The sequence below is a fragment of the Panthera leo genome, chromosome A1, assembly GCF_018350215.1.
Source record: "Panthera leo isolate Ple1 chromosome A1, P.leo_Ple1_pat1.1, whole genome shotgun sequence".
Taxonomy (NCBI): Eukaryota; Metazoa; Chordata; class Mammalia; order Carnivora; family Felidae; genus Panthera; species Panthera leo.
The window spans coordinates 29,136,310-29,388,653 of NC_056679.1; the positions used below are offsets into that span (position 1 = coordinate 29,136,310).

The following is a 252,344-nucleotide window of genomic DNA, read 5'->3' on the forward strand; positions in this document are numbered from 1 at the left end:
GCCACCCAGCCGCCCCTGTCTTGCTTTTAAGATTTATCACCACATTTTTTCAATTTAGTTACAGTGTATCTTGGTGTGGGTCTGCTTTTGTAGATTTTGATGGGAAATCTCTGTGCCTCCTGTACCTGGAGGTGTTTCCTTCCGAGATTAGGGAACCTTTCAGCTATTTCTTCAGATTAATTTTCTACCCCCTTTTTTCTCTCTCTTCTTCTGGGTGTCCTATAATATGAAATTATTACATTTGATGGAGTTGCTAAATTTCCTGTCTGTTCTTGTTTCATGTAATTGTTTTTACTCTCTTTTGTTCAACTTGATTATGTTCCATTACTCCGTCTTCTAGGTCACTAATTTATTCCTCTGCTTCTTCCATCCCACTACTCATTCTGTCATGCGTGTTTCTTATTTCATTTATTGAGCTCTTTATCTCTGCTATGTTATTCCTTATCAGAGTTAAGTGTCTCATGTCCAGTTTTCTCAAGTCCAGTGAGTATCTAGTGGTCATTGCTTTAAACTGGTGTGTTAGATGTATCTGTTTTGCTTAGATCTTTAGCCATAGACTTGTCTTGTTCTTTGAGCTGGGAAAATTTTCTCTCATTTTGTCTGCTTCTCTCTGTGTTTCTGTGTGTTGTCAGCTAGGTATTCTGTTCTTAAAAGTAGCGATTTTATAAAGAGGAGGTCCTGGAGTGCCCTGCAGTGCAGTATCCCCTGTTCATCAGAACCTGACATTGCAGGAGAGTACCTATGTGTGTTGACATCCTGGTGTTGTGTCACTTTTCCTTTCAGTGCAGTTGTCTGCACTGACTCTCTGCATGTTGTGGGCTGTGATTGTTCTCTGTGGTGTTAGTGGGACTCTGGCAGGCCAGCTCTGATGGCCTGTGCCCACAGGGGAACTTGGGAGTGGGAAGCAGTGTTAGCAAAATTTGTGTTGGGACCCTAGTCCTATGCTAGATTTCGCAAAATATTGTGGCAGCTGGGAACTTGTGCATTGGGGCCAAGTGGTGGGTGTTCAAGGTTGGGCATTGGGCAGCGCTGGGTGATTTGCACAGTGGCAGGCAATACCTGGTGGCTAGGCAGGGTGTAAGCATAGCTTTAGCAAAATTTGCACTGAGCCCAGGGACGAGGCCTCCAGGCTTGGAGGGGGAAAGTGCTCTGGAGAACTTGTGGGGATGGTATATTGGTAGTACGTTTGGAAGCAAGTGTCTGTGCAGTACCACCTCCTGCAGGTGGCTGTTTATGCTGGTGGGTGAGGGAGGAAAACAGTACTTGCCAGCTCCCTCATTTTCCAAATCCCTTAACATGCTCCATACTCAGTAGGAACAGCTCTCCTACTTGTTCCTGGCGTTGTGTAAGCTGCCATTTTTATGTTGCCTCTCCAAGCCAGCTGCTCTGTAAGAGCGGAGACACAGCTATCGCTTGCCCAGTGCAGAGTTGGCTGACTCCAGGATCCAAGTCCCACTGGTTTTACAAACACAGGTTGGCTTTTAAAGCCAACCTTATGGGGATTAGCTTTCTTTGCATGCGATGGCCTGTATCTCTGCTCTCTCCATACAGGAGAGCTCCCTCTCTCCTGCTGGCAGCCTCCCTCTGCCTAGCTGACCGTCCTGACCTTTGTGAGGCAGCTCCACGTCTACATTTAGCTGTGGTTTGTTCTGCCAGTCTTCAGATCATTCTCTGGTTTATTGACCTGGATATGGATGGTATCTAGTTGTAAATGTGGGACAGGGTGAGCTTGGGGTCCTCTTAATCCACCATCTTCCCAAGCTCCTGATGATAAGGTATGTTTTTTGCGTATTTTGTATGAGCTACGTGGGGGTAAAATAAAGTAGCATTCCATTTATGGTCTTATTACTTTCTCCAATTAAGGGCAGTTGAGCACCAAAATGTACTGCTTAGGTAGATGACAAATGCACTATTGAGAACCTAAAATATTTCTTCATACGCTACGTATTCATGAAATACCTAAATAAGTAGACTGATCAAATATAGTCAAATCTCCAAATACTGTTTCACCAATGCTGTTAACTCTGATCAGTATTAGGAAAAAAAAAAATCCAATCCAATATTAACTCGTTCATAAAGTTTTTAATAAGCTATCATTTTCTTACATGTACACTAGTAAACTTAAAAAGACAAATATTTACTACCAAACGTTAAATACTGTACAATTTATAAAAAATATAATTTTAAGAATTTGGAGTAATAAAGGGAAGAAACCATCTTCAAATGGATAAAATAAGAAAATTCTACTTGCTAAGAAATGTAACCAGAAAAGATATTTCCAATTTGTCTAAGGGAATACTAAAACTTTACTGAAGTCAGAGATCATACTATTTTTGTTCAAGCCTTTATCTACATAGCTTTAAATAAGCCTGAAAAATTACTTTCTAGTATATATAAGGCTGTTTGAAACAGAGTGCATGACTGAGAGAAGGACTATGCTAGCATGTGAAATCATGAAGAACAGGGATATATCTTATTCATCTTTATATCCTCAGCTCCTAGCATAATGCCTAGCTCAAGGTAAGTAATAATGTTTAAACAATGCTTCCTGCTTTGAACCAAACTGGGGAAATACACATTTCTACCTTTGGTCCAAATTTCATTCCATATTAAGCACTACATTTAAAGTTCCTGAGTTGCAGTCCTGGTTCTTGGCCCTTAGCCTTAAACTGGGTATGGTAGGCCAACACACATAAACATTCTGTATCAGCCTTTTGACAGAATCCTTAGAACTGAACCATCATGGGCCTGTGAATCTTCTCTTATGTGGTCTGATTCTTCTTTCTTGGATAAGTTAGTATCAGTGTGCAAAAGTAATGCATTTTCGGTGCAGGATAAGAATGTGCTTATGAGTAAGAATGGAATAAAGGCCTTGTTTTTCCATGTTTTAAGTAACAGATACATAGCATCTTATATTACGACATAATTAGCATTTTTAGACACTCAATATAATACACTGTATTACAATGAAATGTGGTGGTAGGCTTCCATTTTAGGAGCAAAAATAAGTTTCACATGAAAAAAGATTTATTTTAGATTCACAGAAAATACATTTAGAATAAATCTAAATTTTTAGCATTTAAACAAACACAGAGGAGCTTCAAGATGTATAGTCTCCATGCGGTCTGAAAAGCAGGTACAAAAAGCTCTTTTGCAATTACTGATCATCACCTCGTTGCCTTAAATTTCTAGATTTTCCATTTTCAATTCTTCTCTTTTTAAAGACTGGGGCCACTCCATCTGCCACGATTCCAAGAGAAGTGACTGTTTTTTCTTTAAATACCATTTTAGATTGTCCACCAATATCAGGTTCTGAAGTTGATACACACTCATTTTCAGTGCATGGAAGTTCAAAATCTACCTCCTCACTGAAACAGAAAGTAAGAACAAAACCATTATTTACTAGACTAAGACAAACCTTTACCTAACCTCTGAGTCCACCAAAAGCCCAGGATCATCTTTCTAATGATAGTGAGAAGTTAAAAGTCATTTCAAAGTAGGAAACGTGAAAAATACTATTTGAATACTTGAAAAATATTATTTAAAATACAGAGTACCTATTTAGGGGGATACGTGTCTGGAAAATTCTTTTTATTCTATTCTTTTAAATTCTGTTCTTTTATTCCTTCTGCACAAAGCATGTATCATCAAAGGAAATGCTTGTGCTTATACAGAACTAGCAGTACAAGTTGCAAAGGTGGATATGTGACAGTTATTTATGGAAAACTGGTTTTGCCATGAACTGACAAGGGCTCTGGGGGCTTACAGAGCACATGATGAAAACCATGGAATCCCACTGTCCTAGGGTAGGAGACTCTACATGGCTGTTTGCCTAGCACTCCTTTTCTATCTAAGATCTAGCCACCCACATGATTAGTGAAAGTAATCGGTTGACTAGTCTAGAGATTGGTACCTGACTGACATGAACCTATCACAGTATTCCACCCTCCACACAGTCAACTGGTCCCTGAAAGAGCAACTAAGCCATGCCACACTCATCAGTCCCACCCATGAGCTTTTTGAACATGGCCCAGAAAGACCATTATGTTTAACTAACTGTTTAGTGACTAAGAGTGTAAAACCTGTGGGGAACTATATATCTTCCTATTTAAAGGAATCCTGAAATGGTTGAGAATAAAGGTGGCTTATAGGGAAAAGGAGCAATGAGCAGCAGGGGGAAAGAGAATCCTGCCAATGTTTCAAGACTTGCTCTAGTAACCCCTCAGGCTGAGTCCAATTCCTGCCCTTCTCACAAGCGTGGTAGTTAGAACCTTCCTGGGAATCTTTGAACTAACAACCTATTTTTTATTTAAGGTAACTTGAGTTTCTATCACTTGAAACCAAAAGATTAACTGGTTAATATTTGTTATAGATTAATTGACCATATAAACACAGGTTTATGTCTGAGTTCTCTATTTTGTTCCAGTGATCTGTGTGTCTATTTTTGTGCCAATACCATATTGTTTTGATTACTACAGCTTTGTAGTATATCTCGAAATTTGGGGTTGTGATATCTCCGGCTATATTCTTTTTTAAGACTGCTTTGGCTATTTGGGGTCTTTTAGGGTTCCATACAAATTTTATTATTTGTTCTAGTTCTGTGTAAAATGCTGTTGGTATTTTGATAGGGATTATATTGTATCTGTAGATTGCTTTAATAGTATGGACATTTTAACAATATCAATTCTCCTAACCCATGAGCATGGAATATCTTTCCATTTGTTTGTGTTGGCTAAAACTTAATATATGCTATCAGGTCAATTATCTTAAAAGTACATGAAAACAAATTTGCTTCCCTCTCAGAAAGACTCTGTAGAAAGGCCTGTAAAAATAGTTTTACAAAATCTTTTCATGTCCCATCCTATATACACATGAATAAAAACAGGTTTAAAAAAATAGGTGTCTAGGCATTGTAATAAATATTTAAAAAAAAAATTTTTTTTTTTTTTATGTTTATTTTTGAGACAGAGACAGAGCATGAATGGGGGAGGGTCAGAGAAAGGGAGACACAGAATCTGAAACAGGCTCCAGGCTCTGAGCGGTCAGCACAGAGCCCGACGCGGGGCTCGAACTCATGGACCGCGATATCATGACCTGAGCCAAAGTCGGACACTGAACCGACAGAGCCACCCAGGCGCCCCTGTAATAAATATTTTTTAAGATTTTAAGTAATCTCTACACCTACTGTAGAGCTCAAACTCACAACCCTGATATCAAGTCACACGCTCTACCAAATGAGCCAGCCAGGCACCACTAATTTTTTTAAAATGTAAAAACAGTTTGGAAATTTGTTAGTCTTAAAACAAAACAAAAACAGAGAATATAAGTATAAAAATAAAATTTCAGGCTAGTAATGGCTAGTTCAAAACTAAAACAAAACTTTTCCACATAATATAACAAACACTTGAGAAAGAATCTATCTTAGATCATAATGTGATAAACATTTCCTCAAAATCTGATGAGGGGATGCAGCAAATAGGGATTCTCACTGGAACTGATCTTAAATCTGATTTGTTTTGAAAACATGCCTTCCAAAACTTTTTTTTACTGTATTAAAAATATATGTTAGGGGCTCCTGGGTGGCTCAGTTGGTTAAGTGGCTGGCTCTCGGTTTAAGCTCAGGTCATGATCTCATGGTTCATGAGTTTGAGCCCTGCATTGGGCTTTGTACTGACAGTATACAGCTTGCCTGGAATTCTCTCTCTCTGCCTCTCTCTCTCAAAAGAACAAATACTTAAAAAAAAAAAAATAGGGGCGCCTGGGTGGCTCAGTCGGTTAAGCGTCCGACTTCGGCTCAGGTCATGATCTCACGGTCCGTGAGTTCGAGCCCCGCGTTGGGCTCTGTGCTGACAGCTCAGAGCCTGGAGCCCGTTTCAGATTCTGTGCCTCCCTCTCTCTCTGACCCTCCCCCATTCATGCTCTGTCTCTCTCTGTCTCAAAAATAAATAAACGTTAAAAAAATTAAAAAAAAAAAATATATATATACACACATAATGTATATATTATATAAAATGTTTTATTATATATTAATATGCTATATGAATATAATTATATATAATTGATTATATACATATAGAATTATTATATACATATATAATAAATGCCATTTTTATTTATTTTTACTACTTCCCTATTTTCTCTTAGACTGCCAATGATGGTGCTTTTTCTAAGGTTAGTAGCCCCTGCAGTTGATACAGTATTAATTCTTGGCTTTTATTCTTTTATTACAGGAGAGGAAACTAAGGTTTAAAGAGGTTAAATAACTTGATCAAACTGTTATGTACATAGAGCTTGGATTAAAACCCAGGCCTTTCTGACCTAAAATCTGTATTTTTTTCCCCTAGACCACTCTGCTTCCAGGTGAAACTAAGAAATTCTATTAGCCAAGGAGAGAAACATTTGAGGAATGAAGTGTAGCAGGGTTTGGTCACTGGAAAAATGAATCTGTATCCAAGAAAATTTGATGTGAGATTCATTTATTTCATTTGAATCTTGGTGTTTCATATTATATTTTGTTAGAGTGATCAAGCTGTAACAGTCTTCTTTTTTAAGTTTATTTATTTTGAGAAAGAGAGAGAGCTGGGTAGAGGCAGAGAAGGGGGGAGAGAGAGAGAATCTCAAGCAGGCTCTGCACTGCCAGTGCCGAGCTTGATGCGGGGCTTGAATCCACGAACTGTATATCATGACCTGAGCCGAAATCAAGTTGGGCACTTAACCTACTGAACCACCCAGGTGCCCCCCTAGCATTTCTTAAGGGGAATGATGGGAAAGATAAAATAGAGAAGGGTTCCATCTTTGAAATGATGGTTCCATGAAGTTCCTAAGTGGAGGTTAACAGAAGTGGCAGTAAAGTAGGATATATATCCTTATGACATATTTAAAAGAAGTTTGTATTTGAAAGAAAAGGTAATAGACTGCAAGTAAATCTATTACAGAGAAATGTCTATTCAAATAACTTTGGAACAGCTACAAAAAATAATTATACAAGCACTTCCACAAAACCATACTCATTTCCAAATTCAAAATGCAAGAACTGTAAAGGTTATAGTATTTGAACACAACATAATAAAGGTGAAAAAATAAACACCCCCGCCACATGCATATTTTAAAATGTGAAAATTAATTAAAGGAAACTTTTTTTTTTTTTTTTTTTTTAAAGGAAATCTCATTTAGAATGGAGTCAGGCCAGCAGGGCAAGCTCTCACAACTTCTCACTTCTCAGTTCCAGACCTAACGGGAAGAGAGGGACTTTGCACAAGGATACTATTTTGCTATCCCAACAGGAGGAAGAAAGGCTTTCCTCCTCCCCCAAGCAACAATCCAGCCAATGAGACACTGACACCTCAGCCAGTGAAAACCCACTATACTTCCAGTTCCCAATTTACTCTAATGGACTTTTTTGTTTATAACAGCTTTCTCAACATCCTGTTTTCCTCTTTATTAAAGGGCATTCCTCTCCTTCCTTCTGAATTCTTGCCTATGGTTTTGCCCTATCTTGTTTGTCCTGGACTGCAATTCTCTAGTATTACTGAATAAACCTTTTTTTTTTTTTTTTTTTGCTGGTAAAATAACTGGCAATCTTATTTATTTTTAAAAGTTTATTTTGAGAGAGTGAGTATGGGGGAGGGGTAGAGAGAACAGGAAAGAGAGAATCCCAATCAGGCTGTGTCATCAGCATGAAACCCCACATGGGGCTCAGACTAATGAACCATGAGATCATGATCTGAGCCAAAATCAAGAGACAGAGGCTTAACCAACTGAGCCACCCAGGTGCCCCTGGCAGTTTTATTTTTAAAGTCAGCATTACTTGATCAAAAATGAGATCTAGTGAAGACCTTCAACAACTCTAAGGCTGGGGAGCAAAGAGATGACGGTATCTATAGAGCCAACTGGGTACGCTGTCTTCTCACCACCTACAGAGTTTGAAGGTAAGTTTTCTCCTGGATTTTGAGCGCCCTGCTTTGTGTTTAAGCCTCCAGGCTTCATTTGCAATCTGTTTTCAGGCCTTGTGTTTTTGTTTTTGTTTTTTCAATCTCTGAGAGTACTTGTGTGGCCTTCGGTCTGACTCCTTTTAGGACACGAGACTTCATGATGAAATCATGCTGGTCTCTGGCTTGACTCCTGCCTGGAATCAGACTGTGCCTACTGAAACTGTTCTAGCCTTTGGTCTGATTCCTTTTTAGAACCAGACTGTTCCTGTTGGAACTGTGCTGTTTATTTTTTTATTATTTTTGTAAATGTTTTATTATTTATTTTTTGGGAGAGAGAGAGAGAGAAAAACGAACAAGTGGGGGAGGGGAAGAGAAAGGAAGACACAGAACCCAAAGCAGGTTTAGGTTCTGAGCTGTCAGCACAGAGCCTGATATGGCGCTTGAACTCACAAACTGCAAGATTGTGAGCCAAAGTTGGACGCTTAACTGACAGCCATCCATGCGCCCTGAAACTGTGCTGTTTAGAAATTTCTTTCTGCTCTAGAGAAAAGCCTCTAAGAAATGGGAGAACAGTTATCAAAATGCTTGAGGGTACCCCCCACTTCTCCTCATGTTTCTGGGACTCTGGCTGGTTTTATGTTTAAAATTTAACGTCCTGGAGTGCCTGTGGCTCACTTGAGCATCTTACTCCTGATTTCAGCTCTGGTCATGATCCCAGGGTGGTGGGATCAAGCCCTGCATTGGACTCTGCACTGAGCATGGAGCCTGCTTAAAATTCTCTCTCTCCTTCTACCCCTCTCCCCAATTCACTCATTCTCTAAAATAAGAACAAAAAAACCCCACGTTAGGCTCTGTGCTGATAGTACAGAGCGTGGGACCCATTTCAAGTTCTGTATCTCCCTCTCTCTCTGTCCCTCCCCCATTCATGCTCACTCTCTCTCTCAAAACTAAACATAAAAAAAAAAGGGTCTCTTATTGGGGTGCCTGGGTGGCTCAGTCAGTTAAGTGTCTGATTCTTGACTTCAGCTCAGGTTATGATCTTGCAGTTTGTGGGGTAGAGCCCCACGTCGGACTCTGTGCTGGCAGGGAAGAGGCTGCTTGGGATTCTGTTTCCCTGTCTTCTCAAAAAAAAAAAAAAAAAAAAAAATTAAAAAAAATCTATCGTCTTCATGCATGTATATTTATAACTAAATGGATCAACTTAGCCAAAAGTAATTTTGAACCTCAATGGCTATTATGGGAAACTTTTAATCTTCACAAACTTGTTTTACTCAAATTAGAAAGCTGTGACTTGCAGAAAAACAAAAACACAACTGACTGGGATGCCTATTTTATTTTTTATTAAAATTTTTCTTACATATAGTATTAGTTTCAGGTGTACAATACAGTAATTCAAGAATTCTGTATGTTAGTGCTCATTGAGATAAGTGGACTCTTAATCCCCTTTACCTGTGTCATGCACCGCCCCTCCTGCCCATCTCCTCTGATAACCATCACTTTGCTCTCTAGTTCAGAGTCTGGGTTTTTTTTTGGATTGTCTTTTATTCCTTGTTCATTTGTTTTGTTTCTTAAATTTCACATATGAGTGAAATCATACAGTATGTGTCTTTCTCTGACTTATTTCACTTAGCATTATATCCTGTAGATCTACCCACGATGCTGCAAATGGCAAGATTTCATTTTTTAAATGACTGAATACTATTCCATTGTATGTATACACAACCTCTTCTTTATCCATTCATCTACTGATGGACACTTGCATTGCTTTCATAGTTTGGTTATTGTAAGAAGTGCTGCAATAAATATAGAGGTGCATATATCTTTTCAAATTAGTGTTTTTGTATCCTTTGGTAACATCCAGTAGTGAAATCAGCGGATCATATGGTAGTTTTATTTTTAATTTTTTGAGGAATCTCCATACTATATTCTACTGTGGCTGTACCAGTTTGCATTCCCAACAGTTATTGTTTGTATTTTAGTTTTTAGCCATACTGACAGATGTGAGAGATTTCTCATTGTGGTTTTGATCTGCAATTCCCTGATGATAAGTGATATTGAGTATCTTTTCATATGTCTGTTGGCCATCTGTTGGTCTCTTCTGGAGAAAAGTCAGTTCATGTCTTCTGCCCATTTTTTAACTGGAATATTTGTTTTGTTGAGTTGTATACATTCTTTGTATATTTGGATATCCTTTATCATATATGTAATTTGCAAATATCTTCTCCCATTCAGCAGGCTTTCATGTTTCTTCGTTGTTTACTTTGCAGTACAGAAGCTTTTATTTTGGTGTAGTTTATTTTTTGTTTCACTTGCCTCCGTAGACCTATCTAGAAATTGTTACAGCTAATGTCAGGGAAATTACTGTCTGTGCTCTCTTCTAGGATTTTTATGGTTTCATGTCTCACATTTAGGTCTTTAATCCATTTTGAATTTATTTCTGTGTATGGTGTAAGAAAGTGGTCCAGTTTCATTCTTTTGCATGTAGCTATCTAGTTCTCCCAACACCATTTATTGAAGAAACTTTTTTCCATTGTATATTCATTCCTCCTTTGTCAAAGATTAATTGACCATATAATTGTGGGTTCATTTCTGGGTTTCTATAACGTTCTATTGATATATGTGTCTATATCTGTGACAATTCCATACTGTTTTGATTACTACAGGTGTATGGTATATCTTGAAATTTGGGGTTGTGATACCTCCAGTTTTGTTGTTTTTTCAAGACTGCTTTGGCTATTGGGGTCTTTGTAGTTCCATACAAAGTTTAGTATTTATTTTAGTTCTGTGAAAAATTCTGTTGGTATTTTGATAGGGATTGCATTGTATCTACAGATTTTTTTTTTTGTTGTATGGACATCTTAACAGTATTTGTAATGTCTTTCTATTTGTGTGTGTCCTCTTCAATTTCTTTTATCGGCGTTTCATAGGTTGTTTTTTTTTCCAGTGTTTCATAGTTTTTGGGAGTTTAGTTCTTTTACTTTTTTGGTTAAGTTTACTGTTAGGTTTCTACTATTTTTTGGTGTAACACTAAAAGGGGTTTTTCCCCTTAACTTCTTTCTACCTCATTATGTGTATAGAAATGTAACAGATTTCTGAAAAACATTTTTTAAGTAGGTTCCACACCCAACATGGGGCTTGAAGTCACGACCCTGAGATCAAGAATTGCATGCTCCACTGACTGAGCCAGCTAGGTGCCCTGTATTTCTATATATTGATTTTGTATCCTGTGACCTTAATGAATTCACTTACCAGTTCTAGTAGTTTTTTGGTGGAACTTTAGTGTTTTCTACATATAGTATGTTATCTGCAAACAGTGAACATTTTATTTCTTCCTTTCCAATTTGAATACTTTTTGTTTTTGTCTAATTGTTGTGTCCAGGACTTTCAACAATATGTTGAATGTAAGTGGTGAGTGGGGACATCCTTGTCATTCTCCCGATCTTAAGGGAAAAGCTCAGGTTTTCACCACTGAGTATGATGTTCACTGTGGGGTTTCCATATATGGCCTTTATTATGTTGAACTATGTTCCCTCTAAACCTACTTTGTTGAGGGTTATCATGAATAAATGTTGTACCTTGTTAAATGCTTTTTCTGCATCTGTGCAGATGATAACATGCTTTTTATCATTCCCCTTATTGATGTGATGTGTCATGCTGATTAATTTGGGAATACTAAACTACCCTTTCATCCTCAGAATAAATCCCACTAGACTGTGAATGATTTTTAAAATGTATTGTTGGACTCAGTTTGCTAATATTTTGTTGAGGACTTCTGCATTTATATTCGTCAGAGACATTGGACTATCATTCTTTTTTCTGCAGTGTTTTAATCTGGTTTTGGTATCAGGGTAATCCTGGCCTCATAGTATGAATATGCAACCTTTCCTTCCTCTTCTGATTTTTGGAATAGTTTGAGAAGACTAGGTATTAATTCTTTAAATGTTTGGTAGAATTCACATGTGAAGCCATCTGGTCTTGGACTTTTGTTTATGGGAGGTATTTCGATTACTGATTCAATTTCATTCCTGGTAATTGGTTTGTCCAAATTTTCTATTTCTTCCTGACTGGGAGGTTATATATATGTTTCTAGAGATTTGTGTGTTTCTTCTAGGTTGTTCAATTTGCTGGCATATAATTTTTTGTAATATTCCCTTATAATCCTTTGTATTTCTGTGATGTTGGTGGTTATTCTCTTTCACTGCTGATTTTAAGTCTTTTTTTTTTTTTTTTTTGATAAGTATGGTAAAAGGCTTATTTTGTTGATCTTTTCAAAGAATGAGCTCCTGGTGTCATTGACCTGTTCTGTATTTTAAGTTACTATTTCATTTCTGCTCTAACACTTAAAACTTCTTCCATCTACTGGTTTGGATTTTGTTCTTCTTTTTCTAGCTCCTATAGGTATGAGGTTGTTTATCTGAGATATTTCTTGCTTCTTGAGGTAGGTCTGTATTGCTATAAACCTCCCTCTTAGAACAGCTTTTGCTGCATCTCAAAGATTTTGGATGATTGTATTTTCATTTTATTTCTATGTTATTTTTTATTTCCTCTTTAATTTCTTGACTGACCAATTCATTGTTTAGTAGCATGTTATTAAATCTCCATGTATTTGTGCTCTTGCCAGGTTTTTTCTTGTGGCTTTTAGTTTCAAAGCACTGTGTTCAGAACAGATGCATGGTATGACTTCAACCTTTTCCATGAGAGACTTATTTTGTGGCATAATATTTATTCTGGGGAATGGTGTATGTACACTTGAAAAAAATGTGTATTCAGCTGTTTTAGGATGGAATGTTCTGAATACATGTGTCAAATCCACCTGGTGCAATGTGTTCAGAGCCAGTGTTTCCTTGTTGATTTTCTGTTTGGATGATCTGTCTGTTGATGTACGTGGGCTGTTAAAGTGCCCTACTTTAGGGGTACCTAGGTAGCTCAGTCAAGCGTCTGACTTCAGCTCATTATCTCATTGTTTCTCATTGAATCTCTCATCACAGGGTTCAAGCCCTGTGTTGGGCTCTGTGGTGACAGCTCAGAGCCCGCTTCAGATTCTGTGTCTCCCTCTCTCTGTCCCTCCCGTTCACACTCTGTCTCTCAAAAATAAATAAACGTTAAAAAAAATTTAAAGTACACTACTATTAATGTATTACCTTCAATTACTTTCTTTTTGTTATTAACAGTTTTATGTATTGGGGTGCTCCTATTTTGGGTGCATAAATATTTACAACTATTATATGTTCTTGTTGGACTGTCCCCTTTAGTATTATATAGTGTCCTTCTTTGTCTCGTTACAGTCTTTATTTTAAAGCCTATTTTGTCTGATACATGTATTGCCACCTGGGCTTTCTTTTGACATCCATTTGCATGATAAACATTTCCCTATCCCTTCACTTTGATTCTGGTGTCTTTAGGTCTGAAATGAGTCTCTTGTAGGCAGCATTTAGATGGGTCTTGCTTTTTTATCCATTCTATCACTCTATGTCTTTTGACTGGAGTTAGTTCATTTGCATTCAAAGTAATTATTGATAGGTATGCGTTTATTACCATTTTGTTACTTGTTTTATGGTTGTTTTTGTACTTCTCTGTTCCTTTCTTCTCTTTTTATCTCATGATTAGTTGGCCTAAGTGATATACTTGGATTCCTTTCTCTTTAGTCTTTGCATATCTATTACTGGTTTTTGAGTCATGGTTACCATTATATATATATACATGCATGTATATATAATGGTAATTTGTGTGTGTATGTGTATACACATGTGTGGGTGTGTATATATCTTCTGCATGTAACATTCTATATTAAGTTGATGGTCACTTAAATTTGAACCTATTCTTTACCCTTCTCTCTCCCATGCCCATATTTTAGGTATATGGTTCATAATTTGTTTATTTTGTGAATTTATTTACATAATTTATTTTGTGAATCCCTTGACTGAATTTTAAATATACTTATTTATACTGCTTTTGTGTTTCCTACTTTACTTAGTCCTACTTATGGTTTATCCATGCAGAGTCCCCTTTAACATTTCTTGTAGGGCTATTTAGTGGTCATGAATTCCTTTATCTTGTGTTTGTCCGGCAAACTCTGTATCTCTGGAATGCCTATTTTAAATTGTACCTTGAGGGTTCCATATGTTTTCAGGATACTAAGTTTGCCTTTTTGCAAGATGCTATTTACAAATCAACTGAGGCAAACAAACAATTGAAGTCATCAGAACAAAAGCCATCAAAATGGCTTCTGAGGCCGTTTTCTCCCTCCCTCCATCTGCACCCATCTTGTGCTCAGGACCCACCTCTGGCAACACTTTTGTCTGTTCTTTCTGCTGAACTTGCCTTTTAATCTCTCTGCTTCGTCCTCTCCTGAACCTATTAAAACCTGGTTCTTTAAAGTTAAGTTTTCTGAGGAACTAAATAAACTTCAAGTTCCTTGTTCCCTGGACTAAGGCTGAATTGTGAGCCATAGTTAAAAAGTTCCCTAAATGACTGAGGACCTCAATAAGTTTGCTGAAGAATTCAACAGTTATTCAAATTTACCACTTTGGTTTCTCAGATTTATACCAATTATTCCATGTGCTTGTTGGTGAGAACCAGGCCAAACACTGGATGGAACCAGCCAGAGGAGAATATCCTGAAGGGTATTTAGAAAAACAAACATCTAACTTGTGGTAAGATGCTAGAAAACTTGTTGGAAATCACCAAGCAATTACAGTCGCTCTTCCTAAGCCTGTTGACTGAAACAAAACTCAGATTAGCACACAAAAGCTTGATGAACTTGTTCATGACTATTACAATTGACTCCACACTGTCTTTAAAGAAAATTTTGATCTTTCTTTAGATGTTAAATCCACTCAGGTAGCATTTAACTTTATGTTTATTTATGTTCTAAAGTGGGAATTTCTCCTTTAATTAAAAGGACCAGGAGAGGGGCCAACATGGTGGAGAAGTAGGGGGATCCAAAGTTCCCTTGTCTCTCAAACAAAGCAGTGTTGAAGCTAAAGGACTTTGAACTCCAAGAGTCTGGGAGGCAAAGAGACAGGGTTGCTTCCAGGGACCCACCGGGACAACCTGACGGGCCACAGGTACATGATGGTGAACGGGGAGAGATAAAAAGAATGGAGGGGAAGGATCCCCTTCTGTGGAGAGACAAGGGGAAGAGAAAGAAAGCCTGGGGAAACAAAGGACTGTATCTTGACAACAGAAAAACCTTAGACCAGGACGGAGAAAGATCCAATCTCTGAGGGGCTTTCTCCAGACTGGGGCCAGCTGCCTAGATCATGCACCTGGGGGGGTGGGGAGCCAGCTCCGGGGTGCAGTCCGCAGTAAGAGAAAGTGATCCCCTCCCTGGAGTGCTGTGGGACAGGACAAACCCTGCCTGCTTCCATCAGCCAGAGACAATGTATTGGGCAGCATGGAGCAGTGCTTCTCCAGTACAGAGTGAGAGTTTGAATCCCAGCCAAGTGCCAGGGCATGGGAGTTGGCAGAGCAAGACAAACTTCTTTGTGTGGCCAGCGGCACAGTGAGTATGGCTAGAACAGAGTGGTTTGGGACATCTGGTCCATGGAGGAGAGACTGGGGTGTCGCTATTTTTCTCCTCACCACCACCACCAAGTTGGGGCCTCAAGGATCGGACCCTGGGGCCCACAGTGGAGGCGTGACCCGCCTACACCAAACCATGCCCCTCTGTGCCTGATAATGCATATCTACTGGAGCGGTATAGACCCAGATGGCCCCTCCTCCAGACCTGTGCTGCTGCATTGCCTGGTTTAATTCTCCGACAATTCTTATATAGATACATTCTTCCTTCTATTTCTCCTTTTTCTCTCTTCCCTCCTCTAGTCTGGTTACTCTGGTTGTTGAGTTGTTTAAGCAGACATATTTAATTCACTGTCTTCATACATGCTCTATACCTCCTTTATTTTCCTTTCTTTCTCTCTAGAATAAGCCATATTGTCTGTCTGTCTGGACAACTTTATCTTTTCTTTTTCCCCCACCTCCTTCTTTATTTTCCTCTCTCTCTCTCTGGATTAAGTCATACAGTTTCTCTGCCTGGTCAATTTTTATTTTTTCTTTTGCCCCGCCCCTGTCATTTCTCTCTTTGTATGTACTCTTTCATCAGCACTGCCTCCATGCTGTTCTTTACTTGTAGTTGGTGTTTCTGGTTTGTTTTTTTTTGTTAGTGTCTTTACATGTTTTCTGTCTGCTTTTTGTTTGTTTGTGTTCCTTTCCAGGGCTACTTCAAGGAACAAATCAGAGCACACCTGGTGGAGGGTCCAAAACATCACTACGAGTAGGGAGGTAAAGTAACCAAAGTCACAACAACAGAGAGAAAGTCACACTCTCTAAAAACACCTCCTGAAGGGCCAGGCCCTGGAAAGTATATGACCCCCCTTTAATATAGTAATGCTTGTAGGTGCAGGGCACATAACAAGCTTTTAAAACACATTAGGGACAGAAAACTAGCCAAAATGATGAAATAGAAGAATTCTCCTCAAAAGAAATTCCAGGAAGAAATGACAACTAAAGAATTGCTCAAAACAGATATAAACAACATACCTTAACAAGAATTTAGAAAAGAGGTGGTCACAAGGAGGACTGAAGAGGCAGAGGAGAGAATAGGTGAAATAGAAGATAAAATAATGGAAAAAGATGAAGCTGAGAAAAAGATAGATAAAAAAATTCTGGATCACAAGGGGAGAATTAGAGAAGTGATTCAATGAAACGGAACAATATCCATATCATAGGAGTTCCAGAAGAAGAGAGAGAGAAAGGGGCCAAAGGTATACTTGAACAAATCATAGCTGAGAACTTCCCCAATCTGGGGAAAGAGAAAGACATTGAAATCCAGGAGGCACAGAGAACTCCCTTTAGACATAACCTGAATCGATCTTCTGCATGGCATATCATAGTGAAACTGGAAAAATACAAAGATAAAGAGAGAATTCTGAAAGCAGCCATGGATAAGCGGGCCTCAACAAACAAGGGTAGACACATAAGGGTAGTAGCAGACCTATCTACTGAAACTTGGCAGGCCAGAAAGGAGTAGCAGGAAATTTTCTATGTGATGAACAGGAAAAATATGCAGCTAAGAATCCTTTATCCAGCAAGCATGTCATTCAAAATAGAAGAAGAGATAAAAGTTTTCCCAAACAAAAACTGAAGGAATTCATCACCACTAAACCAGCCCTACAAGAGATCCTAAGGGGGACTCTGTGAATGAAATGTTGCTAGGACCACAAAGGACCAGAGACATCACCACAAGCATGAAACCTACGAATAACACAATGACTCTAAACCCATATCTTTCAATACTAACACTGAATGTAAATGGACTAAATGCTCTAATCAAAAGACACAGGGTATCAGAATGGATAAAAAAACAAGACCCATCTATTTGCTCTCTACAAAAGACCCATTTTAGACTTGAGAACACCTTCAGACTCAAAGTGAGGGGATGCAGAACCATTTATCATGCTACTGAAGTCAAAGCTGGAGTAGTCATACTTACATCAGACAAACTAGATTTTAAACTAAAGGCTGTAACAAGAGATGAAGGAAGGCATTATATAATAGTTACAGGGTCTATCCATCAAGAGGAGCTAACCATTATAAATGTCTATGCACTGAATTTGGGAGAACCCAAATATATAAAACAATCACAAACATAAGCAATCTTATTGGTAAGAATGTGGTAATTGCAGAGGACTTTAATACTCCACTTACAACACATCATCTAGACACGCCATCTAGACAGAAAATCAGTAAACAAAGGCCCTGAATGATACATTGGACCAGATGGACTTGACAGATATGTTTAGAACTCTGCATCCCAAAGCAACAGAATATACTTTCTTCTGGAGTGCACATGGAACATTCTCCAAGAAAGATCACAAACTGGGTCACAAAACAGCCCTCAATAAATATAAAAGAATTGAGATCATACCATGCACACTTTCAGATCACAATGCTATGAAACTTGAAATCAACCACAGGAAAAAGTCTGGAAAACTTCTAAAAGCATGGAGGTTAAAGAACATCCTACTAAAGAATGAATGGGTCAACCAGGCCATTAGAGAAGAAATTAAAAAATACATGGAAACAAATGAAAATGAAAACACAACAGTTCAAACCCTTTGGGATTTGACAGTCCTAAGAGGACAGCAAAAACAGCAGAGACAGTTGTAAGAGGAAAATACATTGCAATCCAGGCCTAACTCAAGACACAAGAAAAATCCCATATACAAAATCTAACAGTACAGCTAAAGGAACTAGAAGCAGAACAGTAAAGACACCCTAAACCCAGAAGAAGAAGAGAAATAATAAAGATCAGAGCAGAAATAAACAATATAGAATAAAAAAAAAAAAAAAACCCAAAACAAAACAGTAGAGCAGATCAACAAAAGCAAGAGTTGGTTTTTTGAAAAAATAAAAACAAAATTGATAAATCTCTAGCCAGGCTTCTCCAAAAGAAAAGAGAGAGGACCCAAATAGATAAAATCATGAATGAAAATGGAATTATTACAACCAATCCCTTAGAAATACAAGCAATTATCAGGGAATATGAAAAATTATATATATGCCAACAAACTGGACAACCTGGAAGAAATGGATAAATTCTTAAACACCCATACACTTTCCAAACCCAAATGGGAAGAAAGAGAAAATCTGAACAGACCCATAACTAGTGAAGAAATTGAATCAGTTATCAAAAATCTCCCAACAAATAAGAGTCCAGGACCAGATGGCTTCCCTGGGGAACTCTACCAGACATTTAAAGCAGAGATAATACCTATCCTTCTCAAGCTGTTCCAAAAAATAGAAAGGGAAGGAAAACTTCCGGACTCATTTTATGAAGCCAGCATTACCTTGATTCCCAAACCAGAGATCCCACAAAAAAGGAGAACTACAGGCCAATATCCCTGATGAACATGGATGCAGAAATTCTCAAGATAATAGAAAATCGAATTCAACAGCATATAAAAAAAATTATTTACCATGATCAAGTGGGATTCATTCCTGGGCTGCAGGGCTGGTTCAATATTTGCAAATCAATCAATGTGATACATCACATTAATAAAAGAAAAGAACCATACGATCCTGTTAATAGATGCAGAAAAAGCATTTAACAAAATACAGCATCCTTTCTTAATGAAAACCCTCGAGAAAGCTGAGGAACATACTTAAACATCATAAAAGCCATTTATGAAAAGCCCACAGTTAATATCCTCAATGGGGAAAAACTGAGAGCTTCCCCCCCCGAGATCAGGAACACGACAGGGATGTGTACTCTCACCACTGTTGTTTAACATAGTGTTGGAAGTCCTAGCATCAGCAATCAGACAACAAAATGAAATTACAGGCATCCAAATTGGCAAAGAAGAAGTCGAACTTTCACTTTTTGCAGACGACATGAGACTCTACATGGAGAACCCAACAGATTCCACCAAAAGTCTGCTGGAACTAATACATGAATTCAGCAATGTCACAAGGTACAAAATTAATATACAGAAATCGGTTGCATTTTTATACACCAATAATGAAGCAACAGAAAGAGAAATAAAGAAATTGATCCCATTCACAATTACACCAAGAATCATAAAATACCTAGGAATAAACCTAACCAAAGATGTAAAAGATCTATATCCTGAAAACTATAGAAAGCTTATGAAGGAAACTGAAGAAGATACAAAGAAATGGAAAAACATTCCATGCTCATGGATTGGAAAAATAAATACTCTTAAAATGTCAATACCACCCAAAGTAATCTATACATTCAATGCAATCCCAATCAAAATTGCTCCAGCATTCTTCTCAAAGCTAGAACAAGCAATCCTAAAATCTGTATGGAACCACAAAAGACCCTGAATAGCCAAATTTATACTGAAGAAGAAAACCAAAGCAGGAGGCATCACAATCCCAGACTTTAGTCTCTACTACAAAGCTATAAGCATCAAGACAGTATGATACTGGTTGGCACAAAAACAGACACATAGACCAATGGAATAGAATAAAGACCCCAGAACTGGACCCACAAATGTATGGCCAACTAATCTTTGACAAAGCAGGAAAGAGTATCCAATGGAAAAAGACAGTCTCTTTAACAAATGGTCCTGGGAGAACTGGACAGCAACATGCATAAGAATGAAACTAGACCACTTTCTTACACCATACACAAAAATAAACTCAAAATGGATGAAAGACATAAATGTGAGACAGGAAACCATCAAAATCCTAGAGGAGAAAGCAGGCAACAACCTCTTTGACCTCAGCTGCAGAAATTTCTTACTTGACATGATCTCCAAAGACAAGGGAATTAAAAGCAAAAATGAACTGCTGGGACCCCATCAAGATAAAAAACTTCTGCACTGCAAAGGAAACAATCAACAAAACTAAAAGGCAACCGATGGAATGGGAAAAGATATTTGCAAATGACGTATCGGATAAACGGCTAGTACCCAGAATCTATAAAGAACTCACCAAACTCCACACCTGAAAACAAATAATCCAGCGAAGAAATGGGCAGAAGACATGAATAGACACTTTTTTAAAGAAGACATCCAGATGGCCAATTGACACATGAAAAGATGCTCAACGTCACTCTTCAACAGGGAAATACAAATCAAAGCCACACTGAGATACCACCTCACCCTAGTCAGAGTGGCTAAAATGAACAAATCAGGAAACTATAGATGCTGGCGAGGATGTGGAGAAATGGGAACCCTCTTGCACTGTTGGTGGGAATGCAAATTGGTGCAGCTGCTCTGGGAAACAGTGTGGAGGTTCCTCAAAAAATTAAAAATAGAACTACCCTATGACCCAGCAATAGCACTATTAGGAATTTACCCAAGGGATACAGGAGTGCTAATGCATAGGCACACATGTAACCCAATGTTTATAGCAGCACTTTCAACAATAGCCAAATTATGGAAAGAACCTAAATGTCCATCAACTGATGAATGGATAAAAGAAGATGTGGTTTATATATACAATGGAATACTACTTGGCAATGAGAAAGAATGAAATGCTGCCATCTGCAGCAACATGGATGAAACAGGAAGGTATTATGCTGAGTGAAATAAGTCAGTCAGAGAAGGACACACATGTTTTCACTCAAGTGGATCTTGAGAAACTTAACAGAAGTCCATGGGGGAAGGGAAGGGGGAAAAATAGTTACAGACAGAGAGGGAGGGAGCCAGACCACAAGAGACTCTTAAATACTGGGAACAAACTGAGGTGGATGGGGTGGTGGGGGAGAGGGGAAAATGGGTGATGAGCATTGAGGAGGGCAACTTGTTGGGATGAGCACTGGGTATTGTATGTAAGACAATTTGACAATAAATTATATTAAAAAAAAAAAAAAAAAAAGGACTAGGTTGAAATGGTAAATTGCCCACCCCAGATTTAGTTAACATGGCAAACCTGCTCACTTGCATCCTAGGTGAGTCACCTACAAGAAAGACTGCTAAAATGATCAATTTTCAACTCTGGCAAATGAAGGCCCCTAAACACACACACACACGCACGCACCAAACGAACCTAGTGTCTGCTATTATACTGCAAAGAGCCAGGGCAGTTTAAAAAAAAAAAGAAGGTTGTTATAAACTTAAGCTCTCTGGGCACCTTCAGCCCTCTAGTCAGTCTTTCTAATGAATTCCTAATTCCCAATGATGGGGCTCTGAGGAACTACAGGGACTCTTCCCTCTTAATCAGCTTTGGGAAACCTCTCTCCAGATTGGGAAAAAATCTCTCTCTTCGTAGCGACAGCAGAGCTATACTCTCTGTCATCCACCCCACTGCTACAAGGCAGCCCCTGCCTCGGAGTAGTAAAACAGTTCAAATAGAGGGGGTCTCTAATAAACGTCATCAGGTACCTATCTCCGAATCTATTCCCTTTTGTCTAGGTTTTTTCCCCCTTAGTTATTACATCCCTATTCATTTATTGGGCCTAGATTTCTTAGATGAGTATATTATGTCAGAACTTCTTTATCCCAAGAGAGAGAAATAATTTTAGAATTTGACAGTATTAATCAAAATAGCCAAACAGAGGATCTAGATGACCTTTGACATCTTTTATTCCTATTGAACCAGCTACCAACCTCTTTATGGGCAAAATCCCCAAGTGATATTGGCAGAATCTACAGTGAACCTCCCATCAAGATTCACATAGTGTTCTCAAAACCTCATCTTATAATTAATCAATACCAGATAAGTAAAGAAGCCCTTTCAGGATTCACACTTGTAATACTAGATTACGAGGCCCAGGGCCTCACTATCCCTCTTCCCTATTCCCTGTAGTAAGTACTTTACCAAAGGCTAAGGATGGAGGTTCTTCCAAAATCTCTGAACAATAAATAACACTGCTATCCCTTAGCACCCTGTTGTTGGTAACCCCCATATGCTACTAGCTGCCATTTTTACTGAAAGAAAACTTTTCATTGTAATCGACTTAAAAAGTACATTTTTAGTATTAAAGTTGATGGGGATAGCCTGTATCTTTTTGCTTTCATCTGGAAAGAATGGAAATACACCTGGAGAGTAATTCTCCAGGGTACTTCTTTTTCACAACCTTAAAAGCTGATTTGGATATCAAGTTTTCTGCAGGTCTGTTTTATAAAATGTAGATGATATGCCTCTCTGTTTGGCCTTAAAGGGACATAAAATCTCCAAAGAAAAATTGTAGTTTGCTCAAACTCAGGTTAGACACTTAGGGCAACTGATCTCAAAATAAGGACTACATTTGGATCCAGGTAGACTTCAAGGCATCCTGAATTTCCCCCAATCTAAAACTAGGCAGTAATTACAAGGCTTTCTTGCACTGGCTGGCTACTGTCAAAACTGAATTCCTAACTTCTCTATAATGGCTCAACCTTTACACGCTTTATTAAAAAGTGACAAACATAACCCTGTTATTGGGAAAGATGACATGGCCTTTGAGAACTTAAAGCCTAATAAAGCCCCTTGCTCTTGGACATCCTAATTATCAACTTTCCCTTTTTCCTTCATATATGAGAAGGAAGGGAAGGCCCTTGGAGTACTCATCCCAAAACATGAGGAACATCATGGACCCACATGCTATTAAAGCCAAGTAGACCCTGTGGCACAGAGATATCCCTCCCCTTGCCTCAGAGCCATTTCTGCCACTGCTTTTTTAGTTAAGGCCACTCATGAAATAGGGGATTCTCTTCATGTGTCCTCGAGCCCGTGCAGCAGAAGCCCTCCTGAATTCTCTTCACACTCTTGCTCACCTCATATGAAATCCTTCTAACTGCTCCCGATATAACTCTTTCTCATTGCAATAACCTTAACCCTCTTATTCTCCCCTCCTTCATGGATGAAATCCCTCATGACTACTTAATGCTGACAGCTCACCTTTTGATTCCCTGTGACCATTTACAGGAAATTCCTTAAACCAATGCAGATTTTTCATGGTTTACTGATGGTTCTTATTTAAAGGATAAAAATGGTAAATATTGTGCCCGGTATATTACTGCATACTCCTTTTGAAGTCATTGAGGTGGCACCTTTAACCTTTGACTACTTCAACCCAAGAAGGTGAGGTACACATCCTTACTTGAGCTTGTACCTTAATCAATGGTAAAACTATAAATGTTTAAGCTGACAGTTGGTATACCTTTGGGAGAGCTAATGACTTTGGAATATTATAGAAACAAGGTGTCCTTACCTCTAATGAAACTAAAAATGACTTATGTCCAAAATTTATCAGATGTTGTACTTTTGTCAATAGCTCTAGTTATTATTAAGGTTCCTAGGCATTCTAGACTTAACTCTCTTATAGGCCAAAGGAAACCACCTCGTTGATACCTCTGCCAAAAATGCTGCACTCAAGGAGACCAATAGCCAAACCTCTATCAAGTCCACAGGGATATTATCCCAAATGATAATCTGGAAAAACTGACAAGTGATATCTAACAATTGGCCCCAGGCAAGCAGGAACACTATTTGAAATGTAATAATCATTGGCTTGATAAAAAGACAACTTTGGTTTGGACTATATAACAATCTAGTCTTACCAGTAGTTCTAAGATTCCTAATACTTAGCTCTGTATATGCTTTAAACCTGTGGTTTACTGATAAAATAATAGCATTCCTCAACCAATACTGGTGAGGAAAGTTAATAAGGCAGCAAAAAGTGCCTAAATCACTTGTCCCACTTTTCCAAAGTACATTCCAGGGAAACCTGTTTGTAAAAATGGATTTCATACAACTTGTCCCTCTCATGGGTAAATGTTTTAGTCATGGTTTGCATGTTTTCTCACTGAATCAAAGCTTTCCTTTGTAGACAAGCCAATAATGCTTCTGTGGCTAAAATTCTGAGATTATCTCTACCTGGGAACCCCTCTCAAATTTCACAGTGAGTGGGGAATCCTTTTTATTGGCCAGGTGCTTTGACAAATCTATGCTGTTTGGCCAGTTTTAGAACACTTTCATTGTGCATACCATCCTTAATCCTCAGTTACTCACATGCAGTAACAGCACTATTAAGTACTACAACTGGTACAATTTGTAGAGACCCTCCAAAAGCCTGACCAAAACCTCTCACTCTCTGAGACAGTCACAGGATTTCCAATACACTTGGCTCTTGTCTCCTCTGACGCACAGTTAATAAAAGAACATAGGGGCGCCTGGGTGGCTCAGTCATTTAAGCGTCCAACTCTTGATTTTGGCTCAGGTCATGATCTCACAGTTGTGAGCTCCGTGCTTGCGATCCCTCTCTCCCTCTCTCTCTGCCCTTCCCCTGCTCACACGTGCTCTCTCAAAATAAATAAACATTAAAAAAGAAAGAAAATATACTTCAACACTGTAAAGACCTAATTGCTTCTATCAAAAATAACCATGTTTTGGTACATGTTTTTCACAGTGCACTTTGGAGGAGACAAAGACCTTAAGTATCACATCTCGCAAACTGAGGATTTTGTCTGCTGTAAAATGCACCTCCACATACTCTTCTACCTTGCTAGAAAGGTTCTTATCGGGAACTACAAACCAATCCTTATGCCTCCAAACTCCAGGGACTAGACTTTTGGTTCATGTAAAGAAAACACCTGGGGTGCCTAGGTGGCTCAGTTAAGTGTCTGACTTTGGCTCAGGTCATGATCTCATGGGTCATGAATTTGAGTCCCGCATCAGGCTCTGTGCTGACACCTGGGAGCCTGGAGCCTGCTTCTGATTCTGTGTCTCCCTTTCTCTCTGCCCCTCCCCCGGTTGTGTTCTGTCTCTCTCTCTCAAACATAAACAAACATTAAAAAGGGAGGGAGGGAGGGAGGGAGGAAGGAAGGAAGGAAGGAAGGAAGGAAGGAAGGAAGGAAGGAACCAAACCCTGACTGGATCTGTACATCACCTGGTGACCTGAAAGTACAGATTTGCTGAAACTGAAGCAGATGACATCTGATGACATAGTTTTCCCTATGTCTGGACCAGGCTGAATACCTTTTTCTCACTTTCTTCTTTCTCATGGAAAGACAAGGTACTCATCTGCATTTCTCAAGCCCTTGCAAAAAACCCCCTTCTTTTGATTATGGCTTTTAGGAAAAAGCCTTTTCATGATCCTAGGACAAATTAATTTTTTACTTGCTTTTTTAAAGGGTCAGAAGTTTCAGAATTCACAGAAGTTTTATTTCATCTAAACTATTAACTGATGTTAGATTCTTATCCAAAATAATGGGTCTCTAATTTTGCAAACTTACTGACTGTATTATTAATAACACATTTGGTTCTAGATACTTCTTCTGAGATAACACTTTAAAAAAGTCGAAATTTCAAGTTTTGCTATTTTGCAAAAAGCTCACCAGCTTTTGCTTCATGATTATACCTGCACTGTATCTTCCAAAATGCATTTGGTTAGTTCTTTCAGTGTGCAGTATCTACTATTGTGTTTTCATGGTTGCTTTAAGTGGGGACTTCTGGAAAGGAGGCATACACAAGCCCAGGTTTGCCTTCACAGGGAGAACCATTCTCCCCTAAGTTGGAATAAGTGCCAAAAAATATTTCACCTGGCTACTTTCAGACCAAGAGTCCTGGTTTGGAACCATTATATGATTTGGAATTGTTACTTCTGTTTTGTGTAAATTATTTTAAGTTTTATATATTTTTTGCCTATTCAACAAAAAAAAAAGTGTACCCAATAAAGTGATGTTGGCCCAACACTTTAAGATGACCTCCAACACTTAGAACCTGAAGAAGACTGGGACTTTAAGTGGGAGTACCTCAGAGTTTCTTCCTCTTAACTTTCCTAGTTAATCAAATGTGGCTTTAAGTAGTTTCCAACTGCTATACACTTTCTTTCTGATATTACACATGACAACCTGGAAAGGTTCTTCCAGACTCTGAGGGATAAACACACTGAATATGGAAAACCTGACTTGATTAGTGATACTTTTTTTTTTTTTTAAAGTAGGCTTCATACCCAGTGTGGAGCCCAACACGGGGCTTGAACTCATGACTCTGAGATCAAGACCTGAGCTGAGATCAAGAATCTGGATGCTTAACTGAATGAGACAACCAAGCACCCTTATCAGTGATACTTTCAAAGAAACTTGATCAAAAGGGAGAAATGTGGAGGGCTGGCTGGGAAGATGACGGGGTAGGAAGACCTTTAGCTTGCCTTGTCCCATGGATACAACCAGATAATAACGTCAGTGTAAATAACCCAGACGATCCAAAAATGGGCAGAACAAATTCCACAACTAAAGGTAGAGAGGAGGCCACACTGAAGAAAGCAGGAAAGGCAAAGATGTGGTCTGAGAGTAGAACTGACTGTGGCCATCTGTGGTGGGGAGAAAGTCAGTAGGTGTGGAGAAGGGCAAAAACTAGACATTTATGCCAGGAGGCCATAAATGCGGAGGATGAATCCTCATAACGTTTGTCTTTTAAAGTGAGAGGGATTGAATTTTGTGAGTTCTAACAACCAGTGAGGCTTAAAGCCTAGAATTTTAAAGATAAGAGAGCTCAGTTCTGGGAGAACCCTGAGGGCATTAGGAAGCTGAGTTTGTGCCCTTAAAGAGACAGCACAGCAAACAACATAGGCAGATACAGCGTAGAACCAGTAGTTTGAAAAACACTGGGAACAGACAAGAGAGAAAGTGATTTGCTCATTTCACAGCATGCCCTGAGACTCGGGGCTTGCGAGGAAACTCCAGGAGCAAAGAAGCTGGCAGGCACCATTTCCCTCCCCTGTCTGCCAGCATAAACAATGGTCAACTGTGGGAACCAGTGATGCTGGCAGTCATTACTTTGCTTATACCAAGCCCCACTGCACCCACCTCTGCACTTTAGTGGATCTGCCCTTCCCAGTCACATCTGCCTCAATCCCAGAGCTACAGCCCCTCTCCCTGAGAAGTCTGGTGCAAATTGTGCCAACTCCACATCTCCAGACCCACATGTTTTCCGAAACCTCAGTTCCTGTGGGGGGCAGGTCTCATTTTTCAAGCAGACCACTGTACGCTTTAAAAGGCTGGGAACCAAATGCTGCCCACAACAGGCAAAGACAGACTCGGCAAACAACTGGACTGAGGGCAAAAGAGGTCAAGACTCAACACAGAGAACACACATAAAGGAAACACTCTCTGAAGTGTTAGGCCCTGGGGAACAGGAGACACTGCACTACAGGGCACTACAGGACCTCTCCTTCATAAGACTATTATCGTTAAGAACAAGAGAAGTAGCTGACCTTCCCAACACATGGAAACAACACAGAAAGACAGAATGAGGAAGCAGAGAAACATCTCTCACATTAAAGAATAGAACCAAACCACAGCAAGAGAGCTAAGTCAAATGGACAGAAGTAATATGCCTGATAGAGAATTTAAAATAATAATCACAGGGGACATCTGAGTGGCTCAGTCAGCTAAGTGTCTGACTCTTGATTTCGGCTCAAGTCATGATCTCATAGTTTGTGAGTTTGAGCCCCACATATGGCTCTGCACTGACAGCATGGAGCCTGCTTTGGATTCTCTCTCTGCCCCTCCTGAGCTCATGTGTGCACCCCCTCTCTTTCAAAATAAATAAATAAACATTAAAAAAATAATGATTGGGTTGGCCTGGGTGGTTCAGTCGGTTAAGCGTCTGACTCTTGCCTTCAGCTCAGGTCATGATCTCACGGTTTCATGACTTCGAGCCCCACGTTGGTCTCTGCGCTGACAGTGTGGAGCCTGCTTAGAATTCTCTCTCTCTACCCCGTTGCCACTCATGCAGTCTCTGTCTCTCTCAAAATACACTTAAAAAAAATCATCAGATGGGGCGCATGGGTGGCTCAGTCGGTTAAGCGTCCGACTTTGGCTCAGGTCATGATCTTGCGGTTCATGGGTTCGAGGCCCGCATCAGGCTCTGTGCTGACAGCTCAGAGCCCAAAGCCTACTTCGGATTCTGTGTCTCCCCCTCTCTCTCTGCCCCTCCCCTGCTTACACTGTCTCTTTCAAAAATGAATCAATGTTAAAAAAAAATCATAAAGATACTCAATGGACTTGAGAAGAGTGGAGAACATCAATGAGACCCTCAACACAGAGATAAAGAACCAGAGGTCAAGGATACAAATGTAATTAAAAATACACCTGAAGGAATAAATAGCAGGCTAGATGAAGCAGAGTAACAAATTAATGACCTGGAAAATAGAGTAATAGAAAGTAACTAAACTGAGCAAAGGAGAGGAAAGAGCATTATGCAAATTAAGAACAGTCTTAGCGGACTCAGTGACTCCATCAAATGTAATAACATTTATATTATAGGGATCTCAGAAGAAGACAGAGAAAAGGGAGTAGAAAATTTATTTGAAGAATAATGGCTGAAAAGTTGCCTCATCTGGGGAAGGAAACTGATATCCAGATCCAAGAGGCACAGAGATCTCCCCAAAAATTGAATCCAATGAGGTTCACAGCAAGATACATAATAATTGAAATGGCAAAGAGTAGCAATAAAGAAAAAAAAATTAAAAGCAGCAAGAGAAAAGAAAACAGTTACATAAAAGAGAAAACCCATAAGGTGATCAGTGGATTTTTAGCAGACACTTTCCAGGTCAGAAGGGAGGGATATGAATATTCAGTGCTGCAAGGGCAATATCTGCAGCCAAGAATATTCTAATCAGTAAGGCTATCATTTAGAATAGAGGCAGGGACACAGCTTTTCTTTTCTTTTTTTTAAGTTTATTTATTTATTTTGAGAGAAAGAGTGTGAGTAAGCGGAGGAAGGGCAGAGAGAGAGGGAGAGAGAAAGATAATCCTAATCAGGCTCTGTATCAGCAGCGTAGAGCCCAACACGGGGCTTGAACTCACAAACCGTGAGATCATGACCTGAGCCAAAACCAAGAATCAGACACTTTGACTGAGCCACTCAGGCGCCCCCAGAGTTTTTCAGACAAACAAAAACTAACAAAGTTCATGGCCACCAAGCCAACCCCTTAAGAAGTATTAAAGGAGCCTCTCTGGGAATTAAAGACCATAAATCATAGTATGAAAAGTAAAACGCACAAAAGCAGTAAAATATTTCTGTAAAAAAAAAACCAAAAAACAAAGGAATCATAAAATAAAAAGATGTAAAATATAACATCATATACTTAAATGGGGTAGAGGAGTAAAGAAGGGGTTCAAATTTAAGTGACCATCAAGTTAATACAGAATATATGCAGAAGATATAAACCTAATGATAACCACAACTCAAAAACCAGTAATAGATATGCAAAGAATAAAGAGAAAGAAATCCAAATGTATTTCTAAGAAAGCAAACAAACCATGATGGAACAAGAAAGGATCAGAGAATAATCTATAGAAATAACCAGAAAACAAGTAAAAAATGGCAATAAATACATACTGATGTATTTGAACGTAACGGACTAAATGCCTCAATTAAAAGACACTGGTGAGTGGATAAAAAACCAAGACCCATTTATATGCTGCCTATAAGAGACTCACTTTAGACCTAAAGACACCTCAAGAATGAAAGTGAGGGGATGGAGAAACATCTATCACGTAAATGGATGTCAAAAGAAAGCCGAGGTAGCAATACTTGTATCAGGCACAACAGACTTTAAAACAAAGACTGTAACAAGAGACAAAGAACACTATATAATAATAAAGGGGAAAATCCAATAACAGCTGTAAATATTTATGCACCCAAAATAGAAGCACCAAAATGCATAAAATAGTTAATAGCAAACAAAAAGGAAATAATTGAAGGTAATACATTAGTAGATCGATGTCATACCAGGTTATCTTTTCTGAACACAATGGTATGAAACAAGAAATCAACCACAAGAAAAAATCTGGAAATAGGGCAAATATATGGAGGTCAAATATCATGCTACTAAACAATGAATGGGTCAAACAAGAAACCAAAGAGGAAATAATAAATTACATGGACATACATGAAAATGAGAACATAATCATCCCAAATCTTTGGGATGAAATGAGCTGTCCTATGAGGGAAGATTACAGCAAAACAGGCCTATGTGAAGAAGCAAGAGAAGTCTCAAACAACTTAATCTTATGCCTATACCTAAAGAACTAGAAAAAGAACAAACAAAACCCCCAAACAGCAAAGAAAGTAAATAACAAAGCTCAGAACAGACATAAATGATATGGAAACTAAAAAAATAACAGGTGAATGAAACCAGGAACTGGTTCTTTGAAAGAGATCAAGGAAATTGATAAATCTCTAGCCAGACTCATCAGAAAAGAGAGGACCTAAATAAACAAAATCAATAATAGGAGAAATAACCAACACCACAGAAATACAAACAATTGTAACAATACTATGAAAACCTACATGCCAACAAATCAACTTAGAAGAAATGGATAATTCACAGAAACATATAAGCTATTAAAATTAAATGAAGAAAAAAAAAAAAAAACTGAGCAGACCAGTTACAAGGAATGAAATTGAATCAGTAATCTGAAAACTTCCAAAAAACAAAAAGTCTAGAACCAGATGGCTTCACGGGTGAATTCTACCAACTGTATAAAAAAGAGTTAATACCTATTCTTTTCAAACTACTTCAAAAAATACAAGAAGGAAAACTTTCAAATTCATTCACTGTTAATACCAGAACCAATAAAGACACCACAAAAAAAGAGAACTACAGACCAGTATCTCTCATGAACATACATGCAAAAATTTTCTGCAAAGTATTAGCAAACTGAATCCAACAACATATTAACAATCATACACCACAATCAAGTGGGATTTATTCTCGGAATGAAAAAGTGGTTTAATATTTGTAAAACAATCAACGTGATACGTCCCTTCAAAAGATAAAGGATAAAAAACATATGACTAAGTACAACACCCATGTATGTATACAAAATCCTTTGCAATACAGGTGCAGAGGGAATATAACTCAATTTAACAAAAGCCTTATATGAAAAACCCTTAGCCAACATCATACTCAACAAAAAACTGAGAGCTTTTCCCGTAAGGTCAACAACATGACAAGGATGTCGTGTCACAACTTTCATTCAGCACAGTACTGAAAGCCCTAGCCAAAGCAATTAGACACCAAAAAAATAAAAGGCATCCAAATTGGGAAGGAAGAAGTAAAACCGTCATCATGTGGAGACAATATACTATATATACAAAACTAGCCTAAAGACTGATAAATTAACTCAGTAAAGTTGCAGGATATAAATCACTGTATAGAATCTGCTGCATTCCAATACACTAATAATGAAGTAGCAGAAAGTGAAATTAAGACAACAATCCCAGTTATAATTATACCCCAAACAATAAAATATCTGCTTAACTGGAGAGGTGAAATACCTATACTCTGAAAACTATGAAACAGTGAAGAAAGAAAATTCGTGACAATGCAAAATGGAAAGACATTCTATGTTCATGGGTTGGAGGAACAAATACTGTTGTCTTTAGTGAGAATATGTCTTTATCACTTAAACCAATCTACAGATTTAATGCAATCCCTATCAAAATACCAATAGCATTTTTCACAGAACTAGAATGAACAATCTTAAAATTTGAATGGAAACACAAAAGACCTTAAATAGCCAAAGCAGTCTTGAAAAAGAAAAACAAAACTGGAGGTTTCACAATTCCTGATTTCAAGTTACATTATGAAGTGGTAGTAACTAAAACAGTAATGGTACTGGTATAAAAACAGACACAGAGATCAAAAGAATAGAATAGAAAAGCCAGAAATGAACCCACAATTATATGGTCAATTAATCTTCGACAAAGGAGGAATGAATATACAATGGAAAAAAGTCTCTTCAATAAATGGTGTTGGAAGAACTGGATAGCTACATGCAAAAGAATGAAACTGGACCACTTTCTTACACCATACACAGAAATAAATTCAAAATGGATTAAAGACCTAAATGTGAGACATGAAACCATAAAAATCCTTCAAGAGAGCATAGGCAGTACGGTCTCTGACATCAGCCATAGGAACATTTTTCTAGATATATCTCCTAAAAGAAGGAAGGGAAACAAAAGCAAAAATAAACTACTGGGACTACATCAAAATAAAATGTTTCTGCACAGTGAAGGAAACAGTCAACACAACAGGAAGACAACCTACCGAATGGGAGAAGATATTTGCAAATGACATATCCAATAAATGGTCAGTATATCCAAAATATATAAAGAACTGATACAACTCAACACCCAAAAAAAGAAATAATCCAATTAAAAAATGGGCATAAGACATCTCTCTGAAGACATCCAGATGGCCAGTGGACATACGAAAGGATGCTCAACATCACTGATCAACAGGGAAATGCAAATTAAAGCCCCAAAGAGACATCACCTCACATCTGTCAGAATGTCTAAAATTAGAAATATAAGAAACAACAAGTGTTGGCAAGGATGTGGAGAAAAGGAACCCTTGTGCACTGCTGGTGGGAATGCAAACTGGCACAGCCACTATGGGAAAACAGTATGGAGATTCCTCAAAAAAAAAAATAGAACTACCCTAGGATCCAGTAATCCCTTAAATCCATTCTCCCTTTATTCCCTAGTATTAGGGCATTAGCTGGACACATGGCTTCTCAAGACTACATTTTGGAGCCTCTTCTGCCGTTAGGTATGCCCAGCCATGTAAACTAAGTTCAATTCATGGGTCTTCGGAGTCTTGGCCTTAAAACACTGGATGTGTCTTCCACCACTCTTTTTCCTTTCTCAGGGGAGAAACATGGATATGGTGGTGACCCAGTTTTGACAATCCAACAGACAACATCTTGGAGAATGGCAGAACAACAAGATGGAAAGAACCTGCATCACTGAATAATTTTATGGAATATAGATACTTACCTGCTCTGAATCACCTTTGATCTCTGCATATTACAGAGAAAAATATACTTCTGTCTTATTTGAGTCAAAAAAAAAAAAAAGTAGAGAGAGGATATGACAATTAATAAAAGGACACTTCATTTAGAATGGAGTCAGGAGGCCAGCAGGGGGAACTTTCACACCCTTCCACTCCCCAGGGAGTGGTACCCTACAGGAAGAGAACAAGGATACCACTTTAGTATCCCAGTAGGAAGGCTTTCTTTCTCTATCCCCACCCCTGCAACAACAGTCCAGCCAATGGAGACCATCACAACCCAGTCAATGAAAAGCCACTATACTTCCAAGTTCCCACTTTATTCTAGTGGATTTTTTTTTTTTTGTTTGTTTATAACAGCCTTCCCAGTATCTTTCTTCTACAAAAGAGCATTTCTCTCTTTTGTTCTGTGGACTTGCCTATGGTTTTGCCATAGTTTGCTAGTCCTGGAATGCAATTCTCTGCTATTCCCGAATAAACCCATTTTTGTTGATAAAATAACTGGCAGTTTTATTTTTAAGGTTAACAAAAACAAATACTCTCCTGGAAAACCACCAAATCAAAAACTGAGCAAAAATACAATACTAAACTATTCCATAAACCATGAAATCACGGAACCTTCATTCAAAGTTTATGCAATATATGGGCATAACTATATTCAGAGATCGAACAACTTTAACTGTTTTGGTTAAGAAACAAAAACATCCCTTTCTCATGCCCTGTCAACAGTCTAAGTGTTTATCTGAAGAAAGAACAAAAATAAAGAAACTTAAGAAAAGTCAGGGTAACAAAATTAGAAAAATAAAAGTGAAAATGGATAAACAGAAAGTCCATTAACAACTAGAAGCATAATAAAATAGACAATTAAAAATAAGAGCTGATTCATTAAGTAAAAATGTATTTTAAAAAATCCTTTAGTGGAGACCTAAGCTTCTGCTCCCCCATAAAATGATCAACAATTAGAGAGCTATATGTAAACAAAAACAGCTCTGGGAGAACTCTGGAGTCCTCTTAAGATATTTTAGCAGCACAAAAAAAAACTTGAGAATTGCAAAAGAGAAGGTTCTTTCTCTTCATGTTGCCTCTATCATTTCATTTGCCAAGGTGACATTGATCAGAGTCAAGAGGAAACTTCTCAGCTAGAAAGTTCCTTTCACCAGGATATCAAGAGAGGAGTATCTAGCCTTTTGGGGTACTGCAGGAAGTACTTCAGTTTCACTTCTGACTCGCAAAGCTGAGATGTACTGAGATGGATAGGAACAAGGAAAAAAGGCAGGATCTACCAAGAGCAGTCATGCAGCAGGAGTGACTGGGGTTCACGGTGACCTGCTTTACAAACTCAGCAGCTTTTGCCACTGAAGAACGAACCAATGGCTCCTACTTCTAACTAAATAGCACAACTACTCCAGACTTTCACCAGGTATTTCACCCAAGAGGTATTAGCTTTCCCTGATGCCAACTGCCTGAGTCCCTCCACCCCTGCCTCTGCCAGAGCCTGGAACCACACTAACAGCCAGCTCAGGCCTCTGTGCAAGTGCAAGATGCCAGTGTAGACATCTGTGGCTGACCCCCCACTGCTATTTGTACACTTAGGGCTAGCTGTGCATTTAAATGTTGCCACCCTGGGGCGTCTGGGTGTCTAAGTGAAGCATCTGACTCTTGATTTTGGTTCAGGTCATGATCTCACAGTTTGTGAGTTCGAGCCCCGCATCGGGCTCTGTACTGACAGCATGAAGCCTGCTTAGGATTCTGTGTCTCCTCTCCCTCCCCTTCCCTGCATGCTCTCTCTCTCTCAAAAATAATTTTAAAAAATTAAAAAAAAATGGGGCCACCCTAACACCCATTACCAGTCTCTACTGAAGTGTGCACACCAGGGACAGGTGAAGGCACTACAGCACAGGAGATCATGCTAACAGCTAGGTCCCCTGAAGCTGCTTCTGGATCTGAATCAAGCTATATCTTCTGTCACTGGCCTGCTTGATTATGCTCATCTGTAGCCAGTTCCTCTAGCTGCACACCTGTATACCCTAGCCCAACCCCTGACACCAGCTTCCACTGCAGTGTATATGTATATGTATAATGTATGCATCATTAGAATCTCAGAAGGAAAAGGGAGGGAGAAAGGAATACAAAGCTTATTTAAAGCAATAATGGCTGGAGGACTTAGGGGAATATGGCAGAGTAGGATGATTCTTAGCTTACCTTGTCCCATACAACTAGATAACATCCACATCAGTGTAAACAACCCAGAAAATGACCCAAAGCCTGGCAGAACAGACTCTCCACAGTTAAATGTAGAGAAGAGGCCACATCAAAGAGAGTAGGAAGGACGGAGAGACACGGTCAGACTGGCAAGACTACGGAAGGGAGGGATGCTGTGGGCGTGGAGAAGGTAGAGAGACACTCACTCCAGGCATAGGGAACCTGCCCTGGGAAGATGAATCCCTGTAACATTTGGCTTTTGAAAACCAGGGGGGCCTAATTTCACAAGTTCTTACAATCAGTGGGCTTAACATCTGGAACTTTAAAAATCAGCAAGCCTGGCTGTGGGAGAGCTGGAGGTCAACAGGAAAACTGAGCCCCCACCTTTAAAGAGACAGCACAACAAATAGCCCTGCACCGAGAAAAAGCACAGAAGCAGCAGATGGAAAAATGTGTGGCATATATAGGAAAGAGCCTTATTTACTAGTTTTAGAGCATGTGCTAGAGGACTAGGGATCTTTTGGTGGGGCAGGGATCTTTAGGAGACTTTTCTAGGAACAAAGAAGGTGGCAGGTACCATTTCCCTCCCTTACACCCCCAGCCTAGCCACATGGATACTGTGGGAATCAGTGTGGTGCTGATACTTTCCTCCTTCTACGACCTGCCCCCCTGACCCAGCAGGGTGGCTCCTGTAGCGGATCAGTATAAACTTTGCTGGCACCGAGCCCCACCACTGCTCTCTCCTGAGGACTGGTCCCCTCCAGCCCTGTGGTAATAGTTTCCTAAAGTGGCTCCAGGTCTCCTACCACAACAGACCTACAAAACCTTGTTAACACTGCGCCCCTGCCCCTGTATTCTCCCGAAGACCAAGCCCCCTCCAATATGCCCTTGGCTTAAGTCCATCCAAAGTGGTGCCTCAAGCCTGACAGTAAGCAAGCAGCTCTTGACAGGGACCAGCGCCACTCCTCACCTGCCCTGAGGATAAGATAACCAGACACACCAGCCCTACAGCAGCCCTAGCAGCAGGCTGGGGGCAGACACTAGGTCTGACTGCAGGCCCCGCCCATCAACGAAAGCTTCTCAGATGACAACACAGGGAAAGTACCCTGCATTTTGCTGCTACCCAACCTCTGGCAAATGTCTGGTCTGACTCAACTCAGGCCCAAGGCAGCCCCAGACTGGCTCACTTATGACACATGAATGAAACCCTGCCCCCAACAGGCAAACAGAGCCACTGCAGGTGACTGCTCTGAAGGCAAACTGCTCAGCCACAGCAGTAGGGTGCACACAACACACATAAGAGACACCCTTGAAGTGTCAGTTTCTGGTGAACAGGAGGCCACTGCACTGCAGGGCACTACAGAACCTTTTCTTAAGGCCACTACTTTCAAGAGCAGGAGATGTAGCTGACTGTCCTAACATGCAGAAATAGAGAGAGTTAGAGAAAATGAGTAGACAGACAAATATGTCCCAAATGAAAGTAGAGGACAAAATAACATGAGAGCTAAATAAAATGGATAATATACCTCATAGAGAACTTAAACGTAATTGTCATAAAGACTTGAGACTTGGACTTGAGAAAAGAGTGGAGGACCTCAGTGAGACCCTCGAAAAAAAGATTGAAATCATAAAAAAGAACCAATGGGAAATGAAGAACTCAATAAATACAATTAAAAAAACACTAAAGGGAATAAATAGTAGAGGAAGCAGAAGAATAGATCAGTGACCTGGAAGACATAACAGAAAGCAATCAAGCTGAACAGGAGAGAGAAGGGGAAAAAAAAAAACGTAAATTAGACTTAAGGAACTTGGTGACACTATCAAGTATAACATTCACATTACAGGGATTCCTGAAGACGAGGAGAGAGAAAGGGGGGCAGAAAATTTATTTGAAGAAATAATAGCTGAAAACTTCCCTGAATTTGGGGAAGGAAACAGAAATCCAGATCCAAGAGGCACCAAGAGCCCCCAACAAAATCAACCCGAGGAGGTCCACACCCAGACACACAGTAATTAAAATAGCAAAAAGTAGTGATAGAGAATTTTAAAGGTAGCAAGAGAAAACAGTTACATACAAGGGAAACAAAATAAGGCTTTCAGCAAATTTTTCAGTAGAAACTTTGCAGGATGGGATGGAGTGGCACAATATATTCAAAATGCAGAAAGAAAAACACCCTGCAATCAATATTCTATTCAGAAATGCTATCATTCAGAATAGGAGAGATAAAGCATTTCCCAAAGTTAAGGAATTCACCACCACCATTGAATTCATCACCATTAAGGAATTCATCACTATCCCTACAAGAAATGTTAAGGTGGGGAGGTGCCTGGATGGCTCAGTTGATAGAGCATTCGATCTGAAGGTTGTGAGCTTGAGCCCCACACTGGGTGTGGAGCCTACTTAAAACAAACAAACAACAAAGAAGTGTTAAAGGGAATTTTTTGAGTGGAAAGACCATAAGTAGGAGTAAGAAAAGCAGGAAGCACAAAAGCAGTAAGATTAAGTATATCTATATAAACCAGTCAAGGGATTCACAAAATAAAAGCATGTAAATAAAGTATGACACCATATATCTTGAATGTGAGGGAATGGGGGGGAGTAGAATAAATGAATTAGAGAAAGACAAATACCACATGATTTCACTTATACGTGGAATCAAAACAAATGAACAAAGAACAAAAAAGACAAAGGAAAAAACACTCTTAACTACAGACAACCTGATGATTACAGAGGAGAGGAGTAGGGGGATGGGTGAAACAGGTGAAGGGGATTAAGAGTACATTTATCATGTGAGCACTGAGTAATGTATAGAATAATTACTGAATCACTATATTGTAAACCTGAAACTAATATAACACTGTATATTAACTGTATTGGAGTTAAAGAAAAATAAATGAAGGGGTATTATCAGAAATAAGTTAAAAAATAATGGGTGAAAACTTACCAAATGTGGGGAAAGATCTGTACATCTAAGTTGAAGCTAACAAGTCACCTAAAAATTTCAATCCAAAAAGATCTTCTCTAAGACACACTTTAATAAACGTAAAATCAAAAATGAAGAGAGAATTTTAAAAACAGCAAGAAAAAAAATTTCTCTCATATAAGGGAATTCCATAAGGCTATCAGTAGATCTCAGTAGAAACCTTGTAAGCCAGAAAAGAGATGGTATATTCAAACTGCTGAAAGAAATAAACTGGAAAACAAGAATACCCAGCTAAACTCTCCTTCAGAAATGAAGGTGAGATAAATACTTTCTTTAATTAAAAAACAAAACACAACCAAAACTCAGGATATTTATCACCACTAAAGTGGTGCTGTGCTATAAGCAGTTCTCTAAGCTTAAATAAAAGCTTAAGCTACTAATTACTAACGTGAAAATATATGAAAACATACAAAACAATGGTAAAGGTACGCATCTAGTCAGATTCAGTATACTCTAATATCATAATATGATGGTGTGTTAAACTCAGCTCTAGTATAAGGGTTAAAGGACAAATACAATTAAAAATAGTGCCTGGGTGTCTCAGTCGGTAAAGCCGACTGACTCTTGATTTCAGCTCAGGTCATAATCTCAGGGTTGTGGGATTGAGTCCCATGCTGGGCTCTGCACTGAGCCTGGAGTCTGTTTGGGATTCTGTCTCTCTCTCCAATAAAAACAAAACGAAACAAAACAAAACCCCAGTTATAGTGTAAACAATTGTTAATGGATACACAATACATAAAGATGTAAATTGTGACATCAAAAGCCATAAAAGGAGGGTATGAATAAAAAGATACTTTTTGTATGTGATTGAAGTTTTTATCAGTGTAAAGTACTCTATAATATGTATAAAATTTTTAATAAAAGCACCATAGTAATTACAAAGCAAAAACCTAAAGTAGATTCACAAAAGATAAAGAGAAGGGAATCAAGGCATATTACTATGAATTCAGAAAGGAAAGCAGCAAGAGTGGGGGTGGGAAAAGGAACAACAAAATAGCCAAAAAACAATTATATATTAAATTCTCCAATCAAAGATTAAGAATGCTAGGGCACCTGGCTGGCTTAGGCGGTGGAGCATGTGACTCTTGATCTTGGGGGTGTGAGTTTAAGCCCCATATTGGGTGTAGAGAGTACTTAAAAATACAATCTTAAAAAGATATATAGAAAAGAGGTAACTGGGAGGCTCCGTCCGGTGACTGTCCAACTTCGGCTCAGGTCATGATCTCATGACTTGTGGGTTCGAGCCCCATGTGGGCTCTGTGCTAACAGCTCAGAGCCTGGAGCTGCTTGGGATTCTGTGTTTCCCTCTCTCTCTGTCCCTTCCCCGCTCATACTCTGTCTCTCTCTCAAAAATAAATAAACGTTTAAAAAATATATATACATATATACACACACACACACAGAATGCTTAGGTGGATTAAAAACAAACAAACAAAAAAACAACAAAAAACCAGAACCAACCATATGCTGCCTGTAAGAGATTTGCATCTGATTTAAAGACACACACAGGCTCAAAGTGAAGGGACAGAAAAAAGTACTCCATGAGAATGGAAACCAAAAGAAAGCAAGGATAACTATAGTTATAGCAGACAAAACAGACTTTAAGCCAAAAATGGTATCAAGACAACAACAACAACAAAAAAAAAGCCATTATATAATGAAAAGGGGGTCATTCCATCAAAAAGACATAACAATTATATCATTGTCATCAAGGTGCAAATGTATGTACCCCAAATTGCAGAACCTAAATAAATTAAGCAAATATTCATAGATTGGAAGGGAAAAACAGACTCCAACAAATAGCAGGGGAGTACAGTATGATACTTGCAATAATGGATAGATCACACAGACAGAAAATCAGCAAGGAAACACTGGACTTGATCATACTTTTTAGACTAAGTGGATCTAATATAATCTACAGAACATTCTATGTAACAGCAGACTACATTCTTCTCAAGCACACATGGAACATTCCTTAGGACAGATCATATGATATGTCAGAAAACAAATCTTAGCAAGTTTAAGACTGAAATAATACCAAGTATCTTTTCTGACCAAATGGCAAGAAACTAGAGGTCAACAGGAAAAAATCTAGAAAATTCACAAAAATGTGGAAATAAACTGCTCAACAGCTAACAAGGCCAAGAAGGGAAGGGAGATTAAAAAAAAAAATGTTGAAATATAAAAGGAAACACAACATATCCAAAACTATAGAATGCTGCAGAAGTCGTTCTAAGAGGGAGGTTTTGCAACAAATGCCTATGTTAAGAAAAAAGAAATATCTCAAACAACTTAAAACTAGAAAAAAGTACAAACTAAGCCCAAAGTTAGCAAAAAGAAGGAAATAACAGGGATCACAGCAGAAACAGAAGCCAGAATAGAACACAGTAAGAAACCTACGAGATGGTTCATTGAAAAGAAAAACAGAATTAACAAACCTTTAGCTAGAATGAGGGAAAAAAAAAGATCCAAATAAATCAGAAGAAATGAAAGAGGAGACATTTCAATAGACACCACAGAACTACAAACCATCATAAGAAACTACCATGAACAACTGTACACCAACAAATTGGATAACCTAGAAGAAATGGATACATTCCTAGAAACACACAACCTACTAAGGCTGAATCATGATAAAACTGAAAATCTGAACAGACCAGTAATAAGGATATTGAACCAGTAATCAAAAAATGCCAACACAAAGAGCCCAAGACCAGATGCACTGGTGAATTCTACCAACTATTTATAGAAGAGCTAACAGTAATTAACAAAATATTGAAGAGAAGGGAACACTCCCAAACTCATTACAGTAGGCATGTATTACTCGATACCAAAGCCAGAGCAGGACACCACAAGAAAAGAAAATTACAGACAAATACCCCTGATGAATATAGATGGCAAAAATTTTCAACAAATTACTTGTGAACTGAATTCAACAGCACATTAAAAGAATCATACAGCATGACCAAGTGGGATTCATCCCCAAGATACAAGGATGGTTCAACATTTGCAAATGAATTGTGATATACCATTAATAGAATGAAAGATAATTTCAACAGGCAGGAAAACTAACAAAGTACATCTTTTCATGATAAAAAACATTCAATGAACTGGATATAGAATGAACATATTTCAAAATCACAAAGGCCATATATAATAAACCCACAGCCAACATCATACTGAATGGTGAAAGATGGAAAGCTTTCCCGTAATATGAAAAACAAGACAAGGATACCCACTCTTACCACTCCCATTCAACATAGTACCAGAAGTCCTAGCCAAAGCAATCAAGCAAGAAGAAATAAATAAATAAAAGACATCCAAATTACAAAGGAAGAAGGAAAAGTGTCTCTGTTTGTAGATGATACATATTATACACAGAAAATCCTAAAGACTCCACCAAAAAACTGTTAGAACTAATCAGTGAGTTCAGTAAAGTTGAATGATACAAAATCAACACCCAGAAATCAGTTGTTTGCATGCACTTAACAACAAAATATCTAAAAAAAATAAAAACCCATTTACAATATCATTGTAAACAGTAAAATACTCAGTGATAAATTTAACAGAAGAGGTGGAAGATCTGTACACTGAAAAGTACAAGGCACTGATGAAAAAACTGAAAACGACACAAATGCAAAGATAGTACATGTTCAAGAATCAGATGAATGAATACTGTTAAAATGTCCATGCTGCTCAAAGCCATCCATAAATTCAACGGCTATCCCGAAGATGTGGTATATATACATACAATGGAGCACCCTGAGGGTTGGCTCAGTTGGTATATATACAATAGAGTATTACTCGGCAATTAAAAAGAATGAAATCTCGCCATTTGCAACCACATGGATGGAACTAGGGGGTATTATGCTAAGCGAAATTAGTCAGAGAAAGACAAATATCGTATGACTTCACTCATATGAGGACTTTAATTAAGATACAAAACAGATGAACACAAGGGAAGGGAAGCAAAAATAATATAAAAACAGGGAGGAGGACAAATCATAAGAGACTCTTATAGGAGAACAGAGGGTTGCTGAAGGGGTTGTGGGAGGGGGGATGGGCTAAATGGGTTAAGGGGGTTAAGGAATCTACTCCTGAAATCATTGTTGCACCATATGCTAACCTGGATGTAAATTAAAAAATATTTAAAAAAATAAAAGGGGCGCCTGGGTGGCTCAGTCGGTTGAGTGTCCGACTTCAGCTCAGGTCGCGATCTCGCGGTCCGTGAGTTCGAGCCCCGCGTCGGGCTCTGGGCTGATGGTTCAGAGCCTGGAGCCTGCTTCCGATTCTGTGCCTCCCTCTCTCTCTGCCCCTCCCCCGTTCATGCTCTGTCTCTCTCTGTCTCAGAGGTAAATAAACGTTAAAAAAAAATTTTTTTTTAAATAAAAAAATAAAATAAAAACAAAAGGAGGCATTAACACCTGAAAAACTCAAGCTATACAGAAAGTTCAATGTATTACCATATGTTTTAAAATTTAAGCTTTGATGGGATCTTAGGGAGTGGTGCCTGTGCGGCTCAGTCAATAATGGGTCTGACTTTGGCTCAGGTCATGATCTTGCAGTTCATGAGCTGAAGCCCCATGTTGAGCTCTGTGCTGACAGCTCAGACACTGGAGCCTGCTTCAGATTCTCTCTCTCTCTGACGCTTCCCCATTCACGTTCTTTCAAAAATAAACATTAAAAAAAAAAAAAAAAGATTCTAGGGAATATAAATTCTAGGGAATATAAATATAAATTACCAAAACTAGTACTCAAGAATCCTCCACTCCCCAAGAACAACAGCTGCAAGCGTGTAAGTTATTGAGTATTTAGATGTTCTAGAGACCAACTGCATAGTGATGCTGTGTTGCTTTTTATTTTTTACTTTGCATTTATTTATTTTGGGGGGGGAGCATAAGTGGGGAAGGAGCAGAGAGAGGGAGAAGGGAAACTACAAGCAGACTCCGCACTGTCAGCATGGAGCTGGATGTGGGGCTCAATCCCATGAATCATGAGATCATGACTTGAGCTGAAATCAAGAGTTGGTTGCTAAACCAATTGAGCCACCCAGGTGCCTTTGATTTGTCTTTTTAATTTATTCCTCACAATAAATTAGAAATTAGAACTATTATTATGGCATTTTACAGATGAAGAAATCGAGGCTTAGGTACATTAGGCAATTTGCCCATAGTCACGAAGATAGTAAGCAAGAAACCAGTAAGTTATAAAAAAATTAACTCCCCTAGAATTCCAGGACCAGAGGACTATACTAGTATTTTCTTTTAAACTTTCTAATTGCTGAGAAACTTGTATTCTAGAATATGAACGAATGGAAAGTTACTGGAAAAAAAAAAGATACTGCAAAGTTACTGGGGGAAAAAAGCATAAATAAAAATGGAAAACTACCTAATTCACTTTATTTATCATAAGTTGTATACAAAAATCTGATAACGATATCACACATCTAACAAAAACACAATTAAACTATAGACCACCATCAAAGCTACCACCAGTGAAATTCATCAAAAGCTACTTAATAGTCCTTTTTTTTAATCATTATTTTTGAGAGAAAAAGAGAGAATGGAAGCAGGGGAGGACAGAGCGAGAGGGAGACACAGAATCTGAAGCAGCTCCAGGTTCTGAGCTGTTAGCACAGAGCCCAATGTGGGGCTCCAACTCACAAAAAGCGAGATCATGACCTGAGCTGAAGTTGGGCGCTTAACCAACTGAGCCACGCAGGTGTCCCTGTTAATAATCCTTTAAAAATCTGGAAATAAAGCATGCTTCCTCAACATAATAAAAATTATCTATCTTAAGCCAATAGTCAATATAATCCTTAATATAAATTTTAGAGACATTTCCACTGAAATCAGAAAACATAAATGCTCACTTTCATCACTATACCACGGAGTATGAAAATCTAACTAAAATAGAACATGAAATAAATGGGAAGTAAAATCAGCAGAAAAAGGATTACAAAATATTTGCAGACAAATTTCTTCATGAAAAACCCAAGATTCAAAAAAATAAGTTTTATAAATAATACAATAATTCAGCACCACAATTGGACTCAAGCTTCTTCATACTATAATTACTGGTTAAAAAAATAGTAGAAAACATGGGTTAAATCCACAATTTACAAAAAGCAAAACATGTAAAAGTTTACGTACTTAACATTTACTAAGGATTTACTGTGTGCCAGGCACTGTTTTTACTTTTTTGGGTGCAGAAGTGAACTAAGGTAGACTAAATGCTACCTTGCCTATATTCAAGAATCCAAGTATGAGACTCACAAAGAGGCAGCTACAAAAGTTGTGTAGAGAATCATACCTGATGACTTGAGTAAAAACAGGTATGCGACGTTTTTGGGTGAAAACATAAAATACTGAAAACATGTCAATTTTTTAAAAATCAAATTCAACAAGTAAAATATAATTTCAATCATTTTGACTAAAATTAGATTGTAGCTGTTGAACATTTACAAAAGGATTTAATTTGTCTGGAAAAGAATGAAAAGAAAAACAAAACAGGATAGGGCGCCTGGGTGGCTCAGCCGGTTGGGTGTCCGACTTTGGCTCAGGTTATGGTCTCGCAGTTTGTGAGTTCAAGCCCCGCATCAGGCTCTGTGCTGACAACTCAAGAGCCTGGAGCCTGCTTCAGATTCTGTGTCTCCCCCTCTCTCTGCCCCTCCCATGCTCACTCTCTGTCTCTGACTCTCAATAATAAATAAATATTTAAAAAAATTAAAAAAAAAAAGAAAAACAGGAAGGAACTACTTAAGAAAATTAAAAAAAATAAAGGACATACCACCAGATGTCAGAACATATCGTATAAAAGCATATAATTAAATTACAATAATTACATCTTTACAGTACTATCACAAGAATAGATAGGCTAATGGAACAAAAAAAGCAGCTAGAAACAAACTGGTAAACTCGAGAATTAAACACAAGACTAGGGGCATATGGGTGGCTCAGTCAGTTAAGCATCTGTTAAGTATACAACTTCGGCTCAGGTCATGATCTCGTGGGTTTGTGAGTTCAAGTCCTGCCTCACCCTCTGCACTGCCAGTGTGGAGCCTGCTTGGGATTCTCTCTCTCCCTCTCTCTCTCTATGCTCTGCCCCCACTTGTGCGCATGCCCTCTCTTTCAAAATAAATAAATAAACTTAAAAAAAGATTAAAAAATAAGTGTCACTTAAAAAACTGGGGGAAAGAATGGTACATAAAACTGGGGAAGAATGGTACTGGCAAAACTAGTTGGGCAGGTAGGATAAACAACTACTTTAGAATCTCATCTCATATGATGCATTAAATAGTTGACAGACCACACAAACCAGAAGGAAATACAAGTACATATTTGACTTCTGGATGGAAAATGACATCAATAAAATAGATCACAAAAGGAAAAACAATTGGACTAGTTAAACCTGATGAAATTGTGCACATCTGAAACCATTATAAACACAATTAACAGTCAAACTAGAGATGTGGAAAATCCACAATACCTACAACTAATCAATGGTTAGCATCTGTACTACAAAAGGAGCTTAGAGAAGTAAGACTAATAATTCAATGGAAAAATTTACAGGGACTACCAATAATTTACAGAAGAGTAAATACAAAACACTAATATATGAAAAAAATTTATGAGTAAATCAAAGAAAACTAAAATGAGGTATTTTTTGCTGAATAGAAAATACTTAAAAAATTTAGAAATAGCTAATGCTGAAAGGGTCCAATGGGACAGACATTTTCAGAAACTGCTGATGGAGTATAGATTGGTATGCTCTTTCTGGAAAGTAATTCGGCACTGTGAATCAAGATTTTCAACATGTTCACATCCTTTCAACAGGTATTCCATTTCTAGAAATTGTCAGGAATGTGTACAGAGTGATATATCTATACAGTAATCAGAATGTTATGACGACAAAATGTGCAAAAATAATCTAACTGCCTAACGGGGAATGGCTGAGTAAAATGAAAGCACATCTTAAAAGATTAATATTATATAGCAGTTAAAAATAACACTTATAGGGGCGCCTGGGTGGTTCAGTTGGTTGAGCATCCAAATCTTGGTTTCAGCTCAAGTTATGATCTCACGGTTCGTGGGTTCAAGCTCCGCACTGGGCTCCATGCTGGGAGTGTGAACCCTGCTTGGGATTCTCTTTCTCCTCTCTGACCCTCCCGACTCAAAATAAATACATAAACTTAAAAAAAAATAACATTTACAAAATTTTAACAAAGTACAAGGATATTAATAATACAATACTAAGTAGGGAAAAAGATAAAAGCTGAGGAAGATACTCCAAAATGTTACTATTATCTCTGGGTAACTAAACAGTTATTCTTAAACTTTTCTTCAATTTCAAAAATTTTCCATAATCAAAATATATTGGTAATTTTTAGGGGGGAACCTCTTAAGAAATTAGGCTTATCTACTTGCGAAGTCAGACATAATCCATCACATGTTAAAATGACTGACAATGTTAAAATTTGACAAGCATGGTTTTACATACAGTACACTTACCACACAGAAAACCAAACAGTCGAATTTCAAGAAATCCTAACTTTAACTATAAGAAATGTTGGTATAGTAAGACCACTTTCCTATTGTAAGTCACTTAAAAAATCATTCAGGGGCTGAAGTAATGCAGCCTGTTATTTCTGCAATTTCAGTATATACAGTCAGTATGCTTATCATGGTGCTTGGCAGTATGCTGCATTGAACGCATTTTATCTATTATCACAGTAACAAATACAACCTAAACTCTCATAACAATAGTAACATTTTGACAGCAGTTCTAATCTATACTATGGTATGTTATCCCTACAAAATTAATTGTTTTTTCAAAGTTCATTTATTTGAAGTAGAGAGAGCGTGGGAGCAGGGAAGGGGTAGAGAGAGAGGGAGAGAGACAATTTCAAGCAGGCTCTGCATTGTCAACACACAGCCCACTGCAGGGCTTGAATTCATGAACTGTGAAATCATGCCTGAGCCAAAATCAAGAGGTGGACGCTTAACTGACTGAGCCACCCTAGGTGCCCCCTACAGAATTAATTCTTATTAGAATTGCATATAGATCTTCCCTTATGATGGGGTTATGTGTCCTGATAAATCCACTGTAAATGGAAAATACTGTAAACTGAAAATGCATTTAGTACACCTAATCTACTTAACATCATAACCTAGCCTACCTTAAATGAGCTCAGAACATGTACAGTAGCCTAAATTGGGGAAAATCCTTCACCACAAAGCCTATTTTATATAAAGTATTGAATATCTCATATAATTAATTGAATACCATACTGATGGTGAAAAACAGAATGGTTCTAAGTATACTGGCTGTTTACCCTCATGATTGCATGGGTGCCTGACAGTGTACAGAGTATTGTATGGCAGGGTACTGCTAGGCCGAGGAAAAAGTTCAAAATTGGAAGTGTGGTTTCTACTGAATGCATATTGCTTTTGCACCATCTTAAAGTTGAAAAATCGTAAGTCAAACCATCGGTACAAAGCTGGCCAAAACTTGTGTTACTCTATCTTATGAAAAAATACAATCTTTTCATTAAAGTACAGTTTTAACTATAAATAATTTCACTGTAAAAGTATCCACAGAGTAGTCATCTAAACTATCATCTCAAAGCATTAATATTTTGAAGAAAAACTGCTAACTCGTACTTTTTTTTATTCACCTGAAGACTTAAACATTTAAGAAACACTAATTTGTGGAGCTGGGAGTGAAGTCTTCCTTTTATTGTGTAAATACTCTCAAGACAGTAATTTAAACATGTGAGCTAGTAATACAAACCTAGTAATACAAATCAGGTAACATCCCCACCATGATACTGGTTTAATTGATAAAACTGTTCTGTTTCTTGAATACTGGCTTTAAAACTTTGCTGAACTGCAATAAACCATTTTCAAGACAGTAACAAAATAAGCTTTTTTTCTGCTCTTCAGATCTATGGAAGCCTTCATTAAATATGCAGGTATTTGTTTCTCCGACAGAATATGGATGGTGAGTGTGACAATGTTCATATATAAATGGTATGAGTTAGTGTCTGAATCTGTGGTCACAAGAAATGCTATGGCAAAAATGAACTATTGGGACCTCATCAAAAGAAAAAGCTGCACAGTGAAGGAAACAATCAGCAAAACTAAAAGGCAATTGACGGAATGGGAGAAGATATTTGCAAACGACGTATCAGATAAAGGGTTAGTATCCAAAATCTATAAAGAACTTATCAAACTCAACACCCAAAAAACAAATAATCCAGTGAAGAAATGGGCAAAAGACACGAATAGACACTTCCAAAGAAGACATCCAGATGGCCAACCAACACATGACAAAATGCTCAACATCACTCATCATCAGGGAAACACAAAACCACAATGAGATACTACCTCACACCTGTCAGAATGGCTAACATTAAGAACTCTGCCAACAACAGATGTTGGTGAGCAGGCGGAGAGAGGATCTCTTTTGCACCGCTGGTGGGAATGCAAACTGGTGCAGCCACTCTGGAAAATAGTATGGAGGTTCTTCAAAAACTTAAAAATAGAACTACCCTACGATCTAGCAATTGCACTACTAGGTATTTATCCGAGGAATACAGGTATGCTGTTTCGAAGGGACACATGCACCCCAATGTTTATATAGCAGCACTGTCAACAATAGCCAAAATATGGAAAGAGCCCAAATGTCCATCAATGGATGAATGGATGAAGAAGATGTGGTATATGTATATATACAATGGAGTATTACTCAGCAATCAAAAAGAATGAAATCTTGCCATTTTCAACTACGTGGATGGAACTAGAGGATATTATGCTAAGCGAAATTAGTCAGAGAAAGACACATATCATATGACTTCACTCATATGAGGACTTTAAGATACAAAACAGGTGAAGGGAAGCAAAAATAATATAAAAACAGGGAGGGGGACAAGACATAAGAGACTCTTAAATATGGAGAACAGAGGGTTACTGGAGGGGTTGTGGGGGGGGGGGGATGGGCTAAGTGGGTAAGGGGCATTAAGGAATCTACTCCTGAAATTACTGTTGCACTATATGCTAACTAATATGGATGCAAATTAAAAAACTAAAATTTAAATTTAAAAAATATATAAATATATATAAAAAAAAGAAAAAATTCTTTGGAAACCCAGTATTGTCTAGAATGGTTTTGTTTGTAATATGTACATAATATGTTAATGAGCTACAAATTAATATGCATAAGTTTTGTACTCCGATTCAATTAAACTCAATGAAACTACAAAATATTTAACATTCAAAAAAAAAAAAGAAATGCTATGTTTGGGTAGGAATCAAAATAATCATTAGCCTGGACGAGTAATATACAGAATCGTTAAATCACTATATTGTATACCTGAAACAAATATAACACTGTATGTTGACTATACTGGAATTAAAATAAACATATATTGGCATCTCTATCAAAAAACCCAATCATTAGCTTACTTTTTAAAATACCCACAGTTTTGGGGCGCCTGGGTGGCTCAGTCGGTTAAGCACCCAACTTCAGCTCAGGTCATGATCTCACAGTCCGTGAGTTCGAGCCCCATGTCAGGCTCTGTGCTGACAGCTTGAGCCTGGAGCCTGCTTCAGATTCTGTGTCTCCCTCTCTCTGACCCTCCCCCGTTCATGCTCTGTCTCTCTCTGTCTCAAAAATAAACATTAAAAAAAAATTTTTTTTAAATAACCACAGTTTACATTTTAAAATATTTAAGAATACTTAGTTAGAAGAAATAAAACCATTCTAGAAATAAAAGAAATGAGCCACACCTTCCAAGAGCACCTTATCCTTGAAATGAGTTACTGAAATGTATGGAAGGAAGTACTGAGATATACAGTACAATTTGTAGGAAGAGTGGGTTAAGTTTCAGGTACTTACTGAGACTCAACTTCTTGTTTAATCTCTTGCCATTCTCCATACGGGTTTGATTTTTTATGAGCTTTGGATTTTTCTTCATTTGGACCTGATGAATTTTGCTCTTGGGTAGTTTTTTCTTTCTGTGTTTCTGGTTCAGTTCCTTTGTCACTATTTTTATTTTTTTCCTGAAATGCCAAAGTCAAGAAAAAACATACTTTAAGCAAAATTATAAGGATGTAATTTCTTTAACATAGTCTTATTATTGATTTAAATAATACATTACCTCAGTATTTTTAATTTGCACATAACAACAAATATACATAAAAGAATTTTAATACTTGATTAGGTTATTATGTCTAAAATGATAAGACATCATGGTCAAGGCTGTTATGTATGCTTAACTGACTGAGCCACCCAGGTGCCCTGTAGGCTGTTATGTATATATGTATGTATGCATATATTTATTTAAAGGTTATTTATTTTGAGAGAGACAGAGACAGAGCGAGTCAGGGAGGGGCAGAGAGAGAAGGAGACAGAGAATCCCAAGCACTGACTCGGGGCTCGAACTCACTAATCGTGAGATCATGATCTGAGCCAAAACTAAGAGCTGGACGCTCAAACAACTGAGCCGCACAGGTGCTACTAAGGCTGGCTTTTAAAATAATTGTATTAACATTCCACCATTAAAGACATACACTGGCTTTTTTAATACTCTTTTCTGCCTTCTCTCCTTACTTACATATTCTACAGTCATCTCCCCTTACACTGTACCTTTTCTGAAGTTAATGCCATGCCATTAAACCTTTCTATACTGTCTTTGTAAAGAACTCCCTCAACCTATCAGTCTTAACTGAAATCTGTCTTTACATTGAGGACAGTGCCAAAGCCTCAGTGGAGTCAATAACTGCTAACCATGAAATGAGAAAAAACACACCCTTGAGGGAGAAGCAGGTCCTATGGGAGCCCCTGCCTAGGATTGGTATTCTTATGGCACCCCTTCATCTGGAATAACAAAGTCCTACGATCCAGGTTGGCAAAGGGACCATGCACTAGATTTCAGCCTCTTTTCAAAATGCACAACCATGTGTGGTGATCCTAGGACACTGTTCTGTAATTCTTTAAGTGGATATTAACTCATTCCCTCATGCTGTTCCATCATAAAGATAGGAAGCAGCATCTGCTTTTAGCATTCTCTTCACTGTTTCCAAGCTCTGACTTCTTTTTAATAACAGATTTTTAGAGATCATAATTTATGCTTTGATTCTAATGCAATGTAATAAATGCCTCCTCCTCTGGAGCGTATATCACCTCCTATACAGTTGTTTTCCACGCTTCCTTACATGAGCTAATGACCTTTGGCCACTATCCCATATACACTGATGTCTTTACCATATTTTTTGTTGTTGTTTTTTACCATGTTCTTTCTATTCAACTCATCATTCTGGACCTTAAAAATTCCCTAGCCTGTTTTGTGAGCCTCAAAATCAAGGACTGTGCCTTTCGCTATATTTCAGTCACCTAATGTTATATATTTTCCATCATACATAGCGCCTAGTACATAGGTAGTATTCAAATAGTAAATCCTCACATCTATGTTCCTTTTTAATTTGAATTATGTCATCACTCAAAAATGTCCCACTTGTGAAATTTTAAACTCTAAAAGTCCCCCCTTCTAACTACAGTAAGTTATTCTTCTGGCTTCCTCCCTTCCTTACCTCCTGTCTATAACCTCAATACCATCTCTAATGCCTTAACTTCTCTGTGTCCTTAGTTTGCTGACCTCATCATTACAGAGATCCACATCCATAGTGAATCATTTTATTTATTTTTGATCATTCTTTAAAACATTGGAAGTGTATTCTTTAATCCCCATAAACTACTCTACCCATCCCCCCACCCACCTTCCCTCTGGTAACTATCAGCTTATTCTCTATAGCTAAGGTTCAGTTTCCTGGTTTGTCTTTTTTTCCTTTGCCCATTTGCGTTGTTTCTTAAATTCTACATACGAATGAAATAATATAGCATTCGTCTTCCTGTGACTGACTTATTTTGCTTACCATTATACTTTCTAGCTCCATCCATTTCTTTGCAAATGGCAAGATTTCACTCCTTTTTTGTGGCCAAATAATATTCCACTGTGTATATATACACTATATATACACATCTTCTTTATCCATGAGCACTTGGGGTGCTTCCATAGTTTGGCTATTGTAAATAATGTTGTAATAAACATACAGGTGCATGTAACCCTCGGAGTTTGTGTTTTTGTATTTTTTGGGTAAATACCCAGTAGTGTGATTACTGGATCCTAGGGTAGTTCTATTTTTAATTTTTTTGAGGAACCTCCATACTGTTTTCCACAATGGCTCCACCAGTTTGCATTCCTAACAACAGTGTGAGGGGGTTCCTTTTTCTCTACATCCTTGCCAACACCTGTTTACTGTTTTTGATTTTAGCTATTCTCGGAGCTGTGAAGTGGTATCTCCTTGTAGTTTTTATTTAAAAAAATTTGTTTGTTTAATGTTTGTTTATGTTTGAGAGAGAGAGAGACAGAGTGTAAGTGGGGGAGGGGCAGAGAGACAGGGAGACAACAGAATCCAAAGCAGCCTCCAGGCTCTAAGCTGTCAGCACAGAGCCTGACGCGGGGCTCAAACTCGTGAACTACAAGATCATGACCTGAGCTGAAGTGGGACACTCAACTGACTGAGTCACCCAGGTGCCCCGCTCCTTATACTTTTTATTTGCATTTCCCTGATCATCAGTGATGCTGACAAATTTTACATCCTTCATTACAGAGCTCCATGTCCACAGGGAATCATTTTAGAAATATATATTTTTGCCTGCACCCTTAAATATCTTTGTCCCCATGACTGTCTATTGTATAGGACCTAAAAAATTTCAACACAGACTTATCCAATCATTGGTGTGTCAAGTGTTACTAAGAGGGGAAAAAAAAATCACAGACTTCAAGTTGTATTACAAAGCTGTAGTGATCAAAAGAGTATGGTACTGGCACAGAAATAGACACTTGGATCCATGGAACAAAACAGAAAAGCCGGAAATGAACCCACAATTATATGGTCAATTAATCTTTGACAAAGACTATACAATGGGAAAAGACTATACAATGGGAAAAAGACTTTACAATAAATGGTGTTGGGAAAACCGGTCAGCTACATGCAAAAAAATGAAACTGGACCATTTTCTTAAACCATACACACAAAAAAATTCAAAATGGATTAAAAGCCTAAATGTGAGACCTAAAACCATAAAAATCCTAGAAAAGAACATAGGTGGTAATGTTTCTGATATGGGCTGTAGCAACATTTTCTAGATATGTCTCCTGAGGGAAGGGAAAAAAGAGCAAAAATAAACTACTGGGACTATATCAAAATAAATAGTTTCTGCATAGCAAAGCAAACAATCAACAAAACTGAAAGGTAACCTACTTAATGGGAGAAAATATTTGAAGATGACACATCCCATAAAGGGTTAATATCTAAAACACATAAAGAACTTATACAAAGATCCAAAAAACAAATAATTGAAAAAATGGGCAGAAGACATGAACAGCTATTTTTGCAAAGAAGAAATCCAGATGGCCAATAGACACATGAAAAGATGCTCAGCATCACTCATCATCATGGAAATACAAATCAAAACTATGATGAGATCCTATATGTGGTCTCAAAATACTCTCTCTCCAGCATCCTTGAATTTTCTTCACTTCTCAGGTCAGTAATGTCAACCATGAATCAATGCTATGTGTCATTTTTGCCTTGTCACCTGAGCTCTTGCTGGAAAGATCACAAAAGGAGGACTAACAATACTACAGAAATGACTGATTTTACCTTCCGGCTATGGCTGGGGACTCAGTACCACCTGTGAATCCTATTACTTGGTTCAATTCGTCTCACACCCCAGCTGAGTGACTGTTTCAATCCATTAGTGTTGTCAAGCTCTTCAAAGCTCCTCACTCTCAGCAAGCAATCTTAATTTCTTTATGAATGAGTAAACTAAGGCTAAAAGGGTATGACTCTCAATTTCTTCCCTGATACCAACTCATCCATAGTCCTACTTCTTAAAGGAAAACCTTATCTTCTTACCGAAAATGAGTTTATTCCTTGCTCCATGACCAGCCTGCCTACCCTTATTGGTATCCCCTTTCTATCTCCTTTGTGGAGTCCCTCTTAACACATCACCACCATAAACCTCTCATGATTAAGAGTCAATGTGCAGCCATCAGCCTGTCAACTAATTTCTACTTTTCATTTCATATCCAAACCACATATACACCGTGAAACAGTTGTCCTTCCTCTAAAATCTTTTTTTTTAAATTTTTATTCAAATTCCAGTTAGTTAATATATAGTATAATACTAGTTTCAGCTGTACAATACAATCTGAGTTCCACCACCCCAAACTCTGGTAAAACTGCAGGAAGGGCTTAAGGCCTTCTTTATTGTAAAATTCAATGGACGTTTTTCTTTTCCTAGACCTAATTAATCCTTGATGTTCTCTATTCCTTTGGCTTCTTGGATATTAGATTTTGCTTCTCTGTATAACTTTCTAGCCACTCTTTTCATTGTGGGCTCCTCTTTCCCTGCCAGTCACTGAAACGTTTAATGTTACCCAAAATCATTTTCCTAGGTTATCTCACCCAATCTGAGATTTAAATTACTACTAGTAAGCTGATAATACTCAAATTAGTAGTTCTAGCCTAGATACTCAGCCTTGTATGTTCAGACAGCTCTCTGGATGTTAGAGGTATTTCAAACTTAGGAGGTCTAACTCCTAATGAGGAGAGGACAGTTAATGAGGACAATTAACTGATTGTCTTGCTACCAAACGGATACTAATAAATGGTAATAACCATCTATCCATTTGCTAAAAATACACGTCTTGGTTTTATTTCTATCTTCCACCAGAAAACTAGGTAAGTCTGTCAAGCTTTAAATTGTTACAGTTTTGTAAAGAATAAAACAAGAACCTACCTTAAACTTTATTTTTGGCTTTTGTGTTTCTGTAGAGGCCTCTCCTTTTTCTGCTTCCTGCTCCCCATCAGAATCACTATGAGAATCTGATGATTTGGACTCTTCTAGGGTATCAAGTGAGTTTTCACTGACTTTATTAGAAAGCAGGTCGCCAGAATGTGGAATGAAATCATCAGGTTTTTCCCATCTGGATTCTATTCAACACATTTTAATAGTCGTGTTATTTACTTATTACCAATTCTATTCAGAAATAACTCCCGATATAACATTCCCTATCACTTAAAATACATTACTTTTTTTAACCTTTTTTTTTTTTTACAATATAGTATTAAATAACAACATTGCATTTATTTCCCACCATCATTCATTTAAGAAGATAACTTAAATAAGAGTTTCCAAAGCTCTTGCTCTTTTACCTTTTAGAAGCTGATTTCAATCTGGATTCTCTAGATGTATAACTACAGCCCCAAAGGAAAGAGACCTAAGAATTGGGCAATACCTTCTAAAGACTCTCATAACTTACACCAATATGTGATATTGAACACATATCAGATTTCCTGGAATTTATAAATCTTTATTTATCACAAAGATTTCCTGGGATTCTCACAAAGTGAAATCATATAGTGAAGATCTGAATGAATATAATTTGTCATTTTTATACTAGGAAAAAAATAATCTCCACTGAATTCTACTGCCATCCAGTGGTCTAGAAATGACAGCATTTCTAATTATCTTGCAGTTATTCTCTATTTTTCATTTAATAAAAGGAAAAGGGATTCTAAGATTTACTGCCCAACTGAGACAGTTTTTAAGAGCGAAAGGGGCTCTATTAATAATTATACTCATCTAGACATAAACTGGAACTGTTTGAGGGCAAATCAATTTGTCTCTTATTAAAGAGGATGCTTTCCGGGGCACCTGGCTGGCTCAGTTGGTGGAGTGTGCAACTCTTGATCTGGGGATTATGAGTTAGTTTGAGCCCCATGTTGGGTGTAGAGATTACTTAAAAATAAAATCTTACAAAAAAAAAAAAAAAAAGGATGCTTTCCAACATTAATAAAAACATTATTTCCTTATCTATATTTCACATAAATAAAAAAACTTTCAGGAAGTAAATAACTTAAGCACTTACTATGTATCAGGTACTGTTCTGAGAACTATAGATACGTGACCCTCATGACCGAAGATAGTACATATAATCACTTCTACTTTACATAAGAGCAGCTATAGGTTTAGTGACTTGCCCACAATCATATAGCTGCTAAGGGAAGAAGCTATGCATTAAACTCAGATCCAACTCTCTAGCTGTATCACTATATTATTTTATCTTTAGAAAGACTCAGTACTGCAATTTTACTGAGATAGAATGATTACTATCACTGGGCAGGCTAGGTATCTACTTGGAGGCTAAGAAGGCCTCTTCCCCCTAAAAGATTTAATGGTATGTAGAGGGTTTTCTATAGTAGAAATTTAATTAATAAAGTCTCCTAAAGTTATATTGATACTATACACATCCTGGTAAATTTAATTATAGTAGAAACTAAATACAATTACTTGATAACCCATTTTATGAAATTAAATTAGATAAAATCTTAATTTGAAAAACCTACATAATAACTAGGTAAGTAGTTATATTTTATATTCATATATAACCAAAACGTTATTGAATTAGTAAAAATGAAAATTTGACAATTTCAGCCACTGCTAAAATAGCTTGTTTTGATTTTTAGAAAAGGAAAAAAGGCAAGTTGAATTAGATGATTTCTAAGGTACCTTCCAAGTTAATGATTATACTCCTATAACAGTCACAATAAAAATCAATAATGGCAGTGAAAGTTAAAATGATTTTTAAAATTTGTGAATGGGGTATCAATTGAGAATAATAAGCAGTACAGTATATTATAAATGAGAATCTTTCTGCTTTTCTATTGTATTGTTTTCAAACAACAAAAAGTAATACATACTTGCTATAGAAACATGTTTATCACTATACTAAAACCCCCAAGTTTTCTTTATCAGCAGGCTACTAAGCAGTTTCAGGTACAATTCTATATAGTTAGAATAATCAAAGGTAATACTTACCTCCTGTTTCTGTATTATAATAGTAGGTATAACCATCTTCGCTTAAACCTTCTACCCAAACAGTCTTCCCTGCTGTCTATTGGGAGGGGGAAAAAAAGCATAAACTGAAGACAATGATGTAGTTTTACTATGTTAAATAACTAAGGCAGAGTCAACTACCTTTCCTTTTCTCTTGACACCAGGAGTTAGGGGTGACAGTACTGACTATGGTCAGGAAGCTTGGTTTGTGTTAATACTGAGCCAACTCTCAGGGAGAGACTATCTCACCTCTGAAAGCCAGGAACAATTCTTTGCAGACGGGTAGGGACATCTGAATGGCAACTGACTGTTAATCAACTGATATTTGCCCTACATGGAGTTTTTAGGTAGATACCACTTTTCTTCTTCCACCCAGCCTTCTCACAAAAGAATTAAAGAAATAAAGGAACAAAGTGTGTAGAAAGGGCTTATTTGGAAGAAAATTAGCTTACGATAACTCTATAAAAACCCCGGGAACCAATCAGTTTAAAGAATAAAGCAAAGACACTATCAATGTGCTTCAGTTACCTTTTTTAAGTTTCCTTGAAATCCTTCAGGTCTCTCCCACTGGGATGCTTAAAGCAAAATATATTGCATTTACAAAATTTTTTCGCTTAAACAGAAGAAAAACTTCAAAAAATTTGGCAAAAATTTACAAGATATTCAATGTGTACAAAACACTGCAGATCTATAATTAAAAATATAATTGAAAAATAAAAAGAACATATATCCCAGTAATACTGTATAGAACACATGTGAATAATATTTAACCAAGAAGGAAGAACTGAATGAAGGATTAGAAATTACCGGTACTTTCAAAGGAATTATTAGAGCCAGGTAGGACTTCTCCTAAAGACTTCACGGAATTCAGGCTTCAAAAGTTTTTAAGTTTTTTATTTATTTTTTTGTTAGTAATCTCTACACCCAGTTTGGGGCTTGAATTCACAACCCAGAGATCAAGAGTCACATGGTCTTCAGACTGAGCCAGGCAGGCACCCCAGGCTTGGTAAGTTTTGAAGGTATGAGATGGCAGTTTAACATTCTGGGGAGGGGAAAGTGAGGGACAGAAAGAATGACTCAGAAGAGGAACAAGATGAAGGATGCAGGAAAAAATAAGTACAGGTGACCCTTGAACAACAGGAGTTTGAACTGCATGGGTCCACTTATAAGCAGATTTTTTTCAATAAATAAACTGAGAATTTTTTTAGAGATTTGTGACAATTTGAAAAAACTAGATGAACCATGTAGTCTAGAAATGAAAAAATTAATAAGGTATTACTGTAAGAATACAGTATACAACACATACACAAAATATGTGTCAATTGACTGTGTTATCCATAAGGCTTCCAGTCAACAATAGGCTATTAGTAGTTAAGTTTTTGGGGAGTCAAAAGTTATAAAATACCCTATGATCCTGTAATTCCACTACAGACATATATCCAAAGAAAATGAAACACTAACTCGAAAAGATATACGTACCCTATGTTTATTGCAGCATTTATTTATAATAGCCAGGATATAGAAGCAACCTAAGTGTTCACTGATAGATGAATGGATAAAAATGTGAGATACATAGCTCTTTCACAACTCTCTCTCTCTCTCACACATGCACACACACACAATGGAATATTACTTCGCCATAAAAAAAAAATTATAATTTTGCCATTTGTGACAGCATGGATGAACCTAGAGAATATTATGCTAAATGAAGTAGGTCAGACAGAGAAAGACAAATACCATATAATTTCATTTACATGTGTAGTCTAAAAAAACAACAAAACAAATCAGACTCTTAAATACTGAGAACTGGTGGTTATAGAAGGGGAGAGAAGGAGGATAGATAAAACAAGTGAAGGGGATTAACAGGTTCACAGTTCCAGTTATAAAATAAATAAGCCATAGAGATGAAGAAAAGTACAGCAAAGGGAATACAGCCAATAATACTGCAATAATGCTGTATGGTGACTACACTTGTGGAGAGCATCGGTTAATGTACAGAATTGTCAAATCACTGTTTTGTACATCTGAAACTAATATAACATTGCATGTCAGCTGTAGTTTAAAAAAAGTTATAAGGAGATTTTCAGTGCCCCTAATACCTGTGTTGTTCAAGGGTCTTGCTGAGAACAAGAGTATATACAGTAGGATGGCAGACAAAGGAAGCAGACAATAGGATTTAGAAGGAACACATAATTAGCAGTTTCAATGTAAATCTGAGCAAGACTTATGATCTCTAGCATACAATCATGGTTCACTGCTGAACTATCTCACATGCACTTCTCTTAAGGCTCATTGCAAACGGTGAGTGATTAATACTATTCCTATGTAGTCTAATACTGTGATTCTAAAAACCATAACAATTATAATAATACTTGTAACCCAAGGTTTTCTGCATGGTTAACTCTGATCTCATTTCCTTTCTGATCATTCTTACTTAACTTTTTTCTGGCTTTCCTTCTTTCCATTCCTTTAATATATGTACTACCCACTCTCTGTATTTCTTGTTCTCTCCTTTCTCCTTGTGATCTCATATACTCCTAAAAGTTAATATATTATCTCCATTTGTAGACTCAATTTATCTAATTCCAGATTCTAATCAGCTATTGAATGTTACCATGTGAATGTTCTAGAGGTACCTTGAACCTCAACATACCAAAAACTGAATTCATTATGTCCCACTTTCACTTACTCTTTCTGCATTTCATACCTCAGTAAATGGCAGCATTATTCTCCTAATCCTCCATGCTACGGCACCAATCTATTTTTCCAGCCTCTTTCTTCTGCTAGGACATCTTCAAAGAACTGTGTGTTTTACCTCCACCAGATGACTATTCCCTAAACTTTCAAACTTTTTAAAGCTTCATATCACTACACCTGTTTAGAAAGCTTGCTTTACCCTTGTAACAACCTAGTATATAATCTTTTTTCAATCAATATCTATAAACTGTCTGTACCATGCTAGGCCCTGTGTTTGGTGCTAGAGATGCAAATAGTGAATAAGACATCATTCCTGATGCTCTCATCTGTTTGTTTTTTTTTAATATTTATTTATTTTTGAGAGAGAGAGAGAATGTGTGTGCACATGTGGATGAGAGACAGAGGGAGACAGAGGACCCAAAGGCAGCTCTGCTGCTGACAGCAGAGAGCCTGATGCAAGGCTCGAACTCACAAACTGTGAGATCATGACCTGAGCCCAAGTCAGATACTTAACTGCCTGAGCCACCCAGGGCCCCCCTGATCCTCTCATCTTACAGATCAGCTCAAAAGCAATTTCTGTGATGATCTGTCAGATCCACATAATTACAATTAATACCTCAGTATTCTGAGTTCCTTTATAACCTTACTTATATCTCTATACTGTAACACTTTAAAATTCCTCCTTTTATCATGCTTATTTCTAACCTTAAATTTTATGTTTCTGAGAGTAAGATGCTTCATAAATGTACAAAAAATGTATTTATCTCAGAATTTATATGGAACAAAAATCCCCAATACATTTAGTTTTAAAGGAAAACAAAAAGATGTTTTTGATATTCTCACTTGAAAATACCATTATGTATTTTGTTAGAAAGTGATATCCAAAGCATTAATCTGGGGTGGAGGGGGTAGTTCTTTACTAGGTAATCAAGACAGCTACATAAAAAAAGAAAATGGCTTCTGGTTCCCAGTCCACTTTTGGATAGAAAAATCTTTCTGACAGAGTATTTTAAGAATCCTTGCAATTTGCAAAGTGGATCTGAAACGCCTTACTTCTATGTAAAATGTTTTATTTCCATTTAGTTCATAGTTTTGGAAAGTTTTGAGAAAAATATAGTTTTAACTTATTTGTAAGGAATCCATTCTTAAGGCTTTAATGAAGTATGATGTTAAGTCATTCTAAGAGGATTATATATATTTATCTATAACTATATACTTATTTGTATACTTATTTATTTATTCATTTATGTGAGGGGGGGAGGAGCAGGGGGGAGTGAGCAGGAAAGGGACAAAGAAAGAGGGAGAGAGAGAATCCCAAAAAGCTTGCCAGACTCAATCTCAGGAACCATGAGATCACGACCTAAACCGAAATCGAGTCAGATACTTAACCAACTGAGCCACTGAGGTGCCCCAAAAAGGGTATTTAAAGGGCACGTAACTTTTTTTACTATTGTGGCAAAGATGTAAAGCTATACTCTTCTACTGCTTAAATGTGCTAATATTAACACAAAATTAACTGTCAGTTATTGTTCCTTACTATTTCTATGCCTAAATGACCTACCTCCTGTGATGAGATCATAATAGTAATGGTAACCCTCAGAGGTTATGCCTTCTACCCATCTTCCCTTTGAAGGGTCTTTTTTCCTCTTCTTCTTTTCCTTCTGCTGATTTGATGCAGAGGTTGGCGGGACAGTACTTGTTACTGGTGATATGCTTGGCTCTGAAATTTCTAAAGAAAAAGACATAACAAAGGTGAAGTACCAATGCAACCTTTTTTTCTGGTATAAGACAATACTGTTATTTCAATCAAAAGCTTGACGAGAAGATTCTTTTGGGAACTTCATAGGTTATTATAAAGCTCATCTGGAAAACCAAATATGTACAAATACCCATAATTATAAAAGAGAAATGCTAAGGGGAAGCTCTTCTACCAGATATTAAAACTTACTCTGGTTAATTACTTAGAAAAAAGTAAAGCTATTCCCCAATCCATGGTCCCTCCCATGTCTTGATATTAATCTTTCACATCAAAGAAACACATGAAAAAAAAAACATGAAGTAAAATAATGTTAAACTTAACTAGATACGAATCCAAATATTCTGCATAGCAAAAATTAAAAAAAATAAGACAAAGAATATACTATGTTAATTATAATGGAGTTAAGAGTTAAAAAAAAAAAAGAAAGACAAATAATAAACATTTACAACAAATATGACACAGGGTTAATGTTCGTAACAAAGATCCCTTATAAACAAATCCAACATTCTAACAGAAGATGGACAAAAAGTAATACAAGTAATCAAGTAATCAAGTAATCTTGACTAAAAGTAATCAAGACAATACATACATTCACCAATATTCAAAGAAACATAAATAAATGTAATTTTATTCTGCATTAGTTAAGTACTGAAAAGAATAATCAAATACAGTTAATCTAATCCATTAGGTATTTACATGGGTGGGATAAGAGTAGTTTTAATGGCTTTACTTTTTTGTAAAAACATTAGCCAGTTATTACCAAATAACTTAATAAGTTATTTCTACAAAAGTATAAATTAGCCCAACATTTCTGGAGACAGCTTGGTATCAGCTATCAACATATAAAATATATTCATAAGAGGTAATTCTGCAGTCTTACCTCTAGAGCTTAACAGAAATAAATGTGAAAACATGCCTGCATAGGGGTACTCACTGAAGCATTCTTTCTAATAGTGAAAACTCTAAGCAACCTAAATGTTAGGAAGAGAAATCCCACTTTTATGGCATTTTATACCCTTTATTAAACACTTGCTACAAATGGTCTATAATAAACAGTTTATACCATTACATTATTTAGTTTTTATGAAAATCAAAGGTTGTATAGCTAGCAAATGGCAATTCCGGTGGATTCCAAAGCCTGTGCTCCTAACCACTCTGTAGCCACTAAAAATGATGTACATCCTTAATTGTTTAAAGGAAAAGAAGTACTTGACATATCATTGAAGGAAAAAAATGAGACAACCTCCAAAAAACTGTAACATAAAATTTGGAGTATAAGTTAAGAAAGAAAATTCTAGGGGCACCTGGGTGGCTTGGTCGGTTAAGCGTCCGACTTTGGCTCAGGTCATGATCTCATGGTCCGTGAGTTCGAGCCCCGCATCGGGCTCTGTGCTGACAGCTCAGAGCCTGGAGCCTGTTTCAGATTCTGTGTCTCCCTCTCTCTCTGCCCCTCCCCTGTTCATGCTCTGTCTCTCTCTGTCTCAAAAATAAATAAACGTTAAAAAAATTAAAAAAAAAATTAAAAAAAAAATTAAAAAAAAAAAAGAAAGAAAATTCTAAAGATGTTTGGGTAAATCTTAAAAGCAGTTAGTTTTTAAAACTCTTTTTTCTTTATACTGCATTATTATACTTTTAGAGAAATGTATACCCTATTTAGGCAAACAAGGCTATGAAAAATATTTAATAGAAAAAATTCTACTTAAACACATTTAAATACAAAATGCTAAGATTTATTTGCTCACAGGGCAGCATAACAAAACTTCCCAATCCATGTAATTGGTGAGATCAATTTTCAACTACTCCTCTTTAATTCTGCAGGAACACATTCATCCTTTTTCTCCTTTAAACATACAGTTTTATCCTTTATTGGAAATACAGCCCCGACCCCTTCCTTTTAATTAACAATGTCTAGGTTAATATTTTTAACACATGTATTTTTTTTTTAAGTTTTTTTCTTTTTATTTATTTTGAGAGAGACAGCATGAGTTGGGGAGGGATAGATAGAGAATCCTAAACAGGCTCGGTACAGCCCGATGTGGGGCTTGAACCCGCGAACTGTGAGATCATGACCTGAGCCTAAACCAAGAGTTGGATGCTCAACCGACTGAGCCACCCAGGTGCCCCTAGGATAATATTTTCAAAGTCTGGTTACAACTGTCCTTATCTGATGAGGGCAATGCCAATTAACTTCTTATTCTGCTTAAAAACTTCACGGAAAGATGTTTTCAGAGAATAAACAATACCATTCCATGTTGACTATCTCAACTATTATGCAAGATCAACAACTGGGACTGCTTATCTGCCTGGTTTAAGGACAGTGGATTTGTTATGGAAGAAATGCTGACAGAAATGTTCCCGAGTTAAAGCCTAAATTCATCAACAAGATACATACACTGTACTTAAATAAATGCCTTTTATCTGGAACTGAGTTCTCCTCAAACCTTCAGATTATTTACCTTCTTGCTGGCGACTATGTGGTAAAAAAAGGTATCCTTATATAAGAATTATATGTAAACTGGTCTAACCACTATGGAGAACATATGGAGGTTCCTCAAAAAAATAAAAATAGATCTATGATCTGACCCACCAGTTCCACTTCTGGGTATATATCCAAAGGAAATGTAAACAGGATTTCAAAAAGATATATGCACTCCCACACTTACTGCAGCATTATTCACAAGAGCCAAAGTATGGCCATACCTAAATGCCCATCAACAGATGAATGGACAAAAAAGATGTAGTACATATATACAATGGAATACTATGCAGGCACGAGAAAGGAGAATATCCTGTCATTTGCAACAACATGGATGGACCCTGAGCATAATATGCTAATACATGAGACAAGTCAAAGAAAAGACAAGCATACTGTATGATATCACCTATAAGTAGAATCTAAAAAAAGTCAAACTCCTAAAAACCAGAAAGCAAAATTGTTGTTACCAGGGAATAGGGGATTGGAAGGGTTAAGGCTGATACTGTTTAAGGGTACAAACTGGCAAGAAGTAGTAAGTATATAAGCCCTAGAGATTTAATACACAGTATAATGAATATAGACAACAAATACTGTCATTAGGTAATGTGATAAATACTGCTAAAACAGCAATCACATTATATATAAATGTATCAGAATAACACCTGCATATCTTAAACTTATACATGTCAAATTTACATGTCAAATTTATCCAATTAAAAAGATTATCTACCTTCTAGTGGTAAAATCAGTAAATTTGTCCACAAAAGGCTAATTCATTATAACTCAACTATATAAACAAACATAATTTATAGTTTTGACCATATGGATAAAGTGAATAGTGGGTATAATGAAAGGCCTATTTTTTAATGAATAGTTCCTTTTAGCCAAATACCTAAAACACTCAATTGTCTCTGAAATGAACACTGATCTAAAACAGAACTAGGAACTAGCTAACTACCAAAATGGTATGGTTGTGAATGAAGGTGTTAAAAGATGAAGATTTAAAGTAAAACAAAGTGCAGGAGTAAAGTCCCACAGTCTAAATACAGCTATGATGCATAGGAAAAGCACTAAGCATATACCCTGAGTGTATAACCTCTTTATGGAAACAATAAAAGCTCACTTAGCATGACCTCTGATGTTAGTTTTAAAACATGCTGGCTGCTTTTTTACCTGACTCTAAGCCAAGTCTTTTCAAATCCTCTTGGTAGGCTTTCAGGGCAGCTGCCTCCATTGCGGCAAACTCCTTTGATGCCTTTTCTTCTTCCTTTGCCTTATCCAGGCTTTTCTGTTTAATCTATGGAAGACACATATAAAAGTGAAAGCCAGGTGAAGGACTGATATTTACACAGAAAAATTAGCAAAGAAAGAAATAAACTAAATTACCTCACTGATCCTCTTTGCCACATTTTCCTTATGATTCTTTCCTCTTTCGTGAAATTCAACACTCTTGAAAATGAATAAAAGAGAAAATGCAAAGGAAAGCTACGTAAAATATCATAATGTTCACACTAAATAAGTAACAGTAAATTTGGGAATGTAACATAACAAGATTGAAATAAAAAATGATTGACAGAAAAAAGAAAAATAATTTTAAAGCAAATTAGACCTTTTTTTTTTTTATCAAATGATGCTAGGGAACTGAACCATGTTATTTATTATCATACCCTCTGACCAGGTTTTCTTTGGTGCTTAAAATAAACTATGATGACCATATCAATGGAGAAAAATACAAGATACCCTTGATGACTAATCTAGTGAATATGATTGTAATGAGGGCTCAAACAAAACCAGAAGCCAAAAGAGGAGTGGAAAAAAAAACTTCAAGAAACACCTCTCAACATAAAAACTCAAAACCAGTTAAGTCCCTAGAATTTGCACTGCTCTATTTGCCACATTAGGCAAGGGACATAGAGAATAAACAATAATCCTTAGAACCTTATTCCTCCAAATTGGGAGAAAAGTAGACAGTAAAGGATTCCTCCTAAATTGTAAACAAATACTTTTATAGAATGTGGTAATGATACAAAACGTAAAACTCCTGTGAAAGACAATTTGGCACTATCTACCAAAATTTGGCTGCTGGCATAAAGAATAAAGCTCCCTCTATGGAGAAAGCTCCAGGATCTACTGTTCAATGAAAAAAACTAACAAACAAAAACCACACTAAACTATGAAGGATAGTGTATATGGTATCCTACATTTTATGTATGTTGGAATAGAAGCCTCTATATACATACAGAAACAATGGAAAAATTAGACAAGAAAATGAAAAAAGTGGCAACCTACAAAGAATGATGGTAACTGGATGGGATATTGGAGTAAGTGAATGTTATTACCTATTTAAAACAGCCAGGAATGCTCCCTAAATTACAAATGTCTGGTTGTATACAGTAAGGCATTTTGGGTAAATTTTCTACAATGCACTAAAGTGAATTCCTCTTTAAATGGTAACACTATAAAACAAATGTTCATCTTCTGTTTTTCATACACTGGTTTCCTAAATTATACCACACAAAGAATATTAAAGGCCCATTTAAAAGACATTAATTTTGCTTCTAATTAAAGGGCAAATCAATGTATATTAACAATCCAAGGATAAGAAAGGCATCCTAGAATGGATTATTTACCCTTTGTGACTCCTAAAATTCATTGAACTGCTTGGGTAGCTGAAGAGAAGAGAAACTACCAGTAACATGCATAGATTTCAAAATTTCTGGCATTCATGTGTAAGGAAGGCCTAAGTTAAACAAGACAGTTGAAAACTTCAGCAACTACTCAAAAGACCAAATACCCAGACAAAACCCTGAAGAAAAACATCCCCAAACTCCTTGTAGACGATAATAAATATCTACCAAAGAAATACAACACTACTAAAGATGGGACTACTATTTTTTTGTGCATGCAACTCTATCAAGTAAAAAGGAGATGAATATATATTTCAAAGATACACTGGTATTTATGTACTACATACATATTGCTATGACATGTATTTGAAGGGGGGGAAATCAGTGATGCTTTTGTTTCATGTCTTAAAAGCTTAATCTAGATTAAGAGATACAGTAGTAAAGTGCTTAACAAAGCTATTTTCATATCCCATGAAAGAGGTAATGATATTATTTAAAATGTAACCATTTATAGCTGTAAAATTCTGCAAATATATTTAATTAGAATAGAAAAAATACAAGATAAACTACAATAATTGCTCCTTTTTACACATTAAGGGCTTTGTCCTTTTATGTTTCTTTGTACACGATAGTAGATAGTATTACAGATAGTATTACAAACATCGTGTGGCTAAACACGGATGAGATTACCCACTCATTGTCCATTTCCTGAATGTCACTGAAGGACCATAGAGAAATAATTTGGCTTACTATATAATCAAATTTAAGCTGATGAAAAAGAAGGAAGCTCACAGCTCTCCTACAAGAAATGAAAAGACAACAGAAATCCTTCAACTTTGAAAAATCAAGAGCAATATATATGAAGGTACTTTGTAAATGCTGAGTTTAGACAAAAAGGAACACGTGAATAAAATATTATTAGATTCTCTTATAGTGTAATTATCATACAGGCCTATTGTCCGCTATCCAACACTTGCAGTAATCACAGAATTTCTTTGGTTGCGACTTCCAGTAGTCTGCCCTGAAAAAGGTAAAAACAAGTCTAAGGTTATTTATAATATAAAAAGGTAAAATTGTGCATGCTTTACATTTTCTTAGAGTTTCAATCATAAGCCCCTGCTACTGAATGTTGTCTTGTTACACACATTATTTTATTATTTATCTCACTGCAGCAGTTAGTCGAAATTGTTGCCAGTAAAAAGAAAAAAAGTCTGCACCGGATTTAAAACTCCCTTACATAAAACTGTTTTTAAAAAGTTTTTTTTTTTTTCTCATTTGCCATCCGAAATAAGAAACATCTTGGAAAAGATTTAACTTCTTTACGTCTTTCTGGCATTTTGGGAAGCTGTTGTAATGGGAGGCCCGAAAAAATTCAAAGTTTGCTTTAAATCAAGCTCTTTCCATTAAAAAAGCGAAGAACAAGACTCCTCAGGTGAGAGATTGTGGTTCCTCCGAGACTATCAGTTAATACAATTTGTTCTGGAGCCTCAGGGCAAGAGAGTTGGAAAAGCCGAGACCTCTCAGCCGGCAAGACTTAAAAAAAAAGTCAGCACGCTAGCCAAGACTGGCCGTTTCTACCAGGCGGAGGAGGGCAGCCGTGGCCGAAGTCCAACCCTAAAGTTTCACAACACCCCACGTTCAAGTGCTACGGCATCGAACAGGGTGCTAGCGACCCCCAACAGTGCAAGTGAGCACCCGGTTGCTTCCCGGGAGGCAGTCTAACCCCAACTGGCCGCCAGCCTCCCTCCCCAAGCCCGTGCTTCAGGCCCCCAAGGCGCTCCGCAGGGTAGCATTTCTACCCGCCCAGAGAACCGGCCCGGCCTGTCTGGTGACAGTCCCGAGCGAGTTAAGAACACCTCCGTCACGCCTCCAGCCGAAAGGAGGAGGTGGGGAGGGATGGTGGTGGAGTGCGAGACCCGCGGGGAAAGGGCCGCCCAGAGAAACAACACTTCGTTGTTTAGAGCCTGAGACCCGACTCACATGACTGGACCAGCCGCTCCGCGCGCCGCCCCCGGGTCCGGCTCGAGCTCGTGTTCCCTGCGCGGGGCGAGGTGAGGCCCGGCCCGCCGCGAGGCCCACCCGAGCCTCCAAGCCCGGACACCTCCCTCTTTCCCCGGGACCAGTGTTCCACGGTTCCCAACTACGGGTGCCCAGGCGACTCAATCCGCGTTCGAAATCTCCTCCTCTTCCCCTCCCCCTACAGGGGCGGTACTCCAGGATCCTGAGAGGTGGGGTCGGTATAAAGGGGTTGAGGTCACCGAGAAAGGGTGAAAGCGCGACGGGACCTGAGCCGAAGGACGGGAACCTCACGCCTCAAGTTCCCGAATCATCCCGACTTCACTCTCTCTCTTCCCCCGGGATCCAGAACCTCCACCCTTCTTCTAGGCTCGCTGGCTCGTGGCCAAGGAGCTCGCGCGCCGCCTCCGCCCCGAGCGCAAACAGCTGTTCCCCGAGACGTCGCCGCCCTCAACTTTGCCAACTAGTCCGCACGCCCTTTGACCAGCGGAGCAACCCGGACCTGTAGGCTGGGGGCCGTTGGCGGAGTTAAAAAAAGAAAGGTGAAACAGCTGGTTTCGGGGCCGCGAGTTGCTGGGCTTTGCCTCAGAACTTTCCGGAGGCGGCGGAGTGGCCCCGCCCCGCCCCCGCGACGCCCGCGCGCACGGGCTGTGCTAGTTTCTTCGCTCCGAGAGCGCGTGGGCAGCGGCGGCGGCTCTAGCGGCGCAAAGGCGACAGGGGGGAGCGGCGGCGCGGGCAAGTGGAGCAGAGGCAGCGGTAGCGTCTGCGTCTGTCAGGTGAGTCACGGCAGTGTCCCTACCAGCACTTCCCATATGGTCTAGCGGTTAGGATTCCTGGTTTTCACCCAGGCGGCCCGGGTTCGACTCCCGGTATGGGAATGTCGTAGCTTTTTTTTTTTTTTTTTTTTTTTTTTAAACCGAATGAGGGATCTCACTTATTTTATTTTCAGTAGCTCTGGCTTTCTACTTGTCTCCTTCTCTTGATGAGTTTGTGAAAAACGAGCATTAGTGTAGTTGTTAGCGACTCCGTGACCCGTGCTGCGCCGGGCTGGCTGGAGGAGCGAGTGCGCTCAGGGTCCCCTCGCTTCCCTCCTCTGCCTGGCGGGGCTGAGCCGCCAGGAAGGAGTTTCATTTTCCCAGGGGCTGCCCGCCCGCTCCTTCGCCCCGAGTCGTCCTTTCCCAGACGCTGGGGAGGTGATGATTAACTCTGGCCTCGCCTTATCTCCTCCCAGCGCCCCCCTGGGGCCCACACCCTCCGCGGCCGCAGTTTTCCGACGGTCCCAGGCGACGCGGGGGCGTGTTCGTCCCCTGCCCGCCGCGAGCCCGCGCCCCTTTCGGAGTCCTCGTTCTCATTCCGCCGGCTGTTGTTCACGGGAACCCCCCCCTCGGCCCCCGGCACAAAGCCTCCTGTCGCGGGGCACGCGGCGGCGAGGCGGTCTGGCGTGCTTCGGTGCCCGCGGGCGCGCTTTCCCGTCCGCGCAGCTGCCCGTCACCGCCCGACCGGCCGCGTGTCCACCCGGCTCTCCCGCAGCGGCCAGCTCGTCCCAGCTTGACCTCGGGGGCGCTCGTCGCAGCTCAGAAAAGTACCGCGGACTCCAGAGCCACAGGCTCGAGTGCCTGTCTCTGCCTGGGAAGGCCTCTGGGGAAGGGAATGCGCGCGCCCCCCCCCCAACCCCGCTTTAAAGCGCGCGCGCGCACATGTTGCGGAGGGAAAAAAAAAACACCACTACGATGAGATGCCTTTCAAGAAGAAATTTAACTTTCCAAAGGGTCTAACGTTTTGAGCGCCTCTGATAGAAAATCTTGGGGTGGAGGTGGGGCTTGGAAGAGAGAAAATTGGCTGAAGACTGGGGAGGGGATGTTCCAACAAAGTTTCACTGTATTTTTAAGTATAGAAGCCCTGTGTTTATTACAAAGAAGGGGCAGCTGTTGTCAGCAGCATGTGAGCCGTAAATGAAACAAAAGCGTTATCTTAAATGCAAGCTGAAATTAGAAAAGGGGGTGAGTTATAATGTTTAGTCCATTGGGCTTCTGGGAACAAATAGAGAAGGAAAAAGTGGCTCTTGTGGATGGGTTTCTGGTCAGTGCCATTACTAAGAGCAGATGATTGGGTGGTTAGTGTGCGCATTCCCAAACTTTTATATTTTGCCGGCACAATGAGTTTTGAAACAATCTGTTAACGTGATCCGCATGATTAAGGATTAATCACTTTTATATTGTAAATAAACTCCCAGAACTAGAAGTATTTTATATGTTTTTTAATTCAAATGTTTACACCAAGCACCATCACATGCTTTTGAAAGTTACTGTTGTTGATGTTGGTGTAAGTTGTGGGTACAACACTGAATGTAATTGTGTTTTGGCTCCTGTCATTAGCTTGCGATTGACTTTTTGTGGATCTTTAACCTTCTCTGTACTCTGGGTTTACAGCCATAAATTCTTGATAATATATATCACTCCAAAACTTTAGATAGAATGGCAAGGATTGTTGAGCATTCTTGAATAGGTAATGTGAGTGGGAAAGGTTCGTTTTTTTATTTTTTATTTTTTGGAAAAGTTTCATTTAAAATGAAGAATGGGATCATGTCATTATTGAGAAACTACTGAAGACTTTGGTCTGAATTTGGGTGGAACGAAGCCCCCTTCCTTGTGTCCAGTGAGGGCTTAACTCTTGACTTTACATTTTGTGATGATTTGGTATCATACTGTACTTAACGGTGCTAAAATGGATGTGATTTTCAGTTGAGCACCCAGGAATTGCAAATAGCTTTATGTATACTTGAAGGTATGCTGAGGGCAGGAGTTTGGTGACGGTATTTCTCAGATTCATGTATTGTTATAGACCAGGCCAAACAAGGTGTCTGAGTTGCCGAAGTGAGTGCTACAGGAACCCAGAGGTGAGATGTCAGTTCTGTTCAGGAAAGAGGACTGGAAAGGAGAGGTAGAAGGGAGAGTGTTTGCCCTGGACCTTGGAGAACTGGTTGGATTTCTCCTGGTGGAGAATGTGCCTCCTAAAGCTGAGGGGAGTTGAGGGTGGGGGAGCTGGGGAGAGTTGGGATCAACAAGTATGAAGCTGGCAAATAGTCTGGACACAGTGCTTGGAGTGAGAGGCATGTGGAAGAGAATTTCACCTTAATAAATTTTGACGAGGTGAGAGGTTCTTTTATCAAAGGAGTGGTGTTTATGTGACCAGGGTTTTAACAACCCTTTTCCTTTGAAAAAACCAAGTAGAGAAGTAACATGTGAAAACTTACTGTTTTAAAAAATTCAAGTAATATAAACATGTGCCCATAGGTTTTATGTTTACTAGTTGAATATTAACTTTTAATAGAATGAGAAAAGCAGTCAGAATTCAATTTGAAAAAATGAAATCTAAGTTTAAATCATGAGAATTATTTGCAATTATATTCTTACTAGCTTGCTTTATTGAAAATGACCTTAATATTCTAAGACTGAGGTGCTAGTTACTGTCAGTAAGGCATACACCTTAAATAGGTTAAGACTAGGTGATAAATTTGTGCTCTTGCCTTGTTACTAAAAGGCCATTGGTAGTCACATTTTAGGTGTTCTCTCCTGGACCACAGAATAAAGTGATACTAATTGAACTGCATTTATTTATTTTTATTGATTTTTTTTTTTAACGTTTATTTATTTTTGAGAGAGAGACATAGAGTGCAAGCAGGGGAGGGGCAGAGAGAGGGAGGACACAGATTCTGAAGCAGGCTCCAGGCTCTGGGCTGTCAGTACAGAGCCTGATATGGGGCTCAAACTCATGAAGCGTGATATCATGACATGGGCCGAAGTCGGCTGCTTAACCGACTGAGCCACCCAGATGCCCCTTGAATCGCATTTATTTACCCAAATGGTCTCTTTAATCTTTGGTACTGTTAGATGCAATCAGAAGATATGTGACAGTTTAATAAATATTTTCGCAGATGAACACCTGTCTTTAAAGAAATACAAAGGATTGAAAAGAAATACAAGGGGTGGTGGCATTTTAAACTCCAAAGACGTTACTGTGGTCTCTGAGGCCCAATATCATCTGGCCTCTGCTTACCTCCCCAACTTCATCTCCTGCTTTCTCTGCCTCTTCATTATGCATCAGCCACACTGGCTTCCTTTTTGTTCCTTGAACGTGCCAAACTTCTTCTTTTATCACTTTTATTTCTAGCTGTTTCCACTGCCTGGAATATCTCTCCTCCAGCTATTCATATTTCAGGTCAACCTTACTTTCTCAGCGAGGTCTTTTTGACCACCCTTTTCTTTTGGTTATATTACTCTGTTTTCTCCTTTTTTTTAGTTATCTGAAATTAGCATGTTTGTTTCTATTTATTTCTTTTTCCACTAGAATGTAAGTTCCATGAGGGTAAGGATATCACAGAGTGAGATCATTCTTATTCTTTAAGATTCAAGCAAAAGTGAATAAATTAGAACCCTCATATAGTGCTGGTAGACATGTAAAATGGTACAGTCACTCTGGAAAACGGGATGGCAGTTCCCTCAAAATGTTAAACATAGAATTACAATACGACCCAACAGTTCCATTCCTAGGTATATACTGAAGATAAATTAACACATGTCCACAAAAAAATATGTACACACGTTTATAACAACATTATTCATAAGCAGAAAGTAGAAACAACCCAAATGTCTATCAACTGAATAAATAAAATGAGAATATATCCATACAGCCAAATAGTATTTGGCAATAAAAGGGAATGAACTGGTACATGACACAGTATGGATCAATCTCAAGACCATATGCTAAGTGAAAGAAGCTAGGCTCAAAAGACCCCATTTTCTATGATTCCATTTATATGAACTGTCCAGAATAGGTAAATCTAGAAGAGAAAGAGTATAGTTTATGGTTGCCGAGGATTGGGGGCAGGGGACACAGTGGTTAAAAGGACATGAGGAGTAACTGCTAATGTAGGTATAAGGTTTCTTTTTAGAGTGGTTGAAAGGTCTTAAAATCATTTAATCATCTAATAATGATAATGGTTGCACAACTGTAAACTAAAAATCATTCAGCTTTACTCTTTGAACGGGTGAACTTTGTAATGGTATGTAGATTATATCAACAAAATTGTTAAAAGATTGAAGCAAAAAACATGTAATATTACATTTTACATTTAGCATTTGGATAGTATTTTTAAAATGTTAATGGAATAATTTAACACTGCAATTCTAGTGCCTAGATAGTCCAGGAACGTATCAAGTGTTCAATAAATAACTGATGAAAGAGGGTTAAAGTATACAGATCATTATGATGCAATGTATAGTGTGATAAATGCTCAGATAAATGCCCATAAAAGCCATGAGTTTGAAGGTCTCTAAAATATCACATCTGGATTCACGTGAAGTGAATGGGGAGAGGCCTCTTCTAGGAGGCAACATTTGAGATGGGCTTTGAAGTCTGGTTAGGCTTTTGCTCATGGAGATGATACGGTGAAAGGCAAAGCATTAAGAAGGAAGCAAGCAGGAGCAGAGGCACATTAACAGTTTGTAGCACATTTTGGCTGAACTGAGGGTACATGTAGGATAGGAATAGGAAATAAGGCTGCAAAAATAGATTAGGGCTTGTAGCAGACAATGTCAGTGCTGGCAGATCTCTGGTATCTTTATCATCCCCCTCAACCACTAGTGTGTTTCCAGTGGCCCATACTTGTGGAGAACTGGAAGTGCTTGGGGGCTTATCCCCTTACCCCTAACAACTTTGAACTCAAAACTGTCCAGTAAAGAGAATAACTTTGAAGCAGGAACTTTGACTTATTCTCTTCTGTATCATCAGCACCTGGAACAGTGCTTGGCACTTGGAGAACATTTAGAAGTGTTTGAATGAATGAATGAATGAATGAAAACCAGAATGTTGGAAGGTCTGTTCAAAGTAAAGTTTATTTTACAGATCCCCTTGACTCTTCCAGAACATTTAGATAGATTTTGGAAGGTTCTGATTGTGCAGGTCTTTGAATTTGGGATAAGGAATTAGCTGGGAGAAGAGATTTCTTGTGTTTTGATGAAATTAATTTGGTAGTAGTGTGCAGGATAAACTGGAGGATGGAAAGATTGTGTCTTCCTATTCCTCTTCTTGCTCTCACTCACACTTTGGGTCAGGCCTTAACTAGGGTGGTGGCGGGAGAATACAAAGGATCAGATTTTTAAAAAAGGCACATTGAAGGAAAAATTGAAGATGTCAGGAAGTAAGCATTCCTAAAAGAAATAGCGCAGTTAAAAAGCATAGACTTTTTTTTTTTTTTTGCTCCTAGGGTTGGTCAGACAGGAAACTATTATTGCCCACCTGTATGTGCATGTGTCTTTTTGAATACTAAAATTGTACATTAAGTCCAGAGACAAATTTAAGGCTGTCAGACTGCCACCCTGTGGACAGTATGAATTGTGATAAAACTTCATTCATTTGAAATTCACTATTTTAGAGCTGATTATGGTTCTTCCACATCTGTATTTGTGGGTTATGGTAATTGAAAAGTAAAATTAGTTTTCTGAGCTTTTTCAGAGGCTTTTAGAGAAAGGGAGTTTAAAATACAATCAGTTGTTTAAAGTTACAAAGAAATTAAAGAATGCTGTTTAGATACCTCTTTGCTCCAGAAATTTCCTATCAAAGAGTGTGTTTTTTAAAACATTATGGCATGTTGTAAAATAGTCTTTTTTTCTATTGTACTAATTTTTTCATCCTATGTTATAACATGGTAGATTTTGAGAGTTCTGTTTCTTGAGAAATATGTGAAACTCCCCACCCTCCCCCTTTTCTTTGGCTAAGTGAAAGTGACCTTCCCTTCTCATTTTTTGTAGAGTTGGATTTTATTGTTAGAAGTTCTTCGTGCTTTGATGAATTGCCTTAATTGTATTTATGTAAACAATTTGGATTTTGTTCTGTGTTACTTATGTAGAAGGGCAGTCTGCTCACAAATTAAACTGGTGAGCTAGTTTGCATCAAAATGAAATCATGATTGTGAAAGACTTATTTGCTCTCTGCAACTCAGGAAATGGTTCTGTCTAGAACTCTACAAAATAAAACTTTCCCAGCAGAAGAGCTGTTTACAAGCCTAATGTTGTAAATGGCTTGTATTCCCTGAGGTGTCAGGAGGGGTGGAGTGGCCATTTAGCGCTTGAAATTTGTGTTAGCAGTAAAGCAGAATTGAGCTGAAGCAGAATTCTGAGGTCAGCAATTGTGCATGCTTTCTGAATGTGATACCCAGTCTGAGGAGAAGAATGAAGAAGTATCATCTGGACCCCCAGCCCCTTAAAGTTACCTGATACTTCATCTTAGGGACCTTACATTTTGGTAATGAAGAGATTTTCAAATTGAGTGTTAATGATTTAAAAAAAATTTTTTAATGTTATTCATTGTTTAGAGAGACAGAGCGCAAGTGGGGGAGGGGCAGAGAGAGAGGGAGACACAAAATTTGAAGCAGGCTCCAGGCTCCAAGCTGTCAGCACAGAGTCCTATGCAGGGCTCAAACTCATGAGGCCTGAGATCATGACCTGAGCTGAAATTGGACGAAGTTGGATGCTTAACCGACTGAGCCACCCACGTGTCCTGAGTGTTAATGATTTTAAATAATTAAATTTTCTCTGAGTTTTTCTTAAAAGTGTAGCATGACACGTATAGTATACTTTAAATTGTTTTATTTTATTTAACTTTTTCAAAGTAAGTGTATGGGATTGAGGGTGACCTTTATAAATTTTTTTGCAACATTGTTTAAAAAGTTTATTTTATTCATTTTGAGAGAGAGAGAGAGAGGGAGAGAATCCCAAGCAGGCTCCACGCTGTCAGTAGAGAGCCTGATGTGGGGCTCGAACTCACAGACCGTGAGATCATGACCTGAGCCGAAATCAAGAGTCGGAAGCTTAATCAACTGAACCACCCAGGCACCCCTGCAACATTTATATCTTATATTCTACAGTCGATGTATATATACTTTGTAATTTAAGTCTTCATTTAAGTGAAGAATTACAAATGTTTACCTGGGTTTACAAGGTATATTGCTCAGTAAAAAACAGTGTTGTTAGGTGCGCCTGGGTGGCTCAGTCGGTTGAAAGGTCTGACTTTGGCCCAGGTCATGATCTCACAGTTTGTGGGATCGAACCCCATGGGGGACTCTTTGCTGACAGCTTGGAACCTGGAGACTGCTTTGGATTCTGTGTCTCCCTCTCTCTCTGCCCCTAACCCTCTCACATTCTGTCTCTGTCTCTCTCAAAAATAAATAAATACTTAAAAAAAAATTTTTTTTTAAAAACAGTGTTATTTAGATATTGTTTAAGGAAAGTAACTTTCAAAATACTTCATGGCTCATTTGCTCCTTTCCTAAATATTGGGACAAAGAGCTAGTAAAGTTAGAGATGGATTTATGTTTTTTAATATTTAGTGGTTTCATCATCATCATCATTGCTTTTAAAACTATAAATGACATTAAATTTCTATCAAAAGCTTTTAGTTGGATATTTAGTCTGAACTTAAGCAACTTTGTTATTGTTCAGTGTCTGCCTTTTTATGCTGGAATGGTGACTATTTCAGGAATAATGTAGATAGCGTTTTCTTTTACTTTTTACATCTGTAAATATAAATGTAAATTTAAGACATTTTCATAAATGTAAATATAAAACCTTTTGTTCTCTGAAAAGTAATTCCAGCCTAGGTTAGTTGAATTTTGTTAAATAACCACTATTTCATAAGTGTGTGTGTGTGCGCGCAAATTTAAAAGTTTATATATGAGTGCAGACCACTCACTATTAAATAAATAACTTCTATTTAAAACTTTTTTTTTTTTTTTTTGCTTTATTTTAGTTCTCTGGGAAGGTACTTAACTAGTGACTTCTACATTCATACAGTCCTTATAGTCTTAAATCTTTATTTGTAGTTTAATCTTTTAATTTAGTTAAAGTTTCTTTTGGACTTAAAATCCCAAGACGAGGATGCATTTCTGGTTTAGGATGTGTTGATATATTGCTTTGTGTGAAGCTTTTTGTTTCCAATTTAATTATATAATTCAAACTTTCAAAATTCTAATGGGATTTGTTTTACTATGACTTTCCTGACATCTCTGTTTATCACTGATACTCCCTTATGTCAAGAAACACAGATGACCCTATTAACTGGGAAGGATGGGGCCTTGCTACTCAATCACCCCCTGAGTAAGGCAGGCAGTCACCCCAGTTGTAAGAGCTGAAGTAGAAAGGAAGAGTGTGACAGAAAGAGATTGCCCTCAGGCAGACTCCTAGCACTGTGGGAAGGTACAGAGGTGCACAGAAGCACGAAGGGGAGATATCCTGATGGAAGGCAGAACATAGGCGTAAGGAATTCAAAATGCCAAGTGGGCAGTTGACATCAGGGAATTTCAGGTATGAGTAGGAATGCCATTTCTTTTTTTGTTTTCCTGTGTTTTTTTGCCATTGCACATGAACCACAATTTTACTGTTCCTTAAAATCCTGCTGTCAAAGACTGTCTCGTTTCTGTTTTCAATACCTTCTAGAATGTCTTAGGTTAGTTTATGGGGAATATTTTAAGGGGGCTTTTTACCACAGGTTTGTAGGAAAAAGAAAGCACATACATTTTGCATAAAAGCAAAACTACATACTCATTAGAATGCCTGCTATTAAAAAAAAAGACAGGAAATAACAAGTTGGAGAGAATGTGGAGAAATTGGAGCTCTAGTGTACTGTTCATAGGAATGTAAAATGGCACAGCTACTTTGGAAAGTTTTATGGTGGTTCCTCGAAAAGTTGGAAATAGAATTACTATATGATCCAGCATTCCCATTTATGGTTATCTGCCCAAAGAATCAAAAGCAGAGTCTCAAAGAGACTCTGTACATCCATGTTCACAGCAACATTATTCACAATAGCTGAAAGATGGAAATTACCTAAGTGTTCTTCAGTGGATAAACGGATAAACAAAATGTGGTATGTACATACAGTAGAATATTTTTCAGTCTTAAAAAGGAAGGAAATTCTGCAATTTGCTACAACGTGGATGAACCTGCAGGACATGCTAAGTGAAATAAACTAGTCACAAAAAGACACATACTGCACGATTCCACTTATTTGTGGTATCAAAGTGTAATCAAAATCATAGAGACAAAGTAGAATGATGATTGCCAGAGGCTGGGGGAAGGGGGAATTGGGATTTGTTTAATGGGTAGAGAGTTTCAGTTTTACAAGATGAAAAGAGTTATGGAGATCAGTTGCACAACAGTGTGAATGTACCTATTGTCACTAAACTGCTCACTTAAAAATAGTTAAGATGGTAAATTTTATGTATATTTTACTGTAGTTTTTTGTAAAGGGAAATTTGAATTTATATTTGGATATGCAGAATGTAAGGTTATAAAAACCTCTGTAATGAGGTTGAAGTTACTAATCTGGTCGATATTCAGGTATTAGGTGCTGAGGACAGAACCATGAGAAGAGCAGACAAGATCCTCAAGAAGCTTACAGTTTAGTGTGGGAGACAGATACCGACTGAACAAGTAAAAAAGTGTGCTTGAGTGGTACACACACACCAGGGAGACAGACCCCTGACAGAGTAGGTGGAAAGGCTATACTGAAAAAGCTTCTCTAAGAAAATGACATTTAAATAGAGACCTGAAGGAAGAGTAAGCAGTGGCTGGGAAAAAGCAGGGAACAAACAGAAAGGGAAGTGAGACTTGAGGGAGTAGCATTTTGCAAATGCTCCAAAGCTGGGAAAGAAAGGGTATCCTTTGGGAGATGAAAGAAGGCCCTGAGGGCTGTGATGTGTGAAAAGTGGTGGGAGGTGACAGTGGCACATACCAGATTATGTAAGGCATTGTAGGCCATGTTAAGGGTTTTGAATATTATCTTATGCAAAGATGACAGACATTGATGAGTTTTAAACCAAAAAGTATGTTGGTGGAATGGAGTGGAAGTAAGGAGAAAACTGTATCTTTTCCTACAATGTGGCTTTTAAATATGAATTACCTACTCAATCTGGTGCTTGAATGTCAGAGGGAGAAATGGTTCATTTGTATTTATTCAGATGATATATTGATTGTCAATGTGGCCTGTTGATGTGGTGACATGTACTTAACAAATTTAAGGGGAATATCAAGGGTAATTGAACAGAGGTGATTTTCACCTTTATACTCTAACTTGGTAGTTGAAACCCTAGAAATGGATGGATTTGCCCAGGGAGAGTGTAGAGAGAGAAGGCGGCTTTCAGTGGAATCTTTAGAACCTCTACTGTTCAGTGGGGAGGTACGTGGAGGCGGGGCAGAGACGACTAAGGGAAAGTAGTCCAGAATTGGGGAAAAACCAGGACAGAACATTTATCAGGTCCAACAAAACAAGTTCTGAAAGCGTTACTTGGGTTTACCTGTCTGGTCATTGACTTTAGTTAGAACAGATTTAGTGGCATGATAGTGGTAGGATTAGATTAAATTAGTGTGAGTCTAAGAATGAGTGGGAAATGAAGAAATGGAATACAGATAAATCTTTGAGCAAGTTTAGCTGTGAAGGGAATAAGAAGGAATGGTAGATAGGTTTGAGGTTGTCCAAATTGGGGTTGGGTTTTTTGTTGTTGTTGTTTGTTTTGTTTTGTTTAGAGAGAGTAAGCACAAGCAGGGGCAGAGAGAGAGAATCCCAAGCAGGCTCCATACCCAGCATGGTTCCTGACATGGCTTGATTCCATGACCCTGCAATCATGACCTGAGCCAAAATCAAGAGTCGGACACTTAACTGACTGAGCCACCCAGGTGTCCCTGTCTTTACCTACATTTAGATACTTGAGATAATTTAAGGCATATCCTTTTTTTTTTTTAAGGTTTCATCACTTTTCTTATATATTCTCTCAGCTCAACTTTAGCAGAGTCTTGAAGAATGGGGAGAAAGGATAGTGGGAAACAGTAGCAAAAATAAAAGCAGAGAGAGGTTGGTAAGTCCTGGGGACTTACTTCTCTAATTTGTAATTATCTGAATTCTTAATTTGTATAGCAGGTTATACACGCTCATTTTAGTATCTTTAAATTTGGGAAATGTCTGTTGAGGTGGTTCACACTAAATTCTAAAGTTCAAAATAGGACGTTTTTAAAAAGTTTGGGATGTTATACAAATGACATAGGATTCTATAGTGAGAATGGTTTTTAATCCTGGCTTTAAATGAGCACATCATGATTTTTTAGCAACTATGTGTATCCTGTATATTGTTATTTTTTATGATTGGGTGATTCTTCAGATCAGAACTGACTCGGCTGGGGCTATATACTTAATCTAGAGTGGCTTTGCTCACATGGCTGAGGGGCTCTCTGTGTGGCTCTCATACCTTAGTGGTGGCCGGAGGGATCCCAAGCAGCAAGAGAGGTTAAGCTCCCATGTACCTATACTTGGTAGGCCTATGCTTGTGTTTTGTTATTATGTCATTGACCAAAGTAAATCACTTGGCCAATTCCATATTTAAAGGATAGAGAAGAGGCAGAGTCATATTTCACACTGAGAAGTCTGAACAGTTTAGTACCTATTACTTCAGTGGTTTACTATAAGAAATAGAGGTTAGCTACCTGGATATCGAACAGAAAAGGCTCCCTGGCGGTGAGAACAGGCAGTGCATAGACCTGGAGGGGAAGAATGCTTGATATGTTCCTGGGATAGCAAGGAGAGGTCAGTATGATGAGAAGAGAGCAAGCAAGCAGGAAGTAGTAAGAGATACAATCATAGAGGTTGGGGCCAGAGTAGGATCTTATCCTTGAAGTTGTTATGAAGACTTCTATTTTTGCGTGTGAAAAGAAGACCTACAGGAGGGTTTTGAAGCAGGAGAGTGATATAACCTGATTTGTCTTTTTAAATAGGTTACTTCTGGCTGCTGCTTTGAGAGTATGTTGTAGGGAAAGAATAGAAGCAGGAAGACTCTGAAGTGATGCAGATGAGAGCAGAAGGTGGTTTGCAGCGTGAGAGTAGCAATGAAGTTGAATGATTTTCGGATTTTATATATGTTTTGAAGATTGAACCAACAGGATTTTTTCGACAGGTTGGATATGACTAGAGGACTGAAAGAAGAGTCAGTGGCCAAAGTTTTTGGTGTGAGCAGCTAGAAGTGTTGAATCTCTGCCAAGACAACTGGAGACAACTGGGTAGAGTAGGTTTTGGAGGGAAGATCAGGAATTCAGATTTGGATGAGGTAAGTTTGAAAAGTCTATTAGACATTTGAATGGAGTTGTCAAGTTGGATAGAAGAATCTGGAGTTCAAGAGCAAGACCTGGAGATAGAAATTTGAGAACATTGAAATACTGAGAGCGTTGTGTGAGTCCAAGAAATATTTTCTGAAATGATCGTAGATCTAAAATACTTTTAAGTTTTAAAGTTTTCATTTGTACCAGTGATATGGTTTCAAGTAGGGAAGAAGAGCAGCAGAGCAGTTTAGCTACAGCTAAAGTGTATCCTTTGTGATGGTAGTAAAATAAGAGTTTAAAGAAGTCACTAATTGTTCCATGTGTACAGTATTGTGAAATATAAAGCCTGTAGGCTAAGTATCTCATTTGAATATTCCTTTTTACTGAAACAATTACCAGTTTGTTTCTAATTATTTAGAATTAGCTTATTGACAGAAGGTTGTGTAAGTAAAAGCCTGAGAGGGACAGAAGACCAAAAGTTGAGGGAAAGGGCCCTATTTGGATAATCAGTTCTACTCTATTGGGAGTTTTTCTTTTTTCTCTCCTTCTCTCTCCATGCCTCTCTCTCTGTTTAATTGTATTCATTGTCTATTAACACAATGAGATGTTCAGGTGTGAGCATGGGGACTAACCCAGAAACTGTGATTTCTTAACGAATATAAAGTTTACTGTTCTTGCCTTGATCCCCAAATAGGGCTGCCAGACCCAGCCTTAACCAACCTATTCAGAGATATCAGTCCATTCAGGAAAGTGAGGAAAAGGCCTTGCTTTTTGTGTAATTTAGACTTCTACAGAAATGACCTGAGAATGGTTTGTTTTGTGTGGAAGAGAAAAAACAGATTTATCATTGAGCCAATATTTAGTTGACTTCCAAATGTTTTCATTCAGCAAATATTTATTACAGAACTATTGTGGGTCAGGAATGCTATCAGGCTAAAATATGTGACCAGTGAGACATGTAAACAAGTGATTTAAAAACAACAACAACAACGATATGTTCTTCACCAGTTATTCCAGCAGAGTAGTCAGGAAGAGTTATGAAGGAAATCAGTTCATCTTTAAGTCCCAAAACCTGTCAGAGTGCTTTGTACAACAGTACGTAAATGTTTACGTGAATACATAAACAATGTGATGCATGCATCTATCAGACAATTTTTAAAATACAGAGTGAGGCTCAAAGGGACCAATTCTTTCTTGTAGTGATGGAGAGAGGGGCTTTGCAGATTTACTTGGTGGGGAAGGCCAGCAAATATGGAGGTAGAAAGCATGACATGCTCTGAATTAAGCTCAGCAAAGCTGGATTGTGGGTGTTTGTTGGGAGGTGGAAAGGCCACAAGTGAGGATGCAATAAGGTAGACCAGAGTCAAGATGCAAAAATATCTTATATTAGAATTTATTCTGTGGGCACTAGGAGGCTATTGAAAGTTTTTTTTTTTTTAATAGGAATATTAAGAGGTAGGATTTATGAGAAATTCCTTTTTTAAAAAGCATCATTCTTGAATTGGGAAATCAAATGTTGATACAATTTTTAAAGGTATAAACATATATACTGGAAGTGAGCATAGCTAATAAGTTATATCATTTATGGTACAATCTTTTATCCCTTTCAGATAACATATATTATCTTAATGTAGGTACAAACTAGACTAGGTAGTTAAACTTACACTGAGGGAATGAAAATATGCAGGATGGCATTGGTTGGTTTCTGGAAGAGAAATAACCTATTTTTGCTTCATGAAATTATTGCAAACCTTACTTTTTCTGGTATTTAATCTTTTTAAACCTATTTTGAAGTGATTCTAGGCTTACAGAAGAATTGCATAAATAGTACAGAGCTTCTCTATGTTCTTCATCCAGCTTCTACTAATGTTAATGTCATACACAATCACATTACAGCTATCAAAACTAAGAAATCAAGGGGCGCCTGAGTGGCTCAGATGGTTGAGCATCCAACTCTTGATTTCGGCTAAGGTCATGATCTGATGGTTGAGAGATCCAGCTAGGAGTCAGAATACTTGCTGAGTGTGGAGACTGCTTAAGATTCTGTCTCTCCCCCTCTCCATCTGCCCCTCCCCCATGTTTGCTCTCAAAACAAAACCCAGAAACCTAAGAAACTAAGATTGGTAGAATACTATAAACCTTATTAGGATTTTTCATAGTTTTTCTACTGATGTCTTTTTTCTGTTCCAGGATGTGTTGCACTTAGTTGTCTTTGTTTTTTTGAGAGAGGGGGTGCAAGTGAGCGAGGGGTGGGGGGAGAAAGGGGAGAAGCGGGGCTCACCTGAAGTGGGGCTCACGCGAAGCAGGGCTCAAGCTCACCCTATGTGGTACTTGAACTCACTGTGAGATCATGACCTGAGCCGAAGTCAGATGCTTAATGACTGAGCCACCCAGCTGCCCTGCATTTAATTGTTGTGTCTTCTTAATTCTCTCAAATCTCTGATGGTTTCTTGTCTTTTTTTTTTTTTTTTTTTTTTTGACTGACATTTTCAGACTATCAGGCAGATATTTTGTAGAATGTCCCTCAGTTTGATTTTGTCTTTTGTCTTCTATTCTCTCATGGTCAGGGACTGGAGTAATGACTTTTTGGACTTTTGGGTTTTAAACAAATTGTTTAATTTTACTTTTTTTTATATTTATTCTTATTTATTTTTGAGAGAGTGAGCGCGTGCACAAGCAGAAGGACAGAGAGAGAGAGAGGGAGGGAAACACAGAATCTGAAGTAGGCTCCAGGCTCTGAGCTGTAAGCACAGAGCCTGATGCAGGGCTCAAACCCCTGAACCTGTGAGATCATGACCTGAGGCAAAGTCAGACACTTAACTGAATGAGCCACCCAGGTGACCCAATTGTTTCATTTTTAAAATTACAGAGTAAAATTGGCCTTTAAAAATTATTTTTTGGGAGCAACATATATCAGGTCTTGTTTTTTTTTTTTTTTTAAGTTTATTGATAGAGTGAGTGTGGGGGAGGGTCAGAGAGAGAGAATCTCAAGCAGGCTCTGTGCTCACAGCACCCTGATATAGAGCTCAAACTCATGAGCCATGAGTTCATGACCTGAGCTGAAATCTAGTTAGACACTTAACCTACTGAGCCACCCAGGTGCCCCCCCACCTTTTTTTTTCTTTAAATCAGGATGTAGAACAATTCCATCCCCCCTCAAAACTCCCTCATGCTCTCTCATTATAGTCACATCCTACCCCTAATCAATGCCCCTGCAACCACTGATCAGTTCTCCAACATTATACTTTGATATTTCAGAGAATGTCATATATTTGGAATCCTAGAGTATGTAACCTTTTGACAATAGCTTCTTTGACTCCTCATAATGTTTTTGAGAGTCATCCAAGTTGTGTTTATCAATAGTTCATTCCGTTTTATTGCTGATTATAAATGTACTTCTAGTATGTTATCTCCTCTCCTCCTGTTTTTTGATAAATAATTGAGAACACATCATGTGTCCTCCTGGTATTATAATAAGCAATTTAAGTGAGTTTTTTGGTGAAATAGGGATTAGCATGATCCTTTTTACAGAAGTAAAAACATAGGCACAGAGAGTTTAAATAGCCCTAAGTCATGCAATTAGTTAATAGTGGAGCTGGGACCGAACCCAGGTCACCTACTCTAAAGCCTATGCTTTGGACTACATGGCTAGTTGCTAATGTCGGTTTTTTCATTTCTCGATTTTGACCAGCAGTACAATTAGAAATTGAAGTTCGTGTTCCTTTAACATATCCTAAAGTTCCCCTTTTTTGTTTATATTTATTTTTATTAAAGAGCAAAAATAATAGAATGTAATTTTTTTTCACATTGGTGGGTTATAATATTTAGGGCTAAGCATTCTGTGATTTAGTCCTAAGCAGAAAGTCATGCCAAGTAAGTCATCAGTCCACAAGCAATTATGAATTAACTTTGAGTTCATCTGTTTATGAGAATTAAAGCCGTAATACTAAGCTTTTTCTTAATCTCTTTGTAAACAGGATCTTTAATTTGTGTTAGATAATAAATATTATATAAAAATAGACAGAGTCTAAATAGTGTAAATCAGGCTATTTTAAAATAAGTTTGCTTTTTTTTTTAATGTTTATTTTATTTTTGAGACAGAGAGAGACAGAGCATGAGTGGGGGAGGGGCAGAGAGAGAGGGAGACACAGAATCTGAAGCAGGCTCCAAGCTCTGAGCTGTCAGCACAGAGCCCGACACAGGGCTCGAGGCCACAAACAGTGAGATCATGATCTGAACTGAAGTTGGACGCTCAACCGACTGAGTCACCCAGGCACCCCAAGAGGTTTGCTTTCTACCATAATCTTAAACTTTACTAATGGCAAAAGATGTCTTTTTCTTTTCTTTCTCTTTTTAAAGAGCATGGAGGTTTGGGGTATTAGAGACAAGTTTTTTGAACTTGTGCTAAAAGCCCATTTGCTTAAATATTCTCCTGCCATAGGATTAAAAAAAAAAGTTTCCAAAATATTGGTATCGGGTTTCTTGTGTTTTTAAAAATACCTTATTAGTGAACTGACATAAATGTAATTGAATTTTGGGGGTAATTATAAAAATTTCCAGTTATTCTGAATATCTGGTAATTTTATGTATTCAGTTAAGTAAAATTTTGATGAGGAGACTTCTTTATTTTTTTAAATTTATTTATTTATATTTGAGAGAGCAGGAGAGGGGCAGAGAGAGGGAGAGAATCTTAAGCAGACTGTGTGCCAGCGCAGAGCTTGGTGTTGGGCTCCATCCCACGAACGGTGAGATCCTCACCTGAGACAAAATCAAGAGCTGGACGCTCAACCGACTGAGCCACCCGGGCACCCCAGGAGACTTATTTCTTAAATGTAGCCTGGTTGTGATTTTTGTTCTCCAATCTTCAAACTTCTGTCCACAGTCACAGTCGGTTGTACAAGCTGCAGGGTATGGTTCCTGCTCTTGAATGGGTTACCAGTTTATCGATGTATAGATAGACTTGTACAAAATTAACTGCAATACAAAATGGAATGTTCTTGGCAATAGAAATGTCACTGCCTTTATTTTATTTTTTTTTTTTTTTAACATTTATTTATTTTTGAGACAGAGAGAGACAGAGCATGAACAGGGGAGGGGCAGAGAGAGAGAGGGAGACACAGAATCGGAAGCAAGCTCCAGGCTCTGAGCCATCAGCCCAGAGCCCGACGCGGGGCTCGAACTCACAGACCGTGAGATCGTGACCTGAGCTGAAGTCGGACGCTTAACTGACTGAGCCACCCAGGCGCCCCTGTCACTGCCTTTCTTAAAGAAGCCCTCCCTTCCCCTCTCAAATCTGTTCTTGACTCATTCACAACAGTTTCTCACCTTTCAATCTCTGTTAAATTCCCTGTAATCTGATGTTTTACTTATCTTTTTTTTTTTTTTTTCTATCATAGCATGAAAACAAAGTTAACAGTGATGTGGGGCGCCTGGGTGGCTCAGTTAGCTAAGCATCTTGACTTCAGCTCAGGTCATGATCTCACAACTCATGGGTTTGAGCCCCGCATCAAGCTCTCTGCTGTCAGTGCAGAACCTGCTTCGATTCCTGTCTCCCTCTCTCTCTGCCCCTCCCCAGCTCATGCTTTCTCTGTCTTAAAAAATAAATTAAAACATCAGAAAAAAAAAAATTAACAGTGACGTTCATGTTGCTAAATTCAACTGCCATTTTTTTCTCAGACATCATTTTATTTGATATGTCATCAGCATTTGGCACAGTTGCTCAATCCCTTCTTTTGGAAACACTTTTACTCAAATTCCAGGGTAATACCATATTTGCCTTGTTTTCCTGCGATATTTTTGGATACTCCTTCTCAGCCTTCTCTGCTAACTTTACCTCCTCTCCTCTACCTCTCAATATTGGAGTGTCCCAGAGGTCTGTCGTCCTTACCTTTTCTACGTGTAGCTTTATTATTGTATATATGTTAATGACTACAATTTCTATACCTAGCCCATATCCCTTCCCTTGGCCTTAGGACTATGTCTGCAACTCCAAGGCAATCTGTCCAATTTGACATGTCCACTTGGAGACCTGATGAACATCTCAAACTTAATGAGTTTAAAACTGAGCTCCTGATGTTTCCATACCCCAAACCGTCATCATCTGTAGTCTTTCCTGGCTCAGTTTGGGCAACAGCAGTCTTTCAGTTGCCAGAAATGGAGTTTTGAAGCCTTTCTTTCCCCACCAACTATTTCCGTCCATTCAGAAATTTCATTGGGTATTCCTCAAAAACATCCATAATTGAGTCAGATCTTCCTCTTATGCTGCCTCCTTTGTTTTAGTCATTATCCTCTTTGGATTATTGCATTAGCTTCTCCTCGCTTCCTTCCTTGCCCCTTTGCAGTGTGTTTTCATCACAGCAGTCAAATCTTATGACTCATATGCTGAAAACTCTCCAACTATTAAGTCTCTAAACAGTGAGGCTCTCCACTAGTTCCTAGTACTCTTCTCCTCCTCTTACTCTTTTTATTTTCTCTACTTGACCCACACTGGCCTCCTTGCTTTCCTTAAACGTATCAGTTAACCTCCCTGTTAGAGTCTTTGCACAGGCTTTCTCTGTCTAGAATGTTCTTTCTTAGATATGTCTACATGGCTAGGAGTCTTTATGCAAAGGTGACATGGCAAAAGTAAATCCTCCCTAGCTAGTCTAAAATGTTCTATTCTCCTCTTTGCTATTGTGTTTTTTTCCTTCTTTGTCCTTATCACTAGCATATGTGTATTTTATCTTTTATTTATAATTGACATCCTCTGTATTTAGTCCATAATGTTTGTCCCTTACTAGAATATAAGTGCCATGTGGGGAGGGATCATTTACCAACAGTGTGTCTCCTTTGTTCACTGCTATGTAGCAAGGGCCTGGAAGAGTGCCTGGCACATAGTAGATGCTCAGTAAATGTTAAATGAGTGGATACCTAGGAGTACCTCAGATCAGTCATGAACTTGACATTGGGCAAGTCAGTTATCTCCTTTCCCGATTTTTATTTTTTTAATTAAAAAAATTTTAATGTTTATTTATTTTTGAGAGAGGGAGAGACAGAGTACAAGTGGGGGGGGGGGCAGAGAGAGAGGGAGACACAGAATCTGAAGCAGACTCCAAGCTGTCAGCACAGAGCCTGACACAGGGCTTGGACACACAAACCACAAGATCATCATCTGAGCCAAAGTCAGGCTTAACCAACTGAGCCACCCAGACACCCCTCCTTTCCCTATTTTTTTTTTTTTTCCAATATATGAAATTTATTGTCAAATTGGTTTCCATACAACACCCAGTGCTCATCCCAAAAGGTGCCCTCCTCAATACCCATCACCCACCCTCGCCTCCCTCCCACCCCCCATCAACCCTCAGTTTGTTCTCAGTTTTTTGTTTTTTTTTTTAAATATATGAAATTTACTGTCAAATTGGTTTCCATACAATACCCAGTGCTCATCCCAAAAGGTGCCCTCCTCAATACCCATCACCCACCCCGCCCTCCTTCCCACCCTGCCCTCCCTCCCACCCCCCATCAACCCTCAGTTTGTTCTCAGTTTTTAACAGTCTCTTATGCTTTGGCAAATGAGTGGATACCTAGGAGTACCTCAGATCAGTCATGAACTTGACATTGGGCAAGTCAGTTATCTCCTTTCCCGATTTTTATTTTTTTAATTAAAAAAATTTTAATGTTTATTTATTTTTGAGAGAGGGAGAGACAGAGTACAAGTGGGGGGGGGGGGGCAGAGAGAGAGGGAGACACAGAATCTGAAGCAGACTCCAAGCTGTCAGCACAGAGCCTGACACAGGGCTTGGACACACAAACCACAAGATCATCACCTGAGCCAAAGTCAGGCTTAACCAACTGAGCCACCCAGACACCCCTCCTTTCCCTATTTTTAAAATGAGTTTGGATAGGATTGGTAATTTTAGACTTTCTGAAAACAACAAAGACTTAAATGTATGTAGTATCTCAGTTCCTTGAAGATTTTTGTAAGAATTCAACTGTGTAACAAAAGTTTGAAAACCATGGTAGGTAGTCTAGGTTATTTTATTTTGGGGGAATCAAAGTTTGTTAGTTTCTTTTTTTTCAGTCATGAGTTGATAATCACATCACTTCACATAGTGTTTTTTAAAGGAAGATTCTGTGATAGCAGAGTGAAAGGTGAATTGGAAATAGGTAGTTGGTGGTAGGAAAAGGGACAGTTAGGATGTTGTTGCGATATTATTTTTCCCACAGTATGATGCAGTAGCAAAGGAGGATCTTAAGTTTCACTCTAAACTCAATGTAAAAAATAGAGGATTTCCTCTCCACGACATTTAGAAATTATTGAATAGTAAGGGAACAAGCATCTTTTTGAGTGACTGCTGTGTGAAGACCACTAACTACATTAGATAGTAAGGCTGCAGAGCAGTAGAGCAGAGGTGCTCAGAAGCATGGCTTCTACCCACATTATTCAGTCTGTTTCCAACAGTAGGCATGAAGCTCCTTTAGGTAATTCACAGGTAGATCCCTGGTTACAATCCACTGAAGTAAAGGACACATTGTCTTTAACATTGAATTTAAAATTTAATCAAAAGAGATTAAAAGATATATCACATCATGTATAAAAGATACATCTATATGAAATTTGAGATTGCAGTCAGAATATTACCTGGGAGCATCATAAAAAATATAATTGTAAATCAATTCTTGGGTTGTTTTTGACAAGAAGGGAAAGAACAACATCCAAAATAGTACCTACGATGGAATCTTATAACACAGGTAGGTACATGAATTTTGCAGTATCAAATTATGGGCCAAATCATGTCTTTAAAAAATATTTGAATGCGCAGTAAAATCCTGATATGCTATAATTTTCCTTTAATGAACTGTTTTAGAAAAGTTATTTATTCATGTTTCTGAGTTTCTGCTGTGTGTTGGGCCCTGTCTTAATGATAGGAATACATTAGTAAACAAAACCAGCCAAAGCCTGATTCCCTTCTTAAAAAAAAATTTTTTTAATGTTTATTTTTCAGAGACAGAGACAGAGTATAAGTAGGGGAGGAGCAGAGAAAGAGGGAGACACAGAATCCAAAGCAGGCTCCAGGCTCTGAGCTATAAGCACAGAGCCTGACAGTGGGCTTGAACTCACTAACCGTGAGATCATGACCTGAGCTGAAGTCAGCATTCGATCCACTGAGCCACCCAGGCGCTGCGATGGCCCCTTTTGACTTTGGTGTGCCTTTTAAAACACACAGATGCTTGTCCAGGAGAATGTTCCTTATGGATATGTCCTACTTAATAATGGGTGCAGAAACAGGAAAGGAGGCCTTGTTTTAACCCACTAGTGATAGATGATAGAGAATTAACTATGTTTGACATTTAAGGTCACATTTGGAAATGCTACATGTTGTTCAGAACCTGGGATTATACTTTGAGAATCCTTTCCCACTGAAATATTTAGAACACTGAATCCCAGTCTTAAAAAAAAAATTTTTTTTTATATTTAAATAGTGGAGACAGGTGCCTGGGGTGCTCAGTTAAGCACCTGACTTTGGCTCAAGTCATGATCTCACAGTTTGTGAATTTGAGCCCTGCCTCAGGCTCTGCACTGACAGTTTGGAGCCTACCTGGGATTCTCTCTCTCTGTCTCTCTTTCTCTGTCTCTGCGCCCCTCCCCACTTGTGCTCTCTCTCGCAAAATAAATAAACTTAAAAAAATAAGTAGTAGAGAATAGTGATTTTGGTCATTTATCATTTTAATGATTTGATCTTTGCATGCTTCTTCCATCTCTCCTGTTGGCTCCTGAACGAGGGGACAGATTCAGAGCAAGCCTTTTTTTAAAGCCCAGGTATTCTAGATATGAGCATGAGACTGTTTAATATTTTCAGATACTGGGATTTTTCACATTTGAGTTCAAAGAGAAGCAGTAACAATGAAAGGAAAGAAGAGAGTCCTTGCTTGCATTGTAAATTCTTTTTATAAGTTGTATTTTAAAGAAAGAAATTTACAGTGTCCTAACTTTAGCTGCATTCAATTCATTTAATTGACCTAATCTTGCTAAACTAATAGTTCAAATATAAATGCTGAAAATTCCTCCAAGTAGCCATGATAGCTTTATATTAAGGTATATACTGACTTGATAGAGATCTAATTATAGAAATAGACATCAACTGTATGTACAAGTATAATATATTTGCATCAGAAGCCTAAGATGCCACATTTTATTTATATAAAAGTTTAAAGACTTAACCTTTCTCATCCTGAACTATTTGATACTGATTGCTTCTACTAAGAAGCATAATAATAAGTTAATGTTTATAAAGTGTTTACTTAGTGCTCAGTTCAATATTAATAACTGTATTACACATGAACTAGTTTCTTTTTGAAGTCAGGTTTATTGAGCTATTTTTTATGTACAGTGCAATTTGCCCTATTTGTACAGTTCTATGATTTTTGACAACATATATAGGTCATAGAACCAATACCACAATCCCTATACAGAATGCTTCCATCACTCCAAACGGTTTTCTTGTTCCCCTTTGTAGTCAGTCTCCTCCCCTCATTCCTAACCCCTGGCAGCCACTGATAGGAATTCTGCCCTTTTTGTTTTGCCTTTTCCAGAACATCGTGTAAGTGGAGTCATATAGTATATATTTTGAGTTTGGCTTATTTCACTCCCTAATGCTTTTAGATTTATCCATGTGGTAGCTGTATTTCGAAAGTTACTGCTAATAACATCCCGTTGTATGGATGTACCACAATGTGTTTAACCGTTCTCCAGTTGATGGACATTTGGGTTTCCAGGATTTGGTAATTCTGAATAAAATTTCTATAAATATTTAAGTAGAAGTTTTTGTTGTTATTTTAAATATTCATTTATTTTTGAGAGAGGGAGAGAGTCTAATGTGGGGCTCAATCCCACCAACTGTGATATCATGACCCGAGCTGAAATCAAGAGTCAGATGCTTAACTGATTGAGCCACTGAGGCACCCCAGTAGAAGGTTTTGTTTTTGTTTTTAATAGACATATATTTTCCTTTCCCTTAGGCATATATTTAGGATTGAGTCTGCTGGATTGTATAATAAGTATATGTTTACAAGAAACTGCTAAATGGTTTTCCAAGTAAGCTGTACCATTTTGCATTCCCAACTTTGCATGTCAAAGTTGAAGTTGCTGTACATCCTCCCTAGCACTTGGTATTTTCAGTTTTTTTTTTTTTTTTTTTTTAAGTTATTCTGTTGATGTGCACGGGTACTGTGGCTTTAATTTGCATTTTCCTGTTGAGTAAGGACGTTGAGATTTTTTGCTGTCTTTCTCTGCCATCTGTATCTCTTTTTGGTGAAATGTCTATTCAGACCTGTTTGACAATTTTAAAGGCTAGTTTTTCTTATTTTTAAGTTGTAAAAATTTTTTATATTAAGCGTAGTAGTACATTCATTGGTTTTAATGCTCATTATAGTCCTCTGAGGTAGGTGTTATTAGCCTAAATCACAAACAAAAAAGTTAGGCACACTACTGTTAAATATTGCCCAGGATCACACAGCAGATAGGTAGCATAGCTGGGATTTGCACCCAAGCAGAGTGAGTCTAGAACCTGTGCTGAACTGTTTGCCAACTTGTTTTTTCTGTGGTGATTGATTTCTTGGGGTTGTGAATATAACCAGGATCTAGTTTCTATAGGTGGTAAAACAATGCTTATAGGGACACCAGCAAAGGGGCAATATATTTGTAGCAGAAACTCTGGAATCTTCTCCCTAGGAATAGCTCAGATATTTGTTGCTATTGAAGAAGGGTACTTATTTTCACTTTATGTCTCTTACTTCTACATACCGGTGGTGAAAAGTACTTCTTTTAAATTACTTTCCACATGTCTGCCATTATCAAGTAATGAGGTGCTTTATATAAATGGATGTTCTCAATAGCAGAAGCTTCTCCTTTTAGGTATCCATACACCATAAAAGATTTCTCTCTCTCTCTCTCTCTCTCTCTCTCTCTCTCTCTCTCTCACACACACACACACACACACACACACACACACACACACACACACATTTTTCTCACTTTGTCTTTTATAATAATGTTGACTTCAAGGCATTTACTGTTTTGCGATACACTCAAGGAGTGTGTAGAACTTACTGACCTTATATGATGGCTTTAGATGCCAGGACTTTTAAAGTTATATTTATTTGTGATTTTTATAGGTTTTTGTTTTAGTCTTCTCTCACTTTCCACTTTCCACTCTGTCATTTGTTTGTTGTGACATCATCCTTTCACTATTCCCTCTTTCATACCCCTATAACTTCATTTCTAATTAGGTAAAAGATTATCAAATTATTGGGCTTACATGGATATGGTCTAAAATAAATTTCAGCTTTAGGAAACGACTTAGGGGTTTTCCAGTGAACATCTCCTGTGACTGCTCAGAGGGCCTTTTTTCTTGGTTTTGGGGCTCCAAACAGTCATTCTAAATAAATGAGCTCTAACGTAAGATAAATATGATATTTGACGGCAGAAGAAGTGATGTGTTTTTCTTTTTAGCATAATTTTTTATTAATAATTTGTTAAACCATGGGGATTATCTTAGTAAAAAGGTAAACCAAACAGTGTTCAGTAGAATGGAATAAATAGGCACTTAATGGGCAGAAAGTTGGTTCACAACCATTCTGTTCTGTTGCAGTTTGTGAAGTTCCTGTCTAAGTCAGTGACAGCTTGTCCTCTCAGCTGCGCCTCTAGTAAGACAAAATGATTACTTCCAAGTAATTAACTGAAGCAGAAAACTTTGCCAAATCCTATTTACTTTTTGTAAAATATTAAGATGAAGTCTAGTGAGTAGTACTTTGTCATGTAAAGCACTTTTGAGAGTGCTTAATGCTTTCAAGCCATTTTGATCAATTTACACTCTTAGAATAAATTAATATTCATCCAGGGGACAGGGTAAGTAGTGCACTAACATCTCAGCTGCTTGGGCACCTTGTCAGATGTACGATGACTTGGAGAGCAAAACTTCACTGTCCACATCGTTTGTTGGCACCTTAGGGTCACCATGTATGGTGCAGCAGGGTGCCTGGCACATAGTACGTTTTTATTTGTGGAATATTTTGGTAAAGAAAACGGTGGCTATCAATTGGGAGCATAGAATCATGAACCGTGATTGCATTGGTAATCTGTTTAAAATAGAGTTTTATCAAGCTTGCGATACTATTTAAAATCATTTTGCTATATTAGACTTTAGCTCCTTTCTAACCCTGAATTCTTAAAAAAAATTTATAAACCAGGTTAATTCACACTTATTTTTCTACTGAACTTTGAATTTTCTAGATTTTATGTTTAGTGGACTTGTAAATCTGCATCTGATACTGCAGTTGGCTAGCTTTTCCAGATTACATAGCAATGTACCCCTTTCATGTAAGGGTTAATGAGTAGCCTGGTTAGACTCACCAGTCCATTGTCACACTAAAAGCCAGAAAATTTGCTGTCTCCCTTCCATTCCCTCCCACATTTTTTTTCTTTTCATAGTTTTATTTACTTGATATATTAATATAATTTTTAAAAGTTGAGATTTTATTTTGTAAAACAACATACGGTTTTAATTTTGTTTCTGTGTAGATTCTGAGTTCTATTTTATTGTTAATGTTAAATTATGGTAATTAACATGAGCTGAATAATGGTTTAATCAAGGTAGATCTTGCTCCTTGGCTCTCTGTCTCTCCTTTTTCTGTACTTCTCCTCTGTTTTTACCTGTAGATTTGCATGTTTGACCTAGCAGAATAATTGGGTCCACAGCAACATGGGCGTGCCTCCCTTAGAAACACTTAGTTTCATGTATGACTCATAGGCTGAAGCACAGACACCACTTCCCCAATCTACAGGAGCCATTTTAACAGCATAAAACTTGCCGGATTGCTTTTTATTTTCAAGCCCAAAGGACAAAAAGAGAACGAGAATATTTGAAGGTAACTTGTTATGAGTTTGTGTGTTTGCTTCTGTCTGTTTCATGAGCTGATAAACGGAGGGTGGTTCTTACCTGTCGAAGAACATGGCTGAATGTGTTCTTTAACTCTCTGAAAAAAATGTGTGTAGTCAGTCACATGCCTGATTGCACTTAACTGCTAGGGGGAAACAAAGCATTCAAATTCTGGAAAGTTTTAGATCTTCTTAGAAAAGCATTTTTTTTATATTTTACATAACTTGTTTTCTTTGTTTGCCCCCTGTATGACTTGAGAATAAAGGAGATTTTTCTTTCTTTTTCATACTACAAAACAAACCAGTCAAGTGTTCATTTAAAAAAAAATCCAGTTGTATTTGTGGGATAGCTAGAAAGTTACAATTAAGTAAATTCATGTACTATGCGTGTGTGATACGGATGTTAAGAAAAAAATTCCGAGGCAGTGGTGTTGTTTTGGCATTTTGGTTAAAGGGAGGTTTGGAGACAACTCGGTCATAGGTATTGCTCATTGACTGTTCTTTCCTCTTTTTTCTTAAATTAATGAAATTATAACATTAATTTTTGAAAACTAAATAGAAGTTTAAGGAAAATGAAGCCATTTAGATAGATAATAAGTAAAAGTGACTATTAAATAAAGAGGAAGAAAGAGTAGACCAGTTCATTTAGTATCAGAAAAAAATAATAAAGTTTTATAATTCACACTGGAAACTTATTCTGAGAAACAACCTTAGATGCATGTCTGGCTTCTGAGGAAGCATGTAGTATTTCAATTTGTGTGTAAAGAATATTGGCCTTCCCTCTATACTGTTGTTGTTAAAATTTGCTTGTTTTGAAGAAAAAAAGTAATACCTTTTGTGTGAAAGAAAAGATTGCTTAGTCTTTTCCTGGAATATTTATCATCATTGAAATTACGAAATTTTGGCTAGTGTATATTCTGGTGTGCCTTCAAGTTCTAGGTCCTCTGAGAAGCTGAGTGAAGTAGTATTTTACTTACGAAAGTTATTTATGAAATTAAAATTTGAATGCAAGTAAAATTTGAATATGTAGGGATTATGAATAAAATATTTGGAAATAAAACTTAAGTCATATATTATTGACTATAATGATGTTTAGCTAGTTCTTTGGAAATTTGCTGTTACTGACTTTCTAAGTGCTTAAAGGCCTATCTGCTGAAAGGGAAGATAGAAAGGCAGTTAGTTACTACTTCATACTCTTGGAAAGGGTTTTTATATTAACAGGTCTCAGTTTTGTGGTTTTGCAGGAAAGACATAGCAGACATTTTACCAATTCAGCTCTGAGCCATTTGCTATCATCTTTGTTTGCATCTTGCTGGTTTAGTCAGCCTTTGAGTAAGTAGAGCCTGTATTTACTTCTAGTCTGGTCTGTGTGAAAAATCTAAGGAAACTTTTGGCTTTTTTTTTTTTTTTTTTTAAGTTTTTAAAAGCCAGTGACCCATGAGAGAAAAATCTAGGGACAAACAACTAAATAAGATTTTATTTATTAAAGGGAAGTAGAAGGATTTAGTTTCTTAAAATTAAGCAGCTGGTATAAATAAAATAGATACTGATCATATATTTCAGTTTCCTATTATGTGAAGAAGACTGAAGTGGGGCTTCAAGGACAAGGGAAGGAAAAAAAAAAAAAACATGGAAGCAAGGGAAGGCCAGAAAGATTTACTTAGCAGTCTTCTTCCCACTGTTTTCCTTTCATAAGGTTGAATATAAGTGTAGATCGAGTCATCAGAATGAAACTTAGAATTACCCATTTAAAGAACTTAAGCACTGAAAAACACTGAAGATCATTCAGCTGCCTCACTTGTATAGATGAAGAAACAGTGGCCCAAAGAGGTCTTGTGACTTGCTCAAGGTTGTGCAGTGCCTAATGGCAGGGCTTCCAGCCCAGAGCTGCTCATGCTAGTCCACACTAACAAGTGATGCTTTGTTTGAAATGATCTGTGTTTCCTTAAGAGTAAATAAAACCTTAATTAAGTTGCTTGGTGATAAGTTTGGTAATAAGATGTACCAAATGAATTAACCAATGATCTTGAAAATGTGTTCCAACTAGTTTGTTTTTTCATCAGAGAGAAGATGATGCATTTGTTTAATTTCTACAACAGCTTTTTTTTTTTCATTATTAGCATGTTTTCATAGTTGAAGAAGCATTGTTCGTGTCATTGCATATTTAAGATGAATCCAGGGGGATGGAATTATGAGGATTTGGGAATTTACTTTGAACTTCAGAGCCAGACAGGTTTATTTCTGCTTTAGTTTTATCTCTTGTTCTTTTAGGAGGGCAAATACTGTTTAATATGATGCCTTGTTATATTAAAGTGTATGTGTGTGTAAAACCCTGCATATAAGTTTACAAAGTCTACAAGTCTCTAAACTTTAACATTACACTCCTCTTGAACTGAACCTTTCCAGAATTAGTAATCTCATTCCATTTGTTTGTCATATCTTCTCTCCTCCTTTGAGAGTTGACTATACATACTAGGCACTTTAAGAAACTAATGGGGAATACAAAATCTTTGTTAACTTTTTGATGTATTTTATTGGAATGGTTGAAATTTACTTTCGATCTGCCTTTCTTTAGGTCTGAAATTTGGTTTTTTAAATCACTTTGCATGTAACTGTTGCATCTCCTACGTCTCCAAGTCCTCTAACCCAGTGCGATATCAGACCCTCCACAAGGTGGTTTTCATTGTCCTAAGCAACAGAGAGCACAGAAACAGCCAGAAAACATAGGCTCTCTCCTCACAAACTTAGATTCTTACTGGAAAAACAGGGTGTGGTAACATCGGTAAGAAGAATGGAACCAAGCCACCAAGAAGTTAAATTCAGGTTCAGACTATTTGCCTAAAGGTGAAAACATGACTGCAACTTAAAATAGGGAAGTATATGGATCTTTAGGAATTGTTAGTATTGAAGACTGAGTAGCATTTGCCTAGCTTAAGGGGAGTGCCTTCACCAATAAGAATGAGAATGTAAGCTCTTTGAGGTGAGAAATGTTTTATTTTTTTGTCTTTTGGAACCTTTGACAAAACTACCAAGCACATATTAGTAAACAGTTACTATTTGCTGCATCAAACCCTTAGCTACTCAGTTGGGCAAATTCTGCTAAAGTTAGGGGTGGCAAATCTTTAAAAGGCATGTGGCCCTCAGCGTAGTCTGTCTGGTGTCGGCACTTCCTAACCAAAGAAAAAAATGAAAATCTACTTGGTAGTATATGTTTTAAAGCAGTAATTTCAACCTTTGGTGTAATAGAGAATCACCTGGCTTCAACTCCTGAGATTCTGATTCATTAGGCCTAGGGTTTGGCTTATCAGTTTGCATTTGTAATAATTACCCTAAATGATTGCGGTGCAAGTGCTTGTAGGCCACACTTACAGAAAAAGTACATGTTTAGGAAGAGCAGTTACTTAGCATTTTAATATTTGAATTTTCAAGCACCAGTGATATTTTGAAGGCCACAGCCTCTGCTAAGTAAAGAAAGTGGCTGGAGTAGTTTATTATCAGTATTATAACTTATTTACCCTCTTCTCCCTCGCCCAGTTTTTTCTTTCTTTATTCCATTTTTTGTTCTGTGTCTGTCAACTTTGTGGCTTTCCCTTTTTCTGCTTCTCTAATTCTGCTTCTCCTTCTGCTCCCAAACCCACTGCTATATTGACCACAGTAAATAATTAAACTATTTTTTTTTCAAATGTAATTAACCTATTTTTTATCTCAGTAAACCATTGCTTTCTCAGTGTTAGTTTTTTTTAGTTCCACTTGGTGTTTCATGGCATCTCCATTCCCTGATCCTTGGGGTTCTAGGCAAAACATCCCTTCCTGATTTAGGGTAGCATTTACAGCGTTTGAAAATCTTTCTGTCCTGGGAAATACACTATTATTATTTACAGTTGTTTGAGTCTGGTAAGGAGGTTTGTTTGTTTGTTTGTTTATTTATTTATTTATTTATTTTTAATACCGTGTGATGCTTGGACATGATCGAGGTTTCTTTGGACATTTAACTCTATCACTGATTGCATATTTGTAGGCTTTATCTTACATTACATCCCATCTAATGGGACAAAGGTATTCACAGACTCTTGTAAGGTTGTGAAGAACAGTCCATTAGTTGAATGGTGTGAAAATAATTATTGCTTCCATTGTTTGGCTAGAATATTTTGTTCCTTTGCTTAGCAGCTGCTTCATTTGGATGGTAGAAATTGAATTAGTAATCTCATTGAGTCAACTGAAATGATTACGGCAGTTTTCAACTGTTGGAGTAATCTCTTTCTCCCATTAGTGTAAGAACCTACTTAAGAGAAAGTTTTTCATCTCATATCTATCTTTGTGTTTTCTCAGATGGTCTGTATACTATAGTAAAAGTAGCTCTTGATCTATACTACAAGTGTCTAAGCATTTCACCCTTTACAAAAATGTAACTCATTTGCTAATTGCTCTGTTGGTGGATAGAAAGAAATTACGCAGCAGATCTTTGGTCGTATAAATTTCTCTGCAGAAGCATTTTGATTTCCTCTCTTCCAGTTATAAATATCTGAATTAACACCATTATCGTGAGAAGACTCTTCCTAAACTTCTGTTTTCACTTTCATTCTCTCCCTGCTATAGGAATTCAGCTATCTTTTCTTTCATTTGCTTTTTTAATTGATGAATAGTAGGGTGTCAGCTCTTTTTCGTGTCCGTGTTTTACAGCGAGCCTGTAATGAAAAGCAGCCTCCCTCCTCTCCCCCTTACCATTCTCAGTCCTGCTCCTCAGAGGCAGCCACTTCTTAGAGAAGTTTTGGGGTTTTTTAAAACATTTATTTTCTTGGATCTATCCTTGTCCAGCCTTTTACTCTTATAGTAGAAGTTCTTCAATGTAACAGGAACTAGTATGATTTTACAAGGTAAAACATCATGTGAAGTTCATTATCTGATGGATGCCCAGTCATATAGGGCCTTGTATTTATGCAGAATTGTATACTTTAAAACATTTAAATTAAAGGAAATTGGTTATTTTCTGTGTTTTAGAAAAAACAGTCATGAACAGTGAAACAAATTTTACAGTAAAACTATAAATATGAGGTGTTGAATTAATAACAGTTTGTGTGAATCTTATTTTTTTACATCAAAATACTAAATGGAAGCTTAGTATTGTAATGGGGCGATTCATTTTCTTTTTTTTTTTTTTTTTAACTGAAATGTGCATGTCGGAGAATGTATAAAACATGTATTGTTTAAATATAATTGCAAAGTGTTTACCCATATCACAACCTAGGTTAAGAAATGGGCTCATTATGTTAGAAGTCCCCCACTCCTGTCCCATGTTTGTTTCTCCTTAAAAATGATTACTGTCCTGACTTTTTTCATTATACTTTTACCCCTTTGAACTGCATGTAAATGGAATCACACCATATATATTCTGTAGTGACTTGCTTCTTTCATTCAACTCTGTGAGATTATTTTAATTAATTTTAATTGCCATGTTATATTCCATTGTCTGTCCAGACCAGAATGTATTCACTCTTTCTTATTGATGACATTAGATTATTTCTAGTTTGGAAACATTCTTGAACATGGTTTGTGGAACATATGTGCAAGAGTTCTCTAAGGCGGTATCATCACACTGAGGTATGAGAGAAGTTTACAAAAAGTATGGAGAGAATGGATAGTTTAAGATCATTTAGAGTTCTTCATTATCTTTCCTAGCAACAGATGCCTGCCATTGATGCCTTCTTACCCATTCAGCATCTTACTTACTATGGTGTATTGTCCTGGGGGATAAAATCCTTGAGGACCCTAAACAGATGGGCAATTGATGCATTTCAGAGTATGTTGCAGACATCAATATATTTGACCACTAAACAGTTTACCATGCCTGTCATTTATTAGCTGGAGTTATTTCAAACAATTTTGAATTAAAATTTTAACACAATAGATATAATATGGTCCCAGTTATATACATAAAAACAATATGATTATTGATACATATGTATTAAAGGTATAAAAATTGGACAGATAGGGACAACATCAAATTTAGGATAGTTGGGAGGGATAAAATGAGATTAGAGAGGGGATATATAGGAGTCTTTAGCTATATGTGGCCTTTTTTTCTCTTAAGAATCTGAAGCAGAATATGGTAAGATATTAGTATAAAGCTATTTCATAATAAATTTTCCTGTCTAAGGGGTAGTTATTTTTGTCCCACATTTATAAATAACTGAGAAATAATGTTCATTTGATGAGAAGTCGATTTTTATTTTTTAATTTTTTAGATTTTTTTTATTTTTAGAAGGTAATTTTTAAAAATGGTGAATAAGCTCTATCTACATCATAAAAAATATTAACTTCCTGCTTCACTGAATGATTAGCTAGATTCAGAACTAAGTTACATAAGACTGTGTCTATCCCATACAGCTAACAAGATGGCCCTAGACATACTTCTCATGGATAACTTCCAGCTGAGATCCATTAACAAGTTGGAACTATAGTTTGCCAGAAATAATTTAATATTTAGAACCATCCCACATTCAAATATTCAAAAACACATTTCAGAACGAAAAGATTCATAAAACACACAGTTGGTAGAGTACTAATTGACACTGATGAACTAATACCCTAAATTTTTGCATCTAGCCAGATTTATTGACATAATGGATGTTTCATCTGGCTTCCTTAAAATCCTTATTATAATGGTAGCATTTCCTGTATCTTTAGTGGGTTTTTTTGTTGTTGTTATAAAATTGATGTGGATTCTCTATGTAAGGGTTCTGAAATTTAATAATATAATTCTAGGAATTGCTATAAAAAAGTGAAAACATAGATCTTAATCCAGGTTTTTGCTTTCATAATCATCTCTTGGCTCTCTTTTCTAAGATATTTCCCACAGTGTATGTATAAGTAGTGGCAGGGACAAAAAAAGTCAAATGAAATTAGAAGTCACAGGATTTTATGGTTCAGAAGGATTCTTTTTTTTTTTTTTTTTTTTTTTAATTATTTAGTGTTGAAAAAGAGAGTGAGTGGGGGGGAGGGGTGGTAAAAGGAAGGGGATGGGGGATCTGAAGCATGCTCTACACTGACAGCAGAGAGCCCCATGCAGGGCTCAAACTCATGAACCATGAGATCATGACCTGAGTCAAAGTTAGACTCTCAACCGACTAAGCAACCCAGGCATTATTCTTGATGCTACGGAATATATCCATGAATAAAACATAGAAAATTTATTAATGAATTATGTTCTATTAATTAACACCCATTTAAGATGTATTCTAATGTATACAAAGATTAGAAAAAGTTACAAATAGATTAGATTAGTGGTCCTCAAAGTGTTTTTTGGGATATACAGAGATGAAGAAAGCATACTAGAACTTAATTTTCAAAAGCTTTATTTTACTGGGGAAAAACTGTATCCCAGAGTTTTCTTTTCAATATAGTATTCTTCTGAGAGAGGATCTCTGTAAAAGGCATTTAATAAATAATAACCCATCCTTGTAAAGAATTTGTATATTGACAGATATAACCCATGGAAACAAAAGCTCTTTGTGGTCCTCAGTAACTTTTAAGAGTATAAATGGATCTTGACACTAAAAGAATGTTGCATGATTGCAACCGGTGGCTTAAATACCATTGTTACAGATTTTTCCCTCCATTCTTAAATTTAATTTAGGAAACTATGGTTAAGTAACTTGCCTAAGAGTGAGTAATTTAATAGATCACTGATGCTTACAGCATTTGATTTAGTCCTTTTTCCTATTAATAATAAAGGAGAGTTTTACATAAATTAAATCAGAGTTAAAAAAAAATTACAAGTGTTCTAGACCAGAACTAAAATAAAAACATCAGTTTGGAGGTTTTTTCCCCAATGATGAAGATCTTAGGTGATCACTTTTACCATATATTTATTTGTGCCCCTCCAAGTTCTTTTTACAACGACAGCAAAAGTTACTAAAATTGGGGTATTAAGTTACTTATATGTAATACATTAGAAGGTATTAATTATAGTGATTATATAAATATGTAATGTATATTTAATTACACTTATGTTTAAATATTATGTTTAATGTTAAAATATTACATTGTAGTAAAGCAATGCAAATTAAATGAAATTACCTTTTTTGCCTATCATACTGACAAAAAATTAAAGTATTGCAGAATGGTGAGAACACCATGAAATGTGTTTGCGTGTATTCTAGTGATAGAAGTATTAACTGAAAAACCTTCTGGAGAGCAATTGACATATATCAAATGTTTTGACATAATCTCAGTTGTAGGACTCTGTCTTAAAGAAAATTTAAGGATGGGAACACAGAGTAAGCTCTGAAGATATTTGAACCACTGGTTTTAATAGTGTAGCAGTTTACAAGTTTTATACTTTATATCTTCTCAAAATTTGTTTTCTTTATACTCTTAAAAATAATGGAGGATCACAAAGAGCTCTTATTCATGTGAGTTACATTCATCAGTATTTACCAGTATTAGAAATTAAAACACAGGGCACCTGGGTGCCTCAGTCAGTTAAGCATCCAACTTTGGCTCAAGTCATGACTTGCAGTTTGGGAGTTTGAGCCCCATGTCATGCTCTGTGCTGACAGCTCAGAGCTTGGAGCCTGCTTCAGACTCTCTCTCTCTCTCTCTCTCTCTCTCTCTCTCTCTCTCTCTCTCTCCCCCTCTCTCCCTCTCCCCCTCTCTCCCTCTCTCCCTCTCTCTCCCTCTCTCCCTCTCTCCCTCTCTCCCTCTCTCCCTCTCTCTCTCTCTCCCTCTCTCTCCCTCTCTCCCTCTCTCTCCCTCTCTCCCTCTCTCTCCCTCTCTCCCTCCCTCTCCCTCTCTCCCTCCCTCTCTCCCCTTCCCTCCCTCCCTCCCCTGCACACACACACACACACACACACTCTCTCTCTCTCTCTGTCTCTCAAAAGTAAATACACATTAAAGAAAAAAAAATTTTAAAAAGAAAGCACAATTTAAAAATATCGATATATTGGGGTGCCTGGGTAGCTCATTTGGTTGAGTGTCCAACTTTGGCTCAAGTCATGATCTCACAGTTTGGAAGTTCAAGCCCCACATTGGGCTCTGTGCTGACAGCTCGGAGCTTGGAGCCTGCTTCAGATTCTGTGTCTCCCTCTCTCTCTGCCCTTCCTCTGCTCACACTCTGTCTCTGTCTCTCTCTCTCAAAATTCAATAAACATTAAGCAATTTTTAAAATAAATATTGGTACATTAATTTCTTAAAATAATAAACTCATTACATGTTAACTTAATTATTTTTATAACAGACAACTATGTTTTCAAAAACAAAAGCTGTATGGGAAGAAATGCAAATCTTTAATCTTTGGCCTAACAGAAGACAGCTAGATTTTCATATCTGCTTCTACATTAAATCTGTTGCAGTATGTTCCTTTGGTTGAACAACGTGCAGAAAATTTGGCCTACTTTAGATGTCTGCTTGGAAAAGGGAGATGTATTTTATAGCTGCTTCAGATGATTGTGGATTTCTTCTACTACACTACTGTGTAGTGGATACTACACTAAAACTCAACAAATGCTAGTCTCCTAAAGGTGCAAGGGACTCTGAAACCCTATCAATGAACTTTTTGTCCTCTGTAACATTGAAGTCCGTTTGTCTGCCTTGCACTTTGAATGAATTATTATTTTCCTAAGCAAGATTTTGTAACATTCATTGGTCAACTGAGTATTCCAAATGTTGACATATTTTTTTAATGTTTATTTTGAGCACAAGCAGGGGAGGGACAGAGAGAGAGGGAGGGTGAGAATCCCAAGTAGGCTGTGCACTGTTAGTGCAGAGCTTGTCACAGGGCTCAGACTAATGAACTGTAAGATCATGAGCTGAGCCAAAATCAAGAGTGGGATGCTTAACTGAGTGAGCCACTCAGGTACCCCTAAGAATCACGTTCTTTAATACTGTACCAATCTTATGGGGTGCCTGGGTGGCTGAGTTGGTTAAGCATCCAACTTCAGCTCAGGTTATCATCTCATGGTTCTTGAGTTCGAGCCCCTTGTGAGGCTCTGTGTGGACAGCGTGGAGCTCTGTGCTTACAGCTTGGAGCCTGGATCCTGCTTCAGATTCTATATTTCCTTCTCTCTCTGCCTCTCCCCAACTCATACTGTCTCTCCCTCTCCCTCTCTTTGAAAAATAAACATTAAAAAAAAAAAAATACCAGGGGCACTTGGGTGGCTCAGTTGGTCTGTGCGTCCGACTTTGGTTCAGGTCATGATTTCACTGTTTGTGAGTTTGAGCCCTGCATTGGGCTGTGTGCTGACATTTCTGAGCCTGGAGCCTTTTTGGGATTCTGTGTCTCCCTCTCTTTCTGCCCTCTCCTGCTCTGTCTCTCTCAAAAGTAAACATTAAAAAAATTAAAAAAAAAAAAAAACGAATCTTATCAAAAAGTCTTTTTAAGTATTGGAAAAGCTAATAAGCCCAAAGTAGTGGATATAAATTTTCCAAAATTCTGATTTTCAGTTCAAAGCTCATGTTTTTTTTTTTTTTTTTTTTTTTTAACGTTTTATTTTTGAGAGAGCACAGGTCAGGGAGGTGCAAAGACATGGAGGGACAGAGGATGAGAAGCAGGTTCTGTGCTGACAGCAGAGCAGGCTGGTGCGGGGCTCAAAGTCACAAACCCGGAGAGATCTTGACCTGAGCCAAAATCGGACGCTTAACTGACTGAGCCATCTAGGCACTTCTGAAAGCTCACATGTTATCATTGGTGACAAATGCTGTTGTTTTCCTTGAAATGACAGGGTCACTTTATTCATTTTTGGGAACATGTCTGCCAAATATCCAATTATGAATAATGAGTAATTCTTTCAAGTAAAAATGGCATTCCATGAAAAAAAGCAGCTAGTTTAGCTCACAACTCAAATAATTAGTATTTTTTCTCAAGACAACCATTCTATTTAGAATTTGACAGAAGCACTTTATGCATACTTCCTATTTTATCATTAAAAAGGCATGTATTTAATGTTTGAGATTTAAGAAATTATTTTTACTCTTTGTCAAGGATATTCTTAAGTGAAACTGGCTTCTTTTATAATGACTAGTGTGGTTTGGTAACCTAGCCCTGCTTCATGCTAAGGCACTAACAGTTACATCCACCTTTGCTTTTGCACTATTAGTTGTAAATGTGAACATGGTGCAAAAAGGCATATAATACCCTAGTGTTAGTCTGAAAATAGTTTTGACCTCGTGAACTCTCTGAAAAGGTTTATGAATCGTCTGTGGCTCTGAGAAGTACATTTTGGGAAGCACTGTAATATGGCAACTTTAGAAATAGTCCAAGAGTCCAGAAATGGGGATTAGTTAACTAAGGGATGATTCTTCTACACAGTTCTGTGATAGAATTTAAATTTGTGAAAGTTTATGTCAAATAAAAGCCGATTATACAGTATTTTTCTATGTTGGGTACTTCTCTAATGAGGAAATCAACATTTCTTGAAGAAAGTGAAAGTATCGATCCTGACCCGCAACATTTTCCTTTAATTGGTGATTTTGTGATTAATAAAGGGGAAATTAAAAGGCCAAGAAGGCAGTTGCTGGCTTCTCTTCTGTCCAAGGGGTTTCTGTGTAGTAACTCTGAGTTTAATTTTCAATATAAAAGGATCAATATCAGTATCAATCATTTTTATATGGTTTATGGAAAGAGGTGAAATATGCCTTCAAATTCACTTCTTCATGTAGATTCACTTCCTCATTGGCATTTTCTGATTTACATTTTCTTAATGTGTTCTTAATTGGGAGAACTTTGAGTTGCTGTGTATTATTCAGCTTCAGAGTGAATTAAAGACGTAAGTTTCTGAAAACAAACATAGCCAGAGATTTTCTCATTGCAGTTGATATAACATATTCATGCTGGTGGAACCATCACTGTCAGTAGTGGAGGGTGTAGCCTTTAAGCTGTCAGAAACTGTTACTGTTAGATGCCCCCCCACCCCCCCGCCCCCTGGCCCCAGGCTTCTTGTTTAAGATCTCCACACATGGTTGTCTTATGGTGACCTGTGTTCTGCAGAAAGAACACTTTTCGTGAGAGGCATCATTGAAGGTAGGCTGCTTTGTAGATCTTAGATCTTTCTCTTTGTTATAATGGAAGCCTAATAACCATGACTTGTCTTCAGTAATAATACTTTTCTAAGCACGAAGTCAAGACTGTTTAATGTTTAAAATTTCTTTCAAATAATCTTTGTGTTTATTCAGAAATTTGTATCTTACATCTATTAAAGTATACTAGGAGAATATATATGATATGGTACTATATATGTAAAGTTTAAAATACACCACACAAAACACTTATATATTAAAGCCTAAAGAAAATTAATGTAAACATTTTAGATTTAAATTAGAGTAATTAAAATTAATGTTATGTGTGTTTTAATTTGAGAGACAGTTTGAAACAGCTTGCATTTAGAAACAGATGATTTATTTTGTAAATAACCTTACTGAAAATGTTTTATGATATGAACTTTCTACACTAGATGTTCTGTTTGATCCTTTGATCTGTGGATCAGAGACAAATTTGTGTATTATAGAATAATTTACAGCCTCTTAGTCTGAGGAATAAACTGAAAGGGAAAGCGTAACACATTCTTGCCCTTGTTACAATCAAACAGTTGCACACCATTGTTAGCATATTTGATTTTTGAGAAGGTGGTGGATGATAGGTTCTTAGATGCTATGAGACTTCCCACCATTTAGGGTGATTGACCAAGCATCAGACAGAGTCACAGGCTGTGGGAAAGGAACTAATGTGTAAGGAAATGGATACTTCCCTTGTGGTTCCGAGAGCATTTATTCCTAAATACTGGGGACGGTTGAGGTAATACATTTATTTATAAGTAAGAGCAGCAATGTACTAAAGACATGCTAAGAAGACACTAATAACTCATACACTCTTGAGAAGAATGAACTACATCCTTCCACTGAAAAATACTGGGTAAGAAAGAAATTGTTTTCCAAGCCAGTCATTTAATAAATGTTACTTCAGGAGCATGGCTCCATGCTTGAAGTTTACTATTAAGTGCATACTAAGCTTTGTTTAGGAAAGAGGTGACAGGAAGCTCAGGATGGGTTTATGTGCAGTAAAATATTGAGTCATTTTGAACATTGACCTAGAAAGGAATAGCACTGAATCTTGGTGAAATGTAGTTGTGGTAAGGTAAGAATTGACCAATATGAATGGAGAAGATGGCTGCATTGCACCCAGAACTTTATAGATTGAGGCATATGAGTGATGAACTGAGGTGGTTCTTAAGAATTATTGGTTTGGAAGGCAATTTGGCATGATGAAAATTAAGCATCTCTGTTTTAGTTGTAATTAATTGGAAGTTTGCTTAACGTGACTTGAAGCAGTAAGAATTCACTTTTTGAGAATAGAGTTTTATTTAGTTTATGTAATAGTTGAGAGTTGAACATAAATGAGTAAGTAATATTAGCCAATTTGGGCAAGGGAGTAGAGATAGCTTGGTTGCAGGGGGTGGGGACACAAATTATAATTTGGGAAGAGTGCTGACAAGAAACCAAAGTGACCAAAGATCAGAGAGGCAAGTAATCTGTCCTGCTTTGTTGTGAGACAATTGCTTGAAGATTAATTTTTTTTTTAAGGTGGTACTTATCTTTTACTTATCTAGGTGGTCAAGTGTTACTTATCTAACCAGTTTGAGGGCTTGTTCTGTTGTTTAGACACTTGATGTTTTACTCCGTCATTGTGGTTAAGTCTTAATTTGTAAGATGTTAACTCCTAAGAATACTTTTTTAGAAAACTGTAATAATGAGTTTTTGTGTGCAACTTGGATCCCAACCTCAAAATACCTTTTTACTTGCTCTGTTTTCATAAACACTCTTCACCATTTGTATGGTATATTTGACTGTGCTTTAATACATTTTCACGTAAACTATTGGACTATTTATAAAACAAGACATAAAAATGTAGCAGAGAAGGCAGGAAATACTTGACGTTTGTATGCCATATCTTGTTGTCTGCTTCCTGTCAGTTAAACCACGATGAGAGGAACAGAGACACAGATGTACAATTGCTGCTTTAATTTCCCATTAGGGAGACCAGTTAAGTATAAGACTTGTTTCATTAAACTTGTGTCACTTGTTAATTCTAGTTATGTTGTAGCCTTGTTTTCTATTATAAGGACTATGGATTACAATTAGATGTTTGATATAGAAAATATAACTTTTACATAATTAAAAATGTGTTTATTTTTGTGGAAAAAATTTTAATTTATTTATTTTGAGAGAGAAAATGTGGTTGGGGAGGGGATGAGAGAGAGGGGGAGAGAGAGAGAATCCCAAGCAGGCTCTGCGTTCCCAGCATGGAACCCAGCAGAGCCGAAATCAAGAATTGGACGCTTAATTGACTAAGCCACCTGGTGCCCCCTTTTGTAAAATTTTTATAGGTCATAAGAGATTGGCTTTCAAATTTGTATATATGATATACATTCAGTATGAAGTGATAAGCTAATATTTTTATCTCAGAATTTTAGTATTAAAGTGTTAATTTACTTTTGTATTTTGGCATATCCAGATTCTTTAAAATATTTAAAGCATTTTATGGTACAACTTTAAAATGACAAAAGGGAGGTCATAGAGCTTGGCTTATTCGAGACAATATAGTAGATGGAAGAACTAGGATTTGAATGTATATCTTCTGATGCTACATCCTATGTCCTTTTAGGAAAAAGTTTGTTTTCATTAAATTGCTATTTAGTTATTATTCCATGATTAAAATATTTGAGTTTACCTTTGCCTGTTCTACCTGGAATGTCCCTTCCCCCCTTACATTATCTCTACTTTGGAAAAAGATCCACTATCCCTAAAGAAATGACCCACATGTCACTTCCTTGTGAAGTTTCTCAAGTTCTCACAGGTATTTATCTCTTTCTCTCTATTCCCTTAACACTTGGTTAACTTATTTATTTACATTGTTTTATAGTTATCTGTTTATATACTTTTTTCTTGCTTTAGGCAGTGAACTAGCTACTTCTTTATTTTTGTATACCCAGTACCTAGCCTATAATAGATTACTTTTTGGAGGAATAAATGCATGCTTGATACTTCTTTTCTTCCATTCTAGAAACAAAAAGCTGATTAAAGAACTACAATGTGACTCTTTTCTACAATATTCCTTTATGGTTTATTTGTAAAAACAATTTCATTATAAGGTTTCTTTCCTACTTTTGCCCTCCACTTGTTTGTTTTTTGCTTTTTGTAGAAATCAAGTATTCTTAATGAAATTGTTAGTGTTTGCAGCATATTAACAGTGGTGATTGTTTTTTGGTTCACTCAGAAATGTAGCTGAGAATACCTTAGTTATCACTGATTGTTGAGCGTCAAAAATCTTTTAACTTTTGGGGTGCCTGGGTGGCCCAGTAGGTTAAGCATCCAACTTTTAGTTTCAGCTCAGCTCATGATCTCACACTTTGTGAGGTCGAGCCCTGCATTGGGCTCTGTACTGACAGCAAGAAGCGTACTTGGAATTCTCTCTCTCCCTCCCTCTCTCTCTCTCAAAATAAATAAACATTTTTAAAAAATCTTTTATTTTTGTCTTTAGATTAATCTGGTGAAAATGTCTAGCTCTTCATTACAATTTTCCTGGTTTCTCCACTGAAAGGAATAATTCCCTTTACTACTACTTCTTTTCCCTATGTTATTTTCTGTTCTTGTCTCAAAGTGTTTTGTACTTCAGTGATTTGGAGCCTCTAAATTAGCCTTATTATCAACAGAGCAAGATTCTTTGCAAGTAGGACTTTAGCTTAGATCTCTCTATTCTAGGAATGTTTTGTTTTTTTTTTTAACTTTTTTTTTTTTTAACTTTTTTTTATTCTTATTTTTGAGACAGAGAGAGATAGAGCATGAACGGGGGAGGGTCAGAGAGAGGGAGACACAGAATCTGAAACAGGCTCCAGGCTCTGAGCTGTCAGCACAGAGCCCGACGCGGGGCTCGAACTCACGGACCGTGAGAACATGACCTGAGCCGAAGTCGGCCGCCTAACCGACTGAGCCACCCAGGCGCCCCTCTAGGAATGTTTTTAAAAAGTTCATGTATTAACAGTTTTTCCAGCTGAAAATTGATACAGGTTCCTATGTTATTTTTTATTTATTTTTGATTATTATTTTTAAAATGTTTATTGTTTTTGAGGGAGCACGTGCAAGCGGGGGGATAGGCAGACAGAGAGGGAGAGAAGATCTGAAACGGGCTCTGTGCTGACAGCAGAGAGTTTGATGAGGGGCTCAAACTCATGAACCGTGAGATTATGACCTGAGCCAAAGTTGGATACTTAACTGACTGAGCCACCCCTCTATCTTATTTTTAAAAATCAAATTTAAATGATCAAGTAAAAAACATTAACTCAAATCTTAGGATTCAGATCTGCTTTTTAAAGATTAAAGGAAAAATTATAAAGTATATGAATTTCATTTTTTAAGGAGTTTCAGAAGAACCAGTGAAGTAGTTCTTAATATTTATTAAAACCTGATTTAAAAAACAAAACAAAAACACCTGACAAAGGCTAGACATGTGGAGAATAGTTCATAGGGTTGTTGAGTAGGGCTTCCCATTATTGCACCATTTGCTGGTGGTATTTCTGTATTTGTGTTTTTCCTTGTTTGAATCAGAAAATACATGTATAGATGTCACTTTGAGCATAGCAAAGTCTAGCATACCACCAGTTGGTTCTGGCAGGTGAGGAAATCATGTAAAATTCTGTGAAATGCTAAAGCAGACAAATGGAAACACTAATCTTTTATCATTTTAATAGAGAATTTCAGTAAGTCTTTTTTATTAACAAAAGGCAATGTCCTTTGATCTTGTGGCCTAATTTTGACTCTCAACACAATGTACTTTTTTCTTTTTTAATGTTTTTTTAAATTGTTTTTATTTATTTTAGAGAGAGAGGGAGCAAGTGGAGGAGGGGCAGAGAGAGAAAAGGAGACAGAGAATCCAAAGCAGGTTCTGTGCTGTCAGTGCAGAGCCCTATGTGGGGCTTTACTCACAAACTGTGAGATCGTGACCTGAGCCAAAGTTGGACGCTTAATCAACTGAGCCACCCAGGTGCTCCAACACCGTATACTTTTAATATGCTTTTAAATTATGTTAATAAGGAACATACAGAAAAAAATTATATAAGTCTTATTCTCAAGTAGCTCATAACCTTAAGAGATGGGACATAGTAAATAATTAGGGGATAGCATGGGAAAATAAAATTTGTGTCGACCCCTGCTATATCATGAGTATTATTGTGATTAGCATTTGTCTTAGCTGGCAGACTGTGATTGCCCATAAGGCAAGACTGGGTCTTAGCCACTGTCTGTTCCCTGTCCTCCCTCACCCACCAGCATCTGGCAGATAGGTCCCTATGAGTGCTTGTTAAATAAATAAAAAATATAGATAGTACTGATACGATTTCTGAAGGCCATCTAGAGTATAAGAAGAGATAATACAGGGAGAATGGTCTCTTCCTTGAAATGTTTATATTTGTAAAGAGAATGCTTTTTAAAATCCTAATAAACTTTATTGTGGTTAAATTTCAGTTCACTTAAAGTCAAAATAAAAATTAAAGTGAAATAGAGGCCTTTAGGAATCTACATCTAGGTTATTAATCAGCTTTGCCTGAAAGAAACCTGCCTTTGGATTTAGCTGTATCTCTCCCCTGTCTACATTCCCATCTCCTGTTTTTCCCTTTCCCTCTTCATAGGTACTTCCAAATTGTCTTAAAGATGCAGCACCTCTCCCACAACTCTTACTCTCCTCTTGGAGTAGGAGAGGTCACATTTTCTGTGCCCAATTGTTGGGGGGTCAGAGATAGTGGGAGATAGACATGGAAGGAGAGCGGCAGAAGTTTCTACTCATGGTGTAAAATAGCAACTTGTATTGCCTGACATTTTTAATGTCCCACATTTTTAACTCAGAATATTTTGAGGGGAAACATAATTGTCCTCATTAAAATCACGAATTAGATCAAGAAACAACAAGTGTTGGTGAGGCTGTGGAGAAAAAGGAACTCTTGTTCACTGTTGGTGGGAATACAGATATACTGGTTCAGCCACTTGGAAAACAGAGATTCCTCAAAAAGTTAAAAACAGAACTGCCTTCCTATCCAGTAGTCACACTACTGGGTATTTACCCCCCAAATACAGAAACACTAATTCAGAGGGATACGTGTACCCCTATGTTTATTGCAGCATTATTTACAATAGTCATATTATGGAAGCAGCCAAAGTGTTCATTAATAAACAAATGGATAAAGTAGATGTGGTGTGTACATAGAAAATAGATACAATGGAATATTATTCAGCTATAAAAATGAATGAAATCTTGCCATTTGCAACAACATGGAGCTAGAGAGTATAAATGCTAAGTGAAATAAGTGAGTCAGAGAATGACAAATACTATATGATTTCACTCATATGTAGAATTTAAGAAACAAAACCGCAAACAAGGGGAAAAAAAAGGAAACAAACCAAAACAGACTCCGTAAAGTAAAACTGATGGTTACCAAAGGGGAGGTGGGTGGGCTGATGGATGAAATAGAAAGGGAAAAAAAAAAGGTAACTAGATTAGAATCCCCATGAAAGTAGAAGTTTTGGTCTGTTTTGTTCACTGCTGTTACTTGTTTAACACAGAACAGAGCCTTGAGATATTGTAGGTGCTAAGTGGATATTTGTTGAATGCATAAATAGGTAGATGAGTGTGAGCTGAATTGAGACATGTGCTCAAACTCTCCAAACAGCTTGAGCGTTCATTTGGCAGATATTTATCATTGAAGCATCTGTGTTAGATGGGGGAGTGTGGTGGTGACCCTGACCATGTCCCTGCCCTTATTTGGTTGGCTCTCTCAATCCTTGTATCTTTATGTAAATAAAGTGAGGTGGATATTACTGATATGAAGATTAAATGACAGATACAGTAAAGTATTTAGCATAGGGCCTGGCACACATAAATGGATTATCTATTACTTTCTTCCACATACTTACTTTCCAAGTTGTTACCATTTCTTTCTCAAGCTCCTTGAGGATAAGTGTCATGGTTCTTTGTGTCTTTTTTAAAAATCCAGTGCTTGTTATCAGTGTTTAAGACTTAAGTAAAGGTAGTATATATGTTTTGCCTTGAAAATTATAAAGCACTTTTTAGACATTAGGTATTACTAAAAATTATCAATAAACCTTACTGTGCTCTTGTACAATTTCTGGATGTGTCTTTATGCAAAGGTATATTTTAAAAATTTAATAAGTGCCTATTACATCTACTAAGGTGACTTGGAATTCTTGAACTTTGCAAGAGTAAGGCAAAACCATAAAGCAGAACATACCTCTGCTAAAGAGCAGGTTTAATGTACCCTTACTTGGTCAACTACATGTGTTCACAGGACCACCTGTCTTCTGGACATCTATCTGGAAGAAAGTAGAGACTCCTTGAATGTTGGTGATAGCAGTCTCTGTTAAGTGACTAAGAAATTTGCATCTGTCATGAATATGACATCTTTCTTCATTGAGTAACTAAATCAGCATCATCTATTCAAAATACTTAATACTAAATGACAGGATACAACCTCTCTAGATTCAACTAGTTCACATATTTCAAAGTTCCATTCTTATTTGAATGGACGTAAGGCAGTTTTGATGTTCAAATGAGTAACTTACAAGAAAGTTTATGTGGTCATGTTAATATCTTTTGAAAATTTTATTTTCTTGTTTCCCCTCTCTTCCAGTTCTTAGGCAGAGAACAAAAACTTAAGTAAATTAGTTAAGTGAATTTTTTTTTTAAACAATTTTCCAACACTCTAGGCAGTTTAAAAACCATTGTTGAGGGGCGCCTGGGTGGCTCAGTTGGTTAAGCGTCAGACTTAGGTTCAGGTCATGATCTCAACGGTTCATGGGTTTGAGCCCGGCATCCGGCTCTGTGCTGACAGCTCAGAGCCTGGAGCCTGCTTGGATTCTGTACCTCCCTCTCTCTCTGCCCCTCCCTTGCTCATGCTCTCTCCTTGTCTCTCAAAAATAAATAAACTTAAGAAAAAAAAAAAAAAAAAACCATTGTTGAGAATCTCGATAAGTAATTAATGAAGAATTTAAGGAGGGCAGTGTCCACATTGGTGCCTGGAAGCTATTGGTGTAGCAGTCAAGTTGTGGAATGTTTGTTTAAGCTGTTCCCATCATTTTTGGATAGTAGTTACCAGATCCCACGCATGTGACTTGCATTGGGCTTTGTGTTCATAGGGACTACACTCTGTTGTTGCCATTTGATTTGAAAATCTCCAGGGACTTTATGCCTCTTCCCAAATCAAGCCTAAATACTACTGCCTGATTTTCAAGACTCCATAATTTGGTTTTACTTTGCTTATTTAACCACGTGTTATACCATTTCCTGTTGACGCCTCCTTAGCTGTTGTCAAGCTGCTAAGTGTCTTCAGGTTTACTTTGGTCAGTTTTGATTCTCTGCATTCTTCTGTGTTTCAGCATACATGCAAATGCACACACATGCTATACTTTATCTTATCCTTTCCCTTAGTGTCTCCACATCCTATTACCTTCCTTTAAAAGATTGATTTTAAGTCCTTTGTTGTCTGTGAGTGCTCCTTGACCTGTTTGACCATCCCTTCTTCTGAAATGCTGTAGTACTGACCAGCTTTATGAGCATTTAATTTTATACTACCTTTTGGTGTTCAGTTATTGTCTCTTGTTTCCTGAACTAAATTGTGCATGTCATGGGAACAAGGCCATGCATTATCTTTTTGTATTTACTGTGGTACTGAGTTTAGGGGAAGATCAGTAAATATTCATCAGCTTTTTACCACTAAGTCAATCAGTAGAAGCATTCTTTCTTTTAAAAATGAATGCTATGGGATCTTCTGATTAGTTCTGGATATAAGATAAGTGTAACAAAACTGTTTCCTCTCAGAGAAGACCTAATGCAAGATGTTGATGCACTTCAATTAACAGTAACCAAAATGGATTCATATGATTGAAAATTTGAGTGAGCAATTATATTATGAAAGGTGGAAGGCCTAATATTTTAATTATTCTGTATTATAAATTTGCATATTTCTTATGAGTAGTAATAGAAGTTTGCTTCTATCTAAAATTTGTACAATAGGAAGATAAAAAGCTACATGTATAATTTATAAATGTTGCATGTGTATATTTTAAGTATGTGTGTTACAGTATTAAGCCCTTGCCCTTCTACCTTCTTACCTCTCGTCTTGCGGTTTTATTTGGGTCTAGTGTTTTGGTGCCACTGAATTTAGAATCTTAGCTGATTGCCAGACAGTTGTGAGAACAATTATAGGAAGAATTCCATTTTAAGGATCTTGACATGGGACACCAGAATTGTTTGATTAAATCCAGACTTATTTAAGATAGATTTCTATTATTTAAAGAAGAAAGGGGGTAATATTATGAAAACACCAGGTCATTAGGGGTCTTCTCATATGTGTGAGGGGGAAATTTTGTGCCCAAGGAATCTTAAAATCCATCAACCTTGGTAACTTGGAAGAAGGTGAAAACAGTTTTGCTTCTCTGGAGTTGATATTATTTTTCTTTACTTTTTTTTTTTTTTTTTAATGTTTATTTATTTTGAGAAGGAACATGAGCCAGAGCAGGGGAGGGGCAGAGAGAGAGAAAGAGAGACAATATCCCAAACGGGCTCTGTGCTGTCAGCTGTCAGCACAGAACCCAACGTGAGGCTCAGTCCCACAAACTGAGATCATGACCTGAGCAGAAATCAAGAGTTGGTTGCTTAACCAACTGAGCCACCAGACACCCCTGGAGTTAATGTTAAGTCTGGTCCCACTATGATTTTGAAGAGGACCCTAAAATGCCACAGGTATAAAAGATTGTGACCAGCTAAGAATGCATGGAGAGATCTGGATTGAGTATGACAGTGAGCACAGACAGAAGCCTGGAAAAGAGTGGTGCCTACTGTGTTGGGGTGGGGGGATGGGGCAGCACTGACTTGGCTTCTTTATTTTTTATTTCTTTTTAATTTTTTTTAATGTTTATTTTTGAGAGAGAGACAGAGTACAAGCAGGGGAAGGCAGAGAGAGAGAGAGAGAGAGAGACATAGAATCCGAAGCAGGCTTCAGACTCTGAGCTGTCTGCAGAGCCCTACCCTGGGCTCTCACTCACAAACCATGTGATCATGACCTGAGCCAAAGAGTCTGACGGTGATTTGACTGAGCCACTCAGGCACCCCTGACTTTGGCTTCTTTAATACTAGTGTGGGGTTGGGGGACTGTGAGGACAATAAAATGCAGAAATGGTGGAATACCTTTTCTGAGATGAGAGTAAAGAGTAGTAAAATTGTGACAGAGGTATAGTTTTAAACTTGCTCCATGGAATATTCCTGTTCACTCTTTTCAGTCCTTATCCTGTTGAGACTATTCTGTTTTACAAATCTGACCACGTTTTCTCATGCCTTTTGCTTAATCCCTGTTAATGGATCTGAAGTTTTTCCTATAGGCAGTGGAGGCAGTAGAGAAGTAAGTTGCTGATATTTTTATCTTTGCTAAGTTGCTTCTGTTGCTGAAGAACAGCCCCAGGGGAGCTAAAGTAAGAGTGGTACACTGGAGGGACAGTGTGTCTGTCCATAAGAGTAAAACTTCATATGACAAATACAGCTTATTCTAGAAGAGTGTTGTGTCGTGTAGAAGTTGGAGGTGTGGGGAGGTGTGGCATGCTGCAAAATCTCCTGGGGGACCTTTAAACAACCTACCCCTGGCTTTTCCCCTGCAGTCTGGGCCAGAGTGAAACGCTTCCCGATGAGAACCCATCGTGTGCACAGATAGGGGAACGATTGCACCAGTGAGCATTTTCTAAGAGGATGAATCTATTAACCAGGGGAATGAACCAACACAGAAATGAAATAGAATCTCCTTGCAAGTTGATTCTTGTTTGTTACAGAGAGAAGAATTTTAAACTGCTGAACTGGTTTTTCTGATAAGCACATTTTAGCATCTTTGTGTTCACTGGATAAGTGTGTTTCTGTGAGATTTCAGGTTTGGGGTGCCGAAGGGAAGAAAGTTCCTTTAGTTAATTTGCATAATAAAAATCATCAATTAATGGCATTTTGGTTGATAATTATCACTTTCAACCATTTTGAGATGGGAAAGCAGTTAAATTCTTTTTTGTGTGACCAAAGTTAAAACAATATCAGGTTACTGTTGGATATTTCTCCTTGGTTTTAAATTCTCTTTTCAGAAAATGCTCAGAAAAAGGGTTAATCTTGAGATCGCAGGTATTGACAGGTCTAGGTATGTGATCTGTTTGGCTGTTTTGCAAGGTGCTATAAATGCTGCCTGAGTGTAACCTGACACCAGGTAGGCCCAAGTGGCCAAGGATGGAAAGTGGAGAACAATGTGAAAGAACCGGAATTTCAGGTCTAGGCAGTGAGTAATTGCAGCCTGCCCTCAGAGTCCTGGAACTGTCCATCCCAGTGTCAGCAAAAAAGGCGAAAACATAGAGAAGTCATCCTGCTTGACTTGATCATATTGAGTGAGTGAGTGAGTGTGAGAGTGTGTGTGTGTGTGTGTGTGTGTGTGTGTGTGTGTGTGTGAGAGAGGGAGAGAGGGAGAGAGAGAGGGAGAGAGGGAGAGAGAGAGAGAGAGATTGATTACCTTAACATGGCTTGGGGTGAGGTGAACATATTCATGTTTCCATGCCCTGCTTTAGCTTTGCATATGTCGCTGGAAGCCTGACCGAGGCTTTCTATACAAAAAAACACCAATTTGTGCTTCATTTACATGAAAATAAAATTATACTTTAGAAAAAGTTTTAGGTACTTCCATTCCCCTTGCCTTCTCCCCAAGTTGGAATGAAAGATGCTTAAGGCAGGATAGCTATTTAGAAGATATTGGTGGTAATATATGTATATGGCACTTATATAGATTTCAAGGACATATTTTTAAACTTTTTCTAAATTTTCTTAAATTCTGTGAATGTTTGAAATAATATGAGAACCCTGAACGCAGTGGGGAATGATTTATTCCTCTTGTGACATTAAATTTGTATTTTTGTTTTAACTTTTGTGTTGTGTGTACAGCACATGATTTAGACAGGGCTATAGAGTGAGATTTCTTTTACAATTGGTGCCCCCCTCTTTCTTTCTTTCTTTCTTTCTTTCTTTCTTTCTTTCTTTCTTTCTCACTCAGTAGGAACTGAGAGACCAACCACCCTTGTTTGAGGAAGTTCAAATCTGGGTCCTTAACTGTAACTACATTTTGGTATATTTTTTAAATCACTTTTTCCAGATTCACATTTTTAAAAATGTAAAGCTGTAGAAATACTGTATTCAAAGAACTAGCAAGCATAATGTCAGTTATTAACTCATAAAAATATTTTAGAATAAATTTTAAGTGTGGTAGCTTTATAAAAATGTTCTCACTTTTTAGGGTGAGTGAAGATAAAACTAATATGATGGGAGGGAGCAATAAGAGTAAAACTTGAAGATTTAAAACAATGATAGAAAAATCCACAAACTCCTCTACTTAAAGTTGTTCCGGTTAAAAATATGAACAAAAATGACTTACCATATATCAAGAAGTTGTATGGAATAGTGTAGAGACCTTTGCTATAAATATTTGTGGCAGAGATTTCTTATTTTCCAGTCTTTCTGCCAAAGAACAATACTGATGAAGTTCTATTAATGCAGATTTAGGGACATGAGTAGAGAATTGGGCTGGGAATTTGGGCCTCTTTTGCTTTCTTTTCCACTGTCTTTGTGACCTTGGACAAGTCAGATTTTGCTAGGCTCAAATTCTTTAGCTGGTCAATGAATGCATTGTTTTAGGTAATCCTTAGGTATTTTTCAGCTTTAAAATTGTGGGATTCCACTCTTTTTAGATTGAGAATGGGCAGGCCCTGGGACAATTGTACAGAATTTATCTTGGTACTGCTGATTTATTATTTTCATGTCTTCTGGAAGCTAATGTAAAACATTCTGCGTGTTAGAAAACACATGAAAAACCCTGTGTTATATTACTCAAAAATTCCAGCCATTACAGTATATGGGTTTATTGCTTGCTTCTCATTTTAATTTGCATAGCTTTTCTTCTTTTCTCTTTTCTTATTCTATTTCATTTTTATTGTATTTCTTCTAAGCTAATAGTTTTTCCAAATATACTCACTTTTCTTATGATGGGTATGTCTGTTTCTTGAAAAGGGCCTTGTATTAGTTTACTACTCCATAAAAAATTCTTTCTTTTCAGATACTTGGCATCTGGCGTTACTACAGAATTCCAATTCTTTAGATACTCATACATACATAAACATACAAGCACTGTCTGAATGTTTTATTAAAGGTAGTCATTCATGCACCCCATTGCTCTAAGCTAGTGAATTTTACCTCCTTGGGGCTAGAATGATTTAATCTGAAATGTTTTTGTCATTACTTTTATTTATTAATTTTCATTTTGAGTATATGAGTTGGTGACCTGGCACCTTCCAAAGGGTAGCAATGATGTGTTTTTAAATGCCACTATGAATTAATAGGTTTGTAGACTCTTGTGTTTAAAGCCCTTTTGAAGGAAACTTAAATTTGCATTCAATCAGGGATGAAGAAAGCAGGTGTGAGAAGTATTAAAAACTGATTTTGACTGTCATGTTTTTAGAATACCTGAAATATTTTATAATAAATGAGACAGAAACTGAGTTGGTTGTTGTAGCCATCTATGTGGCTGAGGGTTTTGTGTTTACAATCAGTAAATTCATGTTGTTTGGAACAGGGGCATAATGGAACTCTGTGTTAAGGGAAGCTTGCCAGACAGGGTGAGGTCTTAGCCTAGAAGCAGCTGGATTTATCAGATAGGTGCCAAATTTTCAGGCACTGGAATAGAATTATACTTTTGTTGATAATGGGCTATAGTATTCTTTGTTGGAGTCTAGCAAATCACTGTGGTCAAGGAGACTCCCAGGGAGTATGGAAATGAGACTTAAGGAGTAATCAGTTAAGTGGCATTCACCTGTTACATGTCCCTTGCATTGTACTGAGACAATAATGAAGCTGTTGTGTATGGAGCAAAACTCATGTGGCCAGCATTCTGTATATGGATTTTGCATAGCATGTTTACAGCAACTCTAGATTTTGGTGTTACATTTTGTACCTGTTTCACAGAAAAGGGAGACTGACAGTAAGTAACTTGTCCAAGGTCACAGTACAGAAGATTCAAACTCAGGTGGTCCAACTCCAGAGCTTTTAACTGCTCTTTTAACTGTTTTTGCTTGCTTTATTATTTGACTTTAAATCTGCAGCTTATTTTGGCGATAAGATACTAGGACTACCTTATTGTTGAGACCCTTCTGTGGTGTGTGTCTCCTTGGAGAATAAGAATATGATCCTGACCCAGTTGAAAGACATGAGAACCAACTTGGGGAGTTTTTACTGTCTGGTGGATGTTCAACTAGATGACCTCTCAAAGTTGTGCAAATAAGTTAACTGTTTATGTCTATGTTAGATAAACAGTTTTCACATATATTTTCTCTTGGTATTTTATAAAGACTAAGTGACACTTTGAAAATGAAATAGGTTTGAGAATTACTTATGCAGTAGAATGTTCCTGAATATAATACATATAGTTAACCAAAGACCTTATAATTTGTTAGGAGAGGGCAAAAAATCCTTTTTCTCCTCAGTCTGAGTACCCATGTCTTTTTCATACTAGTGCAACTTTGAGGAATAAAATGATAAGTTCAGTTTGGGACATGTTTTAGACACATTGACTTTGAGGGGGCACTGATGTGGACTTAAAAGTTGAGTGCGTGGATTTGGAGATGAGCTGAACTCAAGATGGAGACTTTTTTTTTTTTTTTTCCAATTTGGTGTGTGTGTGTGTGTGTGTGTGTACACACAATTTGTGTCAGGTAGATTTAGAGGGTAGATTTAGAGGGAAGGCTCTGTACTGTTGCCCTGGACAGAGTCCTGAATTAAGAGGTAAGGAATCTCATTGTACTTATGTGACACTTTCAGATTGTGAGACCTTGGGCACAGGGACTCAATGTACTCATGAGAAACTGAATCATTGATCTAGATGTTCAGTCTCATCTGTTAACTGAAGAGATTTTGATGCAATGGGGTTTTGTTATTTAAGTATCACTAACATGTACAGGTGATAACCTCTGTATCCAGAATCAGAAAATTTCTTCCCAAGACCTATCTTGGTGCCATAGGCTATGCAACTACTGAGCAGAAGGAGTGGGAAAGAGAGAGGACAGAGGATCAGAGGCCTTATTAGGCCAATAAAATTATTCAAGAGCTTTTCTTACACATTTTTAGTTGATGAGCTTCTATATAGAAATGTACCAAAGCTACCTCACCAGAGTGAAGGTGTCTCCATCCCAACAAGTGGCCTAGTGATCATGGGCAGTCATTTCAGTTTTGGTTTATTATTCTTGGTTGTCAGTGTGTACCTGAAGGTGTGGATATGTTGATTGCTTATACTTTTGAAAAACATTTATTAAAGCATAACAGTGTGGAAATGTTAGTAAGAAAAGGTACCTCATTGCAATGGAAAAGAAAGGAAACTTAAACTTTACACAGATGTGTTCACATTGGTCACTGGTAGAGTGTCACTTTGTATTTACAAATAAATGGATTTGGCGGGTTCCTGGGTGGCTCAGTCAGTTAAGCATCTGACTTCAGCTCAGGTCATGATCTCCCAGTTCGAGCTCCGCATTGGGCTCTGTGCAGACAGCTCAGAGCCTGGAGCCTGCTTCAGATTCTGTGCCTTCCTCTGTCTCTACCCCTCCCCTGCTTGCACTCTGTCTCTCTCTCTCAAAACTAAAAATAATAAACATAAAAAAAACCCCAAATAAATGGATTTGTAATAGGCCTTTTGGAATCTAACCTTTTACAGAGAAACTTTTGTTATCAGGAAACATCCCTTGATTCTGGTTACTTGACTTCTTACTGTGGTTTTTCAAGTTTGGGATAATGGTTTCCTCTTTATCAAAAGTACTACAATCATTCTTTATAAATAATATATGTAGACATAGCTTAAATATCTAATGATAGATTTTTAAGCAGTATCTGTCTTTAATATAATCCTTTTTACTATTACTATGGGCACCCAGGTATGGTAGGTACAGAAGGAATTTTAGACAATGGTTATTCACCTAGAGAAGTTTTGCTCTATCTTGCTTCCTGACATACTGCTTTAGATATCATAGACACTCAAAGATTTATTGAATTGAATTAGGGGGACATGATTTTCCCATGTGAGACAGTGTATAGTTAGTGCTAACATGGCGGGCAATAAGTGTCATATTTCTGAAGGGAGCGATCCAGATAGGTGGAGGCCGAGAGGTTTGGGGGGTTTGTGAAAGAAATGGAACTTGAGTATTGAAGACTGGGAGAGATGTGAATGGGTGCTGAGGTGAGAGCAGTATTCTGGAAATGGCGAATAAGTAGATTTTGAGCAGGGAGGCAGGAAGGAATGTAGTTTGTGTGGCGGACCATAAGAAGGCAAGCCCAGTGCAGAAGAATTAGGTTGGGTAGTAATTTAAGGGACAAGATTATAAGTAACATTTGACCAAAGCCAAATGTGTGTCTTATGTTTATATGTCTGTCTGTGATCAATTTAGGTGAAAGCATTTTTTTCCCCTCCAGGTATGGTGAATTGCTCAAAAACCACCTGAATGTGCTAAAAATAAAAATGCTTTCCCAGTGTTGGGGTTGAACTCATTATTGAAAGAGGTGGGGTATAGAGTGGGTGTGGGGCACTGCTGGGTTAGAATTCAGTTTAGTGAGTAGAAGTATTACCTGAATTAAATTCTTAACCCTTACTTTATTTTGATTCCCAGTTAGGAAAATTACAGTTAGCCATGATGACCCCCAGAGTCCAGGGTATATATTGACTTTACTGAAATTAGGAAATTGAGTATCTGATTCAGCTGGCACATGCTGTTTTCAGGGAAACTGATTCACCAGCTCAGCTTCATTCTCTAACTTGTCTCTTTAAAATTAAAATTGTAAGCACTATTTCAAATGTTATTTAATGTGATTATTTTTATAATCTTTGTCTTTTCATATCACATTTACAGTCATAATCCTATGATGCAGTATTTCATAAAATTGTGATAAACTTAAAATTTTTTCCTTTTGTTAATAGTGGTAGCTTTTTTTTAAGTAGGCAAACCTCATTGGCAGGCACTTTTTAAGCATTTCTCCCTCCACTGAAATTGTTTTCACTCTTAAGTTGCGTTTCTGTTTTTCTACTATTGTAAAGTGCAGTTCTTTGCATGTTCTAATTTGCCATGACGTGGTCAAGTGCCGTTTCCTTCCTGTTGCTTGCAAGCCTGTGCTAGAGATAAGGATACATTTCAGTGCATTAAAAAAGAAGCCACTGAAGACAGGCTTTTAAGCATGGTAAAACATTCTACTTAACAGAAACCTTTTAAAAGAACAGAAAGAGTGGACTTTAATTTCTGCTTATTTTTAAAGGCTTTTAAAATAGTGCTTACTGAATTTTAAATGTATGAGACAGACTTTAAATTCTTATATATATTAGGCATAACAGGGACACTGTATGAATGTTTCTCCTAGGGCAAAAATATACAGATGAAATTACTCATGGAGGAACAATTCCTGTGTGGTTTGCTGGGTTACTGGCAAGAAGGAAATTGTTTATATGTCCTTTATTGCAGTTACAAACCTAGTTATTGCTGTGTGGACTTTTTTTTTTTTTTTTTTTTTTTTTTTTTTTTTTTTTTTTTTTTTTTTAAGTATTCGGCACTTTAACTGTAGTTTAACTGGGGGGAAGGGAGAATGGCTTCACTTTCAGAAATGAGAGGTGATTTTATCTTAGCAAGAATGAAATCTTCAAAGAAAATATATATCTAACTTAGGAAAAAAAAAAAGCCTGTATCCATCAGTCATGTTGATTTTGTTTAAAAACATTAACAAAAAATACTTTGGAGACACTGCCCTTGGTATTAATTGTTATATTCTGAATGGGCACGATTACTTTTTCATAACTAACTTAAGCTTTTGTTTTTCAGGCCAAGAAGTTCTAAAGAAGAAAAATTTCAGAAAAATTGCCTCTGTTTGAGTGGAATATCAGTGAACCAAGGAAACCTGTAGTGCCGTCCTGAAAGAAAACCTGGTCTACAGTAACTTAACAGACTTAGCTGAGGGTTTTTTACCCAAATTGGTCACTGGATTCTGCTGCCTCATACTTGAACCTGCTTGGAATTTTTCTCATGTGGATCTAAGGGGAATGTTTTATTATGGCTGCTGTTGTCCAACAGAACGACCTAGTGTTTGAATTTGCTAGTAACGTCATGGAGGATGAACAACAGGTATGAGACCCAGAGACCCAGAGGAAATTGGATTTTAATAAATTTATTGTCACGATTCTTCCATTTGCGACAGAAAATTTACTTTAAAAGACCATAGGAGAAACCTTATTAATGTAAAAATGTAGATGTTAAAATTTTGGAGGCAATTGTGATCTTATGTTTTAAGTACTAGTTAATTTGTTGAGAAATAATTTAATCCTTAGTTCTGGTGTGGAACATGGAAGTAGTAATTTTGGGTTTTTTTTTTTTTTTAATGAGACTTTAAATAAAATACCTTAAGTAATTATTTCAAAGTAGTTTGAAAAGTTCTAGAGGACATAACAACAAGACATGTACTTTTTTTTTTTTTTTTATTGTAATATAGGACTGGTGGTTGTAATAGTTGCTTAATTAGTATTTGTAATCCAGGGCTGTTTTCTAAGTGGATGGAAAGATGTTAGTAGTCCCATAATCATACATCACTTCAGTGCAAAGCACGTGATTCTGAGGAAGTCCCTTCACTTCTCTAGATCTAGATTGCATCATCTGTTGAATGAAGGGATTAAACTGAATAATTTCAAACTGGCTTTCACTTAGTTTATGTTCAGTGATGTTCAAATTACTGTTTCTAGAATGTGAAGAAGATCCAAGAGGCATTGAGAAAAGGATCTAAGTTAATTCTAGTCTCCCTGCCCTGCCTCCCCTCCCACTGCAGGGTGGGGGAGATGCTAGGGGTTCTTGGGACTTTATAATTTACTTCGTTTTAAACAGGTTATGTAGGAATTTAATTAAGACATGATGTGAGAGAGATGCTGTGTTAGACTCACTATACTGGCAAAAATATTTTGAGGACCTGCAGGTTTAAAATATGCCCAGTAAGTTGATTTAGATACTGAAAAAAGCCTAATCCCAAATATTTCACATTAATTGGCCAATTATAATGTATCATACTTTTAATCTAGAAACATAGTTACTACAGGTAATAAAATTGATTCTTACTTTTGACAGGGAATTATAATTTTTTTGCTGTTTGTATTGTCTATTGAGGTGACAGATCTAAAAATTTATAAATAACCTATAAAAGAGAATTTGGATTGAGGTGCCTTAAAATCCAGATGAGCTTTGGTTAGGAAGGGAAAAAGTTTGAGGGAGAGGATTGCTTGGTCCCAATTAAAAATGTATTAATAGTTACATGGAAAATTACTCATGAGAAACTGAATCATTGATCTAGATGGTCAGTCTCCTCTTTTACCTACCAAAAAAATTTTGATGCAGTGGGGCTTTCTTATTTATTTCCAATATGTATGGGTGATACCTCTGGATCTGGAACTGGAAAATTTCTTCCCAAGACCATCTTGGTGCCATAGGCTATGCAACTACTGAGAAGAAGGAGTAGAAAAGAGAGAAGACGGAGCATCAGAGGCCTAATTAGGCCAATAAAATCATTCAAGAGCTTTCTTACACATTTTTAGCTTATGAGTTTCTAAATAGAAATGAACAAAAACTACCTCACCCCCAAATTATGAAATACTCTGTTTATATTTTCTTCTGTTTTATGTGTTTAACTCCCCAGTACATATGGAATATATTTTTTTAATAGAATGTGAGGTATAGGGATCTGACAACTATTTCCTCCCACGAGTGAGGATGTTGACCCTTCAGATTTATTGAATATTTTATGATTTCCACACTAAGAGTGCCACCTCTCTTATATACTAAATTACCACATAATACTTTAGTTTTGAACTTTCTGGTGTATTTTATTATTTTATTCCATTTAACTGTTCTGTATTATGCCAATACCACATTACTTTCATTAGTATCATTTTATAGATTTGACATCTGATAAGATATTCCCCCTCCCCTGCCTAAAAATATTGGTACAGAGTTTTGAATGAATTTTAGAATTAACTCCTTAAGTTACATAAAACTTTGTTGGGATTGTAACTTTTCAAAGTTATACAATATTTGTATCTTTTATTTTTCAAAAAAAAATTTTTTTGTAATGTTTATTCTTGAGAGAGAGACAGACAAAGACAAAGTGTGAGTGGGGGAGTGTCAAAGAGAGAGGGAGACACAGAATCTGAAGCAGGCTCCAGGCTCTGAGCTGTCAGCATAGAGCCTGACGCGGTGCTCAAAGTCACAAACTGTGAGATCATGACCTGAGCTGGTCAGACGCTTAACCGACTGAGCCACCCAGGTGCCCCAAATATTTGTATCTTTTAAAACAATTGTTTTATGATCCTATATTGGTTTGGTTGATTCTTTATAAAATCACTGTTTGAAGGCATCAGATTAGAAGACATTTCCTGTTTTGAGTTATGGTCTGTGGTTCTAAATGTCATCTAAAGCAACTGACACCGTTAATGTCTGGTTGCCACCACCTTGATCATTTTCCCTTGTATCATACTCTTTTCACAATTGCTTGGGGGGCTGGTAATGTTGGAAAGGAAACACCAACATTATTGGTTCTGACAAGCCACTTTTAAAAGTCTTTTCTTGCTATCTGTTCCAAACCGTGAATATTTGTATTAGAGAATGAAGCACTTCTGTGGGAGAGCAACACCATCAGTGCTGAATTGCAGTATGTACTTTTATTTGGAGGTGCCTTGATTTGACCTTATTAAACAGGTGTGTTTGCCTGGGGAATTTATGAGAATAAGAAGAAATCTGAAGGTTGTGGATACAAGTTTCTAAAGAGAAAAACTTGACTTATAGGCTCAAATAATCCAGAAGTTAATTTAATGAAAAACAGCTGGTAGTTTAATGCATTTTATAATTTTGACATGTCATTACATTTTATACTTTTTCAGTTGTTGGTTCTAAAAGTAGAACCTAGTAAATCATAGTTATTTATACTTAACAGACTTAGCTCACTAGGGAGAAGCTTGGTGACATGCATGGGAAAGTGAAACAAATATTTTTTGTAGAATCCTATCACAATATAAGAAGGTGGTCTTACAACATTCCTTCTTTGGGTATAAATTGGTTTGCTCTGAATATTGATTCCTTGACGCTAAATGATAAAAAGTGCCTTGCTGCCTTTTTAACAAGATACCCAGTAATTCTCCATGCAGTGTTTGAGAAACACAGCATTGCAACTTTGGGAAACCTTCACTGTGAAAGTTACATTAGAACTGGATCTTGTAGAAAGATCCAGTTTATCTAACCAATGAATGAGCAGAAGTGTTCTGGAACAATAGAAAGTACTGAAACTTTTAACGGATTCCTTGACTACATAATCAGTCTAACCACCTTAACCTATGGTTAGAAGCTTTTCATAGTGTAACTGTTTCATGTTTTTTTGTTTCTTATACTATGTTAATTTTGTCAGCCTACTGTATAATGTCCAGTGCTTTCCTGCTTGATCTCCCACATTCATACCTGCTGCCTATTGAAGTTCTAATCTCTTTCAAAATCTTAGGACAAAACCTACTTATTCTAGAAATTTATCCTAAAATTATTCCTTCAGGAATTAACAAATTTTATCCTGTCATTTCTATATCACATACTGTCATTATTCAACTATTTGCCACATTACATTTTCATATGTACATTATCACATCAGAAGACTTTTGAATGAGAGGTAATGTTCCCCAAACTCTCTTGACTACAGTATATATATTTTCTAGGACCCTATTTATCCACATTCTCAGTGCATGGGCAGTTTTGCCTCAATTCCACCACAATTGTAAGACCAGAAAGAAATACTCATGGAGTCTTTCTTCTGTTATGTATTTAGAACTGTTCTGTTGTATGTGTTTAGTCAACACCATGTCAAATAACTTTCAAAACTTATCACTGAAATTATAAATAAGTAAATATCCATACAGAGTTTTTCTATTTATTTATTTACTTATTTATTCAGAGCATGAACAGGGGAGAGGAGCAGAGGGAGAGAGAGAGAAGGAATCTTAACCATGCTCCACACTTAGTGAAGAGCCTGATGCAGAACTCAATCTCATAATCCTGGGATCATTACCTGAGCCCAAATCAGGAATCAGACACTCAACCGACTAAGCCACTCAGTTGCCCCCATATAGATTTTTCTGTTTCTCAGGAGACTCCTTCAAGTTACAAAGGGAGTTTTTGACATGTATCTTTTTAAATTTATTTAAAAATTTTTTTTTAGTTTTTTTTTAAATGTTTATTTTTGAGACAGAAACAGAGTGTGAGCGGGGGAGGGGTAGAGAGAGAGAGAGGGAGACTGAGAATCAGAAGCAGACTCCAGGCTCTAAGCTGTCAGCACAGAGCCTGATGTGGGGCTCGAACTCCCAAACCGTGAGATCATGACCTGAACCTAAGTCAGACGCTTAACCGACGGAGCCACCCAGGCAGTCCCTCCAACTCCCCCCCCCCCCCAATTTTTTTAATGTTTATTCATTTTTTTTTTTTTTTTTTTTAATTTTTTTTTTCAACATTTTTTATTTATTTTTGGGACAGAGAGAGACATAGCATGAACGGGGGAGGGGCAGAGAGAGAGGGAGACACAGAATCGGAAACAGGCTCCAGGCTCCGAGCCATCAGCCCAGAGCCTGACGCGGGGCTTGAACTCATGGACCGTGAGATCGTGACCTGGCTGAAGTCGGACGCTTAACCGACTGCGCCACCCAGGCGCCCCGTTTATTCATTTTTGAAAGAGACACAGCATGGACGGGGGAGGGGCAGAGAGGGAGACACAGAATCCAAAGCAGGCTCCAGGCTCTAGGCTCTGAGGTGTCAGCACAGAGCCCAGAGTTAGAGGCCCAGCTCATGAACTGTGAGATCATGACTTGAGCTAAAGTTAGATGCGTAACCTACTGAGCTACCTAGGCGCCCCATTGACATGGTTGTATCTTGAGAATGAGGTTGTATTTTGTAGAGAATATAGATCACACCAACGGGCCATTTTTAAGGAATTGTGTTAGGAAAAATTCTGTTAGGTCAGGGATTAAGTGTACCTTAAAATTAAAATAGAAGGGATGAGTTGACGTGTTCTATATGTAACTTATTCAGCACCAGCACCAGGAGGACAAGAAGTTGGGATGGTGATAACTAACCTGTACGTGGACATAAGGAATTTTGTTATTTACATGTAATTCCAGGGTATATAGATCAATCTACCTGTTCTTGTGGCCTTCTTTTGTAGTCTTGGCAGATCAGACTTATCAGATCCATTAAAAGCTTAACCTTCTGTACAACTAACATACCAGAGGTTGCTTGTTTCTTTTGTGTACATTTGGAACCCTCATCAAAGGAGTTCTGCCACAGAGCCCATAGTATAAGTCTGCTTACATTTTGGAAAGTCTGACTTTGAATCACCCTGAGGCACTCTTCAGGTTATGTGAAGGGACAAACCTTCCTATGATCTAGTGTTTGGCCAGGCTTATCTCCCTGCCAACTATTAGTGAGGAAGCTGATGGTTATTATGAAGGAGAAGTAGGTGAGGGCAGTAGGAAATTATTATTACACTCTTTCGCAATTTTCCCTTAACTGTCCTCCCAGTGATTTCATCAGGCTCCATGACACGGTCTTTAAAATGAATATGGATGAGTGGCCCGAGCCTGAGTCCTGGCCTCTCATGCTCCTCCTCAAATAGCATGAACTTCACCACCCATTCCGACTTCTTCTCCAACTATTGGTCCCAGGGCTCCATGCTGTCGCCCAACCACTTGGTCCTGCCAGTCAGCATTGCGGATGCCAGAGTCTATGCAGGCACCTGAGGCTCAGCCTCTCAGATCTCTGTGTTCTGCTCCACCAGCTAATAGGGTGGTGGGGGGCCCAGGCCTGGCCACCAGGATAGCTAGGGGTCTGGCAGGCATAGGGGGCATCCTCAGGAAGAAAGAGACCATGCAAGACCTGAGTGACCACCTGGCCTCCTGCCCGGAGGAGGTGAGGAGCCTCAAGGCTGATAATCAGTGATTGGAGTTCAAAATCTGGGAACACCTGGAGAGGAAGGGACCCCAGGTCAGAGACGGGGGGCAATACTTTTAAGAGCATTTTGCTGAGGGCTCAGATCTTTGCAAAATCTATGGACAGTGCCTGCATCATTCTGCATATTGACAGTGCACATCTTGTTGCTGGCGACTTCAGAGTCCATATGAGATGGAGCTGGCCATGTGCCATTCTGTGGAGAATGCTCTCCCTGAGCTGCACAGAATCATTGATGACAGCAGTGTCACTTGACTGAAGCTGGAGGTAAGAGATGAAGGCTCTCAAGGAGCTGTTCCTCATGAAAAAGAAACCATGAGGAGGAAGTAAGGGGTCCAAAAAACCAAATTGTCAACTCTGAGTTGACCGTGGAGTCGGATGCCCCCAAATCTCAGGACCTCAGCAAGATCATGGCAGGCATCCAAGCCCTATGACGAGCTGGCTCAGAAGAACCAAGAGGACCTGGACAAGTACTGGTTCCAGCAGATTGAGGAGAGCCCCACAGTGGCCACCTCATAGACCACTGAGATAGGAACAGCTGAGATGACCCTCCCAGAGCTGAGTACTTGGAGATCAACCTGGACTTGATGAGAAACCTGAAGGCCAGCTTGGAGAATAGCCTGGGGGAGGTGGAGGCCCACTACATGATGCAGATGGAGCAACTCAGTGGGGTCCTGCTGCACCGGGAGTCAGAGCTGTCACAGACATGGACAGAGGGGCAGCACCAGACCTAGGAGCATGAGGCCTTGCTGAGTATCAAGGTCAAGCTGGAGGCTGAGATCACCGCCTACCATCACCTGCTGGAAGACGGGGAGGATTTCAGTCTCGGTGACACCCTGGACAGCAGTAGCTCCTTGCACATTGTCCAAAAGACCACCACACGCAGGATTATGGATGGCAGAGTGGTGTCTGAGACCAATGACACCGAAGTTCTGAGGTGTTGAGGCAGCAGAATAGAAGCAGGTTACCCTTTGGGGAGCAGGAGGCCAATTAAAAGAGATGAAAAATGAATATGGGTGAGGTCGTCGCATAGGATAGGATATGGACTAGAAGAGTTCCAGAAACATCCAGTGATAAACTTTAGTAATTAGTGTTTACTGACCATTTTGTCCTGTGCATTGTGTTATGTACTTTACAGGGATTATCCTATTTGACAATCTTATGAAGTAGGTACTTTAATTCCTACTATCCAGAAGAGTCAATTGAGGCTTAGAGAGGGGAAGCAACTGACTTGGAATGATAAAACTGGGAACTGTCACCCAGTTTGTGCCTTGAATAATGTCAGCCACCAATGCATGCAAGTAGTTAAAAAGTGGTTTTAAATGTGGAAGAATTATACTTTGCATTTATGATTTTAGCAAAAAGAAAATGTTATGTATTCTAGTTAATCTGTTAATGTAATTGAGGTTGATAGTCTTTGTGACCTGATAGACCTGAGTACTACCTTTAAAAAAAAAAAAATGGCAGCTTTATTGAGATGTAATTTACATACCGTACAATTCACCTATTTAAACTGTGCAATTCAACGATTTTTACTATGTAAACAGAGTTTTGCATCCATCACCATAATCAATATTGGAACATTTTTGTTATCCCAAAAAGAAACCTGTACCCATTAGCAGTCATGTCCCATTCTCCCGGATTCCCACACTGTGGCAGCCACTAGTCTACTTTTTGTCTCTACAGATTTGCCTGTCGTGGGACATTTTGTATACATTGAATGTGGTATGCACAAGAGACCATGCAGTATGTAGTCTCTTGTGACTGACTACTTAAACAATGTTTCCAAGGTTCACCCATGTTGTAGCATGTATCAGTACTTCATTCTTTTTATTGCTAAATAATATTCCATTGTCTGGGTATATCACTTTGTACTTATCCATTCTGTGTATTTTTCAAAAAAAATGCTTTTTTTTTTTTTTTAAATGAAGTTCGTGTTGGTCATTTTTTTTGTTGGGGGTAGAATTGGCCATCTCCCTTCTCCCAGAAAGTGCTCAGTCACCTAGAGCAGCCTTGCTGGGTGAATAAGGAAATTAGTACCTCTTTGATGTAGCTCAGTTTAGCCACATGATCTTGAAAATTTTGCCTCCTTTCGTTTTACTTAGCATGTAACACATAAAGGGAAGGATAAGTCATTATGTGAACAGATAGGGTTACTGGCCTTTTTTTTGCCCCCTAAGCCAAAGTCACTTTCAACATTATTTTGAGAATAATGATGAAGATAATGTCCTTTGATTTACTAAAGTAAAAAGAAAACCGGTCATGAATGATTTGTTAGAGTGTGAATTTAACAAAGTGATGTCCTTAAATAATGTTCATAAATCTGATATGCTGAATGTTAAAGATGTTAGAATATGGGCAGAGTTTTTGGGTTTTGTTTTGTTTTGTTTTTGATACAGTAACCAAAATTCTCAGTATTAGGGCAGTTCTATCTTTTTGGAAAGAAGAATTATGTTGTAATGACTAGTAATACATTTGTGAGCTTACCTGTTTCATCTGTTCTCACCTATTGAGACATTGAGAAAAAGAGCATTGAGCATGTGAGGAGGGATCCGGGAATTGACCTGGAGTTGTAGGGATTGGAGTGTGAGGAAAGAATTTTCCTCTCCTGAAAGGTGATATTTTAGGTGACAATTTAAAGATTTGTTATATTTTTATGGTTTTGTTTGACTCTGCACTTCTCTCATTCCACTTTATTTTCTGGTATGGAAAAAAACAAAGAGTATTTAGGAAAAACTGCGATTTACCTTTAGGAAAGCAACTACAGGGAAGCTCAAGTAACTGGCACTTCCTCTCCCCTCCCCTGCCCCAACGCGTGAGTACATTCAGAAATAATTTGGTATTGAAGATTTACCTGGGAAATGATTTATTGAAAAGTGACTCGTTTATGTGCATTAAGATCAACTGCCTGCACCTTCAGTATTATATTGAATTCTGCAGATTGGTAATTCCTGTCAATTACGAATCTGTGACATGTAGCAGAGTATCAGCCTGGGAACCAGGAGCCACCACTTACTAGACGTGTGACTTCAGACAAGTTTTTAAATTTCTCTGAGCTTTGATTTCCTTCACCAAAAGTGAAAGAATTACCTCCCAAGGTTATGAGTATTCAGTGTTTACGTAAAGTATTTAACAAAAGCCTAGTGGTCAATAAATGTGGCAATTGCTGTTGTGAATGACCTGAATTAAATTAAAAAAAAGCGTTAAAAGTTTGTGTGTACCACTGCATACTCTGTTAATTGTTTGGGATAAATTAGGTAATGAAGTCAATTTTTATAATTTGAATACCATTTAGACAAATTCATTCAGCTTTTTTTCCCCCCTTATTTTTTCTTTGCTGGCTTAGTTCTAGAATAAGCCAACAAATTTATCACTCAGGATTTGAAAAATCTGGCAGATTAATTCTGTGGGGGAGCACTGTCCTTTAACATTAAAGCATGTTAAGTTTCTTTGAATATAGTTTGACTGGGAGTTGTTCAGTTTTTTTGGAGTGACTCTAATTTCTTTTATTGCCTACGATTGGCTAGTGTCACTTTTCCATTCTGGAAAAGGCTTTGTAGCTAAACTGTCTGTATTCAGGAAATGATTCATACATATTTGTATAAGATTCTTGTCTAAGTCCCATCTTTTAGAAGTAGGAATTGCCTCCTTAATTATGATTTTAAATTTTTTGAGTTATGTAGAATCTGCATGGTTAAAACCTCAATCTGATGGTGACCGCTAAGGTATTATCTAGTTGGCTTGTAACTAAACATTTAAACCTGGTTAAAATTTAGCATACTTCCCAAAATTTACGTTTCTCCCACCCCCACATACCCTTAACCTACCAATGTATTGAACTTTTAAAGTGAGCACTCTAATAGGAAAACCAAGTTTGTTTTCAGTGACCATTTTACTTTTCGAGATGCATGGCCAAGTAAGTTGTAATTTATCCTGGCTGAGAAAAGGAAAAATCTGGGCAAAGACTAAAGGCAGCCAATAGTCACAAAAGACCTAAACTGGGATTAGAGTTAGCCAAATCAACTCCACAGGGATTTACAGTAGAATTTTGAACATTATCTAATAGGGGAATTCTGGAGAAAAGACCATTTTACTTAGACCTCACTATTTTTTATGGTGCCGTGGAAGAGAGAAGCTAAGCTTCTTCAGAAACACTCATCTCTGCTGGGGCCAACAGAAATAAAACATACATACATATATATAAGCTTTAACTGAGATGAAACTTTTGTTAGACCATAATCTACTTATCGGATCCTGTACTCTTAGAGTCTATCCTAATGGTTAATCTTGTGGACTTGGGAGTTAGATTGTCTGGATTCAGGTTTCAGTTCTGCCTCTTCCTAGCTGGTTGCCCGATGTCAATGAAACTGCATAGTGTTGTGGGGATTGACAGGGATAAGCCATATAAAGTACTTAACGTAGTAGCTGCCACCACGTTAGGAATACCACTTAATTTTAATTTTATTCTGTTATATTGATCATTTTATTGAACTCTTGAAGACAAACTGGAAGAGAACTTTTTACATAGCACTGTAGTGAGTTTCTTTTTAATCAGATTAAGAAAGCGCTTTGCTTATGTTAATTTTCAGAGATTTGAATATTTTTTCTCTTATACCAAGCCACTGGCTACAGTATAATATCTGCATCATGATGTTTATAAAAAATCTACAATCTATAAAAACCTAGGATATTGAAGAAAGAGAGCCATTGGGAAGTGAAGGGACTGACAGAAGCCTATATATTCAATTGTGTGCCCTGCTGCTGCTTTGCAAGTTGATTTCCATGCCAGAAATATACTGCCTGCTCTAGTCTTGAGTGAAGTGTAAAAATATTTCCTAACATTTTGTGGAGCACTTTATAGTTTACAGTGTCTATTTCATATACACTTTGATTCCCACAAATGATTCTGTGACAGAGTTAATATTTCTCTCCATTTCCTATTGTATTCTCTCACATTTATTACTGGATAGCTAGAATAACTATATTAGAATCTTACAATAGATTCCTAGGGCAGAGTTGCAAAGGCACTCAGGGCACTGTTCAAAATTACCTAGCCTATTTACTAAAGATATCTGGATCCCAGTTCTGATTTAATAACATTGTTTTAGAGTATCAGTGGGTAATTGGTCTTATTAGCTGTTTATTGACTCACCAATTTTGACAGTACTTGGTTTCTTTATATTTCTGTTAAGACATAATGCAGAACAAATGTCCTTGAAGATATGTGTGTGTGTGTGTGTGTGTGTGTGTGTGTGTGTGTGTGTGTGTATACAATGGAAACACAATGGAATATTACTCAACCATCAGAAAAAAAGAAATCTTGCCATTTGCAATGACATAGGTGGAACTAGAGTGTATGATGCTAAGTGAAATAAGTCAGTCTGAGAAAGACAAATACAATATGATTTCACACATGTACAACTTAAGAAACAAAACAGATGAACATATGGGAAGGGGGGGGGAACAGAGAGAAACAAACCATAAGAGACTCTTAATGATAGAGAACAAACAGGGTTGATGGAGGCAGGTGGGTGGGGGATGGGCTGGATAGGTGATGGCGATTAAGGAGGGCACTTGTGATGAATCACTGAATTCTCCTGAAACCAATATGAAACTATATGTTAAGTAATTAGAATTTAAATAAAAATTTGAAAAAGAAAAAACACAGAACTGTATGGGGATTTGATGTATCATTTAAGCTAGTGCATTGAAGTATTTCTAAGTTTTTAGAAAGGTAGTAATGAATATTTGGTGTTTTGTTTAAAATGAAAATGCACTAGAAACAATGAAAAAAAAGCCCTGAGGAAATTGCCAGGGAATAATTGCCACATGCATAAAACTGGTAGTCCCAAAGAGTTTCATGGGTAAGTTATTTTAAACTTTAATGAATCATTTAAACAGTTTCAGTTCAGAGAGAGAAGTTTCCTAAGTCATTTTTACAAAGTCAACATAACACTGATACCAAAACCTGGGGGAATGTGTGCACATACACATTAGTAGGCTAATCCCAAAATGGATACATATTTTAATATAATAGCTAATATTTATTGTCTCTTACATTTGCTGGGTCCTGTGGGCAATATGCATTTTTTCCTTTTTAATTGATCTTATTAAATTACATAATATTGGTTAAAAAAACAGAATTCTTACAAGTTTATCCAAAGGTTACTCCTAAAAGATGGAATATTATCTCCATGTGAGGTTCGTTTATTCTGTGAGGCTTGATAATTAATCACACACTTTTCTTTACATACTTGAGGAGGTAGGGTCCACAGTGGTGTCTAAAAAGCCATCTGAGATTTTTATTTTTATTTTTTTAAGTTTATTTATTTAAGTAATCTCTACACCCAACATAGGGTTCAAACTCACAGCCCTGAGATCAAGAGTCACTTGTTTTTCCAACTGAGCCTCCAGCCAGGCACCTCACCATCTGAGATTTTTTTGAAATGAGACTCTTGAGCTTCAGCTAAAACACTGTATCTATAATTTATAAAAGAAAGACAAGTGGTTCTCCAGACTAGAAAGTCCAGATCAATAAACCTGTTTCTCTAGATTTTCTTTAAAAAATAACGTTTTTGTTCCTTCAACTTCCAGAGTCTATTTTGAATGATCTACTTTTCAACTGGTTTTTGGTTGTGTCACACTTGGATGCAGTTGACTTAAAAATGTTTTACTTCTTGCTTTTTCTTCTAATTATTTTATTTTTAGTCATTCTGACTAGTGCAGGATATTTTCTCTAGAGGATGTGTCAACACAAAATGAACAAAATTTCTTTTAGAATTTCTAAAAGAAAGGAGGAGAGTAAGTATTATTCGAGCCCAAGTTAGGACAGCTGCCTGGGATACACAGTCTTCACAAAGCAGAGAGTGCTCTCACATATTTTCTTTCGATCCTCAGCATAATAACCCTGTATGGTGTGTCAACTATTGTTATCCTTATTTTATGAATAAGGAAATCCCCTGTAAAGAGAAATCTCCTAGAGGTTGAATGAGGAAATGAATGTTGCCCAGAAACACCACTGTAGAATGTGACAGTGCCTGCATTGGAATTGAGTCTTTTTGATTGAGAAAGCCCAAACTCTTAACTATAAGAGAGAAAAAGAACCCTGAAGGAAAAAGAGAATCTGGAAGAATATTAAGTAAAACCTCTTTTATAGCGATTATAAATAAGTAAAATTTTCACATTCTCCCAAATACATTTGCATACAAAAAATTTTAAACACTAGATTCATGTACTACACTCTAGTAAGGAAAACTATATTTAGACCAACGTGTTGGGCAGTGTGTACTATAGGTACATAAATTTTTCTGCCTGTTTGCTAAAACTCTTTTTCATTTTCTTTTAAAATAAAGACGGATAAGCTCGTGTAATGGGGAGCTTGAGTTAATCAACAGAAGTATTCTTATTTGCAGATAATGAAGCTGTTTTAATGACAGGGTTTTTAAAGTGTGCAGAGAATTTGGCTGTGAAGAAGCCTTCACAGGACTTTATGCTGAGCCTTGGAGATGTATTGCACAATCCTGGCTTGTTTTATGTAATAGATCAATTCCTAAAATCAATTCAAAATGTATTGGTAACAGTGGTAGTTATTAGGGAGGGGAACTATATGGAAAAGGGACAATACTTTAAACTCTTGGAATACAAATGTGTTCATGTATTAATCTATTCCCCAAAATACATCTTTTTAAAAATCTATTAAGTTTTTTATTTTTATTTAAGTTTTTATTTATTTTTAGGAGAGAAAGAGAGCACAAGCAGGGGAGTGGCAGAGAGAGAGAGACAGGGAAACACAGAATCTGAAGCAGGGTCCAGGCTCTGAGCCATCAGTGCAGAGCCTGATGCAGAGCTCAAACTCACTAACCATAAAATCATGCGTGATGTGAGCTGAAGTCGGATAGCTAACTGACTGAGCTGCCCAGGCACCCCAAAAATCTATTAATTTTTTTTAAATGCACCATGGGAACTTGTTTAAAGGATTTTTAATTTAAATTCATTTTGTTCACCACTCACCCTAATTATATCTATCTAGATATGCCATGTCTAGAGGTTTCCTTTAATTTTATGGTTTATAAAAGGGAATAAAATATCGCCATAGTGTTTGTTTGATCTGGTTCAAGTCTCCTCTCCCTGCAAATGCTCTGCCTTACCTCTGTCTCAAAGTAATGGTCAGAGAGAACTGGAGACATTTTAAAGTTCTATTTCTTCTATCAGATTGACCTCTGCTTTTTAGACTTTTTATTGAAGTGTTATGTAAACACAAAATATGCACAAATCGTTAAATGTATAGTTTGATAAATTGTCACAAAGTAAACATGTATGTTTCAGCTTTTGCTTTACCTTGAAGCTTAAGTGGTTGTTGCTGAGATGAGATGGTTGTGTTCACTACTTTTCTGGTTGCATTCATTGCTTTTCTGAAAGGACTATTCTTATTCAAATAGAACAAAAACAAAAAACCATGCCTGTTAATGTAAGATTATAGTAAGCCAAGTTTTCCCCCCAAGTTTTATTGAGATGTAATTTATATATAACATGTTTAAGTGTACAATGTGATGATTTGATATACGTATATAAGTTAGCCAAGTTTTAAGAGTGTTTATTTCTATCTAAATCCAGTATTGAAGTACTTAATCATCCAGTTATTTTGTTGAACGGTTACTCTGTGCCATGCAGTATAACAAATGATGTATTTACATGTTCTTGAATTCTTACAACAACTCTAGAAGTTATTCTCATTTTTGATACACACGAAAACTAAAACTAGAGAGGCTGAAAATTTTGATGGAGTTCAAACACCCAGGGTATGGTACAGTTTGGCCTTAAATAGGATCATTCTAACTCTAGAGCTTGAGCACTTACTGTTGCATCCTGTTTTCACCAGGTGTGTTTCTAGTGCATTTGCTGCATGGCAAATATTGTCTGATTGTGTCCTGATAGACTGAGGTATTGGGTTTTTGTTTTTGTGTTTTGGTTTTTTAAATCATAGGTGAAGGAAATACTTTCAAAGCTGTGGCTTCATAGGATGAGGCTTTGGGGCAGCATTCTGGTTTAAAGAGAAGGCACAGGAGTGTGTCTTAAAGATGTGTTTTCATGGCAAATGAACTGTGTTTGTGTGTTTATTGGAGTGGCCTCCGAGTGAGGAAGCTGTTGAAGATTACTGCTCGAGTGAGGCCCACCCCACTCTTGGTTTTGGCTTGTTTTGAGGCAAAGTGATAGTAAAAACTACTTGAAAATGTGCTCATTTTGCACCTATCTTAAAAACGAGTATGTACATTGGGGAAGTTTTGAAAGACTGTTTTTAACTTGCTTTTCTTTCAGGAAAACATTTGATAGCTGTTTCATTTTAAGCTGTTTCATAGAGGATCTGGGCAGGATGTTTCACAACAACCTCGTACCAGATTGAGCTCTGCTGTCAGGGAAGCTTGGCAAACAAGTTATTTGAAAGTTCTTTTGTCTTTTTGTATCCAAAGACTTGTTGAATTAGCTTTACTTCATATGGTTGGAATAATGGTCCATACTTTCTTAAATATCCTCCTAGGGCCTTGGGTTGTGGTATATTGAGGGAAAAGCAAGCCTGGTGAGAGTAACATTGCTGTTTACAGATTGGTCACTTCCCTCCTCTTTTCAACTTGATGGTATTGCTACATATGTCATCAGCCACAACAAATGGCAAGTCCATAGTGGACAGTGTTGAAATTTGGGGAACTCTCCTTCCTGCCAAAAGTTGGTTTGATTTTTATTATGGATGCTAAAAAATTGGTTGAAGTTTCGCTTTCAACACATGTGTTTAATTTACCTGAAATTAATAGAAAGGAAAACTGGTATGTATTTTTCATTCCAGAGTTGTTAAGACACTCAATAAAGTCACACAACAGTTGAAAGCTTATCAGTGCAGTTTAATTTGCTCATAGAAACTGAGGCTTTGAAAACTCTGATCTTTGACAGAGTGTAATAATCCCAAGAAGTCTTCCATCTCTCTTCCCACCCATCGTTTTGTGATTTGTTTTGGTTCTGTTACAAAAACAAATGGGAAAATAATCTGCAAGTGCCAAAACATGTCATAATAAAGTAATATAACTTTGTTGTTTTGGATTACTAGTATGTCAGACATTGGCGTAAATCAAGTTGACTCAGGTTAGGGGATGCAGTTTTGAATTTTGTAATTCTTTAGAGCAGTGTTCTAAACCCTGCATGCACATTAGAACCACACAAGGAAATTTAATAACATGCCCTGGTCACATCCCCAGACGTTCTGATTTGTTTGCTCCCACGTAGGGTCAGGTATTGATATTTTTAGGTGTTTCCCAGTGAATATCGGTGTTGATATCCACTGGTAGAGTTGACTGAGGTTCCCTGATTCAGTTAAAGGGACTGAAGAGTAGATGATTAATTATTTAAACAAAGAGAGGTTTTAGGGATACTTGGAGATTTGTTTTTTTTTAAGTAGGCAGCCAAATGAAACATATTTTTGTTAGGACATCAACAAAGTGTTGACACCTTAATTTCTTAAAAGGAGGTAACAGAGCTTATTGCTGACTGTTAGGAATGTGGCCATTTTATGAAGAGCTCTGACCTTCCTGAGGTTCTTCTTCTTCTTCTTCTTTTTTTTTTTTTTTTTACATTTATTTATCTTTGAGAAACAGAGTGAAACAAAGCGTGAGCGGCGGAGGGGCAGAGAGAGAAGGAGACACAGAATCTGAAGCAGGCTCCAGGCTCTGAGCAAGCAGTCAGCACAGAGCCTGATGCAGGGCTGGAACCCACAAACTGTGAGATCATGACCTGAGCCGAAGTCGGAGGCTCAACCGACTGAGCCACCCAGGTGCCCCTGAGGTTCTTCTTTAAATAAATCTTGGGAAAGGGTCTGGTTGAAGTGATGTGGAAAAAACTAAGGTGCATAAGGTTTGGTGGTCTTCAGCACATAAGCTTGAAGAATAATGTCTAATCTCAATTTAGAATATATATAAGAATATATAATCTTAATTGCCATAAGCTAGAGAAGCTGTTTAGGGTAGAGGGAGCTAGCTGTCCTGTGATAGACTTAAAGCTAAATTAAATTGGGTCCTGTTAGGTGTTGAATTGCTCTCTTTACCCCATCTCCCCAAATTCATGTGTTGAAATGCTAACTCCTGATATCTCAGAATGTGATCTTGTTTGGGAACAGGGATGTTACAGATGTAATTAGTTAAGATGAAGTTATACTGGAGTAGAGTAGGCCCCTAATTCACTATGATCAGTGTCCTTACAAAAAGAGAGAATTTGGACACAGACACGTACAGGAGAGAACAGCATGTGAACATGAAGACAGTCATCTGTAAGCCAAGGAGACAGGCCTGTACAGATCCCGTCCCTCACAGACCTCAGGAGGAATAAGCCTGCCAACACCTTGATTTCGGATTTCCAGCCTCCAGAGCTGTGAGACAACAGATTTCTGTCTGTGGTCCTATGGTACCACCAGGTCTGTGGTAATTCCACAGACCCTAGCAACCTAATACAAGTCCCAGTATTGTATTCATCTTTAAAATTTAAATCTAGGAAAAGTCAACATTTGAAATTTTGCCACACCTTCATTTAAGAGGTTGGGAACCATTTCTCTATAAGGAATTTTGGAATGTGTAGTCATAAAATTTTTAGGTTCCTGGTAACTCAGACTTGAGTCAGTTGTTAGTCAAGCAGTGTAAAAGGCAGGAATTTATCATGAGCTCAGACCAGCAGCTAGTTTCTGGAGTGTGTATTACGTGGTAATCAAGGGGGAGATTCTCTCCAGTCACCTGAGAGGGAGTTCCTATATGTATTTTGTATATATAGATTCAGGCCTGTTACATGACATTTGGAGTTGGTCAGTTTGTTCTATATGAGTTAATAGCACACAGGGGAAATTAGAGAAGAACACTTTGAATATACATCTCCATTTCAGGGGACTAGAAAAGAATTGCCCATGCTTTTCAACTACCTTAGAGGAAGACAGCGTAGCTAAATTGGGAGGGATCCTGGGAAGTACCTGGCTGTGGCCCACGACAAAGTCCATAATAGACTCAGATTGGAGAGGCCCTGCAAAAGATGATATTGAAAGTCATACGTTAAACACAGCACAGCTCCTTAACTTTAGGATCCATGCCTTAATACATCTTAACAAAACAAAACCTGGAAGTGCCCTTAGAATCAGCTAGTGCTCCTCTTTCATTTAAAGTGAGGAAAATTTAAAGTCGGATGGAGAATGCCTGAGCTCTCATGGTTCATAGTGTTTCTTTTTCACATGTTGCTGCCTTCTAAATCACAGAACCATGTGTCCCTTTTCATTCTTAATTAAGCTTTTACTTCAAAGGAAACTAATTTCCTTGCTTTACTGTTGTGCTTAACACTCACTACCCCAAATTTCAGAAGCCAAGTATTTTTTGAATAGGCAATAAAACTTTGGTTTCATTTGGGTGAGGACTGCTCCTGTGAATTGCCTTGACATGTCTCTGTCTCTGACTTCGTGGGTGACCTTGGGTAAGTTTCTTAATCTGATTCTTCCTCTGCCAATGGATGGAGGTGATAAGCCCTGTTCTTACCTGGTACAGAAAGCTGCTGCAGCATAAAATGAAATCATGTGAAAATTAAATCATTCATGGGCTCAGCCTCATTAGAAGACTAGGAGCTTAACTTGAGCTCTTAAGAGAGAAGAGATGTTTCAATGAGCAAATGTTCATGCTAGGTTGAATGTGCAGCATTCACCTCTTAAAAGGAAGGGAAAGCCAAATGACTATGCTTTGGCCATTTTATATACTTTCTCTCATGTGTCTGGGTTTTATGGTGCAATGTCTGAGTCTCCTACTTGGTGTTTTAAAACTTACGGAAAGCCAGTTACTTCTAACTTCCTCTTTTTTGAAATAGGAAGAAACATTTTGAAATAAAATGATCCAAATATGTTTTAGGGTTATTAGCCATAAATTTCAGAGCACAGTTAATATGGTTAGCACCTGTGATGTCTTAATTCTTAATGTTTATGATAGAAGTTAAATTCTTACGATAGAAGTAGCATTTAACCTCCATGGGCAGTGCTACAAACATGTTAATTTTAAAAGATTGAGGCTGGTAAGTTATAATGAAATCATAAATAATAATTTCAACACAGTAAATTTACTCAAGGAAAATTACAAAACACCTGACATTATTACATATTGGCAGGAACTTTTTCCTACATTTTTTTAAAATTAAAAAAAAAATTTTTTTGAAACTTATTGTCAAATTGGTTTCCATACAACACCCAGTGCTCATCCCAAAAGGTGCCCTCCTCAATACCCTTCACCCACCCTCCCCTCCCTCCTACCCCCCATCAACCCTCAGTTTCCTACATTTTAAAAGATAATACTTGGGGGCGCCTCAGTGACTCAGTTGGTTAAGCGTCTGACTTCAGCTCAGGTCATGATCTCGTGGTTTGTGAGTTTGAGCTCCACATTGGGCTCTGCACACTGACAGTGCAGAGCCTGTTTGAGATTCTGTCTCTGCCCTTCCCCTGCTCATGCTTGTGTGCACACGCTCTCTCTCTCAAAATAAATAAATAAATAAACATTAAAAAACAGAAGAAGATAGTATTTTATGGGAATATGTTCAAGAAACAGGATATTTACGTGGTCTTGAGCTGTCTTCCCATAAGATACTTACTAATTATGCAAGGAAAAATAGTAACTTTATAGTTAGTTATCTGGTAGATACCATCTTAACTAAGTGATCAAAGTTAGTATCACTAGTAATAGGACAAATATGTACATATTTTGGACCTCTTAATGAGGACACAGCATTACTTCTTTGGTGTTTTTGCCAAAAATGCAAGTTGATATAATCATGAGAAAATACCATGCATATCCAAATTGGGATGGGGGAGACGTTTATAAAACAAATGGCCTGTACTCTTCAAAAGTGTCAAAATCATAAAAAGAGAAAGAAAAGCTGAAGAACTGATTCAGATTAAAGAAATTATTTGTATTAAAGGAGTTGCCATGGAGAAATACAATTATTTGCTGAATGAAATGTATGATCCTAGATTGGATCCTGAACTAGAATTTTTTTCCCATTTTTTTTTTAAGTTTACTTATTTATTTTGAGAGAGAGAGACAGAGCACATGAGCTGAGGAGGTGCAGAGAAGGAGAGAAAGATAATCCGAAGCAGGTTCTGCACTGCCAGTGTAGAGCCGGATGTGGGGCTTGAACTCAACAAGCCATGAGATCATGACCTGAGCCGAAGTCAAGAGCTGTACGCTTAACTCAGCCACCCAGGTACCCCTTTTTCGTGTGTGTGTGTGTGTGTGTGTGTGTGTGTGTGTTTTAAAGACGTTAAGTGGGGGGCACCCGGGTAGCTCAGTTGATTAAGCATCCAACTCTTGATTTCGGCTCAGGTCTTGATCTCACAGTTTGTGAGATCGAGTCCCGTGTTGGGCTCTGTGCTGACAGTATGGAGACTGCTTCAGATTCTCTCTCTGTTCCTCCCTGGTCACATGCTTGTGTGTGTACACTCTAAATAAATAAGTAAATAAATTTAAAAATAAATAACTAAAAGAATGTGAGACAATTGGGGAAATTTGAATAGGCTCTATAGATTAAATTTAGTACTATATTAGTGTTTTGATAATTGTACTCTGTATATAAGGTAATATTCATGTATCTGGAAATATATGTGAATTATCTCGGGTTAAGGGAGGAGGTTCTACCACTCTTAAACCAGAAAAAATTGAAATAATAATACAGAAAGATCATGATAGACATGATCTAAAATTACATGATGTATGACCAAATAGAAAATGAAAGTTAATTTCCCCATTTGAGTGAAAAGCTGTTGTTAAACACAGCATGTATGCCAGTGACAATGTAACATTTATTAAGTTTATGTGGGGTTTTTTTCCTGTCAAACTTTTGTTGAGATTGTATTTAATTGTACATTTCATTGGTATGCCACTTTTTATGAATTAATGATACTAGGTTTTTTTATTTAATGTGGTTTAAAAGTATGTTGTTGTAGGATTTTCCAATGAAAATTTGGTTAAGCCTCAAGATTGATAATAAGAAAAGTTTATCCTTAATAGATACACATTCTCTGCAGCCCAGAAAGATTGTCAAGATTTCAGTAACTGATGATATAAAAACTAAATTGATGTCCAGCAGAAAATATTTTTTGGTTGTATTTAACAAAAGCAAACACTTTGTTAATCCTCTTTTTTTCCCCTCACTCTTCCCAGCTTGGTGATCCAGCTATTTTTCCTGCTGTAATTGTGGAACATGTTCCTGGTGCTGATATTCTCAATAGTTACGCGGGTCTAGCCTGTGTGGAAGAGCCTAATGACATGATTACTGAGAGCTCCCTGGATGTGGCCGAGGAAGAAATCATAGATGAAGATGACGATGACATCACGCTCACAGGTGTGTCCCCAGCAGCACCGTACTTTAGCATAGTTTGGGGCAGTTTCTCAGTCCTGTGATTTTGGGGGCATAAGAGTCCCTAGCTTGGTTTCAAGAGGCTAGAGCCTTGCAGGGAGAGGGAAATCATATTTTCTTTCTCATCTACCTGAGTTTCGTAGTGCTTTCTCACCTGCTCTTCCTTTTTTCCTAAATATATTGGGATGAATGTGGCAAAATAGAGGTATGTAAGGAGAACCAAGCCAACCTGATTTGTCAGGCATTCACTGAGCACTTAATATGCCATGCTCTATATTCTCAGTAACAATAGGAAGTTGTTTGTAGGGAAAAATATAGGAAGGTTCTTCTTTTACTGCTGTCACAGGAAGGAAAATAGGAGGCCATGAACCAAATGTAGGATAAGGTACTAGGGTTTAAAAAAGACTTCTCTTCTGGTTAAGTCAGAACTAGTAGCCTGTTAGAAATGTGAAGAGTTCACTGTGAAGTGTGACCTAGTGGTAATGCTGTTTTCATCAGTTTTAGAAATTGGTGCATGCATTTGTATTTGTATACATTTACATTCATCTGTCTTGGCCAGAGGTAGGTGTTGGAGATGTTTGAGAAAATTAATTATTTGGAAGCAAAGGCTATTTGAATATTTATTCTTAAATTTGAAAATAATAGGATATTAGCATTAGTCACAATGTCATTAACTAAACTTACACTTTATTGCATGCCAACCATTTCAAACTAATGTTCTTTTTCGCTTCAAGATCCTGTCTAGAATCTTACTTTGCATTTAGTTATTTCTTCTTGGTGTCTTCCAGTCTATAACAGTTCCTCTGTCTTTCTTTGTCTCTCAGTAACCTTGAGACTTTTGAAGAGTACTGATCAGACATGGTAGTATGTCCTTCAATTTTATTTGTGTAATATTTTCTCATGACTGGAATGAGATAATGCAATTTGGAGAAAGAATACCACCAAAATAGCATTGTCTCCTTCTCAGTGCATCATATTAATATAGTAGATTTTATTTTATTTTTTTAACATAGTAAATTTTAAAAAGTTCATTATCTCATGTCTCACAACAGAAAAAGAAAACTGAAATTAGGTATAATGAAATGATTTGCCTAAGATTATACACCAAGTGACTGGGTCCCCACTGATAACATTGACAAACAACTCTTAATTTTTATATTGTCCTTTTTGTATATGTTTTTTACAAAGCATGTTCTCCAGTATTCACATTTTTTGTTCAGAGGAACCCAATGAAAGTTTTTTGATAAATCTTTCCTTATCAATTGGGGAATTAAATTATGTTAGAGGTTTTTATTCATTACTGACTGAGTTGTGTGTTTTGTATAACAGAATGACTATTGCTATACATATATCTGTTGTGTAGCTAGTGGGTTTTTCTAGTATATTCAGTTGTAATTTCTTGATGCCTTAGTGAAAAGCTACAGCTGTCTCTGTAGGTTGGGAATAAGGGTCTCCACTGAAAGAGTATTTATTCCTGGTTTTAGTCATCAAGGAAGACATTGGTCCTTGGAGAAGAAATTCCGACTAGGAAAGCGGCTCTTGGATCTTTAGGAGAAAGACTTACTTCTTTCTTTCCATCTTGGGCTTAGACTTGAAGATAGCCAATAACAAGATACAAACAGGATCCATGCTTCCTAGAGAATAGAACTGATATTGAATGGGTCCAGAAAATAAGCCATGTTTTAAAAACCACATTTGCTGTTTGCATATTTCTTCTCCCTTTTCAATCTCCCAACCTGAGCTTTTATTTAACTCTTCCATCCTTATTTGAGCAATGTCATAAGAAAGCAAAGAACCCTGTAGGCCTCCTAAGTTCAGAGTGAAGGAGGGAAGAATGTTGTGCTTTGCAGAAACTACAGGAAAAGAAAGAGATGGAGAAAGAAGAGTTTATAAACTGTCCATGTGAGTCCCAGGTAGCACTTTAGATGATACTAAGGAATTATTGTTAATATTTTTAGGTATGCCAGTAACATACCATACACATGCTGAAATTTTTAGAGATAAAATATGGTTCTTGGATTCCTTTAAAGTAATCCTGGGGGTGTGGGTGTGATGTGTGTGAGGGGGCCTTGCAGGCAGTGATTGGAGTATGGGTGAAAGAAGATTGACCATGTGTTGATAGTGGTTAATGCTGAAAATGGATATGTGAGAATTCATTAGACTGTGTTCCATAATTTTGATTTTGTTTGAAATTTTCAATAATGAAAAGGTTGAACTATTTTTATGCATTTGAAGCTTATATTAGACTGCAGGTATCATCTGTGTGCCCTGATTGCAGATTTTCATGTTAACCAAAATACTTTCAATTTTATCATTGGTTGATCTCCTATCAAGTTTGATATATATCTGAACCTATAAAAGAAATGTATAATGGTAAACTACCACTTTTATGTGCTCATATGTTGGAGTTCCACCTAAAGTTTCATTTAGAAAAAGGTTATGGTGTGGGGTGCCTGGGTGGCTCAGTTGGTTAAGCATCTGACTTCAGCTCAGGTCATGATCTTGCAGTCCGTGAGTTTGAGCCCCACGTTGGGCTCTGTGCTGACAGTTCAGACCTGGAGCCTGCTTCAGATTCTATGTCTCCCTCTTTCTCTGCCCCTCCCCTGTTCATGCTCTTGTCTCTCTCTCTCTCTCTCAAAAATGAATATATGTTAAAAAAAAAAAAAAAGGTTATGGTGTTAAAGTTTTTTTTTTTTAATTTTTTTTTTTAACATTTATTTATTACTGAGAGACACAGAGTGTGAGCAGAGGAGGGGTAGAGAGAGGGGAAGACAGAGTCTGAAGCAGGCTCCAGGCTCTGAGCTGTCAGCACAGAGCCTGATGCGGGGCTCAAACTCACCAACTGTGAGATCATGACCTGAGTCAAAGTCAGTTGCCTAACCAACTGAGCCACCCAGATGCCCCATGGTGTTAAGGTTTTTTGAAAGTCATTTGACCATTAGTTCTTACGTATGTGGAGATTCTTCTTCCGTTGCCAGCCTTTGAAGTTCTAAAAGTAAAATTACTAGTGGAGATGGTACAAATTATATTTTTTCGAATAAAAGGTAACCAGTGATGACTATATTAGTAAATCTTCTCTTATTAAATAATACCGTTAAGTGTCTCTTCTTTCATATGGATTCTTTTCTGTTTTTACAAGGTCAAACAATTTTTAGTAATTTCTAGTAAGTTCAAATGTATTTAATAAATTATTCCCTAAGTTATCATAGTATCCATGCCTTCTGTCTTTGGTATAGATTTTAGCTAGTTGCTAGATCACAGCTAATCTGTTATGAAGAAGGTTTAAAATGCATGCATTAATAGCTTAGCGGGTTTTATTATTGCCAGAAGAAATTTTTGTTATCCATTTAATGAAGGGCTAACATTTTAAAAATATTTTTAAAAGCTGGATGCACTTTTTTTGGTTTTCTGTCCTGTTTCATGTAGGACGTACCCGTTTATTTTGCTTTTCTCAATCTAAGCACTGAAGCTGAATGGAATAAACAAAGGTTGTCAAATTAACATTGATACTAAACATATTTAGCTTGACTCACATTTCTGAAATACAAAAGGTGATGTGATTTCTATATATAACGGTGGGATGATTTTTACTGTATAGTAAGTTAAAAAAAGCAATGGTCAAGTAGCATAAATAGTATACTACTTTTTATTTAAGGGAGAACAAAGAATATAAATGGTATGTTTCTTTGCTTATATTTAAAAGATTGATAACCCCCTGGGGCGCCTGGGTGGCTCTGTTGGTTAAGCATCTGATTTCAGCTCAGGTTGTGATCTCGTGGTTCGTGAGTTCAAACCCCACATTGGGCTTTCTGCTGTCATCACAGAGCCTGCTTCAGATCCTCTGTTCCCTTCTCTCTCTGCATCCTCCCTACTTGTACTCTCTCTCACAAAATAAATAAATAAAACTAAAAAAAAAAAAAAGTCACAAAACCAATAGGAATGGTTTCTTTCAGGGAAAAGGAAGGGACAGGGATGAAAGATAGATTCTTGAAACATACTTTGTTTTGTCATTTTTACTTTGGAACCATGTAAATGTTCACATAATTATAAAACAACACTAAGTCCAAAAGAGGAAAAATTAGCAGTGTATAAAAATTGAAGCACACTAAAACAGATGAACCCCATTAAGCTATTGAGATGTGATTTTTAAGGTCATGCATTTCCTAATGAGATGTAGCCTAAAAATCAAAAACTAAAAATAAAGCTGCTTAGGAATCTTAAATTGTTTTCAGTAATAGTTTTGTTGTTATTTAAAAGCTTGTGTGAGTGTGTGTGTGCAAGAGATGTTAGGGTCAAATCAAATAAATAATGAAGTTAATGTCATAAGAAGCCAAGATTTAGAGAGTAAATAAGATATACAAATGTTAAATTGCAAAGTTAAATAAAAATTCTATAATCCTGTAAATTCTATGTAAACACACAGTATAAATACGTAATTCCAAAACTAAATTCTATAATGCTACATTTGAATTGCAAATATTAGTATGAACTCAGGATCGATTTTCTTCTCTAAAAAAACAAAGACAAATATTTTTTAGCCAAACATAGGACAACTTGAGTATTAATAAGGACAATAACCAGTAGTTGAAACATATCTAATATGTTTAAATCCATGATCTCATAATGCTACACACACCAAAAAAATGGTCACCAATAGGTGATGCTAAAAGCTGTTTTGAAAACTGTTAAGAATCACACATTTATTCTCCTTTCCCTGTTTCAACTATATACTGAGTAACTAGATTATTAAATGAGAAGTTTCTCTTTATTGTGGTATTCCAGCTAATTATCATATACAAAAAATAGCCTTTCCCGCCCCCCAAATTTAACCAGAATTTGATTGAGCCTTCGGAACTGATTACCAGTTTAAAGCAAATGTAGAAAAAAACATGTTAAACTATACAATAGGAGTAGAATTAGCAAAATCTAGACGGGGAAACTCTGCAGGACAAGCAGTCTACTTTCTTGGTTTAATTGCAAGGAAAAAAGAGAGATGGAAGGTAACATAGTAATGAAAAGAAACTTCAGAAACTTATCAGTCAGTTGCACTGTGAGGACCTTATTTGGATCCTGATTCAAACAACAACTATCAACCCTCCTCCCACCATCCGCCATATATGATATTTCAGACAGTTGGACATTTGTATGCTATTTGATATTAAGGAAATATAGATTTTTAAAAAGTGTTTGATAAAGGTATTTTTACGTTTTCAAAACAGAACCCTTATCTTTTAGATATTATAAAATATTTACTACCGAAATATTAGGATGTTTAGAATTTACATCAAAATAATAAGGAAGAGGAGAGCATGGAGATATAGATAAAACAAGATTGGCCATGAGTCGATAATTGTTAAAGCTGGGTGATGAAGACACAGAAGTTCATTGTATTATTCTGTTTATGTTCAAATATGTTTAAAATTCTTCAGAATAATTTTAAATCCTTCAAAATGTATATGTTTTGAGTTCCTCAAATTAGTGTACAGATTATAGTCTCTGAATAAATTATTCACTAACAATACCAGGATAGCCAGGAGAAACTACTGGTTCTGGGTTTGGGATGGGAAATGTACAAGAATAGCCTGTAATATATCTTTTCCCAGAAGGCACAAAACTATTACTTGGGTCATGTCTGAAAGACCCAGGCCCCAGCTTTAGTTCCCAGTGGCCGAAGATGGGACGTTTAGAGGTTGATTAAGAATTAAGGGGCACCTGGGTGGCTCACTCAGTTAAGGGTCTGACTTCTCAGGTCACTGTCTCACAGTTCATGAGTTCAAGCCTTGCGTCAGGCTCTGTGCTGACAGCTCAGAGCCTGGAGCCTGCTTCGGATTCTGTGTCTCCCTTTCTCTGACCTTACCCGCATCCCCCCCCCCCTCAAAAATAAGCATTTAAAAAATTAAAAAAAAAAAAAAAAGAATTACAGCTTCAGGGGCACATGGGTGTCTCAGTTGACTAAGCATTCAACTCTTGGTTTCGGCTCAGGTCGTGATCTCACGGTTCATGAGTTTGAGTCCTGCATCAGGCTCTGTGCTGACAGTGCAGAGCCTGCTTGGGATTCTTTCTCTTCCCCCTCTCTGCCTCTACACTCCTTCTTCCCTCTCTCAAAATAAATAAGTAAACTTTTTAAAAAATTACAACTGCAAAGGATTGAAGAATATAATATGTTAAAACCTTTATATTTTCAATGATGCTAAAAAGTAACTGAATGGCCACTTCTATAAATGGCCACTTCTGTCTTCTATAAAGATGCTAGAAAGCCCATTTATTATTCTGAAAATCAGTAAATAATGTAAAAAATATCAAGTATTTAATTTACCTTTATTGTATGAACTGTGGTTCAAGATAACTAGTTGATGAAGGAAAGTTGTTCTTTATAGAGAATTCTAGCTAACAAATACTGGAGGAATTGTAGGATTAGAATTATCACCATTTTGGAATCCCTTGTGAACAATGGATTTAGGCAGATATCATCAATAACTGCTAAAGTCAGTTATTTAAGGCTGATGGAGAATTTTATAATGGAAAGATCAGGCTGATAACACCTGAACCTGGTTCTCAGTCTTAACAGTACTGAATGAAAACTACCAGATTTTATAGCACTGCTTCAGGAGGCACATAGAATCAGTTTTGCAAAAAAAAAAAAAATTGAATCTAATCAAGCTTTTAGATACAGCTACCAGTTTACAGGAGGAAATACATGGGCCAGGGAGGAACATACTGAGTGGCACCACAGGGGTGTGTGCAAAATCATAAACCTGGGAAACTACAGACAGATAACTCTGTTTCTTCAAAGATATATGGCAAAAAGGAAAAATAAAAAGGGAGGAGGTACGTGTCACCAAATGTAATGCATGAGCTTTGTTTGGATCCTGATTTGAATAAATTTTTTTAGAAAACTGAGGCATTAAAGAAATTTCAGTATTAACTGGATAACTGATTTAAAATACAATTTTTAAAAGGTATGATCATGGTATTGTCTTTTAGGATATATACTGTCATATGTACAATTGAACGATAGGCCGGGCTTCACTTTAAAATAATCGAGTGTGAAGGGCGCCTGGGTGGCTCAGTGGTTGAGCGTCTGACTTCAGCTCAGGTCATGAACACATGGTTCATGAGTTCGAGCCCCACATCAGGCTTGCTACTGTCAGCACAGAGCCTGCTTTGGATCCTCTGTGCCTTGCTCTCTCTGCCCCTCCCCTGCTCACACTCTCTCTCTCAAAAATAAACATTAAAGAATAAAATAATAAAATAATCCAGTGTGAAGGGTGTCTGGCTGGCTCAGTTGGTAGAGCATGCAACTATCAATCTCAGGGTTGTGAATTCAAGCCCCACGTTGGGCATGGAGCCTACTTTAAAAGAATACAATAAAATAAGGGTGCCTGGGTGGCTCAGTCAGTTAAGCATCTGACTTCAGCTCAGGTCATGGTCTTGCGGTTTGTGAGTTCGAGCCCTGCGTCAGACTCTGTGCTGTCAGTTCAGAGCCTGGAGCTTGATTTGGATTCTGTGTCCCCCACCCTCTCTCTGCCCCTTCCCCACTCATGCTCTCTGTCTCTCAAGAAATGAATAAACATTAAAAAATTTTTAAGAATAAAATAAAATAATCCAGTGTGTGTGTTTTAGGCTGGGGGGTATGGGTGAAGGAAGATTGGCTATTAAGTATTGAAGCTGGGCTCTTGATACATGGGTCCATTATATGACTTTCTCTACTTTGTATATGTTTTAATTTTTTTATTAGAAAAGGCTTAACAAAGGGTTTGAAATTCTTCTTGTTTTTTTCTTAGCAGGCAATTAAATTATTATACAAACTAATTATATCATTTTCATCTACCCAGCAAACTTGTTTTATACTTGTTTATGTAATTAAATATCTAGTTATATAAATATTTGGAACTTGGTAATTAATTATGGAGTTATTTGTGCCTTATTTGCTGGATTTTTTAAAAATTTACTTTTAGTAGTTCATTTTCCTCAATTCATAGAATTTCAAAGCCTTGACAAAGGGAGTAATATGCTTTTTCTTTTCTTTTTTCTTTTAAATTTATTTATTTTGAGAGAGAGAGAGTGCAACCAAGCAAGGGAGGCACAGAGAAAGAGGGGGAGAGAATCCCAAGCAGGCTTTGGGCTGTCAGCATAGCGCCCTGAATGGAGGGGAGGGGTAAGGGGAGGGAGGGCTTGAACTCATTAACTGTTGAGATCGTAACCTGAGCTGAAATCAGGAGTCGGACGCCTGAGTCACCCAGGCACCCATAATATGCTTTTTATTAAGCTTTAAATTTACAAGACTTTAAATAGGAGGCTTACGTTTTTATATTTATTATTTTTTAAAGTAATCTGTGTACCTAACATGGGGCTCAACCTCACAACCCTGAGATGAAGAGTCATGTGTTCTACTGACTGAGCCAGCCAGGTGCCCTCAGGAGGCTTGAGGTGTTTTGTTTTGTTTTGTTTTGTTTTTAGAGAGAGAGCTTTTCACACATGCATGACAGTACTTGGGGGGAGCATACGGGAGAGGGGCAGAGGGAGAGAGAGAGCAAATCCTAAGCAGGCTCCACGCCTCAGCACAAAGCTTCATGCTGGGCTTGATCTGTGGCCCACATCCCTGGGGCCAAAACCGAGAGTCAGGCGCTCAACCTACTGAGTCCCCCAGGTGCCCTGACACTTAAGTTTTTAATAAGAGGTGTTACAGTGCTCTGCTTTTAATCACTTTGCTAGAGTTTGTGAGGTATTTATCTTTTCTGATTTTAACTACTACGGAGGAATTGGACTTTTACGTATTTCTATTTATAGAATATGGCAGTAAAATTAATTGATTTATTTTTCATTATAATCAGGGGAAATAGTCTCCTAATGAAGACTATAGTCTCTATCTATCATTAGTCTCCTAATGAAGTTTTGTGCATCTTGACATGAAAGTAAAAAGGACATATACTTTTAGAATTAAAAAACTAGCCAACAATCTATTCAGATTCTCTTGGATCCTTTTTGTAATAATTCAGAAATGGGACCACTTGGGAAATTTAAAGCCTTTGAAAACAGCTTTTTAAAGCTATTTTAAAATCCTGCCTCTTTTTATTTTGGCTATCTTCTTGTTCCTTGACTTCCATGTGACCTATAGATATTTGGTTTTAAGGATACTAGCTCAAATTTGGAATTCTGCAGATACATCTTCCATATTTTCTCTTATGGCTTGGCAGATTGTGGGGACTCCCAGTGTTAACCATTATCTTATGAGACAAAATATTCTTTGTTAGGAGTTTCTTCCTATATTGAGAGGAGCTGACTAGTTTATGACCCTGAACTTCTTTGTTTTGTATTCATCTTTCAGGAATTGTTCCGGCTCTTTGCTGCTTCAAGCAGTTTTTCCCTTCCACTCCCATTCCTCCTTGGGAAGGCAGTCAACCAAATTAATGTATAAAAGCAAGTTAACTAATCTGCTGTTGTTATAACAGTGTTTAGCAGTTGCACATTTTCTTTTATAATGGCATTAACTAGTTCTCTCATTTTCTTTGAATGTGTAATACTTATTCTAATGCCCTTGCTTCTACTTTATTCTTGCTTTAATTTGTCTCTTTTCCTCTCAAAATATTTAAATCCTGTCTTAAATGACTCAGCTTAGGGCTATCTCTTCAGAAAACTTTCCTAACTTACAGGGATATATGTTGCCTATAAGTGTGTATGCCTCTAGTCAGTCTATTCTGTACCACAAAATTAATCAGTTTGTTATTTTCTTAGATAGTACCTGAGTACCATTACCAATAGACAAGGAAAAAGGTCATGTCTGATACTATTGCATCTTCCACATTTCCAAGTACAGTTATTCAAGAAAGCTAGGCATTCAATATTGCCAATTAGGCACTTGGAGTCAGTTAAGAATTTTGTAGGTTCTTGAAGATCTTTGATCTAAAGATAGAATGAACTGGTTCAAAAATATTTAGGATAATAAGTGATATAATATTCTAATGCAAAGTTAAGCTAAATTTCAAAGACGTATCAGTTTCTTAAAAATCTGTTTATAGCATTAATAAAAAAGAAGATGATTTTGTTGCTTCTCTGAATTGAATAGGAATAGAGTAGTACAGTGTGTAAGTTATCACTTTCATTCATTTGAGAACAAAGAACTTTTACTTCAAGTACTGTGTTTAGATTTACTGTTTAATATTTACTGTTTAATCTTGTGTAAAATTAAAGGGCTTTTATTAATCAAGTTACATACTCTCAATCCAACCCTGAATCTGAAAGTCATGATTTTATATTCACACATACATACATACACATACAAACTTAAAAGTGTTGTGTGATTTTTCCCACAGATATTGAGGGGGGAATATAGCACGGAGGAGGTATAAGAGATGTTGGATGATGAATATCACGTTCAAGAATCTTGAATTTATCCATGAAAAGAAGGCATTTATGCCTTTATGTATTTTCTTTACGTATTTTCTTGGTGCTAATGCTAGAGCTAAGTGACTAAAAGCCATCCAGGAATTCACTATGAAACTATTTTGGACTTCTTTCTGGGATTCAGAGATGTGTCAAGTATCTAGCATGTACCTGGATTAAATTTTCATTTACATATTAATATTTTTTAAGAACATTAAAATACTTGGTCTAGGTCAAATCCACAGTCGGGGAATTAGTGTTCTACAGTACACACTAGAGGAGAATGGTGCCAGAATACTAATTATCAAAGGGTGGTTAGATCCTAATAATGTGACTATGACTAAAACTTTTTAGAGATGGTACCAATTCAGTCATAGAAGAATGGGAAAAGAGTTGGAGATTAACAGACTCATGTTCATTCCTGTTAGTTAACTAAGAGAATTGAAGTCAGTGGTAGAGCTGAAAGGGACCTGAGAATATCAACTCAATCATGTTCTAATATGAAATCTGTGGGCACAAAATGACTTGCCCAGTGACATACTAGTTTAGTGGCACATCTGAGATTTCTGGCTATTATTCCTGGACCCTTTCTACTGAAGTCCGTGCCTGTCTTATTTATTCTTGAAATAAGAATTATCACAGAAACAACTAGTGCTTTCCCTCCAGAATGTGAGCTCTATTTTGCTTATTCTTTACTTCTCAGCATCTTGCAAAAGGTTTTTGTTTGGTAATAAAAACCCCATATCTTGTATAGTTTTTTATTTCTATTTTATAGTTTTTTAATTTTTATTTTTTTTCAAATAATCTCTGAGCCCAACATGGGGCCTTGAACTCATGAGCCCGAGATCAAGAGTCTAATGATCTACCAACTGAACCAACCAGGCACCCCTTGTGTGATTTTTTTTTTTAAAGAAAAAGAAGTAGAGAAATACTTAAGAGTCATATTCAGTACAGATTTTATTTGTTGATACAAAGTGTATACATAAACTGAACTATTAAGTGATGTATCCAGACATCTTTGTGTTTTAGAGCAATAGATGTCTTAAAGCTAACTTGTGTTTTCTTTAAATGTATTGTAGTCGAAGCCTCCTGTCATAATGGGGATGAAACGATTGAAACAATCGAGGCTGCTGAGGCACTCCTCAATATGGATTCTCCTGGCCCTATGTTGGATGAAAAACGAATAAGTGAGTGTTCATGTGTTTGGTTTGTTCATGTGAATATATTTTGAAAAGTTGTTCTTGCCATTGCTTGTTATTAGAGTTGGTAAATACCAAGAGACCAGAGATTAGGTTTTTATATTTTTTGTGTCCCAAGTACATTTTAGGGTACAGTATTAGTTGAGACACCTTCACTAAAGTATTCAGGTAAACAACACTTTAAAAAAAAAAATTGGAGAGTGAGATCTTCAGGAATAAAAAAGTATTTAGTCGTCAGCAGATTTTGCAGAATTTATTCTCTTAACCTCATTGGTAGAAGTATTAGGGTATTTATGGCCCAGACTATTATAATTTAATGATCTCTATAGGTATTCACTAGTGAATAGGCAAAAATTAATTGAAAAATTTCTAACACCTCATGGCAAAAAATTCACTGCCACATTATTGATCTGCTTTTAAATGTTTTTTAAAATTTTATTTATTTATTTTGAGAGAGAGAGTATGTGTGCACATGTGAGCAGGGGAGGGGCAGAGAGAGAGGGGAAAAAGAGAATCCCAAGCAGACCCCACTCTGTCAGCTCAGAGCCTGACACGGGGCTTGATTTCCGCTCTCGATCTTGAACCATGAGATCATGACCTGAACCTAAATCAAGAGTTGGACACTTAACCAACTGTTCCACCCAGGTGCCCCTATTCATCTATTTCTAAATCCATGTTCTCCTTTGAGCTCTTCTGGCAAGAAAGTAGTCAAACTCATTAATTTATTAATTTAAGTTAATTATTACTAAATCAGTTTAAGATGTTGAATATTTTCTGTATGCATGACAATGCATTAGGCAATAATGTGATATACGAATGAACAGATACTATTTTTTTCCTCCAGTTCACAGATTAATTTTGAAGATATTTATGTAAATAACTGTAAAAGCCAAAAATAAAGGCCGTGGGAGGGATAGCAGCATGTTCTGGAAGGAAAGAGGACTCTGGTTGGAAATATCAGAGACAGGCTTTATGGAAGGAGTTTTCTAACCTGGGATATAAAAGATAAACTTTTAGTGGCTAGAGGAGATAGGGAAGGGCATTCAAGGTAGAATGGGTTGAGCCAGAGACACAGACCTGTAAAAAAGAGAGAAATGTTTGGATAAAAATGCTTTGGTTTAGCTGAAGTATAGCTTTGGTGTAGCTGCCTTCTTGGTAGGCAGGAGATGAGATTGGAAAAGTAGGTTTGATCCAAATTGTGCAAGCTTCACATGGCATGCTGTGGAGTTTGGGTTTTCTTATCTTTTTTCCCCTGTAAACTATGGGAAAATAAGTCAATTTTATTCTTCTTCTAATTTTCAGAATATAAAGTTTTATAGAATGAATAATATGGTCAAACCAGACTTGGGTTTCAGAGAATAACTTTAGCAGCAATGAGAAGAATGGAGAAGAGAAACAAGATTGACTGGTGATAGGAAGTCAGAGAAGGCATTGAATTAGTCCTGTCAAGCCTGGTCTGACTTAGAGTGTCTGATTTAGCACAGAAGAAATAAAAAGAGACTAGATTTCATGATTTTATTTCTACTTTAATCTTCATAGAAACAGGAAGTTATGTGATGAAATTATTTTGATAATACAAAGTTGATTATAATTAGTTATTTTATTTCCATTAGATAATAATATATTTAGTTCATCTGAAGATGACATTGTTGTTGCCCCAATCACCCATGTATCCGTCACATTAGATGGGATTCCTGAAGTGGTGGAAACTCAGCAGGTTCAAGAGACATATGCACACTCACCAGGAACATCGTCGCCAGAACAACCTAAGAGAAAGAAAGGTGGGTGGTTAATTTGTTTAGGGCAAACAGTCAAGTCTTGAAGTGGAATTTAAACATAATGTTTATTCAAGGATATTTCTACACCAATTAAAACTCACATAATAAAAAATGAGGGTACAAAACATAAAAGGTACATCTCCATATTAGATTCAATAAAAAATTAAAGCCTCAACCTTTTATCTAAACCCTTTTATCCAAACTCAAAAAGAGGTTGGTGTAAGGGAAGTTAGCTTCCTTCCAAAGGACATAGTTAGAAAAACCACTAGCATAGATTCCAGTATAAGATTCCCGAGGGAAAAATAATGAATTGGAAATCAACAGGTAAGTAATTGAAGAGGAAAATGTTAGATTTTAATTAGATTTAAATTTTAAAGGGAGTTTTTAACTTTTCACGAATTTAGGACCATATCTGCATACTAAAGTCTGGCGCTCTTTCCATTTTATTGCCTTCTGATTCTACTCCAGCTTGTATAATATTTTGAGTTTAATATCTTGGTTAATCACCAACCACCCAGTAACTTAACTTCACATAAAAGTAAGGGTAAATCCAAGAGCCAAAACTGAAGAGGGAAATAGAAACACTAAGAATGAACTGACACTGAAGGGCTGAGACGTTATGTCAGTCTTGATGTCCAAGGCACTTGTGCATTCCCAGCCATACTTAACATAATTAACATAAAAGTGTACCCAGGCTGGTAATAACTTTGGGGTACCAGGCAAAAGCTCTTGTAAAACTGCTCTGGCAAGTCCTACATTTAACCTGAGCTGCACAGAATTTCCTCAAATAAAGCCCTGTTGAGGTGAGCTCACATTGCAGTATTAAGGAATACATAAGGAAGATAATTCCTGAATGAGAAGCAGAAGACATAGAATGAGTGTAGGATTACTTCTCTAAGAACTTAAGACAGTCGAATTATCAAATACAAACTTTCATGAATATGACTGCAATTATTAAGGCAAAAGTATGAAAAACAAGGTCAAAGAATGAGACTGTTAAAAAATACCGGGTGGAACGTCTTCTTCCAGACAACATGAAATGACAGAACCTGATTTGGCAATGATTTGGGGACAACAAAAGAAAAAATTGTAAGTGGGACTACATTAAACTAAAAAGCTTCTGCACAGCAAAAGAAACCATAAAAAAAATGAAAGGCAGCCTACAGAATTGGAGAAAATATTTGCAAGCCATATATCTGATAAGGGGTTAATATTCAGAAACACATAAAGAACTCCTACAACTCAATAGCAAAAAACAACAACAACAAAAAAACTGATTAAAAAATGGTCAGAGGGCCTTGAATAGACATTGAATAGACTAAAGAAGACATGCAGATGGCCAACAGGTAATGAAAAGATGCTCAACATCACTAATTGTCAGAAAACTGCAAATCAAAACCACAATAAGCTGTCACCTCACACCTGTCACAGTGACCGTCATCAAAAAGGCAAGAGATAATGAGTGTTGGCAGGGATGTGGAGAAAAAGGAACCCTTGTGCACTGTTGGTGGGAATGTAAATTGGTACAGCCACTATGGAAAACAGCACGGAGGTTCCTCAAAATGTTAAAACTACAAATAACCATATGACCTAGCAATCTTACACCTGGATATATATATTCAAAAGAAATGAAAATAAGATAACAAAGCAATACCTGCATTCCCATGTTCATTGCACATTAAAAAACATAGGTGGACCTTGAGAGCATTATGCTAAGTGAAATAAGTCAGAGAAAGACAAATATTGTGTGCTCTCACATGTGGAATCTGAAATAGCCGAACTCCTAGAAGCAGAGAGAAAAACGGTGGTTGCTAGGAGGAGGAAATGGGGAGGTGTCAATAAAGGATATAAGCTTCCAGGTATAAAATGAGTATGGGGACCTAATGTACAGCATGATGACTTTGGTTAACAGTACAATATGTATTATATATTTAAAAGTTGCTAATAGAGAAAGTTGCTAACATCTTAAATGTTCACACCCCCAAAACCAAGTAATTATTATGTGAAGTGATGGTATATTAACTGACCCTACTGTGGTAATCATTTTACAACATAGAAGTGTATCACATCATTGCATTGTACATCTTAAAGATACACAATTATATGTCATTATATCTCAATAAAGCTGGAAAAAAATTTTAATTAAAAAATCTCCAGAATCTGGATTTACTTTCCTATTTAAACAACTTGAAAATACAGACAAAATGTATGAAACAGTGCTATTAAAAAGTGGATATCAGTCAACAAAAGCAAGTGATCTCTGAGAAACAGGAAACAAATGAGGGTGAGCCCTATGATTACCCCACCTTACTGCATAGAGAATTTTTTTGTTTGTTTGGGTCGCTCTTTGTTTCCTCTTTTTCTTTTTTCCCTTCCTTTCTTTCTTTCTGTCTTTCTTTCTTTTTTCAGTTTGGCAATTTCTTAAAACATTTAATGCATGCTTAACATGTGACCCAGCCATTCTTCTACTGAGTGTTTACCCAAAATAAATGAAGCCATACATTTATAGAAAAACGTATGCATGAATGAATGTTCTTAGCAATTTTCTTTGCAATAATAGCCCCAAACTTGAAACAACCCAAATGTCTATCAACTGCTGATTAAATAAACAAATTTGTGGTATACCTGTACAATGAAGTAACACTCAGCAATAAAATAGAGTATACTATTGATACATACAACAAAAATGGATGAATCTCAGCATAATTATGCCAATTTGGAAAGAAGCCAGATTTTTTAATATATATGTTTCTATTTATATAAAATTGTGCAAACTGCAAACTAATATATGATGACAGAAAATATGTGAGTAGTTGGTTATCTTTGGATTGGGCAGAGTGGGAGAGGTAAGATGTAAGGCTTACAGAGGGGTACAAAGTACTTTTGGGAGGGAAGGATATGCTGTTTTGAACATAGTGATGATTTCACAGGTAAAAACATGTTGGAAGATACCGACTTATAGACTTTAACCATATGCAATTTATTGTATATCTGTTATACTTTGTAAAGCTCTTTTTAACGTGAAAGACTAATATCCTAATTAATAGTGGAAGACTGATGTCATAAGGAACCAAGTAGAACACATAATATATAGGTTTAACCTATATATATACAGATTAGTCACTGTTTAAAAGCATTAATGAGTTCCAATATAGATCTGATGTAGAATAAAAAACATGAAAGAGTCAGAGATGTAAGGATTGAATGAAAAGGTCTACATGTTTGATCAAAGGTCCAGAAAAAGAGAATATGTAGAGCAAGGAGGAGGCAGTCTTCAAAGGTAATGACTGAGAGTTTTCCAAGGTGACATCCCAGCATGGTGAATCCTGAGTAGCATAACTAAAAGAAGTCCAGGTCTAAATACATTATAGAAAAAAATGCAAAACACAGCACTCCCCTAGCCCCGCCCAAAAAAAGAAGAAGAGGAAGAGGAAGAGGAAGAAGAAGAAGAAGAAGAAGAAGAAGAAGAAGAAGAAACAACGAACCAACCAGAGGAGAAACTTGAAGAGGATTGATTTTTAGATTGGCAGCTTAGAAGCTCCCAGTAGAGGATGGGAGTGTTGGCTATCTTCAAAGTATTAAGAAGAAATAACTGTCAACCAAAAAGTCTGTACCCAACTAATGTATAACTCACATGAAGCTGTTCACATTGCCATGTTGAATAGTAAGGAAGCCAATGGAAAGGATGGATATTGGATAGGTTTACTAACAGTCTCTGTCTTGACTGAAACTAGTGGTGAAAACAGTGGGAAGAAGAAAATGATGTTATCAGAAAAGGTAGGTAAATAGAAAGCATAAAATAAGAGGGTAGGAGGGATGGGAGCTAACTAATATTTCTAATATCTTCACTTCTAATATTTGTTATCATTAACGTAGTCACCCAGAGGTGTCTGCCTCATGAATTGTTCTCTGCAGATTCCTGCAGTGATGGAAGTCACGATACCTGGCTGACTAGGTTTTATATTTATGCATTAAGAAGGGCCTGAAGAGTGACTTTGTGAGAGCAGGGGAGTTGGATGCTTAACCAACTGAACCACCCAGGCTCCTCAAAAGTGATCTGTTTTTGATCCTCTTATGCACCTTTAGAAATGTTTCCTATTCAGCTTGGGGATGTGTTCTTAACCTAATGACTTTATCTCTAGAATTCTGTTCTTCTAAGTTCTTGCTCTACATTGCACTAATCCAGAACTTACCCTTGTGACCTAGACCAGATAGAGCCTGAAGAATGTTGGGATAAAATATGCTAACTAAGGTGTCCATTTATGCTTAATCTTCATTGGTTCTTATGTATAGAATGGTAGTCTATTCGGACAGCATGATCATCTCAACCTAAATCTCAGGCAACATTGCCACCAAGTTGTGTTCCTAGAGAAATGGCAAAAGAAGATCACAAACAAGGCTTTAGAATAGTTGGTTGAGCCAGACTAAGGTTGCACAAACTACATTTAACACTGTTGGAATGGACTTGTTTAGAGATTGAATGAAGCATAACTATGATATATATAATGTGCAAAACTGTTTTGTGTGAATTAAAAGAGATACAGAAAAATAAGATGATTAAAAATACATAGGAAAATAAAAATAGACTATGTGGTTCACCAAAATTTTGCCTCACATATTTTTCTATCTCTAAAGTTTTGGGACGTTTCTAGTATTTGAGAACTACGTGTATGCAGATGTGAGAAAAGCTAAAAGTCAACTTCTCCTACCATAAAAAGCTTATGTAACCAACAGACAAATTTGTATGGCTTATTTTTTGAGCCCCAGTCTTATCAACATCAAGAATGTTCCCCCAAATTTTAAGAAAGCACTGTCAGTTTTTTTCCCTCAAAGACAAGATATAATGTTTTAAACTTAACCTTATTTTTATAAATGAGCTGATATATCATTTCCTACATAAAAGTGTTTGTGCTCTAACCTACGCTAATGATAAAATTTCACTGAAGTTATTTTCCTTTTGAGTAAACAGCATTTAGGAGACCATTATGTGTGATCCATGTATAAAGCATTAAAATTTAAGATAAATGACCAAATAGCATTTATAAACAGCTAAATTGTTCATTCTCTTTCACTTTTGAGGGCAGATACTTACACAGAGCTGTTCTGTTTTCAGGGAGAAAAACAAAACCTCCACGACCAGATTCCCCAGCCACTACACCAAACATATCTGTGAAGAAGAAAAATAAAGATGGTAAGGGTAAGTACTATAATTTCCTTGTAATACTTATAGGTCAAGTAACAGTTAGATTGCTTTAAAATATCTGCATTTTGTGAGAAAAACTACCAGCTCTCTTGACTTATTGAAATGGATCTTATTGCTGCCACATGCTTATAAAGTACAGTTGGCACTTTTCCATTCAAGAGATTTTTTTATGTACCTGTGTGTCCTTTCATTTAATAATGAGTCTCTTGGGAGAGTTCAGCCAGGTTAGCCTTTCAGTTCATAGACACTTTATAATACTGTTTTGAAGTTCTCATATTTTCATAACTGCAGCCCAAATATGAAAAAAATTAAGGTCAATCCATTTGCTCTGATATAAAAAGAACAACTATTGAATGTTTTGTATAACTCTTTTTCACTGGTTTTCTTAGGTAATGGTTCTTAAAGAGGTAAGAAAAAATTCCTCTCAAAGTGTTTTTTTTTCCTCCCTAAGTTATCACAAATCTAATTGCCAAGATTGCTCTGTCCAGACATCTTACATAAGACTTTTAGTTGTGTTTAATTTTGCTCTTTCAAATGAAATTGTAATCAGTTCAACAGAAATTGCTTTTGTTTCAGGAAACACAATTTATCTTTGGGAGTTTTTACTGGCACTGCTCCAGGACAAAGCTACTTGTCCTAAATATATCAAATGGACCCAGCGAGAAAAAGGCATTTTTAAACTGGTAGATTCCAAAGCAGTATCCAGGTTGTGGGGAAAGCACAAAAACAAACCTGACATGAATTACGAGACCATGGGAAGAGCTCTCAGGTACATGAAGCTTTTGTAGTTTGTTGTGTTAAGAATATTATTTCCCAAATACTACAAAGTAGGTAACTTCTAAAAAGTTAGAGGATTACAAAAATGGTGAATTTTATTATTGAATTACTAAAACCACACAACTTACAGAAATCACTATGTATTTTGGGGTGCCTGGGTGGCTCAGTTGCTTAAACATCTGACTTGTGGTTTCAGCTCAGGTGGTGATCTCACAGTTCCTGAGTTTGAGGCCCAGGTCAGGCTCTGTGCTGACAGTGCGGAACCTCGAGCCTGCTTGGGATTCTCTGTCTCCCTCTCTCTGCCCCTCCCCTTGTGCATGCATTCATTCTCTCCCTCCCTCCCTCCCTCCCTCCTTCCATCCCTCCCTCCCTCTCTGTCTCTCTCTCTCAAAAAAAAAAAAAAAAAAAATCAGTGTGTATTTAAATTGAAATCTGACTCCAATCTAGGAAAATGTTTTCCTTCAAAAAAAATTTTTCATGCAAATAACAGACAGTTTCCTTATAAAGGGACTAAAAAATGTAAACCATCAACAGAAATTTAAATTGACCACAGGAGTCATATGTTTGGAGCCATTAAACTTGAATTCAGCACAAAGTTAACAAATAGTGGTAATGCAGGTACTTAATAAGAGGGTGCATTTTTATTTATTTTCTTTAATTTTTTTTTTAACGTTTATTTGAGAGAGAGACAGAGTGTAAGTGGGGGAGGGTAGAGAGAGAGGGAGACACAGAATCTGAAGTAGGCTCCAGGCTCTGAGTGTCAGCACAGAGCTTGATGTGAGGCTTAAACCCACAAACTGTGAGATCATGACCTGAGCCAAAGTCAGATGCTTAACTGAGTGAGCCACCCAGGTGCCCCAAGATTTTAAATGTAAATCTCAGATATGATCTGTATATCTGAATAAATGCTTCAAGAATAATGTTAGATACTGTGAAATTTTGAACTAGGGTATCATTTTATTCTTAAGCTCACTATTAGTTTGTTTTTTCTGTGCTCTCTCTCTCTCGAGATACACATCTATTTGAGAAAGATTTACTAGAAGTAGCAATCATCATGGTGCCTGGGTGGCTCGGTTGGTTAAGTGTCAGACTTTGGCTCACATCATGATCTCAGGGTTCATGGGTTCAAGCCCCACTTTGGGCTGTCTGCTGTCAGCACAGAGCCCACTTTGGGCCCTCTGTCTCCCTCTGTGCTCCTTCCCTTCTCTAATTCCTGCTCTCTGAGATGGAGACGGAATCCCAAGCAGACTCCACAAGGCAGTACAGAGCCCAACGCAGGGCTCCAGCCCGTGAACCATGAGATCATGACCTTTACTGAAACCAAAAGTCAGACACTTAGCCGACTGAGCCACACAAAGCCCCTAAATTCTTGAGGTTTGTAGTAGATTTGAGTATTCCGGCAAGTTGGAAGAAGGGGAGATGAAGAAAAGTGAACTAGATAGTTCACTGTATAATCCATATACTTTATCAACAATCTCCTCATCAGAACTGGTTTTAGGTTTAGTTAGCAATAAGGATTTTTCTATGTAAGTATGTGTGTTTTATATATATTTAGAAAGAATGTGTTTGGGGCACCTGGGTGGCTCAGTCAGCAGGGCGTCCAACATCGGCTCAGGTCATGACCTCGCTATTTCATGAGTTCAAGCCCCATGTTGGACACTGTGCCAACGGCTTGGAACCTGGAGCCTACTTTGGATTCTCTGTCTCCCTCTCTCTCTGCCCCTGCCTGCTTGTGTTCTCTCTTTATGTCTCTCTCTCAAAAATAAATCAACACTAAAAAAAAAAAAAGAGAGAGAGAAGGGTCCCCTGGGTAGCTCAGTTGGTTAAGTGTCAGACTTTGGCTCAGGTCATGATCTCATGGTTCGTGGGTTTGAGTCCTGCATCAGGCTCTGTGCTGGCAGCTTGGAGCCTGGATCCTGCTTCAGATTCTGTCTCTGTCTCTCTTCCCCTCCCCTACTTGTGCTCTCTCTCTCTCTCTCAAATATAAAAACATTAAAAACAATTTTTTTTAAAGAAAACAATATGTTTAATTATACTATCTTATATAAAGTTACTACCCTTCATCTTGAAATTCTTCTCCTACTTGTTTCCAACTTGAGACTCTGTTATTATTAGGGAATTTTTAATGTTGTTGAATATCATTTTAATTTATGTTTAATTGAATAAAATATTGATAAAATTGTCTGCTTTGAATAGGTACTATTACCAAAGGGGTATTCTGGCAAAAGTAGAAGGTCAGCGCTTGGTGTATCAGTTCAAGGAAATGCCAAAAGATCTTATTTATATAGATGATGAGGATCCAGGTTCCAGCATAGAGTCTTCAGATCCATCACTGTCTTCAACAACTACTTCAAGTAGGAGCCAAGCAAGCAGATCGAGAGTATCCTCAAGTCCAGGGATAAAAGGAGGAGCCACTACAGTTCTAAAGCCGGGAAATTCTAAAGCTACAAAACCCAAAGATCCTGCAGAAGCTGCACAGCCATCAGAAGTTCTGAGGACAGTGCAGCCCACACAGTCTCCATATCCCACCCAGCTCTTCCGGACTATTCATGTAGTACAGCCAGTACAAGCTGTCCCAGAAGGAGAAGCAACCGTAACCAGTAGCATGCAGGATGAAACATTAAATTCTTCCGTTCAGAGTATTAGGTGAGAAAACTATAAAGTTATTGATGCATTTCATTATGTAATGTTTCTGACCAGAGCCATTATTAGTTAAATACCTTAGGATTCAGAAGTGAGAATAAAAATTGTATTGATTTCAAGCTAGAAATCTTATTCAACAGATTGTTTTCAGCAGCAGTGTATATGACATCAATCCTCTGATTCTATCAGTGATTCCTTATTTTTAAACTTTGACATTACTTGATGTTATTCTGTTAAGTCTAGTCTACTGTACCGTTGTACGATTGGATTGATCATACAAGAAGCAATCCACATATTAGAAACTCCAGAGAATGGTTTCAGATCTTCCTTTCAAAGTCAGAAGCTGTAAAAATTTAACATAAATTGACAATCATGACCTTCTGGAATATAGTGAGTTCGAAGAAACAACATTACTCCTTGAGAAGATCCTATCATGGAGCAGTTTTAAAGTTCAAAGAGGCCAAGAATCTAATTTTTTGGGCTTTTAGAGTAGCAGAAGTTGGAAAAATAGTTTTATAGCAATCAAATCAAATTTATCTCATAACCCTGGGAAAGATGAAACAACAAATTGATCAAGAAAACCCTGTCTGCTTTAAACTGGTCTTTTGCAGCATTTGGGACTGGTCTCATTGATGTAGAATGGGGAAAAAGAGGAAAGGCAGAAAATTAGATGGACATTTGTAACATTCTCTTTTTCTACGGTCATGAATTTCCAGAATGTGAATTACAATAAAACATAGGAGCCCGTCCAAATATAATAAAAATGATTCTTTGATTATTTTTATTAGCTGACTTCAGTCTTAACATTTGTATATTCCTGAATATAAATGCTGGATTTTTGTTCTGTTGATCTTGAGGTAAGAAGCATTACCCAGAATCAAGACAGAGTTAGATGTTTTAGTCTTCCTTGTATGGTCCATTTAAACTTGTGGCATCGTGAAAATTGACTTGCAAGGAGTAGAAAGGTTACATTTGTCCCATTTTAATTGGACAGGAAGGATCAGTCTTTCACTGTTATTAAAGGAGTGCTTATTTATCTATTTTCTTTTTAATGTTTTATTTTCCTCTATGTCCTATTGGTTTTGTATGATAACTGAGTATCTAGTTGGAAGTACGTGATTCCTCCCATTGGTTTCTAGGCTCTTTGTCGTCTTATCATTGTGTGTATTCGTGCTGATAGGAAACATCCAATAGTCATAAGCTAATCACTAGGACCCCCTTCTTGGAGTGATTCAGTTATTTTTTAGCATCTTTTTTTTACACCTTGAGAATAAAAACAAATCCCCCCACCTTGCAATAAAAAAAGTCCACATAACTCTAGCTCTGATGGATATTAAATTGTGATACTGTATTGGATACTTTATTACTCTGAATGTCAATTTCTGAATAATACTCAGTGCTAGATATTAAAATGCTATAATTATACTCCTTATCCATGATTTGCAAACTGTCTTTTGGTGTACTTTTCAGAATTTTCATTTCTAAGGTCCCTGATTGTTCTGTGGACTCCCTGCCTGCTTCCTGGCTCCAGTATTTTTTCTCTGGAGTCCAACCTGTTATATAAGACTACTAGTCACAGCTTTGCTATGCTACTTTCTTACAGCTTTTGTTAGATTCATGTTGCACACAGACCTGCAGTTAAATTTCTGGAGCTTCCGCTACCAGCTCTCACTTCTCTGCTCATGATTCCTTCCTTGCCTTCCACAGTTAAAGCTGACTGCTTGTGTGCAGTGCAACTCAATCTGGGACTTGAACCAGGTGTTTCAGTTGACTTTAATGCTCGTCTCCTCCTATACATGTAACCCTGCAGGAGCCACATTTTATTCATTGTCCTTCTGCTTAACATAGTCTCTATCACATAACACCCCTTCAGATTTATAGATTTTATTTTGAAATAGTGTATATATTCATTCTTATCTCCTCTCGGAATAATGAGTTCTCTAAGTGTACTGCTTATATAATGAAGAAATTAAAAACTTTAACTTTTCAGAGTTTAAAACATACTTATTGAATAAATCATTTTCTATTTATATGTATGTATATACACACTTTCTTTTTTTATATATATACACACATTCTTAATCATTCCTTTGACTTTAAAAAAAATTGTTCCCACATTTGGTTGTATCTTTTATTTGTATCTCTCAAAAATCCTACTTATTTTAAAGGAGTTAAGCCTCTAATGGAATGCATTTTATTCCCTGAAATTACTGGATGTGTTAAGGCCAAAGTTAATGAATAATGAATATAATTACTCCGGTTTTCCTATTGTTCTTTTCCATTATATAGAAAGAAAGAAAAGGTGTTAAGTAAATTTCAAGCAAATTGTACATATTACTCTGAAATTTTAATGCATTATTAGAATCATTTTTCATTAGATTATTTCCTTATTTAGTGATTTCTTTATTTTTTATTTGTATTTTTTATAATTACCTGAACTTTTCATCATGAAAAATTTCACAATATCAACAGGTTGAAATAGTACAGTGAACACCTATTTAAATCCACCTGGATTCACAGTTGATAGCATTTTGCTTTATTTGTTTTCTCTCTATTTCTACCCTTTTTCATGCTTGGTTATTTGTCAAGTAAGTGGACATCATTATGACATTTTATTTCTAATCATTTCAACATACAGTTCTTAAGAATAAAGAGGTTTTCCTAAATAACTGTCGTATTATTACTCCTGAGTAAAATAGCAGTAATTTGGCTACATTTTTCTTAATTTTATAACTACTTACTAATAAAAACAAAGACCACTTAAAGATCTGTAGCTAAGAGAAAATGGAATATATAGGACTTAAAATTATTAAAAATTAAATAAAAAGGGGGGGGCATCTGGGTGGCTCAGTCGGTTAAGCGTCCAACTTCAGCTCAGGTCATGATCTCACGGTTAATGAGTTCGAGCCCCACATCGGGCTCTGTGGTGACAGCTCAGAGCCTGGAGCCTGCTTCAGATTCTGTGTCTCCCTTTCTCTCTGCCCCTCCCCCACTCATGCTCTGTCTGTCTCTCTCTCAAAAATGAAAATAAACATTAAAAAAAAATTTATAGGACTTAGAATATTCAATGAATATATCAATAAGAACTGACATTTTCAAAGCACTCTCTGTATTTTATACGCTTTCCATATATTAATGTCTAATATCCTAACTTATCAATGAGATATAGGTAGTATTATTCCTATTTTACAGATGAGGAGGCCAAGGAACCTGGTCACATATAGTAAGTGGTGAAGACAGTGTTTTAATGCAAGAAGTTTAGTCCAAAGCAGTGAGCTCATGATTTGCCACCCTGCCTGTTGAGTCACATGATTCTCGTGAATTACCAGTCATTTACAATGAAGTAACATGTTTTTTCTTTTCTGTTTTTCCTTTGCTCATATCTTTTTATCTCACATAATTCCATGTATGTCTGTTGAAATCTATTAAGCTTTTCTAAATGATTTATGGTATATGTGCTCAGTTTTTACTCTGCTTTAATTTTATATGTGCTTTAATTTTGACTCTAGCTTCATGTTATTTAAAGAAGCTACAACAAAAGTAAACCTCTGGTAAAATATTTTCCTGAAATTGTCCCTTGATAAATTTGCAAGTCCACATACCAACCTAACATAACTTTTTTCTCTGTAATATTTATTCAAGCACCAGTAGTTTGTCTTAGGGTCTCTTAAATCACTTAGCCTCAAAAAATGTATAATGTGCAAATTATCTTAAAAGCAAAGTAATGGAGTAGGAAGACTATAGGCGTAACTTTCCAGCCCTTCAACCTCGTCAATTATTAGATGTGACATTGAATTGGATTAATTAACTATTCTGAGTGTGTTTCCTCATCTCTAAAATAAAGGTGATCTTAACAGTTAATGGTGTTACAGGTGATCATAACAGGTAAATGACAGTTCCTTGACATCTAAGTAGATATACAATAAGAACTAAATGTTACATTGTATACCTTTCTTAGTCTCAGAAAGTTTGAGGAATTTTAAATTACCAGTATATACCAGTGGTTACAAGCAGTGTAGGAAATTTTATAAAGTAGTTAACTGTAACATAACCTTTGTTATATAATATAACCAGACACAACTGACAGTTTAATCATTAACTAAGAAAAAAATAATTAAAATTTTCTGTGGTTGGGAAAAGGCTGCATGATATTTTACCTTTAATCTCTGAATTTTTGTATTAGTGAAAATCACTTATTTTAGAATTTGTTCAAATAAGCCAGTATATTTACATTATATATATATAAATGAGTATATATATTTTCTGGCAGAGGACAGTCAGGTGTTTGGAGAAAAGGATGTCTTTTTCTAGTTTGAACAAAAGCATTGAAAGTCTAGTGGTAGCCCTGGTTAGCAATATGGAAAATTTCCAAGTACGTTATTGCTTGTGCCACACCTGAATGAGGAAAAGAGGAAAAAGGAGTTGTGTATTAAAGGTGTGTAACTGCCCACAGTTTAAAGATAGAAAAGACAGTATTCATCTTTAGCTGAATTTATTTGGGACTGAAGAAGTGGCAGTGTGTTGTAACAGTCAAGCACAAAGGCCTTACAGCAGTTGGCCTCTTACATAGCTGGTCACCTTATGCAAGCTGTTCACTCTCTTTGTGCATTAATTTTTTATATGTAAAATGGGGATAATAGAACTTACAGGGTGGCAAGGCTGTACATATTTATAGATGCTATCTGTGTGCTTACTATATGCCATGTACTATCTTATTTACATGTACATGGCCATGAACTCTTGTCATGGGGAGCCCTTTATTTAAGAAATGATATCTGGCTATAGGGTCAGATAACATACCCAGGCTCAGATTCCACCCAAGATACCCTGATTCAGGTAGGCAAGGGGAAGAAGGAAGAACAGTGTATTTTGGAAAAGCTGCCTGGATCCCAAAGTTATTCTGTATCCTTCCAACTGTTTTATTGCCTGCCCAATATTATCAGTATATCTGGCCTCTATTTCTAGTCATAGCCTGTCCACCTATTAAATCTTCATTACCCGGCTCATATTCTCTTCTAATTCCATCCTTCAAAAGAGCTGCTAACATCCTGCTCTAGGCTGATTGTCACAGAGGCGGCTTGGTTGGAATCTGAACTTGGAAATCAGAATCCTACCACAGTGGGTAGGATCTAGTCATCCTGTGTCATTCCGCTTGCTTTGAACTTCTCTTAAGCTGCACTGAGTTTTCTTTTCCTATGTCTACCTAGCTAACCCATTTGTTTTCTCCAGAATTTTATTTCTCACGTATGTAACAAGCCACATAACTGTAACATATAAAATTTGCCTATAATAATCTGTGTGCAATGATTAACATTTGGGTGATGGGCACCAGCCTAGCTGTTGACCATTTGAAGTAACAGTCATCTATCTTCTGTATAATAGCTTCATAGAATTAAGAGGAAACAGTTGAGATCAGATGCTGAGTGTTTTCAGCTGTGCTTGTTTTATATTCACAAAGGCCATAACAATAATTTTCACACCAGTGAACTTTTAAAATTGGATTGACTCACGATATTATTAACAACCTTATGTAAGCTTGATGTACATTAAAGGATTTTATGTTAAAGATTATTTGAGCTGAGAAAACTGCTGAAACATGCTTCCATTTATTTTTGCCAAAGCTTGCCCTTATTGTTTGCTCTCAATGCCAACCTAAAGAACCCCCATGAGTTCATTATATTCATGACTCGTTTTATGTAATACAATATGAATTGTGAACTATTAAATTTCTTCTTATAGTTCTGTTCAATATACATTTAAGACTGAGTTTTTTTTTTAATTGAGCATTTTCCCTCTATATATAGAGAAACAGGTTGAAAACAATTACAATCATATGAATTCTGGTAATTGTGGATGAACATGTGGATGATATTATCCCTCAAGTATTAAAAATAATGAGAGTGAATCTAATACATTTGTTTGAAAATACCTAATTTTCTTGGGGTGCTTGGGTGGCTCAGTTGGTTAAGCATCTGATTCTTGATTTCAGCTCAGGTCATGATCTCATGGTTTGAGTTCGAGTCCCTTATGTGGCTCTGCACTAGCAGTATGGAGCCTGCTTGGGATTCTCTGTCTCCCTCTGTCTCTGCCCCTCCCCTGCTCATGCTTGTGCTCTTGCTCGCTCGCTCCAAAAATAAACTTAAAAAAAAATAAAATTTCTAATTTTCTTTCAGGCAGTTCATAATAACTTCTTTGCCAAGCATTTTGATATCCTCCTCCTTCCCCAACAAAATTGCTTCCCCATTTGTGTTAATGTGGCACTTTGTACAGCAGATGGTATCATGGTTAATGGCCTGAGAGTTTTGTGTTGGACATTCCATTATAATACAGGGTCTGGTACGATGTTTATGTTGTGTTGAAAATACAGGGAGTAGCATTTGAAATGTATAACTCATATTTTGTCAAAATGACTTCAAATGTTAAAAAAGTTTTCAGGTGTGTAGAATATGCTGATTTTCTTTTATTTCATAATCTCAATAGGACTATACAGGCTCCAACCCAAGTTCCAGTAGTTGTGTCTCCTGGGAATCAGCATTTGCATACAGTAACACTCCAGACAGTGCCAATCACAACAGTGATAGCCAGCACAGATCCATCATCAGGTGCTGGATCTCAGAAATTTATTTTACAAGCCATTCCATCCTCACAGCCCATGACAGTACTGAAAGAAAATGTCATGCTGCAGTCACAGAAGCCAGGCTCCCCTCCTTCGATTGTCTTGAGCCCTGCCCATGTACAGCAGGTACTTACTAGCAATGTTCAATCCATTTGCAACGGAACCGTCAGTATGGCTTCATCTCCGTCCTTCAGCGCTACTACTCCTGTGGTGACCTTTTCTCCTCGAAGTTCACAACTTGTTGCTCACCCACCTGGCACTGTAATCACTTCGGTTATCAAAGCTCAAGAAACAAAAACTCTTATACAGGAAGTAGAGAAAAAGGAAGTTGAAGATCATTTGAAAGAAGACATTGAGAAGACTGAGCAACAGCCACAGCCTTATGTGATGGTGGTATCCAATTCCAATGGATTTGCCTCTCAGGTAGCTGTGAAACAAAATGAATTGCTGGAACCCAACTCTTTTTAATTAATATACCAAAGGAATTATGGATGGTTGTTTTTTAATTGAACATTTCCAGTTGTATTCAAACTGATTCTAAGATAAATTCTACAGATGTTCCTAATTTTGTAGTTAATTGTTAAAAATATTAATTTAGAGTTAATTTTGACTTTGTTAGATGAGGGAGGGTACCCAAGTGTTTCTCTTTGTTCTGCAAATGTTTCAGAATTCAATTGTGAAGGAACAGGCATTTTATACTATGAAGACATTCTTTTCAGATTTTTTTCAGTTGCTATACCATAAGCATTTTTTAAGTTTCTTTTTTAATTTTACATGGTATTAGTTTTTCTGATTCTTTTGTAAATACAGTACTTAAATACAAGGCAACAGGAGATTTATATAGGAACCATTTTCATTCCACTTGCGTAAGTTAAAGTCTTGACCCTTTCAAATGCAAGACACCTATTTTATACTTTGTTAAAATTATGATTTCAGTTAGATTGACTTTAGTTGGTTGCACTGTATAAGGAACTATGAAGATGTAGAAAACAACATTAAAAATTGAAAGTTGCCCATGATACGGCTGAACCTGTTTCAGAAGCAGGATAGTATAAAAGCGTCAGCCTAAGAGTGGCTCTTCTGCTAATTAGTTGTGTGATGTTGGGCAAAGCCACTGGATCTTTTTGGGCCTCAGTTCTCCCATAAAAGGAAGGGATATGTTGGATTAGACGAGATGATCTTTAGGCTCCTTTCTGGTTCTAAAGTTAATGATTCTAGCTCCTATATTTTAAAGTTATATCAACTAAAACATTATCAGCTTATTTCTTAATGTAAATATGGCTAACATATTGCAGAAAAATAACTGGCCCTACAACCTACAAAATTCATTCTTCTGTTATCTGTAAGATCTGCTATGAATCTGAATTCTTCCTAAATACTGTGTTCATTAACTTTTTAGGCCACTGTGTACCGTGGCCCATCAGTAAACTTACATTGCTGAGTGCTAAATGATGTACTGCCATTCTGAAAGAGTCAAGGCTCTTTCTTAAGGGCCCGGAAAGCAACCACACCTTGGGCTCATCTGGCTGAGTAGTCAGTTGCTATAAAAGCATAATTGCTTTATATTTTGGATCATTTTTTTATTGGGAGTTGGGGGGGTTGCGTACAAAGATAATATACATATATATCTGAGTCTCGGAAATGAAATAGTTTTTAGATTACTTTTCAACTGTAAATAATGTACATTTAATTTCACAAGAAAAATTGTTTTCTGCAAATTTTCTAGTACAGCAAAGGAGAAACTTTTGTAGATGAAAAAAATCATGTTTAGAGGTCTCTTGTTCTATGTTTTCATATTACAGAGTGAATTTGTATTTAAGCAAAAATTTAAATTTTGGAAGCCTCTAAACGTTTTTGTATCTTTAATTGGTTTATTATTAAATAAATCATGTAAAAATTCTCAGTGTTTGTGTTTTAAGCAAATATTTCTTAAGAAGAAGTATACAGAAAATGTTGTTGGTATTTGGAATGCTATTAAGTATTCGTATAATAAGCTCCATCGGTCAGATTAGAATTGCTGAATGCAGTTCCTCCTCTCAGTTTTCCTTTCTGCTATGCCAGACGGCAGCTTCTACATGGCACACGTGGATTGCCAAGCTCTATAAATTAGAAAACAATGAAATTTTCTTAGCGATAATATTCAACACACTCTAAAAAACAAGTTTTCTGGGGCGCCTAGTGGCTCAGTTGGTAAGCGTCTGACTTCAGCTCAGGTCACGATCTCACGGTTCGTGAGTTCGAACCCTGCATCGGGCTCTGTGCTGACAGCTCAGAGCCTGGAGCCTGCTTCAGATTTTGTGTCTCCCTCTCTCTCTGCCCCTCCCCTGCTCATGCTGTGTCTCTCAAAAATAAATAAACATTAAAAAATTAAAAATAATAATAAAAAACAAGTTTTCTAATTAGAAATCAGATCAGTTAATTGTTAAACTTAGAAAACATAGAACCAGAAAAAGAGAAGAAAATTAAAATCTCAATGCAATACCCCTGTACCTAGTAGTAACTTACACACTTACTCATTTTGTCATGTCAGTTAATATTCTTCAAAAATGGGATTTTAAAAGGAGCATTTTAATCTCTGAAGTCAGAGGAATGCAGAAAAGAATCTGAACAAATAGGCCTTGCTAAATTTCCCTAGTTTACTACCCTTAGTTCATACCCTTTTCTTCTGTCATTTTTCATGACTTCCCATTCTTTATCAAACCTAGTATAAAAACACTTAGGCTTAACATTTCTTTGAATCTTCATTTCCATATGAAGGCTCCCACATCATGTAAAACATTAAAATAAATAGGTATGCTTTCCTTCTTTAAACTGTCAGTTTGATTTTTAGGCCCAGCTAAGCACCCTAAGAGAGTCATGGGAAAGTTCTTTCTCCTCTAGAACTCTGGCTAGCCATGCATCCCCTAACATAATGTCCTCATATTGAACTCCTGAACAGGAGCATAGCCAGCTCTCTGGCCTGTGATGTTACTCTCACTGTCGTAACCTAAAAACCTGATGTTTTCTCAGTTCCCATTCATTCTTTAACCTTCTATAGTATTGCATTTGCCCTATTACCCTGAAATTACTGTTGCAAAGGTCACTAACTAGTAGTTAATTTCTAAATGCCAGATTTCTGTCCTTATCTTCCTTGACCTTTCCAACATCTAACCTTTTATAACTCACCCTGAACTTTTTTTTTTTTCAAGAAACAAATTTTTTTTTTTTTTTTTTTTTTTTTTTTTTTAATTTTAGAGAGAGAGTGTGTGTGAGCAGGGGAGAGGGGCAGAGGGAGAGAAAGAATCTTAAGCAGGCTGCACGCTCAGTATGGAACCCAGTGCAGGGCTTGATCTTACAACCCTGGGATTATGACCTGAACCAAAATCAAGAACTGGATGCTCAACCAACTGAGCCAGCCAGGTGCCCCAACTCACTGTTACTTTAAGTTCTCAATTTATTGCTTTCACTTTTTTTTAATTTTTATTTTTTATTAAAAAAAATTTTTTTAAATGTTTATTCCAGTTTCATTATGTCAAATCCTTTAGTGTCAAGCCCTTCCTCACTGTCCTCAGAGAGTTGATATCCTGCATGGTCTTACCTCTTCTTGGTCCCACCAGCCTTATCTTCAAATATTACTCTCCAAATCCTGTCAGTTCGGATTGGGGTGCTTTCAGTTGCCTGAAACAAAAACCCAATTTAAAATTATTAAATAGTACAAAATAAGACATCTGGAGTTAGGTTTCCAGGTTAGTTAATTCAGGAACTCGGGTGATAGTAACCAGGTTTCTTCCCTCTCTGCTTTCCCATCCTCAGCATTTTGCTTTAGTTTCCAGGATGGCTTCTGCCATACTTGCCAGATAGCTGCAGTAGTTCCTTCTAGGTTTCTGTTTGTCAGAAGATCTTTCCCGGAATACCCTGAACAGCCATCTCTTCAGAGCTCGTTGGCTAGATTTGTCATATACCCCTTCCTAAACAAATTGCTGGTCAAGGAAGTAGGGTTACCATGAATGACTTAGATGTGTATGGTGCCAAACAAAATCGGGGCTCCCCAGCAAGAACTGAGGGAGAATGGTGTGGCCTACCATCACCCACACGCATCTTTCTTTACAGACACTTTCAAAAACGCTCATGCCTGCATAAAACATGTATTACTCTCCCAAAGAGAGATCAAAGTCCCATCCTGTTGCCCGATCCAGTTTCATGCCTGGGATGTTTGAGATCATACGCAGTCGTCTTTTTCAGATCAGCTGTGTCCCCCTGGTTTCTTGTCCTCCACAGCCACATCCAGTATGAGCACTCAGGATACTCTTTCCAGAGTCAGCTTTAGAACACACCATTTGATGATATAAGTTTGATGCCCTGTCCCAGGGTCATCATTTTCCCACCCTGGAATAGTTGTGTCCTCAGTACCTTTCATCCTGCCTTTTATACATACCCGGTCAGTTATACAACATACCAGGGTCAGTTTTGGAGAATTCCACTTCCAAATACCAAATTGTCTTCCAGTTTGAGTTCTGGGTCCTTAGCAATAGAGATGGATTCTGGTTTTCAGCATAAAGAAATTTTATTATAAGAATATTGTATAGTTCATAGAATAGACAAAAGGACTAGAGAATCGGAGTCAATCTGAGTCAAACAGCTAGGAACAAACTGCACAAGTGATTTTGTGGAGAAATCGTAGCCACTGTTGCCAAGCACTAAACACTAGGCTTTGTATCACTGTCTCTGCTGCCCCAGGAGTTTGGTTGTGATACAAGTGCTCCTGCATCCAGGTGCCCCTGATTTTGAGCATCTTTTGATGTGCTCATGTGACGTCCATATATTTTCTTTGATGAAATGATTGTTAAAATTTGTTGTCCATCAAAAATTCTGTTGCTTTCTTATTACTGACTTTTGAGAACTCTTTATGTATTCTGGATGCAAGTTCTTCAGCTATATGATTCGCAAGTGTTTTTAAAGTGCAGAAACCTTTTAATTTTGGTAAAGTCTGATTTATCAACTTCTTAAGGGTCATGCTGTTAGTGTCATATTTAAGAAATCTTCGCCTAATCCCAGGTCACTAAGGTTTTCTTCCTTCTAGACGTTTTATAGTTTTAAATTTTACATTTGGGCCTATGATCCATTTTGAGTTAATTTTTATAGATGATGCAAGGTATGTATTGGAAGCTCACTTTTTTTGCTTTTGTATATTCAATTTGTTGAAAACACTGTCCCTTTCAATTAAAAAGTCTCAAAAGACTATCCTTTTCAGCTATCTTCCCTGAGTTATCTTTGGACCTTTGTTGAAAATCACTTGTTGTATACGTACAGGTGAATTTATGGACTCTATTCTGTTCTATTGATCTTTGTGCCAATACATACAAAGGGTTGGTGTGTTGAAATCAGTAGTGTTAGTTCTCCAGCTTTGTTATTTTTCAAAGTTGATTTGACTATTCTAATTATGTATTTCCACCTGAATTTGCAGAATCAGTTTCTCAACTGAAACAGAAAAAACCTTTGGGATTTTGATTGGGATCATGTTGAATCCATAGATCAATTTGGGAAGAACTGACATTTTAACAATATTAAGTCTCCATAGATGCATCTCCATTTGTTTAGGTGTTCTTTAATTTCTCTCAGCAGTGTTTCATAAATCTCAATGTATACTTTTTGCGTATCCTTTGTCAGGTTTATTTTTCAGTATTTAATATTTTTGATGCTATTGTAAATGTCATAAATTTCAAATTCTGACTGTTGCTGGTTTTGTTTTAAATCTTTACCTCCTATTTATGGAGGCATGAAGGGTACAAATCTTATGTGTACAACTCAATAAAATTTTACATCTGAATATATTGGCATAATTGCCACGTGGTTCAAGATATGTAACATTTCCTGCATCCAAGAAGTTTCCTTCATGGCTCTTCTCAGCTAGGAGATCACTTTCTGGTATCCCTCACAATAGTTTTTATCTTCATATAAATGGAATCAATCCAGATGTACCCTGTCTGGCTTCTTTAACTCAACATTATGTATGTGAGGTATGTATGTGAGGTTCCTACATTTTGTTGTGTGTATTTGCAATTTATTCTTAATCATTGCTCTACAGTATTTTTCTCCTATCAAAGGATATTTATTTCCAGTTTTTCCTGTGCACAATGCTGTAATCAATATTCATGTATGCAAACTAAGTACTCTTTTCTCTTGGGGATATGCCCAGTGGTAGAATTTTTGGGTAACAGGGTATATGTATGACTAGATTTAGTAGATAGTGTCAAAAGTTTTCTAGGGGTGCCTGGCTGTGGAGCGTGTAACTCTTGGAGTTGTAATTCGAGTCCCATGTTAGGGTGTAGAGATTATTTTTTTAAATCTTAAAAAAAAAAGTTTTCTAAAGTAATGACACCAATTTATACTCCCACTAGCAACATACACCAGTTATAGGTGCCCCATATCCCTGCCTAGGCTTGGTATTGGAATTCCTTTTAAACAATTCTGGTGAGTGTTTAGTAGCAAAGTATGACTTTAATGTCCCTAATATAGCTATTGATGTAGAACTTCTTTTCCTATGCCTATTGGCCATTTAGAGAACACTTGAAAATCAAAGTAATTCACTTTAAAGAAAAAATAGATACGAACATTTCAGTAAAGGCAGAAAAAGCATTTGCTATTGAATGCCTTCCCCTCTGATGTTATAGCCAAGAGAGGAAGCCCATTATCACTATTCTATTCAACACTATATGAGATGTACCAGCCAGTGAAAAACAGCAAGAAAAAGAAATGAAAGGTATAGTCATTTCACGAGACCTTACTCTTTATTCACAGATGAAAAATTGTAATCATAGAAATTCTAAAAGAACCTACAAGGTATTAGAAATGTAAGGTCAAGGGGCGCCTGGGTGGCTCCATCGGTTAAGCGTCCAACTTCAGCTCAGGTCATGATCTCGCTCGGTGCCTGGAGCCTGCTTCGGATTCTGTGTCTCCCCATCTCTTGGCCCCTCCCCTGCTCATGCTCTGTCTCTCAATAATAAATGTTAAAAAAAAAAAGAAATATAAGGTCAATATGTAAAAATACTGTTTCTACGTATTAAAAACAAAGAAGTAGAATATAAGACTTTTATCTTTTTTAATGTTTATTTTTTGAGAGAGAGCAAGAGAGACAGAGTGCAAGCTGGAGAGGGGCAGAGAGAAAGGGAGACACAGAATCAGAGGCAGGCTCCAAGCTCTGAGCTGTCAGCACAGAGCCAGATGCAGGGCTTGAATTCATGGATCGCAAGATCTTGACCTGAGCTGAAGTTGGATGCTTAACCGACCGAGCCACCCAGTCATCCCTAAATATAAAACTTTTAAAATGTCATTTAAAATAGCATTAAAAAAAACAAATAACTGGAGGGCCTGGGTGGCTCAGTTGGTTAAGTGTCTGACTCTTGATTTTGGCTCAGGTTATGATCTCACAGTTCTTGAGCTCTACATAGGGCTCTGTGCTGACAGCATGGAGCCCACCTGGAATTCTCTCTCTCCCTCTCTGCCTCTCCCTTGATCACTCTTCCCCCACCCCGTCTCTCTCTCAAAATAGATAAATAAAAGTTTTGTTTTAAAGCCGAATACTCAAGTATAAATCTAATGAAAGATATGTGATACCTCTACACTGAAATTTACAAAACTGCTGAGGGAAATTAAAGAGCACTTAAACAAATGGAGGGTGTATGAATGATACTTATGTCTCAATATTAAGAAGTCCGTTTTCTCCAAACAGATCTACAGATCCAATGCAAGTCCAATTAAAATCCCAGCAGGCTTTTTTTTTTTTTTTTTTGTAAGTTGACAAGCTCATTCTAAAATTTGTAACTAAGTGGAAATAAATTGTATAAGATGTATAAAATAATGGCAATACAGAGGATTTGGAATAGCCAAGGCAAACTTGAAAAGTTCTAGGACCTCAAGATCCATTATAAAACTACATTAATTATGATAGTGTGGTACTGGTACAAGGTTAGACACACAGACCCACATACACATGGTCTTCTACTTGACAACAAAAGTACCATAAGAATTTAGTGGGGTAGGGGTGGGGGCGCTTGGGTGGTAACTGAGTGTTCAGCTCTGGATTTCTGCTCAGGTCATGATCTCACAATTCACAGGATCGAGCCCGCATCAGGCTGTGCACGGACAGCATGGAAACTGCCTGGGATTCTCTCTCCCCCCTCTCTTTCTGCCCCTTCCCCACGTGTGCACGTGCTCTCTATCTCTCAAAATATATAAATAAAACATTTAAAAAAAGAATTTAATGGGCGAAATAATAGATGACAGCATTTTCAGTAAGTAGGGCTGGGTCACTCAGATATCCATATTGGGGGAAAAGAGCTTTGATCTCAGGCTCATACCTTCCTCAAAAATTAACGAGATAAATCATAGTCCTGGATGTCAAACCTAAATTAATAAAGCATCTAGAAGAGAACACAGAATAGCCTCATGCCCTTGGAGTAGGTGAAGCCTTATTAATATGACACAAAAAGCACTGATCCTAAAAGATCAGCAAACCCAGCCAGTTTTACCTCACATATTTCTGCTCTTACCTTTCTGTCTGACCTATGTAAGAGGGTCACTTTGGCTTGAAACACAGCAGTTGTCGCCCAACAACTGTTCTTTTCCCTTTAACCATTCTTCCATAGCACAGAGACAATAACATACTTTTAAAAATGCAAATGTGACTGTTAAGGCCTGTTTAAGTTAGAAATCCTGTAATGGGTTAGCATCGTTAAGAGCATCACATCCAAGCTCCTCAGAAGACCACATCTAGCTGTTTATGACCTGGCATTTCACCTGACTTGAATTTTGGCTCTACCAATTTTAGACTTCATATCATCGTTTTTCTAACACATGTTCTTGTCTGTCCTAATTCTAATTTAGCTTTTGAGGCTGGGGCTCGGGTATCACACCTTTGAGAAATCCATCCTTATACCTTTTTTTGGGCTGAGTGCCTGTCCTTGCTATTATGGCTATTCCCATTCACGTCAGCATTTAAAACAATGAGTTTAAATTTCTGGAGAGGATATTAACATCTTTGAATCCCAGGGCTTAGTTTAGATTTTGGATGTAGTAGACACTCAAGTTCATTTACTTGTTTAATGTCTACTGACTGGGCAGCTCGCTCCCACTTCCTCCTCCTTTCTCCACCCCTAGTCCATGGAACTTGCTAGAAGCTTCCATCAGATCTTCGTGTGTCAAAGGGCGGTGAGAGAGGACAGGACCTGACTAGATGGGAAAAGTAAAACAGTACTGACACAATATTAGGCCACCTTCCTCCCTTTGGTGCCTTTAGATGTAACAAGTTTTCTTCTCACTCGGGGAAGCCAACTAGGAAAAAAGCCTGCGGCTGTGGAGTCCTGGGTAATGGAATAGTACACGCGAACCGGAACCAAAGTGCATCCTTCAGTCTAGCATCTGCAAGGGCAGGACGATTTCCGGCAAATCCTTGTCCGTTAGGATTCCCAGCGCATAAATCACAGGAACTACGCACAGGCCGGAACTACGCTCCCGGAAAAGACACGTAGTGCAGAATGACGTCACAGGTCATGAAAGCCTCGGCTGCCTCGGGGAGCCATGATAAGAATTATAGTGAGCTGTGGTGAAAATGGAGCCCGATGTGGCTTATTATTAATAGACGTGCAAAACTTTCCCAAGCGTCACACGCTCCTGGGGAATAACAGTATGGTACAAAAATGCTTTTGAACTACTACCCCCCCCCCCCCCCGAAGGCTCTGTTGGAGTGCGGAGACGTAAATAGCCCACGCGTCCGTAACCATGGCTGCGAAGGGCGGGGACTGGGAGTGTTGGTCACGGGACGCGGCCGGCCGCGAGACTCAGTCCTCCACGGTCCCAGCCCGCCCTGCGCTCGCTTTTCGTTTCCCCTCCCCCCGCCGCACGCTGCGTGGCTGCTCGTTGGCTACTTAGGACGGAAGCTCAGTTTGTGTTTCTCCAGAAGTTTCCCCCTTGGGCGGCGGCGCAGCTCGTAACCTCGGTGGTAGCAGCTCTAACAGCAACAGCGATTATTAGGGATGGCGGCAGCTGCAGCAGAACCTGCAACAGCCCAGAAGTGCGTGTTTTTATTCTTTTCGCTAATTATTTTTTTATCTCCCTCTCCCACTCACCCTCTCCTTAGTGAGCATGTCGTTGTTTTCGCTGGCAGGTTTTTCCGGAGCTTCTCAGATGCTCTGATCGACGAGGACCCCCAGGCGGCGTTAGAGGTGAGAGAATCAGTCTCCGCTTCCTCCACTCTTCTTGGGAGAGCGCGGCCCCCACGGGTTCCAGCGGACCCCGCCTTTTCTCAGCGCTGCCTTCCTGGGATCGGGGTTACTATTGATGTGTATCATCTTTAATCTGACAGTGTCCGTCTGTCCTCGGTTCCACAGTGGCCCAGTTACTCCAGACCCTTGTTCATGTCCCCTCCCAGTTGTAGACCGTTAACTGCATCCTCGTAGCTGCTTAGGAATGCCTTCTTTATTTCTTGGGGGCGTAGTTAACCTTCATAGTTGGCCTGGAAACAGTTTTGTTTTGTTTTGTTTTTTAATGGCATTTGTGAGTAGGAGAAAAAGTGAAATCTAGGCTTGATTATATTTGTTAATTCGGTTTTCCACTTGATGATAATTCTTGCCATCCGTACATACCAGGTGCTGTGCTAAAAAGTGCAGACTGCTGGAACAAAAACCTTTTACCGTGTTCCTGAATATTTCCAGATGTCCTGTCACTGTTCATTATCCACTCATATATCAGAACTTTTTTTTGGAGTTGCTTTGTACAAGACACTGATTGCTATGGATTAAAGTCTTGTATTATGTCTTGCATTTGTATTTACAGGACACTTTGTATTTGTGTGAAGTGAAAGACTATAAAGGCAGAAAGAAAAGTCAAAAGAGCAAGATTTAAGTAATAATTAAAAGTAATAAAGAGAGCCCAAGCAAGGGATACATGATGCAATTGGTCGCAAAATACAGCGAGGGCTTTCTTGGTTTGAAGTAGGAGGGAAAGAGGAAACCAAACCTTGTCCAGTTGTTATATCTAATACAGGTAAGGTTAGCAGTTTGAGGCAAAAGATGTTTTTTTTCTAGCTAGGACTGCTAAACGAAATTTGCCACATGGGTAGTAGAGTCTCAATGAAGAGGTGATGTTTGAACAGAGACCTGAGGGAGGGTGATGTGAAGCTCTGGGGAAAGAGCATTCCAGGCAGGAAAAGAGCCAATGCAAAGTCATGAGGCTGTCCGATTCAAGGAGCGGCAAAAAGGCCCATTTCACTAGAGGGGGATGAAAGAGGAGTGAGTGATGGTGCCAGGAGGAAGCCAGGGGCCAGGTCCTTTAGAACCTTTTAAGTTGGGGTGTGTTTTTTTGGGTCTAGATATGAAGGCCCTCGGATAAAATGGTTGGTTTATCTGTTGTGCTCTGTTTCCCAGCGAAGCTTCTGGGATCAGGATTAGAATAATGTTACAGGAGGCACTGAGCATTTTTCTGCATAATTCAGTAGGTCATCTAGACAACTGTTAATTTCAGAAGCTACATTTGTTGTGGTGGTCTTAGCCCCACTGCCTTCATTGGAAATCTAGTTTATATGGGTTGCTTTTAAAGGATATTGTTGCAATGAATTTTGTTGTCACTTCTCATCTCCTTTGTTTTATTTAAGAACATTTTTTTGAGGTTGTGTGTATAACATCGTAAGTCTGCAGCTACTGAAGTTGTAGTTTTACGCATGCGTATACCCCCCCAGATCAAGATGGAGAACACTTCCATCCTGAGAGCTCCCTCATCCTTCTTCCCAGCCCGTAATTCCCCTTACCCACCAGGAAAACTCCCATTTTGACCTCTGTCACCATTAGTTTTGCTTTCTCTTGTACTTCCTATAAACGGAATAATAGACTAGTTACCCAGTTGAGTTTGGTACTGTGTCTTGCTTTAAACATGTGAGATATGTCCATATTGTGTGAAGTAGTTATTTTTTTCACTGCTGTGTAGTATTTCATTGGTTAAAAATACAGCACAGGGGCACGTGGGTGGCTCAGTTGATTCAGGTCATGATCCCAGGGTCATGGGATTGAGTCCCACCTCCGGCTCCATGCTCAGCATGGAGCCTGCTTAAGAGTCTTTCTCCCTCTCCCTCTGGCTTTCCCCCACTCACGCACGTGTGTGCTCTCAAAAAAAAAAAAAAAGACAAAAACAGTTTATACTAACAGTAGATGTTTAGGTTATTTCCAGTTATTAGCTAGTATGAGTAAAGCCACTGTGAATTTCCTTGTACGTGTACCTTGGTGAACACGTGCACTTTGTTTTGGGGGTATATTCCTAAGAACGAAATTGCATAGAATAGGCATGTGGTTAGCTTTAGTACCTTGGTTCTTAAACTGTGGCTTTTGAACCAGAAGCATCAGCGTCACCTGGGAATTTATTAGAAATGCAAATACTCGGGCCCCACCTCAGATGGACTCAAAGTTCTTACACCTCATGTGGTCTAGTACTTACCCTTCCATTTTACAGAAGAAAACAGACGCAAAGAAATCCAAATGATCTGTCACAAAGATGTATATAGCCAATTAGAGGCAGAATGGGGCCCTCAGGACACAAATTTCCACACTGAGTCTAGTGTTGTAGAAAGTAATTCTCAAAAGTATCCTCCCCAGACCACGTGTAGCAGCATTACCTGGGAACTTGCTAGAAATGCACATTCTCAGGACCCACCCCACCTACCTGAGTCAGAAACTGGGAGTGGGGAGAACCAGTTGTTTTAAGAGGAAGTGTTCTTTTTAAAGCTTGAGAAGACCTTCTCATAAAGATGAACAGGTAAATGTTAGTTACTAAGTAATTGGTAATGATAAGTAAGCCTGGAACCTTGATGAGAGGCTGTTTCTCTCTAGACTTTCTCAAGGGCTGGTTTAGCAGTACCGTTGACCCCTGAACAACATGGGTTTGCATTGGCCCACTTATACATGGATGTGTCCCAGTACATACCATTCTGTAAATGCTTTTCCCTTGTGATTTTCTTAATTTTTTTCCTCTAACTTTATTGTAGGAATATAGTATATAATACATACAACATTCAGGATATGTGTCAGTTGACTCTTTATGTTATTAGTCAGGCTTCTGGTCAGTAGAAATCTATGGATTAAGTTTTTGGGGAGTTAAAAGTTAGATTGGATTTTTGACTGTGTGAGGGTCAGTGCCCCTAACACACCTCATTGTTCAAGAGTCAACTAGTCATTTTGAAATTCAGGACACTTGATGTTATATCAATTAAAATGTTAACTTTTTTTTTTTTTGTACGTTTGAGAGAGAGTGCAGGAGCCAGTGGGGGAGGGGCAGAGGCAGAGGGAGAGGTAGAATCCCCAGGCTCCAAGCTGTCAGCACAGAACCCTATGTGGGGCTTGATTTTACAAACTGCAAGATCATGACTTGAATTGAGATTAAGAGCCCGATGTTCAACTGAGCCACCCTGGAGCCCCTAAAATGTTACATTTTTATATAAGACTATCCAATTAGGATTAAAGGGGAAATGTATCAAGCTTATTCACCTTTTTCATTCATTCAGTATACAATATACATTACTGGTGAATTTTGTGCTGGGAGTCAGGTATCTAAAGATGAAAAGACTGCTTTGAGGAAGTTTGCATTCTAGTGGAGACAGAGACAAATCAACAGATTAGTAAAATATAAGGTAAATATTCTAATGGAGTGGTGTATGAAGTACACTGAGAACATAGCAGAGACTAACTAGGGTAGTTAGGGAAGTATATATTTGGACATGTTCACAGTATGTTTCCCATTGGTCTGCATTACATAATGACCTTTTGCCACTATGATTCAGATGTTGGCACTGAAGTCCTTGCCTTCTGAGATACCTTTCTTCAGTCCCTTTGTACTCCAGCAGTGAACAACTGTTGTCACAGAAACAGTAGAACTCTCAAAACATGCCACAAGTCCGTTGTAGTTCATACAACCACAAATTACTGTTTTAACTTCACTTTTTCTGGTTTTATTATACTGTGTATTGCTTATTCAAAGTAAATTGGTTATTGTAGTTTTTGATTTAAATTTGTGTCATAATGTTCAGTTTGTGCTCTGTCCCTTGGTAACTTTTCAAAAATAACAGCCTAACAAGTAAGTTGCTTTATTTAACTGAATCACGTAACTGTTTCTCCTTAACCAGTTAGTTTGTGCTTTTAAAGGTTATTTGCAAGTTGGTTCTTTGAAATTCAGAAGTTTTTACTTGACTCCATTTTAATTTTAATTATCTTTGTACCCCCAGTGTCTGGCCTGGATTTGTTATGTAACATATGTTTAAAAATGCTTTCTAAGTTAATAATCCCGGGGTGCCTGGGTGGCTCAGTCGTTAAGCGTCTGACTCTTGATTTCAGCTTAGGTCATGATCTCATGGTTTGTGAGATCAAGCCCTGTGTCGGGCTCTGCACTGACAGCCTGGAGCCTGCTTGGGATTCTCTCTCTCCTTATCTCTCTGCCTCTCCTCCCTCTCTCGCACTCTTAAATAAACGTTAAAAATAAAACAATTAGATGATCCAGATGTTAATATAATTTATAGTAGCTTTTTTGAACTGAAATGTACCTGTTTTCTTGCTTAGGAGAGGCTAGAAATTTGGTTTGAAGATATATTTGAGTAGATAGGTAAGAAGCTATTAACTCTTTTCAAAATTGTTGAAAGTTTAGTGCAAGATGGTATCATTTAACTTAGGAATTTTAAAGTGTTAGGAAAACACATTAGTAAAATGTCATTGGTGTGTGAAAGATACTTGGAACAACATTACCAAGAGGCAGTGTTTAAAACCATATTTGGAGTCAGGCAGACTGGATTTGAATCCTGTCTCTGGCACAGCCTCATCACTAACTAGAAAGTAAAGGAATGGATCTTCTGTGCATGTCTGGGGAAAGAGCTTTCCAGTGAGAGAAGCAGCAGGTGCAGAGTCCTAAGGTGTTTGAAGAACAGCAAGGAGGCCAATTTGCTTAGGGTAGACGAACAAGGGGAAGAGTAGTAAGAGAGGAGGTTGAAAAGCTAGCAGAGGGTAGTATCAGGGAGGGCCTTGCAGGTCACTGGACGAACTTGGGCCTTTGTCCTGAGTCAGCGAAAGACATTGGAGCATTTTATGCCTATTGATGTAAACCAAATCTTGATTTTCATTATTGCTTGAATCAGGATGGTAGAGGTGAAGATAGTAAAAAATGGTGTGGATCTTAGGTGTGTTGGATTTTGGGTAAATGATTACCATGTATAGTATACATTGCTTTGTGAGAACCACACTACTGGGTTAAAGCAAAATTAATGATGTGTGGCTTTTGAAATGATTTTACCTTTTAAGAAAACTACCAAATCCCTAGGATGTGTGAGCACTGGGTAGAGAATGAAAGCATTCCTATTGGCCTATATTGGTCGTTTGCCGATTGTGATCGTGTTGTGTCTTCTTGCATCATTGTTTCAGCTACCACTTAACATACTTTTTTGACTGCCCAGGGTGGCAAACTTTTAATCTGATGTTAAATCTTGATCAATTGATAGTAGCTTTCTATGAGATATTGTATCTGGGTTTTAAACAGAATGCTGTAATTTCTTAGGGTTCCCTGCCATTGACAGGATAGGAGAGGGCCAGATAAGCTTGATTGTGTCTTTATTGATTCTGTTAACTTCCCTGAGCTCTAGATTTAACTTCTAGGTTTTATGTTTGTTTCTTTGTTTTTATTGGACAGCTTTGCATTTTCTAGGCATGTCAACTTCTACATGATCTTTGAGTCTTTTCCAAATTAGGAGGAGAAAATCTGTGATGGTCAATGTATATCATCTAAATTCTTCAGAATAAATGAGGTGATAATAATTACCATTTATTGAGTTTTCTACTGTAGGCCAGGAATTGTGCTAAGATACTACATCAGATTGTGGGTTTTGGTGGGGGAGAGCAGAGAAGGGGAGATACCGACTCTCTTGCAAAGAAAAGCTCCAGACTTATTTTAATTCCCTGTTATCTTTTCTCCAAATAGCTTATGATAATAGGTTATTTGATTAAAAATCATGTTTAATTAGAATTCAGTTGCTTTTAAAAAAACATGTACTAACAGTCAACATGTTTATATTTTAGGAGCTGACTAAGGCTTTGGAACAGAAACCAGATGATGCAGAATATTATTGTCAAAGAGCTTATTGTTACATTCTTCTTGGGAATTACTGTGGTAACTTTTCTTACTGACTGTATTTTTTCTTAAGTTGTAAATTTTGCCAAAGATACAGTGAATCATACACAGTAGAGATTATCTTTGAGGATTTTTAAATTGGTCTTTCATACAAGGTGTAAAGTAGCTGAAACATGACAAACTTGTTGAGCAACACCCGAACAGATGTTCTGGGTGTCTTTTCTTCCTTCAGTGGGTGGACAATTTATATGGAGTTCATTTGTAGTTATTTTATATGCTAACAAAAAATAGCATTACATTTACTATTTCACAGAGTATTTAAATGAAATGTTCTTATTTGCAATTTTTATAAAAAAGAATACCTTTCTGTATTGTGTAACTTTATTCTGGGTAGAGAATCTGGGTGGGGAAAAATTAAATACCTTGAGACAAATTACATAAATGATGTTAATGAGAAAATTAGATGAACTTTATCACAGAGCTTTATTCATAGACTGAATAGCTTTAAAAAGGAAGCTAAATATTAGGCTCATAAGGTTTGAGGGTAAAGTTTTTTGAATTATATCTTAGATTAGCTTTTCCTAATTTAGAAGCATTTGTCCATTTTCAAACTTGAAAACTTAAAAATCTAAGACTGATTCAAGTTCTGTATGTAACTTGTTAGGATCCACAAATAACTGACTAAAAACCCCATTTTTTTTTTTTTTTTTTTTTTTTTTTTTTTTTTTTGGGTATATAGATGCTGTTGCTGATGCAAGGAAATCTCTTGAACTTAATCCAAATAATTCCATTGCTATGCTGAGAAAAGGGTATGCAATAACCACTCTTCTTATTGAATCTGGACTATAGATAGTAGGTGTTTAGTTTGTTGAATGAATTAATTTTAAGTTTTATGTAAATAGTAAATTCTGTATTTATACATTTTATTAATACATTTTACAGCTGAAATAGGATTTAATTTTAAGTATAATTTTATACTTCCATAACTAGTTAGTATGTGATAGGAGATATATAACTAGCGTTTTTTAAAATAGCAATGATTGGAGTAATTGCAAGGTATAGATGAAACTGATGGATTTCATACCCCTTTTTGTTCATTGTTTGGGATTTACTATATTTAAGTGACTAGAGAATATATTTCTCAACCAAGCTAGACAAGCTACATTTAATGCTGTGAAAGCGCTGTATCTGTGTACTTTATATCCCAGCTTGTTTCTGTTAAGTGTAACTTTATTCTTAAGAAACTTCTTTAATTTCTTAGTGTAACTATATTTTGGAATAAGCAAGTGTACATAATTAAAATCAAGAAATTCCTTCTGAAACGAGTTCCAAAATAGGGTTTTAATGGGAGATATATTTAATGTTACAGTATATTAGAAAACTTCTTAGCTTATTAACATATACTTAAAATATTTCTTTTACCAGTAGAGCATGCTAAGATATTTAATTAGAAAGAAAGCCTTTTTTCATGATCTCACGTGTGTGTGGTATTTGTTTTTAATATGCTCATGCAGGATATGTGAATACCATGAAAAAAACTTTGCTGCTGCTCTAGAAACTTTTGTAGGAGGACAGAAATTAGATAGTAAGTATTGGAATTGTATGTTAATAAACTAACCCACTATTTCTGTATTTTAAATACAACAGCTCAATTTTGTTAGTATAATCTCAAATTCATCTCAAGTTCATTGTAGAAACCCAACATCTTTTTTTCTTACTGACATTTCCTGTTGTTTGCAAAATTTGAGTTTACTTAAAATTGATTAAATTGTCCTTTCTTTAGCATTTAAATCACAGGTAAACTTTGCCATTAGAAGTTAAAAACTGTATATAAAGACTCAGTGGGCTCCCTTTACTTAGCCTGGCTTTATATTTTTCTGATAGACAAGTGAAAGTTTCATTTGCTCTTTTTTCAGAAGTCTCTTCAGTTTAAGTTATTATTCAGGTAGCTGAGATGGGAAGTTTTACAGCAGAGATTTTTATAAGGAAGTGTAGTGTCAGTTTGGGTAAATTGTGATAGGAAGAAACTTGGAGCTTTGAAAGTACTGTGAGTTTTTAACGTCAGCTTCAGAGAAGTATGTGAAAATTAGTAGTATGGATATCTGTGCACATGTATAGAAATTGTAAGAGCCAAAAAACCAGAAAAGTCTGCAAAATACTGGCAGACAAAAGTTGTAAGTAATCTCATAGATAATCGTAGACTACAGAATTCTTATTGTGTATTGTCTACTGTCATTTTATCTTCCTCTAATGATAGAGTCTTTTCACAGTTCTCTAGAGCAGTGGTTCCTAACTAGGGATGATTTTACTCTCTTGGGGACATTTGATAATGTCTGAAGAGATTTTTGATGACCATGACTGATGGATGGGGGATGTGCTATTGACATCTAGTGAGTAGAGGCCAGGGATACTGGTAAACATTCTATGTTGTACAGGATTATTTCCCAGAACAGAGAGAAGTATCTCGTCCAAAATATCAGTAGTGCTGAGGTTGTGAATCTCTACTTTAAAGTATTGCATGACTGTGTTTTTATATTTCTAAAAATTTACTGTTGTATTGTTTTGATTATTTGCTTTTCTTCTGTATACCTGCTCGGGAGAGAACAGCGCGCCCAACTTTGCAATCGGAACCTACAAATTAGGAAAGAGTGGTAGTATGTGAACCATTAGGTTACTCGCTTAGCAAGCCAGCGTACCACCACTCCTAGCAAATTCTAGAGTCCAGTTTTCTTGTATGATACATATATGAAAACCCTGAAGAGACGTGAATCATTCCCCTTTCTAGACTTCAAAGCCCTATTTTATTTCTTTTTTTAGAGCAAAAAAAGTTCCCCATCTAAAATTTTTCTTTTTTAATACCTTCTTGCCATGGACTTCTATCTTAGAATTACTTCAGTCTGCCTCAAATGAAGGTGTCTGGTTTTTGGTAAAATTGCTGTTGAGGATATTTAATTTAAAAACAGATTTGCTCTTTTAATTTTAGGGAAAATTTATGTTAAATTGTTAGGGTTCCCGGGGCGCCTGGGTGGCTTGTCGGTTAAGCGTCCGACTTCAGCTCAGGTCATGATCTCACGGTCCGTGAGTTCGAGCCCCGCGTCGGGCTCTGTGCTGACAGCTCAGAGCCTGGAGCCTGTTTCAGATTCTGTGTCTCCCTCTCTCTCTGACCCTCCCCTGTTCATGCTCTTTCTCTCTCTGTCTCAAAAATAAATAAACGTCAAAAAAAATAAAAAATAAAAAATAAATAAATTGTTAGGGTTCCCTTATTAGACAAGGTAAAAAATTTATAACTCAGAATATTACTTTTTTTTTCCTTTGGTATGGTAGAAAGCTTGGTTTTTATTTACTGATTAATTTGAATAATAGGTTATTCACATCAAAGATTTGATGTAATTGTTTCGCCCACTAAAATGAATATGTATGTACATGTATGTAGGTATTAGTTAAGGCCTGTGTAGTTGAATTTCACTTATAATTAATGTATTAGGAAATTTCATATTAAGAAATTAAAACAATTTTTTTGATGTTTAATTTTGAGAGGGAGAAAGAAAACACAAGTGGGGGAGAGGCAGAGAGGGAGACACAGAATCCAAAGCAGGCTCCAGTCTCTGAGCTGTCAGCACAGAGCCCAATGCACGGCTTGAACCCCCAAACCGCGAGCTCATGACCTGAGCCCATATTGGATGCTAACCAACTGAGCCACTCAGGCACCCCATTTTAAGAAATTTTTATTTTTCAAAATAATCTTGCTTATAATTAGATTGAGTGTGTAAACTTTTATTTAGAATACTTTTAATAATTTTAAACATTATATTTCATTAGACCCTGTACTGTTTAGATATCATCATTGTTCTAAGTCTTGTAATAATTTGCTTACATACATGTTTGCATTGCCGTCTTTTAAGTGTATAGTTCACCATCTGTCGTCTGTTGGCTCCCATGGAATCTGGAGATACGACAACTACACACAGTACAGAAGTGTTTTTTTTTTAAATTTTTTTAAATGTTTATTCATTTTTGAGAGAGAGAGAGAGGGAGACACCAAATCTGAAGCAGGCTCCAAGCTCTGAGCTGTCAGCACAGAGCCCAACGCGGGCCTCAAACCCATGAACTGTGAGATCATGACCTGAACTGAGGTTGGCCGCTTAACTGAGCCACGCAGGCGCCCCAGAGGTGTTTTTTGCCATTGGTAAGAATGGCATGGTAACAAGAAAGGCCACTGAGAGAATAGTAGACAGGATAGGCAGGTAGCTGCTTTGGAGAACAAACCTGGGTCAGGAGAGGCCTTTAGATCCCGGTCCAGCTGTCTGTTACTAGTCTTCCACTCCACACTAAATGATGGTGTGTAGGGACTCTAATTCAGATCTGATTTCGTTGTGCTAGAGGAAGCTCCTTTAACAGAAGAGGGTGAGGGGAAATAGAGATTCTGTGTATCTGGGAACCAGTAAGGTTGACTGGTTAAAAGCAATTTTTTTTTTTTTTTTTATTCTTCAGGATGAATGTCTAGATGTTAAACCTATTAGTGTATTTGTAGCTGTAATTTTACGCTTGCTATAAACTGTGGTACGACAAGGGTTTCTGTCTAATTTACTGCTGAATCCCCGAGTGCCTAAAGCACTGCTTGGAACATAGTAGATATTCAGTAAGTATTTGTTGAATGAATATGTTAGATGGTGCGGATGAGTGATGTTACACTCTGTTTTTTTCTAGGTGCAGATCCTGATTTCACTGTCTGGATTAAAAGGTGTCAAGAAGCTCAGGATGGTAAGCATGTAGGTTTCTAAAGGTCTTTCAGTTTACAAAGAAGTAAATGTTTGACATTTTTGGATTTAAACAAATTTATTTGTAACTTTATAACTTTATACATCATAAATTTAACTAGTTCCCTCAGATAGGGATTTCCAAGGTACTGTTATATTGAAAGGATGATTTAGATAGATTTGTATCATTATATTACCGGTAAGAAATTACTAAGAAGTCTAAAGTGACTCCAGAATGCAAAATTAAACCACTTTCTTTTATTTGGGATGTATGGTAAATTGATTTATGCAATCAGTCAGTATGTTTGCGCCATAGAAATTATGTGTATAACTTTGTCTATAAGTGTATTGTTAACCGGAGATGTTTTTATGTTTTTAATAGGATCGCATTCTGAGGTGGTAAGTACAAAGTTTTTCTCCTTCGTGTTTTTACTTAATTATAATTTTGCCATGCATATTTGAGACAGGACTCAGACTGATCTTTCTTTTAGTTATATCTTAAGCAATTGGATGCAAATACTTTTTCCTTTAGTAACTGAAATAATACATTTTGGTTTGATGAAATAAATGTAGAGGTTTGTAGCCATGAAAATTATTGGGCCCATTTAATGTATGAGTCAAGTTGATTTGGTATGTTTTAGTATGGTCAGGATAGTTATTTTTTTTTCTTTTCCTTGCTGAAACGTCCTCACATTTAGGTTGAACAGCTGCTGCCTTGGAAGCACTTGCAGGGTTTATGGTGGTGTAATAGGAACACAAAAGTCAGAGGCGCCTGGATGGCTTAGTTGGTTGAGCGTCCAGCTCTTGGTTTCAGCTCAGGTCATGGTGTCATAGTTTGTGAGTTTGAGCCCTGCATCCAGCTCTGCACTGACAGCACGGAACCTGCTTGGGATATATATACTCTCTCTCTCTTCGTCTCTCATGTGCGCATGCTCGCTCGCTTGCTCTCTCTCACAAAATAAATATTAAAAAAAAAACCCCACACACAAAAGTTAACTAGAATTTGGAAATGTTTATCTGTCTAATTTAGTTTTATATTTGGTGTTTGGACATGAAGTCTTTCAAGTCTTTTAAAACTGAAAAATTAAAAATTATGATGGAGTTGAGAGATGCCTGGGTGGCTCAGTTGGTTAGGTGTCTGACTTCAGTTCAGGTCATGATCTCACGGTTTGTGAGTTTGAGCCCATGTCTGGCTCTGTACTGACACCTCAGAGCCTGGAACCTGCTTTGGGTTGTGTGTCTCTGCCCCTCCCCCAGCTCGCACTCTGTCCCTCTTTCAAAAATAAACATTTAAAAAAAATTAAAATTATGGTGGAGTTGAAAATTATTTGACTTTTTTTAACTACAATGTTTATAAATAACACGCATAGTTAAATTACGGCTAATGGTTTTTTAGTTAAATTACGGCTAATGGTTTTTTAGCAGTGATCATCTACAATTTAGTCAATAAAATGACAAGGATTTAGGAAATGTGTGTGTGGTCTTAACTCTAAGGGCAGTTACTTAACCTTTTTGGGTCTCTTTCTTCAAGTCTGAATGAAAATGTACATCTTTGTCTTCCAGAATTACATTGTGACACTGAGAAAATATTTTATTCTCTGGGTTTTCTTCATTTGTAAACCGGGTCTGCTAGAGTTAATCTGCTTTAGACAGGTTGTGAGCATGAGGCCAGGTATGTGCGTATGTAGCGACTGGAGTTTTGAATATCACCAAAAGTGAACCCTGTCTGGTTATCCCTATGCCCCCAAGGCTTGTGTATATTCCTAAGTATGATAGGTGAGGGAAGTATTTAAAAGTTGGCTTCTTTCACACTGCTGGTATTTTTGTTTATGGCTTACTATTTTGGGGATTGGAACTAGTCCTGAAAACAACAGAGTAGCATTTGGATAATACTTTGTCTGGTGACACAAATTGCTGTATAGTCACAGTGCATTTTGTCGCTGCTGTAGTTGACACCAGTGTAGTTTTATCTTTATACCGAGGTGAACTGGAATAATCTGTTCTAGTCATTATCTCCATCTGATATCTAGATTGAGGTATTTGTCAATAGTTAATGCTGGAGGGTGATTCTGAGTTAGACTCAGATCTGTAGAGGGGTTTTATTTTCTTCCTTTAAACCCCATCATTTCACTTATCATTTAGGGGCAACTTAGAGGTCACTTACGACCCAGGGCAAGTTTTTCAGATTTACATAGTTTTAACTGGCACACATGTAGTTTAGGAAAGTATGGATTGGTCAAGAGTCACTTTGTTTTTTGATGGGCAGTTTAGAATGTTTGTTACTGAGAGACTATAAATGGAGTAAGCTGTTATCTGGAAGGTACCATGAAAATGTTCCTTCATGTATTCCAGAGCCATGTTTGATGCCATTGCTAAGCATGAAGTTTATACTAATTTCTTTTTTTTTTTTTTTTTTTTTTTTAAAGTTTATTTATTTATTTTGAGAGAGAAGTGCATGCGTAAGTTGGGGAGGGGCAGAGAGAGAGGGAGACAGAGAATCCCAGGCAGGCTCTGTACCATCAGTGCAGAACCCTGTGAGGGGCTCAGACTCCCAAACTGTAAGATAGTGACCTGAGCCCAAGTCCAATGCCTAACCGACTGAGCCACCCAGGCAACCCAAGTTACACTATTTCTGAAAAATGGTTTTTTAAATGTCATTGTTATTTTCATTTTATTTTATTAAAAAAAAAAATTTTTTTTAACGTTTATTTATTTTTGAGACAGAGAGAGACAGAGCATGAACAGGGGAGGGGCAGAGAGAGAGAGGGAGATACAGAATCTGAAACAGGCTCCAGGCTCTGAGCGGTCAACACAGAGCCCGACGCGGGGCTCGAACTCACGGACCGTGAGATCATGACCTGAGCCGAAGTCGGATGCTTAACCGACCGAGCCACCCAGGCTCCCCTGATATTTTCATTTTAAAGAGTTAGTACTGAACATTTTAGATGTAAGCTTTTCCAATCATACGTTTAGAAAGTATTTTGGGTTTTATGCTTTTATTTTAGAAGAAAAATCTTAAAATTATAAAAATACTGAATATTCTAATTTTTTGAGATGACTAGTGTTACTTAACAATTATGAATATTATGCTTTGTCTTTGAGGACGTTTTCATGTAGTTACTCCATATCAAAGTAACCATAGCACTGGGTAGATTAATAATATGTGCGTTTTAATATACAGTTGCTAAACCAGTTTGTAAAAATTTTTCTCTTTCGACTTGCCAAAATCAGTCTGCATCCCAGAGGACTCATCAGTCAAAAATCAAGTAAGTGTTTCTTTTTCATGAAATAATGCATGATATATATGTCTAAAGGGAAAAATCCTGTTGTTTAATAGTAATGAACAAGTCCTCTGTGATTTTAAGTGTTTTTTAGTTTTTTTTAGAAATAGTGCTTAGCCTGAGAAAACAAATTCTCGAGCTGTTTGCTGATTCCTGTTAGTCTTTATAATTAAGGGTAAATTAAAATCACTTCACTTTAAACTTACTTTTTCTGGTTCCATATTATGTCACCTTGAGATGACAAGAGCCTCTTTAGGTGTTATTACACAGGTAAATAAGTTAGTAGGCTTGACAGAATTGTGCCTTTTATATTTTAGAGTATATTTTTCATAGGATAATTCTGCATGAGTTGAAAGTTACTATTGCTCAGGGCAACAGTTACAATGATGAATTAAGGATCTAGCAAGTATTTGAATTTATTTTTAATTATTCATTAGCCATGTGTACAACTCGTATTCTTAGGACTGTAACAGAAACACAAGGCATTGATCTGGAGCTTTGCATCCTCACTGAATTTCAGCAGGAAACTGAGACTCTTAAAGTATATGTCGTTAATCAAGGTGCATTTTAATTACCTAAAATTGCTTGAAAATGTTAAAACAATTTATTCATGTTCTTTCTGGCGAGATTTAGGATGAGTCTCCAAGTACCAAATAGACAGGGAAATTTGACTAGCTTGGTGGCAGCATCAAGAGTATAACACAAACATCGAATAATAACTATGATGTTAGAATGTAAGATAATCTAACATTGATTTCATATTACCAGGCACTGTGCTCAGTCTTAGGAATATAATAGTGGCAGGATAGATAAATAGCTCTGCCCTCATGGAGTTTATAATCTAATCTAATCTAATTTGAAAGTGAGGATCCCTACAGTTTTAGATCCTTCTGTGGGAAAGATACACATAATTAGAATTTCTAGGCCCACTAGTTTTCCCATGTACCTTGAGACTGAAAGAAGATACTGTGCTTAATGTTGTGTTTGGTAGGATGGGTTAAACTTTTAAGTTATTTTAATTTTTAGCTCATTTGCTTCTGCTCATTGTGTTCAGGGCTGTTGCCCCCAGCTTCAGTTAAGAGATTTTGGAGTATGAAGTCAGGTTGATGTGGGTCCAGTGTAACACCTACCACTGACTGGCTTATTGCTTCACCCTTCTGGGCTTATATTTTTTCATCTGTAAAATAGGGATAGAGTGCTTTTTCTTCGTATTAGATTGAAACGGAAGTGTAAAACTATTGATGGTATATAATAATGGTTTGTTGTTTAGAATCAGTTTTGTTTTCAACGTTAGATTAAGCATAACAGTAATACAGATGTAAGTCAGAACCCCGAAAATCATGTAAGTGTTTAAGTCTCCTGGAAACATTTTAGGGATTATATCTCACTGTTCATTAGTACAGATCAAAGGAAATACAGTTATATAAAATTGTTTGTGAATCACCAGCTGCTTTTCTATTTTGTTCCTCAAGGTGGAGCTCTTGTTGTTTATCATATTGTAGTTTTTATCTTGACAAAACATAAAGAAGCAACAACTTTGAGAATATTAGATGTTCTGAGGTTTTTTTTTCTTTTAATAGGTATGACTGGTATCAAACAGAATCTCAAGTAATCATTACACTCATGATCAAGAATGTTCAGAAGAATAATGTAAATGTGGAATTTTCAGAAAAAGAGGTTATTACTGTCTTTGAACTATCTTTTATTTTGAGATTACGTACTTTTATTTGCAAAATAGTATATTGCAGAATAACCTATAGCAGTTTATCAGATACGTCATTTCTTCCTGAGATGTGGAAAATGCTGATGAAAATCTAAAGCATTGCTTCTCAGTTTGAGTGATTTTAAATTTTGAGACAAAAGTGTTTGTACTGTGGGGTACAGCTAGAGGTACATAATTTTCCTTTAGATTTGAAATTCACAGTAGAATCTGGTTGACAAATAATAAAAGACATTAATTAGTAAGATGTGATTTGGTACATTTGTGTGATACACTTTTGTGAAAAAGATCTACTTATTTGTTGGGTGATTTATATGTCTTAGAATTTGCTAACCACGTGAAATTAGTATGGCCTCTAATTATTTGGTTTGCTAGCATTTACTAGAAAACTTTAATGATATTTAAGTTAGTGGTAGAAGTAGATGTCTTGCATATGAATACTTTTGTTTCATACTATATTTTGCTCTTGAGTTTTCTGGAGATTTAAATGTTAAATATTTGTTTGAAACATACTATTTTCTGTTATTTAATGATGTATGTGAGAATCCATGTAAAGGGTACCCGATAGAAAAAAAGGATTATTTTGAGTTTCTTAAATCTGGTACTCTATATAAAGTATTTAAAACAATCTGTAGCAGCATTGAAATTCTATTCTTATATTCAGTTTAAGTGATCCTTCATTATATAAATTATAAAATGTACTGCTAATTTTGTATTCATTAGTTGTCTGCTTTGGTGAAACTTCCTTCTGGAGAGGATTATAATTTGAAACTGAGACTTCTTCATCTTATAATACCAGAACAGAGCACATTTAAAGTACTTTCAACAAAGGTAAGACAATTTTAAAAGGGTTGTTAGTGGGAGCACCTGGCTAGCTGTCAGAAGAGCATGCAACTGTTGATCTTGGGGTTGTGAGTTCAAACCCCACATTGGGTGTTGATATTACTTAAAAATAAAATAGTTGTCAGTAGTGATGTTTTCAAAATCTAGAAATATTGGTCAACTACTCATCCATGTGATTTTAAGTTTATAGATCCTTTCAGGCACATGTCTTCAAATTAAAAACAATAATTTTTGAGTAACAATTTTCCCCTCCCAGAATTCTAGGACAGTGGAATGTAAAAATCAATTTAACCTCAGTAGTGTTTATATATTTATTAAGATTGGTATAATAGTTCTTAAAGAGGTTTTTTAAAAAGCAGTTATCAGCCTCTATTTAAGAATTGATACTGACAGTGAGTATCTCTTCTCTTGAACTTGTCTGTTTTGATGTACAAATACTTTCCCACCCTGTTTTATGCAGTTAAAAATACTACTGTGAAGATGAATCTGCCTGTTTTTTTTTCCTGTTTTTTAATTAAGTTGAATTTTAGAATACTTTGTTAAGCGAATACTGAGTAACTCAAACTGTGGTTTGAGTAATTATGTAATTTTTAGATTTCTTTATATTTTCAAAAAGTATGCAATGGAATTAAAATTCATATATTGTTTTAGATATCAATCAAAAGATGTAGGTAGTATAATTTAACAGGACAGGTACTGAACTGAAAAATCAAAAAAATCTGACTCTGGTTCTTTGCTCTGTGAATTTACATTGTCACAAAATTATTGTAGGTGTAAATTTTCACTGTATAAATGAGAGATATGGACTAAATGAGTGCTGAAATTTTTTCATCTATAAAATTGTATGGAGATATGTAATGACTTAATGACAATAAATGATATAAGTAGATTTTTTCCATTGCTGCACCTTCTTTACGAACATGTCCTGCAACATGCTGTGTTATTAATTATTGAGTTTAAGTTCTAAGGCTGGGTGAATTTTCATATCCTAGAGTAGAATCAGGTCAGCTAGTGTCAGGGAGAATATGGTAACTGGCTTTGCGGAAAGAAGAGGGTATCTGCCAAGCGTTTGAGCAAAAGTGCAAAATAAAGAAGTGGTCATTTTTTGCATCTAGTTAGAAATGATTTGCCCACTAATTTATTTAAAGATTACAAAGTACAAAGCTGTTAAATTATGAGGGGGAGAGAAGAAACAGTTGTTTGGAAGATAGAAAGTAGGTGGGAAAAAGGAATGAAATCTTACCAAGAGTGTAGTCCTATTGACCCTATCCACATAGTGTAGAATTTGTTTAGTAAAAGAAGATGGGTAAGTAATCAACCACAAAACTATGGCTAGATTTGGGAGGGGGACAGTTGAGAAAATTACGAATTAGGCATTTTCCTACATACGGTATTTTTATCAACAGGTTGTTAATGCATATTCTTTTGAAGTAGTTTAAATGGAAGCTGACTTGTGTGAATAGATGGCGTAAATGACTTAAAAACTTGTGTTAGTGGGTCGCCTCATATAACTTATGGAAGAATAGTATTTGTGATAATAAATACAGAAGTCTGTGTGGCTAGAATTGAGGATGTTAACGAAGCACTGTCATCTCTTATTCTTTATTTTCTTTTGAGTCTTGAGTACTTCTTGAATCTGACCGTTTTGCAGTGCTCCTGCTGTGTTCCCAGTTACCTTTTTTGTGCCTTTCCTCTTTCTTTAAATGCTACATAACTATTTTTCTTTTTTGTGTAGTAGTTTATGTATACATTTTATTTCCCTTGCATTTAGTCTGTGAGGATAAGAAGCATGTCATATTTATGTCTTTGTACATGCTCCAGGTAAGATTGGCTCATAAAGTATAGGATGCCCCATTAATTTTACAAACTGAATAATTTTTTAGTGTAAGTATATTCCATTTGCTAACTTTGTCAACCCTAGCCCTATGTGTTGTACATAGGGCTGCTCAATAATTGTTCAGTGAATACATTTGTTTAATTTTTTAAAGTTTATATTTATTTTGGGCAGGGGGGTTAGATGGTGTAGAAAGAAGGGGGAAGGGAGAGGGCAGAAAGGGAGAGAGAGAAAATCCTAAGGAGGTTCTGCACCAGCAGTAGGGAGCCTGACATGGGGCTCGAACTCATGAACTGTGAGATCATGACCTGAGCCCAAACTCTAAGAGTCAGATGCTTAACCAACTGAGCCACCCAGATGCCCCTCAGTGAATTAATTTAAAATAGATTCTGATGTTAACCCTTTGAAATTGTTAGATTATTTTTATTCTTAGTTTTATAGATGAAAAGAAACCGAGGTTCATGGACTTTAAATGCTTTCCCCAAGTTTACATAGTTACTAAATTATCCATCTTGGCCCAGGGGAAATACTTTTATTTCTGGAAAGCTAGTGCTTCTTTGCTTAGGTTTTTCTAAGTTCTAGATTAAAGAATTACCATTCTAAAGATGTGTAAAGAAGATGATTTTTCTTTTCCTAGCCGAAAGTAACATATATTAGTTTTGTTAGACCACCAACTTTTAAGCTGTATATTATGGGAAACAAATTGAAATAATTGTACTTAATTATATCTTAAGGGAAATGAAAATTTAGAATCTTTTTTCATACAGCAGAGGGAGACTGTTAAATACTGAAAATCAAATCTTTCTGTGGGTTACTGAGGTTTATTTAGTGATGACACTAAGAAAATAATGAAATCACATGGTTTTCATATGAATTCAGGTATCTTGAATCGTTGATGTGAGTTGAGAAAAGAATGCTTCTGGTCACAAGAAACTGCTTAAAATTAGAGATTCTGTAAAATGTGTGCTTTAAAGGGGTGATTTCTTTGGGAATTCGGTTTTTTTCTTTTCCACCTTCAAGGGTGAAGAAATGTTGCATATTCTTGTATAATCTTTGGTTAAGTGTTATTAATTCAAGGGAAATATAATTTGCAATGAAAATAAGAGAGGTAGCACCCTTCAATCAGTGAAATAACATTTTTAACTAAATATTTTACAGTGTCATACCTAGATTTTTCCAAGTCAGAATTCATTTTTTTTCAGTACCTCTGACAGTTATATCTCCCTTTTATTGAATCCAAGCTTTCCTATCTGCCTATTAATTCATTTTATTAAGAAACTGTAGTGTTTCTTTTGTTCCATCTTACTAATTTCATGACAGTATTCTCTGCTCACAATCACAGGCTTATAACTTCAGTGTCAGCTGTGCTGTGAAATACTCATATTAAAGGTTAATATTCACTCCTCCTAAAAAAGTGAGAATTTTCAAAATGCTTTGTAGAAATATTCTTTGGGGTACCTGGCTGGCTCATTCAGTGGAGTGTGAGACCTTTGATCTTGGGGTTGTGGGTTCGAGTCCCGCATTGGGTGTAGAGATTACTTAAAAATAAATTTTTTTAAAAAAGTTCTATTCCTATTTCTAGTCAGAGCAATTTTTGTATTATGTCTATAAAATATGAAGGCTCTTGACTGGAATTGTGGGAGGTAAAAATGTGTGTCTTTATTTTGAGACAGACCATGGCTCCCTTAACTTACTAAAATTTGAGAAGTTTCAGAGTGAATTCCTTTTCTTAATATTCATAGAAGAATCCTAATGATGATGTGATGGAGTTGGGGATGTCTGGGCAGGATGTAGAGACTTTTGGATTGTTGTTTTATGTCTTTTTGATAACAGTGGTGGTGGTAATTATGTTTTTAAATAATTAGTTGCTGATAATGCACAAATTGTTTTTGAAGTGTATTCTTTCTACCTTTTTAATGCATATTCATGTATTTTCAAAAGAAAAGGACTTTACTGTAAATACTGTCTGTAACTATCTTTTTAAATTTAGCCATATATTATGGATATTTTTTTCATGCCCTTAAATGTTTTACAGGAAAGTATTTCATTGCATGCATCTATTGTAGCTTATTTAGTCAGTCCTATCTGTTTGACCTGTGTAGAATTATAGTAGGTAACTATTTTGAATGCTGTGTATTATCTACACATGGAATCCTAACAATTACTGTATGATACAGGTATTTTTATCACCTGTTTACAGGTATAAACTGAATCCAGAGATGTTAAATACTTTGCACAGATTTTTTAGCTGATTATAATGATTGTAAAGATAATGATAAGAACATTCAGTTATTTGCCAGATACAGTGCTCTATTCTTTTCATGCATGGGCTCATTTAATCCCCATAAGAACCCTAAATGAGGTAGACCCTATTAATCCCTTTTTACAGGAGAAGCTGAGGCTCAGTGAGATTAGTTACTTGCTCATGGCCATATTTCCAGCAGGTAGTATCTATCTATGACTCTTCTCTAAAACTGATAGTTGTCTTATTTTCAACCTCTGTTTATTTGTGAGGAAGTAAGTAAAACTTCTAGCAGAAGACACTTCCAGCAAGTTGTCTATCTTGGTTGCCTCATCTCTAAAATATGGATGGTAATCTCCTTTTATAGGGTTGTTCTTTTAACTGAGATGATATATATGAAACACATGGTATGTAATAGTGCTCAAGAAATGTTACTGCTATAGTTATTTTATCCAGATTATTTAGATTTTTATTCAGATTGTAAAAGCAATAAATGTGTATCATAGGAAATTTGGAAAAACGTAAAGGAGCAGAGAAAGTAATTATTCAGTCTCACTATTGATGACATTTTGGCATACTTCTTTCCAGGAGACTGGAATATTACCCTATATTTAGATCTTTCACTAGAGGTGATACCTGCTGGAATTCTTTGTTTATGGGAATATCGCTTCTTGAATAATTTCTTCAAGGAGAGTAGAGACTGTGACCTTTTGTACTAATACAGTGCCTGGCCCAAGTAGACACAAAGCAGATATTTGAATTGTGCGAGTAGAACTTTGGGGAAGAGGAATGCACGGGTGGCTCAGTAGGTTAAGCGTCCAACTTCAACTCAGGTCATGATCTCAAGCTCAAGCGCCGCATCGCATCGGGCACAGGGCCCTCTTTGGATCCCCTGTCCCCGTCTCTCTCAGCCCCTCCCCAACTCAGTACTCGTACGCACTCTCTCAAAAATAAAAACATTTAAAAAAAATTTGTTGAACTTTGGAGAAGATTTTTCAGTTTCTTGTCATTAATTACTGTTCTTTGCATTTAAAAAAATGATTATAAAATGATTTGAGTGTAGGGGCACCTAGGTGGCTCAGTCGGTTAAGCATGTGACTTTGGCTTAGGTCGTGATCTCACGGTTCATGGGTTTGAGTCCCACATCAGGTTCTGTGCTGACAGCTCAGAGCCTGGAGCCTGCTTCAGATTCTGTGTCTCCCTCTCTCTCTGCCCCTCCCCTGCTTGTGCGCCCCCTTTCTCTCTCTTCCTCTTTCTCTCTGAAATAATAAACTTAAAAAAAATGGTTTGAGTGTAAAAATAAAGATGGTAGTTGTGCAGTATGACTTCAGGAAGACTTGAGTTTATTATCAGATGAAGGGGTTAGATACAGCAGTTAAATGTTTAAGAGAATGTTGGGAAAAATTACATTCTGAAGGTCGGGAACAATTATTTAATGACTACAGCCTTGAAACAGGTGGTTGTCAAAACTACCAGAAAAAGAAAGTTCAGCAGTAAACTGCCACAACTCATAGTGTCTGAGAAAGATGCCTTCACTGTCCCTCTGTAGCAGGAAGTGGGAGCTTAACCTCCTCTTAAGGTGGTATCTGGATGTCATGACCCTTTTGAAGTAATGGCTTCCCTTTAAATCTGAAGTCCTTTCATTGGAAAAAATTAAACTGTGCAGAGAAGACTTTAGAGGTGGGTGATAGTATACAAAATCTTGAGAACTGACAGTTTGGAACAGCAGGGATTCTCATTAGTAATCTGTGAATACTGCTTTGGGACATTCTTGAAAGCCTTCCTTGTGCATATGAGAGCAGCATTCAAGCACACTACCAAAGTTTTAAGTTAACTTTTAAATTATTTTTGACTTAAATGAAAATAGAATAGCTTCTTAATAGTCACAGTAAAAGTACCTGAAGTTGGGCTGGCGGTAACTCTGGAGGTACCTGCCAGAATCATTAAGACTTAACACTTCAATTTAAAAAGCATATATAAACATTGAAAGTGAAATACGTGTAAAAAAGAATTCACAGAAAATTAGTATTGCTCCTCACTTTTGTCTTTTCAAAAAGCTGCTTTAAGTGGTTTATTATGTGCAGCTATTTTGGTGAATGGATTACCTACAATTTCAAGTTCAGGTCAGCATGTCTTACTTGATACAGGTTGTTACTAAGAGCTTTGACTTTGGCCTTATAAAGGCCTCTTTGTTCATACTACACAATTCCTCAGGTTATAGTTGTTTTTAGTAGACGTGAATGGTAGTGTGTGCTGCTCTTTAGGTGAAACGAGGAACTTTTCATAGACCCTGCGTAAGTGCAGGAACGTGAGGTGTGAATATAGGGTGCTCTGTGGCAGAGGTTAGTTAAGTATAGTAGTGTTGATGTATACACTGCTTGCCAGGTCTTCACTTCCAGATGAGTTGAAAATTAAAGAAGCGAAATGACTTTTTAAATTTTAGGGTAATAGCTCTTTTCAATAACTATTGCTGTGTCATTGCCAGCTACTAGATTTTTGCCCCTTTTTGATAATTATTCCAGCAGTGATAACTTAAAATACTGTCACTAATATTACTGTCACTTAATATTGTATATGAGAAAATATTGATAGCATTTTACTTTATAAAAATTAGTCATCATTTTAGAGAACTGTAGAGATTCTTATAAAATTGTTTTTATTTATGTAGAGTTTATTTTTTTATTTATGTAGAATTTAAACACATAAATTATGTTAAAAATACTGTACTTTTGGGTTGCCTGGGTGGCTCAGTCAGTTGGGGTGTCCGACTCTTGATTTTGGCTCTTTGATTTTTGAGGTCATAATCTCACAGTTCATGGCTTCAAGCCCTGTGTTAGGCTCTGTGCCATGTTCTCTCTCCCTTTCACTGTCCCTTCCCCACTCATGCTCTCTCTCTCTGTCTCTCAAAATAAATAAACTTAAAAAAAAATTATTTATTTATTTATATTTATTTTTTTTTAACTTTTTTAAATTTATTTTTGAGAGAGGGAGAGACAGAGCATGAACAGGGGAGGGTCAGAGAGAGGGAGACACAGAATCTGAAACAGGCTCCAGGCTCTGAGCTGTCAGCACAGAGCCCGACGCAGGGCTTGAACTCACGGACCGCGAGATCATGACCTGAGCCGAAGTCGGCCGCTCAACCGACTGAGCCACCCAGGCGCCCCCAAAAAAATTTTTTTTAAATAGTGCACTTTTGGTCTCTTTCCCAGGGACATTTCATGTTTTTCTCATTATAAAAATAGTTTTTGGTTACATTTCTGTCCTAAAGAAAGTACAAATCCTCAGAGACCATAACCCCTTCCATACCATCACTTCGTGTCTGGTTAAAAATAATGGCAGATTTCTCAGTGTTTTAAGTTATTATGAAATGCAGATTTTAAGGATTCTATCACTAAGTGCAGATGGTAGAAAGATTACCAGTAATTGCTAGTTTAAATGATTTATCGGATCTAAAGGAGTCAAAGAACCAGTGTGAACAGGCTTTTCTTTTTGTTAAACTTTGTATAATTTTTTTTCATATTTACAAAAGTAGTAATTCTTTTCTTAGAAAAAAATTAAAATATAAGGAAAACAAGATAGATGAAAGTGTTATGTGAGTGTATGTTAGGGTTAAGAATAGACCCTAGGGGATCGACCTTGATTAGAGAGTTAAAGATAAATTTCATTTAAAAACAATTTTTTTTTATGTTTATTTATTTTTGAGAGAGAGGGAGAGACAGAGCATGAGGAGGGGAGGGGCAGAGAGAGAGGGAGACACAGAATCCGAAGCAGGCTCCAGGCTCCAAACTTTCAGCACAGGGCCCGATGCGGGGCTTCAAGTAACAAACCACGAGATCATGACCTGAGCCGAAGTCGGACGCTCAGCCGACTGAGCCACCCAGGCGCCCCAGTAAATTTCATTTTAATAAGTGAAGCTAGTCTAGCATTCATAAGCTCTTCATAATTTGCCTTACACCTTTTCCATCTGTAGTTTTTTACTGTTCTAACATAAATCTTGGACTTGTGGCAAATTGGTCTTGTCCATACTCCCTGATGCTTTGTGTCCTTTCAAACCTCAGGGCTCGTTTTAGGCTGTTCCTTTCGTCTCCAGAGACCTCCTCTTTCCACCATTGTAAATGCTCCTACCCCTCAAAGCTCTGCAAGGTGTGCTAAAACTCTTTCTTTTTACACCCAGGTGTGATCTCTGCTGAGCTATTAGAACATTTATTTGCCTCGTGGTTAACTTTATTGTAGTATCTTATATCTCACATACTTCAAGATGGTCAGGAACTTGTTTTTACTATTTAAAAAAATCCACCACATCTGTGAAAATTACAGCTTGTTCATATTGTATGTTTAATAATTAGTGAATGATTATAAAAATGGTAGCATTAGTTGTATTTTTTAATGTTTATTTATTTTGAGAGAGCATTTGCGCACATGTGAACAGGGAACGGACAGAAAGCGAGGGAGAAAAAATCCCCAGCAGGCTCTGTGCTGTTAGTGCAGAGCCCGATGTGAGGCTTGATCCCACAAACCATGAGATCACAATGCAAGCTGAAATCAAGAGTTAAATGCTCAACCGGCTGAGCCACCCGGGTGCCCCAGTTGTAATATGTTTATATAATGGTAGTGTTCTCCACTCTCAAACAGGTTAATGTGCATGCAAATGTAGTGATTCTATTAGAACAGGGTTTCTCAAAGGGGGGCACTGTTGACATTTGGGGCTGTATAAATCTTTGTTTTGGGAAGGTTGCCCTTTATGCATCCCTAACCCCCACCCCGGGTGTGGTGACCAACAATATCCATAAACATTGCCAAATTCCACTGGGAGGCAAAATCACCTCTGGTTGAGAACACTGCATTGGAAAAAAAAAACATGGATTTCAAGACTTTTTTTTTTTTTAAGTTTACATATTTATTTTTGAGAGAGAAAGCATGAATCAGGGAGGGCAGAGAGAGGAGAGAGTGAGAATCCCAAGCAGGCTCTGCACCGCCAGTGTGGAGCCCTATGCAGGGCTTGAACTTACGAACAATGAGATCATGACCTGAGCTGAAGTCAGATCTTTACCGACTGAGCCACCCAGGTGCCCCAAGACTCTTCTTAATTGTAGCTTATAGTGTGTATGTATGTTGTTTTTGAAGGGTGGCTTTTAAGTAGAAAAATAAATGTTTCCAAGTTCTTGAAATTTAACCTTGAATAATTTAAGGAAATGATCTCAAGGGTTCTATTAATTCTTATAAAAGTTTATGACTTGAAGAAATTGCATTTTTTTAATGTTTTGTATATTTTACATTGAATAATAAATTTTGTTTGGTGTTTTCTTCCAGATTGAAATTAAAATGAAAAAGACAGAAGCTGTGAGATGGGAAAAACTAGAGGGGCAAGGAGATGTGCCTACTCCAAAACAGTTTGTAGCAGGTTTGTTTTCTGGCCTTGATGAGCTTTAAATTCATATTGTGTTATATAGTTGAAGTTAAATAGTAATGGACTTTCTTTCTGCCTACATTATTTATGTTCCCAAGGTAAAATACAATGAGTGTAAGAAGATTGCTCTGTAATGAATACAAACTAGCTTTTCATGTGAAGGTTCTAACTTCTTAAACTCAATACAAATGAATGGGGACAAAAACCCTGAGGGAGTTGGGATTTATTGTTTACCAAGTTAATGTAGGATATCATTTGGGGGTTGTTTTTGTGTGTTGCCCTTTCCTATTACTTCTTTTTGGGTTGCAAGTGAATTAGTGGTTTATTCTCCTGAAATAGTCTCTCTTCTTCCCTTTCCCTTTTATTTCTTTTCTTTCTCTTTCTTCTTATAGAATAATATAGAATATATTGTCAACTCTAATTTCCTGGAATTTCAGGGCTTGACAGTGTAAAGTATCTAACCCATTTCACTATGTTGCTCTTTTAGTACAAGTGCTCATAAATAGGTCATGAAGACAGAAAAGCCCAGGAGAAGAGTAGAAAACTAGGGTTGATTGTTTTTAACCCTTTAAGGGACAGGCTACTTTATATTGGGTCAATTTTTTTTTCTTTCTATTTTAAAAAAATTTTTTTAATGTAATTTAATTTTTTAAAGTTACATCCAAGTTAGTTAGCATATAGTGCAACAATGATTTACCCATTTAGCCCATCCCCCCTCCCACAACCCCTCCAGTAAGCCTCTGTTTGTTCTCCATATTTAAGAGTCTTTTATGTTTTGTCTCCCTCCCTGTTTATATTATTTTTGCTTCCCTTCCCTTGTGTTCATCTGTTCTGTGTCTTAAGTCCTCATATGAACGAAGTCATATATTTATCTCTCTAATTTCGCTTAGCATAATACCCTCTAGTTCCATCCATGTAGTTGCAAATGGCAAGATTTCATTCTTTTTGATTGCTGAGTAATACTCCATTATATATATTATTACGTTGGGTCAGTTTTAAGTATATGCAGTAGACAGGTATTTTTCTAATGGAATATTTAATCTGCTAGACACTCCTAGAACTACAGTCTAAGAGTGTATTTTACAGCATTGACCTCATTAATGAGAGGAGAAAAATTTCTTTTTGATTAGAGTTAATGTTCCAGTTTGATGACCAAAATAAGCTAACATTGTGTTTCAGCCACTTTTAGATTTTCCACTGCCTTCTTCTTTGACAGAAAACACATTTCCTTGTGGCACCTTTTAGAAAACCCTGAGTTAGCCAATAGATCATTTATTTTATTTTAGTTTTATTTTGAAATAATTTTAGATTCCCCTCAAAGTTGCAGAAATACTAAGAGTTTTCATGTGCCCTTCACCTGGCTTCCCTGCATGAGAGCATCATAACTAGTCTATAGTGTAATTAGCAAAACCAGGAAATTGACACCAACAGATAGTTTTTATATTGAAGTATTTGAAGTTGGTATTTAAGCTCTTAAGCTTCTGCTTTCACACTTGATTTGAAAGACATAGGAAAGATGTTATGTAGTTCTTTTGGGGCTGACTCTCTGGGATTTGGGGGCTGAGGTTTATATATATAGTTCAAATATTTTTTTTAAAGAAACACTTTAAATGCCATATATCACTGAATTCTAACAAAAGCCCTCTGAATTAGCCCTATTTTATAGGCTCAGAGAAGAAGCAGATTGCTTAAGATCACCTGGCAATTTTCATTGTCGAGGACTAAACCCTGGTCTTCAGGATCTGGGTCTGGTTCTTACATAAACTCTGTATGTGATACTGTTGTTGCTGCATCTTCTAACAGTGGAAAATCTGCTGACATGAGTATCTTTGCAATTGTTTGATATTATAATATTATAATGAATGAGCAAGGAAGTTAGGTTACTATCCCTCAGTAGTTTATCTTTCATCTACAGGTGTTAAAATTTTTCTGAGATTAAACCTAAAGATTTTTAGTGTTACAGTTGCAGAGTTTTTCTAAACACAGTGCCTTGGATATTTCAGATGTTATTCCTCCTGTCCTGGTATATTTTTGTAAGGAATTAATATGCTTGTCAGATTCCTGTGTCCTGCAAGCTGGAGACTGCAGATAAGGGCAAGTTGCTTAACACGTTTGAGCCAGTTTTCTTGTGTGTAAAGTGGAAGTTAGAATCTGTGTTTTCATTCTCTGGGGAGTCAGCATTAGGATTAATTAAACCCATGTTATTTTAGGCTCTTAATTTACTGTAACCTGCATTGTTTTGTTTGTTTGTTTTCTTTGGCTACTAGTGAAAATGTACATAGATCAAGAGGGGATTACTGGTAGAGAAAGAGTAGATTGGAAAACCATATGCTTAACCTAAATAAAACTGTGTGAGGTATTATGGTTTGGTTTAGTTTTGCTGGGAAATAGATAGGGAGAAAGTTGGTTTATAGGCGAAGAGAAAGGATGGAACAACAGAATGAACAGTTAGTGGTTTCTCATTTCTGAACTATTTTGAGGAACGGGAGATAGAGAGGCAGTAGTGGAAGAGGGACATTCAGTGTGTCCTAATATATTTATAATAAATAATAAATATATATATATATTTTTAACGTTTATTTTTGAGAGAGCAAGGGAGGGGCAGAGCCAGGGAGGGACACAGAATCTGAAGCAGGCTCCAGGCTCTGAGCTGTCAGCACAGAGCCTGACCTAGGGCTCGAACTCACAAGCCGTGAGATCATGTCGGACCCTTAACCAACTGCGCCACCCAGGCACCCCTAGATAGTTTTTTTTAGTGTGTCCTAATATATTAATAGAGAAACTTTGAATCAGGTGTTTTTTAAAGCTTTGTAGCTACACTTTCCAGTATAGTCGCTACTGTACGTACTGAGCATTTGAAATGACCAGTCTGGATTGAGTTGTGCTGGAAGTATAAAACACAGATTTTGAAGATCTTATGAAAGGAAAATTACAACATATCTTAATATATTTATATTGATTTTGTGTTGAGGTTGATACAGTTTTAAATATATTAGGTTAAATATTAAAATGCATTTCATCTGATTCTTTTTAGTAATGTGGCTACTAGAAATTTTTAAATTATGTGGCTCACATTTGTGCCTGCATTGTATTTCCATTGGAGAGTAAACAGCACTGCTCTTATAGCTACTATGTAGATTAGTTTTTAATTATTTGTGTGGGGCGGGGTGGGGTGAAGGGGCTCTTGATTCCATTAGTCTTTAGGGTAGTCTTGGCAGTGCCCTGAGCCCCTGGGCTAGTCAGTAGCCTGTCTGGCTGCAGGCAGCTTCCATTAACTTCAATGTGCCCTACAGATACTAATGTTTTCTATGTGTGTGTGAGTGGACATTGAGCTCTGGATTATTGCCTGGTGTATTTTTCATCATTCAAGAAGAATTATTATTTCCTATCGAAGTAATCAAATATTTTAACGTGGGGAGAGGATGGAGTCTTAACTCACTAATTGTATGGATAATTACTTATATTTTCAGTTTATACTTACTCTGAAAGATACAGGAGTACCTCAGAAAAACTAAGCCACATTTTTTATTTAAAGTTTATTTATTTGTTTTGAGAGAGCACATGAGCAAGTGAAGGGCAGAGAGAGAGAGACAGAATCCCAAACAGGCTCTGCATGATCAGTGTGCGGATCCTGACACAGGGCTCAAACTCATGAAACCATGAAATTATGATTTCAGCCAAAATCAAGAGTCAGATGCTTAACCAACTGAGCCATCCAGGCACCCCAAGGAAAAGCCACATTTTTAACATTTATTAAAATCTCATTTATAAGAGAAATTTCTTAAGCATCATTTTAAAAAACACTATTTAGGGGGATGGGAGGGAGGGTAAAGTGGGTGATGGGCATTGAGGAGGGCACCTGTTGGGATGAGCACTGGGTGTTGTATGGAAACCAATTTGACAATAAATTTCATAATAAAAAAAATAAATACAAACACTATTATTATTTATTATCTTTTATTATTTGTACTATTTTTGCAACTTTTCTATAAATATAAAAGTTCCAGTACACTTCTCACCCAGTCCCCCCCATTATTAACACAAAGAGTCTGTTTTTAATCTAATCTTGGGTAATGTACCAAAAATGTACACTTTATTTTGCTCAAAAAAAATTCCCAGATTTTACATTATACTAACTGATTCAGTTTTGATAAGTGTAAGTCTGTTGATGTATATATCAGAAAGATATTTATTAGAGGGGTGCCTGGGTGGCTTAGTTAAGTGTCTTGATTCTTGATTTCAGCTCAGATCATGATCTCACATTTTGTGAGATAGAGCCCGCGTCAGGCTCGATGCTGACAGCGTGACAGCGTGACAATCCTGCTTGGGATTCTGTCTCTCTTGCTCTCTGTGCCCCTCCCCAGGCCTCTCATAAATAAATAGATAGATAAATAAAACACTGTCTCTCCCCCCCTCAAAATTAATAAACTTTATCCAAAAAGGCATTTGTTATAAATATGAAATTCAGTGAACTATAAACTGTTACAATGTTCTTTATACCACAGTCACAAAGTTTACATATTTTTGACATAGTCATCACGTGTTGATTAATCACTTCTATCTTTTTTACTCCATAGATGTAAAGAACTTATATCCATCATCATCTCATTATACAAGAAATTGGGATAAATTGGTCGGTGAGATCAAAGAAGAAGAAAAAAATGAGAAGTTGGAGGGAGATGCAGCTTTAAACAAATTATTTCAGCAGATCTATTCAGATGGTTCTGATGAAGTGAAACGTGCCATGAACAAATCATTTGTAAGAACATACGCTTGAAAAAAGCATACTTTAGTAGTAAATTTCAGAAAATTTAAAAGAAATTAGGCAATTTTAAACAAAATTGCATGTACTGTGGTTTTGAATAGGCTTCATCTGAACATTTCTTCCCGCTCTAAACTTAGACTAATTATTGAGGAAGTTGGAAACTTGTGGGGTAGTTGAGAAGTAAGTGGTTTATTCCAAATAAATATTTTTTAGTCATTAAGTTAGAACTTGGAAAGCTTAAGAAATACTCTAATTATGGTAGTTGGATTTATCACGGTAGCTGAAGGTGCTTCCATTAGAACCATGTATAGCCTCAGTGTCAGAGATGAAGAACATAGAGGGGAAACTTCCAGAACAGTGTTTGGCAAGTAGAAGGTGCATGTTAATTATTCATTGGTTTGTTAATAATTTTGTCTATTGAATAAGAAAATTTAGGTCTTTGCCAGACAACAGATACCACCTAATTAGGCCTCAAGTTTTGGAATTTTAATGACAAGTCCTCACTGTAGAACTGTATTGATTATTTTGCTTGAAGATGTAATCCTTTGACTTTTACCAGTAGCTTTGGAAATGTCACTCTTCTTTCAAGGGATATTCAAATTAGCATTTAGTTAATGTCTTAGAAACTCAGATATTCCACATAAGTTACTATGTCATAACTTGTCATGATTCAACTTTTCACTGTTGACTTAAAAAGGTTTTCTTTTAATTAAATTTCTTACTTTGAGATAATTGTGGATTCATATGCAGTTATAAGAAATAATATAGAGAGGTCCCTTGTATCCTTTACATAGTTTCCCCTAGTGGAATCTCCTTGTAAAACTACAGTATCACAACCATGTTATTGATAGTTAGGACAGAGAACATTTCCACTGCCATAGGATTCCTTTGTTCGTGTCATTTTATAGCCATACCCACTTCCTTCCACCCCTTCCCCTCTTTAAACTGTGCCACTACTAATTTGGCAAGTCTTTGGGAGATACATAGTTTGCAAATATTTTCTCTCAGCTTGTAGTTTGTCTTCTTACTTTCTTGATGGTCTTTTGCAGAGCTAAAGTATTTAATTTCGATGAAATCCAGTTTATCAGTTTTTTCTTTTATGGATCATGCTTTTACTATCAAGTGTAAGAACTCTTTGCCTGGTTCTAGATCTGAAAGACTTCTGCTGTGTTTTTCCTTTCAATAAAACTTTTATACTTTCACTTATTACATTGAAGTCCATGATCCATTTTGAGGTAATTTTTATATAAAGCAGAGATGTAGGTTGAGGTTTTTGGGCGGGGGGGGGAGGGGGGTTTGTTTTTGGCCTATGTGTGTTCAGTTGCTCTAGACTGCTTGTTGAAAAAGCTGTCTTTCTTCCCTTGAACTGTTTTTGTGTTGTTCGAAAATCAGTTGAGCGTATTTGTCTCAGTTTATTTCTGGATTCTCTGTTTCATTGATCTGCATGTCTATCCCTCTGTTAATACTAGTCTTGATTATTTTAGCTATGTTACTTTTGAAACCAGGAAGTCATTCCTTCTACTTTATTCTTCATTTTCAAAATTGTTTTAGATATTCTAGTTCCTTTGTGTTTCCACATAAGCTTTAGAATGTTTTGTCTGTAGGTACCAAAAAATCCTGTTGAACAGTATATAAATTTGGAGAGATTGACATTTTTATTGTGTTGAATTTTCCAGTCCAATCTTTGATTTCTTCATCAGTATTGTGCAATTTTCAGCACATCCTGTACATGTTTTGCAAGATACACCTAAATATTTAATTCTTGTTTTGAGTGATTGTAAATGGTATTGTAGATTTAACTTTGGTGTCATGTGCTAGTATTTAGAAATACAGGTTTGTTTGTTTGTTTGTTTGTTTGTTTGGTTTATCTTATATTCTGACCTTGTTGAACTCACTTATTCTGGGAGATTTTTTGGTAAATTGCTTGCGATTTTCTAGGTAGACAGTCATATTTCCAAATAGGGACTTTTTTTCCCCTCCTGATATTTGTGGCTTTTCTCTCCATATTGCAGTGGCTAGAATTTGTGGCACTGTGTTGAGTAAGAGTGGTGAGAGTGGATATTTATGCTTTGTTCCCCAGCTTAAGGGAAAACCATTCATTCCTTCACCATTAAGTAGGTTAGCAGTAGGTTTTTTGTAGATGCTATATCAGGTTAAAAGTTCTCTATTCCTTGTGTGAGATTTTTATCGTGAGTGGCTGTTGACTTTTTGGAAGGTAGCAGTTAGGCTCACCACTATACCACCAGCACTGCACAGCTGTTGGCTGTTAGCTTTTTGAATTTGAATGCTTTTTTTCTGCAGTGATCAATATGATTATGTAATTTTTCTTCTTTAACCTGTTAACAGTGGTGATTTTGTATGATTAATGTGACTGATTTCAACTAGAACCAGCCTTGCATCCTTTGGATAAGCCTCACCTGGTCATAGTGTGTAATTCCTTTTATGTGTTCTTCAATTCTATTTTCAGATACCTTGTTAAGGATTTTTGTATCTGTATCATGAGGGATATTGGTCTGTAGTATTCTTTTTTTATACTGCCTTTGTCTGGTTTTGGTATCAGTGTAACACCAACTTCATAAATGAATTAGAAAGTGCTCTATCCTCTTCGGTGTTTTAGAAGAGATCGTGTAGAATTGGTGTTAATTTTTTCTTTAGTGAAACCATGTAGGCCTGCACATTTCTTCTTTTGGTGTGATTTTAAATTACAAATTTAATAGTTAATAGGATTGTTCAGATTATCTATTTCATATTGAGTGTCTTGTGGCAGTTTGTGTTTTTGAGCATTTATTCTGTTTTATCTAAGCTGTAGTGATATGTGCGGAGTCTTTAGTGATACTCCATTTCATTCCTGTGATGGGAATTTGTCTTTTTTTTCCCCCCCAGTCTTGATGTAGAGGTTTGTCAATGTTAGTGAATTTTTTTCAAAGAATCAACTCTTTGTTTACTTCATTTTTTTTCAACTTTTTATTATAAATTTCGTTCATTTCTGCTATTTTCTCCTATCTGCTTGCTTTGGGTTTATTTTGCTATTTTTTTTAGGTTGTTCAGATGTGAATTTAGATTATTGGTTTGATACTGTGTTTTCTTTTGTGTGTGTTTATGCTGTAAACTTCCTTCTTAGGGTTTTAGCTCTCTCACAAATTCTAATGTTATATTTTCATTCAGTTTTATATGTATTTTGATTTCATTTGAGACATCATCACATGGGTTGTTTAGAAGTATGTTGTTCAGTTTCCAAGTGTTTGGAGATTTCCATGTTATCATATTATTACTGGTTTCTAATTTTATTCCATTGTGATTTGAGACCATGTACTTTATGATTTACATTCTTTGTTTTATTGCCCAGCGTTCAGTCTATTTCAAGTGTATGTTTCACTTGAAAAGAAGGTATATTTTGTTGTTGGGAGGAGTGTTGTAGAAGTATCAATTTTATCTTTTTATTTTTATTTTTTCTATTTTTTAATTTTATTTTTTAAAATTTACATCCAAATTAGTTAGCATATAGTGCAACAATGATTTCAGGAGTAGATTCCTTAGTGCCCCTTACCCATTTAGCCCATCCCCTCTCCCACAACCCCTCTAGTAACCCTGAGTTTGTTCGCCATATTTATGAGTCACTTATGTTTTGTCTCCCTCCGTTTTTATATTAGTTTTGTTTCCCTTCCCTTATGTTCATCTGTTTTGTCTCTTAAAGTCCTCATATGAGTGAAGTCATGATTTTTGTGTTTCTCTGACTAATTTCACTTAGTATAATACCCTCCAGTTCCATCCACGTAGCTGCAAATGGCAAGATTTCATTCTTTTTGATTGCCGAGTAATACTCCATTGTATGTATATACCACATCTTCTTTATCCATTCATCCATCAATGGACATTTGGGCTCTTTCCATACTTTGGCTATTGTTGATAGTGCTGCTATAAAACATGGGGGTGCATGTGTCCCTTTGAAACAGCACACCTGTATCCCGTGGAGAAATGCCTAGTAGTGCAATTGCTGGGTCATAGGGTAGTTCTATTTTTAGTTTTTAGTTTTTTTTTTTTAATGTTTATTTTTGAGACAGAGAGAGACAGAGCATGAATGGGGGAGGGTCAGAGAGAGGGAGACACAGAATCTGAAACAGGCTCCAGGCTCTGAGCTGTCAGCACAGAGCTCGACGTGGGGCTCGAACTCACAGACCATGAGATCATGACCTGAGCCGAAGTCGGCCGCTTAACCGACTGAGCCACCCAGGCGTCCCACTATTTTTAGTTTTTTGAGGAACCTCCATACTGTTTTCCAGAGTGGCTGCACCAGCTTGCATTGCCACCAACAGTGCAAAAAAGATCCTCTTTCTCACTTCCTTGCCAACATCTGTTGTTGCCTGAGTTGTTAATGTTAGCCATTCTGACAGGTGTGAGGTGGTATCTCATTGTGGTTTTGATTTGTATTTCCCTGGTGATGAGTGATGGTGAGCATTTTTTCATGTGTCGGTTGGCCATCTGTATGTCTTCTTTGGAGAAGTGTCTATTCATGTCTTTTGTCCATTTCTTCACTGGATTATTTGTTTTTTGGGTGTTGAGTTTGATAAGTTCTTTATAGATTTTGTATATTAACCCTTTATCTGGCATGTCATTTGCAAGTATCTTCTCCCATTCTGTCGGTGGCCTTTTAGTTTTGCTGGTTGTTTCCTTTGCTGTGCAGAAAGAAGCTTTTTATTTTGATGAGGTCCCAGTAGTGCATTTTTGCTTTTGTTTCCCTTGCCTCCAGAGATGTGTTGAGTAAGAAATTGCTGTGGCCAAGGTCAAAGAGGTTTTTGCTTGCTTTCTCCTCGAGGATTTTGATGGCTTCCTGTCTTACGTTGAGGTCTTTCATCCATTTTGAGTTTATTTTTGTGTATGGTGTAAGAAAGTGGTCTATGTTCATTCTTCTGCATGTCGCTGTCCAGTTTTCCCAGCACGACTTGGTGAAGAGACTATCTTTATTCCATTGGATATTTCCTGCTTTGTCAAAGATGAGTTGGCCATACGTTTGTGGGTCCGTGTCTGGGTTCTCTATTCTGTTCCATTGGTCTGAGTGTCTGTTCTTGCGCCAGTACCATACTGTCTTGATTACAGCTTTCTAATACATCTTAAAGTCCAGGATTGTGATGCCTCCAGCTTTGGTTTTCTTTTTCAAGATCGCTTTGGCTATTCGGGGTCTTTTCTGGCTCCATACATGTTTTAGGATTGTTTGTTCTAGCTCTGTGAAGAATGCTGGTGTTACTTTGATAGGGATTGCATTGACTATGTAGATTGCCTTGGGGAGTATCGACATTTTAACAATATTTTTCATTTCCAGGAGCATGGAATCTTTTTCCATTTTTTTTGTGTTTTCTTCAATTTCTTTCATAAGCTTTCTATAGTTTTCAGTATATAGATTTTTCACCTCTTTGGTTAGATTTATTCCTAGGTATTTTATGGTTTTTGGTGCAACTGTAAATGGGATCAATTCCTTGATTTCTCTTTCTGTTGCTTTATTGTTGGTATATAGGAATGCAACCGATTACTGTGCGTTGATTTTATTTCCTGAAACTTTGCTGAATTCATGGATCAATTCTAGCAGTTTTTTGGATCTTTTAATTTTTGGTTTATCTTGATATTCTTGTGAAATCTGTATCCTTGCTGATTTTGTCTTATTGTACTGTCAATTTTTGCTTCACATATTTTGCAGCTCTGTTTGGTGCATATGCATTTAGGATTGCTGTATCTTCATGGTGGATTGGCCTTTTTTAACATATGTATATGTCATTCTTTAGCTCTGGTAATTTTCTTTGCACTGATATTAATATAGTCAATTCTTCTGTTTTTTGATTGTTTGCATGATGTATCTTGTTCCGTTCTTTTATTTCCAACCTATCTATATATCATGTTTAAATTGATTGATTCCTACTATTTTAAAGGGAATTTCTTAGAGACAGCAAATGGTTGGGTTATGTTTTTTAATCTCTTCTGTCAGTCACTGTCTTTTAATTGATGTATTTAGATCATTTACATTTAATTTTTGATATGTTAGGAGTTTAAGTGTACCATTTTATTTTTGGTCTGTATTTTGATTTTGTTTTTCCTATCTTCCTGTGAGTACTTTTGATTATTTTTTAATTTCATTCTGATTTATGTATATTTTTTAGTGTGTCTTATTTGTATAGCATTTTTAGTGGTAGCTCTGGATATTACAGTAGCCATATTATACATAGCTTATCATAGTTTACTGGTGTCATTTTTCTTGTCAGTTTGAGTGAAGTATAGAAACCAGACCTCCCTCTATGTTCTTTACCCTTTCTCATTTATAATTTTCACAAATATTTCCTCTACGTACATTTAGAACCACATCATACAGTGTTATATTTTCACTTAACCATCAAACGTAATTTAGAAAGCTCAAGAGAAAAAACAAATTCTATTATATTTACCTATATTTTTACCTTTTTTCATTTGTAATGTTTTAAGATTCTGTCATTTGTTCTTTCTTTAGAGAACTTTCTTTAACCATTCTTTTAGATCTGCTCATGACAGATTTTCTGTCAGCAAGGATTTCTTTGGGTTTATGCTGACTGGGGTTTGTTGAATCTGTAGGTTTAGGTGTCTTGACAAATTTGGGAAATTTTCGGCCATTATTTTGTTGAGTAATTTTTCAGTTCTGCCTCCTTTGTCTCCTTCCTGGAACCTGATGATATAAATGTTAAATACTTTGTTAGAATTTTCGCACATCCCTGGGACTATCTTCATTTTATCTCTTTTCTCTCTTTGTTGTGCAGATTAAGTGATCTGTATTGTCCTGGTTTCAAGATCACTGATTCTTTTCTCTATCCCTTCTATTCTTTAGCCTATCTGTTCTTTAGCCTATCTGCTTACCTTTTTATTTCAATTGTAGTTTTAATTCTAAAACTTTCCGTTTGACTGTTTTTTGTGTCTTTTTTTCTTTGCTGAGTTTTTCTATTTATTTTTTTCAAGTAACTTCATAATTCTCAGTTAAAGCATTTTTACTATGACTACTTTAAAATCTTTATCAGATAATTTTAACATTTCTGTCATCTCAACATTAGCATCTATTGATTGCCTTTAAAAAAAAAAAAGTATGAAAGTTTCCTGGTTCTTGGTGTTTTTTTTTACCAACAACAAGTGATTTTCATTTGAAACCTGGACATTTTCATGTTCTGCTGTGAGACTGGATCTTATTTCACCCCTCCATCTCAGTTGGCTTTCTTTCCCAGCCGCTCTGGCAGAGGAAGGGAGGGCATTCCTTCATTATTGCTAGATGGAAGTAGAAATCCAGATAGCCTAATCAGCCTCCTTATACATCTCAGGCATCCCCTTGTTACTGTTGGCAATGGGATAGATATTATATCTATGTGATTTTCACTGGCACCACAGGTGGCAGAGGAGGTGGGTTCATGGTAGCCCAGCATGGATGGAAGTCTAGGCTTCCCACTCAGCCTTTGCTGGCCTTGGGTGGGATTGGAACCATAGTTTTTATCTGTGGTGTTTAGCTGCAGTGGAGTGATTATAATCTAAAACTTTTCTGTCTTCCTAAGTGGTCTTTTTGTCTAGTTTTTTTGCTAGAGAAATCAGGTTTTTGTTGGAGCTTTATTTGTGCCTCTTAGTGTTTCCAGCTTCTTCAGCAGCAGCTGTAAGACATGAGACAAAAAAGAAAACCCAGAGACTCACCACCATATTATGTTGTTCCCTGGCTCCCAAGGTCCCTAGCTGATTTGTTTACTTCCCTTCATCTTTTAGAGTTTTCTTATGTCTGTTTACATATGTGTAATGTCAGAGATTTTTAATAGTACTTTATGGGAAGAATTGGCTAAAGTACATCTACCCTGTGTCCCCCAGGAAGAGAAGTCAGTTTCAATATTGACTTTTTTAAGAGTGTGCTGGACAGAATATTGCGTAAAATTTCAAAGATTATAGAATCTGCATCCATTTTCATACAGAGGCTTTGCTAGTAGTAATTGAACCATCTACACCCATAAAACAAGCCACCCTTTGTCAGCATTGACCTAGAACATACCACGTGCTGTGGGAAAACAAACAAAATAGACTCTGATCTCCCAGTCTAATTGGGACAAAAAGACCAACATGTATAAAATACTCTGAGGGAAATGCTAAATTGGGGAAATAGATGTCTTGAGTAAATATCAAATTTGAAATTAAATCTTTCTGTAGTCTTTTTAGGAGTAGTTTGTTTCTTTTTAAAGTTTGTATTTAATGGGGCGCCTGGGTGGCTCAGTCAGTTAAGTGTCTGACTTCGGCTCAGGTCATGATCTCGTGGTTCACGAGTTCGAGCCCCGCGTCGGGCTCTGTGCTGACAGCTTGGAGCCTGGAGCCTGCTTCTGATTCTGTGTCTCCCTCTCTCTCTGACCCTCCCCCCATTCATGCTCTGTCTCTCTCTGTCTCAAAAATAAAAAAAATAAAGTTTGTATTTATTTATTTTTTTAAGTTTTTATTTAAATTTCAGTTACCATACATGCAATATTAGTTTCAGGTTTATAAAATAGAGATTCAGCACTTCTGTTCAACATCTGGTACTCATCACAAGTGCCTTCCTTAATCCTTATCACCTGTTTAACACATGCCCCCACCCACCTCCCCTCTGGTAGCCGTTAGTTTGTTCTCTATAGTTAAGGGGCTGTTTTCTTGGTTTGCCTCTCTCTCTCTCTTTTTTCTTCTTCTCCCCTTTGCTCTTTGGTTTGTTTCTTAAATTTCACATAATGAGTGAAATCATGTGGTATTTGTCTCTGACTTATTTCAGTTAGCATATTACTCTCTAGCTCCATCGTGTCATTGTTAATGGCAAGATTTCATTCTTTTTTTTATGGCTTAGTAATACTCCATTGTATATATACCACTACTTTCTCTTTTTTTTTTTTCCTCAGATGTAGGGTTAGGTTAGGGTTTATGGCAGGGTGAGAGTATGTTCCTTATATCCTGAAGTTTAGAGAACTCTCCAGAGGGTTTGATTTAGGGTTAGAGTTAGGTTTAGGGTTTGGGTTTTAGGGTTAGGTTTAGGGGTTAGGATTGGGATTTAGGGTGTTAGTGGGTTTGTGTTAATGAGAGAAGATGTTACTTGAACAACAGTGTATACACAGTGTAGTTTAGTGAGATAAGCACAGGGCTCTTCCCATATGCTGCTAACATATGTTTACAAGCACTTACATCTTAATGAAAGAAGGCATTACTTGAAATATGCATTATACATCATGTAGTTTGATTCAAGTATAGGTCCGTTCCCACATGCAGACCATTTACAAACATACCGTTTACAAACATAGGTATCAGTATTTTATTTGAAGCCTGCCATGTGCTCAACGATTGTGCTTAGATCTAGTATGTAAGTGTTGGGAAGATAGTTTTCTTGCTTTGTAGGAGCTCTCAGCTTTAGTTGGAACCAAGGGTGGGAAGCAGGTATAAAAGAAATCAGATCCTTAAAATTCTAACAGTAGTGGGATGTGTATTATATTAATGGTAACTATTTTCATGCAGAGTACAAATCCTACAAGGGTAGAGTCCTGATTAGGGTCAAATGAGGCCACAGAGAAATGGTGATAGGTCATGTTTAGAGGGTAACTAAAGAATAGAAAGAAAACTGGGATGGAGAATATCCCATGCAAAGGAACCCATGTAAGAGAGCTTGACAGAGAGTGTGGGGCGTGGGGTTATATCAAGGTTCCAGTGTAATTGTATAACTTTATACATTTGCTAGCAACACAACTGGTTTTGTAAAAATGTTTAGATTTTAATAATTCACGTTTTTTGCTATCATCCAAGTCGATGAATTTTTATTCCATTAAGATAACAAATGTCTAGAAGTTTTTTAAAATGTATTTATGAATATGCTAGGGTTGTTGGTAGGAGGTATATTCTGTAGATGGTAAATCGATAACCGGTTCTCTACTGAGATACTGATATTAATCCCCTGTGTGTGATTTGAAAAAAATTCCATGTTCCCTGGTATATATTGTCACAGAGCTTTAAGAAGGGTCTCTTAAAGTTCTGTTCAGCTACTATAGAAAGAGTTTACTTTGCCTGGTCTCTACTATCTTTAATGAAAGAGATTAAGAATTTTCTTTGGGAGCCAATTGTATTTTCATCAAAAGGTAGATGTTCCACATTACGCCTCAGTGCTGATTAGCAGAAGGAAATAAGACAGTGTGTATGAACATGATGGCTTGTACCTTACTCTAGTTTCCTTCTTAGGTTGTAGAGAACATGCTTAACTTCTCTGAAAAGCATAAGATTAAATCAAAATGATATCTTGTGTTTATATTGAGACAAACATAGCTTATATTTGGAACTCTATGCTTGGAACATTTTTAGAAAAATACTATTTTGATTATATGGTCCAGAGATTAATCTATTTTTATTTCTTATTGCAGATGGAGTCTGGTGGTACAGTTTTGAGTACCAACTGGTCTGATGTAGGTAAAAGGAAAGTTGAAATCAATCCTCCTGATGATATGGAATGGAAAAAGTACTAAATAAATTAATTTGCTATCACTGTATTGCATATATTCACCTAATGCCCATTGTGTATTAATATTGCATTCTTGAATTTTGAACACCGAGTATCTTTTTGAAAGGTTTTACCTCTTTACCTCTTTGTGCTTTAGAAATTATTTTCCTTCAAGTGTTCTAAGAGTCTAATGAAGAATGAAGATCCTATTTTATCACTTTTGTCCTTAAGGATTTCAGACATGCTGAAATGGAATGAAGTATCATTTGCTACTAGATAGAGTAGTTCTACCTAGTTATGGAAGGTGGAGAAATCATTAATGAATATCTTGGGTTATTGCCTTATTTTTGATGAAGTATTACGTTAATATTTATTAGACTTGGCAATTTTGGGTGAGCATAGATTTTTTTTCAAGTGTTACATTGTTTGCTTTTAAAAACTGCTTTTGGATGGAGTTGTAAATACAATTTTTCTATGAAGTTGTTTGGTTTATTTACCTTTTTCTTAAGTTTTTTTAATGAGAACTTTGAGAAATTATCACAGGGAATTCCTGTTTGGTTATATGCGAAATATTTGTAATTACACTGAGATTTTGGTCCTTACTTTCCAAATTCCTGTCTAAAACATAGACACCTGAGTTTAACATGCTGCAAATTTATCTGTGTTGAAGGATAATCTGTGAAATTGGGCCAAATAGTGATTCAGGAAAGCCCAACTAACCTTCTTGCTGTTTTTTTTTTTTTTTTTTTCCTGCCACATCAGGAGTCCTGAAATAACTGGTAGTTTGGTTTGGTTTGGGGTTTTGTTTTTTTGTTTTTGTGTATTTTTTCTTTATTAGTCCTTCTCATGTCCCCATGGTTACTTTGGTTTCTGTGGTTTAGGGTAGCTGCTGAGAGAGTAAATTAACAGGTATACATTTAGTATGTACTCTGTTTCTAGAGTATATAGATACCATGAGAATACAAAAGGTAAAGACATGATCATTAACTTCAAAGAGCTTATAATCTAGCACAGAGAAAATTATTGATGAAAGAATTATGGAACTCATTATAAATAGTTTTGAGACAGAAAAATAGTGTTTTATGATTAAAATACTTTGCAGTCTAAGCTGTTACAGAGTGTAGGCCGTTGGTGACATGTAGGTCTGACTTTGCTTTCTGACCATAATTGTTAACTATAATGCCATAGAGGTTGGTGTCTCTCAGGTCTCACAATGTGGCACAAGGTATTACTGGGCCCTCATAGCTGGGGATAGGGTGAACAGGAGGCAAATCAACCATTGGTTCAACTTTCAGAAGAGTGGGAATTCAGTCCCTTCCATCTAATTGTTTGACTTGAAATGTAGGGGGATTCATGAGGATGGTGGTGGCGTGATAAACCAGCCTTGCCCAAACCTTACACAAGCTTATGTAAGCACCTGGGAATTTTTACTCGTCCTTCCGCCCACTTACAGCTACAGACTACTTTTTTTGTTCTTCAATATTGAAGGAAAGGTAAAATTAAGTTCTTGCTTGCATGAATTTATAACATTTTCATCTTGAGGAAACTTGATAGTAGTTTTAGTATTCTGTATGTCAGTTTCTCGGTATACCATTAGTCCTAAGGGGTAGGGAGGCTTTGCTACAGATGACGTAAGTTGGCCATACAGCACTATACCAGAGACAAGAACCCTAGCTCCAGCAAATCTCTGTCAAGTAGCTTTATAATCTTCAATAGGTTTAGCCTGTCTTTGTCTTCATTATTTGTAAATAATCTTTAGCGTCTTAGAGTTAAAAGTCCATGATTCTAAATAAGAAACATTTTTGCCACTAAAGGGCAACTTTTTTCTTTCTTAGCAAGGACACTGTTGTAATAGAGGCTGTTTTAAAATAGAATTCTAGTACTAGTTTTGCTTGTACTTTAAAAAGGTATACTGTATCTAAAGTACGCTTGTCTGTTGACTAGATTTGCTTAATGTTTGGGATTCAGGATTTTGCTGAGCCAAATGGAGTTCCTAATATACATGACTATATTATAAAATGGATCTGGTTCAAACAAGTACACTAGATTTATGGGTAAAGAAGGGACTTTTGAGAAGTGGATTAGACTGCTGCATAAGGTACCACTCTGGAGTACTGTTTCTCTTTCACCATTCTAATTAATGAGAATTTATAAGCCTCTAGGAAGTTAAAAAACAACAGCAACCCTCCATTTCAATTAAAAATCTCTTTATCCTTATCCTCTATATTCTCAGCTATTAATTGGTCTCGCTTTCTTTCTAAATTTCCATTTTCAGTTCTTAAATTTGGTTTTCTTAGTTTTCTGGTTAACTTTTGTTCAGAAGATACATTTTTTTTTTTTTTCTCTTAGTATTTCTTATTTTCTTTTCTAAGGATTAGTCCTGGAATACATTTTTTTCTTAACCTTAGATTCTTCATCTGTTCTCCTGATTTTTATAATCATTTGCACCTTGATGACTTCCCAGAATTCTCACATTGTCCTCAAAGAATTTTGAATGGGATAATCTACTCCTTTGAACTCTTCTATCAAGTAATCTCTTTAGATGGCTGTACCACAGTTTAAACATCAGAGTCGATTTTGATAATTTTCTGTCTTGTGTCCTAACTCCTTCAGATTTGGTTGCCAGCTATAACAGAGTTCAGTCTTCAACATGGTAATTACAGGCCAACTTTAAAAAATAATTGGTTTTCTTTTTCTTTATATGGAAATGGAGAGAAAGGATGGTTTGCATTGATAACTACATTTTTAAAAACATACTCATCTCTTAGATTTATGGTATTCACTAACTTCAGAATATTGAATGATACTGTTTTCCTGAGGCTAACTATGTAGAACAAGGGAGAAAATTGGACTGTCTTATAAAAATGTATCTATAAGTTTTATAAATTTCAAATATTTAAAATGAGGATATGTAACTATGTTAACTTGAATACGTAGAAATTTTAATTTAGTTCAATAACCTAAATACTGTTTTGACTATCCTTACCCATTTTACTTTCCTTTTCTCCTTCCCCAGTTATCTACATATCAGATTAGGTCATTGATCTCTGAGATCTATCACTGATTCAGAGCAGTATTGCCTATTTACCATCTGATCTGCCTAATGCAGATCTACTAATTGTATTGGTATCTTCCTTGTCCAGATTAGCGTGCATCTCTCTGACTTGTAGCTATTACTGACATTTGCAAAAATAATTCAGAAAATTTCTGGATGGGTGAGTGGTTTGTTAGGAGAGCTACTTTTCATTGTAACCAGTTCTAAAGAAGTTTACCTTTAGCCATTCATGCCTGCTCTTACATAGTCTCATAAGAATATGGATTTCAGTTATCTGTCGCTCAGAGGAAAAGGAGAGAAGATAGTAAGAGCTTAAAAGGACAAAATAATGGTGTCTGTGCCAGAAAGAGTTATAAGTAGTTGTATGTAAGAGATCATCAGCATTGATCTGGTTCCTTTGTCTGCAACTATGCATATTCTATTGTGGATTCATTTTACACCAAGAGATTTGATTTTGGAAATGTCTGGGAACTTGTGGGCAAATTGGAAATACTGATTTACGCACAACTGTTACTGTTTGGACCATCCTTGTAAATTGTTTCTGAAATTAACTCTTAGCCTCTCTTCCTACCTCTGCCTACCTACTTCCTGCCCCCCAAATCAGCTAAAATCCTATATATGTTGCCAATCCATTAGGGCAGTAACAGTGGTAACTCTTCTGTACATTTTGTGGTACACAAATGTGGCCACACAAATGTGGCCACACAAATATGGCCAGGTGTCACTGTTATATATACACTACCTGATTTATAACAGCCTTGTGAAGTAGTGATAACATCTTACTATATCTCAGAAAAATGAAGTCAAAGTTAAGTTCCTTGCCCACATTTACTCCACTGATAAGTGACAGAGCAGGGATTTGAACCTAGGCCTGTGAGACTCCACTGCCATGCTGTAACTGCCTCTTCAGGTTTATGAGTTGGGTGTGCAGTGAGTGATTTTTATTAATCACCTGTCTGACAAGCAGAAAATGTGCAAGTTGTTGAACTGTTTGATTCTACTTGTATGTGGGCTGGGAAAGCATATTCTTAAAAAGGTCAGAATATTAACAGTTTCTTAATTAGGAAAGTCTATTGGGAATACAAACCTCTTCTTAATAGAAGGTATGGTAAGCAGGTTGTCTTGATTTGTGTTGAAGGTGCTGTGTTGTTTTTTTTTTAAATCCAGGCAATTACAGACAAATGAGATACACTTAACAACTATTACAAGTATAGGAAGACTGGCACCTCTTGCTGATCAATTCTTGGGATAATAATGATATGCACCTTGTAGGCTGTTAGGAGTTAAAGGAGTTTATTTTAATCCAGAGGGCTCTAAAAACTAAATTTGTGTGTGAACTTACAATATGAAGTCCTGTTTTGATGTAGAAATATTAATATGTTTAATTACAGAATGCTAGCACAAATCCTGCTGATGTTAAAAAATAAATGCTGTATCTGTATTGTATTCTAAAACCCAAAATTCTGAATTGAGAAACACGTCTGACTCCAAGGGTTTTGAAAGAATTATGTACCTGTATATGTAAAGTGCAAAGCGCAGTGCTTAATATTATAGATAATGTCAGATTATTTTATACGCGTTTAGGCTGAGAGGCTTATTAAATCCTATAGAAAGCCTTTTTTTTTTTTTTTTTTTTTTTTTAGAAAGCCTTTTTGTTACAAGTTCAGTCCTGTAAAATTCAAGATTCTGTCTGAGGTGAGTATCAGTTAATTGAAAATTGTTAGTATAATTTTTAAACTTGATACTTTCGAAGCATAAGAGTTCATAGAAAGAGTCTTTAATTTGAATGGGTAGTTATTTTAGTTAAGCAGAGCTTAAATATGTAGACATATTGTCAGCAGTATTTTTAAAAGACTTGTAGAATGTTAAGGGACTTCTTTTCAGAAGTTTTGTAGTTTTAATTCCATTTTAATTTAAATGTCAAAACGGAGTAAAACTTTTAGGATTTATAAAAACAAGTTGCAAAATCACGCCACTTATAAACTATGAATTCTGTCCCATTATTTCCATCAGTGTAGAGAAGCTCACGTTTTTACAAGAGTTGATCAATCCTATTTTCTCACCAAAGAATGGGGAATGTCAGCCTTAAAAATAAAAGAGTTATTTTACCACCAAAATGAGTTAATTTGGGAATAGCAGAAGAAATGCAATTTGAAACATGAAAACTATGGCAAACCGTAGGCAACTCTAGGAATGAAGGAGAGGGGCTTGCTTTTATAGAGGAAAGGAAGAGGTTGGGAGGGAGAGTTTGAAGGGAAGTTTGGAGGAGGAGAAGAATTCAGGCTTGTGGTTACTTCTCATTGGCTGAGATGTGGCAGTTTCTCATTGGATGACCAGGACTCAGGTTTTCTGCATTTAGTGATTTTGTTCCTCAGTACCAGAAAGGACCTTTTTTCGTTGTCACGTCTCACAGTGGAGAGAAAGTACCCAGGTTGGAAACCGTTTAGGCCACATTTGAGTAAAAAGGAAGGGTAGGAGGGGGAATTCGGGCATTTCCCACTTAAAGTCTGTATCTTGTAAGTGTTGTAAGGGTGGGGAGATCAGCTCAAAATGTTGAGCTAGCATTACCCTGTTGGGCATATTGTTTTTTACAAAGGGTTGGTGGCCATGGGTACAAAGCTTAATAACAGTTCTACAAAGCAAAATTAAAAGTAATAATGACAAGTCCAGTTCAAGGATTCTAAACCAGGAGGCCAGACCTGAAGGTAACCAGCTGAAGTGATCAAAGGACCATGGATTGTTCGGTGAAATGTGCTAATTTCCTAATTTTGTGCAGTTGAATTTCTGCTTTCCCAGAGGAATTTATCCATGTGCAACAGGAAGTATTGGCAGTCACACAGATACCTCCTTGTTCATTAAGTATACAATCAAGGGCTATACGATTAGCTAGAACTGCTCTAGCCAGTGAGTCAAGTCATTGTTGGTACGCTGCTTGTTGCCTTGGCTACACAGTTGGCTAGCTTTCTGATCATGCAGTCATTAGCACTTATTCTGGCCTAAGAGAGAAAGGCTATCTCTATGGAAGCAAACTGGGAGTCCTATTTGCCTCAAGGAAGTTCCTGTTCAAGGTGACTGTGGAGGCTTAATGGGCTGGACTTCGTAGGAGGATTCTCATTGTTACGAAGACAGAACAGTAAGAGCACACTGCCCTTTCATTGTCCAGCTGTTAAGATGATAAGTTACCTAAGCATAGGGGCAATTTGCCAAAACCACCACATGTGAAGGAGTAGCTGGAATGTGTATATATATGATTTCCTCATAAGTAGTAGTAGTTATGGACCCATTGGTCCATATAGAGGTGTTTGCATCATTCAGCCAAGACTCAAATGCTGTATTCTATATTGAAAGACCACCCAGATACATGGGTTTGACAGCAAATCTGCAATGGTCTGATTTATGGTGACTGCTGTGCAGTATCTTTCAAATCTGTATTTGATGGATCACATTCTCCCATCCTAGGGTTGGATTAAATTGAGGCAGGGATTGGTGGTATGTGGGTTTAGTATTTCAATTTTGTAAAAAGGACCTGTGGAACAATTCAGGCATACAGTTGCATCTGGGATTCCAACAGAATTACTTACATGGTAAACTAAGGGGTCATGGACAGATAGTGGTTTCTGATAACAAATCCAGTAATTGGAGCAGCTTACCCTTTTTGCAAGATATTGGGAAATGATGACAGAAGTATTACCCTTCCATGAAAAAGGGAGAAGAAAACGGGAGAACAAGCAAGGAAAAGAAGGTATATAGGTGCAGTCATCCCAGAAAGCCACCTGCTTGGGAAATTCTTTCAGGTCACCAGTTGGTGCACAAGTCCAGTTCGGGTTTGGTGCTTTGTTTAGAAGTGATACATGGGTCCAAAAATCTCTTTGGTGGTAGAAAAATTGAGCCTTTCTAACAGAGTTCAAGAGTCTTTCTAGAGATGTCATTTCCAATAGATTAAATCTGAGTTACAAGAAGTGATGCTTGAGGTCTTTGTCTCCCAGGAGTGCACTGTTGAAAGACTGTTCTACCAGAGCATGGTTATTTTCAACAGAAGTAATTAGGCCTTTACAGTATTAAAGTATATTTCCTTTTCTTGACTATGAATCAAAGAAGCAGGAGCCATATGGATTGGATGTCTTGAGGGAGAGTTTCTGGATTCTGAAAGACTAATGGCAGTGCTTTTGGCCTGGGTATGTATGTATGTATGTATTCTAAAAATGCAGTGTTAATGACATCTTATGACTTTATTTTTTAGAGAGTGGGCACAAGTGAGTGAGGGGCAGAAAGGGAAAGTGAATCCCATGAGGGGCAGAGAGAGAGGGAGAGAGAATCCCTGTCAGCACGGGGCTTGAGCTCACCCCATGCAGGACTTGTGCTCATGAATCATGAGATCATGACCTGAGCTGAAGTCAGATGCTTAACCGACTGAGCCACCCAGGTGCCCCTTGGCCTGAGTATTTAAAAGGGTCTCTACAAATTTTGCCACTTGAACCTTAATGATGCCATTAGTGTGTATTTGACTAGGTGAGGATTGAGGATGGTAAGCACAATGCAAGTGTTGTAGAATGGCTAATAAGCACAGGTCTTTAAAACCCTTGACCAGGGAACTAAGTTCCCTGGTCATTATGAAGTTCAAGGGGATTCCCCAGATAGAGGCAGTCTTTTCTAATGGTATTTTAGCCACAGAAAAGGCAGTAGCCTGCCTAATAAGGGAAAGCTTCAGTCCAGTGAGAAAACATACAAACCATGACTAAAACGTATTTCTATCTATGAAACTGGGGGTAGGGGAGAGGTTGATTGAAATCCATTTGCCAGACTTTGAATTGTCCATTGGGCAATTTAAAGTATCCGGGAACAGTACAGGTCACTTTCCTTGGGTTGTATTTGGAGCAGGTGGAGCAGGCAAAGTAGGTACTTTTTGCATCTGTATTGATAGTTCCCTACCAGTACTGGTTCATAAAAGTTATTTCATCAGAAGAGCTATATTTGAAAGCATATACAGTATGCAAATTTTAAGGCCTCTGGTATGACTGGGTTTGTACTGTTTGGCCAAACCACAGTTCTTTTATTGAACTGACAGTTATTAGATATCGGATTTTAGTTTTCCTTTTCTGGGGTCAATTGTTGAGCATTGCTAGCTAATTTTTCTATATTATCATTTGGGAGAAAACATTATAGAGGTTTCCCAGTGCATATAAAATTTATGTTTACGTTATACTGTAGGCAGTTAAGTGTATAATAGCATTATGTCTGCAACTATATACATATATCTTAATTAAAAAGTACTTTATCGCTGAAAATACTAATAACCATTTTCTGAGATTTCAGCAAGTCCATCTTTTTGCTGGTGAAGGGTTTTGCCTCCATGTTGATGGCTGCTGACCCATCAGGGTGGTGGTTGCTGAAGGTCAGATGGTTGTGGCAATTTCTTAAGACAGCAGTGAAGTTTGCCGTGTGAATTGACTCGTAAACGATTTCTCTGTATCGTGATGCTGTTTTGTTACACCCAGAACTTCTTTCAGAATTGGATTCAGTCCTCTCGAACCCTGGTGCTGCTTTGTCAACTACGTTTATATAATATTGTAAGTCCTTTGTTGTCATTTCAACATTCTTAACAGCGTCTTCACCAGAAATAGATTTCATCTCAGGAAGCCACTTTCTTTGCTCAACTGTAAGGAGCACGTCTTTATTCATTAAAGTTTCATCATGAGATTGCAACAATTCAGTCACATCTGGCTCCACTTCTAATTCTAGCTCTCTTGTTATTTCCATCAAATCTGCAGTTACTTTCTGCATTGAAATTTTGAACCACTCAGAGTCTTCCATGAGGGTTGGAATTGACTTTTCCCGAACTCCTGTGAATGGTGATATTTTGACCTCTTCCCATGAATCACAGATGTTCTTACTGGCATCTAAAATGGTGAATCCTTTCCAGAAGGTTTTCAACTTACTTTTCCCAGATCCATCAAAGGAATTACTATCTATAGATGGCATCTATAGCCTTATGAAATATATTTCTTAAATGATAAGACTTGAAAGTCAAAATTATGCCTTGATCTGTGAAGTGTAGAATGGATATTGTGTTGTATAAGTTCTTTATATATTTGGATATTAACCCTTTATTGAATATATTGTTTCCAGATACTTTCTCCTATTTAGGTTGCCTTTTCCTTTTCTTGATGGTTTCCTTCGCTGTGCAAAAGCTTTTTATTTTGATATAATCCCTAGTTTAATATTGCTTTTGTTTCCCTTGCCTGAGGAGACATCTAGAAAAATGCTGCTAAGGCTGATGTCAAAGAAATCACTGCCTATGTTTCTTGTAGGAGCTTTATGGTTTCAGGTCTCACATTTAGGTCTTTAATACATCTTGAGTTTATTTTTGTGTATAGTACAAGAAAGTAGTGGTTCAGTTTCATTCTTTTGCCTAGAGCTGTTCAGTGTTACCTAGCACCATTTATTGAAGAGATCGTCTTTTCCCTGTTGTGTATTCTTGCCTCCTTTATCATAGATTAATTGACCATAGAAGCATTAGTTAATTTCTGAGCTCTCTATTGTGTTCTCATTGATCTATGTGTCTGTTTTGGTGCTGATACCATACTGTTTTTATTACTGCAGTTTTGTAGTATGTATTGAAATCTGGGATTGTGGTGTCTCCAGCTTTGTTCTTTTTTTTTTTTTTTAAATGTTTATTTTAGAGAGACAGAGTTGTGACCAGGGAAGGGACAGAGAGAGGGAGACCCAGAATCTGAAGCAGGCTTCAGGCTCCAAGGGGTTAGCACAGACCTCGACATGGTGCTTGAACTCATAAACTGTGAGATCATGACCTGAGCCGAAGTCTGAGGACTGAGCCACCAAGGTGCCCCTGTTCTTTTTCAGTATTTCTTTGGCTGCCTGGGGTGTTTTGTGGTTTCATACAACTTGTAGTCTTGTTTGTTTTAGTTCTGTGGAAAATGTGGTTGGTATTTTGATAGGGATAGCATTTAAATCTGTGGATTGCTGTGGGTAGTATAGACATTTTAGCAATATTTTTCCAATCCATGGATGTGATGTCTTTTTATTTGTGTCATCTTTAGTTTCTTTCACCAGTGTTTTATAGTTTTCAGATTATGAGTCTTTTCACCTGCTTGGTTAAGTTTATTCCTAGGTATTGCATTCTTTGTGGTGCAGTTGTAAATGGACTTGCTTTCTTAATTTCTCTTTCTGCTACTTCATTATTTGTTTATGGAAATGTAACCAGTTTCTGGATATTGATTTTATATTCTGTAACTTTACTGAATTTATTATTCTTGTAGTTTTTTGGTAGAGTCTTTAGAGTTTTCTGTGTATAATATTATGTCATCTGCAAATAGTGTTGGTTCAACTTTTTCCTTACTAATTTGGATGCCTTTTATTTCATTTTCTTGTCTTATTACTGTGGCTGGAACTTCCAGTAGCATGTTGAATAAAAGTGTTGAGAGTGGGGGTGCCTGGGTGGCTCAGTTGGTTAAGCGTCCGACTTTGGCTTGGGTCATGATTTTGCAGTCCATGAGTTTGAGCCCTGTGTCAGGTTCTGTGTTGACAGGTTTTTTTGTTTTGTTTTGTTTTTTCTACAATGAATTTAAAATAAGTTTATTCTGTTTGAACACTCAAATGACCCCCTTGGAAAAAAAGGAACCCACAAAATGGGACACACTGCTCCCCTTAAAGGAGCAGGCGGGACGGGACACTCTGTTCCCCTTAAAGGATTGGGTGGGTAATAATACACCAAACAAAACAACCTCTGGAATCACATGTAAATGCTACTCTGAATCTTATATGTTGTATCAATTTCTTTAGTATCTCTGTGCTCTGGGCAATATTCTTAACCAAACCTTTAAACCTTCTGGAAGGAAGGACCAGCTTAAAAGCTCCAACTATAATGAGGTCTAACTTCATCATATCAGTATAGCACAAGTACAGAATCGCAGGGATTTCCACACTTGGCAGTAACTGCTTTGGATTCTGTGTTTCCCTCCCTCTCTGCCCCTCCCCTGCTCACACTCTGTCTCTCTCTCTCTCAAAAATAAATAAACGTTAAAAAAAAAACAACTTCTTAAAAAGCGTTGAGAGTTGGCAGTCATCTTGTTCCTGATCTTGGAGGGAAAACTTTCAGTTTTTCACCATTGAATATAATGTTAGCTCCTGGTTTTTCATATATGGCCTTTATTATGTTGACGTATGTTCCCTTTAAATCTATTTTGTTGAGAATTTTGATCATGAACTGAAGTTGAATTCTTTCAGATGTTTTTTCTGTGTTTGTTGAAATGACCATGTGATTTTTATTTTTCATTTTGTTAATGTGGTGTATCACATTGTGAATATTGAACCATCCTTGCAGCATTGAACTATCTCTAAAATAAGTCCTCCTTGAATGGTGTACATGATCCTTTTAGTGTATTGTTGAATCATTTTGCTAATAATGGTTGAGAATTTTTACATATTTGTTCATCAGGGTTATTGGCTTGTAGTTAGTTTTTTTGTGATGTGTTTGGTTGTGGTGTTAGGGTAATGTTAGCCTCAAAGAATGAATTTGGAAGTTTTCTTTTCCATTTTTTGGAATAGCTTGAAGAGAGTAGGTATTAACTCTTCTTTAAATATTTGTTAGAATTCACCTGTGAATCCTTTTGGTCCTGGACTTTTATTTGTTGGGAGTTTTTGATTACCAGTTCAGTTTTGTTACTAGTGATTGGTCTGTTCAGTTTTTGTTTCTTCTTAAGTGTTGGAAGATTTAATGTTTTTAAGAATTTATCCGATTTCTTCTAGGTTGTCCAGTTTGTTGGCATATAACTTTTAATAATATTTTATAATCTTTTGTGTTCCTGTGGTGTTGAATGTTACTTTTCCTGTTTCGTTTTTTATTATTTGGATCCTCTCTCTTTTTCTTGAGGAGTCAGGCTAAAGGGTTATTAATTTTGTTTATCTTCTCAAAGAACCAGCTCTTGGTTTTATTGATGTTTTCGGTTCTTTTTTTCTATCTCTATTTCATTTGTATCTGCTTTGATCTTTATTATTTATTTCCTTCTATTAACTGGGCTTTGCTTATTCTTTTTCTAGTTCCTTTAGGTGTGAGGTTAGATTGAGATTTTTTTTTTCTTGAGGGAGACCTGTATTGTTAAAACTTTTCCTTTAGAACTGCTTTCCTTGTGTCCTAGATATTTTGAATTTGTGTTTTTATTTTCATTTGTCTTCATGTATTTTTTAAAATATTTGTTTATTTTTGAGATAGAGTATGAGCAGGGGGAGCGAGGGAGGGTGGGATAGAGGGAGGGAGGGAGAGAGAGACAGAGAGAGAGGGAGGGAGGGAGGATGGATGGATATCCCAAGCAGGCTGCATGCTTGTCAACACAGAGCCCGTTGCGGGGCTTGAACTTATAAACCATGAGATGACGACCTGAGCTGAAATCAAGAGCTGGGCACCCAGCAGACTGAGTCACCCAGACACCCCTGTCTTCATGTGTTTTATTTCATCTTTGCTTTCTTGGTTGATCCATTCATTGCTTAGTAGCATGCTGTTTAGCATATGCTACGTACATTTCAATAAATTTTAACTTTTTATAATTTGTGTATATTTTATGATAGTAAATGATAAATTAGTAACTGTGTATAGTTTATGCATTCATGATAGACCTTTTTCTTAATCTTTTCAGTATCTCTAGGCTGTGCAGTTTGGACATTTTTTTCAAATTGTTGCAAATCCCCTCCCCCCCTAAACTTTCCACTATATTTATTGAAAAAAAAAATGTGAGTATAAGTGGACCCACACAGTTCAAATCTGTGTTGTTCAAGGATGAAATGTACATTGAAAATGCTTTGTGGGGCACCTGGCTGGCTCAGTCAATAAGAGTATATGACTCCTGGTCTGAGGGTCATGAGTTCAGGCCCCACATTGAGCAGGCTACTTAAAATTAAGGGAAAAAAAAGTGCTTCGCTTGGTGTAGCCACCTTCATTAATTATCTTAGCTGGATCTTCTGGATAACTTGATCCAACTTTTACATCAGTACTTGCTGCTTCAACTTGCACTTTTAAGTGGTGAGGATGGCTTGTTTCCTTAAATCTCCTGAACCGGCCTCTGAACTTTTCTTCAGTTTCTTCACCCTCAGCATTCATAGAATTCAAGAGAGTTAGGGTCTTGATCTGGATTAGGCTTTAGCTTAAGGGAATGTTGTGGCAGGTTTGATCATCTATCCAGATCACTGAAATTCTTTTTACATCATTAGTAAGGCTGTTTTACTTTCTCATCATTTACGTGTTCACTGGAATAGCACTTTTAATTTCCTTCAAGAACTTTTCATTTGTATTCACAACTTGGTTGACTTGCACAGGTCTAACTTTCAGCCTGTCTTGGCTTTTAACATGCCTTTCTTACTAGGCTTAATAATTTCTAGCTTTTTATTTAAAGTAAGATATGTGACTCTTTCTTTCACCTGAACATTTAGAGACCATTGGTCTAATTTCAATGTTGTTGTATCTCAGGGAATAGGGAGGCCTGAAGAAAAAGAGTTTGGGGGAGTGGCCAGTGGAGCAGTCAGAATATGCAGTTAGCAGTTAAGTTTGCTGTCTTACTTGGGTGTGGTCTGTGGCACCCCAAAACTATACTAGTAATATTAAAGGTAACTGGTCACACATCATCGTAACAAGTACAGTAGTAACGTAAAAGTTTGAAATATTGTGGGAATTTCCAAAATGTGACACAGAGACACAAAATGAACAAATGCTGTTGGAAAAATACTGGAACCTGTAGACTTACTACTGGATGCCGGCTTGCCATAAACCCTCTAGTATCTGTGAAGTGCAGTAAAACGAGGTCTACTTATATTTGCAGTTTTTCCACAGCTAAAATGCAGGCCTGAGTAAGACCATACAGTTTAGCCTATTGGGCTCAGGTAGCCAAAGGTAAAAGTGCCACCTCAGTAACTTCAAGGAAAGTTGGAAATACATAGCCGGCACAGTATTTACCATTTTCACTTTTAAATTAGAACCATCAGTAAACCCTGGAAGTCAGCGTTATCTAAAGGATTTTGCTATAAGTCATCATGGAGGGAGTCCATTCATAGTAAGTAGTCATGAGAAGTTTATCAGTAGAGGGGAGAAGAGTTAGCAGTATTAAGGTTGTTACAGTGAGAAAGATTTATATAGTAGTTGCTTCCTGCCCGCCCCCCCATCTCTTATCCACATGGGATACTTTCCAGGACCACCAGTGGTTGCCTGAAACAGCAGATAGTACTGAAGCCTATCTATACTATGTTTTTTCTATGTATACATACCTGTGATAAAGTTGAAAATATATAAAGCTAATGGCAATAATAATACTTACAATGCTATACCGTAATAAATGTTACGTGATTGTTTTTTCTCTTTCACAATATCTGTACTGTATACTGTACTACTTCTTGTGATGATGTGAGACGAGACGATATGATGCCTATGTGATGAGATGAAGTGAGTGATGTAGGTATTGTGACAGTGTTAGGCACTGTTGACCTTGTGGCAGACTTTCTGACAAATCTAGAGGGATAATCTTCTGCTTCAGGTGATCCTGGATCATTAAGCCCATGACAGTGTCAATAATTGGGGATCCTTGAATGTTGAAGGTTTTTTTTCCCTAAAACTTTGGGAAAACATGATAATTGGAATTTGTTGTCTCTTTCTTTTTAACAGAGTGTTGCTGCAGAGGTTGTAATCCTTCAGGGATTATATAGGTGACTTTAATCCTGTGTTCCATTTGAGGATCATATTCCACAATTTTGCTCGTTAATGTCTGTGCGGTTCAAAACACTTTCGCAAATTTTGCTAATGTCCACTTTGCTGGTTCTGCTTTATTTTCTGTTTGTTTCTTTTTCATCTTCTTCCTTTGTAAATGACTCAAGTTCTTTCAGTTCCTCACTCGTTAACACTTTAGGTGTTCTTCAGTATATTCTTCAATTTACTCATCAAAAGCTTGGCCAGTCCATATCCACTAACTTATCTTGCTGTGTGAAGAATTTCTTCTCCATCAGTCCCTGGGAAGCCTTTAAAATCATTCATGTCTTCACTCTCTAAGTTCTTCCAGCAGTCATGTACAGATTCTCGTTTTAATTCATTCATTGCAGCTTTGATGAATGTTATTACATCAGTAGTAGCGAATGACTTCCAGCACTGCATTTTGTCCAGATTAGTGTCTGTATCAATTGCCAATTGAATGTGATCAAATACAAGGCACATGTATGTCACCTTGACAAACCTAATGATGCCCTGGTCAAGAGGCTGAAGCAGTGAGGTTATAAGACTACAACCCCAACATTTCTTGTACATAGCAAACAGACTCAGGATGGTTAAGTGCATTGTCTATTACTAATAGGACTTTAAATTTCAACCCTTACTCTTGAATATTTTTTCACTTTGGAGATGAAGCATTGGTGGAACTTTCCCATAAACAAGATGAGTATCACCCATGCTTTCTGATTATGTTACCAGAATGCAGGCAGATCATTTCTTTTTGTTTTTGCAAGCACTTGGATTCTTTGCTCTGTACACTATACCAGGCTTTATTTATCATATGCCCTGCATTATTGTAACGTGTTATGCTGTGGTGCTTCCTTTGCACTTTTATTCATGTAGGTTCTATTGGATATCTTCTTTCAGAAGAGCCCAGTTTCATTGGAGTAGAAGACTTGGCTTTGGATAGTATCTTGTCTCTTTAAATCAAATTCAGTTCTACTGGAAGTGAAACCATGGGTAAGGGGCAGTACTGCAAGAGGATTTCATAGGAGGTGAGGCAAATAACTGACAGGAGTTGAATATGATGAGAGTTTAGAAAGGTTTCTACTGAATAAGGTATAAGTTAGAAGGGATTCCCATGGTTATTTCTTCAGGCACCTTGTCTCAAAGAACAGTGGCAGGAATGGCTCTGAGGCAGAGGGTGGGGAGTGCTCTTGTGCCACAGGGTCTAGATGTTGGCTATAATACCTTATGGGCCAATGATGGTTCCCAGGTTTGGGAGTGAGTACCCCAAGGGCATTCTTCTCTTTTTCATTACACCCAAAGGAAAATGGGAAGTTGATAATTGAGATGTTCAAGACCAGGGGGATTTATTCGATTTTCATTTAAGACTTTAAAGACTAAGTTGTCTTGATCTTAGTAAATAACAGGGTTTCAGGTTTGTTAATTTTTAGTAAGCATACAGAGATTGGGCCATAGGAGAAGAGTTTGAGGGGGCACGTGGGTGGCTCCATTGGTTGCGCGTCCAACTCTTGATTTCAGCTCAGGTCATGATCTCCCAGTCATGAGATCGTGCCTTGCGTTGGGCTCTAGGCTGGGTGTGGAACCAACGTAAGGTTTCTCTTTCCCTTCTTGTCTACTCTTCCCCTGCTCACATGTGTGTGCTTTCTCTCAAAAAATGAGAAGCTTGGAATAGAATTTTAATAATGAGGCAGCCAAAGAGAACCTTGTTAATTGATGCGTAGATGTCCTTTTTGAAAAGTTCAGGATGCCATGATGCCTGTTTAGATTGAAACATAAACCTTGTTCCAAAATTAGGTGCTCTAAATAGCAAACTGAGTTTGAACGAACTGCAATTTTTCCTTGGAGGCTTTATGTCCCTGTAAGGCTAAAAGTTTTAATAGGTGGATGCTGTCTTCTTGTGAAGAGGGTTGAAAAAGGAGCAGGGAAGCAAGTCATCTCCATATTGTAATAGAATAGAACTTCTAGGAAATTTTATATGATCTAGATCCGCTTTTAAGATTTGTGGAAAGTATGAAGGATTTACAGTAGCACTTCGGGGCAGTCCAGTCCAGGTGTATTGTCCTTCAAGTGAAGGCAAAGAGATAGTGTCTTGCCTTATCCACTGGAATACTAAGAAAGACACTCTATATATATAGAGCAACCATGGTGAAAAATTTGCTTTCAGTAGGGATAGAGGCCAACAAAGTATGGAGATTGGGAACAACGGAGCCATGAAAGATGACAATGCTGTTTATGACTTGGGAGGTCTGTAGCTGTTTTGTTTTTCATTTTGTTTGTTTGTTTCTTTTTATCTGGTAAAGTTAGGGCTGTTGCAGGGACTGGTACAGGGGATAAGGAGGTCTTAGGCCTTATAGTCTTCCGTTGTGGGCTTAATGCCCAGAAGGGCCTCCTCATTTGTAGGGTATTGATTAATTCTAGGGAGAGGCTTTGAGAGATCTTGTTGTATCTTAATAGGAGGTGCACTGTGGATTCTGCCAATAACAGTTCAAGGTTCTGCCCATAAGAAGAGTGGTAGCTGGTTCAATAGAGACAAATGATCAATGTCCTTGTAATTAGCTCTAGTGCCATCAGAGACAGAACAAATAAAACATACTGAAGATCATTCAGTTCACTTATTTGGCTATTTTGGTTGCTGTTTTCAAGTTCTAGAATTATTTTCCCCTTTCAGGAGAAAGAAATTCCAACATATTTTTCCAAGAAATATCAGTCCAGTCAATAGGGATGAAAGAGCTACAGGGAAAAGGGTGGATATCTCTTGGCCTGACCAAAAGAGAACAGGTTTAGAGCTAGGAACCTGTTGAGTTTTATTGGAGACCCATACTATTTTAATTGTTTTAATACTCTACAGCAGGTGCTGTTTAATAACGGTGGGGTTGAGCACTGAGTATAACTTCAGTGTCCATTAGGATAGAGAGGCATTCGTTCCCAATCTGGAGAGTGGTTTGTCTGAGCCGATTAGAGGGAAGGATTGGGAAAAACATCTGTCGTTCCTTGCAGTTCTGACATTAGGGATTGGCAGGGCACTGGAAAGGATGGTTAGAGAGTTGAAGGTGCCTGGAGCCCGTAAGTCTGCAACAGTCTTTCTTCCAGTGTCCTGGCTTTTTACAATAATGGCAGAGACCAGGAGTTGTGGGTTTGTTTGTTTGTTTAGGGGCCTCCATTCGTTGGAGCTGAAAGGCAGGGATTTTAGTGGTGTTCCTTGTTTAGGGTGCAAGGGAGCTGGCTTACTAAATTAACTAAATCTGGAGTGGACATAGTTTACCATTCCATCCTGGTCCTTTTAACTAGAAGAGGAAGATCCTGGTTCAGTCCATTAATGAACAGAATTAAAGGCTACCCAGATGAATTCAGCACTTAAAGGAAGACTAGAATTTTTCTCTAAAAAACAGTTTGGAATTGGCTGCAGTAATCATGCATGGGTTTATTTGGCTTCTTTATATAGGCCTCAGTCTTACTCCATTCGACTGTCTCACAAATATGTTTGAATCAGCTCTGTTCTTTCTTTATCAAGTGGCTATAAATGACCCATTTCATCCCCCATGTGACAGTTGCTTGGGTTAGGGGATGTGGGTGGTAGCTTCCAACTTTGTATCTGCAGTACCTGGTACGTAGGGAATAGGCCCACAGAATTTGTTTGATGATGGTTGCATTTGCTTGTGGGCTTACTGCTGCATAGAATGTCCTTATTTGCTTCCGTGTATTCTTTAAGTGAGCCCATTGAGAATATTGGGACTCTTAACCTCTCCGTTCCATGTCCTCTACAGGAATTCCTTGCCACTCCAGCTGTGATGTGGAAGTGCCTTGTTCAGGCCTCTTATGACACCTCTTACAGTTTCACTGGGTGTAGGGTTAGCTGCAGTTCTCTTTTTTACCTTGTGGGTCCTTCTCAGTTACAGTGTTGATTACTTAGCTTTGGATTTTTTATGCAGAGCTCTGTGCCTTTCACATAGATGTTCAAGTATTGGAAGAGTTGGGTTACTTTTCCCAAACTAGTTTTTTTAAAGTTTACTTTGTTTTTTCTTTCGTGCCCCTGAAATTGTTCATTTATTCATCAGTAGAGATAGAATAGTAATTTTTAAGCAGGTTTCTAACCCATAGCCTTGAGAGCTAAATCTGATTTGTTCTTAATTTATCTACATTACTAGAGGGAATAGCAGTTATATAAGTAATCAAAACCATTTTGATATCCAAGTGTTTTTTTGTTCTGTTATTTAATTTTCAGATTTCTTTCTTTTGTCCTAATTGTTTTAAAACCAAAATGTGTGTGTTTTCATAAAGAAGGGACTGAAGTTTACTTTCTAACTAGCATAGTGATTCTTCCAGAAGAATTCTTGAGCCCAGGGAACTTGGGGAGAGTGAAAGAGGCCAGAGATTTAAAAAGCCAGGAATGGAATTGGTTTGGGCATATGGAAAGGTTTGGAAACCAAGAGTGGGTGAGTCCAGCATTTTCGTTTATAAGCTTACCAATTTCTAAAAATAATAATCATACCAATCTTTGGGTGCAAAAATTTGAACTACTTACTAGTACCTTTTTTTAAAAACCTCCAAGAAGTTTTGAGATTTTGAATACCCCATGGTCCTCTTTGGTGAGGGTTGCATACTTTATTTTTTTAACAGTGTGAACATCCTTGAGTCTTTCTGCCAAAAGCTATGTACTTTTTTTTTTTGAGTTTTCACTTTAATATAGATATTAGAAAAATATAGGTGAGTGAAAAATACGTAATTCATGATACACCCATTCATTCATTTATTGAGTGCTAAGTATGTGCCAGACACTGTTTTAAACACTAGGAATACACTGGTGAGCAACCCAAAACTGCCTGCCTTTATAGATATTAGCTCATGAGAGAAATAATCAAAGTGTATGTTAAATGATGTTAGTGCTAAGGAAGAAAACTAAATGTTTGAAGAGGACAGATTTGAGATAGAAGATCAAGTAAGACCTTAGACAGCAGGTGACATTTGAATACAGACTTGAAGGAAGCAAAGAAGGGAATGGTGCAGATACTTGAGAAAGAGTGCTCCCCACAGAAGGAATGGTGAATGTGAAGCCCTGATGTGGGAGGTTTTGAGATTACTGGTGGGAGGGGAGGGTGGGGGAGTCTGGATCATGTAGGGCCTTCAGGGAATACAGATGAGATCATGGTTGCCAGGCTAGAGCTTGTTGTAGCTGAATATAAAACCCTGTTGTCCTCACTCAAAATTCTATCAGTTGTCAGTCTTTTTGAAAATTTTCTAATTTTTATCAAATATATATACAGTCAAGTCAAATTTACTTTATAAATCTAATACGGATTGTTGTGGAGTTTTACTCTGAATACCTGAAAGTATTGAGGTGAATGAATTTCATTTCTGGTACAGGACTTCATGGGTAAATGGGAAGCCCTCAGTCTCAGTTCTCGCCTTATGTCTGCCCTTTCCTCCTCACACATTAAATTATAGCAGTATCACATTTTAGTGTAGTCTTTGTTTAGCAAAGCTATTTCTTGTCTGGAATATAAGTACAGTTTATAGCAGAAGAGATACGGAGTCAAAATTGAATTAAATAGAATGACTGGTTGTGAACAGGGACTTAAGAATAAGTGATATGGGGTTTTATGTTTAATAGAATTGCAAAAATCATATCAGCAGGGCATGTTTTTATGGCCCATCTGCCAAGACTAGAAATAGCTTTGGTACCTATTACTCCCTTAAACATGTATTTGCATTTTACTCCCCTGTCAATATGAGGAGACAAAACAAAAATAAAATCAGAATTTTAGAGCTAGAATGAATCTTAAATGCTATCTAGTCCAAATTTTTGGTTTTACAGGTGCATTTTTTCTAGAGTACACTCATAATACTGTTTTCTTCATAACCTTTCTTGAACATAAACTCCCATACATAGTTGGTGAAAGAATCAGATTCTAACTCACCTAAAACTTTATTTCCCCTAACATGTACTGACCCCAAATTCAGGCAACTAAAAATTAGAGCATTAGTCAGATATTCTGTATAATATATTGGGTAGTGGTTCTCAAACTTAATGTTGAATAAGTCTCACCTGGGAGGCTTGTTTTTTCATATGTAGGCTTTCTCGGCTACCCTCCTGAGATTTTGGATCAGTAGGTTTGGAATAGGGCTGGGAAAATCTGTGTTTTTAATGACCTGGTGATTCTGAAGTGTGTGACCTGGGGCACTGCCTTCAAAAAAACACCGATTTCAAGGGGTAAAGGAGAAACTAAAGAAGTGATGTTAACACTAATCTCTAATGCCTTATTTCCTATAAGTTTCAGAAAAGAATAAAAAGCTACTTGGGTTGTTCCTTTGAAGAATTTTTTCCCTCTTACATGGATGTAAAGGCACAGGAGAGAAGCTCAGTGATTATTTTTGTTCCTCTGTCATTAGAACCTTAGGGTCATTATGGTAAACTAATGGAATCTATGTAACTGTGTGTTATTGCACATGATGAAAGAAAATGTGTTTCAAACTGAAACAAATTTAGACAATTTGAACAAGATGCTAGCTTATCACTGCTGAGATATTACTAAAACTGAGACAGAGAATATTAGAATGCTCAGTATTCATGGAGAGCCCTGGCATAGTACTAGTGTATAATGAAGCACTATTTCTTCTTTAGCAACTGGAATGTTCTCAGATGCTGCCTGTCTGATTATGCATAGGTGCTAAGTGAATATTAAAAATTACTGGGCTGGCTGAGTAGGTTGAGTAGAATGTGTGTTAGCGTATAGCCTGTGGAGATCTTTTTTACTGTGTAGTTGTATAGTTAACCCCGTAACTAACAGGCAGGAATATGGTTTTAATTGAAAAGAAACCACTTGCTTTTAAAAGCATTATGTTCTGCTAAAAGTTCATGCTTGACTAGTTTATTCCAAGTCTTTGGCTATGTCAGTATAAAGCTAATTCATTACATAAAGTGTATAATAGTCTCGGTTAATGGAATATAACAGTTGGGAAGAGAATTTTTTGCAAGGAAATAATCCACACCTTGGAAGTCTGAAGGACAGGAAGCCACCAATATCATGTTTGTTTTTTTAAGTAATTGCAAGTAAATTTGCAAATCCAATACTAGCTTTAAAAAAGTATTTAGGGGTTATTTCTTTCAAGCATTGCTACTAAAATTTTTGTAGCCTGTCTATAGATGAGAAAAAAAAGAGGTTGAACTTTCTAGCATTCTAGTTGCCGGAATTTGATGGGAAGAGAATTTTTGTAAAGGAGTAGGCACAGAGACAACAGGACTATGACACAGAACAACTGTGGCGTTATTACTAAGCCTATACAAGGAACTTAAATGTTTTTTTAATAATTTGGTATTTTAATGTAAGGACTTAGTTATAACTTATACTATTTCCGGTCCCATTATCTATCTGATGATAACATATACCCTAATGACGACTGACTCCTATATATTTTTTATTTTAAAACTATTAAGACACGGAAAAGGTTCAATGAGCCTAATATCAACTACTCGCTAGGTATAGGTTATACATGCAATAAATGTATATATAGATGTACTTACCTTTACAGGGTAAATACCTAAAAACTATATGTGAATTGATTATTTTGAATGCAAACAGTTTAAATAAAATCTGTTAGTAAGTCCTTTTATTGTTGAAAGTCAGGCAACACTAACTTAATCTGTTTGTAAATTTGATTCTACATACTCTCATGGGCTTTTTCAAAGTGAAACCTGTATATGCATATGGTAGATAAGCATGCATATATGTACAAAAGCCCTTTAAAAGGAGTTCACCTTCCTTTTACAAACACCAGAACTCACTGTGCCTGTAACATGTTTTTGCTGACGTTTGCATCATTGACTCAAGTTTACACCTTCATGTTCGAGATATGCCACTAGGACGATCGGTGCATGTAGATTTTTGTCAACTCCCTCTTACCCCTCAATAAGTCAGTTAACTCTAAAAAAGATTGTGACCCTTTCTATAAAATAAATGTTCATCAAACAAATCAGCATTATTTAGCTTATGCAGAAAAATTTGTCCCCCACACACGAGGAATTTCTATTTTGTAAGAATGTAGCTTGTATTTCAGAGTGCAATAAAATCTGGTATAAGAAATAAACTGTTTTGAGTGGGTTAAGTGATTATTCTGAATGTATTTACTTTTCTAGTGTCAATTATTTGAGGGGGTGGGGGTGGAAGGGGGAGGTATAAAGATGAGGTTAACAGGTTTTTAAAATGGCAGTAGCCGTATGTTGGCATATTTTAGTTTGATACGTTAATGTAACATAAAAAGAACCTACTGGAATCCAGCATGGCCATGTCTTCATTTTCTTTGTGCTTATGCAGCAGCAACTATCACATCTAAGGCTATAATAGCCCTTCCAGTCTCAGTCAGATGAGGACCTTGAAAATTAACCTGTGATGTCCATAGGATTGGTTTACAGCATGGCTGAGAATTAGATAAGTACGTATAAAATAGTAAAATATATATACACACACACAGTGTACACAGGGAGTCAAGATGCATCATAGCAAACTGGACTGCATTTCCACCTTTTAGACTGGCCTGGTTAAAGGTAATCTGGGAATTAGTACCAATGTGTGAGAAGTTTATATTCTGCAGGGTCTTCTTTGACTAAATGTTCTTCCTTTGTACACTTGATTCTTCTCTTTCAGAGTAGACCTTTAGTTTTCTTTCTTGAACATAATTTGAGTCTGTCATGTCTACTCTTAATCCAGCCTTGAATCTCTGCCCTGCCCTTAAAACATCACTATTTCCCCCCTATTAAGTTGACTTCTGTGGGTATTTAGTGACTTTTCATAACATAATATAACTCCATTATCAATTATGAAGTAGTTTATTTACTTCTTATATTTTCATTTAATTATGGTACTTTGGAAAGGGAGCACCTTTTCAAGAGACAGCCTGCCTTCCCTGTGACATGCCTTTCTCCTCACAGAGTTTGTCACTTGCTCAGTTCTCTCAAGGAAAGGTACCAAGGTTGATCTATCTAAAAATGGAAACTTAACCAGCTCCCTTCTTGCCCGCAGCCTTTCATTGGTTTCCTATTCCTTATCCACGCAATAAATTCCAAGGTAACATGTAATATAAGCAGTCTTCTGTCTACACATCCATCTTAATATGTTCTGCGTCAACCTGAATGCTCAGTTCTTCTGATTGTCTCATGCATCTTCACACCTCTGACTTTACTGAACTCCTCCCTCTGCCCAGAAGAATGCCCTTCCTCTGTCTTCTTTACCTCGCTAATTCCTGCTCATCCTTGAAGACCTCACAAAGGTATTTTCTTCCTCCGAGAAGCCCAGTTCTCCCAATCTTTGTCAAGGCCTTTCGTGTATGCAGTCCTGATTATCTGTCTCTCATAAGACCACAAGCTCTTCCGGGCTGGGATCACAGAGTCTTTTTGTTTTTCTGTTTTTGTTTTTTTCCTTTTTTAATTTAGTTGTAGAACCAAGTACAGGTTGCTGGACAGTGAGGTTGGAGATGGTAGGCAGAAGAACCATTGACACATATTTACTTAGTTAATAGGGTAACAACCACTTGAAAGACTAAACATGTAAAATTCCTATCTGTGCCAGAAGTAGCTGCTGCCTGAGAACTGTTTGACCATTACCTACAGTTGAGCGCATGTCTTTACTTCGTATCTTTCTCCTGCAGAGACCTAACTTGCTGTATATTCCATTAGATGCAGGTATAAGAGCATTCATCTGATAACTAGGTTTAAGAGACTGTAAACCTTTACCAACTTGAACTGGCCAACATCAGATGTACAGTAATAAGGTTTATTTAGAATATGGGACTGTGGTGAGATCATGGTATGAGGACGTTTTTGTCATCTCTGAATCCTTATATTGTTTTGGAAAACTTTTATTTTCCTTAAGAAAGCTGTCTATTTTTCAAACTGGGATTCAGAACTCAAATGTCAAAAATATGAGATACCTGTTCATTTTTCTGATCTAGTATTTCAGTTTGTAAAGACAGTCCTTGATCCTGAGAGACTT

At 37.2% G+C, this 252,344-nt stretch overlaps 3 protein-coding genes, 1 long non-coding RNA gene, 1 other non-coding gene and 1 pseudogene across 9 annotated transcripts; 4 read left to right on the forward strand and 2 right to left on the reverse strand.

The window, feature by feature from the left end:
- Nucleotides 1–2,084: 2,084 nt before the first annotated feature.
- WBP4 (WW domain binding protein 4) lies at nucleotides 2,085–69,054 on the reverse strand. The gene is made up of 10 exons (XM_042927335.1): nucleotides 68,893–69,054; nucleotides 67,861–67,933; nucleotides 65,672–65,734; nucleotides 65,459–65,582; nucleotides 61,612–61,779; nucleotides 57,882–57,928; nucleotides 57,336–57,411; nucleotides 55,254–55,447; nucleotides 50,283–50,446; nucleotides 2,085–3,368 (listed from the first exon to the last, which is right to left on the reverse strand). Coding segments are annotated over exons 1-10 (1,122 nt in total). The 5' UTR covers nucleotides 68,895–69,054; the 3' UTR covers nucleotides 2,085–3,157.
- Nucleotides 69,055–69,156: 102 nt separating this feature from the next.
- On the forward strand, nucleotides 69,157–177,678 carry ELF1 (E74 like ETS transcription factor 1). 4 transcript variants are annotated; one of them, XM_042927314.1, is made up of 9 exons: nucleotides 69,157–69,704; nucleotides 125,944–126,243; nucleotides 147,342–147,522; nucleotides 159,000–159,107; nucleotides 160,733–160,900; nucleotides 166,011–166,094; nucleotides 166,677–166,869; nucleotides 169,074–169,523; nucleotides 176,001–177,678. In XM_042927314.1, exons 2-9 carry the CDS (start codon nucleotides 126,172–126,174, stop codon nucleotides 176,602–176,604), a joined length of 1,860 nt encoding a protein of 619 aa, XP_042783248.1. In that variant the 5' UTR covers nucleotides 69,157–69,704; nucleotides 125,944–126,171; the 3' UTR covers nucleotides 176,605–177,678. The 4 variants fall into 4 exon arrangements, with proteins under 4 accessions (XP_042783248.1, XP_042783252.1, XP_042783246.1 ...); XM_042927318.1 differs by lacking the exon at nucleotides 69,157–69,704 and adding an exon at nucleotides 95,630–95,972 and having other exon boundaries at nucleotides 160,805–160,900; XM_042927312.1 differs by lacking the exon at nucleotides 69,157–69,704 and adding an exon at nucleotides 95,632–95,972.
- Nucleotides 69,735–69,806, forward strand: TRNAE-UUC. The gene has a single exon. It is a non-coding gene; the product is annotated as a tRNA-Glu (tRNA).
- LOC122213136 lies at nucleotides 130,973–137,411 on the forward strand (annotated as a pseudogene).
- On the reverse strand, nucleotides 177,637–185,653 carry LOC122213173. The gene is made up of 3 exons (XR_006199449.1): nucleotides 184,665–185,653; nucleotides 179,714–179,793; nucleotides 177,637–178,235 (listed from the first exon to the last, which is right to left on the reverse strand). It is a non-coding gene; the product is annotated as an uncharacterized LOC122213173 (long non-coding RNA).
- Nucleotides 185,654–185,707: 54 nt separating this feature from the next.
- On the forward strand, nucleotides 185,708–227,625 carry SUGT1 (SGT1 homolog, MIS12 kinetochore complex assembly cochaperone). Of its 2 annotated transcripts, XM_042927330.1 has the most exons (14): nucleotides 185,708–185,802; nucleotides 186,071–186,184; nucleotides 186,251–186,335; nucleotides 192,210–192,300; nucleotides 193,001–193,070; nucleotides 193,776–193,846; nucleotides 196,969–197,022; nucleotides 197,401–197,417; nucleotides 200,250–200,284; nucleotides 201,880–201,976; nucleotides 202,743–202,850; nucleotides 212,249–212,339; nucleotides 216,923–217,104; nucleotides 227,505–227,625. In XM_042927330.1, the coding sequence occupies exons 2-14, from the start codon at nucleotides 186,147–186,149 to the stop codon at nucleotides 227,604–227,606; spliced, it is 1,041 nt and encodes a 346-aa protein (XP_042783264.1). In that variant the 5' UTR covers nucleotides 185,708–185,802; nucleotides 186,071–186,146; the 3' UTR covers nucleotides 227,607–227,625. The 2 variants fall into 2 exon arrangements, with proteins under 2 accessions (XP_042783264.1, XP_042783266.1); XM_042927332.1 differs by lacking the exon at nucleotides 185,708–185,802 and having other exon boundaries at nucleotides 186,030–186,184; nucleotides 186,278–186,335.
- The last annotated feature ends 24,719 nt before the right edge of the window (nucleotides 227,626–252,344 follow it).

Bases quoted from the DNA above. Each gene is read 5' to 3' on its own strand.
- WBP4 (XM_042927335.1), bottom strand. The intron at 65,735-67,860 runs GTATGATAATTA...TTCATTTTCAAG, and splicing joins GGATAGCGGACAATAGGCCT to AGTGTTGAATTTCACGAAAG. The intron at 57,929-61,611 runs GTAGGTCATTTA...TTTTGCTTTAAG, and splicing joins TTATGATCTCATCACAGGAG to CATCCCAGTGGGAGAGACCT.
- SUGT1 (XM_042927330.1), top strand. From the start codon at position 186,147: ATGGCGGCAGCTGCAGCAGAACCTGCAACAGCCCAGAA. The intron at 186,185-186,250 runs GTGCGTGTTTTT...CCCTCTCCTTAG, and splicing joins GAACCTGCAACAGCCCAGAA to TGAGCATGTCGTTGTTTTCG. The intron at 186,336-192,209 runs GTGAGAGAATCA...TTTATATTTTAG, and splicing joins ACCCCCAGGCGGCGTTAGAG to GAGCTGACTAAGGCTTTGGA.
- ELF1 (XM_042927314.1), top strand. From the start codon at position 126,172: ATGGCTGCTGTTGTCCAACAGAACGACCTAGTGTTTGAATTTGCTAGT. The intron at 159,108-160,732 runs GTGAGTGTTCAT...TATTTCCATTAG, and splicing joins GTTGGATGAAAAACGAATAA to ATAATAATATATTTAGTTCA. The intron at 166,095-166,676 runs GTAAGTACTATA...CTTTTGTTTCAG, and splicing joins GAAAAATAAAGATGGTAAGG to GAAACACAATTTATCTTTGG.